Below are 211,839 nucleotides of genomic sequence, written 5' to 3' on the forward strand. Positions count from 1 at the left end.
CGAAGAAGGGTGCGTATTGTGGGCATACTCCACCCATATCAGGAACTTGGACCAGTCAGCACTGTTCTGGGCGACCAGACACCTAAGAGCCGCCTCCAGCTCCTGGTTGGCCCTCTCAGCCTGCCCATTGGACTGTGGGTGGTATCCAGAAGTGAGGCTTACAGAGGCTCCGAGGGCGGAGCAGAATGATTTCCAAACGTGGGACGTGAACTGGGGACCCCGGTCAGAGACGATGTCGGTGGGGATGCCGTGATGGCGGAATACTTGGTTGACAAGGATGTCAGCTGTTTCGGAGGCGGTGGGTAGCTGAGGAAGGGGAATAAATTGAACAGCCTTAGAGAAGCGATCAATAACGGTAAAGATGACGGTATTGCCTTGGGACGGTGGTAGTCCAGTTACGAAGTCCACGGCGATGTGGGACCAGGGTCGGCTGGGAGTGTGGAGAGGTAGCAGATGACCAGCAGGCGGGGAGTTTGAGGTCTTGGAACGAGCGCAGGTTGTGCAGGCAGCCACATACTCGCGAACATCCTTCATCATGGAGGGCCAGAAAAAACGTTTCTTGAGGAGGTTAAAGGTTCTGTGAACCCCTCCATGGCAGGCAATGCGAGAAGCATGTCCCCATGTGAGTACGTCGGATCTAAGAGAACAGGGTACAAAGAGAGTTCCAGGGGGGCAAGTTACATGATCAGGTTTCTCACCTTGGGCCTGCTGGACCTTTGTTTCAATATCCCAGGTGAGGTTACCCACAAAACAGGTGGTGGGAATAATGGGAGAGTCAGTAGTGGTTTCGATGGAGCTATACTTCCTGGAGAGAGCGTCCGGTTTGATGTTACGACTGCCTGGACGGTAGGTGATTGTAAAGTTGAACCGGTCAAAAAACAGACACCAACGGGCCTGACGGGAGTTGAGTCGTTTAGCGGATCGAAGGTATGCCAGGTTCTTATGGTCCGTCCAGACGATAAATGGTAATTCTGCCCCCTCCAGCCAATGACGCCATTCTTCTAATGCCAGTTTAATTGCCAAAAGTTCACGATTTCCGACATCATAATTTTGCTCAGCGGGAGATAGCTTTCGGGAGTAAAATGCACAAGGCTTGAGTTTGCCGGAGTGATCCTCACGTTGGGAGAGGACTGCCCCTACCCCAGAATCTGATGCGTCAACTTCGACAATGAATTGTTTCTTAACGTCGGGTTGAATTAGGATGGGAGCTGAGACGAAAAGTTCCTTGAGCTTGGCGAAAGCTTTGTCAGCGGCAGGACTCCAAACATAGGGCTTATTGACAGATGTGAGTTGGGTGAGGGGTGAAGCAATGCTACTGTAGTTTCGAATAAAGCGTCTGTAAAAGTTAGCGAAACCCAAAAATTGTTGCAGTTTTTTGTGTGTCTCGGGAATCTCCCATTTGGCGACGGCCTCGATTTTGGATGGGTCCGGCCTAATGCTACCGGCCTCAATAATGTATCCCAGAAAGGTGACAGTAGGTACATGAAATTCACATTTTTCGGACTTAACATACAGTTGATTTTCAAGCAGTCTTTCCAGGACGAGGCGGACATGATGTTCGTGTTCGGTAGGGTTGGTGGAGTAAATGAGGATATCGTCTAGGTAGACAAAGACAAAGCGGTTGAGAAAATCACGTAAAACGTCATTTACCAGTCTTTGGAATACCGCAGGGGCATTGGTGAGGCCGAACGGCATGACGAGGTACTCATAATGGCCTAGCGGTGTTTTAAAGGCAGTTTTCCACTCGTCGCCTTCTCTGATGCGGACCAGGTGGTAAGCATTGCGGAGGTCTAGTTTAGTGAAGATACGAGCCTCCCGGACAGAGTCAAAAACGGAGTTAATTAAGGGAAGGGAGTATTTATCCTTGACCGTGATTTGGTTAAGTTCTCGATAGTCGATGCAGGGCCGCAGAGACTTGTCTTTTTTTTCAACAAAGAAAAACCCTGCACCGGCAGGAGAAGACGAGGGGCGGATGTGACCAGAGGAGAGGGCTTCTTGAATATATTGCTCCATGGCTGTTTTTTCAGGACCGGACAGGTTAAACAGTCTTCCCTTAGGGAGGGTGGCACCACTAAGGAGCTCAATGGAGCAATCATACGGCCTGTGGGGAGGTAACGCGCTAGCTTTAGCTTTACAAAACACGGGCTTGAGATCATGATAGCAAGAGGGGACTTTGGACAGGTCGACATTATTTATCTCGCCAGAGGAGGTGGTGGTAGTCGGCGGAATAGCAGAGTGTAAACAATTGGCCATACAGTAAGTGCTCCAGTTAGTAATGCGGAGGGTAGACCAATCGATGTGGGGGTTGTGCAGATGTAACCATGAAAACCCCAGAATGATAGGAGTTTGTGGCGATTGGGTAACAAAAAATCTTATGTATTCACGATGGTTACCGGAAGTAAGAGCTAAAATGGGTTTAGTTCGGTGAGTGATACGGGAAAGCTGTTTGCCGCCCAACCCGGCCGCAGTAATAGGATTGCTAAGTGGTTCAGTGGGCAAAGAAAATTGTTTGACAAGGTGCTGGTCAATTAGACTGTGCTCAGCGCCAGAGTCAATGAGGGCCCTGCAATCATGAACTAGCCCATTATGGGATATTTTGACAGGCACAAACAGAAAGACGTTTTCTTTAGTGTTAAAAGAGTCCTTCCCCTGTGACCTGTCGCCTAATGGGGTACTCAGAGGTTTACGGAGCGGGCACTGCGAGACCATGTGATTTGAATGTCCACAATAAAAACATAAACCCTCATACTTGCGTTTTTGTCTCTCTTCTGCTGTCAACTTGGAATGACCCACTTGCATGGGTTCCTCAGTGACGTTTACACAAGGTTCGGGACTAGAACGAGAGGAAACATTCCCCATAGGGGTATGGATGGGTGTGTTGTAAGTTTGCTTACAGTTCTGTTGATTTCTTTCATTTCGACGGGCTCTGAGCCGAATGTCAGACCGGAGGGCTGCAGAGACGAGTTCTTCGAAACTATTTGTTACAGGCTGTGAGCAAAGATGGTCTTTTATAGTTTCGTTCAGTGATTGGTAAAAGATCCCTTTGAGTGCAGTGTCGGGCCAGCCTGCCTCCACTGCCAGGATCCTAAAATCAACGACATGATCACAAACCAAGCGGTTGCGTTGTTGGAGGCTAAGCAACCGTCGGATAGCTTCCTCCTGTTTACGAGGTTGATCAAACACAAGACGGAACTCCTCAATAAAACGGTCAAAAGGCAGGTGAGTGATGGGATGGCTGGCCAGAAATGCTTGAGCCCACTGGAGAGCTTTATTCCGTAATGCAGTGACTATCAGGGTGATTTTGCTATGGTCAGTTTGGTAATACCTTGGTGCTTGTTGAAAAATGAGATTACACTGTAGTAAAAATCCGCCGCAGGCTTTGACATCCCCGTAGAAGGGTTCTGGTTGGAGGCGGAAGTTTTCTGATGACGTGGCGGAAGTAGGAGTGTTGCCGGAAGACGGCGGCTGAGTAAGCGCTGCGGGGGTAGAGACTTTTTCGGTTAGTTCCAAAAAGGTTTGTGTAATACCGTCTAGGCGATGAAGAAGGTCCTGTTGAGCCGAGGACATCTGGGCGAGAGCATCCGCTTCATGACTAAGAATCATTCCTTGCTGCGATATGGCGAAGCGGAGTCCTTCCGGATCAGCTGGGTCGGGCGTTTGGCCAGTTCGTTCTGTCATGGTATGTCTTAACTTGATGGACCCAGATGCTGGAACCCGGAAGAAAACCGAGGAGGCGAGAGGTAAGAGAGACGTATTTTATAATTGGTAAGGAATATAGCTTGAAAGTTCGAAATATGGAGGAATGAGCTAGAGTCCTTGGCTTGAAGGTGCGGCGTGGCCGGAGGGTTTCGGCAGGACGTTTCCAGAACAGCAAGGCAGTTGCGGACGGCGGGACGTGGAACCAGGGAAAACTTCGGTGACCAGGTGAGCACCCGTGGATGTGTAATCCTGTAAGTGAGGCGTAGCAAGATTATCGAGAGGCAGATTAACATGGAACATGATACTAGATTTGACCAGACTAAGCACCGTTGAGGAACAACGAACTGGCGTAGAAGAGAGGCAGTGGATCTCCTTAAGTAGAAGTGGCTTGATGAGATGAGTGAAGTCAGCTGGTCACCGTCAGGAATGGAGCAGAGGAGGAAGGGGGGAGGAGTCTGACAGAGGCACCATGTCATATATATATATATATATATATATATATATACATATTTTTAGCAATGATAATTACATTTTCTAGCTGGTATCTCTCAACTGTCTTGCTTTGAGTCTTTTCCCAAAAGTGAAAGAAAACTGGTTTAGTAGTCATGCTTAAAATACAAGAACGTCTGTATCAAACGGCCCAAACCACATTTACTCCTGAGGATCAACTGGTCAAAAGTGTATCAAAGCAATCTGTGGACATGCGTATGGCTAATGTAATGTGCAAAATTATACAAATAATGATGCATATTGAGTGTTTTTCTAGTCAGATGTTTTATTTCATATAAGTCATTTAGGCTAATATTTCTTTCAGACTCCATCTGCCCCTGTGTTAGATCAGTCAGACAACAAATAGCAAATTCAAGCAGAGGGAAAAAACAGTATATTAGGAAACCAGTCAGGAATACAAACAAGAACAATGATTTTATGTGTATACTGCAGCTCACATTATAGTTCATATTATAGAATGAATCTTTATTTGTTGAGAGAAATAAAACCAGTGAAAATACACTATCTAATGACACAGCTATCAAGCATGAGAATAATTTTTATTTGTTGACAGAAAAAAAAATTCTGAAATGTGCTACACTTCAAAATACGTGGGGGGGCTTTTTTGAGTTAAGAATGTAAAATAAAAATATAAAATTGACAACTCTTGGTGAAGATAAGACTATTTTACAGGGCATAAATACATACAAAATAATTTTAAATAAAAATGCAAAAATTAAATACAGACGTAGTTGTAATAGGGAAAGGTTAAGCCAATTGAATCGGTTAGTCCGTTGTAATGTATTAACTATGCTTGACATTTAAAATGCATTAAGTGCAAAATTCCTGGACTTGGGCCTCTCTTGCATGGGTTTTGCTTTATCCCATAGATGGCAGCACTAGTTATCCAATATGGCAGCGCCCCTGTTTAATTCAAGAAGGGTCCAAGTCCAGAGCCTTTAGTTTGCTAGTACTCTGAAATTATAAAAGTGAGGTGCTTCATATTATAGCATTTGTAAGCTATGAACTGGTGCTAAATCTGGGTAGAGTATTAATCATTTGGTGTAGCCTCTCTTTAAGTTATGCAATTAAAATCATTTCCTGGAAAAACAAACCTCTTGGACTTGGGCCACTTTTGAACTAACCGATTCAATTGTTTAAAGGCTTAAGACTTTCAGGATTGCTAAAGAAGTGATGCTGCTCTGTAAAAAAAGTACCTGGATCAAAAATTACCTCCCTTATACCACAGTCTGGCTTTCCATCATTAATAGATATTTCATCGGCAAAATATTGAATGTGATGTTAAAAAAACCTATAGCAACTATTTGTCAATTCAAACTTACCACAGCACAGCTGCTCCAGACCGACAGAGCAGCATTTATCTGTGGACTTTCCCTTTACGCTGCACAATATCTTCATCAAACCATCCAAATAAATGGTAGTGTTATATGAGAATAAATCCTCTTCCATAAAATATATATTTCTCCAGTTTGCATTGATTTGTGTCTGACAGAAATAACATGGAGCAATTCCGAAACAGCGTTTAAAACAACAAAATAGGTTGACAGTGCCAAACCATTAAGTGCTGCATATTTGTTTAATCTTTTCATTAAAAGTAAGCCTCAAAAACTGTGTATTTATTTATCTTCCATTGAATAAATCTCATCTGCTTAATTCATATATGAAGAATTCTTCACAAAAGATTTACTTCAAATTTCATTCTTATTCAGCTTACCTGTTTTAAAAAATATTCAATAAACCTGTTTTTACATTTTGTATACAGCTGTCATGAGCTTACATGCGTTTGCTTAGCACCACTGTGGACTCGCATATAAGGCCAGAATTCCACAGGAACATGGGTTCCCATTCATGTCCTTCCCATAAAACTACAGATCAATTTCTTTTTGAGAATGATAAAAAAAAAGACCAACAACCAAGAGAAAACAAAAACAAAATTATTGTGGATTGTTCTATTTGCCTCAAATCATCTCACTACTCAGCATAAAACTGCTGACGTTCACCTATTTGCAGATATTAACCTACTGTACGTAAAATATTTCATTCTGGGCATTTTAAAAAATACTGTAGAGATAAAAGGTGCTACATACATCTGCATTCTTTGCACATACTTCATTATTGCATGATAAAGACTCTTTTAAAAACAAACACAAATGCTCTATCTTTGATACATTACATTATCATAGATGCATCTGAAGATGTGGTTTTGAATTGTTTAGTCAATGGATTAATTTCTAGAAGGTACAGTTGAAACTCTGAATGAAAACCTTTGAAAACCCTTTATGTTTAATGCAAACCTTCAATTTTTGTCAGGCCAACATTGATGTAGCCTGTCTTGTTCAAGCGGATGCTCTAGAAAAAGGAGGTTAAATACACAATGTCCTTAAATTGTACATGCTCATTTACACTGTGATGTAACTATCTGACAGGAAAGATTTGGTCCACTCATTATAATGATATTTTCGTTTTACTCTTATCTGTTGGTGCACAATAAAACAGAAAAAAGAAAGTCTAACACACTTTTTAAAGTTCTTATGGCATTTTTACTCAAAGACAAGTGTGTAATCACTTGAGACATCTTTAATGGAGAATGAAAGTTTTCCAAAAGGTAAAATAAACCTACCCTTTTCAATTAATTCATGAGCTATAGAATACACTAAGGATGTACAATGAAGTGAAGAAGTGGAGGACCAGGTAAAGAAGAGCCATCTGCCTCACAGTACAAATATTAAAAATGAGTCTAAAAGAGTCTCTCTGTCCTTGCAGTTTATTTGGAGACAAAAGCAGAGAGAACCATCTCTTGCTCAAGTGGGAGTGGTTTTAAATCTAGAACTCTGACATGTCGTTTTGCTTTCTTGCCAGCTTAGCCACCTCTTGCCTTATAGCCTGCACGAGTGCAGAGGTGGAGAGGCTGCTCAAGGGTAAGCTGTCCATGTCCTTCAGCACCTGGGGCAGACTCTGCTCTGATATCGTTCTGGGCGCAGTGGGTGACTGCGCCAGCATCTGGTTATACTGTTGCAGTGGAAGCCTGGACGGGCTTCCCTGTGGGTAACGAGGATTAGGAAAAGCCTCAACATACCCAGGTAGAGGAACCTGGAAAAACAGAGCAGAACCGACGTGAAAATCTGTCAACCTTAATCCAGTCATAATTAAGCATGTATGTTGGCTAAAAAGAAATTTGATTAAGGTCAAACTTGCAATTTTCTAAAGTGTTTGTCCAGCAGCAGCACCTGAAGTAAGTGCATGAATAGGAAAGGTGATTTTCACATCTGAGAAAATCAGAGTCATATCTAAGAATTTCTCACTTTAGAAGAAATATTGTACAAATTTGCTAGAGCAAAAATCAAAATGTTCTTAAATATTAGTTTTACTGTAAAACATTTATATTAAAAACAGACATGGAAGAAACACCAGAAAAACAACTTTTTGCAAGCAAAAGCCTCATAAATAAGAAAATATTGCCTATGTAGCATATTACATTTTTATGGAGCCCCTAAAGCAAAGGTATCAGAATCCAGGCCTTGAGGGCTGGTGTTCTACATGTTTTCCAACTAATCTGCCATTGAATCTTCTTATTGACAAAACGCACCTTATCCAGGTAATTAGGAGCAGATAAGGCAGGGTTTTTGGTAAACGGCCGGCCCCTGACGCTTGGAGTTTGAAACCCCTGCTCTAAAGGGACATCAAAGTTAAAAATTGATTTGTCGTGCGCACCAGAAACTTTTTTCATGTGCACCAAAAATTTGTTCTAATTTTACTTTGAGGTACAGTACAGACCAAAAGTTTGGACACACCTTCTCATTCAAAGAGTTTTCTTTATTTTCATGACTATGAAAATTGTAGATTCACACTGAAGGCATCAAAACTGTGGATTAACACATGTGGAATTATATACGTAACAAAAAAGTGTGAAACAACTGAAAATATGTCATATTTTAGGTTCTTCTTAGTCGCCACCTTTTGATTTGATTACTGCTTTGCACACTCTTGGCATTGATCTTGATGAGCTTCAAGATGTAGTCACCTGAAATATTTTTCACGTCACAGGTGTGCCCTGTCACATTTATTAAGTGTGATTTCTTGCCTTATAAATGGGGTTGGGGGTTCTGTTGTGCAGAAGTCAGGTGGATACACAGCTGATAGTCCAACTGAATAGACTGTTAGAATTTGTATTATGGCAAGAAAAAAGCGGCTATTTACAGAAAAACAAGTGGCCGTCATTACTCTAAGGAATGAAGGTCAGTCAGTCCCAAAAATTGGGAAAACTTTGAAAGTGTCCCCAAGTGCAGTCAAAAAAACCATCAAGCGCTACAAAGAAACTGGCTCACATGCGGACCGCCCCAGGAAAGGAAGACCAAGAGTCACCTCTGCTCCGGAGGATAAGTTCATCTGAGTCACCAGCCTCAGAAATGGCAGGTTAACAGCAGCTCAGATTAGAGAGCTGGTCAATGGCACACAGAGTTCTAGCAGCAGACACATATCTACAACAACAGCTCAAAGGAGACTGTGTGAATCAGGCCTTCATGCTAGAATATCTGCTAGGAAACCACTGCTAAAGAAAGGCAACAAGCAGAAGAGACTTGTTTGGGCTAAAGAACACAAGGAATGGACATTAGACCAGTGGAAATCTCTGCTTTGGTCTGATGAGTCCAAATTTGAGATTTTTGATTCCAACCACCGAGTCTTTGTGCGACACAGAAAAGGTGAATGGATGGACTCTACATGCCTGGTTGCCACCATAAAGCATGGAGGAGGAGGTGTGATGGTGTGGGGGTGCTTTGCTGGTGACACTGTTGGGGATTTATTCAAAATTGAAGGCATACTGAACAAGCATAGCTACCACAGCATCCTGCAGCGGCCTGCTATTCCAAGCGGTTTGCGTTTAGTTGGAACATCATTTATTTTTCAACAGTACATTGACCCCAAACACACCTCCAGGCTGTGAAAGGGCTATCTGACCAAGAAGAAGTATGCTGGGGTGCTGCGCCAGATGAGCTGGCCTCCACAGTCACCGGACCTGAACCCAATCGAGATGATTTGGGGTGAGCTGGACCGCAGAGTGAAGGCAAAAAGGCCAAAAAGTGCTAAGCATCTCTGGGAACTCCTTCAAGACTGTTGGAAGACCATTTCAGGTGACTACCTCTTGAAGCTCATCAAGAGAATGCCAAGAGTGTACAAAGCAGCAATCAAAGCAGAAGGTGGCTACTTTGAAGAACCTAGAATATGAAATATTTTCAGTTGATTCACACTTTTTTGTTATGTATATAATTCCACATGTGTTAATTCATAGTTTTGATGCCTTCAGTGTGAATCTACAATTTTCATAGTCATGAAAATAAAGAGAAGTCTTTGCGTGAGAAGGTGTGTCCAAACTTTTGGTCTGTACTATACCTTTAGGGGCTCTATATTTTATGACTCCTCTGTATTTTCAGTCAAATCACATTCTTTTTTATATATAGGTTTATAACCATTTTTTGACATGTGCAAGGGTAGGGTGTGAACATAATTAATGAGAGAAAATGCTAAAATAAAAAATATAAGCGATCATGCATGTTATTTTTTTTTTAATTTTCATCTATATTGTAATAACTGCAATTTTGTTGTATGAAAGCTCATTTTTAACACTTTAAAAAAAGTAAAAGTTTGCAAATATTTCACCAGTCAAAGGTGCAATAAGATAACATTTTATTTTATTTTTTAAAAAAATTTGTCCATATTTATACCGTGAAAATTGCTCTCATTATGTGTTGATTTTCAACCTTTTTATTTTCTCTTTATCAGCCTCCAGAGGCAAAAGCTTAATAAGCTTTCTTACAGAGTCAGCCCACTGTGGGGGGACATCCTCTGGTTCTGGTGGATAGGACATCCAGGACGGACTGTGGTAGGAGGTGGGTGAAGTGGAGACAACATAGTCTGAGTAACCAGGTCTGGCAGCTGGGATCGCATAGACGGCTGTTATTGGGTTTCCTGTTTGAGACAGACAGACACATTATTCACCCATCTTCTTTTTCCACTTTTTCCTGTGCAGGGTCACGGCTGATGCTGGAGCCTGTCATACTACTTCAGGGTAAGAGCAAGAGACATCTAGACAAGATACATTTCACACTTAAAGGGACAATTTAATGTAACAAATCAGTATATGAATGAGGTTTTTGGAAGCCAGAGAAAACCCCAGCATGCACAGGGAAAACATGCAACTCCACAAAGAAAAAGGAAACAGCCAGGATTCAAATAAGGGCCTTCACGCTATGAAGTAACAGCGCTAACCCCTATAATTTCTAACTCTCTTGAAGCACTCCTCTTTTCTTACCTGAGTAGTTTGACACAGGTTGCTCCGCAGTGACAGATGGAAGGGCCGCTCTTGTGGGTGGCCCATATGGGCTGTTCTCATGTTGACCCCTCAATTCAGTGACAGATGTCTCTGCGCTCCTTCCTTTAGGAGGCCCCAAGTCAGAAGTAGAACTAAGTTGAACAGATACAAAAAAAAAGGTTTACAAAAACTAAACTGCTAAAATGCCTTGCCACTAGATGGCAGACTTGTGCCACGTAAAAAAGTGACTACCTGATTAACATTCCTTGCATCACTCTATAAGCTTGTTTTGGATAAAAATCTATGCAAGGACTGAAAGAACCATGGTTAAGGCATGTGACCTAATAGCCTGAAGATGCATTTGAAGATGATGAAACAATGAATTTCTTAGCTGTTTGAGGTACTGAGGACAGATTGTATGTGTTTATTGTTTGCTGCTCTTCCTTGATCTTCTTTCCATCCTCCTCTTCAGCCTAGTAAGTGGAAGGGAACTGCCACATTTTCTCTCTCATTATTATAAAATTTGCTTACTGTTTTTTTACAGGTCATATGACTCTCTGTACAAAGAACTGATTACAAATTCAATCATACCTAAGAGTTTGGACTATTCAATCCAAAATGTTTCAGTCTCATTTAAAGTCTGTTGAAGTGCTTCTGATTGCCCAACTTCTACAATGAAATCAAATACCTGAACTTTTCTTGCATCTGGTCACCCTTACCGTCTCAAAGAGGTCCGGGGTGGGGGGCCAGTGCGAGGTGGTAGAGGGGGAGGAGAGCCAACTGCAATCTCTGGAAGCTGCGTGAAGCGAAAAGCCTTAAAATGACAACAAAAGCCAAGTTTGAAAAAATCAAAGAGGAGGACTGAGCAAGCTCAGTGTGCAGAATCAATGCAGATGGGAACATAGGATGAAAAAAATGAACATGGGATTTTTCTGCACTGGAAAAAATGCTACATATGATCAATCATTTACTATGATCTGTGATATGTTAATCACCATAGCATTTGCAATAGTTATTTACTTTCACTGCAGTTTCTTTAGCACAGCATGTCAACAAGGCGCAACCTTGTGTTTTAAAATAATGTATCTTATTATGTAGACATGGTCCATGTAATTGTGTAAAGTATATGTGGAATCAAGAATAAAATCAGTGTCCAAAACATTGTGTTGTATTTAAAATGGTTCACTTACTTTATAGTTCTTTTGGTTGTTAAAAAGTTCTGTGACATTTTTCTACTGCAGGTAAAACACTTTACACTGTCCAAAAAAAGAACAAAAGAATAACTGACGTACTGGTTTGGGAAGGCTGCACTGATACACATCCACACCGTAAGATGGTACCCACTGAAGCCCCCCGCAGCTCATGGTGCCTGGAGCACTTGTCACTACGTCCGCATAGGAGAAGGGAGGAGACGTGCTGTAGTGATCAGGAAGGGGGTGGTGGTCGTGGGTGTGTCTCCCAGATGTGGAATGTCCCCCTGAAGCCAGACTGAATGCCTCCTCCAGCAGCAGGTGCATCTGCTGCCTCACTTCATCGATGGATGGCTGTGAGCTAAGAGTGGATGTCTCGGAGTGGCCCTTCAAGCCCCGGCCAAACATACATCCTCGCTGTCCTATTAGATGATCGACGTTAGTCTCCTCGATTAGCTCTGGCTCAGTCTGGAACATGAAAACCACACGAGACAGACACAGCTAAAGTGGAACACCAAACACTCTGGTAAACTTTGATGTTTCATTTTACACCATCGATTTGCTTCATATTTTAAGTCAGTCTCCACGTTTAGCCACATATTTAGTTTTTAAACATGGAAACAAATGTATGTGTCAAGAATGCCCTACTTCCTGTGCCATTTGAGAAGCCTAGTGCGCCTCAGAAATCAGGCCCCTTTGAAACAAGGGGCAGTAGAGACTCTGTGGCCACACTAGTTCCTCGTTAAAGCCAAGAGATCCAAAAAGACCCCATGTAGTTTGTAGTTACTGTAGTGACATGAATTTAACAGACAGCTGGCCACAGAGAGTTATTTTCCACATTGAAAGATTAATCCATTGTTGTCTGTGCAACAAATTACTTGAATGTAAAAAGTTTTTATTTAAAACCACAGGTCTTAAACTCCAAGCCTAAAGGATCAGTGATGTCCATAAAAACCTGCCATTGTAGCTTTAATTTTGCAACGCCTGATCCAGGTAAACACCAGCAGGTAGGGAGGGGGTTCTGAAAAACTAGCAGGTGGCTGGTCCTTGACACATTGAGTTTAAACCCCCCTGTTCCAAAGCTGTCATTAAAGATGTAGCATGTATTCAAAATAATTCTGTGTTTTCAGATATCGGTATGGTCATAGCGTCATGACCAATTCACTGCAATGTGACAATTTGAACTTAAGAAAAGCAAGTACTTTTCCAAACACTTAGCAACAGTTAGGTTTTTTGCACTTTTTTCATGACTGCACACTGCAAATAAAAAACATGGTTTTATTTTAACCTAAAAAAACAAACGCCTTTAAGGGCAAAGAATAGTTTTACAATATGGAAACCTTGGGCAATCATACCTTTGGTTTTCTGCTGTTATTGGTCAAATCCCTGGAGGGTTGGAGGGAGTTCACAGAAATATTTTCATATCCAGCTTGGAATGAAAGTGAGTTTAAGTAAAGGTCAGCCCGATGAAAATTTGCAGCACACATGCTCTGATGTCACGGGTGAAAAAGCCAGGCATAAAAGCCCAATTTAACAATTAAGTGAGAAGACACAAAACCAGGAGTATTGAGATGTACATGTCTAAGACAAAACTTTTAAAATCTTTGCTCTTTTAAAATAACCTAGATCTTCAGTTTGCTTTGGTACAGAAAGTCACACTGGATTTGATCTCATTTACAGTGTCTCAAATAGTATCCCTCTCTACCAGCACTTAAAGCATGATATTTATGGAAATTCACTATGTGGCTGCATATGAAGTCTAGTTCATGCGTAAAAACTTATTTCTATGTTAAGCTGAAACTAATATTAGATTTTATTTTATATTATTTTTTTAAATTTGTGTGTCACAGTGCCTTTGCCACCTCTTTCTCATGAGGTGGACAATAGCAGTCGAGGTTCAGCAGGAGCGTAACTTGCAGATACAGTATAATCAAACCGTATTTTGCACAGGAGACCTACAAATTAGGCTTAATTAAGGATGTTAAGATCCCCTCTGTTTGTTCGTATCATAAAGTGGGGACACTTAGGTTACTACAAATTCTTTTTTTACATCTCAAATAGTTATCATACTTGTTAAAACGGATATGCAATATACTGAAGGTTTCTGCCAAAGGGTGGTGGCGAGAGTGAAGAACCTGAACCCTAAACCACACATTATGCGGCTAACAATACAACCAAGCCTTAGGGGCTGCTGTCTGAATATCTCAGTGCTTCAAAGTTAGAAAACATTAAGTACAAAGTACAGTTGTAATTAACGCAGAATCTTCCACAGAGCCGGAAGGATTTATAAAAGGACAAGCATTAAATTCAAAACATGTGTGGATGCAAGGAATCAGTTAAACAATTCATCAAACGAGCCCACAACCATATCCACTCTTTGGGAATCCTGCAGTTTAAGAAGCTTACTACCATTTCTACATTTTTCAATGCAGAGAGCACTGCATTATTATCTTTTTATAAATGACAACCAAACACAATAACAAGTGTTGCTATTTTTTTAGTAGCTATTTTAGGCTTAACAAGTAGAATTTGCTGAGTAAACACAATCACTTTAATCCATAGTTTTCAGTGAAATTTGCTGACACAGGCTGATTGACTTCCTCTCAGGTCCAATAACCTCTATATCTAGCCACATACTAAAGATAATAGATCAATTTTTGAATGTTTCATTGTAAAGTATAATATATTTTAGTTCCAATGAACGCAAAAGCAACAGACATCCGTGGTCTTTAGAATAAGACAAGAGCTATTATTTTGGAGAGTTTGTCAAACAAATGACTGATCATATTTTCACACCAGAATCCCCAACATCCTGGTAGTTTCTGCACCATGCTGCAGGTACTCACAACCTTTCAATCTTTTGGTGGTGAGGTTTTATTTTCATAAACCTGTATTTAGAGGCTTATTACCGAAGAATCTCAACTGGAGCAATACCCATCAGATATTGCTTAACTGTATTCTGAGTGAGATAAATAAGAAAAATTGTTGTAAAACAGTGTTCAATACTTAAATATCTCATTATTAATAGAAGCGATTGATGACTTGTGACTCACATCATAGCCACTGTTACGGATGCCTCTCCTGGGTCTCTCTCTCATTACAAGCAGGTCCATCTCTGTTCCTCCGGGGCTTGGACTACTCAGACTCTGTCTGCTGCGATGGGCTGCGTGGCCTACCTGGGAGTGCCTGTCAATTTGAGTAAAGAGTGGTTTCTGAAAAAGGCAAACCTGAAGTGCAGCAGTTTATTAATTTAATGCTTTTAAATAACTTGCAGTTAAAGAGCACCAAGCAGTAAAAGACAATGACAAAATAGCTGCTATAATAAAGCTTTATAATGTCCCCCCCTGACAGGAACAGAAGAAAAAAGATTAGTTAACATCATAAAAAAAAAGCCTTAGGACACATAAAATATAAATATTAGACATTGGTTCATTTCAAAGGGAATATCATCTGGAAAAAAATAGTTTAAACTAATTCACTCTCTGTAAAATGCATATATTTCGAGGAAACAACACAAAGGTGGATACTTTTGTTTAGGTTTGACGGTGTTTCATAAAATTAATAGTTTAAACATTTTTAAATATGTATTTCTGATTAGTCAACTGTTAGGTGGCCAGGCAGCAACCATAGCCAAAGCAGCATTTCGTTCTTAGACTATAAGAAACGTCTTTTTTTATTTAGTTAAAGAAGTGTGACTAGAGTTTCCAGCATTGTGTCCGAAAGAAACCAGGCACTTCCTTCATTATTATCCTCCCTACAGCCGAACACAGATGCCAACTTCAATTTATGAGATTTCTTTTTCTCAGGCAGGAGCCGGAGACTAGTCAACCCATAGGAGGAGATGGATGAAGAAAAATACACTACAATGTTTTAACAGTAATGTGGTAGGTCTCCACAGCACAAATCACATCACTGAGAAAAGTCAGTAGAGGCGTCAAGTCCATGGGCAAGTGTGAATTTTGAGGAAAATTAAGGGGAAAAAACCTAGACAGCTGTAAATAGCAGTTCACTCACACTGTCCATTCAATTTAGAAAGAATTGAAGAATATTCCAAACCAACAAGTAGAGTCTGTCGGAACAGCCCCTAACAATCCTGTCATTTAAATAAGAAATCGTTTAAATGATAAAATTATTCCCATAAAACAATTTTTTTAGTTAAGATGAAGAAAATGCACAAAGTACATTTTGTATCTTGAAGAGATACCTGTCAGTAACACATATCAATCAGATGTTGGGGAAAAAAGAACACTCTTGGTCTCAGTCTGAAAAAAAGACATCCTGGTATAAGTGCGTGTGTAAAGCAGAATTCTCCAGCATCCTGCCAATCCTCTTATCCCCAAAACAGCAGCACAAGACAGCAGCCGTTTAAATCAGATGGACATGATTCTATCTGCAAACTAAACCAGTAGAAATGCCAACATCAGGAGATGTCAAGTCATGTCTTTGTGGAGGGATTACCGGTGGAGTGCAGAGATGGGCAACTCCAATCTTCTGCCCCTCACCTCAATTGATCATTTTTAGTGTGCAATCTCCTCAAACACCTATTAAGGTATGCATTTCTGTTTCCTTTTAAATTCGGGAGGAAAAAAAACAAATTCCCATGTGCTCATTCAATCTTTTCTCACCTCTTGTGTGATTTCACATAAGTGGATCCCTGCTCATCATCAGGCTCTGGAGGTCTTCCATTCTCACTGGCCCTTATTTCTTCGCCATGGCGTTGTCTCTGCACCATAGCTCCAGCTCCACTACTGTTGCCATTGGCGGATGGGAAGTCATAATAGCCTTTCTTCTTAGCTTTAAGCCTCAGCTTGTTCCTGTAGTGTTCAATGTCTGATTTCTGCTTCAATGCCAAGTTGACCTGAAGGCGGGATAAAGCAGAAAAAGGAAAATGCTACAGAGCATGAAAAGATTACAGCAGAAACAGACAGGTTCTGCTTTCCGCATGTCTTATTCCAATTCTGCCTTGAAAAACATTCAAAGGAATGATCTAATGCTCAGATATTTAGACTGTTGTACATGGAATAGAGACATTAAGGTGGGAAAAAGCTATCTGTGATAACTTAGGTGAAGGAACCACTTATTTTTTTGCATTTTTATGCATTTCTTAAATTTACTGAATATCTGGTGGTTACCCTTCTAAACAACAACATCTAAAATTTAATAACATAGAATTCACTCCAACAGCTGAGTTATATTTAGCTTTCAAGCTTTTTTTGTGCATCTAGCTACCAAGACCAAATTTATTTGTTATACTGTTTGGCGCAGAAGTAATACCTTTTTTGTTGTCTCATTCTCTCCATCTCCCTGTTTACTGCAGAACACCATAATATCACATTGAAATTATTTTATGTCACATTTTAACCTAGTGGGAATTCACCCATGAAAAATTGTGAATCTAGTTTATGACTCTTTGTTATCTGGAGGATGCAAAATGAAAACCTAATTTTAACTAGAATTTTCAATGGAATCCCATACAGACATGACAGCGTGGGCAGATGTGGCCTCAAACAGCTCTGGGTTCCTGCTGTGTGTTGATATTTTGAGAGAATACAGCTGTGGCTAGATTAATCAGTAACATGAAAATCTGCTGAATATTATTGGTTAAAAGCAACAAAGCTGATTGGACTTTTTTATTTTTGCCAATCAAGTGGAAAATTGACCTTAAAAACACCAAATGCCACCAAGCTTTAGACTTTAAAAATAAATGAATTTAAATAAGTGTGAACATGTTTGCAATATGTCATTTCCTATCAGATTAAACTTTGATTTTCTTATATAATGTGTGACTCTAATAATTCACCTCTCCATTTAAAATGACTGAGTCCTGGCTGCGGTTTTTAGAGGCCGGGTGTGAGTAGTTGGTCTGGGTCGCCAAAGGCTTTACGGAGATCAGCTGAAGGGAGCCAGAGGAGGTGTCATACAGGTCTGAAGAAAGTCCACAAAGAGACAACAAAGTTCTTAGTCAAAGTACAAATTCCCCAATCTCTGTCTTAACTCTGCATTCAAACCTGGTAACATTCATTAGGTTTATATTAAAAAAGAAATGAAAAACCTGAGGAAGACAACAGATATAAGGCTGGAGCCGTGAGCCTGTTTGATAAACGAAAGAAACTGTCTTTGCACTTTGATTCTTTATCCAACATCAGGCAAACTTGATTCAGTCTCTATTATCTCTCTATTATTTCTTAACTTTACTCAAATCCAGCCACTACAAAAAACACATTTTGGCAAAGTTCGTCTGACTTACAAGCAGAGTGTCTGACTTAGATGAATCTATCTTACACCCTCAAGAGAAGCGTTTAGCTTCTGAGAACAGAAATTAGGAGGGAGATCATTAAAATATTCTAGGCTTTTTACTTGGAGGAGCAGGAAAAGTGAGGCTTCACATGTTCTTTCTGCATATTATCTGCTGATCATTCCTGCATTGTGTGTGTATTCCTGGGCCACAGCCTCTGGTAGTGTGACATCCTGTATCAAGAGTCTATCTACCTCATGCATATTCATCTGGTCCACCTCTGCTTACTGCTGAGTGGTTACCTTTCTGCCTATAAAAAAGCTGCAGTGCCATGCGTTTGTCTGCAGGTACCTGCAAGCCTGAGAAAATGAGACTTGGGAACTATTTTCACACAGGCAGCGAAAACATTTTTGCCAATTGAAACACCTGACCTTGTCAGCAGTGGAGCAGCAGAGCAAATCATTTGTATTTGCATCTACAAAAGACTCACCATCCCTCTTGTTCGTCTCCTCCTTTTTCAGTTTCTGCTGTGCTGTGACTTTCAGCATCGTCAGGCCCATGCCGGAATTCATCCTTTCTGATTCGTTGCTGATGACGGAACCGTCTTCACTTGGCAACTTGCTGTGGGTAACCATAGCAACAGGAGAGGCGGTAAGCTCTCAGGAAGCAAGGCAAATACTCAGGTTATGTCATCCCTCCCATTTACACGCTCACCCTTCTTTCTCCTCCTGTCTCAAGTGTCCAGTAACCATAATGTATTTTTACCTCGTTTGTCCGCATAGTGAAATAAGAGTGTTATTTAATTCTTCACAACATGCTACGTGTTTTAAGAACACCAGTCAAATCAAGACTACTCAGTCCAGCTTGCAGCTTTGCTGTTAAATCAAAAGGATTTAATAAGCTGCAACTGTTAGCAAACTTTATCAACAGTGAATATATTTTGTGGAATTGCGTGTAAATCCTTTTTCAATGTGAATTTGAAGACATACATTAAAGGGATTGCCTGTTCGTTTTTTGCATTCGTGTCCCGAGTGCAGAATGACTGACTCTTCCATTAACTTCATGCCGCTCTCCTTTCACTGACTTTAAACTGTAGCCGGAATTAGAGCTGATCAAGTCTGGGCTCGACGGCCATGAGGCTGACATCAAAGCATAGTGGTCTACCCCCTCATTGTCTGCTAAAAATGATAACAGCAAAGAGAGTCTGTGGAACAGTGGCCAGCATCCCCAGCTGTAGCGAGACAAGGCTGGAGAGTGCTGGTTACACTCCACACTCACAGCTGAAGGACCATGTCAAGTCATGTGCACAGGTCCTGTTAATGTGAAATGTTGGTGAGATTTTGCACTTGTTTTCAAATGGATATTTAGAACAAATGTTCAAATTAGATACAGAAATGCATATGTCTGAAGGCCCTAAAACAATACTTTATTGGGCTACACCACAAATGAACTGTGCAGAAAAATGTCTACTTGCCCTCATTAGTGTTGATGACAACAACCACAGTTACTTTATGTTTAGTCTAGTATTGTGTGAATAGCATTTAACATTTAGAAAAATAAACTTTAAATTATTATTAAACTCCCTAATATCTTCACTTTTTCATCAAGTCCTTCATGTTCACACCAATGAATGCATCTCATTTCCATGATGATTGGACACATTCTAAGAATTTCATGTAGTCTTTTGTGTATTTTTTATTTATGGTATGCAAAATTAGACATTAAGCAACTTGGTTCTAGTTCTTTAACACACTTTTCACTAATCGAATGCCAGTGGTACAACGATTATAACGTTGCTTCAGGGAGGGAAATTAAGTGCTGTTCTCAAAGTCATAACAGTCCCAATTCTTGCATTTTTACCCACTAAAGTAGGTATAAGAGTTAGTGGAAGGGCCAGAATAAAAACAGTATAGGAACATAATTGAAACACGAATAAAGAAACAAAAGAGATGAGTGAATCTGACAAGAAGCAAATTAGGCAATTGACTTTCCTTCCAACCTAAAAGCTAAGTTAAACATATTTTTACTGATATGTTCACTGTTCCTTCTCAAGTCTAGACAATCTCAGTATGGTTTCTCTGTCTGGTCTTTAAAATACCCAACTAGAGTTGATATTTCTTTGCCTTTCTCCATCCATGTTTAGCACTTTATAAATCTGATTTAACTTTAGTGTTTGACTTCTAAAAGTATGCAACTGGACCAACTGGTAAAAAAAAAAAAAAAAAAAAAAAAAATCACAAATTTTGTTGAGATAATCAGTTATTTTGTATCTGAGTCACACCTTAAGTAAAAATAAAACATTTTGTGATAATGTTTGCATGTGAGTGATAAAAATGAAATATGTCTGGTGTGGCGCCACATATAAGGTTTGCTTTAATTGATTGACCAACTGTTTTTCTAAATTGTTTTTTAATCAAACTTAAAATTGTCTTTCTTGAAACATTTCACGATTCATCCAAGTAAGTTTTTTAGGATGATCTTCCGGTGAAGATCAGAAGATCCACTTATCCATCAGACTGATGAAGCCATTTAGATGAACTGTGAAATGAGTCCAGATGCCATGACTCAACTTTAAGTCAAATGAACAAATGGGAGCCTTCAACAACATTTATTATTTAATCAGAGTGTATTAGACTGAGTTGTACGGTGGCCCAGAAGGGTCACAACACAACACATTAACTTTACACACAACACACTAACTTTACACACAACACACTAACTTTACAACAGAAAGTAATGTCACAGTGAGCTGTGGAGGGAGCATGTTATTGCTACAAGAGAAGCTAGCAGCAGTGTTGCCAGAAACTTTGTCTGTACTACGGTTCTCCTTCCTCTAAACGCACACAATATGAACGCACACTCCTCCCTCCGCTCTGACACCCTCCTCTGTCGCTGCACGCGCGCTCCTCTCCTCTCCTTTTTTCCACTCCGTCCTGTGTGTGCGTGTGTGTTGGGGACTGCACGTGCCTGTGTGAAAAGACGGAGCGGAAAAAAGGAGAGGAGAGGAGCACGCATGCAGCGACATAGGGGGGTGTCAGAGCGGAGGGAGGAGTGTGTGTTCATATTGTGTGTGTTTAGAGGAAGGAGAACCGTAGTAAAGACAAAGTTTCTGGCAACACTGCTGCTAGCTTCTCTTGTAGCAATAACATGCTCCCTCCACAGCTCACTGTGACATTACTTTCTGTTAGGTAGTTAGCTGCTCAGCCCAGTAGAAATTTCAGAATAAAAGCACTTCAATTGCTGCTTTACTTCCGTTGTGAGTTAATGTGTTGTGAGGTAAGTTAATGTGTTGTGTTGTGACCCTTCTGGGCCATGAGTTAATGTGTTGTGTTGTGAGTTAATGTGTTGTGTTGTGAGTTATTGTGTTGTGTTGTGAGTTAATGTGTTGTGAGTTAATGTGTTGTGTTGTGAGTTAATGTGTTGTGTTGTGAGTTATTGTGTTGTGTTGTGAGTTAATGTGTTGTGTTGTGAGTTAATGTGTTGTGTTGTGAGCTATTGTGTTGTGTTGTGAGTTATTGTGTTGTGTGTTAAGTTAATGTGTTGTGTGTAAAGTTAATGTGTTGTGTGTAAAGTTAGTGTGTTGTGTGTAAAGTTAGTTTGTTGTGTATAAAGTTAATGTGTTGTGTATAAAGTTAATGTGTTGTGTGTAAAGTTAGTGTGTTGTGTATAAAGTTAATGTGTTGTGTTGTGACCCTTCTGGGCCACCGTAGAGTTCACTTGGACAGGAACTGCTTTCTTGTTTTGCTTAGAACTAATATGGGCTAATGTGGTTTAATACATTCCAGAGTGGAATTTGTAATTGTTTTAACCTATGTACTTTTGTGCATATGTGATGCACACTTGTGTTTTGGCTGCTGTTTTTGGGGTTCGCAACAGTGATTCATCTGTTTGTGACTCACATAACTAAATCAGCTTTGGTTTTAAGACAGATGCCCTTCCAAATACAATCCTTTGGGACTTGGAACCAACACACAAGTTATGCATCCCTAATGCAACCATTGTTTTAAAACATTATAATGAATTACAGGATTACTTGCATAGATGAGGACTGTTCTTAAAGTGGATTACAGCATTTGGAAGTAGATGGTGGGAGCACCGTCAATGATACCTTTTGTGTTTGTCAGCAGGGAGGCTTTTCTTGCTGGCAGTCCCATCTTGTTGCAGTGCCTTTTCTAGTGACAGTGACGTGTCCCGAATTTGTAAGGACATCACTAATGTATCCTGACTGGCAGGTAACATCTCCTCATCTCCCCCCTGTTGGCCCAAGTGCTGTTTGGCATAGTCAAAGCCCTGGACAGGCTGACGAACCAAAAACACGAAAGTGAGAGACATGACATTTTAATGTTTCTTTTTTTTTTACTCTCAATAAAATTCTGACTTTTACACAAAAATCACAGGAGTCACATCTTTTGACATCTAAGCCATTAAAAAGCCGGACTGGGATTACAGAACTGCAGTGTCTTTAAAAAGATGAGGGCAGATTTAACTACAGCCCCCATCTGAGTTTCTGTCAGAGAAAGATCTCACAGGCGCCACCAACATGATCAAATTTGCAGACTTTTCACTAAACTGCAGAGATGGAAGTCAAAAAAGAAGGAAGGGGGGAAAAATCTATCACTCTCAGCTTGGTAATAGAGAGAAGACAATGGAGGACAGTTCATTTAAGACTTTTAATACAAACACGCACACACGTAAGCTGAAATACTAAGGACTGCTCTCATAAAATTGTCGCTTTTTATCAAACACACTTGGTTTGCTTCAAAGCAGCAAGCCAAAGTGCAAAATCAATCTGAGAAAATCCCCTTAACATCCTCAATGACACTAACATTTTACAGAGAATGAAGGATTTTCATTAAAAGCCATTTAAAAACTATAAGGAACCAGATTGATAAAAGAGATTTCTTTGGAGGAGCATTTTTTCAGAACCTTTGCATGTTTTACCTAAGAAAATTAAAAAACACACACTGAACACTTAGCTCGGATTACAACGCTTGGTTTGTTAGAACACCTGGTGTCTTTCCATATCTGATGGAATTAAGTTGTATCTTTTACAAGACAACATTTGTGTGTTAAACTGCTCTGAAAGTAGATCTTTTTCAGCTTAATGTAGAACATTTCATTGCTTTCCCTTTAATGCAATTCGATTAAAAACGGGTAGTGTGATGTGCTGGGAGTTGCACTCTGCATTTTAATTTATCTACCCTGATTTATTTCAGCTGAGCTGCAACGCAAAGCTGAACCACAGCTATGGGCGTAGAGCTATAGCTTTGATTAGGACACTGTGACAACCTTGAAGCAAAATTTAAAGAAGGCAGAGTCCAGCTTTCCAACATAAGACAGTTTAATCTTTTACATTTTGCCGTCAGCAGACAAATCAGTCAATGTTGTATACAATCAAGTTCGACTGTGAAAGGTTTGCTTATCAACAGCTTTATAGTTTTATTCGACGTCAGCCTTGAAATGGAAAAATGGATTGGTGTAAAGAAAGGTAATAGAAAGAAAAAGATACCTGGTGATAAAAGCCAACGTCTCTTCTGTAAGCCATCTGGAAACAACAAAGATATTTTTTTGCATTTACAGGGATGCATTAGTGACAGATACAAATATTTTAGTTAATCACAGTTGCAAGGAATGACAAATTCAGATTCATCACAAGGTCTAAACACTTCTGCAAAAGAATATATTTTCCATCATCTGTTACTCTCTTTATAATTTTTCCCTGTTTATGTGGTCTGTGATTTGTCAAATCAATTATTAAAACATAACAAATGGTCAAATTTACCAAACATGAAAAAAGATGATTTCACATCTTTTCAAAGCAATTTTAGAAAGACAAAGCAGGAGACAGGTACCTTGGCTCGAGGATTGAGGTTGCCGATGGCATCAGCTTTAAAGTCATTCTTATTCTTTCTGCATAGCACGGCTGTGATGATGATTATAATAAGTAATACCACTGAGATCGGAGCCAGCACTGCGGCTAATATCCAAAGGTTATTAGGCGGGTTCTTAACCACAGCTGGAAGATAAAACACAAATAGTTCTGTTTCACCGTCTTTCCATTTTCTGGGATGAAGCAGAGTCTAGACGCTAAAAGACGATCTACTGGCAGCTTCACTGGAATTATGACAGACAGCCCGCTTTCACGACTGAATCATGTAGCATTCGTCACACCCACACTAAGTGACACAGCTCAGCTTGCTGTATAGCAGGCCTGAATCAGCTTTCGTAGGCAATGATCCAGAAGAGAGTGATGCATGTGTTCACCCTTTCTCCCCTTTCCTGTGCCTCTAAGCACAAGTACTGCACTGCCTCCAGTTTGCAGTACTTGACACTTCACAGAGATTACACAGCTACCTTTTTCTAAATTGACCCTCATCCCAACTCTAGCTTTACTCCCAAAACGGACGGTGAGACATGCACTTTACTGACCATCTGACCCTTCCTAAAAAATAAGCAGAAAGATGGACATACGCTCTGCCTGCAGCTGGACGAAGTAGCCAAGGGTGAGAGCCATGGTTTGAGAATCCACTGTGTTCAAGACCTTTGCAGCTGTAGTGCCCAGTAAGGGGATGCCATTGTGTTGAACGTAGTAGGTCATCTCTGCAGGATTCTTTTGCCCAGAACCTCTGTGGATGCTCACCATCTAGTTGGAAATGACAAGGTCTTTATTTTTTTTGCATGTCACACCTCACAGGATTGGTTGTCATGCAATGTTAGGCTACAAAAAGGGTTTAGAATTAGGACAAATATAGAATTACTTATACAGTAAACAGTTTATAGGCTCATCCATGCCAGTTTGATACCTGGACTGTGTAGCTGCCTACAGTAGTGGCTCGTTTGAAGCGCGTGCCCTGTTGACTCGCCAAAATGAACAGCTCTGCTAGTCGCTGCTCCATCAGACTAGCAAAGCTTTGGTAGTGTCCCTCCAGGCTGACATTATCAACATCCTGTATCACTGCAGATATGTTGATGAAAAGATAATAAGTCAGAACTGTCAAAGGTGACATAAAGTTGCAAATAAAGAGAAAATATGTAAATTTGCATTCCAACTTGTTTTACAATATGAGAAGAAAATCAATAAGATACAGTTTTTGTTTCTTATTTCTGTTTTCAGAATCATAATTGTAAATGTAAAGATTTAATACTTCTGGCTAGTCTACATATTTTTTTTTTGTTTTTTTTGTCGAAGGGATATGGCCAAAGCACATCAAATCTCATGCTTAAAGCAACTCAACTGGTTTCAGTTGATTACAGGAGTAACAGCTCTATACCAAGTTCATCATTCAAACCTTTTATGTGAGGAAATAAAGTTATGCTAGCCTCTAATATTAATCATCTTGTTCTTTAAGGGATACCCAGACTGGGATATTATGTTTGGATTAAGATGACGTCTGAAGGCTACAAGACAAAATGACACATCTTGGTGTCCCAGCAGATGCTTTAGTCCTGCAGGTGATCTCAGACTGTGTTAGACTCAAATTCATAAACAAGAACTTGAGATTTTTAAACTCTTCCTGGCACTGGCCTTCCTCTTACCAAGTTTTTTTCCCATCAAGAATTATATCATCAGACTTAAAAGTTTTAACTTTTATTCTAGCTGCATGGTATCGACAAACATCCTCGATGTCTGCAATTCAGGCAACAGGACTTTATCATCTGTAAAAGACGATGGAACAAAAACTCTCCATCACATGGCTGCTCCAGAAATTTTGTTTAGTAAAAGCGATAAATAGAATAAGTTACAAAATACAGCCAGATTATCCCAGAAATTAAGAATTTTGAATTTCTGCTGTCACATTTGAGGGCTTAGGAGCAACAGAATCCGTCTGAAAGACTCATCTACATTGCTGTACAGTTGAACACCATTGATTTATTGCTCCATCTGAGAATCTGCAGCAATCCATGCACCCTGTAGAGGAAATGCAGTTAAACACTCCTACACACCTAAAGTGTTTGTGTGAAAGAAGACCGATAAGATTGTAAAACATGAGCAAACATATTCAACTTTCCATAAATAGTGATTCAGTTTGCAGGACTTTTTCTGTCAAACACATCCTGCTCACATATATTTTGATCCATGTAGTAATAAAAAGAGAAGTGCTCGCATTTCACCACTTGTTTGATGTGTACACACCAGCAATATATCACTGTAGCAAGGGAGCCATTTAAACAAAACCTCTTTCTTTCTGTCAATGCATCAATTCTGTAACATTGTGACCACAATTTCCAACACCAATGACAACATTTTTTTAAACAGTTGGTAAAGAAATTGGAGAAATGGCACTCCCACCTGTGACCACCCAGAAGTCTCTGGTTGCTATGGATGTGTTCAAATTATGATATTCAAGTGCTGCAAAAAGGAAAAAAAAACTGTTAAAATAGACATCAAGCCTCTCATCTGATGGTTACAATTTATTTATAAATAACGTATCTCTTCGTGATGGATTTGACTGCCAGATATTGTTTCTTGTAAAAAACAATTGTTATAATTGCTCACAGATATTTAGAAAGAGCCAAACAGTCTGTAGGTTGGTTAAATTTTTCTGTGTTAGACATCTCACATTAAAGCCACATTATAACTGAACATAACAGAGCTCTGGTTGACTATTCCTTCTCATCTATTTGCTGCCTGAATAAGCCCTTGTGCTGGAGACTGGTGCAGCAGATCGGGGGAATGCTTTATCGGTGTTCTGTGGAAACCGGCTTGGAGAACTGCACTCTTGGGTGCGACCGGGGAGATGGGTGTGGAGTATGAATGATGGAATGTTCTAGTTGGTGTGCAGCTTCAGGAAAGACAGCAAAAGCAGCAAGTTATCATGAGAACTGGAAGGGCATTTGCTTGAAATTACAAGAAATGAAAGAGAACGACCAAATTCTTCAACAAAAAGCTATATTAAAACAATATTTTCGTTTTACAGCCACGCAGGCTTTTTATGTTTTTATGTTTTTATGTTTTTATGTTTCAGTCGTTGGCTGTAAATTTACCCAACATTCATTTTACATCTAAGAGAAAAAAAAAGTGGAGAGTGCTGGAAGAGGAAAAGAGCTGAACACAGAGTTTCAGCCATCATTGGTGCCACAGGAGCTACAAAGATGCAAATTGGCTCTCCAAGTGGTGTGACATCCCAGCGTTTCTTTGCCAGACCAAAACCTGGGGTGGTTGGTGCATATCTACTGTTGTTTTTTTACTGTAATAACTGGGTTTAAATTGGGAATGGAGCCACTGTTACCATATGCTCACACCTCCTGTAGGTGTAATATCACCAGTGAGGTTACAGGACAAACAGTTCACTGTTAGCCTAACTTCTACTTTTACTACAGAAGGTTTTCCTTTCCTCTTTGTTCCTGTTTAGCAAAACATAAATTAAAAAAAATCCTGCTTTCAGGTGATACAATTTTTCGAGAAAATTCAATTACAGTAGAAAGTGGGCACAAATTAAGGCTAACGAATGTAAATGTATTTATTCCTGACTTTAAAACAACCTGGCCTCTGTGATTCTTTGCTTCAGTTCAGCAGCTCAGACTTTTACGGACAAGAATTAAGTGAACCAGCTTTGCAAATTTAAATGTTCCTGAATATGCACATATGAAATGCAACCAGCTTTTATAGTGAGTCTGCAAGGCTAAATCTTTCCATTTTTAATCATGTTTCAGAACTTTTTGCTCTAACTGTCCATATTCTTCAGTCCAGAAGATTGGAGATCCCCTCTTAGTATCATTATCCCACCTGGGTAAACTGGTAATATCTTGTAAATTTGTCAAGTAAGCACACATCTTTACTTTTTAAAAGTGGCTGTAGAAATTGAGGTCAAAATTTGAGTCCAATACCATATAACTAAAAAACAAGTTTAAATTGGAAGATGAATATACAAACTTTGACTTCAGCATCTTGCAAATTAAGGAAATAAACAAGCACTATTCTCCTGATTGTTAGGGAAGATACATTTGTTTTCACACTCATGAAGTCCTCAGCTTGTGCACGGTTGTGTTTAGCTCAACCTCAAAGAACTCATTCATTGTTCTACAAGTAACTGCTCTTCAGCTTAGGCTCTCCTTTTACTTTTCTTGCAGGACTATTCTTTCTGTTCTTGCAAGAAAGTCAGACATTACAACTAAAATGTTACCACAACAAAAGCATTCTGGTTCAAAAGTAAAGCATTTTCACTAAGTCCTCTAACTGGTTTAGCAGTTTTTTTTTTGTTCTTTGTTTAAAGTCATGTGCCTATCAAATCAATTTGGGCAAACCCATAAAGTCATTTATTTTTAGCTTTAAGCATCACATCTTTTGTTAAAACTGGTTGTCCTGGTTAATTAAAACATCCTCTGAAAATATTTGCAACACAACCCTGAGGTCTCATAAATTAGGAAAATACAAGCTTAGCTGTACAGAAGCTTGACATATTGCAGTGTCATCATTTATTGAACATAAACAAAACTAAATTCTGAAGCTTGTCTGAAATAATGAGTACACCTAATAAATTATTTTTGTAGAAACACCTTTGGCACAAATATCATTATTTTTTTAAATCTATGTTATTTTGCAGAGACAAGTGCTTTCCGATGCAAACATCCCTGCTTGTTTCACCATAATGCTAACTAGATTTCTCCTAATCAACTTGCATCATATTAGTACATTATGTAAGAGAAGTGGTCAGACTTCCTGATGAGCTCTTAAGCAGGTGGATGTTGCCGCTAACCTCATAGGTCATGACCCTTTTTGATTTCAAGGAAAGAACTGTGATTTGAATTGTTTTTCAGTTTGGGATCTTGATTTAATAATACACATGAACTAAACTTGGCCTGATGATGCAACGGCTACCCAGACAACGACTACTCAAGCAGGCTGCAGGGCAGAGGCAGGTTCTTTCATCCTTCTCTGTTTTTCCAATTGTGTAAAACCATACTTGAATTTAACAAGATGATCCAAACAAGAGTTGTTTTATTGACATAAACTTTGGTCATCATAATTCCTGGCAAAGCTGATCTTCAATATGTATAAATACATCCTATATGCTTTGTTTTGTTTGGATTTTTGACTAAACTTCCACACATTAACCTAGACCTGATAAAGGTAACTAACTGATAAAGCTAACTAATAACTTTTGATTACATCTTTTTCTCAAATAACTTAAGAGATAATAAATACAGTCTGAGAGGATTAAATATGATTGTGAAACCAGCTGTGAGAACAAACAATAAACGTCACTGTTTCTCCAGGAGTTTAGATATAGAATAACTCCAGGGAACACATTAAAATAGTAAATCTATTTTAAAAAATACAAAGCAGTTATAAAGGGTGATATAATCATAGATAGTGATATGTCAAAAGGTGAACAACAACATAAGGGCGTTGACTAGATTCATTTAATTTATTTCCATAACTAATTGCTTTCAATGTATGGTTTTTCATTGAAATAAAATACTGTTTGTAGCAATTTAAGTTTGGACTGAATTAAAAAAAGGGGCTTGAACTCACTAAGAAATTACGTTTTAACCAAGCCTCTTTTTGAACTTTTTATATCGTCATTTTTTGTTATACTAAAATATTCACGATATTCATTTTTAAATTGATTTGTTAAAAAATGATTTATTAAACTTTAGACTTTAGTTTAAAAAGGAAACGAGTAAAAATCTGTTATTGTTGGTAAAATATTGCATTTTATTGTTTTATCAGGGCCAACCTGATCATCAAAACTAAACAATAGAAGTCTAGAGAATAGACTGCTTCTCACTACTAATCCATAATAGACAATAGATCTTAGTTCAAGTTTATCCCTCTGCTGCACATATAAACAGTCCTTAAATCTGTGAATATCAGTGAAATAATGATGAATCTTACATAACAAAAAGAAATGTAAGTCATGTTGTTACACTATTTTTAAAATAAGATGCCACAGCAGGAGAACCAGAAGTCCTAAAACAGTTGGTCTTTGCACACATTTCAAAAACAGAGGTATACAATTCCCAACTGTGTTAGAGACACTACTAACTAACTCATTCATTCATTCATTCATTCATCTTGTAAGCCGGTTTGTCCCTTTCGGGGTCACGGGGCTGCTGGAGCCTATCTCGGCCAATTGAGGGCAAAGGCAGGGGACACCCTGGACAGGTCGCCAGTCTATCGCAGAGTACTGACCAACTGACATATATAATACAGTTGGATTTCTTCAGCTGTGGGCCGAAACAACTTTTCTAGTCAGCTCATGTTAGAGATCAAGCACATATTTGAGTCAAATTTGATAAAGCAGCCTCAGGGTAATTGTAATGTACCATGTTCAAGAGAGCAGTCTACAGATGGAGAAAAATGCTTTGAACCTTAGCTGTTGCCAGCAGCCAAATGAATTTTCTTAATAATGCAATCTGCCACGGGGTATTACCAGGACAGTGATGGCTGGATTCTCAACTGCTGTATCAATTCTGTTATGACAGCAAGCATTTTTTTTTACTTGGTCAAAGATCAGTTTTGCCAAAGTGACCACAATCTTAAAAAAACATTGTTCTCATCCAGATTAGACTCCATTTTAGTTGATACACGGGTTTGCTTATGAAAAAAAAAAAATCAAGAAGTACCGTCCACACATGGTAGACTGCACAACTGCATCTTTATTGACATACCCAATTTTAATGATAATTTTTTTGGTTTTCAGAGCCAAAAATTGTGATTCTGGAGCATATCCAGCATGTTATTATCATCCAATCAGCAATCTCCCATAGTACCTACCTTTTCCAGTTTTTGTAAAAAATGTAATGTTTCATGAAAACAAAAGTAATTTCCAGAAAATCAAAATGAAATGTTATAGAATGAAACACAGTAAGAAACCACAATGTTATTTGGGATGAAGCTATACTGGATATGCTCTGTACTAATCATAAAGTTTTTAATAGTATGCAGACATTGAAGACACATTTAAAAAACATGAACATCAACAATTCCTGAAAATTACTTTTGTTTTTTGAAACGTTAAATTTTTATTTTGTTTCACTTTTTTTTTTTTTTACTTGTCCTGTCCAAATACTGGGCAGACAGATGAGAGCTGAAGGCCTGTTGTGTTGGAAATATTTTGCTTTAACAACAGGGGTTATTAATCTTCAGACAAACCAGAGGTATGTCTGAATAAACCCGTTTTGTAATCGAGGCCAAACTTTATTCATTTTAATCATATTTGAAAATCTTTTGTGTTGGACTGGACGGAAAAGGAAAGGAGGGAAGAAAAGAGAGGGATGTTAAAGAGGGGGGATAGGAGGGTGATTCTGGGGGGGGGGGGGGGGGGGGAACATGAAGCAGTATAAAGCAACACATTGCTGGATGGTTATCATTACGGTCAGGTTCAGATGTAATACAAATCTAGAAGGGGCGGGGCCTGTCCACACACACACTCAAATTTTATAAACATACCTGTTAGTTCCAAAAATGTCCACATGTCAACATGTACACAATACAAATATCGTTCACACACGCATACTTATGCATTCAAACCAACTAGTGTGAAATATTTCATTCAATCACGCAAAATATTAGTGCAAAGGTGAGCTAACACCTATGCTCAGGTGAGTGTTTATGTTCTTCTAAAATGGATGGTGGAATGTGTAAAGAAGGAGGGAGAGTTCCCAGCCATCCCCACACCAAGACCCCCGCCGCAGCAGCTGCAGCAGCCAGAACCCCCCAATGCCCACACGCCAGCAGATGGAGAGCAACCGCCCCCGGGTGATCACATCCGCCACCCAGGCCAGGGCCATCAGGACCGCCGCGGGGCCCCCAGAGCCAGAGAGAAGGGAGGCATAAGGGGGCAGAGAATGCAGCTCCAGCTCAAGCAGGAGAGCAGCCCACCCCGCCACGCAGGGAGGGCCCAACGCAGGGCCCTGCCCCAGAAGAGTGCCCACAGCCCCAGACGAGCACCTCATCATCACCCAGGAGTTCTGGGAATCCCCCCGCCCATACACCAGGTACGAGCCAGGACCCCCTAAGGGAGACCCGCCCCGCGCTCCAGGCAGCCACCCCCACGGCCCACGGTCGGTCCAGGAAGGAGCAAGGCAGGGGCCAGCCGCCCCCGCCCAGGAGGAGGGCACCCAGGAGAAGAGGGGGTCCACAAGAGGTGTTGTAAACGTGGCCCGACCAGGCTCGCCCACAGTTGGAAATTTGGCGAGGCCCAGCGCTCAGGGGCAAGGACCAGAACCCACACCACAGGGACACGGACACCCCCCAGCTCAGGCGGGATGTGATCCCCGGCTCTTGGTCTTGCCAGAAAGCTCAGGGATCCCTCTCCCTGCGTGGAGAGAGGGCCGCCGGGTCCAGGAAGCCAGCACCCAAACACGGCCACCGTTGCCAAGGGCCCAGTACCCCCTACCAGGGATGGGGTAGGGGACAGATGGTCCTACGTCCCACCTTCCTTGTGAAATGCGTGTATTTGTGAGGGCGTGTCTGTGCATGTGTGTGTGTTTATGTTGGAATGTATATTTTGAGGAGAAAGGGGGGTTTGTACTAAGGGGATGTAATTTGTTTCACATTTTAATTGTGTTTTCTGGTTTTGATATCTAAAATGTAGTGTTTTTTTATTAATTGTTTTCCTTTTTTGATTGTCGTTGTGATCTTTGATATGTTTTCGAATCAAGTGAATTTTTGGTGTGATTTACCTTTTCAGCGCCACTGTAGAAATCTGATTAAATTGTGAATGAAACAAAAAAAAAACTGATATATTGGCAGTTGATCCAGGTCATATTTGTCAAAAATTAGTTATCAGTACACTGGTGTAGATGTCTTAATGATAATTGCCTGATCTGTGTCTTTTTCTTCAAAATAAAATGCAACTTACGTTCAGCAATGATGAGTGGCGGATAGAAAAGGAAGTAGCCCACCAGCTCAGCTGACAGCTGACCAAGAAGATAAGAGGCAACAGTCCCGTTGAGATGAACAGTCCCATTCCTTATAGCATAGACCAATGACACAGCAGGAGATCCTGCTGCCTGAGAGACACTCATCATCTGAAAGAGGAAAAGTGTTTGGTTCAGAAAGAGGAAGAGAGCAAGACACGCATGGAAAAAGACTAAAACGCTTGGTACTCTGACCAAATTATTGCTGCATAGTTTTCACATGCATGCATAACCATATCAGTTAGGCTTTAAAATAAGCTTCCCTTTAATGTGGCAGCTTATTGAAATAATACAATCATTGCTTCTCTGGTGTAATTAGTTTTCATCTCAGAAAAGCTCTTAGAAAGGGCACACCTCCACAAACACTGCAGCACAATTTAACAAACACTGCACACAATTTACATCTGTTTCAGACTCTCATGTTAATTTAGGAACCTGTTACCAAGAATGTCAAAGAAAGGCAAAACTGTTTAACTTTACATTTCCCAATTAGGGCAATTTAAGCTATAGTTCTGTCAAATATGCAGTGTTTTAATTAGAAATAGCCATGTAAGCATCAATTGAAGCGAAAGTGTTTCACCACATTACCTGAACTGAGAGTTTGCTTTTACCATTGAACATTTTGGTCTGAGCCTCAGAAAACACCTTCTCCAGCCTCTGCTCCATCATTTGAGAGAAGCGACAGGATCGAGGGTTATCACCCGAACCAACAAACTGCAAAACTGTAACACAAACAGTCAAAGACCTGCAAATTAGTTTAAAAAAAATACTGGCAGACTTTTCTTGATGCTCCAATCTTTCAGTCTACATCAATATTTAATCATTTAGTAGATGCTTTAAAAAAAGTGATCTACAAATTAAGTACATAACAAACAGAAGCTAATTCAAAAACACATTCTAAGTAATAAGATCCATAAAAATGGTTTAACCCCATGACCATTCATTAAATAATGGGGGTAAGAGTGAGATGAGCAAGCAGTGGTGTAGTTGAATCAATTGATGAATGTACAATTCATGTTTTTTTCCAGTTTCTTATAAAGTGACACTAAAATTTTACACTCTCCTTAGTCGGGCACAGTCACAACAGTAACAAATAATGAAAGTCGCAGCCTGATTTGTGACTTATTTATTTGTTTTCATCCTGACTGAGCACCGGCTGACCTGTTTTCAGCTGGAAGCCAGTGGCAGGGCTCTGTCTCCACAATCCAACAGGGAGGGGCAGGGCTGTTACCATGGGGAGGTACTGTCGCAAGTCTGCAATCAGCTTGTCACGGCCATAAGATTTCAAGCCTTCCATCACTACAGAAGGAGGATAAACTATATCTCCTCCAGTGACGTGGTAAGCCACAGTCATGTTGGGAGACCCAAAAACAGTCTCCACCTGAGAAATGAGAGGGGGGAAAAAAGACTTTTCTCAGAAGTAATTCTGTAAATGCATCAAACATCATAAACTACATTCATGAAAGGCAAAGTTTAGGAGAAACTCCCATTCAAGCTGACTGGTATTTGATTTGCCAACTATTTACAGTAATGCTACCCCAAATCCATAATAATGGGATACATCTGTCACAAATAATAATAATAATAATGGATTAGATTTATCTGTGCTTTTTCAGACACCCAAAGCACTTACAATGTGTCCATTATTCATTCACTCCTCATTCATACTTGGTGATGGTAGAGGCGTGGCTGCCAGTTCGCGCCTACGGTCCTTCTGACCATCACCGGGACATTCATACGCATTCACACACCAGTGTCTTGCCCAAAGACACAATGACAGTTGACTGGGGGGAGCGGGGACCCTTCAATCATTGGACGACCTGCTCAAACTCCTGAGCCACTGTCACAAAGAATGAAAGAACCAAGAAATGGCAGACAAAAACATAGATCTATACCTTTATTTACATGAGTTATTATAAGCAGCCTCTTTGAACACTTTTCCAAGCACTGATGTTGTGAGTTTCATGAAAATTTTACTACAAAACATATATTTTATAAACCATGTGGGACCAAAAGGTATATTGAGCAACGTGACGGCTTCATCTTCATGGGATTGGACATTGTTAGCCTACTGATCCAACTAAATTGATCTAAAATCATTGTAACAAAAATTAGCCAAAATACATCAATGGGGAACAGTGGAATACTGAAGGAAACAGTGAGGAAAAATATATGTTTTAAAAGGGAGAAAGGGAAAATAATATGTCAAAAAAGTGTTACAAAGAGGATTCTTGGACAGAGAGGTCTTAAGGGATGAGGTCAAGTATCACAATCTCCTTGATGCGTTCTGCTCTGTGTGTTCTGACAATGGAACTTATGTCATTCCTAACAAGACTGACTTAACTGACCTCTAGACTGAAAAAAGAACGACATCAGATCTAGCTGTCTCTGCAGGAGACGCAAAACCATTAGGATCTGTTACATAAACCCAGGCAAAAGCCTGCGATAGCAAAGGCTGGAAAAACTGCAAGCTGTGAAGTGGCTCAAAATCATGGCGTTATCTCAGCACAATTCAGCCTTGTTACTTCCTCCATGAAGACCTTTATTATCGTCTCATCCTCTCGGGTTTCACCCACGTGAAGGTCTCATTAAGAGACTTTGTTTCCAACTCTCCTATTAACTCAGTGTGTGGTGGAATTTCGGCACGTTAACAGATGTCAGAGGTGGCATTCAAAAGGTTTTCTTTGGGTAAAATGATCTGTGTGCAAACCACACATCTAGTTGATTGTTACTGTTTTTAATGTTCAAATCTTATGGTTCATTTCTTCCTGTCTAATTCTTATCTTTTTTTTTTTCATCGACATGACACATTCATCTCCTCCCAACCATTCGGAACCTACAATTAAACACAGAGGCAGTTTCCGCAGCCAAAAGCGTACTTTCCATTGGAGGATAAAGGAGGGCCACAAAAGGAAACTTATACGCACTGACTGAAGCAAAAGTCCCTTCAAGACTGCAGAGAGAGGCAGAGGGAAAATATGAGACCTGCTCTGACCTTCGCATGTGTAGGGCAAACACTCCAGCCTTTACATACCTCAACAACAAGAAATACAACACGACAAGACAATTTACAAAACTGCGCACACACAAACTGCAACCCACCAGAGTCTCCTACATCAGCACCTGATATCATTTTTTACCCATTCAGAGTATGTGCAGACATGTTGCTGCATAAAAAAGTGATTCTGCATTATTTGGATTAGTGATCGGTTCAAAATCAGAGATAGTTCCTTATGACGTAGCAACATGTTCCACAAATGACTAGATAAAAAACAAAAACATTATTTGTGCACAGGATTTGCTAGGAAAATGCTGAGAAAGCCTTCCAACTAAAATTATTGTCATTATTGACATAAAATGGAAGAGTCCATTGTTGTGCTGTGCAATGATTTGTGCCGACACTGATTGTGAACACGTGCTTCTCTCGTAATCCACTTTAATCTTTGCTTAAGTCTTAATGTCTTTTTTTTGCTGTTAGCACAGTTCTTCAAATATGTGACACCATGCCTTGCCTTCTGGGACACAGAGAATCAACCCAATTTCTATATTAGTCCTTATGTTCTCACATAGCAAAAAAGAAACTCCTTGGTAGAAAGACAAACATCCATCTTTCTGCTGAAAGCAAATTTAAGGACTATACACATATGTACTCATAAATTATTTTTATCACATTTTTATTTGGGTTTGAAAATTAAATCAAAATATGTAAGATAATGGACATTAGGACCAAGGCAGGGTAAAAACAAAAATAAAAACTGAAATGATTCAATTTTAAATCAGTTTACAAATTTACAAGATTAAATATTGATCTGTTTTTCTATTTAAAATGTGTTTGGCCATGAAAATAAAAAATAGATTTAACATACCTAGTGATTTAAACTAAACAATAAAATAATGAATTCTTACACTAAAACAACCCAAAGGAAAGTTTTCCCCTAATAAAGACACAAATGACTTGTAAAGAAAAAAATCCATTTATGGATTTGGTTAATCGTTGTTCATTTTCCAAGGAAAGGCTCATTCAAGTTTAATTAAATCAACATTTATCAGACTAAGACTCAAAAAAAAATGCTTTTTTAACAGGGACATGTGGTTTGTTTGTGTTCAACCTCTTTGACCCACAAATCTCTGACACACCCATTTCAGATACTCTGGCTCTCTGCTCTTTAGGCCTATTTAAGTTCTCCTCCATCCAAAACCATCACAGTGTAACAGCATCTGATTAAATCTTTGTCATGTCACAGGATCAAGAAATCATAGCAGTGGATTAAGATAGAGGGTGAGCGCTGCGGGTGCCTTGGAAGTTTCAGTAGATATCATCCAAACAAAGAAAGATATGCCATTTGATGGGTTAAGACTACTTATACTGTAAAATGCAGTTTAGTTTGATGACATTTTTCAATATACTGAGTTTTATAGCACATAAGAAGCACCAATTTTATAAGAACTCTATTTTTACTAGCTTTAAATACATGAATGAAACATGAAAACATATAACAGACAACGTGGCTGTAAGTAAAAGCACAGCAGAAGAAAAAGAAACAGGATTATTCTGATTAAAAATTGAAATTGCAATCTAACCTGTGCTTGGGCAGATGTGTCATTCAGAGCTTTCCTCAGACCTTGACTCAGCCCCCTTCGTAAGTTCTGCCTCTGAATGCTATCCAGTCTGTTTCTCCTCACATAGATGGAAACAACTATGACAAACAAAAAGTTAGGCAGCCGACAAAAATATCCAAGGAGCAATTTTCTTTCTAAACATCAAGAAAATGGCATTTACCTGTTTTCACCCACATTCTCTCTGTGATGTTGCACTGCCGTGGTGGAGCTTCTGTGGTGGTGGTAAATGGTGAGATGAAGATAGTGGTGCTCCCCCTTGGGGGGCTTGTTCTTAAAATAGGCGGTGTGAATGTTCTCCTGCTGGACTGAGTTCTGGTTTGGGCTGTTCTTCTGGTCGTTGGTGTAGGCTGTGATGTGGTTGTGGTTGTTGATTGGGTTGTGACCCTTAGAGAAGGCATCGTAGTTGAATGGTGTGCTGCTGTTGAAGCTGCTGCTATGGTTGAAATCTTTGCAGAAGCTGTTGTGGTGTTCTGCTGAGGGGTCAGTGGAGATACCTGAGATGCCCCCTCAGTGGACCCAGCAGACAGAGTAATGCTGTCTGACTGCGAGGGGGCCAGACTGGCCTCCTTTTCTTTGGGGAAAGTGAGTACAACCAATTTAGACGTTGCAGCTGTTAACTCATCCACTTCTGCCTCTGCAAGAACAAACGCTTCAGTCAACCCTTGTAAACAAGCAGAATCCAACACTGGAGATGTGAACAAGGTTTTAAAAGAGACAACTTCGCTTCATGACGGTTTTGTCAACAACGTCTCAGCTGATAATAGAGACAATAAATGACTCCATGACCGTGGGTTTTGTGCATGATTGGTAAGATGAAGAAAATAGGGAAAAAAGAGAGGAAAAATGGGAAAAAAAAGATGTAGGAATTGTTTAGATCTGTTTTTGTTTCTGCTTTGAGCTAAAAGAGTTGCAGCAATGCCACGTGCAGGATCAGTAAAACTAAACCCTGGTCAGGGAGGGCCTGTTCTGTTTCACAGAAAAGCAAGAATCGTATGAAGATGTAAGCCTTTATGGCTTCTTCCAACTCCCTGCACACTTTACATCCATCCATCCATCCATCTTCCTCCGCTTATCCGGGACCGGGTCGCAGGGGCAGCAGTCTAAGCAGAGATGCCCAGACTTCCCTCGCCCCAGCCACTTCCTCCAGCTCCTCTGGGGGGACCCCGAGGCGTTCCCAGGCCAGCCGAGAGACGTAGTCTCTCCAGCGGGTCCTGGGTCTTCCCCGGGGCCTCCGCCCAGTGGGACATGCCTGGAACACCTCTCCAGGGAGGCGTCCAGGAGGCATCCGGACTAGATGCCCGAGCCACCTCAACTGGCTCCTTTCGATGTGGAGGAGAAGCGGTTCAACTCCGAGCTCTCCGCGGGTGGCCGAGCTTCTCACCCTATCTCTAAGGGAGCGCCCCGCCACCCTACGGAGGAAGCTCATTTCAGCCGCTTGTATTCGGGACCCCGTTCTTTCGGTCATGACCCATAGCTCATGACCATAGGTGAGTATTGGAACGAAGATCGACGGGTAAATTGAGAGCGTTGCTTTTCGGCTCAGCTCTCTCTACACCACATCGGACCAATACAGCGACCGCATAACTACGGACACCGCTCCGATTCGCCTGTCAATCTCACGCTCCGGTCTTCCCTCACTCGTGAACAGGACCCCCAGATATTTAAACTCCTCCACCTGGGGTAAGGATACTCCACCCACCGAGAGATGGCAAGCTACGTTTCTCCGGTCAAGAACCACACTTTACAGTTCTTTTCAATGTTATTGTTGTAGTTTATTTTCTGTTTTATCTTATCTTATGTCATGATGCTATTCATGTGCTAAATAAACGAATGGCTAAGAGTCAGAAAGTCATGTAAGAAACACAGAGAGATCCATCTTAACGGCAAGCTGGTACAGCAGCATTGTTAATGACGACTTCTGACCGCACTTTTACCATAATAGCAGATCAGAGAAAATCAGAAGTGAAATTCCAACCCTTTTTTTCATAGTCTAATGTTACTGATGAGTGATGGATACTCTCCAACATTTGGATAAACTGGAAATAGGTCATTGGTGACAGCTGTTGAATCATTTCAATTTATTACTTCAACCTTGTGTTCTTGTCTGTCTTCCAGTTTTTGATGTTGACATGATGAGCCATATGTTGCTGAATTGAATTTTACCTTGTCAAAGCCAGTAAATGGATTTTTAGATTTAAAAGAATGGCTTTGAAGAGGCAACGGCTTGGTGGCTCTCCACTTTGTTTATAGTGCCATTAGCTTCGTGCCAAAGCTGAAAATAGCACTCTGCCATTTCCAACAGTTAAAGTAGTGGATTCAGCCGAGGAAGCACTGGGCACAATCGCTTTTTTGTGTAAAAAAATGACTTTCCACTCTGTTGATCTGTTGCACTAATGGGGAGTGTCTGCTGGTCATTTCTGACGGAGTGGGTAAAGAAGACTGCTCATAATAACCTGCAAATGTTTCTTCATCTTTTATGTGGAGATGCTTTTCAATGAGACACATCAAAAGTTACAGACTTTTTTATCAGAGCTTTTCTTCAGCATGCAGAAATCTTTTGAAGTCATAAAAGTCAAGAGGTGTGTTGTAGGATGCCCCAGTGGAATACTTGTCTTGTGAAATGATGATTCTGTAATCAGATAAGACTCATCGTTTCCATTCAAGAAAGCAGCAACATCACTGTAGTAGCATTTTTGAGGGAATACTCCTTAGACTTGCGTCATATGAGCAGGTGTTTCAATTCAATAAGAATATTGCTTTCTTTTCTGCTTTTCTAAAGCTGAGGAAAGTTCCTGAAGAGCAAACTAATTAAACATCTTGTTGGCTTTTTGGAAAACTGAATTGAGTTCCTCTATTTCAGATCTCACTGGAAACTTCTGTTCCACTGTGACTTTGACTGTCATAGAGACAAAGGTATGCCAGCTGAGTCAAGAGTCAATTACTTTTATATGTCCTATACTTTAAAAATGCTCTGAAGGCGATGTCATCCTGCGGTCAGGCAGAAACTGTGCGTTTTTGGGAGTTGTACCAGTGAAAAACAAACGAGACTAATTAACTCATTTGTAAACAGTGCTTAGTAACTTGTTGTGGACATGGTTGCTTCCACCATGTTGCTTGAACTGTGGAATAAATTGCTCATAAACTTGTGCTGAAAGTGAGTTATTCAGCCGCAAGTGAGTGGAAGCAGATCTGAGCTGTGCTCTTGATACGTCTCTCCCTGGTTATGATTCATTTTGATGGCAGGAAGTCTTGGACTGCTGTGACCCACTGCCATCAGTAAATCACCAGGATCAGATGCACACTCAGGGGATGCTCTGCCAGAATGGGAACGTGATAGTGGCAGTTTCAGTTCACGAAAGAGACGACTGATCTGCTGAGGTCTGGAGAAAACCTTTTTTTTTTAAATGTGTTTGGGGGGACGGGTTCATGTGGGAAGGTCATCGCTGGTGTTAAGGATCTAAAGATGAAGTAAGTTGCAACACTCCTGCAACAGTTTTGGGACTAAATGTGTGAGGATCTACTGCTGTCTTCTCTTCCTTCTTGATGTAAGCTGTTGGGTGTAACATCTGCTGTGTGACATGACTAGAAACCAAATAGCCTTTGGCGTGGGCAGACAGCAACGCTGATGTGGGAGTCTGGGATTCCCTGCTGACTCTGAACAGTTTGACTCACTTGATTGGAGAATATTAAGGGGCTAATTTCAGAGTTGCTGGCTGATACAGACTTCATGTGTGTTCTGAATTTTAAGTTCATCTGTATAAACTATTTAATTAATTTTTTCGGAGTCTGCTCAGCCCATGTTGGTTTCTGCTGTATGAGTTACAATTGTACTTCCAAAGATTTTAACCATGGATGAGTCCAGGGAGTTTCTTTCTCTCTTTCCATTATTGACTGCACTTGGAAAGTCGGATAGTTTGCTCGTGGCATATTGCATTCCTTTTACAACTGAATGTAGGTCATGGGCTGAATGAGAGGTGGGTTTTAAAATTGTTACTCTGTCTGTCCAACCCTTCGGCGTTGCTGGTAATAATGTGTTGTCTTTATCTGAGCAGCAGAGCTAGACACAGAAGAGCGTCTTTTTTTATCCTCTTAACAGAAAAAAACACATACGAAGTGAAAGAAAAATCACCAATGACACAGAGGACATGGATGAAACTAAAGGGGTGACACAGATCAACAATAAAACTGGAAGTGATGAGAGAACCTTCTTCCTATCCATTAATGACAAAGCTGGTGGCTTGGAGACGGCTGAGCCTTGAGTTTAAATGGTGTGTTTTTCAGACACCTAAAAAAAAACACACACCTGAGCTGGCTTGGAGGATCCTGTCGCTCAAAAATGACAATGTGGAGGATGAGACAGAGTGTCGGCTGGAGTTCCATGAAGGCCATTGGGTAGTGTGGATCTCCTCCCTGCTGATGGTCGGCAACGTTCCAGTTTGATCAAGACTTGTTGGATACTTGACGGTTCCTGCCATCACGGTTAGGACAGAGGAAAAAGCAGGTCGTCCAGACAAACCTTCTCCCTCAGTTTTTGACTCTCCATCTGAATGGACGATTCGGAAAGGCACCTCCTCTGGTGGCAGCTCAGCCACCGAGTGAGCAGGAGAATCTGGGAATGCTGGGTCCCTGTGTAAAGGTGAGGAGCCAGAGGCATCGGAGGTGAACTTTTCTATTAGAGAACAGAAGGAAACAGAGAAAATAATTACATTTTATTACTTTTTCAACAGTAAAAAACAGGTTATTCTTCTGAAAGTACAAGAAGATCCACACGTTTAGCTCAAAGTCTGGTCCCACAGTAGCTTCTTTCCAATAAATGTTAGAAATGATTGTGTTAAAAATGTATACGGTACAATCCTGGAATACCCAGTGATTTCTAATTCCAGTCAACAGGTTGTAGGTTTAATAGGTTTAGTGTTTAGTTGATCAAATGAACCTCATTATCCAGAAATCCCCCAAAAAACGATTTGATGTAAAACATTTTCCGAGCAGTTCTTGTCTGCCTCTGGCTCCTGTCATTTTGGTCTTTTTTCTAAGAAGACTTTAAAAATAAGTGTTGGCTTTTAGTCCGACATCACTTCTTTGCTACACACAAATCCTGCTAGAAACTAAAGATGTTTTTAGTTTTTTTGTCCAACATCTCACAGTTTTACACAAAAAAATAGAAAAAAAACTACTCAGGACAGAGCTCTGGGTGGGATAGAGGCATTTTTACAACTATCTTATTAAGCCACAAAATATTTTTGATAATCTATCATTCTATAAGCAATTGTTTAAATGACCTGGTTGACAAAAAATATTTTTTACAGAACTAACTCTCATTATTTCTGATCTGCAATGTTAGATCAAACAGTGATGTATCTCTTGGACAACTGGAACAGACCTCCTCTTTAAGTCTAGGGCAGGGTGTCCAAACTTTTAGCAAAGAGGGCTAGATTTGGAGAAGTGGAAATGTTTGAGGGCCAACCATTTGGGCTGACATTCTTTTAACTATTTTAATAATATTAATTGCAAGTGAACAATTTAATGAACTTTTTTTCCGAACTATGCCACTTTTCATTTCTTGCTATGGAAAAGAATTACATGCAAATATGTTTTTACCTAAGTTACTGTCAATTTTTTGCACCGTTCATTCCCAATTAGCTTGGCATGGTTAGCAAGTCTGATTTAGTAGTACCTCTAGATATTGAATTCCTTGAAAACAGCCACAGTCTCTTGTTATATTTGAAAGACAAATGTGTTCACATTTCACTGAAAAAATGTGCCAATTTCCACTTGTCTTGAAATCAGTGGGTTTAACTGTTAAGTTTCTTTTTTGTGTTTACAGTTGACATATTCAAAATAAGTAGAAAGTGCTGGGGGACGCATATAATTTTATGAAAGAAGCCTGTGGGCCAGTGGAAATTTGAACATGGGCCACATTTGGCCCTCAGGCTGAACTTTGGACATGCCTGTTTTGGGGTGTTCAAATAAAAAGGCTTTACTTGTGTTTTTGTGTACTCAGTGACACACTCAAAAAAACTGCTCATCAATAGAAGCCCAAGAAAAAAAGACTATAAGGAACAACTGCTAATATTGTGATTAAAGCATTCATATTTATGTATTCTGCAGAAAAAAAAAAAAAATCTTTCAAAGAGGAAGAACTATTTCCCAGTTAACAGCTGTGTGCACAACACTGACACATGTTGGGAGCAGCTGCCATCACCCAGATATACAGAGGGAATAGCCTCGCCTCATCCACATAAGGGCTCTTTCATCCATTTATAAAGCTTAACAGTCCTGTCACATCTCCCACCCTCACAGTGTGATTCCTCAGTAAAGTTGCAGCACATTTCACTCAAGTAAGACCGTCAGTCTTTGAGGGACGTCAGTAGGAAACTTCTGTGGAACATTCTGCAGCATCTTGTTCAAGAAGACAGAGGCACAGAAGACGCTCAGATCTCTCAGGCTCCATGCTTAAAGTACAATGGAGGAGAATCTGCACAGTTCTGGTAACTATCCAAGTTGTCCTACCGAAAGGAGAAAATGCATGGATCCTTTTGGCTTTGTGCACAAACTATTATAAGTGCAAATTTAGGTAAACGGCAACATTACCTATTCTAATGCAACCTTAATAAAATTATAATGTCACTTTTTATAGATTGGATTAATTTTTTTTTAATAATTTGATTTAAAGAGACTGAACTGCTGGATTTCTGTCAGTGTTCATTTCTTCACGCTGTATTTATGATTCCAGTTAATTCCTTCTCCTCAATAAATCACTACAGCTTAAGTGTGACGACTGTTAATTTTAATCCATCGCAAAGAGCTGTGGAGACAGAATTACATCCCTCCATTCACAACCGATTTTAAACCTAAACAAAATGAGAGTTCTGTTATAAGAACAGAAAGCTCAGCAAGAACTTCCACAGTTGATTAGAGAACCCAGTGGCAGCATGAATTTGGCTTCAAGGGTTGGATGTGAGCACAAGCAAAGGTGTTGGTTTCACCTACGGTTTGCCACCTGCTCTGATGGAGCAGAGCATATGGGAGGATTTCCACACACAACACAGGACAGGCTGAGCAAATAAGAAGAAAAGAGAGATGGTAAAAGGGTGGGTTGGGAAAAGTGAGAAATTTGTTGAACTAGAGGTTATTCTGAAACAAAAAATGCAATTTGCTTCAAGAGTGTAGTAGGTCATTTCCTGCAAAACCGCTTTCTCACTGACAGGCTTCACTCTTAGAGGTAATACTGAAAGAATGTTTTTACTTTACTGTAGAGGGACTGAAGGAAGACTAACATTGCTACTGTTCATCTTTGCTGTAAATCCGTTTGCTCAGCTATGAGATAAAACTAAAATAAAAGAAATGCAAAAACCGTCTCATCTTATCTGCTTTATGGAGCAGGATCTTAGGTTTTGCTTGATTCTCCTGGATCAGCAGCATAAATTTAGGTTGGACACCCAAAAGATAAAGCCAGCAGAAAGCCTGCTGTCAAAATTAAACCTGAACGGTTATTAAAGATCTAGATACACCTAAAGCAGTATTCACAATTGCCTATGGGCGTGTTATGTTCTTGTTGGTTTTAAAAAAAAAGGTTGTGAATAAACTCTCTTTTTGCACTAAAACCCTATTTTGTTTGGATAGGCTGATAAAATTGTACCAACCCTCAATGCATCCCACCTGCTTTAACCCCTTGACGCCAATTGATGCAAAATGCGGCAAAACGCTTTAGCTCCAAAATTACCTTAATTTAGCATCTGCGTGAAAACAGAAACATAAATGCAATTTTTCTTTTATAGCTGGAAATAAATTCAGGTATCAAGGGGTACATTCAGAGGCTAAACTATACATTTTTTTTGGAAATAAAAAAAAGAAGATAAAGATAGTTTGGGGATTTTTACTTTTCCTTGGAATCATATACATCCAGAAACCCTAACCACAGACCTCATTTCAACAGTTTTTCTCCCTCTGCAGCTGACAGTATCTTTGAGCCGCCAGGACTCAGACACAACACTGGCGGGGCCTCTGCCGCTTCACTTTTTTGTACACTAAATCTCTTTTTGCTCTGAGCTGTTTTTGTTCTCTTGTGTACAGAAAACAGTAAACAAGAGAGTATAATTCATTGTTTAGCCTTATGGTATCCTAGGAGGAAAACAATTATTTGTGAAGTCTGGTCGAGTTGCTTTGAGGAGCTGCTTTAAAGTTCTTCTCGCATTTTGTCTCTTTATGCAAAGCAGCAGTGTATAAAACTGCTTTGAACTACTGTTTGATTAAAAACAATATTGTGCATCTTTTTTGCACATTATGGGCACCATTGCTGAAATTTTGGAATTGTTGAAGAAGGTGGATGCAAATTGGCCAAAGGCTGCTAAATTGGCAGTATGGATTAGAGTTAGAATATTGCTCATTCTGACCTTTATTTTAATATGATTCTATAAACAGACGAGCAGGAAAAGGCATGCAGCAGCTGCCTGGAACATGGCCCTGCAGCAGACACAACCCATCCACCATCTACTTTTTCCACTGCAGGGTCACGTGGGTTGCTGGGGCCTATTTCAGCTACTATACAGACAGAAACCCTCACACCTAAAGGGACAATTTAGGATCACCAATAAAAACACAATTACAAAAAAAAAAAATTACATTTAAAAAGAATGTCATTTTAAGAATTCAAAATTAAATGTTAAAAAGCAAAACACAAAAAGAAAACTGAAAAGGTAGGTACTATGAGACTATTGGATTGATCTTTTCCAATATAGCTTCATGCCAAATAACTTTTGGTTGAAACGACAGACAAACATCTTCATCATCCAATCAGCAATGTCCCCCAGTGCCTACCTTGTCCTGATTTGTAAAAAAAACAAAAACGTAGAAGTAATTTCCAGAATCCAAAACACAATAAGAAAAAGGAAATGGTAGGTAGTATGGGACAATCAGACATTTTTCCACTTTTTTGTGAGTCCCTCGTCTTTAGTTTTACATTGTGTGATTGTTTTTTCTGACACTTGTAATTACATAATTTACATACATTCAACTGAACTAAGACCAGTTTTTGCTTGTTTGAAGCAGACAAAAAACCTTGGAGGGAATTTAATCTACCAGTGTGAATGTGACCTTAGGGTAATCCTCATCAACATCAGCATCCACTCTAAATACTATTTAAACACTGTATTTTACAGCTTTTTAATTAAAAATGTTCCTGTTTTTTCCAAGTCTTGTTTTTATATTTTGGACGAGTAATATATAAATATATGACAATGAGATTTGCTCACTATCTGAATGCTAATTCAGTTCGTTTATGCAGTAATAACAACTGAATGCAGAAATAAAAATACAGTAATGATGCTGGAGTCATTTTCATGCCACAACTCTAACAACATTTGCTTTGGAAAAAAATGATTTGACCATGTTTTTTTAAAAGAGATGTTCAACATAGTGGAGATGAATGAAGTCAGATCAGGGAAATATAATTTTCTTGTTGAATATGACGTGTTGCAAGGTACTACTAATTCATGTCTTTTCTAAAAGGCATCAGCTTGACTTCAACAAATGTAACTGAAACAGAATGATTGCATCCATTGCATCACCTTCCTTACAAAAGTCTCATTGCACATTCATGATGAAACCTCTTTATCCGTGTATTGAATGATCCTTGGAATGATTTGCACTTTAAATGTGGGCTACTATTGTAAATGTAAAAATACATGCTTACAAAAAGAAAAGTATTCATTTTTACATAAAGAAAGAAAAACAAGGAAAAAACCTTCAATTTTAGTGCAATTGGTGCCATGGCAAATTAAATAAAGAGCTTAAAAAATGGGGGTGAAACTGGCAATGTTGTGACAAAAAGTTGAAAAGAATTTTGACTGAATACATTAGAGGTATAACTCGTGTCAGATGCTTCTGAGATGAGGCTAGGGAATCCAGATTGTGATGAATTAAACTACAGACATACTGTATACACCCTGAATGAACCATCTCTGTTGTTCCACACCTCTACAATGTGCCAAAAGTGGCTTGTTGGGCAGGATAAAGTTCTGTTTGCTGACCCTTTTTATACCTAAATTGGAGCTCTAATAAAATCAAAACTGTTGTTGTTTCTCTTTTGGCTTTTTCCCATCAGGGGTCGCCACAGCGAACAAGTCGCATGGAAAACTTGGCACTGTTTTACGCCGGATGCCCTTCCTGACGCAACCTTCTCAAAGCAACCGGGCTTGGGACCGGCACAGAGGTAGAGAAGGGAACAGGTAGCAGCCTGGATTCGAACCTGGGTTTCACGGATGGAAGGCGCCGCAAACCAGCACGAGCTAAACCGGCTCCCATAATAAAATCAAAACTACTGATTAAAAAAAAAAAAACACACTCACATTCGCAACCCCCTACTACCCCAATGAAATTGTCATACATAGAAAGAGTGGAAAATGGCAGCATGTAGTAAAAATGTGTTTATCTTAGGTTACTTTTTTTTTAATTGGAGTACATAGGAAATTGCTATTTTTTGCAAACTGACCCCAGTAGTCTTTGAGTAAAAATATGAAGACTCTCATTCATCCATGGTGATTCCATCATAGTAGTAGCTTTAGGGGCTGTCATCTGGACTTAGTTTTTAAAAGTTAGAAGGTCTCAGGTTTATTTTTCCATCCATCTACGGCAGTGTTCTGAAACCCAAACAAACCGAACCAGTTCCACCTGGGTCATTACCAGCTGAAAGAGATTACCAGTGTATTTATTTATTTTTTTGTTTATCATAAAAGTTTTATCTCCTCATTTTTTATTCTAAAAGCTGTGGAAGATAGCTATTTAAGATTTATTTGTTCTATGTCAAACTGGACATGTCATTGACCAAACACTGACTCAGAGGAAGCTACTACATCTTTGTCTGTCATCCCTCTGTTTTCTTCATCCCACTCTGTCTCCCCCCCCTCTTCAGACAAAAGTGCAGCCTGTACAGCCTCAGTTCTTCAGTCAGCATGCAAACTCCTGTCCTGAAGCAGCTCAGGTCACTCTAGTCATTGCTTCTGGTGCTGCAGGCTATCTGCTCCTATTACTTTTTTTTGTAGCTGTTCTCCACAGCTCGTGCTACTTTATTGGAGTAAGAGGTTTTAACACATACAAAAAATGTTGTGCTCGTGAAGATTTGAGCAAAAACCTGTTTGGTGAAGTAATAGTAGTGTAGCTACACAAGCAGGCACACAGAGGCAGGGCCCGGATAATGAAATGGCAGGTAGACTGCTCTCCAGGCTAAATATAACAATCATTTCCACCTGTATATCCACCTCTATATGGTACATTAGAGTAATGTTCGCATTGAGTGTCCCTATATTCACTGCTAAGTATGACAAACCCAAGTGGTGAAATTCAGTGCTTTTATCGAGGTTTTTTTTGGAAGGTTCCACTGCCTCTACTCTCCCAATGAAGATGGCATATGTGCTAGTTCAGGCTCACAACAAAACAGATACAAACTGAAAAAAACAACTTTAGTTCTGCTATAAATTAGAAATGATTACGGATGAATGGTCAGAGGGGCCGTAGGCGCGTACTGAGACCCACGCCTCTGTCAGTCTGTCCCAGGGCAGCTGTGGCTACATCAGTAGCTTTCCATCACCAAGTATGAATGAGGAGGGAATGAATAATGGACACACTGTAAGCGCTTTGAGTGTCTGGAAAAGTGCAGAAAAACCCAATCCATTATGATTATTGTTATTATTATTAATTCAGAAACAAATGTTAAATCCTTAAAGTTAAAATTATACAGGTAACTCGTATTTCCAACTTGTTTAAGACAAGCTTTACAAGACGTTTCGGACTTTTTTCTAGATACTTTCAGGTAAAATTGCTTGAGTTTATCTTTTAATTTTGAATGGCATTAGTCAGATGATTCGATCCTCTTCGATTATCTGTGTTAGAAAAACAATAGTTATGGTACAATTTCTTACATAGCATTATAAGGGTTGGCCTAAAATTTAAAAAAGTCTTCTTCATGATTTGTAAACAAACCAGATGAAATTGCTGGATTACTGAGTTGATGATTAATGTGAGATTTTGTGTTAAAGCTTCAAGAACCAAGTTATACAGTGATGATGACTATGGTCCTTGCTTTATAGATTTTCTTGATTGTCTATTTTAACATAGACACAGAGATTTGCCTTCTTTCTTTTTGGTCTATTTTCTTTAGAACAGAACAGAAAAGAACAGAATAGAATAGAATAAAACTTTATTGATGCTACAAAGGGGAAATTACCCTTTTTTGTAGAGGAAATCATTTCAATAAAGATAACATTTTTCTTCTTTCTTCATTCCTCTGAACACGGTGGGCCTGGGGAGGTATTATATCCTTAACAACATGGAATCATTTTTGTAGTAGAGCTGGGAGTTGGGCTGATTCAAATTACTACAAAAATGTCACGATGCAAGAACAAATTTAATGTAAAATACTCATTTGATGATGAAATGATCTAATGGATCCTTCATAGCCTGACAGAAAAACAAAAAGTCAGAGGCCTCAGTACAGATCTACAAGTGATCACAAACCCGCAAAGACTGTCTTTCACGCGTGGAACATGCCTCGAGGCAATGCCAACCTCTAAACGGGGAGATGAAAGCAAAGGTGAGTAGACGTACTCACTCACCCAAGCTGTATTTGCGCCAATTAAATATAATGATTACACATTGCACTAGTAAAGGCTTTTTACCTGTAAAGTCAACCAGTCTGGCGTAGAAGAAGGACTAAACTGATACCCAGAAATATTGTTTATTATCCTGTGGAACGTCCTGATAAAACAATATTGATTTGAAGAAACACAGTGTGGGTGCAGCAGATGCAGACTGATCCAAAGCAAGCAGGGGCTCACGGAGGCCTGCATAGGTGCATGTGGGGGAGTATCACTGCACGCTGGAGGCGATGAATGGCTAGGACATTGCAGCAGCCTTTTGACATGGCAGGCTGTCAAATCAGGGCATCAAGAAATGACACAACAGCTGATCAGACTAAAAACAAAGTAAGACATAAATGCTTCCATCTAGAATAGACATTTCTCAGCTGGAGGTCTTTATTTTCCTGACAATTTCTGAGACAAAGCAGTTAAAAATGAAAAAAAAAAACATTTACTGTTACTGTTAACATGTCTCCAGCACTCTGCCTCAGTTTTTAGCCTTAGGATATGATGTAAATAGTTAACATTACACTAAAAGAGTGAAAATCAGAGATTTTTCTACCACAAAAATCAAACTCCTTTGAGCATTGCTTAACTTACAGTGACTATTGTAGACCCAATTGCATTGGAATGCAACTTCAAGCATGCACAACAGATTGTAGTGCTCTCCTTTTCAGTCTGACTAAAACAGTTAGAACTCATCTGGTCAAGGAAAGGCCACACTGAACTTTAAAACAGGAGGGGGCCCAGAGCAAAAGTAGCATTAAGACTCCTCTTGTTCCCAAAATTTCTAAAGTGGAGCCAATCAGTAGTTAAAGCTTCTAGAAAATGGGCCACTCAGAAAAGGAAAATTGGATTTTGATTTTTATAATAAACCAAAGACAGAAGTAAACAAGTCAATTGGTATGTCAAGAGTTTGCCATGACTATTTCATATGCATGTGCTAGTTTTTGATAGTTCCAAAATGTAAAACACCTGTAATAAGAATTGCTTCCCTGTAGATTGATAACATTCTAAAAAAAAATTAACTAAGTCCTTCCACTGTACATAGCTTTAATGCTAATTAGGCTGTTATTTAACACGTGCACTTTTAATTTTTAAAAAAAGTCCCTTATATTCTTGTTAAGGTCAAGAAGAATACTTTTTTTATATGAAATTGAAGCTTCTGAAAAATTGTAATAATCTTGAGAAACTAAGTGAGAATTAATTAAAAGAATTATGTCAACACTTTTTCATGTGTATAATTACAGACACCATTTCAGGAATGCCCCTTTGCTTCAGTAAAACGTGAATGTTATATGTGGAGACAACCAACCGTAAAAATATGAATCTCTAATCTAAATGTTAGTAAAAACTGGTGGAGGTATTATAGTTGGGTTGGAAAGTCTGTTTGTTCGCCTGCTCTCAATCAGACTTACATTTTCCAACTATTATCTAGATAACCATTACTTCATCTATCCTCAAAACGTGCACTTACTTCTAAAAAAAAACCCTTTTACAACAAGTTGTTCTTCCTTTAACAATTCAAGGTTGAAATAAGTGATTTATAAATATTTAATGGTAAGGTATTGTCTTAAAAGACATTTTTTCATTGGATCACTCAACAGTAAAAATACAAAAACGTTAATGCAGAAGTTTGATTTTTCCTTTAAGCAAGCAACATCTGTAAATCAAACAAGCCTCATATAATACAGACCAAACACTAAAAAAAGAAGAAAAAGGGCAATAGGAATATTGATCTCTACGCAAACCTTGCACTAGAGTCCTGCTAGCTGCTAGCTGCCATTAAAAAGAGCATAAAATCTCAGCAGGTAAGTTCTCCTTGGTCAGCCTTCTGCACTTGTGATGATGAGATTACAGGACTGCGCATCTGAACATCTAATTGGGCCCTCAGAGAGACTTCAGAGGTACTCACAGCTCGTCCTGTGATATGACAGAATGCTGACCGCATCTCTTTTATATTTTGCAATAATCACCTTCAAGGTGGAACATAGCCCCCACCTTTGTTCCTGAGTTTAACTTTAACACGAAAGTACCAAACGTGATGGTTTTTCAAAAGACAGCTGAAGATCAACTTTTAGAAAATCTATAAACATTTGTGCTGTCTGGTTATATGGAGCTTTTAGATCTTTAATGCTTTGTTTTCTAGGGGCTGGGGTTAAATCAGTCTTTATCTGATCAGAGCTCAAATTCCTGCAATGTTTGGAGTACTTCTTTTTTGGTTGGTGGTTGGGTTGGCCTATTGTCCGACTCAATAACACGTCCCATCCAATCAGTCATTTTTGTTAAGATGCTGAGGTGGGCCAACCGTAGTCAAACTGCCCATTCCAATTCAAACTTCATTTTTGTCATTTAGAATTCGATTATAAAAATCTACAGTCATTGTATACTTATGTGTGTCAATGAGTAGAAAACTCCAGAGAGTGTTTTTTTAGCATTAGTATAACATCATTTAAATCAACAACTCCACAATTTTAATTACATTTTGTTACTTGTTGTAGTGGTGAATGTTGCAAAATACTTTTCTCCTGTGCAATGTTTTTGTCAAATTTATCTAGATAGTGTCTGATAGTCACTTTAATACTTAAACTCAATCTATTTAAGTACATTTTATATGATACTGTATATACCTCCTGGCATTTAGACGAAAGCACAGAAAATCCTGACTAAATGAACACAATTTTGACAAAGTCAAACATATTTCACAAGCAGTAAAAAAAAGGGCATAAAATTAGCAAACCCCAAGATTCACACACTGTAACCAATGGGGCCGAGATAATCTTTGAGCTGTGATGATTTTTATTTCCTATTTCCTTATGGTGGCACTTGAAGAAGCATGAGGCATAAGAGGGAGGACCGTGAAGGATAACAAGGTGGAATAAGCCTGTTAAGCCTTCAGAATCCCCTCTGTAACTCACACTGAAGTCAAGCCCCAAAATGTCAAACTCTGTTATAAAGTCTCTGTGCTTTGTAATCTGGGGTCACTAAATCAACAATCCACAAAGTAACTTGCTTTTGTGGGATTTTGAGGGGTTTTGAAGTCAGAGTTTTTTAAATAGTATTGATGGATTAAACACATTACACTCCATGAAACCGATTTAAAGGTAAGATTTAAAAAATCCTCTTAACGGCTCTTTTATTTTTGCAAACTCGATGATGACATGTAGCAAAAACCATCACATCTGTTTTTATCTTCTTTTTTAGCCTTTTTTCACTGTGGCCATGATCTAAAATCATGTTACAAAGGTTTATAGTCACATGTCAAATTGTTATACTGTTTTTTGTATGAGGTTCCATTTGTGCCAAAAATATCAAAATGTGTTTTTGCGTCTACTGTTATGTCTTTGGTCCATTGTCTATGTCCACTGATCGTGTTTTTGCGTCCACTGTCTATGCTTTGGGCTCATTGTCTATGTCTATTGAACGAGTTCATTTTACATTGGTTCATGTCTATGTATTACTAAGCAATATCTTCTGCATGCCCATGATTCTTTGATTATTACTTTGTATTAACTTTGTGATGTATATGCTTGCTTTATCCTTAAACTTTATCTTTGTCATTGTCCTTATCCCATGTCGTCTAACTACGGCGTCAGGAAGATCCTTAGCAACCGTTGCTAGTGTCGTTTGCTACGTCGTCTCGCCATGTCGTCAGGAAGATCCTTAGCAACCGTTGCTAGTGTCGTTTGCTACGTTCTTTCACCATGTCGTGTCCTTAGATCTTGCTGTATTTCAAATTTTGCAAAGGTCGTCAGAGAAGTCTTTTGTACGGTCGATAAATTGTTTCCCGTATTATCACGGAACAAAACACTTTAAAAAAAAAAAAACCTTTATTGACAATCCTGCAAACGCGCACTGCCAGAAAGGGGGGGGGGGGGGTGCAGCGTACAACGGTTTCACGTTCCCGTTTAAAGTTATTTAGAGTATGGCTTTAATTTAATCTTGTGATGAAACTATTATTTCAAATTATTTTGAAAAATGACTGATCTTTATAAAATATGTTGTTACAAATCTGATGGATAAACGAGGATCAGACGGGCTAATAAGAGCCTTATGTGGTCCCGAGTGCGCCATCTCATGGTCACATAAATAGATTAAAAAGAAAAGCTCAAAAACCAGTCAGTTTTCGACTGTTATATTCATAATTAGTGACTCGACCCACTAAAATTTGAGAAGGTAACTCATCAAAGATATTTTAAAGGCCTCCTTGCAAGGCCCCCGTAAATCGTTCAGCGGCAAAAAAATAAATATTGCCATGGACTAATGACTTGAGGGTTTATTTCTGAACAAATACATTAAATCAACACCAATGTGTTTGTAATTTTATTATTAATAAATCAACCACGTTTTTCATGATCAGAACACAGCACATTCATAAATAGTCTTCGTAAAATGTTCATATTTATTATGTGTCATTCTCCGCGTTAAATAGAAGTAGTTCGCCTCCAGATCAGGTGGTGGCGGTAATGCGCCACTTTGTTTTCGTTTCAAGCGTTGTATGCAATCCCCCCCCCCCCCCCCCCCTTTCTGGCAATACGCGTTTGAGGGAATATCAGAATAAAGTTCATCTTAAAAACGTGTTGTCATGGTTAACCCTGACGTCTGCTTTGATAAACATTTCTTTTTCGTTCCGTGGTAGTACAGGAAAAAATTTACCGGCCTTACAAAGGACTTTTCTGACGACTTTGGCAAATTTGAAAAACGAGAACATCTAACGACAAAACACGGGGAAACGTCGTAGCTAACGACAGCAGCAAACACCCTAGCTAACGACAATAGCTATCGACAGTAGCTATCGACAGTAGCTATCGACAGTAGCAACGGTTGCTAAGTCCTGACGACAAAGTGGGACGACCAAAGACATAGACAGTGGACACAAAAACAGATTTTTGGCACAAATGGAACCTCATATTTTTGTTTTGTTTTGATTTTTAATTAAAACTGTTTTTACAATCTAACTTTCCTTAGAAGCCAAAAATATAAAAGTAGAACAGTAAGAAGGTCAATCAGGACAGGCATTAGTATTCATTAAGACAATACTATTTAAAGCTCAGAATAGCCTATCCATAGCAAAACATCAAATAAAAACAAATTGAAAAGCAGAAACTTACTTCACAACCTCTTAAGACCTGAGCTGATATTGAAGCTAACCCTCTAAATATGTAGTCACAGGGCTACAGTTGAGCAAAATAGAATATCTTGCTTAACTGTCTATTTTTGTTTAAGTAATTATTGCACAATATTGTTTCTTTAAACCCAATGAACTTCATTTCAGTTCTCAAATATCACTGTATTCATCTGCTATATGATATATTTAACTAAAAATTGATGATCCAAAAAATCAATGATTTATGAAGAAAAATCTTGGAAATTATCAGGGGTACCCAAACTTTCTCATACCACTGTAATCTCTGGCATCATCGTTTGAATTCTCAATAGTAAAAATGAAGCCTGAAGTGAAAAGATGACCACAGTTCATTCCTTTCAACTCAACATCATTATGAAAGTGCCAATTGGTAGGCACAAAGTACAGTTTGAATCTCCAATGATTCACCCACATGGGAACCCATCAATCCATCCATCCATGTGCATCTCTTTCAGGGTCATGGGATTACCAGGGCCTGTCTCAACTACTGTTGGGTGAAGGTGGGGTACACCCTGGAGAGGATGCAGAGCCACGCAATCAGTCACACACACATCAACACCTATGAACATTTTTAGAGTCACCAATTATCCTATGAGGCATGTTTTTGAAATGTGGGAGGAAGCCAGAGCACCTGGAGAAAACCCACGCATGTTTGAGACGATGCAAAGTCCACACAGAAAGGTCCCAGCTGGGTTTTGAATCAGGGCCTTCTCACATAACCCTTGTGCTATCCTAGGCACTTTAACATTGGGAGTTGGGTCCTCTAGACCAGTGTTTTTTAACCTTTTTTGAGCCAAGGCACACTTTAACCTTGACAAAAATCCTGCGGCACACCAGCATCCACAAAAAAAAAAGAAGCAGAAATTCATGGTCTGTATTGATCGACAGCCCCCCCCCCGCGCAATCTCACATGCATTTTTGTGATAATTGTGGCAGAAAAAGCAGGACGTTGCGGCTGTTTTTTCTAATAGATGAAATAAAAGTTAGATTACAAAATTTAGAAACTGTTTGTTTATTTGTTGTGGTTCCAAGACGTTTCACAAGGACGACTCATTGTGCGCTGAGACACTGTCCCTTTAAGCCAATGCATCATGGGAGATGTAGTGGGAAAACTGCAGAAAAAGGGCAGAAAGACTCGCGTCTCTGAGCTTCATTGTTTTGTTCATTTGCTCCACGGTCTGACACCGGACTCTGTGGAAAGCTACACCGCTAAAGACGAGCTTTAGCTGGTTTTTATGTTAGAACTGAGCGACTTTATCAGCAGAATTAAGAACAAGGAAGTGAAGACTTTCAGCACTTCTGATTGGTCAGACTGATAACATGTGATTAAGCCTTCAAGAATGATTTGCGGAGACAGTTAAAGGGGCGGGACTTTTCCGCAAACAGTTATAACCGCAGGTAAATCGCAGTACCGTCATTCTTATCAAAATGTCTTTAATAGAATCAAATAAACCCCAATTAAAAGTAATTTTAAGATCTTTTATATTCCTAACTACTCAGTATTTTATCAGGGCCTGTTTGGATGAACACAGAGCTGATTTCCTGGAGATGGAAAATGGATGGAAAATGGATGGATGGATGGAGATGGCAATTTCCCACGGCACACTTGACCATCTTCCCCGGCACACTAGTGTGCTGCGGCACACTGGTTGAAAAACATTGCTCTAGACCCACTAGACAGTGCTCTGAACCTTTTTTCTTCAATGATTTGTGATCTTCACTGGTGTCCATGGCTTTACATGAAATCTTTCCACCTTTATCCAAATTTGTCATGGTAGGGAAAACACGTCAATGTAAGGATGGGGTTATCTGAGATAGCACAAGGGTTAAGCAGGAGCTGCGCTACTGTGAAGCTTCCATTATTGAACTCACCTGCCAATGATAAAATAATAAAATTGTTTGCCTAAAAATGAACAAATTTAGGCTGAAAATACCTGATTTCTTTTAGGAAAAAAAATCCCCCAACAAAACTATCATGAATATGCAATTAAAGCAACATACCTCAAAACAATCCTCGAATCCAAGACATTGATAAAAAGGACAAGAAAAAAATGCTTCACTGAGCAGGTGAGCATCGCTGACATCTAACAACATGTTCATGCTATAACACAAAAAGTGTTTATGTCTCACATCACTGCAATCAGATATTGAACCTCAACACCCCCCATGGTCAAAGCAAACAAAGACATCACCACCGACTGCAGCAGGCAGCATGATGGATGAGCTTTCAAATAAATGCCTCAACTACATTCTCAATTCACCACAACGCTGTAGGGCCAACAGTGTCATGCTACAGCTGGCACTGTGAAGGTGGCAAAAATGAGATTCCTCTGACTAACACTGACAAGCAACCGCACATCCTCATTTTCTTCGCATTCATTATGAAGCAGCAACATAGAGCTGGTAAGAATCCTGCTGTGAATGTATTATATCACTTCCTCTATTAGAAATTGCACTTATTATAACCCACCAGGGCTTTTTGTCTCCACATGCTAAAATGTCTGCCTTGTAAAAGATTGAATTTATGTCACCATGCTTTAGAATAGAACGCACCTTTGGTCATTTTGTATTTTTTTTTGTACTATGTTGTTTCACTATAATTAAGCTTTAATTGCTACAATTCAGTCTGAGTGGCGGATAAAAATAAAATAAAAAAACATTTAATTAACAATAGTTAATCAAGGCAGCATTAAAGACAACCAAAAAGCTTTAGGAGTGAATATTTTAAACCCATCACAACTTCCAATTTACAGCTTGAAAGATAACATTCAGTTGGAAAATGGTAACCAAGAACTGAAAAAAGCAACCCTGACATGGGGCCGAGCCAGGTCCTGAAAGCAAAAGCAATGAATTCAGTTTATTTATACTTCCTCCAACAAAGAGCCCATTCACAAACGAAAAAGGTTTTTGCCCCTAAATCTTAAATTCACTTCATTTCTATGTATCTAGTTAAGGCACCACAGAATTATGCCTACAAGTCTGCACATCAATGTTTAAAAGCTATATTATTGTCATACATTTACAATATCCATGTTTTTCATAACTATCTTAACTTGAGATTTTTTTCCCAAACCAAGTACTTTATTTATTTGGCTTCATTTCTTAAGTTGCATATTCTTCTGTCTTTTAACATTTTCATTTAGTAATTTAGTAAACCCTTTAAGGCAAAACAGCTCACAATTCGGGTACATAACTGGCCAAAACATTTTATTCTATTTGCAAAATTATCCATGAAAATGTATTATTACATTATCGTTTAAAGAGTGCAATCCATCAAACTTTGAAAATGTTTGATGTGTTCATCCTTGCTATTGAAGAAGTTAAGGGATAAAAACATACAAAAAGTCATGTTGGCTATGAGAGTTTTCTTTTGTTGGTATATTTTATTTTCTTTTCTTTTTTTTAAACTTGTCCTGTCCAACAGCTAGGCAAACAGATGAGAGCTGAGGGCCTCTTGTGTTGGACATATTTTATTTTAACAAGAGGGGTTATTAATCTTCAGACAAACCAAAGGTATGTCTGAATAAACCCCTTTTGTAATTGAGGCCAAACTTTATTAATTTCAATCATGTTTGAAAATCTTTGGTGTTGGACCGGACGGAAAAGGAAAAAGGGGAAGAAGAGAGAGGGACGTTAGAGAGAGGGGGGGGTAGGAGGGTGATAATAGGAGGGGAAGGGGGGTAAGACCATGAAGCAGCATAGAGCAGACAGGTTTACTGGTTATTTATCATTACGGTATGGTTCAAATATAGTACAAAAAGGGCGGGGCCTGTTCACACACACTCAAATATTATCAACACACCTGCTAGCTGCAAAAATGTCCACATGTCAACATGTACACAAAACAGATAGTGTTCACGAACGCATACCTATGCCTTTAAACCAACTAGTGTGAAATCTTTCATTCATTCAATCATGCAAACTGTTAGTGCAAAGGTGAGCTAACACCTGTGCTCAAGTGAGTGTTTATGTTCTTCTAAAATGGATGGTGGAATGTGAAAAGAAGGAGGAGGAGCGCCCAGCCACCCCCACACCCAGACCCCCGCCGCAGCAGCAGCGGCAGCCGGAATTCCCCCAACGCCACACAGGAACAGGCAGGGAACAACCGCCCCCCGGGCGACCAAGACCGCCACCCAGGCCAGGGCCAGCAGGACCGCCGCGAGGCCCCCAGAGCCAGAGAGCAGGGAGGCGCGGAGGGAAAGAGAGCGCCGCCCCAGCCCAGCCAGGAAAGCAGCCCCCCCACCGCGCCGGAAGAGCCCAACGCAGGGCCCCACCGGAGAGGGACGCCCACAGCCCCAGACGAGCACCCCACCACCACCCAGGAGTTCCGGGCATCCCCCCGCCCCGACCCCAGGTACGAGCCAGGACCCCCCCAAGGGAGACCCGGCACCCAAGGGACATGGCCGCCATCGCCAAGAGGCCCGCACCCCCCACCAGGGAAGGGGTAGGGGACAGATGGACCCAGGTCCCACCTTCCTTGTAAAATGTGTGTGCGTGTATGGGTGTTTGAGAGGGTGTTTGTGTGCATGTGTGTGTGTTTATGTTTGAATGTATATATTGAAGGGGGAGGGGTGTGTGTACTAAGGGGGGTGCAGTTAAAATTGGCGAGTAGGGAACTAAGGGGACATCTCCTGATTACTCACAGTGATGTCCCCTCATCCTCCACACCAAGGGGCCCTAAATGTCTAAGGTGCGGTTAAAATTGGCGGGTAGGGTGCCAGGAGGACATCTGCTGCTTGCTTGCAGTGATGTCCAAGCACCCCCCCTACCAAGGACCCTACATGTCTGAGGTGCAAATAAAACCGAAAGAGGGGGGGCCCACTCCATACGGCAACCATAGGAGGGGGGCCACTGCCAAGTAGCCCCCCCCAAGGCGCATCGCAGGCTAGACCCCCCACCCCCTCACCCTAATATGAGGTTATATGAGGAAGGGGGCAAGTTGGGGACAGCTGGTAGACTGTCCCCCGGTGGTCAAACAGCCGTCCCCCAGCCCCCCCCCAGCAAAGGGACCAGGGCCACCCAGCCCAGGGGCCCCACCCCCGGAGGCGCCGACACCCCAGGCCCGGCACCACCCACCCCACACAGAGAGAGAGGAGCCAGAAAGCGTCCCCCCCCCCCCCCCCCCCCCCGGAGCAAGCCCAGGCCCCCACCCCCAGACGCCGGCCCTAGAGGAGCTCTGGTCAGGCCTCGACGGGACCGAGGAGGCCAACCGGCCGAGGCAACCACTGATTGCCTCAGCGGAGACCCCGACCCGTTAGCCCCCCCGACCCGTACCAATAATGGGGCCCCCCTCCCCCCCAGAACGCCCCCCCACAGGACAGGGCCGACAGGCCCCCCACCCCACCCCACCCCAGACCCCGCAGCCGAAGCGGGTGACACCCAGAGCGACCGGGGGCCCCGAGAGGGTTGTCCCGTCCCGTCCCAGAGCCAGGGAAGGGCCGATCCCAGCCCCAGGTGCAGATGGGCAGCCCATCCGGCGCCACTGGGCCCCCCCCCCGAGCAGGGCCCCCCGCCAACCCCCCCCAGCACAGGCAAAGGGACCACCCCCCCAAGGTATATTTTATTTTCTATTGTCTCACTGCTTGACTGAGTTTATCTTTGCACCTGATCATCCTTCAGTGAAGAAGACAAATAAAATGTATTGTTATATTTTTATATTTGCGTAAAAAGCATATGTTTTCCAGGAAAGAAAACATACAATACTATGACATCACCCAAATCTAAGGCTATAACCGTTACCTACATTGATCACAAAAACTTGTGCAGAGCAGCCAACAGAGAAGCATTGGGTCAGTCTGAGTCACTCTCCAAACTGCATTTCATTCATACTGCACCATGCAGTAAAACCGTCAGCTTTGCTTTTTTTTCCCAGTGGATGAAAATTTGAAGCATTCTTATTTGCAATCTAATTATAGAGCTATGGGTCATTTGTGCAATAAATGATATCCAGTCCTGTGCTGTAATTTAACATAGAAATAGCAATGCCATTTTATATATATATATATATATATATATATATATATATGTTTTAAAAAGAAGTGAGAGATAGGCTCCTAAATTTTTGAAACCTTCAAAACAAAAGTACTCTTCCCTGTTAAACAAGTAACACAATTTTGAGAGGTCCAAACAGTCAATATGCAACCAACAGACACACAATATATGGGAACCACATAAAAAAAATGAAAGGAGGAATCCAGGAAAAAGAAAAAAAACACTCCTATGGTCTTGTTCCAGAGCAGGAGCATGTTAAAAGGCTTTTTCGTCTGCGTTAAGGTGTGTATGCAAAGGATGACAACGGAGCTACACACTTGGATTATCCCAGTAATGAACTAATGAATAAGCTTGTGGAGAGCAGCTTGGCTCATTTTAAAATTTAAGCAATGGCCTCGGAGACCTAAAGCACAGAAGCGATACCACTGACGCAGGCAGACATTTATGTTCTTTTGGTTATAAAAGACAATTTCCTTTTGTAAATCATCAATATGAAAAAAATGACCCCAAAGCACTTCTGCATCGTATCAGGAAAAAAACCTTCTTAAAGTCTCAACAAAGCTGAATAACTCATTGATAAGACAAGACTTCTAAAAAATGAAAAGTTTTCCCTTAATGTTCACTGACATTAACCTCCTCTTCAAGCTTTACCAGAGCTGTCATCTTTGCAGCCAAGTAGTCTGCCTCCACTTTTAGCTTGCTTTAATAAAGAGTCAAGACAGAAAGTGAGTTTGCTCAAAGACGTGCTTGGGATTCAAACTCAAACACATTTCAATGAGCTGCAAATAAGAGGTTGATGTTCCAGCCCCACAAGCGTTACGTTTTCTTTTGATAAAATATGTACCAACTTTTTCAGTGCAAACTTAATTGGGACATAAATATTTTATTTCTTTCAATAATTAAAAGAAAGGCAATTTGTTAAAGCAAATGTACTTTTAGAAAACAACAAGATGTGTGTGTTAATGAGTGATTAATTATGCTATCCAAGCTCTAATCCAATTAGTGTACAGAAAGTACCAGCATTCCTACATTTACATGACAAAGGAAATATTCTAACAGGTTTGCATGTAAAAATTCCTAAAATGAAAGGGGGTCATGGACCAACAATGTTGCATTCAGTCATTGTTTTCCGCAGATTCCCACATTTCAGTGGAAGACATCCTGCTGTTGCTAAACTTTAAACAACAAAGACAACAAAAACAGAGAACTTTGAAGGCAACATGAGAGACTCCCCTCATGGTTTGAAGAGAAAAATATATCAGTGTGCTGCTATTAGGGTTTAAATTGGGTTTTAAATACAAGATTCTCTTCATTGACCTACTATCCCTTGACTTTAAGCACCAACAGAGATCGAGTTAACATGTCTTACTGTGTCATGTTAAGACTCTTGAACATTTTAAAAATGTCTTGCATGCCTTTTACTCTTTTCTACACCAACATGGTCATGTTTAAATTTGATGGTATAAGAAGAAAAAGGATAGTTGCAGAGTGGTTCGCCTAACAGTGAGAAGTACCTGGTTCAAATCCCAGCTGGGACCGTTCTGTGTAGAGGTTGAATGTTCTCCCCATGCATGTGTGGGTTTTCTCCTGCAACTCCTGCTCCCACTTTCTAAAAGACATGCATTGTAGGTAAACTGGAGACTCTAAATTGTCTCTGGGTGTGTGTGAGTGATTGTGTGCCTCGCCCTCACCAAACACCATGTTTGACTTGACTTTCTTGCTTTTTTAATTCTTTTTTTTATTTCCTTTTCCCTTTCTGTCTTCCCCCCTATATGTGATGCCAACATATAGTGTGTGGTGACTAAATTCATTCACACATTCACCTTCTTCCGTTTATTCCCTTTCGGGGCCTCGGGGCTGCCGGAGCCCATCCCTGCCACTTGTGGGCGAAGGCAGGGGGGCACCCTGGACAGGTCGCCAGTCCGTCGCAGGGTAGGGTGTCCACAATCACACACCCACGCACTCTCACATTCCCACCAAAGGACAATTTAGATTACCCAATTAAAATGGGGGGGGGGGGGGGGGGGGGGGCGCACCGATCTGAAACAAGCCAGGGTGTTTCAACTTGCCCCCCTCCACTAGTCCAAAGTCTGCCCCATGATCTGCATCTCTAAGATGCAAGGAAAAGGGAATGGAGGGCGGGTGTTGACGAGGCCCCCACATGAGTGACCACTTGTGAACCCTGCCAGCAATGCTTTTTTAATTCAAGTAAATTCAAGTAATTATTTGACACAGGGTGTATTTTATTTTGAAAGGAACTAGTACGTGCAGCTGTCAAATGTAAAAGAAATTTTAGATGTTATGAATCGAAAAATATAACAATGTTAAAATACAGTTTTGTAAATATTTGAAAGCTACATTTTATAAGTGAATGAATTATTTTCACAAAGACAAGAGTAAAGTGTTTTTTTTTCCTTTTTTTTTTGCTAGGTAAACAGATGCTGAAGGCCTCGCGTTGGACAGATTTTGCTGTTACAACATGGGGTTATGAATCTTTTGACACACAAGATGTATATTCGTATGAACTCATTTTGTAATTTTGGCTCAACTTTATTAATATTGATTATATTTATATGCTTTTTTGTTGGACCGGACAGAAAAGAGGAAATAAGAGAGAGGGATGTTGGGGGTAGCGGCACAGAAGAAAGAGGAAAAAGAGGGGTTAAGGAAATTGGACGATGATTACATAAAAGGCGGCTGGGGTAGAATCATAAACCAACAAGTTGCTGAAAGTTTATAATCGTTACTGTTAGGTGTAAATCTTAGTCTAAAAGGGGCGGGGCTTGTCCACACAGTCAAATGCTCCAATATCTTCACATACAAACATGTCTCACATGTACACAATACACATAACTACAGTTCACATACTTATGCATACAAACCAACACATGGATAGCATAGTATTTGTGCCAGGGTGAGCTGACACCTAAAGTGTCTTTGCGGCTCTCACTGGGTTTTGGCCACAAAAACGCAGTGAGAGTTTTAAAGGTTTCAGACCTATGCTCTAGCTCCTATTAACCCTTGTGCTATCCTAGGCACTTTAACATTGGGAGTTGGGTCGTCTAGACCCATTAAACAGTGGGTTGAACCTTTTTTCTTCAATGATTTGTGATCTTCACTGGTGTCCATGGATTACATGAAATCTTTCCACCTTTATCCACCTTTGTCATGGTAGGGAGAACACGTCAATGTAAGGGTGGGGTCATCTAAGATAGCACAAGGGTTAACTGTTCCTTAAAAGCCAAGGAGAAGTTCTCCAATTTTGTCTTTGTTGAGGTGAGCTTTTACACCTCTCCAAAGAAGTCACAGTTTCTAAATAATATAAAAACCTTTTCTCCCTAAAAATTCTTTCTTTTGAAGGCAGAAATTATCATTACCCATCTTTCAAAGGGCTGACAGAACCCCGTCCAAAGTTTCTTTACTTGCCCCCTTATAATCTCTTTGTTATCCATGAATATTTCTTATTTTAGTGAAAACATGACAAAGTAAATCTGTCGTCTGGGTGCAGGCAGGGTGCACACACATTGTGGGCCATGTACTGGGTCAGCAGTTTTCCCTGATATCCACTTCTCCTCGAGACATCCACAGAGCGGTCCCAATTTTCTAGCTGTTAAATGGGTAACATTTTGAATGAACATGTGAATAAGGTAATGCTGGAGCAATCTGAAGTTCCCTCCTCTGGAGATTCAAAGGGATCTGCTAAAATGTCACATTTCACAGAGGTGTTGGTGCAGACATCCAAAGGGAAGCCTTTAGCTACATTTAGTGTTTTCAAAGATAATTACAACAGATACAAACTAAAAGTGATTCAATGAGTCTTCCAACAAATGGGAGCAGCGGGGATATCTCTCTGGCAGTTTGTCCTGTTTGTTTATTGTTCACCACAGATCTAAACAGCTTTAACTTGTCTGCACTATTCCAGAGAAAACTATAAAATCTGAGCATTAGCTTTCAGAGCCATTTTTTACCCTTCAAGACAATTGTAAATACAAACATAAACTGTGAGGCACAGAGGGGGATTCAATTAGTTTAGACCTCCTTTTAAAGAAGGTAAAGGCCCATGTGATCTTTTTTGCATGGCTGCAGGTGTTAGGGTGAGATAAGGAACAGTTTTATCAGGATTAGCACATGAAGTTAAGCGTCTGTCGCGTTTGGAAAGTAATGGTTCTTTTCCTGCATTAATGCCCGACAGAGAGTAGAATGTAATGTGCAGTTTACCAAATTCTTTTCACACGTTCACCGCAAAAGATGGCAACAACTTTACAAACCTCTGGGAACTACCTAGTTTGAAACAAAATGTTCCGAAATTTCCAACGCAGTTCCTCCTTGCAGCATCGGCTTTTGAGGTCCGTTGTGATGCAGAGATTTTTAAGGCTGGCTTTGTGCAGAGCAAAGCAGCGTATTATACAGTGTGTTCCAATAAATCAGGCAGCCTGCTGCCCTTTCTGGAGCAGCAGCAGAGCCAAGCCTTCATGTGCCATCAGTCTCCACCAAACAGGCAGAAACACAAAGAAGGCAAAAGAAGGCCGAGGCGCAAAGCCACGGCTACATTTAGAATAGAAACAGCAAGAAAGCTCATCACACACTCACAAAATTCCCTGATTGCACTGAGCTACATGTGGGATAATGTGAGGCAGATGGTCCATTACACTAATTAGAAAGCTGTTTATCTTTCCTATCATTACATATATGTATTTTAGAAGCGCTTTGTTAATAGCAACAAGGGAGAGAGAAACTTCGCACCTTCAGCACTTCATAAGATCTGAAAGAAAAGAAAAAAACATCGAGAGACTGAAATTTAACCTGTACAGTTAACAGCACGTTCTGAGTCGGAATGATTGGCAGTACTAATCAGTTTTCTTTGCTGCATAATACTTAGCCTGCTTCTTAAGTGTTTTACTTAATCCACTCATGTCTGCCCAACATGTTAAAGAGCCATTCAATGTTTAGCGATTTTAAAAAGTACACCCAGTGGTCTTGTTGTTTCAAGCCAAAATCAAAAAACCTGTGGCCATAGTTCATTAGAAATTCGCCTACGAGTAGTGGGTTGGACTGTGGATGCAGAGCAAGGCCGCCCCCCCTTCCTGTTTCTCATAACTATACTTTCTGTTAACACTCTCTCCCCCTAGCTTACAGTGCAACAAAAATAGTGATCTATCCAACAGTACAGTTTTGAGCCTGTTCCCAGCTCAGATAAGGAAAATGAAGACATACATAGATCTACTTGTCTGCAAAACAAATGGTCACCTGAAAAATAGCACAAGATATAAAGATCTTTTTTTTTTAACTAAATAATCCTCTGAAGGTTTTGTAAATTGCCTATTTAGTTAAGGATTTTGTTTACGATAAATATTTTCATTTCATAGGAATGCAAATCAAACAAGCCTAGCCAGGAGCTCAATGCTAGAAAACTATCTGCCCTGCAAGCACATGCACATGAACTGAAGCAGGTGCAAACATCTCAAGCCCATCTGAAAGATTTACCCTCATCATAATTAACTGCTGTACTGTTAATCTCTCTAGTCAAATAAACAGGGAAATCACATCATCTGTGTGCTCCTAAAAACCCCAAGCTTACATAGACAGGTCATCAGGGCAAGTTCCATTTGTAATTTTCAGCTTTTTATAATCGCTTTTTTTCTGGAAACTGTGCGAACATTAACTATCTTGGCAGCTCTGAAAGGAAAACAAAGAGAAAACAGAAAAATACAGAAGAAAACCAATTTAAAAAGGTCAAAAAATAACAAAAAAGGCAGAGAACGTGTCATGAGGCATTGGATCCGCATTTAACTGTCATCTGGCAGAGTAAAAAACCTTTAGACCAGATTGCAAACAGGAAATGGCTTCAAGTATTGCTCTCATGTCTTCATTCATTGAGATCTTGAGTAGAAAAGGGATGACTGGCAAAAGCTCTTCATTAAAGAGAGGTCTATGGGGCCAGCTGCTGTCAAAGCCAAGCTGTCAGCATTTATGAGCAACACACAGGTTGTAGTTGTACGTGGACACAAAGCAAATGTCGGAAATCATTTTACCGTCAAAAAGCTAAAGGTGCCTTCACCTACACCTCAATCTCCTACATGTCATCTGGCCTAGGCTTCAAATATATTATATTTATAGTTGTTCATTAGATATTACTAAAATTAAGGAGAACTTATTTATCAAGGCATAAAACTGTTTTATTGATGTCAAATAGTTAGGCGTCATATTGAATCAACTGGACAAAGCTATTAAGACGTTGATGAAGATTCGTATTGATCCAGGTGATGTCTTGAAGTTGAGTCATGGCATATGGACTTATTGTTTTCTCTTCTTGAAATTTTTTACCATCAAGTAGTAACTTGCCTCTACTACCATGAGACAATACAGTTAAGTACTCTGATAAAATATTTTATGTGTGATGATGCTGTTTTGTTTTTATGTGGGTACCATAAATCACAGACACTTGCAGACAGGTAAAATGTTTTTTACTTTGTGTGCAACACCTTACATTTTTTTTTTAATGTGTGTTAAACACATTCTTTCTTCAAACAAACCCCGTTTTTAATTGTCTATCCACTGGGCCTGCTCACATCACACCCCTTGTTCTGTGCCAAATTCTAGCAGATCCCAAAGTGAGGATTAATTGGTTGCTGTTAAAGCACGGCAGCACATGGCCTGCCTGTACAGGTGCGCCATGGCAGCATTCCTATAGACCCCAAAACTGTATCGTGGTCTATCGGTCCATTCTCTTCCACTCATTCAGGGCCAGATCATGGGGCAGTACCCTAAGATAAGATGCCTAGACAGTCCTTTCCCTCCTACAGGTAGGAATCCTGTGGTAATCTCGAGGCGTTCCCAGGCCAACCAAAAGACGTGGTCTCTCCAGCATGTCCTCGGTCTTCCCCGGGATCTCCACCCGGTTGGACATGCTCTGAACACCAACCCAATGAGGTGCCCGGGAGACTTCCGGACCAGATGCCCATGCCACCTCAACAATCTCCTATTATTGTGAAGGAACAGCAACTCTACTCTGAGCTCTCTGTGGGTGACTGAGCTCCTAATCCTATCTCTAAGTGAGAGTCCAGACACCCTGCAGAGGGAACTCAGCCGTTTCTATTTAGGACCTTGTTCTTTCAATCATGACACAGAGTTCATGACCAAAGATGAGTGCTGGAACAAAGATTGACCGGTAAATTGAGAACTGCACTTTCTAAATCAGTTCTCTCTTCATGAGCAGCTGCTAGCACTGTTGCCAACCCTAGACTGAAGATGCAACAACATTGTAACATGAAAGGACAATAGAGTTGCAGGCAAAACTGGTTTAACTGCATCAACCTTTGAGACAGAGGAGCAACAAAACCAAACTGATACCACATTTGTTTTGGAGGATTCTCACACCAATAACCTCAGAAGAACTAAGGAATAGATGGCTTTCAGTCACTGTAAAGTGAGGAAGCTTTTGATTTTTTTCTAAATGCAAGCTTGCAGAAATAGAACTTTAGAGAATAATTTTCAGCTTTCCATTTATTGAATCTGTGCTGCATTTTTTGCAACACATTCGTCAATCCAACTGGCTCAAAAGACTGAAGGCACAAAGTAGAACATTAGGGAACATGTACATTTTTAACATAGAAATAATTACCGGTATGTTATAGTTTCATGCATCACCTTGGAACTTTGCCTGTTTGCCGGGACAGTTTGATTTGATTGTCTGATTTCTTTTCTTTCAGTTCCCGCTCATACGCTCATTGCTAGCTTTCCTTTTTTGAACATATTTCAAAACCAAAACTCTTACTTAAGATAAAACTGTTTAAACAAAAGGATTTTGTATAGAATGTGGGAAACCTCCCAAATCTATCAGTCAGTTTACATTCAGTGATCAAGGATTGTACAAAAGGAGTTTATCTACATTAGTAGTTTCTGTCTTTCAATGATTGTGCTTTTCTTAAACCTTCACAAAAAAGAAAACAAAAAATACAACAAAGGAGATTTAAAAAATAATAATAGACACAATAGATTAAAAAAAAATAAAGATTCCTGCCAAGAGATCAGTATAGCTGAAAAGGGCAAAGGTACCAATCCCTCTGATATTGTTTAATGTTCACTTTGTTTTTTTAAAATATGTTGTTAATAGGTTTCAGCTAAAATTCCTGGTTTGTTTAAGACTTTAAAAAGATTTTACTTTGAAAATTTAAAAAGAAAATACCTGAAACTGGACATGTTTGTACATAAACATTAATAACTCCTCAGTTAAGCGAACTATCTCAACAGAAGACACACTGAAATGTTACAATAGGAGTTGACCAAAGACTGCTGTAAACATGCAGCAAATGCTAGTCTTTAGAGATGCAATCACTGCATGCTTCTATGAAAACACATTCAGGTGTTGGGTCTGCACTCATCTTTAAGAATGGATGCACTGTGACAAGAAGGAGGAGGTAGGAGGAGGAGACTCCTCTCCTCCTGTAGCGGTGCATGATCAGAGGTGAAACTACAACATCATGGTTTGCAGCTGGGAAAGGCAAGACAGAGCCAGTGTTTGTTGAGCACCTGCACCGAGGATCTTGTTTTGTTCTCATTTCAGCTGTGGTCTGGACCATCTGTACTCAAGTGGCATGATTAATCATTGCGGGCTGAGTGCACATGCAGTCTTCTTTCGCAGGCAAGCACTTTCTCCGAGCAGTGATGTTTGAAGGGCTGCAAAGTCGGCCAGTCTTACCTCATCTGCCTCATCGGAGACAAACAGCCCCTCAGTGGGCAACAGTATGTGTGTCATTAGTACTGACCCAGATGCTCTGAAACACTGACTGTCCTGCGACTGCACTGCAATTCCAGGATATGCCCCTGCAGCTCATTAAACTAAATAATATGTTTGAGAGGCTTTCTTGTGGAAATCAGACCCACATGAAAAGGCAATAGAAGAACAAGGAGGAAGTGAAGTTGGACTGAGATGCAGGGCTGAGGGTGAAATGGCTCAGGCATGGGTGCAGCTGCTGGAGGAGAAGCAGAGTCTGCGCTGTGCAATCTGATCAGTGAGACAAAGGACTTGACTGGTTCAGGTGGGAAGATTAGTGAGAGCTGCCCTTACATCACCCAATCATTTGCAGTGCAGAGTGGTCCCATGAAAGCCGTGTCATATCAGTGAGACACTTTATTCTGATGAAACGTTAGCCTTTAGGACACATTTTGTGACACTCATTCCTATGCAATGCAGCATAAGTTGTGGGGCTGCACAGAAAAAAAATGAAGTTTTTTCTTTCTAAAAACTGGTTCATACATCCTGTGGATGCTGCACCTGCAGCGGTTTACAAAACGCTGCGTGCCTTAAAACACACACACACAAAAGCTTCAGTTCTGTTTGCTTCCCTCCTCCTATCACCTCGACGACAGTGCGGCTTCAGTGTGAAGGGTCTGAATGCAACACATCATCTATGCATGTTGGCGCCTTGTGCTTACCCTCTGCAGCCACCGTGCACCGGACAACAGCAGCCAGCACAGCCACGGTCAGCAGCATCCCCGCTGCTGCGCTCCTCACACACCTCCCCTTCTCTCCTCCAGCATCCGTCCTGGGCGCCGAGCATCCGCCGGGCTCTGCTACGCGGGCTCCCGGCTCCTCGGGGTGACCTGCACGCCCATCACTCCTCAAACCGGGAAACATATCCAGTGGATAAGTTGCTGAAGTTTCGCTCGTAAATAATGCATTTGATCAATCCTCGTGTGTGTGGAATGGGTGGGGGGGTTGGGAGGGCACGACAATCCCGCGGTCGTGTCGTGTGTCCAGGACTCGGTGGATCAATAGAGGAGGATGGGGGACGCGGAGTTGAGAGAGAGAGGGGGGGGGGGGGGTTAAGAAATGCGCCCTATCGCTCTGCGCTCAGTCTTCCCAACGTGTGGCGCAAGGCGGCGCGCGCGTCTGGCCAAAGGTTAGGCGGTCAGCTGTTCTCTGGCTCTTCTTCTGTTGCATGGACGGTTTGTGTGTAGCTCCAGGCGACACTGACGCACAAATGAAGGCTTTTCTCTCTGCTGCTGCTGCAAACACGTGGGGCATTTGAACAAATCTGCTAGCGAGTCCAAACTGAGCAAATTAGCGGTTAATTCTTGTCTGAAGAAAGTCACAGCTAAGCAGTCTGCAGAACGCCCTCTACTGGCCGAAAGTGAAACGACAGAGAGCCGAGTGAAAAGCGGCTGCAATTTTGTGCGGACTTTGCAGAGGTTGATGCACCTCTAGTTTGCCACTAGATGGCGCCCAAGATCAACGGAAGATCTAGTCAAAACAACAGAAACAGACGCTGGATCCACAAGCTGTAGTCTTTGCAAGAAATGACATGAGTGATATCACTTTGAAATGAAATATTTAGCTGGAATATTTTCATTTCTAAAACATACAAATACACACTTATGTATAAAGAACAGTGCTTTTTTTTCCAGCTGTAATGTAAATACTTATTTTAAATTGTATTTATTTTTGATAATACATTTACTGTATGTTAATAATAAAAAATTACAAATCAAAACCATTTATGTTTTCAGTTTTAAGAGCTTGGCTATTTAGGTGGCATCTTTTTATGAAGTTGCAACATTAGAAACATAAGGCTTTTACATCAGTGCACTCAAACATAAAATAAATCCATTTATGTATACCTAAACATACTGAAACAAAACCTTCTGTGGTTAATAGTCTAAATTAGGACTGAATATTCTAAAGTTTTCTCTAATATGAAGGGATTCTGAGTTACTTAATTACTTCTCTTAGTGCCAGGGTGCAGATTTAGGAGCTTCTCACCCATTTTCTTCTCTTTGAACTGGAAACGGTTTGTGTGACCAGGATGAAGCAGTTTGCCATGGCTGCCATTATATTTAAACATGGTTACCGATTTCAAATAACATGACCATCCCTGGATGACAGATATGATAGAGATTAAATTGATTGCCTAAATAATACATGTTTTTAAAAAAAGGACAATTTTGATGCAAGTATATAGTAGAATAAATGCAATATCTAAAAACTAATAGTTTAGAATCATGACATTTTGTTCGATAGTCAAATATCTTCTCAATCTCAGCCAACAAGTGAGATATTAAAAAAGTAAAATGAGTGTTAAATGTAAAAAATGTTTAAACTGATTTGCTGAGAATCAGCTGTAATTAATATTAATTGTAAGTATTAAATTAATAAAGATCAAAGACATCATTTAGCTTTTTGAATAGATTATTAGACAAGTTTAAAGCAATGCTCACAAAATTCCAGTTTTATACACAGTTACCGTAAAGTACAAAATAACATTTAAAAAACTGAATATCGAGTTTAGTTTGAGAAAATAAAAACAGTCCAAGTCAAGAAGAGCGGCATAATTTTTTAATTCAAAGTGAATCTTAACAATAATACACCATAAATTCTTAATTTGACACTCACCAAAAGAGTCACCTGGAAAACCCGCTTAATGTGACAAAGTAGAGAAGGCTTGGTCACACCTAAATTACTGAGAACTAGAGAGGAAACACTGTCGCGAAATGTAAGAGACATCACATCCATAAAGTTAGTATTCCCAGTCCTCAAACTGTAAATATTGCACAGTGCAATTGCTACATGGCAAACTAGTGTAGCACAACGTCTGAAAACAAATGAAACACAAAAAAGGTCAAAACAAAGCCACAAAAAATCTACAGGTATTAAAACAGTAACAGTTCCGATTCTAGAATCAAGTGTAATTGATGAGCAATCCAAACAGATGATCCATAACTTGCAGTGTGAATTAACTCTGAAATTTGCAGAGATGGAAAAAAAATACCAACTCAAACAAAAACAGACCTTAGTTTTCTTAATGGAACAGAACAGTTACACAGTAGCACATTTAATAAAGACCCTGAATTTAGATCTGTAAAGTTGAACACCGCTGCAGATTCTCCCAAATATCAAAGTTTGATAAACCATCTGTTTTTTTTCCTAAAAACATCTTTATTGTTTTATCTGTTGAATGTGACATGGATTCTCAGAAACAAGTTATCCACAGACCAATGTGTCAACCGTGAGAAAAGTTAAAAACAGCTTCAAGATTTCTCTCCACTTGCGTTCACTCGAGTCCTTAACAAGAACGGGAGAGTTAACACGAGCGCGTTGCTGGTGAACACCTTTGAGGAAGTCAAAACACATTACATTTTCCATGCGCTTTATTGGGTATTAATACAAGCACTAATCAAGTTCATGCTTCATGGCTGTCAGCTTTCTTTATGATCTGTGAAGCTTTACAGCTTGGAAAAGAAACTGAAGGTTTCAAGACATCCAGCCAAATATCAGTGTTAAATGAGGAGTATTGCACTTGTGACTGACAGAGAAACAGTAGAAATCCAGCTAGCCGAGGACTTTCCTCCTGGAAATAAACCTTTTTTTTTTTTTCTCGTTTTAAATATTGATTTTTAACAAGCCAGTGTTTCCTGTGCTCTGGGTACTTCCACATAGCCTTCACCTGCATGACAGAAAATACACGCCAGCAACAAATGCGTACATGCAAGGTAATGTAAAGCATGGAGATTATCTAAGAACACTTGGTGGTGCAATGACCGCATAATGTAAAGTATTGCATCTGCATTTTTTTCCGTTTTTTGTTAGTCGGGGTGACTAAGAGCGTCATATGATTGAGCTTTCTGGCCTAGGTGCGTTTTAGTTGATGTGTTTACACCGAGAGGCTTCGATGGCAGCTGTCACAGAGTGAGAGTTCTCATGCTAATGGATCGGGAGTCCAATCTCCAGGTTTTTTTTTTGTTTTGTTCGTTTGTCCACCCTGAGATTGGGTGAACAAATTTATAAATAGGGTTAATTGGAATCTATGCCTTCCTCCTCAACTAAGGTGGTGACAAGTCCCCATCGCAGATTCTCCTTTTTTCGGAATCCCAAGGCACATACACAGTGCTGCTTACACTGTCTTCGTTTCAATAAAGGACACATAACAACGGCCATCGCCTCGCTCTGACAAAACGACATTTTCATATGAGACACTCATAAAGGGGAGAGCGATCTGAACACAAGGCAGTTGAAAGAAAAATAACTGATCTTCCCGTTAAAGATAACATTCAAAAAGGTAATAACAAAATTTGCAATAATAATCCAAATTGTTTTTGACAATTGAAAGAAAAAAAAAAAAAAGAATTTCTGAGAAACATTTTAGCGACAGAAGTGTTGGGTTGAATTTATGATTTAGCATCCAAACCTTCTAAGTGCTGAGAGGAAATTGTTGAATTTGTGTGTGACTTATGGAAAGATTTCCAGGGGACACAGCAGACCCCCCCACCCCCACCCCCCACGCCCGGCATCTCACAGTGCTCCTGTAACTCACATAAAGACGACTGGTAGTACAGGGTGGAGAGAGCACGAGAAAGTTAAATCAATCCTGCAAGCTATAGCTTTAGATGTGTAAAGACAAAAACATTAATGCGAAAAGAACAAAAAAAAAATACAAAAATTAAGTTACATTAATACATTATTTATATGCAGTGATGATCCTGAAAAGGTTAGAATAAGGTTAAAATACTGATGCAATAACACGCACACACCCGAGAAACGACAAATGCAACTAATGTTTATCGTCTGCAATACAGTAGTTACAGTGACACTCCAACAAGGGAACGCAAACCACCAAAATCCAAACTACTTCTAATTCAGATCATTAAGGACCCATACAGAACGCTAGGCTGAAACTCAGAAAGAAATCACCTAATTTCACAGCTATTGAAATGGCAATCATCATATAGCAGCTTATCTATGATACATTCAAGAAAGAAATGATACGACTCATTAATTGCCCCATAAGCAAAACATCAGCTATTGGTTTTTTTTTTGTTCTTTTTTTTTTTTTAAATAAAACTTTTTTTTTTTAGGTTTTAGTTCAACTCCATTCTACAACTACAGTATAACTGAGGTCTATGCAAACAGAATCGCTACCTTGCTTAAAGAAATGAACTACAGTCTTTGGTGCTGCACAAGCAACTTCATTTGAAAATGAAAGACAAAAAAAAAAAGTCTACACACCTAGTAAATGAAAGAATATATATCTATATATAGATATATATGAAAATAAAAGACATACACACACATGCACACTCAGTGGTACTACCACCTTACATAAATATATGTATGTGTCCTCCCTGACGGAATGTATAAAAAAAGAAGCAAGTTGACACCAAGCCTTAAGCCTTTAACAAATGGTATAATGTAAAGGGAAAAAGTTAACTTTGTCACACATGCATAAATGAGAGAATTGCACACAGTTAACTCACACCTTTATCAAGCATCTGTACTAAATACTCAAGCTCTAGAATATATGTCCATATATGTGTGTATATCAAACACTGCATGGTTTGCTCAGGCTTTGAAAACTCCTGTGACGTGACTTGGTTTTGCATCTTTTTCCTTGCCTAATCAAAAGCCATGCCCACCACACTTCTAAAACACCTAAAAAGAAAAAAAGCGAGAACACTCAAAATGAAAACACAAAGACAAAAACGAAAAATTGGAATCGACGACTATTTAGATTGTATTGCAGTTTTAAACAGTACAAATACTGTTAGTAGTAAGAGTCTTACTAAATAGAAAGTGATTATCAAATATCAAGCAATACTCAGTACTTGCACTTTATACACAAGTTTCATTCGGGAACAGAGAATGAAAAGAAAAAGGATTTTAGGGGAAAACAGCACACATTTGCAACTGCAAAGCATGCTGTTCTTCTGGAGAGAACAGAAAGAGGAACTCACAACACGCCGAAATATACACCGACTCCAAAACAGAAGCACCGCTCTCCGCGATAACATCACATCCATGCAGGCTATGCATGAACATATACATATACTCACACATAGGATGCATCGACTGATTAGAATTTCAAGTGCTGCAGTCCGGCACGTTAATATTCATGTATATAGTCATATATAAGTAGTAACATTAACAACCTCAAATATGTAAGGCACTATGGCTGGGGACAGTTATACAATGCAGCGAGTCTTGTGACACAAACAATAGGAGCAACGTCTATGCATCTTTCCGTTTACATTTTTGCTCATGCAAAGACCACATGCAGCGTGAAGAACGACTATTTAAATCGGATAACTGACTTGACATTGCCAACACCTAAAGACAGCGAAAAGGTACAAATACTTCAAACGCGGTACAACGTACACGGTGGACAACAGGTGCATCTGTCGATCTAGAACTAGAGACTGGGATGGCTTTACAAATATGGATGCGTCTTGCACATGTAAGAAGGCATTATAGAAAAATAGCTGGGACCAGGGGTGCAAAGTCTGACTATTCAACACCACCCCAATTATTTACCTGTCTTGAGGAGCATTCGTAGAAGATTCAATGCAAAGATATATCAAATGTGCAAAAACACTAGGTGTGAGTTTGATTATTCATTCATTCTTTCAATCATTTCACACGTTGTTTCATCCTTAATTTTTGCCAAATCATTTCCAACGAAGGAACTCTTGTTTTTTTTTCCTCTTTTTTTTTTTTTTAAAGCTTTAAGTTCAGTTAGACTCAAATGTACATGATTCAAAAAAATAGCTTGCTTTCTCTGTGGTTGTGCCGTGGTTTTCTGAGATGAAAGCCATCTTGTTTGTGGTTAAAGATACATTTTTGCCCCCCTCCCCTAGCCCTCAGGCGGTATAAAGGGTACCAGGCCAAATTTGCTCACATAAAAGGGTACTGGTTTATTTTGGTAGGGCTGAGAGGGAAACTGCTGTAAGCAGGTGAGGCGATGTAGGAGTGCGGGGGAAAGAGGGGTTTGAATTGCCCCTGGGGATGCAAAGTGGGGGATGGAAGCAGTCGGGGGTTGATGCCCACAGCCACTTGATGCACGATGCCTGCTGGGTGGGAGAGACTGTAGGTGGGCTGAAGGATGGGGTGGGAAACCCCAGGGGAGGCCAGGAGGTGGGCCACAGGGGCAGCAGTGACCAGGGGACCGGAGGGAGGGTAAGGCAGAAGGGTGGGCTGGGAGGGTGGGTGCCCTCCAAGGTGAGCATGGGGGCCTGTTGAGTGGTTTGGGCTGCTTTGGGAGAGCGTAAATGGGTGCCCATGCAGGGTTGGAGGGATGTAAGCCTGTGGCCGCCGGTGGGTAAAATTGCCATTCCATTCCTGGTGGCAGGAACCAAAATGCTGCACCTGAAAGAGAGCCAACAACACCCTCTAAAAATCCTTATCAGGTAACCAATCAGCCATTAGAGGTCACCATTTCATACTTTTAAAGGTAAACACCGTCTGATGACTCCAACTGTGCAAATGCAGGGAGTTGCCTTTTTCAAAATAACCAAAAATATCCTCAAACATTTCCAAATTGAGAGTAAATATGAGCACAGTAGTGAGGGCTTGCAAATACTAAAGTGAATATGATGTGTAATAATCACAGCTTCCATTCATTTTTCATAATTTAGACCAGGTGTCTGCTACCTGAGGGTCTGGGGTCACATGCAGCTCATACCCCCCCCTATTGTGATTTTAAGGTTAATTGTATGCAAATGTAACCAATCGATTTTTTTTTAAAGAAATATGATTCTACGCAAATGTTGTAATGTTTAAATATGATAAGAGATAAAAAAGGATAACGGTAATGATAGAAAATCCCATGTTTTATTTGCCTTTCTTGCATTTTCAATTCTACTAAATCTGCTGCACTAGGAGGATCTTTAACACAGGGTGTATTCTATTTTGTAAGAAACATGTATGTGCTGCCGTCAAAAATAATATAACAACACAAATATATTTGAATAAAAATTCATATTTAAAAGCTACATTTTGTACATGAATGGCTTAATAGCCACAATATACTAGATGTATTTTTCAAAACAGTGAGGAGGGTTTTGGTCTGAAAGAAACTGGACCAAATGACACATTTAGCATTCAAATTTAGACCATTTGTTAAATCATAACCCTTATGCTATTTTCTTTTTACATATCAGGAAGTTCTCATGTTAGAACCTTTTTACTTCAGGGTTTACAAAAAGAGTGCAATTACCTAACATGGAAATATAATTAGCAATACCTAAAAAAGACGAACACTGAAATACAAAAAATAAATCTCGAAAAATGTGTCTACATGATAACGCCAGTCTTTAACTTAACAACTAGACATTGGATTATTCTATGTCACTAATGTCAGACATTTTTGGTATGCTCACCTGCCCAAAGCCAATAGGCTGCTGATGCTGCGACTGGAAGGCAGCAGTCATTTTCTGCGGCTTGCTGACGAGCGGAGTGGAGTGGTGATGCTGGCGCCCAAGAGCGCCACGGCGCTTTGACTGGCATGAAGACTCCATGACTGACGGGAATGCCAAATAAAAAGGAGTGGAGAATATTTTAGGATATTTTAACCATCGGAAATGTAAACAGAGTGAAAGGGGGAGTCTTGCTGTTGGAAGTTGGAATGGAAAGGGAAGGCAGATAGAAAAGGCAGAGCCTTCATTACATGAAATAGAAAAGCAAACATTTGTAGCAGGAGGTCCTGCTGGTTTATCTGATTCTAGCTGAGTTGGATCTGTTCCAAGTCTTAAAACACAGTTACATCTGTCGTCTGATCTAAATGATTATAAATAGATGGGTTTTTGGTAGGGGGGGTGTCACACCAACAGTTATAAATATAACTGACGGACCGCTAGAATAGAATGCAATGCTCTTTTATTTTAGGTTCAACATTTTAGGAAGGGACGTGCCTTTTACATGAAAGGCAAAATGAGACCACGAGATTCCAAAAATTGACAGCTAAACTCTCAACTTAAAAAAAAAAAAAAAAAAACTATAAAAAGGCAGCTTTTGAGTACTTCCTGTTGCTGATTTTCACACAGAACACAGCAGCTCTAAAGCCCACAAAAATCATGCGTAACCACACTCTTTAATGTCTGGAACAAATGTTCATCCAATGTGCATTTGTTAGAAACAGCTGGGCATGTTTCCAGGCACTTTATTCGGGACATTTCAGAGTTTTACTGATCACTGCGCATGTGTTGTGTAGCTTTAAGAAGTTCACATTCACACAGATGAGGCAGGTCACAGTCACTCTGGAGCCACAATAAAATGTGTTGACAGCAACCCAGTTTCCACTCAAGAGGTCAGAGCAAATGAATCAGGCCAGGTAACCGGTAATCACCTGTAAGAACCTCTGCAGCCTACTAACACAGCATAATCCCAGGCCATGTGACCTGTGAAGCAGACAGCAGCAGTGGTGACTGGACTTTTAAACTAGCATGACCAACGTCTGCGGTCTTACTGGAATACACCCTCAGACTTTGCTTCAGAGACAGAATTCAACTAAATTGAACTTTCCAATTTAATATTTAGACGTGAGAGGCAGAGATGCTTGTAGTCTGTGGTATTTATAGTCTTTTACATTTGTAAAACATGTTATTTGCAATTTTGCTCCCTTTAGCTAGGCTTTTACCTGTGTTCCCAGGTGCGTCCATGACAGCGGGGTTGTTGTTATTGCTCCGCACCCGCATTGGGGGCACGACAACGGTACGAATTGTTGGTCTGCTGGGCTCCGTCACCGGGGCAACGCATGCAACACGAGGCTCACAGTTCTGGTTGCTGTCAGTGATGTACGGCTGCTCCGCGAAGGGGCTGTTGCCGTGGCCAGAGTTGTGCGAGATGTCCACTGTGTCACAACCGCTTTCCTGCTCGTCGTCAGACATACTGCGTGAGAGAAATTGAAAGGCTTCACTTGTTTTTATGGTCTTGGGCCTTCTTATTTAAATGATATTCTTTAAATGATATTCTTTTAAAATATGAGCCCTCGCGGACCTTGAGGTCTTCCGGTACTGGCCTCTTAGTTGTTCCCAAGGTGAGGACCAAAACTTATGGTGAGGCTTCGTTCTGCCATCACGGTCCTCGCCTGTGGAACGGCATTCCGGAGAGCCTCAGGGCCGCAGAGACAGTAGAGGTTTTTAAGAAGAGGCTCAAGACCCACCTTTTTAATTTAGCTTTTAGTTGATTTTAACTGCTAATTTATTCTATTAGTTTTAGTATAGGCTATTTTATTTATGTTTTTATTTTAATTTTATGCATCTTATTTTCAATTTTATGTTTTTTCTTTTTTATGTTTTTAATTTTAGCATCTTATGATTTTAGCCCCAGTGTTTCTTGAGGGGATCTTTTCCTCCAGGGATTGCCGGCTTGGTCAGCGGTTGTTGCTGCAGTTGTTGCCCTTGCTGGGGCGGCTGGGGTCTAATTTTACAGCTTTTGGCTGTGAGGGGGACCCCGGTGTTGTCCCGGTCTGGGTGGGCACTGTGGCGATGTTCCGGTGGCCGGGCTGGCTCCTGGTATGAAATGATTCCCAGATACTGTTTCCTCACAGCAGAGCTAAGCCATACTTGTTTATTTATTTATTTATTCTTTTACAGTTACATAGTCATATTTCATTGTACGTGGGAGCCATGGGTCATGTGGTTTAATGGAGGGGAGTGGGAAGGGTGAAGGGTGGGTTGGGGTTTTTATTGTAATGTTGTGTGTTTACTGTTTTTAGTGTTAAAGCGCTTCGAGCTGCACAAAGTGCATGAGAAGCGCTATTTTATAAATAAAGTTTGATTTGATTTGATTTGATTTGTTATCCTCAAGCTAGTGTCAATTGCAGCTTCTTTTACACCAAAATGTGACTTATGACAGTTTTTATATGAATTGAGACCTCAGTCTTTGTTTTTTTACCTGTTGGGGTGTTTGCAGGGTGAGGTACTTGACGGGGCTGAGGCTGATGAGCTGGTGCTGAGCGTGCTGTCTGGACTGCTGAGAGAACACACTCTCTCCATGCTGACAGTGCTCTGACATGCCTCACATTCTGCACTGCCCTTACACCTGTGAAAGCCAGCAAAAAACAGAGGCACACCTTTTAGAAAACCCTTCAGAAAACTACAAGAAGGGAGCCGGCGGATGGTCAATACTCACTCCCCCATTGAGTGCCTCTGTGCATTCTCCTCCTCATCACTGCTGATACTAATGACACTGACAGCCGGACTGGCTAGGTCCGAAATCGCCATAGCCTGCCGCTGCTCCTGTGAAACTGCGAGCCCCTCGCAATGGGTCTCCACTTTACAGCAGTTCTCTTCATCCTCCTCCACCTGCTCCACTGCTCCCTTCTCCTCCACAGAGAGCTCTTCGCCTGGACATCTGGCTTTCTCTTCCTCGACTTCTTCCACACTCTTTGCTGTATCAGCCATCTTTGGGGACTGACATGTTAAGTTTTGGATGTTTGTGTTTTGGGAGAAGTTGCTGCCTCTACACAGGAACAGAAAAGAAATGACCTAACTCAGAAAACTCTTAATATGAGACTGTCACTTTAAAGCAGTGCTTCTCAAATAGTGGGGCGCGCCCCCGGGGGGGGGCACGAAGCGATGCCAGGGGGGGCGCGCGGTGGTGGCGGTTTTAGGCACAGGTTTGTCCGGTGCGCAAATTTAACGTGGGGGCAGCGGTGACAGCGGCTCAGTGCTTGGAAAATAATCTGGTCCACTATTCGGTTCCTATTGTCTGTTCTGTCTGTCCGCGGCTGCGCGAGTGAGAACGAAAGGGGAGGGGTGGTGTGGGCCCTGTCTGCCAGGGGAATCGGGGCACGCGGACCACTGCTACCGCTGCCTGTTGCCCAAGATCACCGCTGCCCTTAGATTCCTAAGCTCATGCTAACAATGTCATTCTTTATGAACTATTGTAGACATTTTGATGACGTGTCTTTATTTTCCATCCATGTTTTCTTTGTCTGCCTGTGGTTTAGTTGGTGTCAGACAGACATAAAGACAGCAGGTAATGCAGGAAAACAGCTGCACTTTTATGAGATCAGAAATAAACAATCCGTCATTTAGAAAAAAAAAATCAGCACGTTTTTACCTATTTCTTCAGACTAAAAACGTTAAATATATTGGTGCTGCTGTGTTAATGTTTCAGATCAATTTAGATTTAATATTATTTATTGATTGAATTATTTTTTTCAGCATCAAATGGTTCAGTTGGTCAAAATGTTTCTAGTTTAAATAAGGAATGACAGATTTTTTTTATTTCAGGTACTTTTAGCTTCTTTTCTGTTTTAGACTAGAACAGGGTTTCTGTGGCTAAATAAAGTTAATATTTGTTGAAAGTGGATTTATTTTGCTTTTTTCTTTTGTTAGTGTTAAAAGATACAATTTTAGGTATACAAATTTTATAGATACTGACCTGATGTATTGTCACCGCGCGAGTGTGTCTGTGTGTGTGTGTGTGGGGGGGGGGGGGGGGGGGGGGTCAGGGGGGGCGCGAAACATTTTCTTTTCCTAGGGGGGGCCTGGCAAAAAATAATTGAGAAGCACTGCTTTAAAGAAAGAAAGGCCACAAGCAGTACCTGTTCACACAAGGCTTTGCCCTCTTGTTGGTAGCTGGCTGCGGCCACACCACATGTGCAATGCCAATGTTGATTGGCTGGTGGGTGGACATGTTCATTTGGTTGGTTAAGAATGGTTGAGGGTGTGCAATCATGGAGCCAAAGTGGTTACCATGGGGACGCATTTTTCTGCAATACGAACATCAAACATTGCAAATAGTGACAAAAGCCTTTTTAAGTCTAAACACTTAGCAAAACAGATGCTACTAAGAGGACAATTATAAGTCATGCCAGGAGGGGGGATGTATCACTACTTCATTAAGCATAGCAACAGAAGGCAACAGAACACGAATAACTACAAAATTATACTGTCAATTAAAACTATGAATAGATGTGGAAGTTCACAGATGACAGTTCAAGGAGATTTGCCCTCCTGAAATAGAGAGAATTCTCACCCCCAGTCACCCAATCTCTGGGAGCCTTTTACAGTGTCAGATGCCAAAGTGGTTGGTGGTGGGGGCACGGATGTGACCTGCTGCCAAGTGGGAACCAAGATCTGCTGTGCACGGTTCGACCAAGTCTGTGGGGGGTCAGAGGAACAAAGCTCTGCATCACTGCACTGCAATTTCTTTTTTTAAATTAAAGTCAACCACTAACTCTGAACCTCACTAAACCATCATTTGTTCCTGGACTTAACTAACTGTTGCTCCTATCATAATTTTTGCCTCACCTGGGTAATGACTCCAGGTCTGATTTGTATGGGCTGGATTGCAGGTGCTTGGGTGACCAGAGGCACAGAGGCCTCCATGCGAACAGAGTAGCCAGCTGGTTTTGCTGTGTTGGTTGGGATACCTGGGGAGGCAAAAAGATATGTTAAATACAGTCAAGATATTATGTGCAGTCAGTCAAAGGAAAACAATAAGTCAAATCCAGATTTAAGAGTCTAAAGATTACCTTGAATGGTTGGAGGACATAAAATGAGAGCTTGCTGAAATGACTCAGTACATCCAAACTGACCGCTTCCTGACTGCATTGGTATCCCAGGGTGGATTACTGACGGGGCTGATGGGGCCAACCCCTGAAACAAGAAGGACAGGCCAATTGTGACTCATTTTCTGATGCATTACAATAGGCAGCAGTATCTAGAAATGGTAACATCTTGATTTTCATGGCTGTTGTTCTTAGTTGTTGTGTTTGGGGATTTTTTTTGGGAGAGATTACATTTAAGACCCACTTTGATGCAAAATGCGTTTTGGGTGTTTTTAAAAGGTTTTTGTGGCATATTTCTAATAATTTAGGGCATATAGTCTGTTCCATTCTGATGCATCCACTTGCAGACGAATAGATCCATGTCTGTCTGTTTTTCTTGTCTGAGCTGGAATCTGGCTTAAAACTGTATGGCTGGATAGCTCCAATATTGCTTGCCATTTTTGTTGCACTAGTGATGTTAGGTTGGGGATGTAAGGGTCTATAAGCTAGCAGGACAGCATGTAAACAGAGAGCTCTCAGCAACGAGAAAAGGAAGAGGGGGCGGAGTTGCCAAAGGATTCACACACTTCTTAGTTACACAGCTTATGCTGATCCACATTTTAAAAATCGAGTGAAAACACATCAAAGGTCAAACTTGTTTTGGTGGGGGTTTTTTTGTTACAAGGCTTCAGTGAAATTCCTATAAATCCATAAATTGTTTTTTGTTTTACATTTAAGGACAGAACTGTCCAATCGTAGTATTGCTTAACACAGGATATTCAACCCATTTCTTAATGTTAACTGTTTGAAATGAGACATCCCAAACCCTCCCCCGACCCATGTGCCTTCTGCTCTTCTGCCCGAGTCTAATCACATTTAAAGGATAAGAAGAACTGGGGCTATTCTGTTCTATGACAGCTCCTGCATGTTCCACAGCCCCCATTCACATGACAGGCAAAATAAAGCAGCCTTTCAAATGGCTTATTTAAAAACTCACTTTTATGTAAAAGCTTTCTGTTTTGCAATAAGCTGAAAAAATAATAAAAAATAGAGTATCATGTTTTGTGTAATATAGGTGATAAGGTATTCTTTAACTTTGCTTCAGTTGTAAACAGCAGAGAACTATTAATACAATAATTCATTTTACCACTAAAACCAACAAATAGGATCAAAATGTTAAAGTTTTAGGTTTTAGCCTCAGAAGATGGCTTCTAGAAAACTTTATGATTAGAAAAATTCAAAAGAGCGAAAGGTGGGTCAGCTCCTTTCTTCCTCAGCAACAATACTTATTTGCACCGTTGCCATGACCTCAGAAGCATGACGTGATGTTGTTGCCATGACAGCAGGACTTGTACGCAGGACAATGGCCAAGACGGCATGCATAATGGCAATAAAGGCAAGATTGACGGTATATAAGGAAACAAGTGGAACAGAACAGAACATTAAACAGGAAGAACTTGGACTGCTTCCTATTGCATCACTCTAATACTCACATTTTAAAAAAAAGGATAAAAATAGTCTTGCAAGTTTTCATAACTTATGTGTGTTAAAAATTAGCTTGTACAAAAGTGGCAGACTTGTGTGCAGAGTTCGAATCTATGACTTACTTGGGTGTGGACATTAGGGATCTTGGTGAAGGGATGGTTGGCTGAGGCAGCGGCAGTTGCAGTTACAGGTCTAACAAATGGACCTTTATTTCTGTTGGTGGCCTCAAACACATTGGGACGGCTCCAGCAAACATCCATTATGTGGAAACACGACTTCACACTACAGACAACAGAGGGGGATGAAGGGTTAAAGGACGTCCTCACACTTTTAGAAGGAATGCCTCAAAGTTTCTGAGGAGAAACAGACTGACTGGTTGCTGTGTGGAAAGTCGAGCAGGTGCTGCATGGTCACAAAAGGGTGGATGAGAGCATCGGCAGGGGCGATCCTCTCCTCTGCGTCGATCAACAACATCTTCTTCAGCAAGCCCACAAACTCTCGGCGGTCTGCCTTTTCAGCCAATGAATCACTACTTTCCAAATTCATCATCAAGTTTACCTGCAATAGTTTTCAAAAAGGCTGGTTCAAATTGCTGTTTTACCAAAGTAAAGTCAATTGCTCTGAAATTCTTGATTTAACATTCATTTTCAGAAAATTACAAATTTATTCATCAAGCACAAATAGAAAAGGATTTAACCTAGAAATAAATATTGGTAGGAATTAATGAAAGTACGGTATCTTCCCTTGGGAAAAAGTCCCATTCTGGGTAACTTCATTCATATTTTTGACTGACATTTTACAAAGGGGAAGTTGTAAAAGCTAATCTTTCACTCAGTTTCTTCTTTGCGCAACACTAATAGCAACACAAATACGTAGGTCAGACTGAATTCTACACTAAAGTCCTTAACTAATGTACTTAGGCTCCTCCATGAACTCTAACTGAGGTTTTCTCCTCATGGTTATTATTTTTTAGTATCATATTCCATAGCCTTCTCATAATTCTGAAGATGTAATTTATCTGCTTGAATCTATTAGTATTACACAACTCAAATGTTAAACATTGCGTCAAGGCCTGGTAAACACACTTTGCTGGTTCAAAACCTACATGCGCTATGTCATCCAAACAGCTGAAGATGTACTTCCTGGCTTCCTTTGACTTCATTCCTGTCTCCGTCTCGTGCTCCTCTGTCGTCTGGAAAACATTGACGGCAAAAGGAGCATTTATGAAAACAGATGCTGTGTTCATTTTATTATAAAATCTTTTTTTTTACTTTCAGTTTTGTTATGACAAAAACTCTGATCAACTGAGCACAGACAGTGAAAACACAATATTTTCTCAAAAACATTCACAGTGTTGATGACCTTTTATCGCTGTCACTGAAAACTCTTAATAAAAGAACTAAAATCATTAGTTTACAATAGGAAAAAGGAGATAAAACGTTGATTGAAATCCAGTTAAGAGATTCTTTTTTGCACCATAGTAATTACTTCACATGTTTGTATTTCATCTGATCCTCACCTTTAGTCTCCACACAGCATAAGATGATTCAGACTCTTTGCAGAAGAAGCGTGCAGTCTTTGTCCCCGTATTCAATAAATGCTCTCCTGGCAAACCTTGTGTCTGAGAGATGTAGCGAATCTACAGGACACAAAAAAATAAATGATCAAAACATATACTAAGCAGCTTCTCAGAAGTTGCTTTAGATGTGTTATTTATTTATTTTTTTAACAATCCCATCCCCAAAACTGCAGAACTTTCATTCACAGTTTATTACTTTTTTCAGCTGACGTGCCCATATGAGTGCATAGTAGAAAAGGCTGCACACGTCTTAAAGATGGCTCATTTTCTGTGAAAGCTCTCAACATCCAAATACTTTTAAGCTTTGGTGTAGGATCTCCGAAAAATCTAAGTGTCTGTCGTTTTAGGTGAACTCTGACCACAGCAACGCTTTGGTCAGATGTCGAGCACAACTCAGATGTCGAGCACAAATGTCACACACATTTGTGGGAGGAGGAGCCCAGCATGACGTCAATCACACTGACGTTAAAAACAACAGTCATTAGAAACTCAGTCTGACTGAGCAGCGATGGCCACACGATGAGGAAATGGACACTCGGATTAAAAAAAGACTTAAACAGATTTTTGACATGTGAAGTAAATACGTCGCCCACAAATGTGATAAGGGCTAACAGCTCTCCAGCATTAGCCACTATATTCTAGTTGGTAAAGTGCAAATGCTTGAGTGTGCTGGTTACATGCAAGCTTAAAATAGGCTGAGCAGGAATTTCACAGCACATAAGAAGCCTCACTAGTATGATTTTTGATCAGGCAGTGGGAACCCCCACTATCCCATGATGAATACACAGCAAGGCATTGTTCATTTGACTCTGACTCTTTCAGAACTACTCCTCCCATTAGTAAATTCCTAAAACAGATGGATTGAGGTCGCGATATTCCCTCATTATCAGTTGAACATTTTATAAAACGTAACAGAAAATGTAAATCCATATAAATAACCTCAAGAGACTCTGGTTTTCATCTCTTTGCTCTATGTAATGTCATACACACAGATCAGAAAGGAAAATACCTAATTGTACAGAATTATATTTAAAAAAAACACTCTGAAGGACTTCATTGTTTTAAATGTCTGTTTGTGTTTCAAAGACTTCCAAGCTTTTTCTATTCCCTTTAGAGACTTCAACTTTGAACTAAAGTTCTTTTTCCACCAGAAGTTATAGTCCTCATCCTTTCTGCTGTCCAAGGGACCCCATTTGACTTCCACAGAGAACCAGTCTTTGGACAGCCTTAACACTCCACGCTGACACACCTTCAGCCTCCAAGTCAGGGGTGTCAAACTCATTTTTCGCCCAGGGCCACATCAGCATAGTGGTTGTCCTCAAAGGGCCAGATATAACTTATACATGTAACTAAATTTAATTTAAAACAAATGTAACTACTCCTTCATGTTAAATAACTTATTATTTATTTATTCTAACTTTTTAAAGCGACAATTACAGTTGCATAGAAAACATATGTTTGCTTGTTATTCTAGCATAAATCCTTTTTAAATTTTGTCCGCTTATTAAAACCCACATAACTCTATTAATTAACGATCAGACTGTCCAAGTGATTAAAGGAAAATAACATAAAACTGAGCTAGAAAGAACATGTGTTTCATGTAACATTTTTGAACAACAACTGATGGTTTGATGACAACAATTTGTCTGGATACACAAATAAGACCTACAAAGATTGAATAATTGCAACAGCAGCTACACATAAATAATATGTAATCAACTAAAAAAATTATTTTAAGAAATTAAATACTTTTATGCTCTCGCGGGCCACATAAAATGACATGGCGGGCCACATTTGGCCCACAGGCCTTGAGTTTGACACATGTGCTCGAAGTGATTCATTTGTCAGCTAGGCAAGACTCCCAATAGGAAAAAGAGAGATTAGCAGGCACATGCACTGAATGCCATGGCTCCAACACTTGGGAAGTAGATGATAAAGATGTCAGGAAGTGAAAAGAAGAAAAAACAGACAAAACCCACAGAACAGAGTTCTATTAACGGCAAATATCCAATGACCTGCTGGCTGAATAAGAGTTTTTCACTTCAAAGACAAAAAAAAAAAATCGATTTCACTTGGGAATTAAACAGAGCGGCAACTCCAGGATGAGGTAAGGACCAAAACGAGGGAGGGGGGGAGCCGAGATTATAAATATAATATGCTGTGTGGGGTGAAACAAGACCTCAAGCAGAAAGAGAAAGAGAAAGGAGAAGAGGTGGCAGCAGTTGGGCGAGATTCAGTTAAATTAACCTGTGAACCCCCAGAACCACAACCTACAAGAAAAGGCGGCTTTAGAAAGGGAAGAGGAGATGGATGAAATTATAAAAATAAAAGAACTATAGGATGTGCTAAAAAACATAAGCAAAAACAAACTCAAAATTCTAACATTTACTATAAAAATTAACCTTTTTTCATCCCTTTCTGCTTTACTTCCAACAATATTTACCCATTCATATTGCATCAACTTCTATTCCCCAAGAAATAAATATAAATGATAAAAAGTATGTTGGAATGTTGGCAAGTTTCTACAATTCATTTTTGAATTTCAAATAATTATTATAAAGGAATCTGCTTATTATTATTCACGAGTGTTGTAACATTTAAGCAACATGGAGACATTTTCTTCAGCAGAGATGTGCTGAAGGGCAGTTGGTCATTTGCTGCAGTCTGAAGGAGACCATAACATCTGGAGCAAAGATTCTATAATGGGAACGGCTTTAAAAACGTCGGGTTTTCTGGGTTACAGTTCTAAGTTAGAATGATGGCTAAAAATGACGACAGTCAAGTACTACTCTAAAAACAAGAATCTAAAACGTCTCAATTGCTTTATTCACCTTGTTTATTCAATCAAACTGTCAACTTTGAGAAACTGTTAACTCACCAAAAAAGAGAGCAAGCCAAGTTAATTTAGGTTGCACTTTTCCAAGTAAGAATTGAAAAAACGCTCAACACAGATAAAACAAAAAATGGAATAAATCACACACAAAAAAAACCCCACAAGTTTAAAATAACTTTCTTTTAAAAACTAAAAGCCCGCTAAGATAAGTGCGTTTGAAAGTGTCAGCTGAGTCAGCGGAGTGTCAGGACAGAGCATTCCTCAGTTTTTAAGCCATTGCTTGAAACATTAGATCCCCTCTAGTTTTAAAATGTGAGAGACGGACAACCTATAAAACTGGACCAGACGATAAAAGAGCACTAAAAGGTTTGAGGAATCGAAGAATCTCAGAAATATAATGTGGAGTCTGACCATGAAGAGCTCTGAAAGTAATGAATATAATTTGAAAATGAATTCTAAAATAAACTGAAAGTCAGTAGTCTGTTACAGCCGCAGTGGTGTATGCTCTCTGCAGAAGTTCTGAATAGCCTGGAGGTGGAAAAGATCCTCCAGGCTTAAGCATGTAAAAAGACCATTACAGTAATCCAGGTATGGGGAAATGAAGGCGTGAATGATCCATTCTAGTTCTACCTTAGATACCAGAGACCTCAATTTGTGAAACAACCTGAACATCTTCTGAACTCTCCAGACTTGATTCCTAGCCTACACTACCAGGCATGCAGGGGTCTGAGTTATTCCAAAGGAACACCTGTGTGAATGCTGCCCATTGACAACAGCGCATGGAAATATATTTAAAAACATGCTCTACCACCCGCAGTAGAGCACATCCAGGGTTTCAAATGCTCCAAAAGCTTAAGATGGTGTCATCTTATTCTTTTAGATCCCCTGTTTTACAGACAGTGGCTTCTGAGCCCTACTTCCAATTTTCTACATGCCTAAAATTCCTTTTCCATTGTCTCCCAAACTCCTGCCCTTGCTAACTTCTAGCTTTTCTGTTCTCTCCACTTAACTAAGCAGTCCCTAAATAAAATGAAAAGGTTACACCAATCACCCCAGAGCAATTCTAAACATAGAAACTTGTATCTGCAAAAAGAAAAGAAAAAAAAGGGGGGGGATAATCTTTTAATCATACGTAGACTGGTGCCACTGTTCAGCTCAGATCTCCTTCCGAGTGTTGACTTGTCCCCCCTCTCAGTTCTGTTAAAGGTGAAAAATGATGCCCGGGCCTAAAAATACTCTGATATGAGTGCATGTGTGCAACGCTGCCAAGTGCAATAATTTAGGGTGCCAGATGGGAAGAAAGAGGATCTGACTGGAACTCCACTGGCAGAGTCCATCTGCAACTGGGGAAAGCCACACATCCCAGAAGCAAGGGCAGACACAGCCAAGGCTCAACTATGAAGGGGATGAATCCCACACCTCTTTACAGATGTACAATTATCACAAATACATAACTTATAACAAAATTAGACAATTATGTCACCAACAAATGGGTTTCCAGAGCAAAAAGCAGATAAGAAAAAGCACAATGGACACAAAAAACAATAATGGAGGAGTTTATAAAAAGTGAGTGGCAGCAGGAAGGCCATTTACCTGATCATACTCCAAAGCCCCAGGATAAAGAGGCCAGCCCAGAAACAGTTCAGCTATCACGCAGCCTAGAGACCACATGTCTATGGCTTCACAAAACGGCAATCCCAGAATAATCTCAGGAGCCCTGTGGGGAAGACAATACACACAAGTGTTAGTCTTCAGTATTCAAAAGTCATTTGAACACTTTATGAATATTTAACAAAGTTCTGAGATTTAACTATTCCAGAAAAAAAAGGCAAGAATCTAATTACAATTAGCATCTACAAGTTGTTGAATGAGTCTACAACCTTGAAATATCCACTGCTGAAGACTTTCCAATTTATTCATGTCCTTCTTAGTTGTGCGGTCCAACTCTCAATAGCATTCAGGTGAAATTGTTTGATACATGTGTAGAAACCATGCTATTTATAATCCAGTATTGGGTTTATACTTGAACGCTAAGTATCTGCAGAATCTGCCAGATGATTAAGGTTGGAATGAAACTTTTAAACAAGATATTGCATCTACGTTGAGGCAAAAAAAAGTATTTGGCAGTCACTGATTCTGCAAGTTGTCGCACTTAAAAAGAGAAGTCTGTAATGCTCATCATAGGTACACTTTAACTGAGAGAAAAACAACAATCAGCACAGAGATAACAATGCATTTAACTTAATCACTAGTGTTTCACACGAGCCAGAAGACTTTAAAGCTTCCTAAAGCCCAGTGTGGGCCTACTTTCCATTCGAAGAGAATAAATAGGAGGTGACGCTAAGTGACTGAGCTACTATTTAGTGGACCAAAGGAGAAAACAACTTTATCGACAACACACAACAAACGCACAAAAAAACTAATATTTGCAAATGAACTATTTCCAGGAACTTGCACACTTCAAGAGTATATAAATTATACTTTTCCACGCTGTTACATACTCCAATTTTTAATAAAAGTTTGTTTTTAAGAGCTTATGAAAACTGTTTAACTGAGGAACTGGAAAGGTATGAAGAATCGATCGATACAGATTTATTTATACGTGGATGCCTGATGTAAGTGCACCATTAGAGTCTATTTGTCTCTGATGACATCAAGACGGATGAAACTAATGTGTCGAGTTAGTTTGCAGTATTTTTCTTCTATAAAAACAAAAAAGGTCCTTTGAGACTTCCTGTGGCCATACTTCCTGTGTGTGAACTTAACAGTAAGTTTACCCTATGATCAAATGAGGCAACACTCTGTCACAGATGCTGTCCCCTGTCAAGATAACTCCAAGTGCTTCAGTAAACCATTAAAGCCATCTCTACAAAACTAAAAGCCTGTATAAAAAAAGGCATGATGAAATAAAGTAATAATCCCAAGAAACTTTACAACACAAAGGCTTTTAAAACCAAGGAATCAAGATGTGCCACAGCCCCAAGCCAATATTTTAGCAGAAATATTGCAAATCTTTTAAATTAGATTTGCTATAGGTAATTTAAAGTTAGCAATTGGTATAAGTTCACAATAAATTTCGGCATTTCTTTTATTAAATATAGACAAAAAATAGATTAAATGGAGCCAACATTTACAGAGAGGTTGCATTTTCTTCTCCCATAAAACCTTTTGTACAAATGCAATATTTTTCTTATTTCAAAAGAAACGATTTGAAATAGGCCATTTGTTGTGTTCACATTGCTAATATTTTTATGACAACTTGGGGGGAATTTATATTTTACAAGAAAAGCTGACATATTTTGAATGGGGCGGCAGTGGCTCAGGCGGTTGAGCAGGTCGTCCGATTATCGAAGGGTTGGCGGTTCGATCCCCGCTCCCCCCAGCCAACTGTCGTCGTGTCCATGCCTCCAGTGTGCAGCTGTGTGAATGTGTATGATCTCGGTGATGGCCAGCGGGGCAAACTGGAAACTCAGACTGCCCCAGGGCAGCTGTGGCTACATCAGTAGCTTACATCACAAAGTGAGAATGAGGAGTGAATGACTAATGGACACATTGTAAGCACTTTGAGCGTCTGGAAAAGCGCAGATAAATCCAATCCATTATCATTATTATAACGGTATTAGGGATGGTTACCACATGGAAATGTATAACCACACTAAAGTCTGTCTTGCATTTGTTAGTACACGGCACATTAGGAAACCTTTCAAACAGGAAAGAAAAAATATTTGTGTTTGAAATATTTAGACTTATTAACATTTCTTTGGTATTTTGATGGATTTATTTCAGTTTGAAATTAATGTAATTCTTTTAGTTCATAAATGTATTAAACCCTTGCTGTTCCTGAACAATTTAGTTTAAATGTGTAACATTTCCTAACCCATAAAATGAATATAAATTCTTGGAACAAAGCAAATAGGTAATAGCTAGATCCTGCAAGAGATTACTTTTTTCAGTCAAAGTAAATGGAAAACAAAGGAACTTATTTACACCCCATTTTGCATTTATGATATTGTCATAATTTTAGATATTTAAAAGTGGGTTTGGGTTAGAAATGTTGCTTTTGTAACCCCTTCTGTGAACTTCTTCTGTCTGCTTGCTACAACTTTTAACGTTTGGGTGCATGCAGCACAGGACATTCACTGTTTTCTTCCGTTTGATTTTGTGTACAGTGGAAAGTGCACCAACTCATACTAAAACAGAGAGAACAAAGCAGAAAACCACACATCACAGCTTTGGTTTGAACAGATGAGTGGATGTTGCCATGGTTGCATGACTCTGTCCAAACCGACGTAAATAATAAGCGAGCGTCTACAATGAAATCAAACCTGTTATCCTTCCTGAGGATGTGACGTGCGAGCCTGAGTGCTACTGAATGCTGGAAGAGCAAAAGCCTCGTGACAACCGCCACGTGAAAGAACCACAGAGGACACACACAACATTACAGAGCCAGGTGACGCCATCCTGTAAACGTCTTCATTACTTATAAATTGCATGCTGCTGGGTTTCAATAAATCTTCACTCACAGGCATCTCCGTTTCCAATGTTCTCTTCAGCGGGCTGCAACATTATCACAAGACCCCGAAATGTAGCTTAGGACATTTTTTAAATCTCAAAAAGGAAAATAGACGAAACGAAAGACTAAGACAAAAAAAAAAAAAGCAAACTTGATTAGTTTTTTAAAAATAAATGTAGCTCTAACCTGAAGAAAAAGAACTGCATTTCCCTTTGCTATACCCTCAAAGAAAAGAGTAACGGTTACTTTGCACACAGCTGGAAATGGTCATAATTCCTACATGCTCAAATTAGTCTTTAACAGGACCAAACAAGCAGAGAAAATAACGTCAGCTTAATTACTAGTTGAATACATTTCTCTAAATAAATTATTAATAATTACAAATTAGTTTTTTACAGAACCAAGAAAGAGGGTTTCCTTCCGCCACTAGCTTATTTATTTAACATTTGTGTCTTTCTACTTATCCCTAGAACTACTTTAAAAGGATAGTTTTTTTTCCCTTTACGTTCCATTTATCTTCAAACTGTCACAGTGATCGGGCTAATTTTCAAATTTACCAGATGTTATATTTGCCTGTGAATACTACGTTATCCAGAGTAGAATACTAATACAATGCATCCTGTTAATGCCTGAATGGAGGAGGAGACAAATGACCGATAATGCAAAATGTAACAACGTCAATTCAAAGGACTCCTTCTCTTAAAAGCGCTGAACTTTTTCTTTAAAGACAGGTATACATTTGTCAACAGTGGAGGTGATTGCTTTTCTGACAGTAAAAACGGCTATTAATATAGCTGGATGACCCTAAAGAATCAACCGTGACTGGGGAACCCTTTCCTGGTTGCTCAGTAATGGAGCATAACTCAATGCCGCCTCCTGAAACTGTAATTCCACACACTCTGAGCACCCTGCATTATTAATTGGAGATGCACATGCACTCTGATCTGAGCAGACCTTCAATTAAGGATACAAAGCTTGAAGCACACTTTACAGATGTAAAACACTCAACGTGTTGACACAGAGCCAGTGTTTTAAGCTGGCTTTTAAAATCCAAAAAAGACTGCCTTTTTTTTCCTCTTTTGAACATAAATCTATTTCAAAATCTATGAAGAAGTGAAAATCATAATTAAAAAAAAATTCCCATCAAAGATCTTTGGTTTTCTGAATGTAAATTATATTTCCTTCATTTACAAATGTTCACCAGTGCTCATTCATTTTTCATTTTCTTTTGTTTTTTATTGTTAGTTTGTAGCATGTAGCCCTGAAATTCTGTCTAATCTTCCTAAATGCTTTGCAAACTTAATTTGAGGAAAATGTAAAAACAAATTAATTGATACCCTCTTTCATTTTATTCTTTGCATTTGATTGTTAGCAGATTTTTGATTGATATTTTAGTTTAAATTGTTCCTCAATATATACTTCAAAACCAAACTGATTTATATGTTAATATTTTCTCTGAATTTTTGCAGTCACTGTGAATCGTTTTCATTTTTGGAGATGTAGTTTTAAAATTTTTCTTGATTTATATTGTGATTACCTTTTTTCAGTCAGCTCCCTCATTTTACCTGTCGTAAGGTGTAGAAGATTGTAGAATGTAAAAAATACCTCATCTTTACACTCTTTCGACTTTTCAAATTCAAAATGATAATTTTTTATACTAAACATTTCCATGTTTCATTATCTTCACTAAAAAGTATTAGTATTACATTTAATTATTACATGTTAATCTCCTTCATACAGCATTTATTGCAATTTCTACATGTCACTATTTAAAATAAAATTGCTGACTGAACCATGGAACCACAAAGTAATGTGGTTCCATAGTTTTATTCCTTTTCTACGTTCAGCTTAGTAGATATGTGGTGACAGGGAGGAAAACCTCTCTGCCTAAGTTAATTACCTGCTTCCAAAGGACTTCAGTTGTCTTAATCAAAATATTCTAGGAGCCAGGCGAGGGACCATGGACAAACCAGAAAAAAGGGTCACCAACTTTCCAGCTTTATTTTAATCTAAATAAGATTTCTGACAGAGAAAGATAATTGTTTCTTCTCTAATTGTATTTGAGGGTTGCTTCCAGCCTGTCACAGCTGAATCAATTTATACACACGCAATAAAAATGTACATGGGAACCTCTAAACAGCTGATACTAGTGTGCTAGCTGACCTTGAGCAAGTAAGTTTGACTGCTCGGTGTTTCAAGCTGTCCTTATTTCATTTTGGCTGCCTATGTGTTTCACCATCTATAGAAGTCAAGGCACACTGGGCGGCGTCCCCTGAGCTATTTTAAGCAACCTTCCACACTCAGCCTCAGCAACGTTGTTCATTCACAGTATGCTTTGCATTTTCCTGTACTTGAGATGGGAATTAAGCAGCAGATAAGTTGAAGAAGCTGCTTCACTATCGAACTTTGTTCAAAGTGGATAAAAGGGTCAAATTAAAAGAATATGCCAAAATACATATATACATCATTTTTTCAGAGCTCATTTCCAGCAGGGTTAAAAAAAAATCAGTTTATATGTATTTCTGTATTTAAAAAATTACAAGAATAAAAAAGCTTTATAGGATGACAGTATTCGTATACAGGACCTGCTATTTTAGCTAATGAACTGACAATATAAGGATTCATGAAATTGGTTCTAACACAAACTAAATAGAAAATTCTAAAAACTGCTCAAAACAGCAGCAGGTCAAAATCCAGGACACATTTAATCCACTTTGAACCAAACATTGGGGCATGAACAAAGGAAAAACTGTAGTAGCTAACCTCCTACTCGACTGTCCCATTGTATAGATGCATGCTTCAAAAGTGTGAAGGACTGAAAAATGGTGCAGATGAACCGCAAACAAAATTTGAAATGTGTTTTTGAAAATATAAAGACAAAATGTATTAAATGAAGTAGATGTTGCTGTAGCCACATACAGTAACTTTAATAAAACAAAAGTAGTCAAAACATTTCAAATGTTGCCATAGTAGCTATGTTGTCATCATTTTCACAAGCTGAGGTTTCTGTGTTCCAACGTCAAATCTGAAAAGTCCTTGGTTTCACAACAAGATGGCATGAATGAAACTTCTTAGATACATACAGTTTAAAAAAATTATAAAAGACACCTGCCATTGGCAGGCAGTTGAATAAAAAATACATAAATAAAAATAATCAGTCAAAAAAGACTGTCCGTTTGTGCCAGACCAAAAATGGCTTGGTGACACATCAGGGTAGGTTTACACATGACTCTCTGCTCTTGCAGAATCAGCTGAATAACATCAACATGTCAAGTAAAAGCTCGTTTTGCACTGTATCCATTTCCCTTGATTTTACCAAGTTCAGCTCAGTGATGCATATACTTTGAGAGAAGACAATGATGCTCAACCACATTAGAATTCTTCTTAAAGCAAATTGTTGCAAAGCTAACACGGAATATCAGTTATAAATGCTGTTTAACACAAAGAAAATATGATGGAAACGTTTTTATGGGGGTAATCAAGTGCCAGCACAAAAAGCTTTGATTGTATTTGGTAAGCCTTCCAGGGTTTAAAAAGCAATAACCTATATAAAAGTGATAGGAAAGAGGTGGTCATTAAAGTTTGATGTGAAGGGAATAAAAAATTAACATTTATAGGCTCTTTTTTTTTTTAGACAAAAACACAATATTTCTAACAAAAAGTTTGGATTGAAATGAATGCAAATCAATTTCTGCTGCCTTTATGGATTGAGATAATAAAAAAATGTAATGTTCAAGACCATAAAATGTGTCTTAGTAAATACACACTCAGTGTGGAAAAATAAAGCTCTTCGTCATAGAGCTTGGCCTAATAGTCAAAACTGGGGGATACATTTCTACCAAAACAGAATTAAAATACTGCAAGGAATCTGAAAAACAGCAGTTATATGTAGACAGTTTTGTTCAATTTCGTATATGAACCAAACATGTCTGACTATGCATGTTGCAGTGTTTTTTTTTCCTGTGTAAATGCTCTTTTATAATAATCTCTTCTGAGAAGTAATTTTTCAGTGAAGTTAAAAAAGGTGCAAAGAAATAAGTAATGATAAGCAAAAAACAGAGAACTGGTATTATTTGTGCTAACAAAAGACATTTGTCACCTAAAGCTCACACTATTAAAAAGTGGATAATATTGTAGAAGCTATTTCAACGTAGGCAACATATATTGGTCCCTTCATGAATGTTAAATTTAAGAACATTTTTTCATGAAAAAGCTACAACCTATCCAACACACTGTAATAATGTGGGCACATTTTTAATCATTCCCACTCACACAGAGCCCTTTGTGTGTCAATCATCTAAGCTTGAAATTCTTTTGCTGTTAAAATAGTTTTAAGGGTGCCAAAACTATTCAGTCAAATGGACTATCAGCAACTCTGACAACCGCCAAAAATGTCATTTTTTGAGAGTGTGCCTACACCACAAATGCCAGTATTGTGTGTTTGCAAGTAACTACACAGGATTGTACAGTGAGACCAGTTGTACCTGTAGTGCTGAAAAGCACAGCTTCAGAATAATTAGGAATGATGTACTAGAAAGAGTCAAATCAGGAAGTGAATTTCTGATGAATTACGGCCGCTTTACAGAAACTATGTCCAAGAGTTTTTTTTTTACGTTGGCTAAAAATGGCGTAATCATATTTAAAAGACCACTGAAAACGCATTTAAAAGAGCTCAAAATATCATTGGAGTGGATATTTAATATTATGGGTATATTTCTTGTAAAAAAAAAAAAAAACTCTGCAATTCTATTCTATTATCATCTTAAAACGTGTTTCACTACTTTTTTTACTCTACATTTTTTAAAATACAGGGGACACTAACAAAGAAGTAAAAAATAAGCTGCAGTGACATTTCCAGTTGTCCAACTTCCACTAGATCAGAAACAACCAGGAGATTGGTTTAAAAAAAAAAAAAAAAAGATTCAGATTTAGCAATGTAAAAAAGTACATGTGATTTCCCTAAGTTTCTGCAACTCTGTGCTAAATATGTACAAATTTATCAGCAAACTTATGACTTAAATACTTTTGCATCCCACATAATAATAGGACTGTGTATCAAGTTTAAGTATGAAACCAGTTTGCATTATAGCTTTGATGAAATTTGACAAATTTATGTTGCATTTTGTTATTAAAACTATATTGGTTTAATTGTGTTTTTAAAGATCAAAAACACTTAAGGCCTTCCCTTAAAAAGAATGCATATTTTGTATGTGTTGTAAAAGCAATTAAAACTTCATTGCTTCATCACAATCTTACTTTGTTAGTAATCCTTTACTTTTTCTTTAACTCACCTGTAGTACCGGGATTGGAGGTACGTTGAACACACTGCTTTGGACACATGGCTGGCAGAGCCAAAGTCTATCACCTTCACCCTGTAGGGCTGCCTCACTGGGTCCACCAGCATAATGTTCTCCGGCTTGAGGTCTGCATGTATCAGACCCATGCTCTTTAACTTTTTCAGAGCTGTTGCTACCTGCTGCAACACAGGTCTGATAACTTTCAGGGGCAGTGGGCTGAACTTATTCTGCTTCAGGAAATCATACAGATTCTGTTCGAGCATCTCAAAAACTAGGCAGGTGTGGCTGCGATGCTGAAAGCACTCGAAGGCTCGCACCAGGTTGTGCTCATCCGCGTTCTCGCCACTCAGACGAGCAAGGATGCCAACTTCGATTTGACCCTGCCTTGCATATGAAGGATGATTTTTCAGTATCTTGACAGCTACCACCTCACCTGTGCCCCTCTTCCAGCACTTCACCACCTGACCAAATGTGCCACGTCCGAGGAAATCCAGCACTTCATAAGTATTCTTCATGGAACACAGAACTTCATGCTGTACTACCTGATAGTCCCCATCCCCACCTCCTGTCCCTCCTGCAGCACCTACTACCCCATGCCCTACACATGGCTTAGAGGGACCCCCACCAGCCCCAATAGCTGCCGGCGCTGTCACAGTTGCGTTCCCAACATTGGTTGTTTGCAACATGGCAGGCAACATAGACAGTTCCTCCACAATCTGCATTGTGCTCCCTTGGTTTTCCAGCTCCTCGCTCTTACGTTTCAGCCCACATCGCTGAAAGCTGTCAGCTGAGTTCAGACCTCCCCACTTCTCTTCTTCTTCTTCGTCTCTCTCCTCCTCGTCTCCTCCTCCCTCAACTCCTCCACTGCAGCCCTCTCCCCTTCCCCCTCCTCCTGCCCTTGTTGCTCCACCGCTGCTCCCACTTGCTGTATCTGTCTGATGCTGCTGGCACTTCCCCTGTGACTGGACAACCCCTGCTTCCTGTTGTCGCTGGGCCACAAGTCGGCCGGGTTCTCCTCCTCCTCGTTTTTTATTGGTCGGTTGTCTTTGTATGCCACGAACCACCACTGTCTGCACCGGATACTCCTGTCCTCCACGTATTTTCAGGCCCACTGCCAAGTCTCGGTTCACAAACGAGTGGGCTTGCTTCGTTGGGTGCACAATTCCAAGGGTTCTGTTGTTCAGATAAGTCCGTCTGTGTGCCCTCTCATGGTACACACAGCTGCTGGGCTCAACTTTGAGTTTCTTCACACTGCTAAAGGCACTTGTCTGGGTTTGATAAATGTGTGGTGGGTAGACCAAAACTTGTGAGGCCATACCTGAGAAGAGAAAAAAAAATGGATGATTAGGTCCACAGAAAATAGCCATCTTTACAATTACTGAAATAAATGCAACAAACCCTAAAAGAACTGAAAACCTTTAGGTCATGTCCTTTATTTGTTTGCCTAAGTTCAGCATTAAGTTACAAGTCGTACATAAAATATAGCCCAATTATCAGATTTACGCTCTCAATCCCTTGTTTAAATTATGCATTAAAACATTAAATTGATTGCCTTAGTGACTATTGAGCCAACTGAGAAAACGATAGAGAAAAAGAGTTTGTTCTCCTTTTGAACATTTATTTTAGTGGAAAACAATTTGAGATTTTAAACAGGCTTTTTCACAAACATTCTGGCCAAGATTTGAAAGGTTTTGTGAAATATACACAACCAACAATTATAAAAGGGAAGCAATGTGTTGCATACTGTGGGATGGTAAAGCGGATAGCATGACAGGAATGCTTTACCTTCACAGCTAGCTTTTGTGCTATATATGGTTAGACACCACTGCAGTGATGGGATTACCCACAAGTTGACTGATATAGAAAAAGAACAAATACATTTTCCTATATGGAAACATACAAGTCTAGTCCCATCCCTCCAATGTTCTACATTCCCAGCTTACAATTTAACTGCTATTGTTTAAAGCAGTGTTACACCGTGGACTGAAAACTGTCACGGTACAATAACCAACTATACTAATGTATAAATGTTAATGAGGGAATTTGTCTTGTGTTTTAAAAGCCCTTTGACAGGACAATAAGCATTAACAATAAAGCATTATAAAAATGCAACCCGTTTAACATTTAGTATGGAGATGAGTTCCACATGTAGTGCTGGACATATAAAACACCTCAATCATTCTTCCCAACTCGCTCCAATCCCACCAACACCCCCACACAGCAGATGACTAACTTCTCAAAGGTTTGCATGACCTATTCCAGCAATTTCCATCCATCCTACTGCATGTCTCTAAGCAACCATCAATGCGGACAGGAGACAAACAAAATACAACAGGTTGACGAAGCATTATAAAGCTAAAAAGTCAATTTACTTACGACTTGTGTATAGTGTATATTAAAACATTGCATGTTCAAACAATGTCAACAGCCTCTCAAATTCTGTGAAATTAGTTATATGTTAAGTTAAGAAGGGGCAAAACAATCATTAGGATATAAAGATAAACAGGTCAAATTTTTTATCCAGTTAAAATTACACATTAATGCAAAATAGGTATGATAAGTAATACCAGTGAACTGTCTCCCGAAATAAATATACCTAATGCAGTGCCCACTTGTGCTGTGGTAACATTAGCTCCTTGAACTACCCCTATGACTCTATTCTGGGCAGCAAAATACAGTTAGCACATTGCATTGGCACTCCTTTTCGTATTTTCACTCCATTTACCAACTTCAGTACAAAAAAAAAGAAAGATTTAACACCTGTTCTGACTTCGAGCTTTAAAATGAGCAAGAGCCAAAGTAAATGCCCTTTCTTGTTTTGCCCGTCTTTAGTCGTTTGCTATTAGGCTGTGATTATTCAAAGTCTAAATGTCATTTCTTGGCAGTTGTTTACAATGGCAGCAGTTTTCAAAATCTATCATCTTGTTTCATTTGGACATTAGAGCAACACGTTCCAGCTCCGATGTAATTGGACCCTCCATATATCATGCCTCAACTGCCAGTAAGCCAACAACACACACACTTGCTCTAACCAGAGCTTTTGAGTTATTAAAGCATTTCAAAATAAAAAAGAATACCTTACCAGGTAGTTATCAAAAAGAAACATGTTGTACAAAACAGCATGCACAGTGACAAACGAGCAAGTGTCGTTTCAATCCAAACTACAAGAATATATGTATGCTCACATGGGTGCATTCATTAACCTCAATTATCAGCTTCTGTATACAAAGCATGACTACAGTAAAACTGCCCAAGAAATTAGATAAAAGACCACTCAAAATAGCAATGTAACATGGTTATTAAAAATGATATTCTGAACAGGCAGGTCAATTTCTTCACGATTACGTGCATGCGTTTAAAGCTGAGGCGAGAACTCCCGATATTACACTCAATAATACAATAATATGAATCTTCTTTCACTTTTGGCTTTTCCCATCAGTGGTCGCCACAGCGAAACAACCTCTCTTTCGAGGATGAGTCGCATGGTTAACTTGGCAATGTTTTACGCCGGATGCCCTTCCTGACGCAACCCTCTCAATTTATCCGGGCTTGGGACCGGCACAGAAGCAGAGAAGGGAACAGGGAGCAGCCTGGATTCGAACCCTGGTTTCGCGGACGGAAGGCGCCGCAAACCAGCACAAGCTAAACTGGCTCCCTTAATAATACAATAATATGAATAATGAGCTTAAATTAGTTAACTGTTTGAAACACAAAGTCTCCTAAATCTCTACTTAGGGCCCTTCCTCCTTAACATTTTCTTACTTGGTGCTTAAAGAATGGACCTGTCATTATTTCTATATTATGTGGTTAAAACAGTTATTAAAGACACATCTACAGAAGATCTGGAGTTTTCCTGCATCTTATTTAGGGTTAAAACTATGTTTAAAAAAAAAAAAAAAACAATAGTTATGTCTAAACACTTGGAAAAAAAGTGATTTGCAAAACTCGTTTTTAGGTTCCAACAGCTGATGTAATAAGTATTTATGGACACATTTAGTCGAGGAGATGTTGTTGAGTGAGAGGTCAGCTAAAGGGACCCAATAAAACCCATGGATTATGAGATGACAAAAAACTAACAGCAAAATGACATTAAAATGCACATACATTATTAATTAATTTGTGCATGGAACAATCCCATTTTACTTCTATGACCACTATAGCTTTTTTCATATAGATTTTATGGTCAAATTAGGAGTCAGGTTGCCTCAGTCAGTCAATTTACAGCAGACATTAATGTGTATGAACTAAAATAGAATTTAGCCTCTTCAGTGTGAACAGAAAAAGAGGAATTTTTACTCAGTAGTTACAACAAACAAACAAACCACCTCGCTTCAGTTTTACTGGACTTTAATGCTGCTCATATCCCATCAGTCTTACATGGGATTTGCTGTCCTCCCTCACCACGCTGTTGTTCTCCTTGTGTCTTGTGAAGCCTTTTTTTTTATGCTCATTAAGCACAAGTCTATTTTTCTAAGCCATACGATCTTGTCTTATTTCTAATGTACTCAAGTACATTGATGCTAACCTAGTAAAAAATCTGTTACTGTTAAAAAGGCAAAATGAACATTTTCTCGTATGCATCCTGAGCATGTATGCTGAACTGTCTCGTTTTCTGCAGCACTTAATTCTTGTTTATTCCTTTGGTCGATTTCTGAATCCCTTTTCCCCCGCTATTTAATAAAACTAATAAAAAAAACGAAATGAGGAGACCAAAACATTAACAAGAATTATTTAAAAAAATACTTAATTAACAAAATAATAGTAACAAAAGAAGTTTGAAAACTGAAGTCCAAATAGAAAACGTGGAGATGCTAGGAATGCATAAGTTGATTTTCTTTGAGCAATAGAGATACTAAAAATTTCGAGTATTAGACACTTGAATTATTAACATGTTTCTTCCAAAGAACATTGGGACAGTTAAAAAGCCGTTAGGCTTTTTCAAAAACAATATTAATGAGAATCAGGAAGTGCTACACACTGAAATACTACACCCACAAACAGGAACAAGAATTGATCAGTGAACATCATAGCATGAAAAAACTGTAAACACAAAAAAAAATCTAGGAATAAACACAAAGAGAGTGCTGTCACAAAGGCGCCAGGAACCAAAAGCGTCTCTGGTGTTTTCAAAGTCGTGTGATGCACGAAAGTAATTATGGGTTTACAACGTAATATGTGTTTACATCCAAGATCAGGGGGGTATTCCAGTAAGCATGTTTAAGCTACCCTGACTTTAACCCTGAACTCTGGCTGAAATCCTCCTGAACTTGCTTACTCTGAGTATGTCAGTTCCAAAAGACCGGATATAAGTTAGCGTAATTATGCTCGACTTGGTAACCCTGGGTTAATGTACATAAAGACATTCTCAATGGATCGCCGATTTCCAAAGTCACCATGGCAACGCGTGGAGAGAAAAAAAAGAGAGCGCTATACTTCGGTGAGACGAGTCGGAGATTTTAATGACGGTGTATGAATATTATACGCCCATCAAAAAAGTAATACGACTGCATCAGTAAAAGAAAGAGTTTCTGCTTGGAGAAAAAGAACGGACAAAGTAAATGCATGAGTTTCTATCTCATTTCTATTTTCATTGAGACGCATGTATGTATATATATATATATATATATAAAACTTATTGAACTTAAATGAATTACTTCAATTTGAAACAAGTAGTTGAGTTAAAAAAAATTTAACCTAATTCATTACGACTACCCAACTCAATATTTTTTTACAACTCAAATTTACATATTTATCTAACTAAATGTCATATTACTCAAATTCAATTATGTTTTTTCATCTTAATTTATTGTACTTCTTTAACTCTCATATGTCTAAGTTTGAGCCTGCAGATATACCGGTACTCATTTTTATAACAATGAAATGATTGAAACAAAATGGCTTCACAACATGAAACATAACATCATTTCCCAATTCTCGGACTATAACGTTACACTATAAATCAGTTGGGGTGCTAAATAAACTCATCCTCTCCCTCCCTCTCACTCATGGTGCAGAAAGAATTAAACATAACTGGACAAATAACTAGACAATATACAGCAAAACAGCTAAACACATTTGGTCAAAAACCCACACTTAAACCCAAATCCGTCCAGACAGGCAAAGGGAATGGTATCCCACAATTCCTTGCGGTGCCGATCTAACAGCAGCACCAAAGTTATACCTACTTAATTGAATTAATTTGAATGAAAGTAAAATAACTGTCTGATAACTCTGTGTTATTTTTAAGATGACTTAACTAAAAAATAAAAAATAAAAAGTATCATCTTAACTGAAGCAAATAATTAAGTTAGATCAAATTAAAAAAAAGTTTATCTTTCCAACATCCAAATGTGGTCTTATCACCCTCTCATGGTAAAAAAGGTTTAATCTACTATTATCATCCACTAAATCATCTTCAAATGGACACGCCATGCTGCTTCACCTCTCTGAAAACAAACTAACCTTCAACTAAACCTGCTCCAGACCAGGTTATGTTCAGAGCACGAGTTGCTATAGCAACCTGACATACCCTGAAACATACCTCCCTTTTTGGAACCGAACGCTGAGATTATCCGCTTCCTTAGCCTCAAATTTACCGTGGTAACTAGCATAACCTGATTTCTGGAATACCCCCCAGGTGAACTTTGTGTTGCAACACAAAACTATCCTGTCGTGTTAGCCTCTTCCCTGATCTCATTCTCTTGTTTACAGCCTAAGTCTGAAGCAGGCATACATCAAGATGACATCACTTGGATACCAGATCTACAACAGCCACAATGCTAAACAGACGACCAGTGGGTGTTCCAAGCCATATAAACACAAACACAAGCTGGGAAAGAACAGCGTTAGCATCAAAGCCCTTCTATCCAATCATATCATCTGACTAAAAATCGTGAGTTTAAAGGCAATGATTTTTTTTAAATTTTTCCAATAATTTACTAATTCATTGAAACCCTGTGCTTACAGAGAGCTGCAGGGCAGTTCTAATCTAGTCACTAGAAGTATGAAGTCAGGTGGGTGAGTGGCACTGCCAGGAAACTCGCTAACTTTATATTGACCACTTCAGGCACTCAAAGATAGGAATAATAAAGACTCTAACTGAAATAATTGCATAAAAACACCTTAAACGTCATCACGGCCATTAATGTGCGCCGATGCTCTCACGGTAAATATTCCCATCGACGTCATCGACACAGTTGCAGAGCAAACCAAAGAAAGAAACGTTTCTTTTTCCCTTTGATAAACAAACTGAGAGCTAACACAAGACTGGCACAGACGAAAGAGACGCACGCGCCAAACAACCAACGGCTGAGCAGCTAACTTTATCAGCTAAGTTGAGAATACGTAACATTTAAACGATCTTTTCCACCATTTCCACCAACAAAGACAACAACGGGCGGCTTTCCGTCCACAACTTACCTTCACATAGAGTCACTATAAGTACAATTCGAGGCTTCTCTGAACATGTTATGGACTTACAAATCCATAGCATGAACAGTTCGCCTACATTGCTGCCATCTTGTTCAAGACGACAGGAAGGGAGAGCTCTCTCTCTGTAACGCCACCATCTCCCACGTTAGAAACATGAAATAAGTCTTGCATATGAGCCCCGAGGAGCATCCTACCCAGCCCGTTGGCTAGCTACACAGTTTAAATTGGCCTCGTTCTTCTTTGGGCGACCTTTCCCATCTCCGATAGGGTTGCCGTTACCCCGGTCTAACGTACGGCAGCTCGGCCCTGCCAGCCTCTATAACATGTCCCTTTTCTCTAGCAACTGGAAGCAAATGTTTGTGAACTGACGGCATTACGCAGGCCAGAGCAATAGATCGAAGATGCTTTCCAAAGAGTGAAGCTTTCAATAGGAAAATTAAGGATGCGTCAGAAAACAAAAAAGTCATTCATTCATTCTTTCTTTCTTTAGGGTTTCTTTTGTGTCTATAAATATTTTACTTAAATATCCATAGTTTTTTTGAGTTGTGTTTGAACTACAGCTCTTTGGATCAGTCCTCTATATAAGCAGCAACATAAACCTCTCAAGGAATTATGTCAGGGTGCACAAGCTGGTTTATTACTCAGACAGCCAAGGAGACCCCCAGCTGACAAAAAAGCTGCTCAGAAAAAATCCTCGATGTCTGAGGCTCATCAGAGCTAGACCGGCAACAATTTAATCCACCAAAAGACATTTGTTAGTTGCCGTCTGTCTCCACCATTAACAGCACACCACCAGGTCTAGTTTGCAGTAATGCAGGTGTGAACACCTCTTGAATAGCCTTATTTGTCCTGAGTAAACACTGGTGAGTCAGAAAAACAAAATAGCCGCACATACGTCAGATACAGAGGGTGTTATACAGTTTTATTTTTGCTGTTTGTTGCTTCTCTTCATCCTAACCTAAATTTACTAACCCCCTTAATCCTGTTCAGGGTCACAGGGCTGCTGGAGCTGACCCAGCTACTGTCAGAAAAAGGCATGGTACACCCTGAACAGTTTGCCAGTTCATCATGGGGCATGTTAAAATAGCAGAAATGTAAAACTTCGATTCATCAAATTGACAAAAAGCTATTTTAATAGGACTCATCCATCTTCATTTTAGCACTATTTCGTTTAAAATGTTTGTAAAAAAAAATGTTGACGGTATGGAATAAATAAAGATGATGCACATCACAACTATTTTCCTACAAAAACGGAACCTCACAGACTTGTTTACACGTGGCTCTGTGTTCGTTTGCTCTGGTCTCACAGGGTGGCTGAGTTTCGCAGAAAACGCGCGTTTTTGGTGACTGCAATTTGTCGCCCTCTACCGGACACGTTTGTTAGTTGCAGTAATGAACTTCACCCAGTCACTCCAGAGGTAATGAGGTTCTAGATTTTTTCTAAATAAAAGATCAAACTGATTTTAGAGTTGCATGACAAACTAGTAAAATTATTAGTTGAAATCTTCACACAATTTACCCAAAAAAACTTTTTATTCATTTTTTTTTAGAACAAACTCAAAGTGTTCATAGCACCTACATTGTTTTATTCAATCAAGAGTAGCCTATTTTATCGCTGCAGTGTATATCTTGAGGTCCTTTTGTGCTTTCTGACAACAGAAACATTAGAAGCACAAAATGTGTAATAATAAGACTACCAAACAATTCGTAACTTCGTTTCATCAACTAAATAATGTAACAAATATTAATTCATTTATAGGCTTTATTTCCGATTCTATCCACGTTGGTTCGTTTAAAAATAAAATAAAATAAAAATATGTGTCGGATGTTTCCTTTCGTTTGAAATGTGGGAAATTCCCACATTTTTTATTATTTACTGTGGGGAATTCAAAAAGTGTTACTCTTTTGGTGCAAATACTCTCCAAATAAATCATTTGATGTTGTTGTTGTTGTTGTTAAAAACGTGGTATAGGTCATTAATGTCCATTAATGTGTTGTGGTACTGTTAAAAGTTAAATTGTTAAATTTTTCCTCTCTTTAAATAAATGTGATTTTTTTTCACATTTTTTTCTATCCTACGGTGGTTTCTAATTTACCTTATTGTGAATATTTTTATCAATTCGTATCTGAATTCATCCCGTATGTTCACACGAGTACCGGATGACAAGTGACTGTCTGGCCGTCCAAGAGGTATTTTATTTTGAAGAGTCGTCTCTACCGGAAGTGTCATTGTTGTTGCTTTGGTCGCGGCGGAACCTTAGCTTTTTCGCCATTTTAAACCCTGGTGAGGGGAGTCGCCGAGGGCCCGTGGGCAACGTGGTTGGGCCCTGTAAAGCTATGCCGTTAACTTAGTGGTTTTGGTAAAAAATAAAAAGAAATAAACTGCTTTGTACTTCGTTGGTATCAAACGTTTATTCAATTGACAGATTTATATTGATTCCCTATCAGCCATGTCGACGGAGGGAGCAGCCGAACAGGTAGCTACACGCAGTTTTGTTCGGTTGCTAAAAAGAAATAAAGTTTGACGGAGTTTATGTTGTGTAATCAAATAAGGTGAACTATAACTCAAGTTTCTTTAATTCATGTGCCACATTTGGCTAGCATTTCTTGAAGAGGCATACTGCTTTGTAACACGAATGTCGTCTGTGCCTGGTCACGCGCCATGTTGACTCAATATTAGCTTTTGTCGCTAAAACAATCTAGTTATTCAACCATTTTAAAGGCCATGTTAGTGCATGGTCACTTTTTCGTGTTGTGAATGTAATTCCCCTCAGTCAGTCCGCGCTACTCACTTTTTTTCTAATTTTTAATTCGTTTGTGCGCTAATTTGTCTTAACGGTCGTAGTTAAGCTAGTAGTTTTAGCCCAAAATGGTGCTGTTCGTAATTGGCTATAATATCAAGGGTCACCAAGCCCTGTTTTCACGTAGCGTTTCTCTTAATGCCTTCGCTTTTTATTTTATTTCTTTTTCTACGTTGATTTTGTAATCGTATGATCTCATTGCGTTCCTACATGAGCTTTCTGTTGTGTAACTGCATTTTTCCACGGCTCTGTCTGTGTTGTCTTGCAGACTGAGTATGTTCCTGAAAAGGTGAAGAAGGCAGAGAAGAAGTTGGAAGAAAACCCATATGACCTTGACGCTTGGAGCATTCTGATTCGAGAAGCACAGGTTTAGTGACACAGAGTTGTATTCCTGGGGTGAAGGCAATTTGGGTTTGGGGGTGGGATTTGTGGGAATATAAATATAAGTAACATAAACACCAATCCTGACTGTAGATTGTCTTCCTCCATATAAACGGAAAAAACAGATTTGTTAAGTGACGTGGACCATAAATGCATTCTCCTCCTTTAGAACCAGCCCATAGATAAAGCAAGGAAGACCTATGAACGACTTGTGTCGCAGTTCCCAAGTTCTGGGAGGTTCTGGAAACTTTTCATTGAAGCTGAGGTTAATACTTTTTTTTCCTTTTCTTTAGCGTGCATGACTGGGATTTATTCTGACATGATCAACAATGTGATTTTCACACAGGCTAAATGTATTTTATATATTAAAATGATGTTTAAAGTCACAACTCTTGAACCAAATCGTTGAGCCTTTTTGGTCAATTTACAGAAATTTTCCTCAAATTGCAACAAAGGTTTTTTTGAAAGAACCTCATAAAGGACGGCCTATTTAATCATTGAGGCTCAAACAAATGGTCAGAAGAATTGTGCCTTTAAACACAAAGGGGAATTCAACTTTAATCCTCTTGTTTGTTTTTTTATAAAGAAAGAAAGCATATCTGCGCCATTTTAAATGGGGTGAAGTGCATTTGTTGCATGTTTGGTCTGCAACAGTATTAAAACAATTTTAATAGTATTGGAGTGCATTATCCTTTTATTCACTTGTTGTGTCAATTTATTGCCTCCTGTGTCGTTTCTTTTGGGTAACTGTAATCAAGACAACTATGGATTGTGCCCCCTTCTGCCCCCCTCCTTATTACAATACACTTTTGCCCCACTGACATAAACAGGCTTTTAAACACTATGTAGTTGAAAAGTCCAAGTAGTTACTTGTTATAACCAGAAATGCATTTTTGACAAACTCAGCTACTTGCTTTGATCCACAGATGTATACAAAAAAATAGCATTTAAGCTAGCCAATTGTTGAAAACCTTTTTTTATCATCTAAAGTTCATTAGCCATAAAACAATCCCTTTTTTTTTTGTTATACTTTTATTCGGACACATTTATAGCTTGACGTTGTGCCCCATTACCGATTCTCCAGACGTTCCTGTAGGTCCTGTAGGTTAGCAAGCAGTCAGGGGTGTCCGGCTCCAGTCCTGCAGGGTGGCTGTCATCCAAACTGCTGACCCCCACCCCACACACGCACACCTCACCCACATCAGGTGTGTTGAGCCAGGCGAGCAGAGCAGGAAAGGCAGGGAGGGTGGTTTCAAAAGCAGCTGGACAGCGGCCCTCTGGGCATGGAGTTGGAAAGCTTCCCTGATGACACCTTCCTACATTAGAACACCAAAACACAAATAGTGTCTGCTTATTACCACACTGACAAGCCTGCAGTGAGTAGAAATGACAGAAGCACTGTATTAAAAAAAAACGGGATTGTTTTGTTTTTGTTCTTCAGAAAGTAGTGCTCATTTTAAAATAACCTAAATATTAATTTATGACACTGAGCCACTACCCATAAATAGATTTGTTTTAAATGAGAGATAACTTGCAGGTTTTAAACAAACATGCCTTTCGACATATTTAGATATAGAAATTAAAACTTACCACCCACTTTTAGTCTCAAATATTCTATTCCCCTTAAAATAGCTAAGATGTGTTTTTAAACCCATTGAGTATTTTCATAATTTAACACTTAAATCCTCACACACAGCATATTTAAATCCCAGTATTTTTAAGATGTAAAGATAAAAGACATTCATTTTGCACTACTTTATATTATAGACCACTCTGGTAAGTATGACACATATAAGCTGTCCCCCCCCCCTCTTTCTCTAAATGTGTCTTCCAATATTTGGTATTTTCCAAACCTTAGGCCCCCATTCCCCGTCTCTAAATAGGTAGATTCACAACAAACCCTTGATTGTTCCTGTTGAGGTGTGTTTCTAAAGCTTTCCATGTGGTCTCAGCTTGTGTCTTCACTAAACTGAAGCTCACAGAAGACCTTCAGCTCACATGTGAGCTTCACAGCAGTTTAAACACCAGGAATTTTGCCAGACTCCACCTCAAACACCCACATGGCTTTAAAAGAAGTGCTTGACGTGCTGCAGATGTCTTAAAAGAGAAATCCAGCTACTAAGAAATGTGCGGTGCTTCTCAGCTTGTGCACAGAGGCTTAAAGAAAAGCAGCAGCTTGGTTTCCACGGCGCTGCTTGTCTAACCAACAGCTTGCTGGAGAGTTTAGGAGCTGAAGTGAGGTCACTGCATGAGTTCTTTCATGAACAGACTTGACTTTCAGACTTGAAAATATGACTTTTTTTAATAAAACATAATGACTTAAGGAAATTAAATCTCAATATTGATGAAAAATTAAAGCTAACATTTATAAAATGTGTTTATGTAAAACAAACTTTGCAGAGTTGTGTATTTTTAGGATCAACTAGATTCTCTTTATTTATACAAGTAGGAAACTTGACACCATCTCTGAGATCTTAAAGCTTCTTTCAGTGATTCTTGTACGTAAAATTATTGAAGTATCGTCATGCGTCTAAGGCATCAGGTTCCACATGGGGTCTGATTAACCTCAACTGTAAAAACTCAAGATATTCTGATGTTAGATGTACTAGAAATGCTGTTTCTCTAAAGTACATTTGTATATTAAAAAGAAATATTACAACATGTCCGTGGCTTGATTGTTCATGCCTTCATTTTCTTCATAAACAATCTCTTTTTTAAAGATTTTTTTAAACCTATTGTTGGTGTTGAAGACTTTTTAGGTTAGTATTTAAAAACTGTTGGGATCATGTTTCATCAGATCCAAAGAACCGATTGAAATCTTTGCACTTGAAACCATTCAGTATATGACCACGTGCTTTTATTTTCCTCACTTTTCTGAACTGCACACACACATTTCCCACAAATGACTGACTCTGGAGTGCTAATATCAGCAATAAGTTGCCCTCTGGGCCTTTAAAATATGGTTTCTCTGTTTATTTTATATTTCTCAATAATAATGAGAATGGATGTTTTACTTTTGCATTTTGTGGCGCAGCTACCAAAATAAAACCCCTTCTTAAAAAGTTATTTGTCATTTTTTGTGTGAATCTCACTTTGTTGATCTTCAGACTTTAGTGTGAACGTGACTGAACTTGCATGAATGCATGTTTTCCTTTATGACGAATGTCATTCCAGCTGAAGGAGCCCCTTAAATTAACCCTGGATTACACTCTTATTTGCAGATCAAGGCTAAAAACTATGACAAAGTAGAAAAGGTGAGTGTTATTCCTGCTCCTATAACTACACTCATTTGAAAATTGTGTTGGATTTTAGTTATTGTGAAATTCAGACTCGATTCCTTCATTTACTATCTGCATTTTTTCCCCATGTGACACATTTCTTTTCTGTATAAATGAGAATGTTTCCTCCTCAGTTCAATATTTGCTCTGTTTTAGTTACTGCATTCTTAGCTCATTGAATAAAGTGCAGATTTATCTCAAAATGTGTATTTATTTCAGGTCTTTTCTGAAAGGGAATGTTCAATATTTGTCCTCCGAGCTTTAATCATGAATTTGGAACTGGAAGCTTGCTAAAGGCGACGCTGAAAAAGCAGAAGAAAGCCGGGTGTGCAGCTGCAGCGCTGACCTGCAGCCGTCGTAATAAAAAGAGGGCTGTAGAATCGGCTCTTCTTAGTAACCTGTTACTCTTGTGCCTGCAGTTGTTTCAGAGATGCCTCATGAAAGTTTTGCACATCGACCTGTGGAAATGCTACCTCGCATATGTTCGAGAGACCAAAGGAAAGCTTCCCAGTTACAAGTAAGACGGCCCAATGCACGGCGAAAGGAGTCGATTGCGTTTCCACGAACTCAACTTTTGATGCACGTTCACTTTCCTCTCATCAGAGAGAAGATGGCCCAAGCGTACGACTTTGCCCTTGATAAGATTGGCATGGAGATAATGTCTTATCAGGCATGTAGATCTCAGCATTTCTCATGGTTGTGAACTAATCAAACAGACTCCATTTCATAGATTCTCCTTTTCCCTCAGATTTGGGTCGACTACATCAACTTTCTGAAAGGAGTGTAAGTATTCTGAAAGCGTTTTGTGGCGGCAGGCTTGACTGAAGCACTGATGTTTGTGTTTTGTGCGTCGATCAGGGAGGCTGTGGGCTCGTATGCGGAGAACCAGCGGATCACTGCAGTCCGGAGGGTGTACCAGAGAGGCTGCGTGAACCCCATGATCAACATCGAACAGCTGTGGAGAGATTATAGCAAATATGAGGAGGCGAGTGAGCTCACCCAAGCATTTGAGGTTTATTTAAACTGATCCCCTGGGGTGATGAAGTGCAGCGAGGGTGGTTTAGAAAAAAAAAAAGGCTTGGTTGTCTCCTGCCTTGTGACCCTAATGAGGAAGATGGAGGTATAGATGTAGGGAGGATGCATACAATGTCCTTGCAGAAGATTTGACTTCAATCCAATAGAGATGTGGAAGGAAAAGTGGGAAGCTCAAATCCATCAGTCCCAGATTTCACGTTTTTCCAGGAGGAAGGAGCTGAAATTTCTTAGAGAGAGTCTGATGCATGTTAGATTATTTTTATTTTGGGGGAAAAATGCTGCTTCTTTTTGTTTGGCTTCCCTTTATTCACTGTAAAAAAAAAAAAAACTGCTTTAGTCAGACAAAGCTGTGTGCAGCAGAGAATGATGGGCTCTCTTTTTCACAAACAGGGAATCAATGTTCACTTGGCAAAAAAAATGATCGATGACCGGAGTCGAGACTACATGAATGCCAGGAGGGTGGCCAAGGTGAGACTTTCACCTAAAGTCTACAACGCTTGGAAATTAATGATGAAGTATTTGCATTTATTGTAAAATAAATACAATTTGGGGTGTTACAGGAGTACGAGACCGTTATGAAGGGACTAGACAGAAATGCCCCCTCAGTCCCCCCCCAGAACTCCCCCCAAGAGGCAGTGCAGGTGGACATGTGGAAGAAGTACATCCAGTGGGAGAAGAGCAACCCGCTGCGCACAGAAGACCAGACGCTCATCACAAAGAGGGGTAAAAGGAGCTTTGGAAATGTTCTGCTCAGCTTCATTTTAGGAGTTGCCATGTACAGTTGCCGCCACTAGAGGGCGGGCTTTTACCTTCTTCAGCTCATGTGAAATCAGATGTTTTGACTCTCTGGTATGAAGTCAGCTGATGAGTTCTGTGCTGCAGTGATGTTTGCCTACGAGCAGTGCCTGCTGGTGCTGGGCCACCATCCTGACATCTGGTACGAGGCTGCACAGTACCTGGAGCAGTCCAGCAAACTGCTGGCAGAGAAGGGGGTAAGAGATGATACGTTACTCGCTGAATCTTATATTTTACACGTATGTCACCAAGTTCCATCACCTTTATCCTTGTTCCTGTTATTGTTATTTCTCCACAGGACATGAATAACTCTAAATTGTTCAGTGACGAGGCGGCTAACATCTATGAGCGTGCCATCGGGACTCTCCTGAAGAAGAACATGCTCCTTTACTTCGCATTTGCCGACTACGAAGAGGTGGGTGTTCAGCTCTGTGCTCGGCACTAAGTTACCAAACTAATGTTTCACAAAGTGTCTCTCTTTGCTCTTTTGGTTTGCCACCCTCAGAGTCGCATGAAGTTTGAGAAAGTCCACAGCATTTATAACAAACTGCTGGCCATCGAGGACATCGACCCCACCCTGGTCTACACCCAATATATGAAGTTTGCCAGGAGGGCGGAGGGCATCAAATCGGGTCGTACCATCTTTAAAAAGGCACGGGAGGATCCCCGCACACGTCACCACGTGTACGTGTCTGCGGCGCTGATGGAGTATTACTGCAGCAAAGTAAGGCTGTGCTGACGGGAGTGGATCCCAAACTTCCATACGACGCTGGGAAGCTTTTCTCGTTCACACCTCTTTTCTTTTTCTCTCCTCAGGATAAATCAGTGGCCTTTAAGATTTTTGAACTCGGTTTGAAGAAGTATGGAGACATTCCAGAGTACATACTCGCATACATTGATTACCTCTCACACCTTAATGGTAGGCAACTGCGGTTTTATGACAAAATAGTGATTTACTGGCGTTAGTCTGACCTTCTTTGTCATTTCTAACCAGAGGATAACAACACCAGAGTTCTGTTTGAGCGTGTCCTCACCTCAGGAAGCTTATCAGCTGAAAAGTCAGGGTAAAGTCACTTGTCTGTCCTGTTTACTCACACAAACTCGTCTTGGTGGAGCTTCATAACACTGATATTTCGTGTTTTTTAGTGAGATCTGGGCTCGCTTCTTGGCCTTCGAGAGCAACATCGGTGACCTGGCCAGTATCCTAAAGGTTGAGCGCAGGCGTTTCACTGCCTTCAAAGAGGAATACGAGGGCAAAGAGACAGCTCTGCTAGTGGACAGATATAAATTCATGGACCTGTATCCCTGCTCTGCCAGCGAGCTCAAAGCGCTTGGATACAAGGTGATCCACGATCTACACGGTGGAAGTTTCCTAAAGCGTTTCTGAGCTCATAGTCTGCTGTCCCATTGCAGGACGTGTCCCGTGCCAAACTGGCATCAATGCTCCCAGAGACCGTGGTAGCACCATCAGTGCCTGTGCTAAAAGATGAAGTTGACCGTAAACCAGAGTACCCCAAACCAGACACCAATCAGATGATCCCTTACCAGCCACGTCACCTGGCCCGTATGTGGCTCCTCTTCAACTAACTGTTCAGATGTTGTCCTAAAGTCCCACTCCAGTCATCTTTTGATCTTTTACAAACCTGTCCCCAGTGGTCTTTTAATTATGATTATGCTGCTTTTAGCCCGATTAAATTGGGGGGGGGGGGGACTTTTGTTTTCTAGGACATAGTTTCTGCAGAGCTCTGTTTGAATAAAGAACCCCTCAGAAATACAGTTTTAATCCTAAATAATATTATGTAAATTCTCCATCATGAGAAAAATGCTACAAGAACTTAGTAAAAAAAAACAAAAAAAAACAGAGTTTCGTTGGAGCAGCTCTGTTAGTTTGTGAAGGTTGATCTGCTTCCGCTGTTGTCCATAGACTGACAGAATGAAACAGCTTCTTCCTCTTCTCCTGCAGCTCCAGGCTTACACCCTGTTCCTGGTGGAGTTTTCCCCGTCCCCCCAGCTGCTGTGGTCCTCATGAAGTTGATTCCTCCACCTACCTGTTTCACTGTGAGTCACACGATCAAGCTCCAATCATTTTTAGCACTGAAACATTAATATAAGCCGCAGTTTTTGTATCTCTTGCTTCACTTAAGGGTCCTTTTGTTCAAGTGGATGAGCTCATGGAAACGTTCAGGAGATGCACACTTCCTGAGAGTAAGTATGGTCACCCCAAGGCTATGAAATGATGAGTATACACGGATCTGACTGAGACCGCACCTCTGCCCTCTGAAGCTGTGGATGCTGCTGTAGAGCTGATCACTGGCAGACATCCCGATGCAGGAGGCGAAGGCAACGGATCCATGGAGAACCACACCATTACCAAGTCACTCAAGAGGCCAAACGCAGACTCGGACGAAGAGGACGACAAAGGCGCCGTGGCTCCGCCCATACACGACATCTACCGCGCCCGCCAACAGAAGAGGATTCGATAAAGGAAGCTCAGTGGAGGTCTTTTTCAAGAATGTAATCTTAACAGGTGTTCATTGGAAAACTTTTACTTGTCCAGGTGGCAGATGATGTTCAGCAAACACACTCAAATGTGCACTCATTCACTTACTCTGTTTTGGGGGGGGGGGGGGGGGGGGGGGCTTTTTTTTTTTTTCTTTGTGTCAGAAGTTATTATTTGTAATGACTGACCATTATACTGTACAAAACTTTTAAATTCATATGTGGATTTTGGCTTTTGAGGTTGGCAAACTGGAAATAAGCTTTTTTAGATAAGTGGAAGAAACACAGTTCCTTTCAATAAAGGTGGAAAAAAATTTCAAGCACATGTCCTGTTTGTCTCTTTACACAGTTTTCCCAGCACTTCTGGTTTGGCAGCTTTTCAAATCACCAGCAGGGGGCGATCTATACACAGCAAACCAACTTTTTTTCTGGGAAATACAAGAAGTCTAATTTTAATATAGCAGAACAGGATTTTTTAAAAAGCATTTACAAGAAACATTTTGATTCCAGCCTTTTTAACATAACCTAAACACAAACACTGCATGAAAACAAAAGCAGCAATTAGAATGAACGGAGAAGCATTTCAAACATTTATTTAGCTCTTAAAATACATCAAATGGCATAGCATTTCACTGTTGTGACACTGTTCAAAATAAGCTTTTTCCTCTGAAAATAAAGATGAAGTTAAGGATTTAAACACCCATAACACTACTTGGCATTCCAGATGCCATTTGTCTTCATAACAAACGTCACATTTCTGTGGTACAATTAGCCAGTCCATGCATCAAGCTTTGAGACGTTCATCACAAAAGACTAAATCCCAACAAGCAATTAGCAGTTTTCAGCCTGAAGCAGATTTTAGAGCAACTGCTTAGATGATGAAACACCGCTGATCAGAAAATGACCAGCTGGATTGAACTGGTTTAAGACGTAAACTCCTCCCACTGAAAAAACACACAAATCGTTTGGATTTTGCAAAAACTGAGTGCTATTCCTAAATCAACTTTCCTAAAGTCAGACCTCATTTAAATGCACAGAGGAAGCCGCTAAAACGCAGCAAAGCTTTTTCAACCTAACTTTCACTCACATTGGATTTTTTTTTTGTACTTCCTTACAATCATTAGAAAAGGACAAGAGATCTTCACATTTTCACTCCAGAGGCTTTCCCACACGCAGCCCTGCTGTGCATCGATATTTACTTCACAAACACCGTCTATGGTTTCTCGGCTACTGTACAAGCTGACAAATTCAGTTCAGTTAAAAATAATAATAAAAAATTTCACATATTAACCTGATTTGACATTTTATGATGGTGTCCTGCACCAAAAAGTAAAAAACATTCCAATTCTTCTTAATCTGAGCACGATATTCACATTCTTTTTAACAACTTCATTCCCTTATTTGACATTTTATTACATTTATTGAGACGTTTTATATCTATAAATAAATATATATCAGCAAAGCATCATGTTTATACTAGATAATTTATTACCAAAGTACTGAATAAAAACCTGAGGGTGAGCTTTGTAAAACTGCCCCAGTAACCGGGTCTTGTCTTTACTGGAAAGTGTAGGCTTCTCGTAGATCACCTGCATCAAAGACAGGAGCTCCTCTTTAGTGGTTTTCCCTGCATTGTCAGAGAACGTCTTTGCACTTACTCTTGTGCAGTATGATAATCCTGCAACAAAAACAGAAAGATGATACGACTGCTCATACAAACAGTAGAACAAACTGTGCAAAGGTGACGGCTGAAGCTGCACACCTGTTATTGTGTCTGGATCTTTCCCATTCATGATATTTATTATTCGCTCATTCACTGCCTTCTGCAGGGTTATGGGAGTCTGGTGGGTTAAAAGGAAAACAACAAAGGTCAGACAGAATGAACCTTTTTAATCACCTAATGTAGCCATGATATCAGCACGTTCCGGATCCCTCACTTTAAACAGATCCCTGTGGTTGTCCATCATGAACAGGACCATCAAGCCCGCCTTTCCTCTAGAGAACTTTCTGCTGTAGACGATGGCGCTTGAGAAAGACCTCTTCACCGCCATTCTGTTCTCGGCCTAAATGAAGCGTCCAAGGTTAAAAAATTATTAAACACAAATGTGTCCACCCGCACGGTAAACGCACAACAACCGACCTCCTTGTAGATTTTCACCTCCTGGGGTTTGGCTGCAGTGGCCATGAATTTCAGAAGCCTCCAGAGCTCCTCTCTGCTCCGAGCATCCTGCAGCTTTATGCTCAGCTGCAGGGCCTCCAGAGCTCGCTCAAATTTCCCATTCACTGAAAAAAAGTTGGATAAATTGTGAACGTTTTCAGAAAAATTCCGATTGAACAGAAAGGCCTCAAAGGAAACGGTTTAAATAAGCTCAGAATCTGACTTGATTGCAGCTAAAAGATTTGAGTTGATTCTTTCTCTCTTACCGAGAAGTTCCGAGATGCCAGAGTGGATATCAAAAATGTGGTTGCTGAGCAGAGGAGGCTGTTGAAGTCGACTGTAATACCGAGACAAGACCTGGTAAAGCAGCCTCTTGCAGCAATGCAGGTCGCCTGCAGAAGCAGCCAACCCTCGGCTGACCTCCACCACCAGCTTTCCAGGCAAAAACTCCAGGCAGTCCACTGCGCTCAGCATCCACTCATCAGAACTGAAGCAGAAGAAAGAAGGAGGGGTTGAATTAACACGTAGAATCCTGTGATTACCTCTATTTTGATTTTAAAGTAATACAGATTTAAGAAACGCTTTTTCATAAATGTCCAGATGGCAGAACTGTGGATACTGCGCTTTGGAAAACTCTCTTAGTCTTCTCAACTTTGACTGATCATGAATTTATAATGAAGAATAAATAATTCCCAAAAGAAAAAATAAACTACTTATTTTAGTAAATATTGTACTGAATAACCTGGTTTTGCCATGATTTTACCATTTTCAATTTTTGGGACAGCTGTATGTGAAAATACAATTTATCTCAGAACGGCGGATTAAAAGTCGTATCTATTTAGAATTAATATAAGTAATTTTCTTCAAAGATTTAGGGGTGGCACAAATAAACCTCAAAATATCCCAATTTATGAAATATCTAGTCCAATGAAAATTGTGCATTTAGTGTTCCAATATGTTCTTGTGGCATCTTTCTCATACTAGAGGACCCATAAAAAGAAAACTAAGATCAAATTTCTGAATAGGTATTTATTTAAACTTGTGAATCAGGAGCAACATACTACTACAACATGCTCTGCTCTATTCTGATGCATCCACTGATAGATCCACGAATGTCTTTATTTTTCTCGACTGAGTTGGCCTTCTAGATCAAAAATGTACAGCTGGATAGCTCCAATATTAATCACCATTTTTGTTGCCTTGGTAATATTAGGTTGGGGTTGTGAGGCGCTGTAAGAAAGTGGGAGAGCATGTAAACAGAGGGATGATGGAATGTAATAGGGACAGGCTTATTTGACGCCAACCGTGCTGCCTACAATTCACAGCTGAAATTCGAATAAACTCCTGCCGCTCTGCAGAAACTACGTCCTAGAAAACGACAGGTTTTTTTTTATTTTGGCTAAAAACAGAATAATTATCATCAAAAGACCACTGGGAGCGCTTTTACAATAGATCAGAAGATGATCGGAGTGCGACTTTCGTTATGATGGTAAATTGCTGTTGGATATGAAATATGCGTAGAAGGCAATTACAAATGGGAAAACTTCCTAAAAATCATAAACGAAATTTAGAAGACTTACTGCGCTTCACTGAAGGCCTTCAGGACCTCTCTGTCCAAGTAGCTTGAAGCGTACAGTAGATCCGGCTCACCGTCCTCGCTGCTCAGATGCAGCTTTGAAACATCCTGGCCTTCGAGCAAATCCTCCAGTAGAGGGAGCTCTATCAGTTGCAGCAATCTGGTGATGGCCTGCTGGTGCCAGAGTTCATGCAGACCTGGAAAATCCAAGCAAACCCCACAAGAATTAGCCGATTATATAAACGAGGTCCACGGCTGACACCGGACTGCAGCTTACGCTCTTCTGAGAGGCCGAGGTTGATCATCCGAGGGGTGAGGGGGGAGCTGAGGCTAAGGGTTCCTAGCCTGTCCTCTGTTGATTTCAGTTCCTTCACAGGGAAGTGAGGAGTATAGCTCCGTACTTCTTGACTAACAGAGAAAACAAAGAAAAGAAAAAAAGCATGAAAAAAATGACACTTTTGTTTTGGGAACATAACTTAATTAAATGTGTTTTACGCCGAAACAAAGAACAAATTGACAACTGAATAGGCGTAACCAACATTAAATGAATATGACTGTTTAAAAAAGTAAAACAGAATCAATTACTTATTGGTTTGATCCAACCTAATTCTGCACAATATGAAAGATGCATAGAAGACTATCTTGAAGCCTCTTTGTTCATGATCCAGATTTTGGAGGGACTTTTCTTAACCCTACTTTAAAAAAACCTTTAAATCCTAAAATGTCAAGGTTTCAGTTTTGGACCTCCTCATTCTCTTGACTGGTGTTTCTTAAATGAGGTCCTCCGGGCCCACCATCCCTCATGCGTCAGCCTCACCCTGCTTAAAAACACAGTCAATTCCTCTTATCATCACGCTGTGCAGAGTCTGGATGATGACAGTCATTAAGCCCGGCGTTGCAGGATGGAAGGCCCCGAGGACGCAGTTTAGGAAACACAGCTCCTGACATTTTACTGCAGCCAGCAGACTGTCTCCTTTTTTGTTTTTCTGTCTGAAATAACGACTCGTCTATGGATCATCGGAGCTACCCTCACTGCTGATAGTAAAATTCTAAAAGCAACCTCAGATTTTCGACCATAATGTGTTCATTACGCTAAGCTATAGGGCTTATGTTCACTAATGAGAATCAGCTTGTTTGCCCCGTCTTCTCGCCATTAACACTCCAGTAAACTTTTAGTTTGGATCTGAAAGTTGGGATTATTTCTTTAAGTTTCATAATGATGCAAGTTTGATCTCACATTTGCAGTTGTGAGCCTCAGCCTTCTTTCAAGTTTGCAAACAAGCAAGAGCCTTTCCCTAAATAACCAATGAAGCATGATATTGGAGCGTGGGAGACTCTGAAGCACCTGGAGAAAACCTATGCTTGCAAAACAGAACGGTCCTTGCTGGGATTCAAACCAGGGCTGTCTCACTGTGAGATGATTGTGCTAACCACTGCACCACCGTGCAGCTTGGTCGACTCCATCCTTTTGATGTCGAAGCGCCGGGAGCATTGACTTAACACTGATGGGAGTCCTTTCAGGGCACTTTCAGGATTTTTAATATCTTCTAGTCTTCTTTACAAATAGTCCCACTGGGACCTTGGAAAACTGCTTACGCACTAGAAAACATAGATGAACAATATGTTGATATTTATTTTCTGAGAGAAAAGAAGAGAACACGAACCTTTGGTTGGTTTGAGCATTTTTTTTCTGCCAGATTGAAACCAACCACAAAAAAGTTCCAACGTTGTTATTCTGTCCTATTAGTTCAACATTTGTTTCTAAATGTGAATTTCATGTGTTTTTTTGGAAATCCAGTTGTTTGTCATATTTATGGATTTTTTATTTTTGCATTTTATTTTCACGTCAATGGGCTACATCTTATTTTACACAATATTTTCCTTTTGTCGTTCTTTTGGATGTATTTTTGGGTCATTTTGACCCGATCTTTTCTTATTTTTAGCATTTGTAATAAATGGGTACACTTTCAAGTAGCTTCTATTTCTTTTACAAGCCACTCTTTTACTTGATTTATCTCCAGACTGTACCTTTCCTCTGTATAGCTGCTCTGGTCCATGGGCGACGGGTCATAGCTGGTCTCTATAGTAGCGTTGCAGTTGGTGTTGGTCAGTGTCGGTGGAGAGGTGGTGGCTGCACCCAAGAATCGATACAAACTGTGACTGCTGTCCTCGAACACGGCTTTTTTCTTATCCTTCTTGAAGACTTTGACCCCCACTGGCTCGAAAACCTTTGAGTCCATGAGGGCTTGACAAAGACGCACGGCCTTGAAGCGGGGAACCGTCTCGTCACCGAAGAAACGGTTGGAACTGATGTGGGCCAACACCACATTCACAGCCTCTGAGCCCAGAAAGCAGTCCTGGTAGGACTTCAGGTTGTGGCGCCGCTGCTTCACCTCCACCTGGGTGTGCAGGTTGGAAATGATGCTGGTCCAAATAAAGGTGGCTCGGAATGGTTTTCCTGCCATGTTTTGTTCTGATGTGAGGAAAGAGGAGACGATCAGAGATTGACGGGTGAACTGAGTATTATTTTCAGACACCTGAGGTAAACAGACAACATCAAGTAGACCTGAGCGGGACTGTCCTCTCTCAGACAATCGCTGCTTTCTGTGGCATGTCATAAGACCACAGTTTGAGTTAAAGTGTGCAAAATACATTAAGAAACAAACACAAGTCTTCTTTTGAGGCTTTGCTGTGTAGCGTCAGTCTATGGAAATAATGAAATGCACAAGTCAGACGGAAGATTTGAAAGAATATGCAGCTGATTCCCTGACTATCAGAGCGGCCTTTCTCCACTCAGAAGTTCAGGAAATGGAAACAATAGCGACATTGTACTCTTCTCTCTTAAGAGCCGCTGTTTCATCCCTCTTGCTGCTTTGCTGCGACACAAATCAACAGAGGATGCTCATCGTCTACATTACATCATTTGCTTCTTCATCTCCTTCTGTTCTCCTTGTATTCATAAGTGTTTTACCACAAGCCATGGGAGCAACACGAAACCGTCCTCAGTGAGATGTTATTCCACTTTCATCGCACAGCAGGAAGCCTTTAACGCTTGTAGAGCAAATGTTAGAAGAGGATCTGAGAGTCAGAGCCATCAATCTAGTTCTGACTTCAGCAGCCAGACTCCGTGTTTATAAAAAACACTCCATGACCCACTGGTTGAAGAGAAAAGCACCTGGGGAAAGGCACTCGGAGGTTCTCCTGTTCGCTTCAAAGACTCCGATACACATTGTGTTTTGGCCGTTTACATGTTCTACAGGATGGAGGACAATTATGAAGAAAAGAAAGCTTCAAATTGCATTTGCATGAAAAGATGCCGCTGGAACAAGCTTGTATTTGTTATGTAGCAAAAACAACGGGTGGGTATCGAGCTCGCTGCTCCGCTCCATTCTGATGCATCACTTGAAGACAAATAGATCCCCGAACGTCTTTGTTTTCCTCGCCCAAGCTGGGATCTAGCTCAAAACTTTATGGCTAGATTGCTCTGATGTTGTTCGCCATTTTTGTTGCACTAATAATGTTAGGTTGAGGGCTAACCCACCCAAGTGTCGATTGTTGACAGAATTATCTAAATAAAAATGTTGGATTTATCCATTTGGAAAAACGCCTCGGGGGTCTCCAAATCCAGATCCTATCATGATCCATTAATGCCGGTTAAAAGGAGAAGGACAAAACGAGGAAGGTCAGGTAGAGGTCAGGAGGAAAAAGTGAAGATAATCCTGGGAATTGGGCTTTGCTCTGTCACCTCTTGTTTACCGTCACCCTCAGCACTTTTCGGAGGATCGAACACAGAAGAAAAGAAAACCGAGAGAGTTTGTTTGCACACAACAGGTGCGGTAAATAACCGCAAAGGGAGCAGCACCTCCAACCCACGGGAGTCTTTGGCCCTCACACCCAGATCTGTGCTGTTCCTGTCATTTCCACGCGGAAGCAGCAGCCGCGCCGCGAGCGCAAAGCGCTGCGTTTATGGAGCTGAGGCGCAGCGGGACGCATCAGTCAGTCAGTCGGTCGGACCTTTAACAGCAGCTTGTTAATTGTCCAGAGCAGATTCATTTATCAAGTTAAGAGGGGAAAAAAACAGAAGAACGAGGTTCTGAAAGCAAAGCAGGAGCCTCTGGGGGCCCGCATCTCTGAATGAAAGCAGCATCCACTGTGTTTTTACACAAACAGACAGACAGACAGACAGAGGAGCACCTGAGTGTCTTTTCTGGGAAGTCCATTTTTCTTATATTTGTTTGTCTCCCAGTGAACAATTAAAACTGTGATGATAAATAACAGTACAAAGTATAATCCATCAGAAGGACACGTGATAAGCTATAAAAATACAATTAAAACGTTCGTAAAACAAACAGGGGCGACGTTAAAAAAGTTTTAGTTTTAAAGTTTAATTATTTCGGTTTTTACAGTTCACGTACACTTGTTGAATTACTAAATACTTCAAAGGCTTTACCATTTTAAAGGGACATTTTTACGGTAAAATACTGTCTAAAATGCCATTTTATTTTAGCCAAAGTAATGTCTTTTGTCTGTTTTTGTTTTTTCCGGTTAATATGGAGGTTTTACCTTGTGTTTTGGGTTATGGAAACCTCCTCCAGCAGCCGTACGGACAGCGCTCCTCATGTCCTCCTCCTGTAGCTCCAAAGCGTCTGAGGCGTCCAACTCCTGCCACCTCCAAAACTGGCCACGCCCCCCTGCTGCGGGCTTCACGCCCCTGCCCTCCGCGATGATGAGACGCTCAACTTGTTTTCTTGGCGCATGCGCTCTGAGCTGAAACTGAGCAAATGCCAAGATTCTGCAGCAGATTACGGATAAAGCCTGACTGAAACTACAGCTTTTTCAGTTCTTATGAATTCAGGATAAATCCAAATAAAGCTGGGTAAAACTGTTACATATTTCAAAGCCTAATATCATGATTGAATTCTGCTACAACTGAAAAAAACGTAAAATAATAATAAATAAAAATAAAAAACCGTCGTCACATTTCTTTAATTTTCGCAAACAAGTCACAAAGAGGAAAAAAAAGGTATTTTTCATTCAAAATAATTAGATTATTTTAAAATCCAACACCAAAAAAAAAAAAAAAAACACTAAAAACTTGAGATATGACAGTTTCACAGCCTGTAACTTCAGAAACTATTATACAATCTAGATTTCAGGTTTGAAGATTGTGCTAAGAAAAACAAAGCCCCAAGTCTCTGAAAGAGTATCCCATCATTTATAAGTTGATACTTACAGTTCCTAAAACCTATTAGGGAAGACAAAATGAGTAAAGGCAATGATAAAAATCATGACAAGGAGGGTTTATTAAACTTTATAATCCATAGAAATATTTTAGTTGCTTCTTACCAAGGAAAATATGAAAAGGCACAAGTGTATAAGGGATGTAGAAAAGGAGTTTAAAAGAAAATAGACAGGAACAATTGAGACACAGAGTCAGGAAAAGAATCCAAAGTCTTAATCAGTTTGCCACAGATCCACATATATTGCAGATTTGGTTGAAATAAATGTTTAGTGAGATTTCTTCTTACACCTGCACATGTTTGCACCCAAATGACTGCAACTGATCATCAAAAATGATTGGTTTTCCTCTTGAGTCAACTTGTGTTGCACTTGTTTCCTATTAAGTTTTGGATTCTTGATTAAATGTCTGCAGACAAAGGAGGTAAGCTGCTCCAAATAGTGTTAATTAATGTTTTTATTTTGGTATATTTTATTGTGATAACCTATTAAATTAGATGTTATGATGACTGTGTGAAAAAAATTTTACATTATAAATAAGATGTCCTCTGTACCTGATCACATCATGAGATGCTTTTTCTCCTCCTTTAGCTCCATGACATGCACATTTTTCATGCTTTTACATAAGATTTAAATCTAATAATGTGCCTCCCTGAAAACCTTTTGATAACACAGAAACATGAAACAAACATGACTAATCTAATAAAAACAACAAAGGAGCAGAAAAATCCTGCACCCTCATTTCCACTCACAGTAACCTACGTCACAGGACTGGTTTCAAACATGCGGCTGCGGGCGCCTCAGCCTTTAAGAGGTCTGCCACCGCTTTTGATGTCATCTACATGGACATCTTTTTAATGTCCCATAAGCAAACAGACACACACATATAGCAAACATAGATTTGATGAACCGAGCCTCTGATCTGATTGTCCAACACAGGTACTGTCAAAGGGGACGTTAGAGATGTGGAGTAAACCGCTTCAATTGCTGACCTGACATATTCAGTGTGACCATTGGGTCATTTTATTGGGGGAAACCTGTGTATGAAAAATTCCCAAGAGAGAAATCAACTAGGCCACAGCGACTTAGGAGGTAAGCCCTAAATCACAAAATCTGTGGAATAAACTGTTGAAGAATGTGGCACATTTCACCAATTCATGCTAAGAATGACTGTAGTGGTTTCATTATTACGATTTCCCTTTAAGTTGCTCAAAGAAAACCTCTTCTTTAAATACAAATGCAAATTTGTAGTACTCACAAAAATCTTGTGCTTTATTCGAACTTTATTGTTTTGGTAATACTTAACATGTTCATTAGGATTAACTGAGCCCTTATGACGTATTGCTCGATTTGCTTTGAAACTCAGTGCATCGATTCCCGACAACAAAAAGAGAAACATTCGAGCTCCAGCTGACGGGAGAACAGGTTTTCTGTCTGACGTGTTGGTATTTTGGAGAGTCGTCTAAGGGCCTCCGCGGCTCCGGAGTCAAACTTGTTTTACTGCAAACACAGAACATAAAGCAGGAAGCCATGACTGCTGTGTTGGTAAGGACGATGACAAATATCCTCAACAATTTACTGCACCAGATAACATTCAAACTCACCAAAGCAGTTTGTCCTGTTAGAGAACAAGAGAGGAAGAATTCTTTTTTTTTTTTTAAAGGAGATTGTTTGGGGGCTTTTTCTGAGCCACGCCTATGTAAGTAAAATCTATGACCTATACTACAGTTAATCACTGCAGCAGAAAAGATCACTAAGTGTATGGACATTTAGAAATTGAAAACATGAAACTTTGATTTTGCAGTATAATGCAAAACTGTGTATGAAAAGAATCACAAAGATCCTCTTGATCTTTCTCCTACATATGGAACAATTCCAAACTGGTATGTTTGCATCTGGACAGCAGTCTCTCAGTAGAGCGTTGGCTCTGTTGGAATCTCAAATGCTTTCAGACTGGACCGCCCTTCTCCCCCAGTCCTCCTGCTGTAAAGGACAGAGGACAGTGGTGGTGGTCACAGTGCTGCTGTTGGACCACAAACGCTCTGTTGTTTTATCTGGAATTCTCGACCCCTTACACCATGTTTTGCATTGTTCCGGGTTGCTTATTATTATTATTTATTCATCATTTGCAAGTTCGGTCCAAATGTGGAACATCGCCGGAGCAGTTCAGAGCAAAGCTGACAGACGGGGGCAGATTTTCATCTTGGTGCGCTCTACTGGAGTGGTTACTCTGGGCGAGCTGGAATTTAACTTTAACTGACCTTCCTGAGCTGCTGCAATGTTATGAAAACATAAACATGGCTGACCCCGGGAATTCGTGTAAAAGCCTTTCTGAAGACGCCACTTTCACTGTGACAGTATTCTAAGAAAAACTCCTAGTGTTCCTCATAAAAAGGATATATTCCTGGTGACTCAAAGAATATAAAAAAAAGAAATCCCCAAAAATAATAGCAATATTTTCTAAGATATATATGAAAACACATATCTAATATATGACATTTTATTTACAAACTGCATTTTTTTAAAGAACAATGACTTTTGATATCACAAAACGTGTAACCAACTCAAAAAGTCCTCTGTGGAAACTGTGAAAAGGCTATGACAAAATGTCTTAGAAACCACAACGAACAAAAATAAAATTTAACCTCTGAGAAAAATAGATACTTCTCATAAAATGTGCTATGCATATAAAGTAATATAAAGATTCACGTATTCCACTTTATCCTAAGACTCTGGTTATGAACAGCAGAACAACTGCACTGATTCATTTAAATGCATCTATTAGGAAAAAGAGAGTTTGATGCGTTTACGTCTGACTCGCATCCCGCCTGCAGTTCGCACATGCTCAGTTTGCACATGCTCAGATTCTCAAGAAAACCCCCTTTTTTAAGTTTAATACAAAATGTACATTTCATATACAAGAGCTGGCAGTCCACTACAAAATGATGGCTGTTCTACAAAAAGTCTGCAACTACAGATATGCTTCATGTATCGATTCTCTGTACAGTAAATCAACTCTTTGAGTTCTCTGAAATAACACATGTAGGCTGGTTAAAAACAGAAGGCTTACTTACTGTGCTCCATTTCCTATTATTAAAGTTTTTCCCTAAAGAGTTGGTGTTTTTTGCCTAAAATCTTTGCAAATTTATGGGGAAAAAAAGACATAAAAATTGTTTGTTTTTTTAAACAAATCTACAGGGAGATGCACAATCTGGAATTATCCCAACATAAGTCCTCGGTTTGTTAGTTAAGTTCTTTCTGGAGGGGACAGGTGTTGGGAGAGAATAGAAAATGTTTATTTGTTTTCACTGAAAGGCTGGAGAAGACGAAAAGCTTCACCTTCACTGCCACGACGAAGCAAAAGTCTTTAAGCATTACACGTGTATCGTTTTTGGCGCTCCTTTTTCTCCCACGATTTCCGTGTGAGCCATAGCGGAATCATTTGCAGATCTGCTGCACCTGATTGATTAGCTCTCCAAAGCGATCAAAGAGTCCCTCTACCCACGCTCCGTTCTCCAGACACTTCTTCACAGTCTCCTCCTGGCCCAGATTCCCCGTCTGAACCCGCAGAGATGCAATCTGAGGGACGCCAGCAGAACAAAAGACCTCACACCTCAAAAACTATTGCTTTCTGAAAACTACCATCGGATTTTATTAGGATCTAAAACAGCATCCTACCTCATCCTTACACGTGAGGTATGTGTGGTATTTGTAATGCTGCAAGGAATGGTACAGGGAGAACCACTGAGTTTTCTGCTGGTCCACTGTGTACTCCTGGAAAAGGGAGGCAAAACATCATTTATGGTGGTACAAATAGTTTCCACTTTTCTTGTATAAAACTACATTCAAGATAAGAGTAGAAGAAGAAAGCCATTTTACAGCTTAACCTAAAAAAACAAAACAAATGACAGTACGCCCTCTGGTGGACAAACAGAAATTTGACTCACCTGTGGAACTTTGCTCGGCACTTTGTGAGGCTTCATGGTCTTCTTGTTGTAGGCCTTTCCACTAAGGCGTACCTTAAAAGCTGGAGTTTCCCCATCTTTCTTTAACTCGGTCACCACTGAGATCTCTGGAAAGCTGTCCAGGGCCATCTGATAGAAAGGTTGTTGATGTTTATTTGTCTTGAAAATGACTAACTTTCAGTCAGTTGGCTGTTTGATGCCCAACTCACCTTCAGGACTTGCCCGAGGTGCAGTTTGTGGAGCAGACGTTTCCTGTTGTCAGTGATCAACCCGTCCACTCTTTTCATGTGCGGCAGCAGCAACTCATCTGAAAAGCCACAAAAATAAATATAAACCTTTAACGGTCAAATCTTGTAATATACATAAAACGCTTATCTCTGACCATTTGTTCTTTCAAGGGCTGTCATCACATCTTCGTCCAAGGCGATGCTGATAAGGAGCTCCACGAAGCTTCTGAACGTCTCCCTCATGGTTCGTGTTTGGAGGAACCGTGATGAAAGTGCAGGGTTTGACTCTGAGCATTCAGAGGGAAATAAGCCGTCAGAAGGAGGGTGGGACATACACAGGCTAACATTAAAATGGGATTTTAAAGCAGTATTTTCAAAGAAAAAAAGAAAAACGGGGTTTCCACCATCATCTTCAGTAGATGAACCAGAGGCAGTCTGGGAAAACTCTTCCTTCCATTTCCTTCTCTTCTTGGGGGGTGGCTCTACCTTTGCTTTCATCTGTTTGACTCTGGGCTTCTGACTTTGGGTCACAGCGGAAGCCGGGGCCGTCAAGCCCAGAAGGGTTTTCACTTGAACTCCTCTGGGAAATATAACAATACAGCTAACTTCATTGTTTTAGAATCATGAAGTGACATAAGCTGGCGTCCGGCATTTACCTCAGCGAGCTCAGCGGCTTACAGCGAGGCTTCCGACTGCAAACGCGCACATACTCCCTTTTGTTAACCGTGTCCAAAAACTTCACGTACACTCGATGGTACATGGTCTTGGCATCACCAAAGTAACCAAGGTACTGTTGCACAGAAAAGTGATATATATGACACGCGTAGACATTTTTGAAACAGTCCGACACTTGCGTGTGCATCTTTTTCTTACGCTATTCGTGGCAGAGAAAACTCTTTTCCCATCTCTTAGTTCTGGCACAAATTTCTGCAGCAGAGCCTTCTGCACTTTCCAGATGGCTGGTGGTTCCCTGCCAGCCATCATTGTCACCTGGACACAAGCAGCACAAAGCACACTCAGTCTGAAGACACAATTCTCGGTTTAAAACCCTACAGAACGTTGCTCCATTGAACCGAATCATGGAGAAAGTGGATCATTGCGCCCCTACTGTTTACCATTAGGTGTACATTTCAAGTGTCAAATGCAGATTGGGCTAAATTTAAGAAGGACTTATTATTTGTTGTTTTGTTACATTATTCCAGATTTAGTAAAAGCCACCTGAAATGGTTTTCTTCATTCTTACTTGTCACATGGCAAATAAAAAAAAAGGACTTTTCTGAGTTTTGGAGGTTTTGTATTGAACAGAAACAACATTGTGACCCAAAAATCGAGATTTGAGCCAACATTTTTAAGAAAGTGTTTACATGCATCCTTAGTTGATGCAGTTTCAAACATTTTCAAACACAGACTAAACACAACTTTAGTATTTACTATTTACTTGACCTATTTACTTATGATGTTTGTTCAGGTTCAAAAAAACACGTCTGGGATGTTTTGTGAACAAAAAGAACCAAAGTTTTGTGTAGTTTTATTTCGAAATGACATTTAACCTTTATCCCATGCACACCATTCTGGGTGACCTCATTTTCAGTTAGACCACTTCATTTCTGCTTCATATCTCTCTGTATAAGCCTGATCTAAAAGACCACTTTGTCAGTCAATGGTGAATATTTGGGGAGTTCTGTCAGGACTTATGTTCAATTAGGACCAAATGTAGCATTAATAAAAGCTCCATTGATGCCTGAATTTATTTTACAGCATGAAAAACAAAAACATCACTTATGTTTCTGCGTTCAATTAGATGCTAAGTTAAATAAAGTTTGGAGTGGAAGCGGTTTGATGCATATTTGCATCAATCAGTGTCAAGGGGATAAATACCGGACTGATTTAGTGTGAAGTACCTTTAAGAAGTGTTTTCTTATTAGCCTCTTGTTTTATTGAATACAATTTGTACTTTCCCATTTTATTTTTTATAAAATAAGAATAAAGCTGTTTGAAAAACAACATTTTTAAATGTAAAGTGGTGCAAAACACACTCAAAAACACACAATTTTCAGCAACTTCATCTACCTGATTAAGTAAATTATGAGCATCCTTTAACTTGTCATAAGAATCTATCTAAATAAGTAGTTTTCATATTTTTGTTAAGTGGCAACAATCTGAGTTTGTTTTGAGGCACTACACAAAAATAAATTCCTCTTTAAGTACCTTCAGGGTTTCGATGTCTTCATTCCTGACGACAAACTCATCTCTCTCCCGATACATGCCCTCGCCCCCGCTGTCGGACAGCTCCTCGTCTGTCAGTCCCTCCACAGCCACAGTCAGCAGCTGCATGGCCAGCTGGCCTGACGGGGTCACGGCATGCTGGTCTTTGGTCACAATCGCAGTCCTTTCTGAGACTGAAGCTGCTATAGGAGCTTGAGAGACGATCTGTGGCAAGCAAGCGTGAGCGACGCCGCGTGACACAGAGGGAACTTGGTCCTGTCTTATCATCAAGCAGTGAATTTGGTTATCTAGAGGATAGGATTGGAAATACATCAAGATTCACACCAAACAAAGTTCTGTAAGTTACCACCCTTAAAAGTATTTTACAGTTTTTTATGGTGTTAATATTTCTGCAATATCCAGACTGATTGGTTTGTCATAGCAAACACATATCTCTCAACATGACATCATTACCTGTCCTTGATTTCCGATCTGAGGATTCATCTAGAGACGACAGCGCTGAGGTGATGCTGTTCCTCAGAGCCTGGTTTCTCCCAGTGCTCTCCTCTTCATCTGAACTGAAAGATGGCAGCGTCTCCAAGTTCTTCTGCAGGTCGTCCTCCAGGCGTTTCTGCTGAGAGCTCAGTGCTGGACTCTCCTGAGGAAGCAAAGGTCCAGGCAGATTCTGGACTTTGCAAGGCAGAACAGGCAAAATGTTGGGTTTGGACGAGGTGGAGGGCTTTCTTGGGCGACTGACCGTTCTCATTGGGCTCTGCGAATACTGCTGTTTGGGGCCAGACTTGATAAAGTCCAGGAAGGAGCCAATGAAGCCACGTTTGACCTCTGGTTGTTTCTCCTCCACTTCTCGAATCTTCTGCCTGATCCTCTCTTGTTGGGGACAACCATCATACACGGTTTGTGGCGCGGCTGGTGAGCTGACGTCACTTCCTTTGGAGTTTTGCCGCTTCGTTTGCCCGCTGCGTTTGATGGATCTAGCCAATCCCCCCTCATCTTCGGGACATCCTGGCTTGGTTTGGGATTTTGAACGAGCCTTTTTTTGGGGGGAGTCTTCCCCATCTGGACATATTAGGAATTTATTTTCAGTTTCAGAGCAATTGGGATTCTCTTTAACTTTGTTCTGGTCAACGACAGAGTCAAACACCCGGTCTTCTGAGCTATAACCCCTCTCAGAGCTCTTCCCGTCACCGTTTATTTCAAGTTCAGCAGTACTTTTGGAGTGAACAGGTTGGTGCTGACAGTCCGTAGTTGTCTGATCTCCGTTTAGTGTTATGCTGAGGGTGTGAGAGTCAGCATTAGCCATTACTGCTTGTTGTGCTGAGGAAAAACCACCAGACATTTGCCTCATATCAATCGTCTGGACATGTCTTTTAGAATCAACAGAACTCGACGTCGCCGTCATGTCAGCCTCCGCAGAGGCTGCGGCTTTAAAGTCCTGAGGCATGACGCCGCAGGCTGCCACCGTAGCAGCCAGGATGTCGTCAACATTTGACAGAATGTTTCTGTCATCTGTCAGAAGCATGGATTCTGGGAAGCAGATGGAATTGAGAGCAAAGTGGTTCTTGACATCAGTTGGCTGCTGATGTGCTGCTTGGCTGCAGTGGTGTTTAGCAGATGAGCATTCTGAGTTTGGCTCAGACACTGTGGTTCCCTGCTGACCCTGTGGTTCTGAAATAGTGGGTCCGAGCAGGTCTCGATCCATCTGAAGGTACTGAACGTGGACTGGACCCAAACTGTGAGCGGGCTGGAAACCTTGCAAAGATATCAACTTTGAGTTATTCCGAGTCTGGTGAACCAGAGGCTGCTGTACAAAAATCATCTGATTCGACTCGAGAAGAACCTTGTTGCTGGGGACTGTGATGAACTGTGTGTGCACTGCCAGATTTTGGCTTTGAGTATGTTGGTTTTGCTGATGAAGCTCTGGTTGAAGCTGGGGAGGGGACTGCTTGAGCTGCTCTGGGCAAAGGGGTAAAAGCGAGGGCACAACAATGGAGGTTGTGGACTTTGTGTCGATAGCATTGTTGTTACCTAAATGTATTTGGTTTTGGCTCACGGAACCCATCAATTCCTCCTTCGCCTCTGCTACATTTGTTTGATTAAGTACCATGAGGTGTTCATCACACGAGTTACTTCGAATAACACTTTGTGACTTGTGTTCGTCTATTTTTGAAACAACATAAACAATGTTATGAGAGGCCATACTGTTGGCAGAAACCATGGAAGTCTGCCGTAGAGCCTCCATATCCTGGAAGGGAAGCTCTTCCATTTTTTCTTTGCCGTATGTTGGCTTTATGTCCTGTACGGAGGAGCCAATCCCATTTTGTAAGGTTTGAGTTGAGGAGTAGGTAGGCAGCAGTGAAGGCAAAACATTTTGTGTCTGTGTCTGGGATAAAACATCATGGGCTTTGGCTCCCTCCGAATCTTGCACACGGCTAAAGTCCAAGGTGGAATTTGATGTGGGAAGAGTCTGTCCACACGTTAATGGGTATGATGAGTTAAGTGTCTGACCCGAAGAGAAGCTTTGCGACTGAGAAACTAAAGACTGCTCCTGAGATGTAAAACTAAAACTAGATGCATCCTGAGAGTGGGATGTGGGGTATCTTCCAGTGGGACCATCTTGACACAAGGTCTGGACATGCGCTCCATAATGAACTTCCTGGCCAAGATTGGATGAGTAAGCTAGATTTTGGCTAACAGAAGCAATGTTTTCTGAGTGGCTTGAGAGGGAAGACAAAGTAGTGTAAACAGAAGAGAGTTTATCTGGAGGAGAATGCGAGCTCTGCGACTGCGAGAGCGCAGCGATGTAGGTTTGAGGCAAACTGTCAGCTATCAGGTTAGATAGCTGGACTGCCTGTTGATTAGCAATCAATGAGTTTTCCTTGTCATCGGAGGAGTAATGCTCAGGAGAACCTACTTTCAGGTTCAAAGAGTGAATGTCTTTATTCCTTTCTGAGGACGGAGCAAGTTTGAAGGAGCTGTCCCCGGGTTTCAGCAATGATGTGGAGGAATACGTTTGTGTAACACAATCACTTTTGGGTTGTGGGGAACTGCAAACACCTTGGCTGGAGTTTGCAGTTGTGGAGGGGCTGCTGGACACTGGGCTGTTATTATCTTGCTGGTAAGACACATCTGCTTCATCGCTTGGGCCAAAGTACCCCTGTAGCGAGTGCTCAGAACTGGGCAACTGCTCCGAGGGCGCGTGGCCACTTGAAGGCCTCTGATGGTGTTTGATTACACTACATTCACGCTGTAAAGCTCTTTCAATAGAGCCGGAGAAAACCGTAGCCCCGTAAGGCTGCGCAGCACCGTGAGGAGAGGGCAACGCCGAGGGAAGTAAGCTAAATTGGGGTTGCAGGAGATGAGGCGCTGACTCCTGGGCTGAGCGGTAAGTTGAGGACTGCACAGGAAGAGCTGAACCTAGAGGTGAGGCAGAGAGATGATTGAAGGCCAAGGCAGTGGGAAGCACAGTTTGGCTAGATTTGAGATGAAGCAAGTGATCGTGGTGGGAAAAAAGGCCATTGTTGGAAGCCGTGAAAGCAGGATCCTGAAGAGACAGAGAGGCGCTGGTGGCATAGTTCCTGGAAGAGTAGGCACCTGTGTGCTGATATGATGACAGAGCAGCAGGAGAGGGAAAAGTGGCTGTAGAGGGCAAAGGACTGGCCAAGTACAGGTCTGTGGTGGAGGTGTTGGTGCCTGCACAGAAAACATCCAAATATACATAAGACAAGATAGGTGCCCCTATAAAGAGAAAATTCCTTTTATAAATGTTGGCATTGGAAAAACACAAATCAACATCTTATAGTGATATAAACCTAATTTCTTAAACACATTTAATTCAAAATAAAAACAAATTAACCAATACACAACACACATATACATAACACACAACATTGTCTTGATAAAAACCAAAACAAAATTTTTTTTTTAAAGAAATGAAAAGACTATTCTTGCTTTTTGCATAACTTGTAATAACATGTTTTAAAATGTAACTAATCAACCTCAGCATCACATCATTTTTTACTTTACATCAACTCATTCTTTTAACACATGTTTAAGGACAACATGTATTAAATATCTCTTAAGTTACATGGACTATCTGTAATTAATCAAAATTTTGTTGCAGGCAAAAAAGACGTTAATGCTTCACAAATTCTATATTTCAAATTTGAATAAAAATTACAGTCATAAAAGATTAATTTTGTTCTCAGGCCAAAGCATACTCTTGGCAGAAACACTGCCACTACCAATAACATTTCCTTAGCTCAATATAGACCATAGTTCCAGTTCAAGTGGCGGGACTGAGCTAGAGGCTGACATAATGCACCGTTTTAAAACAAGCCATTACGAGGGGAATGTTGTCATGTCACATTCTGTTAACCTTACAGACTTTAACCAGAATAAAATATGGTCTACTTTACTCCGTGAAGAAACTCCTCTGCGATGAACTTTTTTCTGATTGGCTGGTTCAGCGGTCAATAATAAATCTGAACTGTGTGATCTTTAGATTTATTTTTTTTGGTAGAATTTTTAGGATTGTAGCGACCTGGGGGTTAGCCCCGCCTTCAGCCCATAAGGCTCATGGGAAGTGGGGAGCTTAGGTGAAAACTTGAGTCATAGGGCTGGAAGCTGAAGTGACCATCCATGCTGTTTGGCTGTTTGTGTGTCTTGGAATAAACGGACTTGGTGCTCAAAAGGAATTATTGCCTGGCTAATTGTTAATTCCTGCCTGAGACTGTCTGGGGTCGTGCGGTGTATGGGGCATGGACAACTCTGCTTCCCCGCTTAAGTGACGGTCCGGCTGGATCGTTACAGTATGTTTTTAAAGCCCCTATTTTCCAACCCCCCCAAAAAAGTAACGCATTTGTTTATCTTTACAAAAAATATATTTGCAAAACACTGTAGTTTTTCATTACTTTCACTACTAAGATTTCATTACAGACGACACAATTGTACGAATAGTTATTGATTCTGCAAGTTGTCCCAATGAAATAGATGAGAGAGTTCTGTAATGTTCATTAAAGGAATACTTCAGAGGCAGAATGTTAAAAAGAATCCAAGAAATAACAAAGTATGAATAAAAAAAAAGTGTTTGCATAATGGTGCAGAAAATGATTATTTAGCCCCAACAAACAAGACGGTTTCTGTCCCTGACAGACCTGTTGCTTCTTCTTTAAGGAACTCTTCAATCCTCTACTCGTTACCTGTGTGAATGACACCTGTTTGAGGTCATAATCTATGTCAAATACACCTGTCCACACCCTTAAACAGTCAGACTGCAACCTCTCCACCATGACCCAGATCAAAGAGCTGTCTAAGGTCACCAGGGACAAGCTTGTACACTTGACCAAGACTGGAATGAACCAATCTACAATAAGCAAGCAGTTTGATGAAAAGAGAATACCTGTTTGAGCAAATATTAGAAAAAGGAAAAAGTACAAGACCACCTGGGGCTTCATGCAAGATCTCACCTGGTGTGGGGTACAAATTATCTTGTGAATGATGAGGAAACACTCCATAACTACACGGGGTCCATAACTGGTCAATGCCCCCAAGAGAGCTGGTACTAAAGTAACAAAAGCTCCAAAGGCCCCCTGCTCAAGCCAGCACATGTCTAGAGCCATCAAAAGTTCTCCGGAGACCATCTGGATGATCCAGAAGAGGAATGGCAGAAGGCCATGTGATCAGATCAAACCAAAATGCAGGGCTTGCTTTGGGCTACTCTTTCTGCACAGAACACAGGATGACTGACCTGTGATAAGAAAAGTATGAATAGGTCCATGTACAATGAGATTTTAGGTAAAAGTTTCTTTCCATCACTGAGAGCATTGAGGATGAAATGTGGCCAGATGTTCCAGCATTAAAATGATCACAACCACATCACCTGGGCAACATAAAAAACATTTTTAAAGGTTCTGGAGCAGTCTTGCCAGTCTCTGGACCTCAATTAAATAGACAATCTGTGGAGGGAGTTCAAAGTCTGTGTTGCCCAGCAACAGCCCCAAAACATCACAGCTCTTGAGAAGATCTGCATGGAAGAATGACCAAAATTGGAGCTACAGGGTGTGCAAATGTGGTGAAGAACTAAAGGAAAGGTTTGACCTTTATTGTTGCAATCAGGGTTACATTACAAAGTATTGCGGTAAAGATTTTTGTTGACCATATTATTTTTTCTGCACCATTATACAAATAAAATAATTAATTTAATGCAATCAATGCAATGGATTCCTTTTTACATCCTGTCCTTCCCATTTAAATAAAGATTGCAGACCTCAGCTTTTAAAGTGGGACACACTAAAAAACTCAGTGAATCAAAAGATTTTTGCCCCACTGTATGCCGCTTAACACTAAAACGGAGCAGAAGTAGTTTACCTCTTTGTAATGTCTGCTGTGAAATAATAGGCAAAGTCAAAGTTACTTTCATCTATTCTCACCAGAAGTCCACGATGGAGGTCTAAAAGGAGGAAGCAATGAGGCACTAGCAGGACCAGCCTGAAGACTTCTCGACTCCGAGGCTGACAGGAAGCTCATGACTGAGGTCACAGTGGAGCTGCTGCCTGACTCAAGTGTTCCTGACAGCAAAAGAAATGGATCCGATGATTGCAAATAGCCCAAGATTTTGGGGAAAAAAAAGAAACGTAAACAACTTTTAGCTACATATCTAGAGCTGATAGAGTGCAGAACTCACCTGCTCCAGCAGGGATGTGTGAGGTACTGTATGAAGGAAGCTGGTGTGAGGGAGCATAACTCTGCTGCTGGAGGAGCTCTCCATCAAGGAGCGTGGAACCATAACTGTGAGCACAGATAATTCAGATTCAAAACATAATGTAAGAAAAAAAAATTAACATTTGCATTTACATGTTAGAAACTTTTAAAAATAAGATTGTATGTATTACAAGTTAAAAAAATAAAATAAACACAGTAACTGCAATTCAAAGTCTTAAGGATGCATTAAATGAAGCACTTTTCCTTACTTAGGAAAAACAAACTAGCAAATGATCAAGAATTCCATAGGTTAAAAGAATCCAAGAAAGGTGTCAATCAAATTAGTTTGTTAATTTATCATCTGAAAGCGTATCTTCATAAAAGTGTGCCCAACTTCATGGCCTTCTGTGATCTTAAATTCAGAAAGATGTCCAGGCTACAGTCGATACAACAAATGACATTTACTAACCTGGCACTGAACTGGGATAAGTTAAAAAAAATAATGTTGATTCAGGTTATATTTATCAAACAGGTTCTTGTTTGTTCACCGAAACAGTGGGAATTCTTCCCACACTGCAGCTGGTCAGAATGTCCTCCATAATTATGTTCTTAACAAATCCTAGATACAAATGGAACCAAACCGTAAGAACTAAACTGGTAAATAATCAACCATAAAACCCTAAACAAATATTTATTTGCAAATATTTAAAAAGTAGGTAAAATGTGGTGGTGGAGACACTGACAGATTAAAAAAATTAAGAATGAACTATCATCCCTAAGGAGGTAAACAGGCTAAAATACAACAACAACTAAAAACCTGTCATTGGATTTTATTTGAAATCCATAACAAATAAAACACACAAGAAGAAAGCCCTCGCTCATAATATTCTTGCTTAATATCAACTGACCGAAACAAATGTAATTTTTAAAATTAAAATGTTTTCTCATTTGATTACCGGGCGGGTGTTTAAAATTGTTGTAATTCTATATTTAGTGAAGAAACAGTTTAAATTAATTTTAACAGAAAGACAAGTTTGTTTATAAAAATGAATTAGCCACACTGGGGGGAAATGTTGAGCTATCACATTATTTTTTTCTTGCCAAGTAGTAACTAGCATTATTTGCTAATTACCCAGCATGTTTTGCGTTAGGATGAACGTAGCTCAGAAATGTGACCGATAAAACGACAGCACTGTTGCTATGAAAGTCAAATGACCAATAACCAAATCTCTACTTTTATGTGTAGTTACTTACTAGTTACTTGATATTTGCTAGCTAAATCGAGCCTGGTAATGTTTGGCTAAAGCCGTTCGACAAGTCAGTTTCAAGAACTCTACTGTGAAAGTATTTTTCTCCATTTCCCCTCGGTGTTCCTCAAAACCTTAAGGACTCCTGTACTTCCCCCTCCAAAGCTAGGCCCTCCATCACCGAGATTTCCTTGGGAAAGTGACCCGCCCTCTCCTTAATCTTTTACCTTGGTTTGATGGTAGCCGAGTCGCGCTCATAGGCCCACGAAGCTACGGTCTGTGCTGGAGGAGCCAGCGCGTCCGAAAAGCTGGAGCTCGGGTAGTTCCTGTCCATCATCCGGCGAAAGGTTCCCGTCCCCAACGGAGCTCCGCGGAGCAGCAGGCGCACATCGTAGCAGCTCGACCCAACGACCGGCCCAGCCTGTCCCCACGAAGCAAAAGTCTACCAATACCCACGCCGAGCTCGTTACCCCCCGGCTGAAAATGTTACCTTTCCCTCCGAGTGATTATTTTCCCCCCATGTTTCGTCATAAGTCAGTCACATTTGTGGAAATTCTGTCAGGAACTCTTAGCTGCCCTTTGGTGGATCACCAGAACTCTCTAGAGCAGAACTTGCCTTGCACAAACATACACAAACATTGACGACATTTAAAGTCAAAGTATTGGAGCAATATTGTTCAGGGAGATGGTTTGCCACGCGAAGAAAACCACGTGACCATCCCAAAGGAAACTTTGCAGTGAGAGGTGTGGCGCTGATTTCGAATGAGACATTTTCTTTTGATACACAATTTAAATGCTAAACTGTGTGCACAAAGCTACCAGAATAATTAAAACCATACTTTTTAAATGTGTTCTTGAAGATAAATGTTAACTGATCTTTATGATTTAATAAGAAATACAGGGGAGGAGAACAAAATGTTTTCATTCAAAAATTCTCTGAATTTCTCAGTGTTAGGAGCTCTAATCAGAATTATGAAGGAGTTCTATTCATTTGATATTTTTATTGTTTGCATATATAGTTAGTTGGAGCCAAGTGTTGGCACAGGGTTTCTATTCTAAGCATCATGGTGAAATCGGATACATGTTTCAGCCCATGTTAAAGCTTGCTTTGGCAAATCAGTTTTTATTTTGAGATGTGGATCAATCATCTTCAATCCTTTTTACTCACAAATCAAGAAGAGTCAAAGGTTTTCAAATACACTTGCATGTTGCTGTTGGCACTTGATTTTAAAAAAAAGAAAATATCTTACTTTTGGTCTTTTTTTTACCATTCTTTCTCCAATCAAATCTTCTATTTTTTGTGCTACACCTAAATGCTCCCACTGGTCTACAAAAAAGTTTCCTTTTTAATACAATATAAACAAACAGAATATATGTTTTACTTCTATGACAAAGCTGACTTGAAGAAAAAAAAACTTGAAATGTTAGATATCCATTCTGAAATCCAGCCTGAATTTGACATGTGTGAAAAAGAATGACAGATTCAGAATTAGGAGGATATTCTTTTTTATTTCATGTTAAATATCATCCTTTTAGAATAGTTTTTTCAAACAAAATGAAAATGAATACATATTTCAGGGTGTCCTAAACTTGAGCTCACTTTCACAGATGAAGAAATTTTAATCTTGAGTTCATTTAGCTGTAAAAACTTCCAAAGGGCCTAACCTGAAAGTCCTAAAACGTTGGCACAAAGATCAGACGGGTTTGGTTACATGAAGCAACACAGAGCTTGGTCAATGAGGAAGGAGGACTCCAATTTACCAACCTCTGTGTTACCATGACAACAATGAAATAATAACAATTTCCAGCTTTTGTTTCAAATTGTGGTACCGTCCTACACACAATAGGCTGCAAATCAAATCTTTTTTTCTATATTCTTTGAAGTTGCTTGACTGTGACTGTAAAACATTTGGCACAAACTTTACTGTAAAACGTTTTAAGTGGGATGTGTGCATTAAAGTTAACATGAAGATTCTCTGAAAGGTGAATAGATGAAGAGGAAAAAAAGGCTCATTCTTTAACATCTGTGAAACACACAAACACACACACACACACTGTTCATGTATAAAGTACATACCTTAATATACAATAATGAATTCTCCCTGAGTGTTACTTCATAGTGTTTCCCAAACAACTATACTGCTCTGGGTGTATTCTAGCAGCCGACAATGCGACATTATAGCTCCTTCATTTTCATTCAGACAAAAGCAGCAAACCAGTACTATGATGAAATTAAAACCACACAATTAAAGAAGAGCAGAAATACATAGATGTGTTTTGGATGTGATAGAATACCAAAAATAAAAAAAATAATATATTCATTTAATCACTTACAAATAGTTCTCTTTTTATTACCCACCATTATCTTTAAATGAAATAGTCTTTTTGTCTGCTACATAACCTCGTCTGTATTAAGACGTGGATTCGGTCTTAGCTAACAGATAACGTCAATATATTTGCTCGTTTTCTTACTTCTTCGATAGTTTGACTCATGCATCCAAACTGCCCAGAATGAAGTCCCACACAGAATCTTTACAGCTCATCCCACTTTTCCAATGAAAATGTACTGTAGGATAGTCTCAGAAATGGTTAGATGATAGATTTTGATGGTTAATTAAGGTATAAAAACATTTTGAATGTTTTTTTAGACTGGCTAAAAAACTGAAGTAGTCCAGGGAAATTGACTAATACATCTGGCACAGGTTCTTAACACATCTTTTAGTCATCGTCAAAAACAGAAAAAAATAAAACGAAATGAGACAAAAATAACTGTGTTTTTTTGATAAATATTGGTGTATGTTTGTGCTTTAATGTTTGCAAGAAAAGAAAAAAAAAACAGCTTTAACAAAAGAACAAATATAAGGCACGATTTCAATCCTGTTGATTAAAAAACAGATACAACGTGGACTAAATTCTGACAACAAACTGGTCATCTAAATGCAGAATGTTATGGTCCAGACAGAAGATACTACCGTCGAAGAGTCCCAGGTCTTGATCTGAAAACATAAACACAAAAGTTCCACATTGTTTGTATTATTTAGGTGCAACTTCCTAACAAAATGTTTTTAAAGTCTCACTCCAACCATCTACTATAGTTGAAATGGGATTGAAATTTGCCTTTGAGGTGTGAGTCAGACCCACAACTCAGAGGTGAATTTCTAATAAAACACTGCAGCTCTGCAGAAATTACATCCTAAAAACAACAAAGGTTTTTTTTTTTTGGGGCTAAAAATGGCATAATCTTAATTAAAAAACCACTGGGAACTTTGAAAATAGTTCAAAAGATGATCAGAGAGGATCTATAAATGCTATCAGAATGACTGAAAGAAGTCATACGCAATACTTATTATGCTGCACTTTGTTGCACTCCATTTGATTCCATTTTCTTTTCATACTTGTATTTCATTGTTGTACATATTTTTGATTATTTAAAGTATTTTTTTAACCATTTTTTACCAGTCCAAGGCTGCTACAATTTCATTGTATAAATGTGTTCAATGACAATAAAGAATTCTAAATCTGTCATACAGCTTACCCAGGATATGGAGGAGGCGGGGCATCATGCTGGCCACTTCTTGCGATTGCCTGTTCATATGAGGGGAGGCCTGAAGCGTCTTCTATTTCCATTGAGAGTGTGGATGTTGGAGGAGGCCCAGGTTCCAGAGCCACCTCCTCCAGTCGTCGCATTATTAGCGAAACATTACTCCTCCTGGGCCTTGTTCGTATGGAACTGTGGGGAAAGCCGGTGTCAAAATAAAACCATTTTTTGTGACCTCATGCAGATGAATTTATAGTAGTGGAACAACAATGTACTATTAAAAAACACTAAAAACTTTGTATTACTTAATGCAGATTACATGGTAACATGTAATGACATGTATGGGATTAAGAAATTTCATTTAACTCAGAATAATTTGACATAGCTGAATCTTTTTCTTTTAATTATTCAAGTACTGTAAATCATTTTATTTTGTAGTTTGAAAAAATTGATTTCTTCCAGTTTTTCCACATTTTATGATTATAGTATTTTGAATTTTCATTTACAAAAAGAATTTGGACTGAAATACACGATCATCAGATGACAAATAAAGTTAAGGGGCTCATCAATGTTTAAAAGAGAAATCTAAAGATTCTATTTCTTTACTGAAAGGACCAAAACTTGTCCGTCAGACCAGGCGACATTTTTCTAATCATCTAGTGTACAACTGTTTCTCTGAACGTGTGCATTTAGAAGCAATCATCACAAACAACCCTCGAAAATTCTGGAAACTATTTTTTAAATAAATGTTATATATGCACTGAGGGATATGCAGGGTCCAAACAATCATTTTAAAGTTATCATATAAAAAAGGATTGGATTGAATGTCTGAGAAAATGAAACAGTTACAAGCTCTAAAGAGAAAGATTAGGGACGACACAAGAAATTCCTGGCCACCTCCTTTTCCTAAGCTACAATTTTGGACACCACAAAAAAATAAATAAATAAATAAATAAATGTGGATTTGTTGCAGAGGAGGGGGTTTAAAAATGTTGTAGAATTTGAGTCGACCCTCCCTCAACAATTTCAAGACACAGATTTTCGGGGCACAGATTCAAACCAGTATGTTACAAAAGTGGATTTTAAAAAAAGGATCTTTCTTCAATGCTTTAGTCAGAGTGATATTTATTATGTTTCTGGCCCTGCTACTCCCAAATTAAACAAGTCTGCATGTTTTAGGCCGTCTGTCACATTGAGAACACAACAATACTTTTTCAACTCAATGGTTCCATTTATATCCGGATGAATTCTATGTAAGGAATTCATGTTAAAGTACCGTAAGTACATTTTCCTAAATTAACTTACATTTAGCGGTAGTTGTGTCTCCGTTAATGGTAGCGCACACATAAATGTAGTTCACATGTTTGCATATTATGTCCAGTTTGGTTGTAAGTCTGTGTTTTTAGCAGGTCAGCAGAGTCCTGGTGTTCAGGTACAGACTGCTCCAAGTCAGTACACTTTGTCAGGCCCAGTAACAAACTTTGCACTGATTTTATCAGGATAAAGACCTGAATGGAAAAAAAAATTTGATGTTGAGCAGACCTTTTACTTTCAGTAAAATTAAAAGTGCAGTCATAAAATCCGCTAAGCACAAACAGTGCTCAGTATGTGTATTTCTAGAAATGTGCTGCTGCTTTCCACTAGTCCTTCTGTGCTTGTTAAGTGCTACTCTTATAATTTCAAGTTAGTTTTGTATTATGTGCAAACGTTCTTTTTTTTATTCACATCTTGTAGCAGTTTGAGGTTTCATTTAACAAAAAAGTGCATTATAAATGAATAACATTAACATTTTTTTCATGCAACTCAAAACTCTGAAAAAAACACTCCAGCTAACCTATTGGGAAACCCAAACCGTACTAAAAAGCAAGGATGGCCTGACTGGTTTGATAAAGAGTCAAGAATGATAACAAATACGAGTTCCAGCAAGTTGTTGTTGGAAAGCAAAATGTACAGCATGTGGCAGGAACAAAAACAAAAACTAAACCGCTGCTGCTCACTTTTGGTGAATCACACAGAGCAGTAACAACACATGACACGTTGCCACATTGTTATGCGCTTACCAGTACTCAGACAGCTAGGATTAGGAAATCAGCTTACAGACATCTACCATGTGATGTTTGATTCACGATTTCTGTCAGACTGTTTGCACTTGTATTAGCATTAATGCTACCTCATAAGACAAGACATAGGTGCAGCAAAACACCCTAAGGTGCTCGGTTCACACATCACAGTGAATTGGGGGGGAAAAAAGAGCATTGGGGATTTAATTAATGTAGTTAAGACTTTCTTTTTATCCTTTTATACACTTTCAATTAAATGGTCAAAATTGACTCATGAACTTAGAAACATCTGTCTTAACCATGATTAAATGGATAAAACTAGTAAACCAGAGGCACCTGAAGGATGCACACAGTAATACACTTCTTACCTTGCACTGCTTAAACCCCCTTTGTATTTTTTATGGCAGAAATACCAGGTTATGAGGGCGATGATAACGACAGCTACCGCTGTGGAAATTAGTGCCACCAAGAGAGCCGTCACATCAACTTTGGCCTGATTTGAGCCTCCACCTGCAGATCATCCCAAACAACAACAACAACAAAGAGAGCATGAGAGTACCGTTAGACATTATTTTTTTGATCCCTGAAGACCAACTGATGCAAAAATGCATCAAATCACTTCATCTCCAAAATTACCCTTGTAATGGAAATGAACCCTCTGCTGATATCCCTTTGTTTACTCCCTCTCCTGCTAGTTTACAGCCTCTCACAACCCCAACTCAGGAACGCAGGTTTAATCTTTCATTCTTATTTTGTTTATGTCCTCCACCATGAGAAAAATGCTACATGGAGGACATATATAAACATAATTAACAATATCACTGTGTTTTTGAGCATTTCTTTATTCAAATTGTGGTGAATCGGGAGCAGACAAAATAAAAGTGTTGTTTGAAAAAGTCTGTAGTTGTTACGTACAAACTACAATCAGCAGGCTGCAAGCTCCCTGCTCCACTCCATTCCGATATGTCCACTTCTGGACGACTAGATGCATGTACGTCTTTGTTTTCCTCGTCCGAGCTGGCATCTGGCTCCAAACTATACAGCTGGATAGCTCCAATATTGTTCTTCAATTTTGTTGCATCGCGAATGTTAGCTCGGGGTTGTGATGGGCTGTAAGCCAGCGGGGGCGAGTGTAAACAAAGGTGTAATGGGAAATGACTGCAGAGTTCTTCAGTGCCAACAGTCCCACCCAACTGAGAGGTGCATTTCTACCGACCTACTGCTGTTCTGCAGAAACTATGTCCTAGGAAGACAACGCAGGCTTTTTGATTCAGGCTAAAAACAGCATAATCATAATGAAAAGACCACTGGGAACACTTTTGCAATAGATCTAAAGATGATGGGAGTGGGTCTTTAACCTGGCATCTTGAAAACAAACATACAGCATCAAGGGGAATCAAATTGAGCCAACATCCAGTCAATGCAACAAACCACATAGTGAACATCTGGATAGCTTTATATTGATTATAGCCTTTAGTAGTAAATTTTTGGTTCAATCTGCATCCTCATCCTAGCCTGATTTTTAATCTATCCTGAGTGAATTGTATTATGTAATCCTGTGGGTGATGTTAGTGTTGTCTTACCGCTTGTGTATGTTTTCCAAAAATCATCCTAGAGGGGAAATAGGAAGAGAAAGGGGAGGCAGCATCAATATTAGCACTACAGAGTGAGACCCCCCCCCCCCCCCCCCCCCCCCCGACTCCATGATTGAACGGCATCACTTAACTGTAGCTGGGATGTTTTCAAAGACCTCCCTCGCCTCCTCGTAATCGCAGATTTCCTCGTAGCATTCCCTCTCCAAATTTCCGGGAACGAATATCTCAAAGTCAAACCGGTTGAACAGCAGGTGGCGACCCAGGAACAGCTTCGCGTTCCCCTCATCCACGAACACTGCGATCGCGGGCGGACACGGTTAGACATCTGCGCGCGTGACACCCACAAATCCGTTCCGTGCCGTGTCCTTCCTTACCGTCGTCGTCTTGGGGTAGGGAGGGCGAGCTCCTCATGCAGGCCAGATGTCCACCGCTCAGCAGCTGAGCGAGTATCGACAGAAGAAACAACATGGCACGCACCTGCGCACCAGCAGCACTGCGTTAATAATTGACGGTACACTTAAAATAAATAAATAAAAACGCGAACCCTGCCTTCATAAAGCACAGCTCAAATACCAACAGGTTAACTCGACGACAAGAATAAAGCAGAAAGCGCGCATTCTTGTGTGTTACCCTACGACAGTACGTGTCGCATAGTCAACGGACAAAGTTCGTTTGCCGAAGTTCCCAAGAGAGTGACAGGTGTAACAGGAAGCGTCCCGTTTTGGTCACAAATATATACTCACCAATTTCTTTCTCCCAATAATAATCTTTTATCGTCCTTTAAAGGCAAAATAAAAAAATATTATGTATTAACTTGAAATGCCATCTTTCTTTTCGGAGACAGATCCCATCAGTTTTACTTACAACAGGTATTATAGGAGCTTCCCACTAAACTGAACTACCTGTCTTGCTTTGACCAATTATTTCCGCTGATCAGGATGACGTCACGACGGAGGCCACGCAGATGAGGTAGAAGCCCTTAGGCTGTCGTAACACCAGGTATTTCCCTTAAACACTCCTATTACTGTATGTGCTTGTGAATTATGCAATATTTTTCCTTTAACTACAGATAAACTTGGATATTTTCACATTTATCTGTTATCTACACGTTAGAAATATTACCAAATTAGGATTAATTTAGAAATTGACGAGGCATCTGTTTCATCCTATACTTCCCCAAAAACTATCATCATCCAACAGTTTTTGGAATTGATGTGCTATCTATATTATTTATTTGTTTCTTTAAAAAAAGGAAAAGAAAATAAAAAGTGTTTTTTTTAACTTTTTTTTGCTAAAGGAAACATCCATAAGAATTCCTTTAACCTACAAACATGGAAATATATATCCATCATATTGAATGAAAATCAAATAAAACCATTTCCTTGTGTGCATCCTTGACTGTTTTTTTCTCTTTTGCCTTTCCAATTGCTACGACGGTACGACGGAGTATTAGGGCCACAAAAAAAAAAAAAAATTATAGCCACCAAAAAAAAAAAAAAGTAAAATTACGAGATTTTATCTCGTAAATTTAGGAGATAAAAACTCGTAAATTTAGGAGATAAAAACTACGACGGAGTATTAGGGCCACCAAAAAAAAAAAATTAGAGCCACCAAAAAAAAAAAAAAGTAAAATTACGAGATTTTATCTCGTAAATTTAGGAGATAAAAACTCGTAAATTTACGACTTTTTATCTCATAAATTTACGACTTAAAATCTCATAAATTTACGAGAAAAAAGTCGTAGATTAAGGAAAAAACACCGAAGTTGTCCGTTTTTCGGAACCTAGCTTGAAGATGAAGTATGTGGAGCCTTTTGTGAAGCTTCATTTCCGGATTATTATAGGTTTAAAACAAAGAGATTCTGAACCTTTTGGCGACTCAAAATCAGATTATTTTCCGTGTAGCAGTCTTCCCGGGGTTCAGTGTCAGTAAAGCGGAGTTTAATATGTAAAATAAGGAGCTCAGAGACACGTTTGGGTGTAGACAATCGCTGCAGCCTTTATTCTCCTTTTCATTCACATATCCTGAAGTTCATTTGTCTCATTACGTCATGAACCTGTCATCCCAACACCAATGCGGAAGTAAACAGTGTTACAAACGCCCCCTTCTGCAGATGAAATGTCCCGTTTCAGCATAAAACAATAAAGAGGAATGAAAATAGTGTTTTATGTTAGCTTTGGAACGTTGAAAATGCCAAAAAAGTGCTCCTCCTTTTTTCAGACGTAGAGTCTTGTCTTTGGTGGAGGAAGAAAGGATTCAAGCGAACAGCTGCAGGGACACCGACGACGGCTTCATCGGGCTGCAGAGATCCTGCAAACCAACCATCAATAAATAAAACTTTAATGAATCGTAAATCAAACAAATGACCTTCCAGACATTTGGAACGTTATCAATAAACATTCAGCTCACCTGTTCAACAAAGTTTAGTCGGTCTGCTCTGCTGCTGCACGGCGTTCACCTGCTGCTCTGCATGCTCACTTCCACTGTAATCTCCTAAAATTACGACTTTTTTTCTCCTAAATTTACGAGTTTTTATCTCCTAAATTTACTAGATAAAATCTCGTAATTTTACTTTTTTTTTTTTTTGGTGGCTCTAATTTTTTTTTTTTTGGTGGCCCTAATACTCCGTCGTATCGTAGTACTGCAGCCAAAAGTAAAAAAAAACTATTAAAAAACCTTTTGAGGAAATTGAGTATTGATGCTTAAAAATTGGCTACAATAGTTATTCTAAATAACAATTCTCAAATGGCCAATTTGAATAAATAAATGGATAACATTAACCCTCGTTTTTTAGCTGTGTGTGGAGCATTTTGCCATTCAGACTAAATCAACATATAAACGTGCATGAATATAGTCTTTTCCACACCATAAACTGCATATTTTTACACCACATTTTGTGCCTGGAAAAAAAAAGTTGCGAAGAATCCCAGTATTATTTTGAGTTTTTAAAGTTTATTTTTGAATTTATTTTCTGCAAGTGCAACAATATTACATATATTACACAAGAAGATAGAAATATTGAAGTGAAGAGGATATTTTGTCTTATTTTGGAAACGTCATCTGCAGTTACAGTGTTTATGTTTCAAAGAGAGTTCTGTGAAACTTTGTGTTGTGTTTATATAAAGAAGCTGATAGTTTAAAACTAAACATTATCTTTTAGAACACTGGTCTGTGCTAATTGAAGCATGGAGAGAGCCCCAGTCATGCGTTTGACCAAATCTCTGGATCTTGGCACAGCTTCTGAATTTATCTGCAGGAATGTTGATGCAAAATAGTGGATAAAATTTAATTTCTGACTCCATGTAAGATGCATTGACTGTAATCAGTCAATGGTAAGACATATCAGGTTTTACAGAAATGTTAAGAAAAAAAACAACCAAAAAAGTCCCAAATAAAAAAATAATTCCTCAACATCAAAACAAAATGAAGCCAATTAAACTAAAGTACCTCTATCTGACCTTGATAAGGCAGGGTCAAGATTCTTTTATCAAATAAAGCTACCCAAAAATTCTGTCTCTTTAAAACATTAGATTCGACTGATATTTAACAAAACTGCTGCTTAAAATATAAGACAGAAATTAATCATCTATAAAATAATTTAGGAGACGTGAAGCAGGAAATGCTGAAAGTTAAAAATTGAGCCATTTCTTACTCAATGTGGCTTAAACTTGCAGGTGTTTGTGATGAGCTTTGGGACTCTCCGTGACCCCATGATAAGATCTGGAGACGCAGCGTTTCTGTGGGTAACCGGAGTGTGCAGTGAATCTTCACAGGCCACGATAGGAAAAACAACACGTAAAAGCGTCTACATCTCTGACGCCCCCTTTAATCTCTGCCAAATGTCTCGGGGCTGCACTACAATTATCAAATAGTGAGGCTGAACAGACGTCCAAAAGCCCAACACCAACGCTACTTGTAGCTGTGACTGATCATCCAGTAAATAGGCTCTGTGGATGGGGCTGGAACTAAACAGGGAAACGTCAGTGTTCTGCGTTTTGTCAGTTTGTGCAGGTTTCATCACAGCCTCAGATGGAGAGGGCTTACATGAACTTCAAATGTATTTATGTAGCCCAAGTTAGATATGAACAGATTTTCTCTGGAATGACACAAAAACATGTTCATTTGGCAAATCTAGTGGATCAGTTTGTCCTTGTACATCGGAGATTGTCAATCACCTGCAGGATCCCTGAACAGAAAATAACTTGAAACTTTTTAAAACTAATTTTATTATTTTTTGTTTCCCATTGTGCCAAGACTATTGAAGTGAACAATAATTGCTAGGTTTTTGACAAAGATATTTAGCTACTTTTAACAGCCAGTTTTCTAAGAAGACCTAAATAAGGGAAGTTAAAAAATAAATCTATTCCCCCCCCAAATTTTAGGCACACGAAGAGATGGTGAGTCATGTTAATAAAAGCTTAGTGGTATGTTAGTCCACCTGAAAGCTTCCAATCGCAGGGAATCAACCTCCACCAGAAATGTTTATATTGCAGTATTACAGCTGTGACCTCTGCAAACGGGGTCACGTTCAGTTCAAGTTACCGTATTCCTGTTCTCCGTTCCCAGACGGAGGACTTGCTGTTGAAAAACACTTATTACGAGTCACAGCTCATCCACTACACCACCATGTCATCTTCTAACTAAAGCCAGATGTAGAAATCCACAAGAGAACCATTTTCTCAGAAAAAACCCATCAATATTTATGTTCAGTTCATATAAAACATTATAATGCTAATAAAAGGTAATTGCTGTTTACTGCGTCACTTGCCTTTTAAAAACAACTCAATATTTTATCATGGTGCAATGTAAAAGAAATAAAAACAATCAAGTAATCTTCACTTTTCTTTTTATTGGCTGAATATAAAATATCCTGTTTCCAGTCACGGAATCTGAAAAGCAGTGAAGATGTAATGTTTTTAGTTAGCTGGTGGAACTAGGCAGAAGGGGACAGGGCTTGGAGGCTGGTCTTGACCGTTGCTAGGTTAGCTTTCCAGGAGGAGAGCTTTTCGTGCAGCTGCTGCCATTGCTGCTTGCCAAAGGTGCGATGTGTGCTGTGGCTGAGTGAGGGGACAGGAAAAGAGGTCACATATCACCACCAGATCCATTCTTTTCACAATCTAAACAGGTTGAATTACACAAATTAAAGAAGTCAACATAAATATAATGAATTATAAGTGGAAATAAGGACAAAAAATATATATATCCTCTAGGCCAATGGCTGCTTGGCTCCCCTTTAGACATGCAAAAATAAGTTGTATTTTATTACTTTAGCAAGTCATTATTTAAACAAGTAATCAGTAATCAGTAGTCAAGACAGAAAAAACACAACCATTTCATGTTAAATTGTTTGGAAGAGAATTTCTGAAATGTGTTTTTGTCCAATCAAGAAAAAGCACCACAATGTATCAGTTTGAATGAAAATCCTCATCAATATTGAAAAAATTGATTCAGCGCAGACATGTGGAAGGATTGAAATTGTAATCTTTGTTATCTTAGCAATAACATTTACCTCACAACAACCTTTCTCTGAGTCTGGTCAATTTTGCAGTACACCATTTTGGTCCGAACAGCTAAAAAAAGAAAGACAGAAAATAAGAAAGGCAATTATCATCAACTAAGATTTGTTTTTCCAAACATGGATCTTAGTGAAACAAGTTAAAAATGACAAAAGTATGAGAACTGACGTGCAGGTTAGGGGGTATTTCAAGATGCCGGAAAGTCAAAAATTCAGAATTCATGCACTGTTAGCCCCTGACTGCCATCTTTTTTTAATGGCTCATTTTAACTTGGAGGGAGAAAAAATATATTTAATCAGAAGTAGGGGTGTGACGATAACCGCATCACCGCAGGTTTTTTTTTTTTGAAAGTTCTGCATATGGTGCGTGATTGGAACTATAATAAACACATTAAACACATTCATCTTTGCTGATAATATACTTTTTCTGCTAGTCCTGTGTTCAGAATTGAAGGGTTTCTGGGGGAAACATTTTATTACTGTTCTCCTTCACTCCCTGCGCCGCGCCTCTCACTCCCTCTTAGAGCCCGCTCCCTCTACTAACACACACACACACACACACACACACACACACACACACATGAGCGCGGTTTCAGAAGCACACACACATCCTCATTCTACAACAGAAGTTTCTGTTTCGCGAGGAAATACGACAAATTTACTGCGTTCTAATTATTCATTTCCATTGTATTCATTTCCATTACAAGCTGCGTGCGTTCTTGAGTGCACGACACGGCCGCCTGGATTTTTGTGTGTGTGTGTGTGTGTGTGTGTGTGGGGGGGGTAATCCCACACCGTCACAGCTCTATTCACAAGATTTAAAAACAGATCATTTTCTGCTATGTTCACACCGAGTTCATGTTATGCGGTTCCATGAACACGCACTCAGCCCGTGGCAGTCACACCAAACCAGCACCAGACAAGCGGGGAGGGGCTTTTCTGATTTTCTACTGCTCACAAGCGCATGTCTGCCATAAACAGTTGTCGCAAAATGTCAAAGCGGTGTAAATCTTCTGAATCTCGCTCCAGACTATTTCTCTAACAGCTCTATTCCATATATGAAAGACTTGGTGTCGGTGCCGGTTTTTGATATAGGCGAGGTGGGCGGTGGCCCAGGGCGGCACTTTATAGGGGGCTGCATTTTCCGTGCCCGTTGAGTTACACACAATATATTACTAAATTCAAAGAGGCAACTTTGAGCTTTTATTTTTAAATGTCTGCTGCAGCCGGCACTTTGCGCTCTTATTTTGACACATCAGACTCTTAACATCGCACCCATGTCTTCATCCTCTCCCCTCTCCACACTTATGGTGCAAAAAAAAGAACAAAAAAAAAAAGATGAAATAACTCAGAGTGAAACAACGTAAAACAGCCACATGAAAAGGAATTAGGCAGAAGAAACACCCGTGCTCAACCCAATTTTGACCAAAGCAGGCAATGGGGATTCTTTCCCACAATTCCCTGCTCCGACATAGCAGATCTGACGTGCACGTGACCACCGCCCTCTGCTGCAAGACACTTGCGCCCAGACCTCTTTGCGGTAGTTTTTGGAACATAAGTCAAAAAACTCGAGAGGGGGACGCAACTCACTGGTGGCTGGGTGAATCACACCAACAGGTAATTGGGAGTATTTTTCACTCTAACAATCAACTCTGGGCCGCAGCTGCGCCTCCCGTCATAGAGACGGAGCCGCGTGTGTCAGAGGGAAGGGGAGGGGTGGTGGGCGCAGACCATTTTTTATGGATTGAGGTTTTTTGGAAGATGTCTACTGTTGGTGTTGCACAAAATTAGGGAAATGCCAAATATTTTTGGAATAATCCCACTGATGAGTTCTATGATTTAGTTTTTAGTGTTTTATAAGACCTAAAAATAGTATTCACAATACATTTTTTTTAGATCTAATCCCTCTGATATGTTTCACAAAGACACACACAGGATGTCACACACCAAGAAATTATTGCTAAAAATGAAGCAGGAGTCCAGCTCTAAATAAAATGCACTAAAAAATGATAAAAGAGCAAAGAAAAAGGAATTGTTTGATTTGTTATATCTTATTATTATTTCCGGGCTCTCTTTGTTTTGTTCTGCAGCATGTTCATATTTGTATAATTTTGACAGAATATGTTTTTATGGAGAGCAAAATATAAGTTATTTAAGGTTTAACTTGAGTTACTCTGGATTAATGGTCCTGTTTTTATTCATATTTATGTTCAAAAAGTATAGTTTAAAAGGTTTAAAAGCTTAGCGTTAGTGTGTTCAGTAAATGTTTATCTTCTTCTGCCCAAAACCTTAAGCGTGTTTTTAATTTAGGCCCCTGTGTGACTGAGTTTGACACCCCTGTAATATGAGTCAAGAAAATTCTTGCATTTTTTGTGTAAAATGGAAGGTAGGGAACAGGAATTTTTTATGTGTGCGGGGGGTGGTTGGCTGGTAGGGTTACTCGCCCAGGGAGTAAGTTAGTGTAGAACCGCCACTGCTTGGTGTCATAGCATCCTGGTCGGGCACAAAGCCCGAATATTAGTGCCTCTGCCATGATCATGTTTACAACAGCTGGCACCCTTGTGTTTTGAAAAGGATGCTGTACAGCCTTCATAAAATGTTTCCTTTAACTTATCATGGTCAAAAGACGCCATTTCAGCAACTAAATGCTAAAATGTTAGAGGTTTCTGAGGTTAGTATTACCTCTTTCATATTTTAGAAGTCTTGTAGTTTTATTGCTCAACTGTTTTTCCATTAACCCTTCAACATGGAGATTTTCCCCGGCTACACCTAAATAACTCTTTGACTCTGACATATTGCTCTTTAACCTTTCACAAGATCAACGTGAATCAGCTGATTCTGACGTGGAGTAAAGCTGCTTTGCATTTCAGCTTCGCACAGATATGCAGCCTCCTTTCTCCGCTTCAGAATCTGCTGGAATTACGTTAATTGCGAAAACAATTAAAGAGTTATGGTAGTCGAAAGAATGTAAACACTGGAGCTAAAGTTCTGGTGCTAAAGGGTTAACTTTGCAACATTGATAGCAGAAAAAGACGTTTTTAAGTAGGATTTTCTGCATACGGACCCCACTAATTGCACAATAGTGAACAATTAAAATGACAAACATTAAATATTCAATTAAAATCCATTAATGAACAGCCTGACTGAATGTGAACAGTGGAAAGTATCCGTACCATCGATGACGAAAGCCTCAACGTCCTCCGCTCCAACCTGCAGCTCCTGCTGCATGGTGTCAAAGGAGATCTCCTTGAATTCCACCGCCATGCCCATGAATGTAAGCAGACGCATCTTGGCCATGTTTTGCTCATGAGAGAGACCTGAACGTGCAGGGATCATTGAACACAGAACAGTCACAGTCAGTTACTCTGCACTCAGGGAGTTTCCCAGTAATAATGAATTGCCTGTTTAGGAACAGGCAGGGAATCAACTTTCTAAAACAAACAGCACTCCATTTTGTCTGTTTTGAGAGCCCACCCCCCTCTTACACACACTTTAATTACATCTAACGCTTCGTTAATGAGAAAATAATACATGAGCTGCTGACAACACACGCTGCAGGAAAAACACAAAGAAAGTCCAAGCCCTTGAGAAAAAGTTTCTTAATTCCACACACCAGTTGCACATTTACACACAACACCAGCAGTTAATAATTTATTAAACCATAAACCATTGTTCTGTTAACATAAAGGAGACACAAAACCCCATTTCTACTTACCGAGCGACTCAATGAAATCTTTGTTGTTCTGGTAAAATTTGACATATGCCGCCAGTTTTGCACTCACAAAGATAGTTAAAAGCTGAAAAAGCAGCAAGAAAAAGAGAAAAATATATTTCATGAAATGTGCAAAACATTAGATAATTGGTGTACTTCAATATACTTCACTAAATTCAGACTAGGATTATGAGACACACCACTAAGATCAACTTTCTTCATCTTATCCTTCTGAATTTTGAGACTGGTACAAAGCCGATTGATCATTGCTGTCAATCATATACCCAAACCATACAGGTTTGAGTTTAAAAGCTCTGAAAAAGCTAAATTGACTTCTAACTAGGGATGGGCAATAAATTGACAATGATTAAATCAAATTCCCCCTTTATGGAAATGTATATTTTGGGAAAATATGTATTTCCCCCCCCCCAGCATCCTGCTCTCTTGGACTTTCCATTGTTTGGGGTAAGGTCAGCCTGCATCGTCTGTCACAACGTGCAGACGTTTAAATGGCCACCAGCAAAGTAGAGCTTGTTGCCAAAAAAAGAACAGTTTCCTTAGTTTTACAAAACTGGCTTTGTTTGGCAACTTCAGACTTGGAGCAACAAACCAACCGCTGCAAATTCTGTTAGAAGGCTGTGGCTACCAAACATGTGAGAATAACAAATTTGTTTCAAACAGAGGCCCTCTGTCAAATATGAGAAGTGTTAAAAAGATGTTGAAGCTAGCAGCAGCTCACTAAACACTTCCAATGTTATTTTACAAGTTTTTATTATGATGCTTTTTGGATTCAAGTCAACTTCCAAACGAGATGTTTTAGAAAAAATAGTTTTTTTTAGATATATCCTGATATTTGTAATTTTTGTTTAAGATAGTAAAATTAGGGAGATAAAACTTGACTCATATCAGAAATTGAATTTGGTGTGAAAAAATAAGATCTAAAATATTTTTTTAAAAATCAGATTTTTATTTTAAGCCATATTGCCCTGCCCTACCTCTAACACATACCTAAATTAAAAGGATTACAATAAACATTTCCACCAGTCCTGTATTTCCTTTCATAGGAACTTCAGGAACACTCACATCATGGATGAGTTCTCCCTCTAGAAAGCGAACGGGTTTCAGGGTCAGCAAGTGGTCAAACAGGAAGGTGTTGGGATCTTTAAGAGCACGGACGATGCACCTGCAAAAAGTATGGAGACAAGTGTGTCATCGTTTTTTAAAGGATAATGTTGAAAGACAACAAAAGTGTCTATTGTGTGTGAGTACCTGTGCGCATCAACACGTGCTTGTGAAGCATTGTCTTCTGTGTAACTCCCCAGCAACTCAACCATGACTTTAGCTGCAGGCTCACTGCAAAAAAGATGAAAAACCTTTAAAATCCATTAGCAGGAATACACGTAAACATATTTAATGCTATTTGGCAATTAATAAAACACATTGAAAAGACCAAAAATCCTTCTTTAAAAATCCTATGCATAATGCACTTACCTTTTTTTACAATCAACCAAAGCCTCATACACCAGCCTCAAGAGTGTATGCTTCTTCTCTGTGTTTAGGTTCCAGTCAACAATCCACTTACGCACCTAAAGAGGGTCAAAAACCACATAAAATCAGCTGAGAAAAACATACTGAAACCTATAAATATGTGGGGGGAAAAAAAGTTAAGAGAGTTCTTTTACATATTTGGTTTGGGGGAGAAAAACACACTAAGAGATCCTAATAGTGTTTTAAGTAAATATACCTGATCAAGATCAGTAGGAATGAAGGAGATGGCATTACAGGTGGCCGCCACTTTGATGAGGCTGCAGAACACGGTGTATCTCACTGGAGTATTCTCATCCATGCCATGGAACAGGTTACTTAGGCTGTAGCGGTCCATAAAAGACAACAAAGAGCGTTCAGACTAATTTCTCTTAATATTTACCTTCAAAAAGGTATTTTTAAATTAGCATGATATAAAACCGATACAAAAAGACTCACAGCTGCAACCTAAGAGAGGGCCTCTCTCCTTCACGGAACTTCACCAGTTTCTCACACAGACTCTCAATGAGAGCCTCCTGCTTATCTGTTTCAAGGATCAGCAGCAGAGACACGATGCTGTTCATGACACTCTCTACATCTGGAGAGAAAGACAGAAGACTTTCAGGGATGGCAACTAACTATGTCTGTTGAACAGCTGAAGGTGAGACACGGTATGTCCATTATTCAAAAGCATTATTCCTTTTTCAATTAATATAACCTATCTACACACACACACACACACAAATTCTATTGTACACCATGATGAAGTTTAAAGGTCGCTGTACCTTTATCATCATCTTTGAGGCATACATCACAAGCCTCAATGATCTGAGCCAGATCAACATGAAGTCCTCCTTCAGCATTCTCCTCTGAGATTTCTGCTCCTTTGGATTTGATATAGGCTCTCAGCTCTGATGCCTGTAACATTATATGGAAAAAAATTTTTTATGTATAATTTAAAAAAACTCATTGTATTTAAACGTCAATTAATCAGTTAATATATGGAGATTTTTCAAAAGAAACCAGATGAAGCAACACTGACTTTATTCAAAAAGTATCTAAACAAATACATACACACTCTTTACAAAATTATTTTTTTTTAACAGTATTTAATTGTTTAATAGACGATTGCCAGTTCTCTTTGCTCCTCAAGCAATTCAAGACACAACGCACAAATAAAAAAAAAAAATATTTACACAACGTAAGATCAAATTAAGAGCAAAAGAAAACGCAAATGTTTATTATTATTCCCAACACGATGACAGACACTTTAGCAAACATAGGGTAAGATACTAACTTAGCATTGTAGCTAACTCGTTCGCTACGTTGACTGGCTAAAATATTGTTGTTGTTTTTAAACATATCAAAACGACAACAATGCACTGAGATTCCTTCATGTTAAGTATCAGACCTGATCTTCTTCGGTTATGTCGATAAAAGCTGGAACGCTCATTGTTAGTGATGTTGTGAGCCTGAATGATGAAATCCACGCTCTCACCAAAGCCGAGAAACGGAAAAAGACAGAGCAGCGCTTCCGGTGCAGGCGTGTTCTTCCGGGTTATGGTGTTAAAGACTTTTTTCCCCCAATAAACTTTATTGCACATTTTTAAATTTACAGAAATTCACATTCAGTTGCACAATAAAGAAACAATTGCAAACATGGCGTTAAAGACGCCCTAAAGGTTATTTTATTTTATTTTAAAATTTATTTTACTTTATTTTATTTGTGAAACGACTTGCATTAGGAAATAATGATTAAGTCATTTTCATTTTAAAATGTTTTTATGTTTCACATAATTTCATAAATGTTCAATTTCATAAAAGTAAAGTTATACATAGTAAGCCATGTCCCATTGTTTCAATTAAATAAATAGAGTTATATATTTCGACTACTTTCAAAAGTTCTAACCCCAAAGCTAAAATGTGCAATACTGTGGTTAGTAGTTCAATTCAATTAATTTGGCTTCTACTGCTCTCCTCAACAGGTGCCAGATAATATATGTATTTTTTAAGTCATTAGCCTAAAAGTTTGATGAATGTCTAAAAACTGTAGCTTTCTTTAAGTTAGTCTTAAGTACAGTTTACCAATTTCAAAATACATTGCCTATGTGGAGGGGGGGGGGGGGGGTCTTTTTTCAAATTCTAATTTCAAATTTTTATTTATCAGCAAGAAGAAAGTTAGAACTTTTAAGTAGGCCTAATTAATACTTTTAAGATCCTTCAGTTTTTGGAAGTGGATAGTTGAGAGACAACTCATCTATCTTATTTAGCAGTCAGTGTAACATTGGATCATAGACTGTAAAAATTGGATCAAAAAAAGCATGGTAGAAAGTATATTTTAAATAATTGTGAAATTGTAACAGTTTAAATGTATCGGATTTTAATTTAAAAGTATATAGAATGAGGCAAAAATTAAAAGCTAACTTTAAAAACTTTGTATTTCCAGATAATTAAATGTTGACTCATCAAGTAAAAGGGGACATTGCTATGGTAGAAGTCTGTTGGGCAACAGCACAGCATTCACAGTTGTTGATGAAAAACAGAGATATGAACACGACTGGATTGGTTGTAGTATCCAGACTGTGGATATTTTCAAATACTTGTTGGCTGATTACAACATTCAAAAAGTTATTCAATGCTTTTGTCTTTATTTAAGACACAACAAGCCCCCTGATTTTGGAGTTAATAATGCATTGTTTGTAGTAAACAAATGCTTCACTTTGATATGCATCACCACTGCTTTACCAGCACTGCTTACAGCAAGGATTTTTGTTTTCGGTCCGAGTTTAGAAAACCATGATGCATTTATCATGGTTTTGGAGTGAGAGCTGACCTCAAGAGCCAATGCAGATTACCTTTCATGCAACCATCTGCTGATACCAGGGATGTGCGGATGTTGTTCTGCATCCCTAGATCCAGTGCTACAAAAAGTAGCATTCCAAAAACAGCAGTCCATCGCAGCTGAGTAAAACTCTTCTTTGAATTGAAAATGTACTCAAGAAAAAAATCAGTGTTGCAATAAAAAAATCTTTTAGGAGTACATTTTTTAGTAAATTACATGTATGAATTGTTACTATTTACTATGAAAATCCCAGTACTTTTATTCTCTAACTGTCAAATTTCTCTCTGGAAGATTAACTCTGCTGTCTTGGATTAAAATTACCTTCTGAACATGTTATCGTGTTTGGTTTGGACTACGCCTTTTGCTAGCCACCACAGAGGACCTGACCCAGGACTTTGCAAAACTAGAGATACTTTTAGTGTCAGAGGCCAACTGTCCTCCACCACATCCCTGCTGACCTGTGACTGCACGTGTTGGGCCTCTGAGCCAAATGGGTTCCTTAGGACGGCAGGTCACTTAGTGATTGAGGTGAACAGGGTAAGTGGAGCAAAAGGTCATTTTAAAACTCTGGAGTCAAGTTACTTTTGTTGTTGAACAGGCTATTAGTTAGTTTTTTTCCTCTCTTCCAAGCAGCACTTTCTCATCGCATTTGTTGGGGAAATGTGTACTTTGGGGATTCACTGACTTTGTGACATGAGCCGTGGCCTAATTCCTTAAAAGTCTGCTTGTCACATATTTCTTGTAGCACTTACAGTAAGGGAACTTAACACTGCTAGATTCATCACAATGTGCCCTACCTTAAAAAAAGTGTGTGCTAAGAGGAAATGGCTGATGGAGTGTTTCACCATAGGCCTCTGTTGATGCGTCATTCTGTTGGGAAGGCAAGCGCCTGGTACCAAATCCAACCTTCACTCTCTCCCTGCACTTGCAAACTGACATGACCAAGAATTTATAGTAGTTTTTCTCCACAAGTGCGCTTGTGTAACTCTTAGGCTTTATTAGTCTGATTAACAACTGTTGTCATGGACCTGGTGTATTTCAGATCTAGAGTAAGTGTTTTGTCCACTTTAAAACACGAGGTGCATGAAAGAGATTGCTTTTTTTTGTCTGTTTTTAGGGTTGTTTGGATTGTTGAAATTTAACAAGACATAATGTAAAAATGTACATAGGTTTTTGTCCACATTTTACCAAGAATCAAACACACAAGTAGAAATATTAACCTGTTAGTCTTTATTGTCCATTCATCACAAAAGGTAATATGTGAATATTTTGATAGCTATTTTATTATGAAAATGACCTTTTTCCTATGATTGAAAAACACGTTGGTTCTCAGTCTTCTCAGCAGTGCCACTCCAATCAAATAACAGATGTCAGTTAACAATTCTACGTGAAAATCTTTTGTGGACACATAAAACTAAATTGGAGTTCTATGGACTCTCTGCTTTTGCATTCTTGTATTTGCACTCAATGTTAAACTCAAGTAAGTTTGAAACAGAAGGGGTTTGATGCATATTTGCATCAATAGGCATCAAGGGGTTAAACATATTTCTCTTGTTTTGACTGCAATTTAAGTCCTTTTATGCATATGTTCTCCGTTGTGCACAGCTTTCCTCCCACACACTTTTTCCTGAAGTTGTGAAATAATCACATATTTTGCTTGGAAAAAAAATCACACTAAACCTAACTCAACAGGAAAACATCATCTTTTATGTCAAATACATGTTCCCATTAATGGTTTAAATATTCAAGTCAAATGAATGATAAGAATGGAGAAACTGTAGATATTTTACTCCATGGGGCACTTTCTAATGAAATTGTTAAAAAAAAAACAGTTTAAATGGGATATTTTTCCATGAGTCTGTCTTATTTTTTGTCATCCTACCTTCTTTTATTGAACATGTAGGTTTACTATCTACTACTACTTTCTTCACTGACCCTTTTTAAGTTAGAATTGGATCAGAAATGTAACACAGTCCTCTCCAACTCCTGGCAAACCGCTTCAAACTAACAAGTGATTTTCAGCAACTGGTCTATTCCAGTTTTCAGCCAACCAAATGGTGAACGGTCAGGTAAAAATGTGTCATGGTCATCCCCCAGCATGGCTGCCAACCCTTACACCGACCAATTGCCTGTTTCCCACCGTTCCGCCTGCCTTCACAATCTCTGAAAAATCCCCTCGCTCCAACTCATCTATCAGTCAGTGACCTTGTCAGGGTGCATTGCATGAGTAACCTCCCTATTTCCCTAGGTGGAGCAGATATCTTGTTAATTACTTTCAAGCTGGTTCAGTCTCCTCAGAAATGTGCATATAGTACAGTTGACAAATAAACAGAGATCCAGCAGGGGTTTGTCCACAGTGGTCCAGAACATTGCAAAATCCCACAGGACCAATCTAGTCCACAGCTGTGGAGGGATGAACTAGCAAATGCCATTTACTTTTTAATTTGTTTGTTAATTAACATGTACTCAACAACAAACCTTAATTTTATATGCCAATAGATAGTGATCAGTTCACTGAAGCACCTTTGTCTTTGAAAAACAAACTAACTGAATACTTGTGAAAATGTTCACAATTACTACTAAAATCAACATAGTATAATTACTGCTGGACATCGTCAAGATTGGTTATTTCACTAGTTCAGTGCAGTAAAGTTAGTTCTTCTCCGAAAGGTAGTGAGAATTTCAGCTCTTTTGGTGTGGCTCCCAACTCTTTTGGTTGCTAAAACGCTCCCAATTTCACTTCACATGTAACCTCATATTTTTGCCTAACTTATAGAATATCAACTGACGGAAAAAATCTTCAGGCTTTTATGTTTTTAGAACAAGCTTTGAGATTTAAAAAAAATATATATTTTCCTGTATTTCAAAAGTGGGTTTCTTGACTTTTGTGTTTTTTTTAACCATCCTTTTACTACCCCAAAACAAATTAGCAAAGTTCGGGTAACGCTTTCTTTTACAGTACAGTACTTACAGTGTACTTAAGTGGTATTTACATGGTACTTATTGTGTAACTACTGGGTACTTTCAGGGTACTTACTGTGTATTTATTTGGTACTATTTGGTTCATACCTATGTGGTACATACTGGGTATTTATAATATTCTTACTGGGTATTTACATGTTGTGCAAAGGTGTCTTTTATGGTACTTACCACATGTAAGAACAAGGTAAGTACAAATAAAGTACCTTGAGCTTTAGGTCTGCACTCGCTGCATGTTTCATGGTATTTACCATGAATTTACCACAGAAACTACCCCTTAAATACACTGAAACTGGACTGTAAAAGAAAGTCAGCCCTATTTCCACTCTATTACATGGTACTTTCAGAAGTAAATGCTGGGTATGTACACGTATTATCTTCCTGTGCAGTGTACATACACACTTGATCTTCTGACCTCACCAAATGAGACAATGCTAACTTGTTGGTAAGGGTAAAGTAACTACATTGTAAAAACATATTCTTACCAACAAGTTAGCATTGTCTCATTTGGTGAGGTCAGAAGACCAAGTATGTATGTACACTGGACAGGAAGGTAATACGTGAACATACCCAGCATTTACTACTGAAAGTACCATGTAATAGAGTGGAAATAGGACTGAATTTCTTTTACAGTACAGTTTCATTGTACTTAAGGGGTAAGTACCAAGTAATATTCAAGTGTACATACCTGGTATTTAGTAATGAAAGTACCATGTAGTTAAGTGGAAATAGGGCTGACTTTCTTTTACAGTCCAGTTTCAGTGTATTTAAGGGGTAGTTTCTGTGGTAAATTCATGGTAAATACCATGAAACATGCAGTGAGTGCAGACCTAAAGGTCAAGGTACTTTATTTGTACTTACTTTGTTCTTACATGTGGTAAGTACCATAAAAGACATCTTTGCACAACATGTAAATACCCAGTAAGAATATTATAAATACCAAGTATGTACCACATAGGTATGAACCAAATAGGACCATATAAATACACAGTAAGTACCATGTAAGTACAGAGTAGACACAAAAAGTACCATGTAAGTACCCAGTAAAGTACCATAGAAAGTACCATGTAAACACACTGTAAGTACCCAGTAAATTCCATAAAAAGTACCATGTAAGTACCCTGAAAGTACCCAGTAGTTACACAATAAGTACCATGTAAATACCACTTAAGTACACTGTAAGTACTGTACTGTAAAAGAAAGCGTTACCGTTCTTCAATAGGGTCCAACAGAACAGAAGAGGAACAAACTCAGTGAGTATTTGCACTGTTCTGAGACTTTTCTCTTGAAACTGCCACAATACACAATTCACCCCACTCCCACCTTCATTGAATGTGGGAGTAAGTGTTTTCTGCTCATTTAAAGAGGGGTTCTTTGATAGAAGATCTTCACTCTATTGCAGCACCACCAGTTTCTTCTTGCAGCACCTCACTCATTAAAAAGATCCCACCCAATACATTTTTGTGGTTTCTCTTCCACTTGACCCTAAAGCTTGATCAGCAGATCTGTTCTTACAAAATGCAAAGGTGGTATGGCGGCCATGCTGCCAAACAAAACAAAGTTACGCTATCAGCAGCAGAGCTTTGTGGGTAATCAGTGTAGTGAAAGGAAAGAACATGAGAAGCTGCTCTCACGTAATGTCAGATATAACTTCTGTTCATCACACCTGAGCCTGGGGGTGTCCCTGTTCCTGTGGTGTGGGTTCTGGTCCTTGTTCTTGAGTGCGGACCTTCTCCAACTTCCATCTATGGGTGAGCCTGGTCGGGCCGGTGGTAACAACACTTCTTGTGGACCCCCACTGATCTGGGGCGTCTTCCTCCTAGGAAGGGGTGGCTTGCCCCTGCCTTGCTCTCACCTGGATCAACCGTGGACTGGGTGGGTGGTTGTCTGGTGTGTGCCTCCCCGCTCTCTGGCTATGGGGTCCCCGTGGCGGTCCTGCTGGCCCTGGCCTGGGTGGCGGATGTTGTTGCCCGGCGGGCGGTTGTTCTCCATCTGCTGTGCGGGTGTTGGGGGGGGGGGGGGGGGGGGGGTTCCTGGCTGCCGCTAATTCAGCGGCGGGGGTCTCGATGTGGGGATGGCTGGGTACTCTCCCTCCTTCTTTTTATATTCCATCACCCACTTTAGAAGAAGATAAAAACTCACTCGAGCACAGGTGCTATCTCACCTTTGCACAAATAGTTTGAGTGATTAAATGAAATATTTCACGTGTTGGTCCGAATGCATAAGTATGCATGTGTGAACATCAGTTGTATTGTGATGTGAACATGTTGACATGTTTGGTTTGTGGTCTTTTCTGGAACCCACAGGTATCTTTGTGGCATTTGGGTGTGTGTGTGCACAGGCCCCGCCCCCTTTAGAATTTATATTACTTATAAACCTGACTGTAATGATTGTAAACATCCAGCAACTTGTTGCCTTGTGCTGCTTCACGGTTCCACCCCCCCCCCCTCCTCTTCAATCAGCCTGCTACCCCTCATCCCCCCACCATCCCCACCCCCCGGGCATCCCTCTCTCTTCTTCCCTTCTTTTTTTTTCTGTCTGGTCCAACAAGACTGTCACAGATGCGAGTAAGATCAGTAAAGTTTAGCCTAAATTACCAAAGGGGTTTATTTAAATAAACACATAGTGTATCAAATGTTTCATAACCCCTATTGTAACAGTAAAATATGTCCAACACAAAAGGTTTTCAGCTCTCATCTGTCTGCTCAGCTGTTGGACAGGACAAGTAAAAAAAAAGAAAAAAGATTTCACTTCTAAATCATTTGGATCTTGGGCGTGCATCTACCGAGTGAGATGCATCACTAGTGTCTTGCAGTTACAACAGCTGTTTGTGTGTGTGGGGGGAGGGGGGATTACCTGAAATGAATTCTGAAGAGGAAGTGAAATAAGTTTGAAGAAAATTGGCTGGTCTTATAAAAAGCTAATTTAGTGAGTTGCACCACGCTGACCTGTCAGATATATTACAACTATTTTGTCCTTTTTGTCTCTTTGGTTTTACACTGTGATCTGGCATTTATCTATACAAATTGCACAGCTCTTTTGTTAATTATTCTTCTTTGGTCAATTCAGATTTTTGATTGATAAAGTGCTGCATTAAAAGCAAACCATGAAGTAAGAAATGAATACTTAAGTAACTAGTTGGGGCTAGTTTTAAGGCCCGTACACACCGGGACGAATATTCGCCAGGCGTTAAGGCCTGTTCACACCGGGACGAATTTCGCCGGCGATTTTCGCCGACGTTTAACGCCTCGTGACTAAACAAAGGGCACCAATGAGAGTGTGCACACCGAGGCGAAAAAACGCCAAGCGCCAAAGTATAAACTTTTTCAGAGTTCAAATTTATGTTTGATTAGGGGTGAATTTTTAGATCCATGGATGAAAAAAGTTCCAATTGCCCATTTTCCAAAACATCATTAAGTTAGGTGGAATAAACTCCAGTCAGTGTTGCTGCACTATTTCAGGCTTTGTTTTTGCCTCTAAGAATCTTATTTCTGGGCTGATTTGTGCTTATTGGTGTGCTGGATCACCTACATGACATCAAACTGATACTGAACCACCATTATTCACTTACAAATGAACAAGCATCAGACAGACCATGGTTCACTTGTTTGGTCTTCATCAAAGTTCAGCTAAACTTTGATTGTGAGGAATCAAAGCCTGGTGCAGTTCAAACTGGCCAGTATAAAAGTGCTTTATAAATGAATAAATCCCGATCTTTATAGATATATAAAAATATTTGTTGGTATTTATAATTGGCAGCAGTTTAGCAATGATGGTAAGAAGAATTCAAAGTACAAGCGTATGCTTCAACAAGCGTGTGCTTTAACAAGTTGCCAGCCCGACACCCTCTGTCACTGCATATTTGCAACTGTAGTTTAAAAACACCAGACTATTTGGAATGCTTTGTTACACCCCAGTGGAAGCAGCAAAAATAAAGATTTGACTTTTCCAGGAATTCTGTCGTTTCTGCTTGGATAGGCAGAGTCACTTCTGTGGAACTGGGTCTACATTAGTGATGGAGGGGTCCTTTGTCATCAGACTGTTTACACTAAACGCAGTCACAGAAAGATCAATGAGTGTTTTATAGGCTTGGCCACACACAAAAATCTAAATTAGTTCATACCATGAGATGTTTGTCTTTCAGTTTTTCTGCTTAGACAAAAAAGGCAATTCATATTTCCAATTATGGAACTCTGAAACTGATTTGGATTGTTTTATTAATCCTAGAAAAAGTTATTTTAGTGGAAAACAATAGGCCACCTTCACAATTTACCTGTATATAATTTTAGTCTGGCTGCACGGTGGTGCAGTGGTTAGCGTTATTGTCTCACAACAAGAAGGCACTGATTTGAATCCCATTTGCGACCTTTCTTTGGAGTTTGAATGTTCTCGTCGGGCATGCATGGTTTTTCTCTGGGTGCTCCAGCTTCCTCCCATAGTCCAGAAACATGCTTCATAGGTTAATTGATTACTCTGAAGTGTCCCACGGTGTGTGGGAGTGATTGTGTTCCCTGCGACAAACTGTCCAGGGTGTACAATGCCTCAGTACCCGGGACAGACTTCGGCATCCCCATGACCCAGAAAGGACTGTTGCGGGTTAGGAAAATAGATGGATGAGTTTAATCAGATTTGAGTCAATTTAGAAAAATGTTGATAATATTTGACTCTTCACATTAGTTCATGTTTCCGTAAAAACAATTTGCGAAAATTACAAGCAAAAATGTCTGAAAATTCTGTTACGTCACAGCAGTGAGATTGAGACAGTAACAGCGAAGCTGTGTTTCTCTAAAACGAAAAGTCAGAAGTTACCATCACACTCTGCTCTGTTTGTGGTCACTTTTCCCATCACAATGCACATACTTAACAGTCATCCTGTAAACTTTTGCTTATGCAGCCTCAGAGTGAGGCTCCAGGGTAATGACAAAAGATAGTCATCAAGATATCCAAGATGTTTTGTGATGACTACTTCAGCTCAGAACACAGCTGTTTGGGTGTGACTGCACAGCAGAGGCTGTGGTTTACTGTAAAGAACTGATAATGTTTGGCCTCATCCCTGACACAAAGACACCTGATGGGATGAGAAGGAGATTTTCCAGCAGTACACTTTTCAGCACAACATAGTGTTATGAAATGCATTCAAATAGTCTATAAATTTTGTTGCAAAAGTATGACTTTGTTATAAAGTTTCTAACATTTTATGATCAGTTTTACCTTACCTTGTTTGTCCTTTTACAGATAATTCTGACACTACGACTCCTGCAGAAGTCCTTCAATATTGTGGAAATAAAAGAGCATATCTCATTGTTGCAATTGGAATGTTATCAATTATACATTTATCTGAGTGCAAAAAAGATAATTAGAAATAAATTGTGGATTGTTGACTTTTAAAGTGCTCTCAGAGTTTTTTACTTTGTCATATTATTTTTTCTGTTGTTTTAGAATTTTTGTCCAGTGTTTGGTCCTCCATTTTTTCTAAAAACAAAACATTCTTGCTAGTTTAAAGGCTTAATTCAGCCTCTTAGGTAATTCACATAATGGTTTCTAAATAACTGATCAGAAATCCACACATTGAATAGTTATTGTACTTTAGCCACAAAACACTCCTAACACATTGCAATGACTAATATTACTCAAGAAAATGAAACACGCATATCTACTGCATGACAGTTGTCCAAACCTGTGTTACTCAATAGATTAAACAACTGGATATATATATATATATATATATATATATATATATATATATATATATATATATATATATATATATATATATATATATATATATATATATATATATATATATATATATATATATATATATATATATATATATCTCCAACCAATTAAGAAGCAATACTGACAATCAATTGCACCTGTTTTTGTTCAAGTGGAATTGACAACAGGTGGAAATAACAGGTGACCACAGACATCTTCTCCGTCCTTATGTTTTCTGGCTCATATTTTGGTGAATCTTGAATGCCGAGAGTGTTGTCACTCCAGCCGTACCATGAGACGTGGTCTACAACCCACACAAGTGGCTCAGTCACCCAGGTAGTGCAACTCATCCAGGACGGCACTGTGTCTGTCAGCGTAGTCTCCAGAGCATGGAGGTGCTACCAGGAGACAGGTTAGTACATCAGGAAATGTGGAGGAGGCTGTATGACAGCAACAACCTTGCATCAGAACCACTACCTTCTCCTTTGTACAAGGAGAAACAGGAAGAATACAATCAGAGCCATGCAAAAGGACCTCCAGCAGGTCAAGCATGTGCACGTGTCTGCTCAAACTGTTAGACTCCATGAGTGTGGTATGAGGGCCCAATGTCCACAGGTGGGAGTTGTGCTTACAGCCCAACACCATGCAAAGTGTTTGGCATTTGCTGGAGAACACCAAGATTGGCAAATTCGCCGCTGGCGCGTCATGCTCTTCACAGTTGGAATCGGTTCACATTGAGCATGTGACAGACGTGACAGTCTGGGGATGTGCTGCCTGCACCATCGTCCAACATGACCATTTTGGCAGTGGGTCAGTAATGGTTTGGGGTGGCATTCCTTTAGAGGGCCGCACAGCTCTCCATGTGCTCACCAGAGCTAGCCGGACTGCCATGGGGTACCAAAATGAGATTCTCAAACCCCTTGTGGGTATGCTGGTGGGATTGGCCCTGAGTTCCTCCTAATGCAAGACAATGCTAGACCTTATATGGCTGGAGTTTGTCAGCAGTCTCTAGTAGACAAAAGTGACCCGCCCATTCCACAGACCTGCATCAAATTGAACTCTTCTGGGACATCATGTTTTGGACTTTGAGCATTTTGACTTGTTTCAAAGACATTACATCCAAGGATCAGGCTGTAGTGTGCTTTTACGCTTTACCAGTAATTTGAGTACGATTCCACATCCAGACCTCCACAGGATAATACATTTAATTTCCATAAATATTTTTGGGTGGTTGTCAACACATGCAACACACTCTTTATATGCTATGTAAAGAATAAAGCATTTAAAAACAGTATTTTTATGTATGTGTATATATATATATATATATAGTTAAAGAAAATAATTAGATGTTTTTGTGGTTGAGGAACATTTGACGTTGTCAGTATCTAGCTATTGCTCATAGTCTGAGTTATTTGGGAAGAAGAGGACTCTGGGTGTGTGTGAGAAATTATTGGAGTGTTGAGCCTGACACATGAGCCATGAAAACGCTCTCCCACAGATCTGTGTTCTCCACTGCTTATCTGCTGGCTGATATGCAGCACTTTGAAGAGCAACCAAACGCTGAAACAGGATGATTTAAAATGGGCAACTAACGCTTTCTTTATAAACAAGCAGAAGCGTTTCAAGCTGACTTTGATGTTGATTTTTAGTATTAAGAGCAAATCATACATTTAATGGGTTATTAGGTATTCTGCCATCTTCCTGAGTTTAGTTGTGCCCAATTTATTTTTTCTAAACCCACCACTTTCTAAGGGGCAGCTGGGAAGCACAAAAGGAATATGGAATACTACAATGCAACCTGGGATTTATCATCGTGCTGTTAGTGTGATTGAAATAATGAGTAAAGTTTCAATTTCAATTCCTTAATTTCTTTTCATTTCCACAAATCAACAAAAACAAAAGATCTTGCAGTTCTAATCCAGGGGAAATGAAATGGAATTGGATGGAGAAAACTTACTTATCTGCCCCTTTTACATTTTAAGGTTAAACACAATTTTAGAGTATAACAGTAAAAAAGCCATATACAGTATTTACCTAGGGCCCAACTCCACAATTTTTTCAAAATAGAGATATTATATGTTCTATGGTCTTCTAGGGAAAAGCTATCTGATTACGTGCAAAAAAGTCCCAAGTCCGTTGTAATGTATTGACAATGCTTGACGTTTAAAATGCATTAAGTGCAAAATTCCTGGACTTGGGCCTCTCTTGCATGGGTTTTGCTTTATCCCAAAGATGGCAGCACTGGTTATTTCAAGAAGGTCCCAAATCCAGAGACTTTAGTTTGCTAATCCTCTGAAAAGTATAAAAGTGAGGTGCTTCATATTATAGCATTTGTAAGCTATGAACTGGTGCTAAATCTGGGTAAAGTATTAATTATTTGGTGTAGCCTCCCTTTAAGCTATGCAATTAAAATAATTTCCTGGAAAAACAAACCTCTTGGACTTGGGCCCTTTTTGAACTAACCGATTCATATAAATTTCTGCATTATAGCAAAAAGCTATGCTTGTGGTTTACATCAAAGTATTGTCATATTTCCAACTTTCTAACACATACCTGGAATTAGGCATCAAGGTTCATGTATTGAACTTACAAGTGTTTTTCTAGGCTGATTTGTGATTTGGTTTCTTTAATTGTTTTAGATTGTTCTGAGTCACTTTGTAAACACCTGCTTTCCTGTTTGATATTTTCCTGGTTTGTCTATTTAAAATCAAATCTGATCATAACTGAAAAAAGTTGTTAACTCCATTTGCACCCTGCCAGGTCCTATTTCTGTGTGGTCTTTCGTGAATCTTTTAAACTGAAGCAAGCTCTTCTCAAATTTCCTCTTAGTCACTGTCCTGCTGAAAGCTTAGTCCTGTGTATTTCTTGTTAAGGGTCAAAGGCAGAACTGACCATTTCCCTTTTTCTGCACAGTGATGTTGTTTTAAACCCTGAGTTAACCAGAGATTGATCTGAAGAATGGATGTATTTGGGGACTGCCATTTGTCATAGGGCCTGAAGGGGTTGTTTTCTCCCGGCCCTGTCAGCTTTGATGAATCCCCTCTAAAGACTCCTCTGAGGAAGGCACGGCCAGCATTTGCCTTGGCTCAGAGGCATTGCATTTCCGTTCTCTCCCTCGGACTTTTGGCAGAAAACTTTTTAACTGTTGAACAACCTTTTGCATATGACTTCATTTGTTTTAAAGAGTTTTTAGAAACTGTTTTCATGATCATGCTGCTGAATATCTGGGTGTTCCTCAGGGATGGGGCTTAACCTTTGCACTTGTTTGTTTCTAGGAAAGAAAGAGTACTTAATCGTCTCTGAGGCCAGAAAGCGTCCATGAAAACCTATGTGCAGCTTTTTCAGAGCATCTGTAAGGTTATGGCCGCTGTAATGGATCTCATCACATGAACTGGAGCTTCATGGGTTTGTGTACTAACACAGCACATCATTCACATTTAGCCCAAATGTGGGTTCAAGTGCAGTGCACCACTTGGGCCGATTAGCAGGTCTCCTTAGTGTATATAGACAAATCCCATGAATCATTTTAAACACTGCTGTTCTGTTGGTGTTACTGGATACTGCATCAAAAAAATTCAAGAGTAAAATTTTGCAATCATCGCTGCAGCCACCTCAGCAGTTTACCAGCCGATTTCATCACTTTGCTAGTAGCCTCTCCAAACCCCCAATGTCTTTCCATTTTTTTTTTAGATCTCCCTCCCCCACCAACCACTTCATTTTCAGCTAATTTTGCAGTCAACATGTGGACCGGAATCCTATAGCAATGATAGAGTCCAGCCAGCTCTCTTCACTTCACTCATTGGACTAAGAGTAATATAGCTCTATAGATCTCAACAATCTGACAAACCTCAAAATCTTTAATATTTAAAGATGATTTTCCAAAAAAAAAAAAAAAAAAAAAAAATCGACTCAAGTATTCAATTTAGTAAAATTAAAGTTTCCACAAGTGTTCAAAATCTACACCCGACACAGTTACTTTTTTATTTATTAAATTTGTTTCAAATACATCTATAATACAATCAATATGATGCAAACTTAAAGATGGTAACAACAATAATAGCTAATGTGTATATTACAACAATAATCCAAACATGAATAGGAGCAGGCAGAAGCTTGGCTTCTTGAAGACTGCTCCTAAAAATAAAAATAATAAAAATAATGATAGATAAGGGGAAATAATAATGTTAATAATAATCTAAAATATAAATTAAGTGGAAAAAAATCACAAAAGAAAAAAAAAATACTTGCAGTGGTTGCTTTAGATTTAAGGTCAAGTTTGACCTTTTTTGACCCCAGGTAACCCACTTTACGTAGCAAAGTATACCAAAATGTTGTTTTTTAAATTGTATACCTTAGTACATTTAATATCTTACAGCCACTACAATGTAAAGGTATTGGCTGCTATATATATCTCTATTTTTCTTTGTATGCAATCATAATAAAGATAAAACCGGGTGATTTTTAAGAAACTCTTAGATCTACTTTTCAGTTGAAAGTAAACTGGTGCGTGAAATGACAGAAAATGCTCATCTGCTTTAGTGTTACCACTAAATCACTTTTGAAAACTACAGATCAGTAGTAAGAAATTCAGAATAAATAGCGTGAAAAAAATAGTGAACAAAACAATTTTAGTATGATCTACCAATGATGTAAAACTGTATGGATGTTGATTAACCCAAATCTAATCAAATCTATGCAACATTTCTAAACACATATAAACATTTTCAAGTATAATTTTCGTTAGTATGAAGTAACAGATGCCTTGTTACAGGTGACACCATTGTAGTCTGCTACTTTATTGCAGGCTACGACTTCTTCTTACACTCAGTCAACACAAACAGACCCACAACACATTGTGATTCCCTTAAGCTTGTACAACAGGGAGGAATTAAGTCTGACAAATTCAATGTTAAAAGATCCACAGCAGCTGTCTGGATTTTAAAGGCATTTCTAAGTGGCTGCATTCCTGTGTAGTTCCACTTTGAGTTAAGTTTGAGTTAGGGTCAAAACCCCTGTGTTTTACTGACTCCCACAGAAACACACTCACACACACACACACATGCGCCCCACTTCCCCTCTCCACTAATAAATAATTATTCTTTTGTGTGATGTGGCTTTGCTCCAAGGTCGTGCACTTTATCTGAGCTCCTTGTAGAGAAGCAAACTAGAATGGAAAAATACACTTTGTGTCTCTTTAAATGTTTTAATTTAAGTTCAAACAATTGAATGAAATCCAGCATTTGTGTTTGTTTTAAAAGAAATCTTTTTGGAACTTTAGAAGATCATTGAGTTGATGTAATTCTATTGTGGATTTTATTAGCAAATTATTAGTCAAAATAGATATATTTAAAAAAAAGAAGAAGAATGGAACAGATCCCTCATTCACACACTAAATCACACTCTCACTCAGACACTCAACTCAAGCAGCACTTCAGCTTGAAGTATATAGTGTGAGTCAGGATCTGCTCGGATGTGCTGTTCATGCTGATTGTGGTAAAGCAAAGAAGTCATCCTCTTCTGAGGCTGCCTTGCTCCTCCCCCTGCTCTGAGTTATGCTGTATTTCAGTCTTCAGGAGACTGGTGAGCTTCAAGAAAAGCCAGGCATAATAGAGACAGAGCAACCAGACACTCATAACATCTCAGACTTCAGCTCAGATCCACTTGAACGTACCTGAGGAGCTTGAAATTTGCCAACTAGGTTTCTGGCGGAAATTTTTTGTTGGTAAACTACTCCATCCTCTTAGGTAAAAATGATGGCTCCTGTGTTTTACTGTGAGGTCTCAGATTTCTTTTTCAAGAAAAACTGACTTAACGTTTCCTCAGACATTTTTCAAGTCCTCTTAGGATTTTTTTTGAATGTGTCTTCCTCTGGACTATCAACACATTTTGTTTGGACTCTCTTGAACTGCAATTGACAATGTTGACTGAACCGTGTGGAGCCATGTCGGTGGGTTCAGATGTTTGCGATCTCACCCTCCTACCATCAGCACCCCCCATGCCATCCTTACCAGGAGCTGTTGGCAGCTGTGGGATGTCTGTTGGTAGTGGTCAGTGGACCAATTTGCTGGACCTCCACCCTGGTTCTCCCTACAGCTCCTTAAACTCCCACCATTCCCTAATCAAGCAGGAGCCTGGCTGGGGAACCGCTGACCCAATGGAGGACCCTCACTGTGGACTGGGAGCCTTCACTGTGCACTTCTCAGGTCAGTTAACAGGCTCTGGTCCATGTCGAGTCGGTGCATTTGGAGAACCCGTGAGCCAACCAAGGATGTTTCCCAATGCAGCGTACCTGCCCAGCTGTATGGACAGCTCCCCTCTCCCCAGGAACCAGGGTAAGCCCCCCCCCTTTGTGTTTCCTAACATTAAACTGTGCTAGAGTGAAACACAGAGTAATTTGAAAATGCAGCTTCATAATGTTCTACGTCTTTCTGATCTCAACAAGTATCAAAGACACTTTTTTGATCTACTCATAAAATACAATTTATGATGTTAAAACTGCAGTATTGATTTGTTGCTCCAAAATGACCCAAAGTCATTGATGTTAAAACAACAAAATCCTTTTTTTCTTATAAAACTTCCAAAGCATAAAGTTAGTTTTAAAAAAGTAATTTGAAGTTATAAACACTAACAGAAAATAACAGCTTTTAATGTGTGATAATTTACATTTAGGAATCTTCTGTTGGTTAAAGAGCTTTAAGTCTGAGACTATCTTTGGATGCCATCATCTGTGTGTACAAAGCCGTTTTTCCACAGAAAAGTCTATGGTTTTTGCCAACAGGCCCAAATGGAAAATCTTGCTTTCGGCGTTCTATGGGGATTCAGGAGATCATACGTCATTTTTCTAGGAAACTTTACAACATCCCTGCGGTGCTCATCTCACAATGACACAAAATGATTATTTTATGAACTTATAATTGAAGCTAAAAGGCTTTTTTTTTTTGGTTGTGTGTTAGAGAGATTTGACTTTAATAGGCGGAGTTCAGCTGTCCAGGTGATTAAAGAAAAAAACGTGGCACCTCGACACTTTTTTCTTCAACTAAAATATTGTGTTTCCTATTTAGGTTAATTTTAGTCTCTCTATATTTTACCTATCTTATAAGTCATTCTATGTCTGACAGGAGAAAGTATGCCAAATCTCTTTTTTCCACCTGCCACAAGTGCTGCAACCACAGGCCAAAGATAAATGAGGGAAAAATGAACGTTACAAAGAAAATTGATTTTGCTGTGTGATGAATGTCTCTCTGTGGTGGCCCTGCCAGGAACTTGGAGCAACTACTAACAGAACAGAGATAACTGACCATAGACTGAAGACTGTTCAGTGTTGCATTCATTTGTAAGATTATGATGTGATATGAAGGAGCTAGTTGCTGCCTTTCAGTGTCTTGTGTGTCCTGCTTTTGATGTTTAGAGATTTTTTTTGTGCCAAATAATATTAATATGTTTTGAATGTCTTTCAGGTTACGGCCCACTGGCTTTGGACAGCAACCCTGGTTATAGTCACTCAGCATCCCACCACAACCCCCAGCTCTCCAGCCTGTCCTTCAAGCATGAGGACACGCTGTCACCAACAAACAACATAGGTAACTGTCTGCGCTCTGACGTCTCTTCTCTAAATTGTTTAGCAGACTGGAAAACTGTCGTGTCTCAGCAAGGTTATATAAGAAAGCCATCAATTTTCATATGACAACAGTGTTGCTAATATCTTTTCTTTGTGTCTCTCCATTTCTGTCGGCACCCACATGCAAGGATACATAGACACTTGCATCCCTTTATGTCTTTGAAAATTACAGCTCAAAGATAAAAAAAATACTCTATGTGTTTCTGTTGGAATCTCCAAAAACTCTCTTAGGGACTGTATACCATTTGAATTTGAAGTGCACCACTATTTCCTATTGACCTGCTTAAAGGTTTGCCATCAAAATGAACTATAATTCATTTTCATTTCAGAGTCCTAATATATTCTTATGTGAAAAAACTTTTATTTGCTACCTTTTAGTAAGTAAGTAAGTAAATATGTCACCTGATTGACTTACATTCTGACAGTTTCTTTCTTTTTGAGTTTTTTGTGTGTGTTTTCATTCACAAGAGAAATATTTTGTACATCTATGAGATGTGGTTGCAAAAAATTCAAGACTCTTCACTTTTTAATCTTCTGTTTTTTTAGACCAACAGTATCCAACACTAAACCCCATGTTCGGTTGTCACAATCCTTCAGAATCCACTCCCAACAGCCAAACTCTGCTGCTGAGGAACTACAGCAGGTAAATCCATTTCAACCTGTTTGTTTAATTTCTGTTTGACTCATGCAACCTTGAATCTTCCTGCAGCACAACCAGGCTTTTAAGGTTTTCAAACTCTTTTCTCATCAGCCTTTCTATGAATACTATTTTTTTAGCTCTTTGTAATATTTTTAGAAGTGTGAACTCTTGCTGATCCCCACACTGGGATCTGTGGTTGCCTGTGCTCTGTCTGGATCCTGAATCCTCATTTGTTCTGAGGTTAAGTGCTGCCCACTGGTGCTCAGCAGGCCAACACAAACACAGAGTGATCTACTGCTGAGGAAAAATGAGGAGAAAAGTAAAAAAAATAATACTCAGTGAAAGTTAGAATTGTTTCAAAGGAGTGGTAGCTGGAAATCTGACTATTTGAACCTAAATAAGTCTTCTCAATTTTTTGGCGGGGTTTTGTTTTTGTTTCAAACATCTAAAACAGTAAATTAGGATGAAATTCCTCAAATGCCGATGCAAGATGTTGTTTGAGAAAAGGAACATGTGCAACCCAAATACTGGGACAGAAGTTGATAAGCAAAGGGAGAACTGTGCTGCTGTTAGAGCTTATGGCATGAACTGGAAACCCTCAAATAAACACAAGCTTGTGCACACGCGGGTGCACACTCACACACGTCAGACATCAGTGAACCCTTTTGGAGTTTAACATTGCTCAGAGCTGATTAGTGAGCCATCGCAATCCTTCTCTCAAGGACTTCTTAAGGAATGCTGTGCAGAATTCCCCTGAAGCTGTTTCCCGCTTTTAGTGATACCGTGGGCCGGGTGATGTCATGCACCGGTTCAGGGTGTGCTAGGCACGGAGGCATACAACACCACCATAGAGCGCAAAAACCTCATCCCTAGGAGACTGATCTGATCTGTTCATGTGTTTACTGTGGATGTGCAAGGAGGTTATTATGTGACCAGGGAAAAGTGCATTGAAAAGATGGGTGCAGAAACATCTCTCTTATGAGAGGGAAGAGTGCAAAGACTTTTTGACTTTAAGTTTTTTTAAAACGCGTACTATAAAAACACAATTCCCCCCAAATGATGATGTTATAGTCATGTTCACTGGCTCTTTGCACATGAGTATATTTTCATGCTATGTTGAAAGGTAAGTTCCGATGCAAAAACCATCTTTTCTTTATGTTTTACTCAGTGATAATTTGTACCAAATGGCATCTCAGCTGGAATGTGTCACATGGAATCAGATGAATACCCTGGCATCCCCCACAAAGACGTGAGCCCAATTTTGCTTCTGTTTTTGAAGAAATAATATATTTTTATTCAGTTTAGATTTAAAGATGTCACTAAAATAAGAAGGATTTGAACAGCGTTGCTGCCTGAAGAGCAGCTTGTACCTTCATGTCATCCCATAAAAGGGTATTTTGTTAAACTTGCGATGTCAGGGAAACCTCTTATGTGTTTCTTAAACTGTAACTCTTTCCATTTGTTTTGTCTGGATGCATAGGAGTAACACATTTTGACAACCTCCGATCCTCTGAACTAAAAAATATTTGTTTAATCAAAAAGAAAGCCGGATTTGTTAGATGTCACAAAAGCCTTTCACTTTTTAGACAAAGGTTAATTAATTTATTTATTTTAATCTAAAATGTATTTAATGTTTTTGCTCTTCAGTGGCCAAGCAGCTAGTTTTGACAGCGACCCCATGCTCGTCAGTGCCCAGTACCACATTCACACACATGGTGTGTTCAGGGGGCTTCAGGTCAGCTAGCTAAAGCAGCACAAGTACACACACTCAAAACAATAATGAATAACATGAAATGAATAATTAAAAAAAAAACTTATGCAAGCTCTTTGATTTATGAAAGGATATAAGAAGGGTTCCTGGTGTGACTCCTCCAGTTGCAAAGTCCTCAGAAGCCAGTGAGAGGCGGCCTTTTGTGTGTGTCTATCCAGGCTGCAGCAAGAGATACTTTAAGCTCTCACATCTGCAGATGCACGGACGGAAACACACAGGTAAGAGGAACAAGAATGATTGCCCGCTTGTTTTTTTCTCTCTATTGGTTGTTACTTACATACGGCTTTTTCGACTTTGATGACGATGGACATTTTCCAGGAGAAAAGCCATATCAGTGTGATGTCACAGAATGTGGTCGCAGATTCTCGCGTTCAGACCAGTTAAAGAGACACCAGCGCAGACACACAGGTACCCTCACTATATATGTCTGTTGAGCTTCCACCAATGTTTGTGACCCCCCCAATGTTTGTGTGTATTGTGTTTTGGTGCTGTTCCATATCTGAAAACCCTTTAACCCCCTCCTTTACTGAGTCCAAGATTCCTTTCATGCTCTGTTGTTACTCCCACAATCAGACTAGGAAGATACTAAGTTTGTTGAAGTTTACAAATCATTGCTGGACCTCAAACACTGTCCTGGAAACAATGTGGATTTTATAACAGAATATTTAAAATGTTCTCACTTTTTTCTAATAAGTGTGCAAGAATCCACATCTTTACATAAGAATAACATGGTATTTGACTTGAAACATTCCCAGTTACTTCCATTCATTGTAAAAGATCCAATTCTTTTGGGAAAATTTGGCTATTAATGTTGAGTGTAAAAGTTGCATTTGCTTGAATATTATCGCCATGATTTGTCAAATGTCACACAGTTCAGTTCTAAATCTTTGTGCCGAAGATTAAGATATAACATAGTTTCATTAAAAAAAAAGTTTTTTTGCTAAGCAACTAATCGAGAATTAATTAAACCATCAAGTCACTTATTGGTCTCCTTTCAACCAATTCTCTGCCTGATGAGAGAAAAAACTAGACCAATGAAAAACTGATATGAGAAGAGGGAATTTCACAACCTCTGGGATTGTTTATGCTGTTATTAACAGAAAATGTGGCTTTTATAACATTTATTCAGGGGACTGTTTGTTCTAAAAGTTGGATTTTGAGTTAAAACATAAAAAAATGTTTGTATATTGTGAAATCTGCTTTAGTTACCTGCTGAGCTTTTAACTTGATCAACATGTTTTAATTTTTTATGACTGCTTTTTCTGTAAACCATGTTTCAAGTTTGCTTTTCTCTCTGTGATCATATTTCCTCCACACTTGGTCTTTCAGTCTGATTCATTGGTAAAGTTAACCCAACTTTATCTCTTTTGGGCCCAAACCAAGTTACTTTTGACAACTCTTGTCGCAGTTTGGGTGCTGAAAATGTAATGTGAACCAGATGTGACCTCAGGGTCACGTCGGGTGAACATGTGAGTAACGCGACTGAGTAAGGAAGCTAAACTCACAACAGGTCAAAGGCAACAGTCAGTACCAAATTTTGGGCAGATATTAACCACATTTTAATAAAACCATTTCTGTCATTTGCAAGTGTTAATTTGAGTCTGTATGCTGAAAAAAACACAATCTCCCATTTGAGAGTTTTCTGATCATATCAGCAGATGTGATCAGAAACACTTAAACATGGTCACTTCTGCTAAACAGAAAAACGTATGATGCAATAATACCTTGGGATCCTTAAAATTCAAATAGTAAACTGAAAAGGTGGGAGTTTAATTTATTTTTGCCTAAAATGTTGGTATTCTCTTAATGCAAATGCAAAAGATTTAGAGTGTACATTTTCACTGCACCACATTCCATAGAGGGAAATGTTTTAGTTTCTAGGAAATAAGTACTCTTGACATATTGCAACAAATGAAGGTATTTTATGAAGACACTCTTAACTGTGTTTTTTTTTCTTTACATACTGAAGTCTTCTTTGACATTTTCCCCTCCCTATTCTCATTTCCTGTCTGTGACAACAACTGTCATCTCCATGCAGGAGTGAAGCCTTTTCAGTGTCAGACGTGTCAAAGAAAGTTCTCACGGTCAGATCACCTTAAGACTCACACTCGGACTCATACAGGTAAAACAAGTGCGTATACCTTTTTTTCTTCTTCCTTCAAAGTTTTTATTCACAAACCTGGATGTACTTACCGCTTATGCTAAAGCAACCCTTTTGCTCTTCTCTCTTCCCTCAATTGTCGCTTTTTTGTCAGGTGAGAAGCCTTTTACCTGCCGCTGGTCCAACTGTCAGAAGAAGTTTGCCCGCTCTGACGAGCTGGTGCGCCACCACAGCATGCACCAGAGGAACCTGAGCAAGCTGCAACCTGCCATTTAAAGAAAGAGGAGAAGGACGGTGACAGCGTGCTGTGCCAGCCAGTGGAGGACAAACTTTGGATTCTGGTCAGTGTTTCTGCAGCCTGTTCATAGTACTGAGGACAGATGATGCCAGAGACACCACGTCAAGACAACAGACTGACCGGAAACCATCAAGATGCCTTATCTGTAGGAAGGTTGGGCAACCCAATAATGCTGAGCCAGTGAGACATCTTTTTTATCTAGCCTTCTTGTCTTTTCAATGCAAGATGAAAAAAATGTTAATACACACTTTTGTCAATATTTTATCCTTTTTTTATTGCAACAACGGTTTCATCTTGAAAATCTGCTGGACATAGCAAACTGGATTCAGGAAATAAAAAAAAAACATGTATGCTCTTTTACCTTTAAGAAAGGAATATTTGGTTTGGGAAATGTCATGACATGAAACTTACCAAACTGCTTTGTATATGAGTGGCATTTTGACTGTTCTGATCATTTTTTGGGTATTTTATGTTCTTGTTGGTTCATAAAGTCTTCATTTAAATTTGTGTGGAGAGTTAAAGTTTGTTTTAATTAAGTCAGACGGCCTGCTGTAGGAGTGAAAAACTGTGAAACAGCACCTCTCTGTGCATCTCAGAGGGGGGAGATATCCCCTCTGCTTATCTCAGACACATCTTCAAATAGAGGAACATCTGCTGCTTCAATAAATTTTCATGAAAAAGGAAACGTACCTCGGAGTCTGGAGGCTGTAGTCTACCGACTCAAACGATACCTCACAGAAGAATTTCCCATTGTAAAGGAAAAACCGTTTAGCCACATGGTGGCAGTCTCGGTCTGTTAAGTCTCGCTCATGGAACTTGAGCGCTGTAGATTCGACAGTAACTTGTGCTCTACTTTTACTTTGTCACCTCAGCCTTTAGAATACCCACTTTACTTCTGCTCTTAGTGAAAGTATCCACAGTGTGAATGATAATGAACTTTAAATGAATGTGAGAAACAGGGGGGGCCATGTTCAGACTACGTCTGAGTCCATCAAATATGAATGATGTGGAAGGAGTTGTGTGTCAGCGAGTGCACAAGCCTATCAAAGACTGAAATGATTCAGCTGCTGCAGGTATGTTAATAAAATATGAATCTGTGTGGGCTGGAGTAATAATGTTGCTGGGAAACTGTGAACTGTAACGATTTCTGGACAAATGCAATCTCACACGACATATTTTTTTGTATGGAGTGAACATAAAGTTTAGCAAAAGTTGGATAACATTTTTAGTCTGTTTCAGTAAAGTAAGAGCAGCCGTACTGGAATAAGCATTTCTGAATCATTAAAGGTAATTCTTAGTACATTTCATAGTTTTTTAACTGAATCTCAACAAAAGTAAGTAATTTCTTAAAACGGTGACTCTTTATCGCAGTGATTCAAAGAAAACATTAAAATTGTGGAATGGCAGAGTTAAAAACAAAAAACTCATCATGAAATCAACACAAGAAAACACTTCTTGTGCGCGGGACAAAGGTTACTCTGTTCAGTTACTCTGGCTTCTCACAAATGTGCATAATCTGCCCGTCTTCCTTCAACTAAAAAAATTACCAAATGACTGATGAACTTCAAAATCCTCTGACCTGTTTTAGTTATCTAATGAAAAGACTTTCTTTCAGAAGTGATGTCTCAAATTCTGCACATAAATGACCAATACAAGGAAAGAATTATCTGTACTCAGGCAATTACACTGTAAACATTCCCTTAGCAAAAAGTAGTACATCCAAAGTTTACCGCCTTAAACATACTTGTAATATTTTAAAGTTAATAAATATATAAATAGTGGGCTACTTTTTGTCAAGGGTTATCACAGAAGTTTGATAAAATACATGAAGTCTGTTGGTCTAAAATAGAATTGCTTTAAGTAACTTCTTTTAAAGACTCACAAAAATGTTTTGAGGGTCTCTCAAAAATGTTTTGGCTACAGCTGAACAGCCATCAGAAGCTCAATCGCAGTACAATATGTAGTCATTTGTGCAACACCTGCATTACTTCTCTAATTTGCACTGCAGAACTTTACACTCACCGAGCTCACAAAGATTAAAATGCCTTTCTCCTGTTTCAGGGTCACAGGCGGCTCATTTAAACCAGTGATTCAAGTTGTTCTCCAATTCATGTAATGGCTGTGAGCTGCTATCTCTGTGATCTTCATTTTTTCCTTGGTTCTTAATCTAATGCACTTTGATTAGGAAGTACTTCTTTTTGTTCTCTCTCTGCAGGGTGTTGGGTAGCAAAGGAAGATCAGAGGGACAACACAGTTGAACATTTTATACACTCCAGTTCACGCTTAACCAAAATTGCAAAAAGGCTGTGAGGGGCATGAGGAGCTGATACTTTAAACACCCTTAGTCATTACTACCATCTCCATCACACACATTCAAAGAGACACTGACCTCAACCTTGTTTTCACCTACCTGACTTGCAGCAAGTTTTTTTTTCCAAGAACAAATATTTTTATTAAAATAACGGCATCCATCCCATCAATATTACCGTACCTCCCATCTGAAAGCACAAACACACATGCAGTAGTTGCATGCACACACGCCACCAGATGCCCTCTCAGCTGTACTACTGGCTGTTTGCCTTTAAGGGGTGTCAGCATGGGTAATCTCAGGTGACACACACCTGGTAATCCACAGCCCAGGACATCTGTAGGACAGCAGGCCCACAAGCTTCCACTTCCAAAAAGCAAAACAACATTTCTCACTGAATACAAGTGCAATTTTTCTTTTTCTTAAGAAAGATGAATAAAAACCAAAAGTGCTTTTTTTTAACATTTGAAATTATTCGTTTTGTTCCATTATAAATTATTCTTCGCTTTTCTGCATGTTTTTATCATTCCATCATAGTCCTGGCTAAATTTACATCCATCTCCTGTTCTGATTCTTTGGGGGGGGGGGGGGATTTTTCAACCTCTGGGAGCTGAAAGGTCACTGCCCATGTAGCACACACACACGCCGACCTCTATGAGCCCCAAGGGATTGTTAACAAGGTCAAGGCCCCAGGGAGCAAACATCACAGAAAAACTAGGGGCCCCACATGCAAAAACAATGCTGTGCCAACAGGAGGCGCTGTCAGGGGCTGTTTGACTGTTAAGTGAAGCATGCTTGTAGTTCAATTCCCCAACAGTATTCATCCTCCCCTCAGGCTAGCCCTCTTGTGCAGAGTTGCTGCTTTGCAGTCTGAGGGGCCTTGGGGTTCTTGGGGGTATTCCCTGTGGTGCAGCAGGAGGCCTGCGGGGCTCCAGTGTGCGGGGGCTTTGGGAATGCAGAAGCCTTGGGGGCCTGGAGCTCAGATGGAGACTGGAAGGGGTACATTTTTTCACTCGGGGAGAGGAGACGGAGCAGATTCCGAAAAACCGAGAGGGGAAAACACCTTGAGAGGAGGCTGTCAGATATAAAGGCATCAGACGCAGAGTTCCCATGAGGGTACACAGACGCAGAAATACAGGCACGCACATGCACGCATAGTCTTAACCTAAAAGGCGCATGTGGGCTGGCAAACACAACCCCCCCCCCCTCCTCAGACATTTTATTTTTTCTCTTCCCTTTGTTTTTTTCTTCTGTCTCCATTGTTTCATGGAATGATATTAATTCCTAACAGGATTAGATGTTTTCGATCATGTGAGGTACAAGATCATAAACCAACCCAAGTTCCCCGGGGGTTGGTGGGATGGGAAAAGCTTCCTCTCCCAACTCCTCGCCTCCTTCCCAGAGGTATCCAGATGCTGGAAAACATGGGTGAGAGGGACGCTGAGAAAGAGGGAGATATGCAGCAATAAATGGAGCGAAAGAGCTGTTTTGTCCAAAGACATCGGGTCTCACTGGGACAGCACCATCTCCACTGCGGTGTTGTGGACTGTAAGACAACTATGGCTAACTCTGCCCATCTTTTAATTAAAAGAGGAAAAGTTTATGGCGGTTTAAATCACCTAAAATATGCAGCGGCCTGTCAGAATGAATAGGAGACTAAAGCTGTTTGAAACAGATTTTGAGTCATCTCATGACCTCAGTTCAAAGGGCTCCCATTTCTCTAAAGGCATTCGCAATTAGTTACAAACCCACTAAGTTCTTGGTTCTTAAATTCAAATCTACAGCTCTTTATAGGCCACTCTCTAATTGTGTAGTCATTAATGGACAATTTCTTATCTACATTGTGTTGATGGTGCATAAAAAGTCATGATGATAGATGAGCATAAAGTGCACATCTTAAAAGGACATAAAGGTGAGTATATATTTCTCCTTCACCACCACTAGGAGGAGTATCATCCTGTTGTGTGAGTGGAGGAACCAACTTTTTCATTATTTCCAGCAACCTCTTTTGAAAGAATGCAAGCAAGTCCACACACTTTATGAAACATTCTGCTGCCAATTACATTCAACTTTCAAATGTTCAACAATGTCACAGTCCATTTTTTCATTTTATGCCTTTCTGCAGAATTCTTTTGACCTTTTCACAAGCATTTATCAATCTACCTGTACTTTTTTCAAGTGATTGAGTGTTTTGCAGTTTATAACATCATAAGAATTGATACTCCTTCAACTCCTTCATTTCTTATCGGTCATTGTAGACGGATGAATAATAGAAAGAATGTGACACCATCTCCCATCAAAACTTCTATTTTAAAATTTGCATGAAAAAAATGACAAGAATCGGATGAAAATAACTACTTTGCACTTGTAGCACTGCAGCATCCCCAGAAAGCCGCTGCTTCTGTTTTCTACATTTTGTCATTCTAAAAAAGCTCCTCCAGGGACGTATGTTCCAAATTAGCCATGGCTATAAACATTAAGATACAGACTTCAGATTGTTTTAATGTAATGATCTATGTTTTTTCTTTTGTCATTTTCCCTAAATAGAAAAAATTAGGAAAATAAAAACAGAAAAGTAAAATAAAATCTTAATAGGGAATAAAAACTCTTTTGAAGGGATCAATTTGTGCTCATTATTGCTGTTTCAGTGATAAAGTAGTTATCTGTCCTTCAACCAAAAGCACAAAGCTTGGCCTACCCTTCATCAGTCACGTTAGTCAGGTTACTGACATCATCCAAAAAGCTCAGCAACAGATAACAAAGACTTTTTTACTTATATGGACGAAATCTTCTGCACTCTAAAATAACAGAAAATAAATAGAAAAGATTAAAAAAAGACAATTTCATAAAATCACATTCCAAAATTAGGGCACCATAGGCCTAACAGAAAAGACAGGGACGCTAAGAAGGGCTGCAAATTGAGTGGACTATTATGTGTTTTTGCTCTGACTGTTTAATCGCTGCAGTGAAATGGGTTTTGCTGTTGTTAATTACTGATGAGGAAACAGAAGGACAGAATATGAAGGAGCTTGTTGGTGGATGAGATTAAATGAAATTCCTTCTGGTTGCTTGTTTCGCTCCACACTTTATGAGCTTACTCTCCAACTGTCCGTGGTCGGTCCTCAGCTGGAGGGCTCATTATTATCAGAGAAGATGGGCTGATCGACGCAGACACTCATATGAAAGCCGTCTGAAGGCATTACAGTGCACACACTCCCCCAGTGTGAATGATTAGGTCCCCTGCATAAACACGAGGGGAAAGACTGCTAAACATAGCCATTGGGCAGCAAGTTTGTGTGCCCCCACCCTCTTCAGGCAAAGACAAATTTGGTTCATTTACATCTCTGTGGGCCACTAATACTCATCCACCTTCACTCACACATTGTCCATGACACATAGATGCACCACGACACATGACAAAGCTCATATGCTCTCTGGGGGAAGTGCAGTCAGGGACTTAGTATTTTAAGGCTCCCAATTATTCAAATGAATGACAAAAGGCTGACCCCACATCCTTAAGTGAGGCAACAGAGCACCCATAATATTATCTAACGAGACCAAAAATAGCCAATGTCACTATGGACAACACCTCATCTGTGGACGGTAAAATAGGAATACATTTGCATTTTGAGATAAATGTAAAGCAATGCCAGAATTTGGTTTCCAATTGTAGTAAGATTTTAGAGTCACGCCTCTGTTTCAAAGGCTGCAAAATTAGAAGCAATAAGGGTAACTCCTGCAAGCATGGAACATTACAATTTAAGAAGAAAAATGATTTTTTTTTGCACTTTTGGCTTCTAGTCGTAGAAATTTTTTAAAGAAGGTCTCCATGTTATAACCGTATAGGACAGTCTACATGCTTGTCCCTTGTTCCTAATGAGCTTTATCGCATTGGTCCCGCTTGACTTGTCTTGCTAACTGGCACACATATATCCATATGTTCCACATGAGCAGGCAGAGGGGACAGACTGGGTGGCAGAGCTGCTTTCTCAGTTACATCTGAGAGTTTTACTGCAACAGCCAGAAGCAACAACAAGTCAGCTTAACTCCATCTCTGCTGCATTTGGATTCTGTGTGTAGTTTAGAGACGTGTTAACTGGATAAAGATTTCCTTATGTTCAGTAAATCAGGAGTTTAATTAAGACTAATTTTTCAAAGACCCATAGTTTCTGTCTGGAGCATTTAATGTTGCATGAAAGGCTATTTTTCGTATGAAAATATAAGCTAACTTTGTCACGTCTATTAAGCTATTTCACGAAAAAAGTTACACTAATAAGAAAAAAAGCTGATACAAAGTTGTACGGCTAACCGCTTGTTAGCATACTTTGCAGTGAAGAAAGCATCAAAACATTATAAGAATCTAAAAAATAAGAAAAGTTTAGTACTATAAACTTAATTGCAGATGAAAATAAACTTTTCTAAGATAATGTTAAGATGAAACAATATTTTGGATAATTTAGTGTAGGAGCTCAATCCCTTCACAGACATGACCCCAGTCCAAACTTGGGTGAGAGTAGCATTACTGTACATCAAAAAGGCATTACTCGAGTAGAAATAAAAAGCTGACTGTCAAATAACAAGAAAAAAACAATGTAACTGATGGAAAAAAAATATTTAAGTAGAATTTTGGGGAATTGTGCAAATTCAGGTGATTCCAAGTCAAATCAATGAACTAAACAAATAACACCCGCTTTATTTACATTTGTTATGCCAACGAGAGGCTATAACAAATTTGTAGAAAAAATGCGGATGCACAATTTTTGATTTTTCAATACCAAAATGTTCAAATAGGTGTTGCCTGAAAAACAATAACAATATCTTATATTTAAACTTTTATTTTCCTTTATTGAAGATGGAACTCTCAGTCCCCCCTTGTTTCAAGTTTATGTACATTTTCTGTGGAATTACTGTTGCTTAACAAACATTACAAATACCTATCTGTCTAAAATAACAAAAGACCTCCAAATGATGTGCAGATGTCTCTATATGTTCTATAGTCAAAGCTGAAATATATTAAATATATTGACAAGACAGAAATATTCATACTGGCCTATTTAGATTAGGACTTTTATGTAACCATCTGCCACTGGCACTCTGCTGCTTTATGTCCATTACTAAAAACAAACTGTACCAGTTTGATCCAAAAAGAACTAATGTAGAAAAATCTTTATCCCATAAATAGATAAGTGATACTTTTTAATCATAAATCCACTTAAGTGAAATTATGGTGAAGTGTACTTCCTATTATGCAGGCAGCTGAAAACAAAAACAGGTTGGGATGTACTCAATGATGATGGGAGGCCAATTGAAGAGTGTAGCACCAATGACAGAGTAGAGTAGAGGAGATTATAGATGGTCATAGTAAACCAATGAAAGAAAGGAACTGGTGACACAAAACATCATAGACAATAATTGAGTGCGCTACACCTTGTAAAGCAATTCCTGAATGTGGCAAAATAAGTTTTGGCTCAGACAGTGATGGAATTAACAGTTCATGGTGCAAGATGTTAAAGCCTTCCGTTTAGCCACAGGGCAGTCGCAAGTTCTTCTCCTTAAGAGACAATGTTCCTACTTGTAGCCTCAAAAAAAAATCTACTCCCAATCTATCATCCGCTCTAATAATGGTAATTAGTAATTAGTCCATACCTGAGATCAATAAACTAAGTGTCGCTCTTGCATGAAATTGTAGTGTTGACCTTGGCAAAGGCTAACTTGCCAAAATATGGCAGCATTCTTAGCTTCTACTGTTAATAGAGACACTCTAGGCGGACACTCAGTTCCCAATGTATTGTTGCCTTAGTGGGACTGACAATTTTATTTTACAGCCCTACAGAGCGGCAAAAAGTATTTAGTCAGTCACCAGTTGTACCAGTTGTCCCACTTAAAAAGATGAGAGGGGCCCGTAGTTTCATCATAAGGTTTACCTTAACTATGAGAGACAAAATGAGGAAAAAAAATACCAGAAAATCACATTGTCTGATTTTTAAAGAATTTATTTGTAAATTATGGCGGAAAGTAAGCATTTGGTCACCAAAAAACAAGCAAGATTTCTGGCTGTCACAGATCTGTAACTTCTTCTTTAAGAGGATCCTCTGTCCTCCACTCATTATCTGTATTATTGGTCCCTGTTTAAACTCATTATCTATATAGAAGGCCCCTGTCCACAAACTCAAACAGTCACACTCCAAACTCCAATATGGCCAAGACCGAAGAGCTGTCTAAGGACACCACAAACAAAATTATTGATCTGCACCAGGCTGGGAAGACTGAATCTGCTAAAGGTAAGCAGCTTGGTGTGAACAAATCATAGTTGATAGAGTGGTGAAAATTACAGGCCTCTCTTCTTTTTAAGATGGAGAACTTGGACTGTTGCTGGCTGGCTAAATACTTTTTTGCCCCACTGTAGATCTCAGAACTAGACTGATGGAGGCAGTGAATTGGTTTTTGGAAAAACATTGTCAGCAATAAAAGTTGATTAGTTGTGACCTTCTTTTCTCTTTGGCTCTAAACAAATTCCATCATTTTAAACTAATCTGAAAAATAAGTGAGGCGGTAAATCCTGAAGTACATGTTACCTCTCATTTTATTGAAGTTTGTGGTCATATTTGTCAATGCTTTGTGTGTCACAGAAAAAAACAAAACAATTGTTACCGTAACTCAAAAAGCTAAGATCACAGTTACAAGTAAAAAAAAAATTAGTTTTCAATTTTTTCTATGCATTAATTCAACTATTATTTTAACAAAATAAGCAAAAGTTAGCTAAATCTCATGTTCAAAGCCAGAAAGGCAAGAGCATCTAAAACACTTAGCATATTTAACACAGGAAGAAAGCAAGCAACGGACACTAAGGAGTTTTCTACATTGGACTGGGAGTGTTGAGAAAAAAAAAGCAAGTAAAGTAAGACATTTCTAACTTTATACTGTGAATGTAAGAGAAGGCAGAATTTTACAATTTATCAAGGATAAGCAGAAAGGACACAATTACAATTAAAAAAAAGGCAGATAAAGGTTGTTCACAGGCTAGATCCAAATCTAATGTGTGCAAAAACCCATGCCACATAGCAACAGTTAGCTAATATGTTAAAGCCTTTTTAAACATAGAAGAAAGTAAACAAATTTATGAAAGTGTAAACAAACACTGTATTTAACAAAAAAAACAAACTAAAGCTTTCAAACTAACTTTGAAAGAAAACAGCTTAATAAATAAAACCATAGTTCATGCTTTAAAACAGGTATTCACATTAGCATCACTATCACAAACTCTTCCTGTACCTGAAAGTGACAGATAAAGATCATCTATGCAGATTTCTAAGGCAGTGAGGACTGCTGTGACGAGGCTGGAAGGCACAACTTGACGCTGAGTAAGTCCTCTGGCTCTGACTTTGCTCCTGAATGTCAGAAACTAAATCAAGACTGAAACAGACCCCTCAAGTTTGTGAGGTTCACTGACTCTTACCAGTCTGATCAATCTGTACAAAACATCAGTTTGAGATTCAAGAAGCTCAAGTCTGTCCCACTCTTTATGTGATGGACTGACAGCAGCGGTGATGGGAGGAAAAGTCTGGGATTTATGTTTAAAAGTCCTCCTTGTGTGCTTGAGACACTTTAGAGCTCATCGTGGCTCCTGGTGAGATCCTCTCCATAGTTGGTGGCCTGACTTCCCACAAACATGTTCCAGTTCTCCAGGATCTCATCTTTTGTCAGCTTCTGGTCCTGAAAAGGAGGACAGAAGAACAGATAAGTATCCAAGCTGTCATCTTTGCACCAAAAAAATATACACAAAGCCTCCAAATAAATTAGATGTGTAGAGAAATGAATTTGAAGAAATAATGTAATAGACAAAACTTTTCATACAAAACAACAGAAATGGATCCAAACAGACCTTATCCTGGTCGGATTCATACACCAGATGTCTGGCCTCTGCCTGGGCATGGTCATAGTCTTGAGGCATAATCCAGTGGCGGATTTCGTCCTTGTCCATCTTTCCATCCTTGTTTAGGTCCCGGAAGTCTGAAAACTGCTCCCGCTCAGTTTTTACCCAGTCTGGTTCTGGACCACCGTCCTCGTGCGAAAACATGTCAGCTTAACCAGAACAAATTTAAGATAAACAAAGCAAATGTCTCAGTTAAAAAAATGTCCAATGCAGGAAAAACAAAATTACCAAAAGTTAATTTTTTTATGGGACACAAAAAGAAGGTAACAATTATCTGTTTTATTTTATTTTTTAGCTTTTTTAGAGTGGCCATTTCATTCCAAATAAAGTTTTAATCGTAAAAGCAAGCATAAAAAATCAACTGAAAGGCAAATAAAACACAATCTGAGTGGTTCCTGTAGTCCAACATGTAAAAAAATAAAAATAAAAACAAAGAAAGAACTTTTCCCCAAACGCCATTCCTTCTTAATCCTATGTTATGGTAGAACGTTATCCAACAGATGGCCTAAAAGCTGCACACAAATGTGATCTTTGTCATTTAGATTCTTTTTCTTAAAATGATCCAACTTACCAATGTACTCATCCTCATCCACGTAGCCATCGCCGTTCTTGTCGATGTCCTCCAGCGTTTCCTGCATCCACAACAAGTTAATGTCGTCATGAACGGGAAACAAGGGTCAAGTGTAGTAGAGCTTCTGCTGTGAGAAGCAGTTCTGTTAGATAACGCTCCCTCAGGCTGAGTGAATGAACATTTGAGTTCAGCTTACATCCAAGCTGGCAGCCTAAAACTGCAATTACAATGTCGTCCCTGACAACTCTGTGCATTTAGAGATGATTTACACTTTTTTTAAGCAGAAGTTGGGATAAAAAAATCCTGTTGAAAATGGCATTTGCTGCTTTTTCCTCATAAAAAATCTCTGACTTAATTAAAAGTATAGTGTGCAACTTATGCAAATGTTCATGAATATTGCAAAAACATGTAAAATAACCACTTTATCAATAAGAGATTCATTTTGGTTCTAAATAAAAAAATACTTTTTGTCAACCCCTCTGAATATTTAACAGCCATATTTTTTAAAAACTACTGTTCATCAACAAGAAGATGTATTTAAACATCGACTATATGCACTAACTCGATATCAAATTGCTAGTAAAAAAAAGAAGTTTGAAGCTTTTTGAATCATGAATCTAAATTCATTAAAACATGTTTAACAAAACTATGATTTTAGAAATAAATCAATGAACTATTGTGGTTATATCAATATATTTGAAGTCCACATTAAATGTTTGCAAAAATGGAAGAAACATTTTTTTTAAACTTCCAACTATCAATAATAAGTTTGATGATAAAATGTTGAAAGAAATATTTTCTATGAAGAACTTTGTGCTTTCTTTCAAATATCTTTGCAGCTCATGTGCCTTTCTGACTCTTCAACCTGCTCATTCTGTTTACGAAGGTGGTCAGAGAAGATGACCGGCTGGCGACTGAAACAAAGAATCACAGCACATTTCTTTGTGGTTGAGAACTGTATCATTTCAAAATGGCAAACTGGGGGGACATTAAATCATTTAGGCCACAAACATCCAGCTTTTTTTTCCTTCAAGTGAGAAGTTGAATGACAACTCATCCTCACACTGAAGAATCCAGATGCTGGGGGGTGCGGGGCATCTTTTATTTAAAACTGCGGCTACTGCACTTTTGACTTTTTCACCTGTTCATGCACATTTAACTACAGATCATTAGTTTTCCTTTGGCTCTGCAGAAGCCTGATAATGACTGTCACTTCTCTTCATTTTGTAAGAAAAAGGCAGCAATAAAAAAGAAAACTGCGTTTTAAGACCCACACTTTTTAAGATGTTGTTGAGGCATTTTTCTCAGGATAGAAGACAAAGAAAATTAAGCTTTCTGAGGATTTCTTTATTCATTTCGTAGTGAATCAGGAGCAGACGAAAAATGAGTGGGACTTTAAATTCTGCACATGAAGAGTTGCAACATTTAACTGAAAGTGGAACACTTTCTGAAAAACAAAAAGCTTATAGGACACACATTTCCATAAAGCGGCCTAAAATGGAAAAGCACAGGTTGTTCAAATATACCATTACCAGCTCAGAAGTGCTGTGATCATGGTAAACAATGCAGCTCTCTTATAAAAGTGTTCAGTAAAGACGACCCTGGGAGCAGAGAGTGGAAACAAATGTACAGCAGACATTTCAACAGAGCATACTGTTACAAATGAGTGCCTGAGCGAGTATTTAGCACTTAAAGGAGGAAATTTTAATTCCGCCCTGAAACTTCAGAACAAGCTCAACACCACGTTCTTTGTGTTGCTGCACAACCTCCTAATGTGTCACCACGAAAGACCACTCCTGCATTGGCTCTAAGGTTTGGATAGAAGGACTCTAATCTTTCATCAGCTTTAACCACCATCAGTGATGGCGCCACAGCTGGAGTCTGTTCTGGTAATATTCAGCAGCGTGATAAAAACGAGACGAGATTAATAATTAACTCTGTCAAATGGGTGGTACAACTTTTATGAAGAAAGATGCATGGTGCATCACCGGTAACATTTACTATGCCACTGTTCTACGAAGCCAAATTTATACTTGACAGCCTGCTCATCCCATCAGACTTGTTCCAGAAAGAAAAGGGAATTCAGGGACTCAATCATGTCCACGTTTTAACATTTAATTAGGAAGTCATTCAAATGTGGCTCATTTGGAGACTTTCAATGCAGATTGAACAGAAAATAACCCGATCCTGATGTTAAGCCATAAGATTTCCCATAAATCCTGTCATCTGTTGCAGCTTTGACCATTTTGACTCCAGGGGGCTTACCTGAACCACAATATCCTTCATGTGATCAAACTCCTCTGGGTGGAGGAAGGAGGTGAACTCTTCCTTGTCTGCTGTGTTGTCACCATTCAGATCAGCTGCTTTAAACCTCCTCTCATCTCGAGGAAGCATCTTCTTGAAGCTGAACTGGTCTTTGTCATCCTGAAACTCCTCAGGGTTAGCTAGAAGTGGAGGGGGGGAAAGAAAAGCAGGGTTTGATAATATCTTCAGTCAGCTTTGCTATACTTGAACAAAAGAAGACGTCTCGTACCGAGATAGTATCCATAAGTGGCTTGCTTGTATTCATCCCACGAGATCCTGTTGTCCTTGTTCAGATCATAATCTGTCCACACCTTTGCCACGTTTTCATAGACGTAGCGCTTCTGGACTCGTTTGATCCAGTCCTTGAGTTCGGCTGTGGTGATGTAACCGTCTCCGTCCCCATCTATTCGTTCTACGATTTTCCTGAGGGGAGACAGAAACAAAAAGATTCGTCGACGAACCATTGACAGTGCATCACCAAATGCATCACCAATAAGAGAATACAACTTTTGGAACTTTTCTGAAGATCTGTACATCTTTGGGGTTGAGGTGGCCAAACCTTTTTCCCACACTTAATCCACAGGGAGGAGCCAACCCAATTTAGTCTAATCTGCACTGCAGCTATGGTATAATTTTGGGGTTGCCACGTTGTGATGCTGCAGGGGTCCTCCCACTGTTGACACGGGTGGAAGAAGAGCCTCCCCAGCTGTGGATGACTCTGCCAACATGTCACCAAAGCAAAGGTGGAGGGATAAAGTAAAACTACTCAGTGGGAAGAAGAAAAAAAGCTGACAATCATGTGATATAGTGACAGGAGACCACTTTACCTGCAGTTTTTTATATAGCCATTTATAATGTCTGCAAAGCAATGAACCCCTTAGGTGGGTGCGAGCGTGTGAATGGAGTTTACAGATTTGCTGCCATGTACATCTTCCAGAAGCACATGTGCTCGTGTTGGTAAAAATGTCATGTCCTCAGCAGTGACACGCAACACACCACCGGGTGTGAACAGAAACAAGGACTCAACAGCCCGCGGCGTCTTTTTCTGTGAATTTATGAAAGTCAGCTCATATCTCAGTCTCAGAGCTGTACAGACTCTGCTTTTGTTTTTTCCTTACCCAAGTCTGTCCCTGCTCTCCTCAGGGGTGAGCTGGTCAAAGGTTTTTGCCTCCTCTTTGCCCAGAAAGGCCTCATGGTCGTACTGGAAACTCTTGTTGTCTTCGTGGGCTTGCCTGCTCAGTTCTGGGTCCCGAAGAACTCGCTCTTTTCGTATCGTCGGCTTTGCCTGCGCCACAACCGCACAAAGAAGCACAACACACGACAAGCTGAAGCCGGCCATCAGTCTCCGGGCGGGTGAAGACTGCTCTGACCGTGATGTAAAGTAGCCAAACGGAGGAGGAGTTGCTCTCTCCTGAACTTGAAATCTCTTCGTATGGTCACACGGGAGCCGGACTCATAAACTACACTCTCGATATCACCTCCTTCTGCAGTCAGACAGGTCTCCCTCCAGTCCTTTCAAACCCACTTTGGGAAAATCCTGTCCCTTTTCCTAAGGGAAGGGACGCAATCAGGCCGGGACTTCCTGTTACCTGACGCACAGCCAATCAGAATGTCCGTTTGACGGCTTCCTCAACAATAAGGAGAGATCTGATTGGTCCGCAGGACGTTCGAAACACGAGAGGATTTCAGGCGCCACGTCGCAAGTGGACGCTTAATGTGAGAGAAAGCAGCAGGACCAGCAGCAAGGTTGAAGATCCTAATAGGTGCTCGAGATAATAACGAGACAGCGAAGGACTTGGGAGGATGTTCCTGACACCAATATAGGATACCACCAGCAAATCGACCAAACTTGCTAATTTAGCAGGACACAATCAGTCAGTTGCTTCAGTCAGGATTTGTGCACATATTATTCACATTTACTCACAAACACGACATTCTAAAGTAAAAGAAGAGCAGAAGTGGATGTGATGACGCTTCTCCCTTTTTAATGCATTAAAATGATAATTTGTTAACTACTGAGAGCAATTATGTGTTGAAACTATTAACTGCATAAAAGTAAGATGTAGAGATTTTACACAGTCAATGGTTGAAACCCATAACTAAATGTAGTCTAAGTGTTCAGTATGCTTAGACCTACTAAAAGTGAAGCAGTACTTGAAGTTGACTTTTATGTACTATTAATAAACTTAAATTGTTCCAATTTAGTCTGAAGAAGTATTCTATTAGTATACTTCCTACACTACATGGAGGTGTCCAAACTTTTTGCAAAGGGGGCCAGATTTGGTGAGGTGAAAATGTTTGAGGGCCAATAATTTGGCCTGACATTCTTTGAACTATTTAAATAACATAAAAAGCAAATGATTTTTTTAATACACATTACATTGCAAAGGTATACTTTTCATTTCTTCATATTGAAAACATATACCGGTACATTTAAATCAATTAAAAAAAAAAAAATACTGTCAATTTTTCACACCGTTCATTCCCAGTTAACTTGTGTCTTATCTGGTAGTGCCTCTTGATGTTAAACTCATTGTAAAGAGCCACAGTCTTTTGGCATATTAGGCAGCCACAGTTATTTAGCAGAAAAAAGACACCAACTTCCACTTGTCTTGGACGCGGTGGACCTCACTGTTAACTTTCCTTTTTGTATTTACAGTTGACATTGTAAGCTACAAAATGTCAAAAAGGGTCACATAACAGTGTTTCCAAAGGTTTACAACAGCTTAGGAGGTATTTTGGCCAACCACAATCAAGAAATCTAGAAACACACCATTTTTAGAAAAGGCTGTTATAGATTTAATGAAAGGAGCTGCTGGAAATTTGAACGTGGGATGCATTTAGCCCACGGGCCGGACTTTGGACATGCCTGTAGTAGGCTATGGTGGCAACTGAATTTTCTAGCATCGTGCATTTTTGGTGGTGTTTTGTGACAGGAATCCATTAGGCCAAGCCTTACACAGTGTATTCTTTTACTTTTTTAAACCAAGTAGGTCACAAAAATCCTTGCAGTCTGGAGCCATGTGTGTAGTTTCAGTATTTTCTTATGTGTCTTCCTGAATCTTTAAGCTGACTGAAAGCAAAGATAATTTATAGTTCCCTTGAGACGTGTTACAAGTGATGTTTTGGTCGTAACAGACCTTTAACACAGCTAGATGTCCTTTGTGGTGTAGCACATCTTACATATCCTTCACAACTTTTTTCAACACATTCTATCAGTTTGTTTTAGGAAAGTCCTTGATAGCACTAGTAAACAGGAAAGTCTCTGTAATTTCTGTGGGGCAAAATCAATCACAGATGTCTACATAAATCATAGCTGTTTTTTTGCACAAACCTGAAAAATGGATAATCGTTTCTCTTTTTTTTAGCAATATATTCAGACCAAAGAAAGTAAAACAGAAAATACTCTTGTAGAAAATCAGCCTCTGTAAAGTTATGCTGTCCTGGCTCAACCAGTCACGACACATTTCACACTTTTTTTTTTGTTACCAAGACAAAATTTCAGAAAAATGGAAAGAGTTCGTTTCCTTTGCAAGGCAGTGTCTTTCAGAGTTTAGGCCATCTGCGTGGAGCTGATTAGACTGTAGTTCCTCATTTAGTCAGGTCCAAATCAACTTCTGACTTAATGTATGCTTCAGTTTGGAAATAGATTGAAGTAACATTTCATTACATTCCAAAAACCTTTAGTGTTCTAAATCCCAAAAAGCTTGTCCTGTTCAAGGTTCTAAAATAAAAGACAAAATATACAAACATTTATCCATTTAGTAACCCTCAGTGTTGGGCATCACTGCCAAAACACTGAATCAATTCAATTTCATTTCACAAATTCTTTTAGAAGTTTACAGTGAAATAGAAAGTATGAGCAGATATTCATGTTTACTTTGTGCACTTTAACAGTGATTTTTTAGGAAAGACTCACTATTCTTGGGTCATCTGGTTTTTACAGCTTTCACAACTTCCACCACCATCTTTGAAATATGGCTTTTGGAGAATATTTGTGATGTAATTCAATTCAATTTTATTTGTATAGCCCAAATTCGTCTCAATGGGCTTCGTATAGGTAATTGAAAAAGTAAAACATAAAATCAAAAGGATCTTGAATACATAGAATTCAATAGGAAAATACTAAATTGAACTAACTAAACAGACTAAACTAAACTGGACATCACTGCCCTTAGACCCCCCTTCGCGGTAAGAAAAATCAAAACAATTTTAGATAACAAAAATGTTTGCATATGTGTGTAAATGCAAGACCTTTAATGGAAAATGAAAATACTTGAAGTCTAAATCTTTAATAACAATGGGGAGGTTAGCTTTAGCCCCCCCTACTGGAGCTGCATCTCTGTCAACAGCAATGCACAGTTCACAGAGCTTCAAGGGTGAAATAGGGCATATTTTGCATCAAGTCCTTGTTCTCTGTGTCATTTTTTTCAGAAGGGCAGACTAAGAGTTTGCATACAGAGGGGGAGTGTTCATATTGAGGCTTCACGAAGACTTTGAGAAGAGTCACATTACCCTGCCACATCTCGACATTGTGTAATATGTAATAACACACTCCGTACTCGGGGAAACAACTTGCTGACACTGCCATGTCTAATCTTCCTTCATGAGTAGGAGAAAAATGTTTTTTTGCCATTCATCATTAGCATAATAAGCCAGCGCAAGGCACTTTGCTGTTTTGCATAAATAGTACACCCTAGTTTATGATTATAAAGAGGGCCTGGGGCTAACTAGCCTCTTTATTCAATTAATGCATACTTCATGTATTTAAATTAGTCCTGCCTGGTCAATTTGAATCAGTGTGGGGTGCTGACTAAAAGAAACACAACTGTTATTTTTCTAATGATATTTTACTTCAAAATATGGCTAAAAATGACTATTTCAATGGAAAATGTGCATATATACTGAGTGAAAAAGGCTTACATCTCATGTCAGAAATAATGCAGAAGTTTCTGTGATAGTTTGTTTGAGGTTGAAATGTTCTACAAGATCAAGAATGAATCCATTTGGGATTTCTGTGGTCAGACTTTGGAGCTTGTACACACCTTTTGCGGTGTACAAGCTGGAGGTAACTTTCAAACAATAGCAGCATGGATGAACAACTGCAGGCACGAACGCTGCGGAAAGAGAGAGTGGATGGGAAGAGTGGCTTTCAACATGAATATTTCACTGTGGAATAAGGAGGGGACAGGAGGAGGGGGTGCAGCTACAGGGGTGTTCAGTTAACCATGAGATTGCACACACTGCAGAACACATTTGGTTAATGTAATTAAGAAAACCCTATGGTGGGAGACACAGGGCATTAGTGTCCGGTAAAATACCACTGTTGTATTGTAGCCTCTTGCTGCCCCATTCTAACTGCCACTACTGAATTTTATGTAATTTACGAATGTGTCTGCCTTGTGCATGAAAATCCATACAGTTGAGCTATATTTTTATTATATAACCATTGTTTTCTTCATTTATGTTTTTCCTTGTAAAGAAATGTGCCTCCCTTTTGTTGTGTTTTTGTGCTGAGCCACACGAGGACTTGCTTACAGGAATAAGAAGTCAAACTTTCATAAGGACTTGCATGCTAACTGAAAAGTCCTGAAGGCAATGTAGGAGAGATGGAAAACTGAGCATAATTTTAGGTATAAGACAATTAAAGTTCAAAAGTTTGTCCAAGAAGTTTAAACCAGAAGTATATATTTTCAGAAAAGCAATAACTAAAAGGTGTAAGATTAAAAACAAAAGAAAAGAATTTGTTTGATATTTACTGTAGTTTTCTCCTGCTTTTCTCACCTCATCTGAGTTTTATATAAGTTTCAGGCTGAATGTACAGGGGTAAAACAAACAGAACAAGCAGAAAGTATGGAGTCTCTCATCTCTAAATTATCCACCAGAAATTTCCTCTCACTTGTGAATTTTCATAGTAATAACTTGCCATCTATGCTATTCTGGAGAGATTAATAAACTTCTCATTGCTGCCACACAGGAGAAAAGAAACCTTTGCTCTGTTTAATGACAACTGTAAAGTGGAGGCAATCATGGGATGCCTCCTGTGACATTTTCCCGTTCCTGTCCGCTCCACTTATCTCAGACAAATGGCCGTGCCAGGCCACTATCGAGATGAAACGCTTTCCCCGAGTCATTACGTCTGTCACCGGGGCCATTTCCATATTGAAAAATTTGAAACAATAAACGACGCCTGAGCCTTTAATAACTGTGAAGGAATCATAGTTGGAAAATTGCATTGAAGCTATAACCTTTTCTCCCTGTAATTAGATGACAGAAAGGTCCTGGTTTTAATTAAGTCAGCAATTTATAGTCACACAGCCATACCTCAGCATGCTGATTAGTATAGGAGGGACCACAGAAAAGCGTTGCTTCAGTTTGAACAGATTTGATCTAGTAATTACTGTGTTATATGGCAAAAGGCCGCAGCAAGTCTCAGACTGCAGACTCTGTTGTTGTGCTGCTCTGTGAAGCATGGCCCTTCCTGCCTCCCCATCGTTACTCGAGCTGAAAATACACGGCGAGTAAGTGTGTGTCTGAATGGCTCCTCAGAGGTGGTCATCAATGGAGGACATCATGTTTGAGGAAGCGTATTAAGGTGCGGTTGTGGGGCACGTAGATGTGTGTGTTTGCTTGCAGTGTGATTTCTTACCCAGCTGTAATTGATCCTCTTGGTCACTATTAAATGTTAACATTTGCACGAGGGGCCACAGGGGGGAGGAGGTAAAGATGCTGCTTTAGAGCTCTGTTAATAAACATGGCAATTTACTGTCAATTTATGTCCTGACAGGTCGTAATGGAGACCATGAAAAGAAGATTAGCTGGAGCTGTTATGGTGGGCTGTCTGGGGACTGTCATCATGAGACTGTGGGGACCAGCACTCATGTGAGCTGGCAGCCCCAGGCCTGCTTCAGCCCGTCCAGGTGATTGACAGTAATGGCCCTGTTTAAGATAAAGAGCAGGAAATGTGTTTTTATTTGTTTATCACATTATGCAGACATTCCTATCAAAGCCATCAGAACAATGGCACATGGCATCTTGGCTGACATATCATTAGTGACATCAAACAGATGCTTGTGATCTGGAACTCTAATTTCATTAGTGTCTCTGTTTAACCACAACAGTGACTTTAAAGACCCACTCCAATGAAAATTGTATTTTGCAGCATTTTTCTCATGATTGAGGGTGTATACAAATAAAACTAAGCTAAAAAATGCATATCTGAGTATTTTTCTTTCAAATCATTGTGAATCAGGAGCCGATGAAAAAATTGTGTATGAAAAAGCATGTAGCTGTGACCTACAATGGCAATCCACAAGCTCCCTGCTCCACTCTGCACTCCACTCGAGTCCTGTCAAAAAGTTGACACTCGATTCTGATGCATGCGCTTGCAGACAAATAGATACATGCACGTTGTTTTTTTCCTTGTCTGAGCTGGCATCTGGCTCAAAATGGCTGGATAGCTACAATATTGCTCGCCATTGTTGTTGCACCAGTAATGTTAGGTTGGGTTTGTGAGAGGCTGTAAACTGGCGGGAGAGAGTGTAAACAAAGGGATGATGGGAAATGGGAAAAGGCTTACTCCGCGCCATGCGGTCATCCCCACAACTCAGACGCGAATTTCTGATGAACTCCTGCCGCTCTGCAGAAACTGGTTTCTAGAAAACAACAAAGGTTTTTTGATTTTAAATAAAAATTACGTATTCATGATTAAGGCTTTTAAAATAAATCAAAAGATGATCGGGGTGGATCTTTAAAAATACATCTTTAGTCAATAACTGCAAAAGAGTGCTCATTTACATGTATGTGCCTTTCCCCTTTTTCTGTCTAGTACAGATTTGGTAAAAATTGGGCAAATCATAGTCATGGTGAATGGCCATTTGCATGTGTAAAATTGGAACATGGAGTCTGACTGGAGATCTTTGGTTTCACACCTGGTGCAGATCTGGAACATTGTACAGAGACTTTTTAAAGACTTTCCTTCAATCTGATTTGCAGTCCCACAGGCCTAACAGAAGAAAATGGGGTTAATTAATCCCAGAGGACATCTCATACTGGGGGATGAGGGTCTTTTCAGCTCTCTCGCTCTTCCCTTCGTAAAGGTCACACTTCACAATAAGAGGACACTGCATGTGTTGCCCCTCTGAGGACTTCTCATCCCCTCCCTGAAAACATATAATTTGATGTTTTTACTTCAATCAGCATAACTATGTGGCCTGAAAACAAACCCACATTAAGTGGCAGCGCTTAAAGCTGTCTGTGGACTGTGAATCATCCGCGGATCTGTGATGGAGCTTCCCTCCTCCAAGGCGACAAAGTCTGGTGCTAAATGTTCATCAGCGTGCAAAGATATCTTCTTCTGCTTTTGCTATATATCAAAGACTGTCTGCTGGCATTGCCGTGTGATTTCTTTTGGTGACATTTTTGAATGTTTTTAGGTAGCTGGCATGAAATATTTCCACCTTCTATGCTGCAGCTTCTTCCAAGGAAACTTGAGTGTGTATGTGACACAAATGCAGCCTTTTGTTGCTGTTGCCAAAGGGCCTTTGTGTGATAGAGGGCACTGTTGCAGTACAAGCTCTGAGACCTTAATTTTATATGATGGAAAGGGGTTTGTCTCCATGTTAATGGCTCCATCAATTTCCAGTACTTTGCATTTGGGGATCAATGTCAGATCAGACGAAATTTAATCTGAAGCACTTCGGTGCATGGAACTACGAGTTTATAATAGTGTTTTCTTTGTTCTTCTTCATCCACTTAATGTTAATCAGTATCTGAGATCTAGCATCTTCCCTTCTAACTAGGGGGGTAGCGATTCACTGGAACAACAATTAGATTCATGGCATGCATTGTGGTTGACGATCTGATTCATAGTCAATTTTGGTTTATTTTGAATGATCCGATTCACTGACCTAAAATCGATCCAGGACATCTTTAGCCAAAAGTTGAACCAGTCTTACTCATAGATAAATCCTTGGGTACTGAACAGCGCAGGAAAAAATTTTCTAGATTCCTTTTATTTCTTACAAGATAATCAAGTAAAATATTTAAACAAACAAGTAAACAGGAACTAATGGCAAATCCATTCATAGTTTTTTTTTTAATAAAGGTCAGCTCACTCTTGTTCTAAGTAGAAATCAAAACATTCTACCACACTGTATGGTCACGTGTCTTTGCTAAAATCTGTGTTTCCACACATTGGACTGGAATGATGGCTTGATAATTTTTTTGACCACTGTGATGACACTTGATTGTTTTTACATTATAGTCAAATAAACCTACAGGGCCTCAAACCAAGTGGTATAGTCCAATATTGATTCTTATTGTTTTATTTGAATTTTTTATGATTTTAAAATGGTGATTAAAAAAATAACACATAAACAATGCAAAACATTTCACTTCCACAATCAATCCTTCCAGACTCATTTACCTCGGGATTTGTACACTTGCAGAATTACACACCAACACACCATTGTAAATTTGATTCGATTAACAACTTGCTACACACAGATCGATCTGGTTGGATTGCAGGAATATAAATTGATTCATTGATTAAATTATATTAATCGTTACACCCCTACGTCTCGCAACAGAAAGCTTAGTGGAAGCGGTTTCGACTGCAGAAGGAGAGCCTCCCTTGGGCCGCAGCGCAGATCCTGTCCTCTTCCCTCCCTGCAGCTGGAGCTACCATAGCCAGATGCTTCGTAGCATCACTACCCCCTGTCCCTCCCCTCTCTCTTCCAGGAAGACGGTGCCCAGAGAGGAAGATGACAAACGCCTCTGCCTCCTCTTACTGACGGATTTGGACGACCTGACTCCAGCCCTGCACTGTTCCAACCGCCAGCACAAGATGTTGACTTAATGGAAGGGGGTTGGCTGTGGATGGGCCCATATGTGTTTATATTAGGAAAATATGGCATGGCAGTGTGTCTGCGTGTTCAGTGGGATTGTTTGCGTGGATGTGGATGTGTGTGTTTTCACCTAGCCCAATCTGCCTACATCCATCATGCTATGGCACTCTGGCAAAGAGTGGGACTCAGACAGCTTCACTAACACACGGCCGGTTAAATTGCCTGTTAAATTGTCCCGGTCCGTGTCTGTCTTAGGTGTGGATAAAAACACTGCACTTAAAGCCTGCACTTAAAGGCAGAAATTGTCAAGTAAAATGCCAGCCTCCCTCAATGCATAGAAAGAGGAAAAGTGGGGGGAAAAAAGGAGAGACGGGGATCCTTTGAGAGAGACATATTTGCTACCACAAGACAAGATTTAGCAACAAACTGATTTAGCTTATGTACGTTAGACTGTTAAGTCTTTGTTTTGTCATGAAAAGAAGTCAATCTAACCCAGTAGTATGGCAACAAAACACATTAAAAAATGATTTTCCTTTTGGGAAGACATAAAAAGAAAACCAAAATTATTGTTATACCCAGGCTGTGAGTCAAAAAGCAGCAAAAACTTAAGTCCCTCTTCATCAACCTTAACTGGTTCACTTAATGAATAAAACAGTGGTCTCGATCCAATACAGTTGACATTTCTCTCCATGCAACCAGATGGAAAATTAAGTCTCATTGTTTTCACATTACTGGCACATTAAGAATAATTGCATGCCTTCCCAAAATATACCTGGGGCAAGAGGTTATTTTTTTTATTTTTTTTGGCAAAGCTGCTCTTCTGTAACAAGTAATACAGAAGGAAAATGAAGTTCCCTATGACCACCACTCAGTGCATGCAAGGTTAGCTCAATAGTCAGCCATTGAGCAACTTCTGAGCATAATTCCAAACAATTTTAAAGACTAAAAGTCAGCATACAAATGCAGTACTTTAAAATTTGATTTCTATTACACAAGATCTACATTCACACAATAAAGAAGGAAGGACAAATAAGTATTTTGGCTACCAGCTTATCTCCTCAGAGTCTAGATAATAAACTCAAAAAATATTTACAAAAAGTTGACAAACAGACATTTTATCTTGAAAAACGGTAGATAATGTCTTGTGTTGCATAAACTTCCCCTCTCTAAAGCACATATAGAAACATTTACAGCAGGATTACTAGCTTGATAAGGAGATGGATGTAGGGTCAAGATGAACTGTAAAGTGATACGACAGCTAATTTCTATTGACATAAGAAAGAACTACATACTTACTGTATTACTGCATCAGTGAGCAATCTTTGGCAGCAGCTGAAAAAATATTGATGTTTGTCAGCAGCTGTTGAGTAAACCGATCAAAATATTATAAATGTAAAGTGCCACAAGAAAAAAAAACTTTAACTGCATAATGATTATAAAATCAGTGCTCAAGTGGCATCTACTCTTATGCACCAAATTGTGAAAAAAAAACTAATTAAATTAATATCTAAAGTGTGTTTTCAAAGTCATCATGTGCCAGATATAGTTAAGCATGAAAGAGAAATTGTGCAAAGTCCAGTTTTATTTAGAGTACTGGCGATTCACCAGCTAGTAATCGTTGCCAGCTCTCATTTGGTCAGAACAGAATTGACCTCGTCCATCATCCCGTGGAGGTCTGCAGTTCTATTGTTTGGCGCTAGGGGGCAGAAAAGCTCCACAAGTGAAGTGAGGAGCGCAGCGCAGTGGAGAGGGAGAAAGCGGCTGCTGCAGCACACAGACCACGCTTTCTTCTGTTGTCTTGAAGTTTATAATCCAAGTTCAATTTTGATTTATAAAATCAGCTGTATCAGCTGTTGGTGGCATTTATTTAATAGTTAGACTTTTGAAGTTATTTCATCTTAATTTTCCAAAAATTACTTGGTGTTTAAAGGACGTTCTGTCAATCACATAAGTCTGATGAAGTGACATCATGAATATGAGTCCAATATTATATGCGTTTAATTTGTCATACTATTAAAAGGATCTTGTGTTTTATATCATTGGAGAATCTCCTGACAATAGATTGTCCAAGAGCTGTAGTGACATGATAATGGACTCATCATCTTCATGGTCTCTTCGTGGTTCCAATGAGACAAGACCAAGACGAGGCCGAGAAACCAAAGTGCAAACCTCATGGATGTTTCTCGAGTGGTGTTGGAGCAGACAGAGAACGTTGAGGGTTTTTATTTTTTTTTTTTTGTGGCTGAACTTCTTTCCATCTTTTCTGATGTGAAGAGAGGTAACTAGTAAAACTTTGTGTTTTTGATAAAAGCAGCGTGGCAGCGTGCGTTAAGGTTCAAAACAGATGTTTGGTAAATGAACATCCATATTTTTAAGATTCACTGTGCTCAATGAGAGAAAAAAAAGGCTTTTTTTACGCACAATTACACAGAGTGCATTGTAATATTTATAACGAAACGTGCCACTTTCGTTTACGACAACATTGCATTAGATGAAACACGTGTCCAACTAAAAGGTTTATTAAGTTAAACTGTAATATGTGATATCATCTTCATTATGTCAAACCCCACCATGGCGCACAAATCACACTAATGCACGTTGACCCGGGAGACTCTCCTGTCGCAAACCTTGCAGCTGTCCTTATCTCATCACATGTCAAACTATTTGAATGTAAACACTCACACTCTAGCTCCCTAAATGCATTTGTTCCTCTGCTCTCATTTTGAGTTAATTAAGTCCAATGGAAACCTAAAGCAAAACCATCTTGTCAGCGACAGAAACTCACTTTAGGTTTATTTCATTGACATGGCACAACACAATCTCCACCTTAATGAAACTTAAAAGTAAAATATATGTGTATATATATATATATATATATATATATATATATATATATATATATATATATATATATATATATTTTTGTTGGTGGGATGAGTCCCCTTCCTTGTCTTGATGCATTAAGATGAACAGCAACTTTGATTCACAGGTCAACCGTCATTATTTGTTATAACCTCCATTCATAAACGATTGTACGCGTCTTGGTTTGTTCCTCTCCTCTTTGCATCAGCGCAGGAGGAGGGTTGCATCTGTTAGGGTCCAATGTTATTCTTAATTACTGGCCTTCATGTTCTCCGTGGCCCTCAACCGTCTTTAATTAAAACCTTGATTAGGGGGGAGGAGGTCTTGGGCAAGGCTATTACCAGATGGGTTTCCAGCAATAATAAAGACTTTATCCTCTGCCGCCTGTGCGCCATAAAGTGCAGAGCGCGCTTGCCGACCATATCAAAGCACAGCGAGCAGAAAGAGGCTGTTAATTACGCCGGTAATTACTTGTCTAATTACTGTTCGTTTGTGATTACATTTTGAAACGTTTCGTGGCCTGCACAGAGGCTCTCAGTGGTCAGAATGTGGGTTTAACACTGCACAGGCTGAAATGTAGTGTGTATCCACAGCGGGGTGCTGCTGAATAACTGGCCTGCAAGAGATGGAGTGAATGCGATCAATAGTAAAGCACTGACCCGAAAGTTATCTTTATTTTTCTCTAAGAAGACCTCAATAATCTATATGTTGAAGGCAACAAAGTGTCTCCAGAAAACAAGCAAACATGTTACCTAACGCAAATTTGGTTGGTCTCTCTTGCATTAATTCATATTTTTTAACTCTTTCTGGAATAAGAGTTTTCCTAAAAGCATGGGAAATTTTTATACTTCCTTTTCAAAAAACGAGCTTCCAATGGACTTTCCCTTGTTTGGAAGGGATTTGCAAAAGCACCAAGGAGCCAAATCAGTAATGCATTCTGACATATTCCACAGAACTACATATTAACGATTCAAAAGTCGCTACATTATGAATACATCTTGCCAATGGTCTGAAAGTCATTACGAGCGCGCGCTGGCACACTGGCGCTTTTATATTCAAGACAGAGCAGCGACTTGCAAATAACAATCAGTTCAATTATCCTCAAAATATTTACTCCGGGATAGAATTTGTCATCCAGACACCGAAAAAGGAGGGAGGGGAGGAAGAAGTGATTTCTTGCCGCACTATGTGCGTCCATTTTCCAGACGGTTTGTCGTCGTTATTGCCTGATTTACTGTGTGTTGTTTTACATAGCCCGGTTATCTGTGAGTCCACGTAGCTTGCTCCATGAGCCACTGCACCCACGCGGATCTGTGCTGAATTTGTCACATTTAGTGTCTTTAGTTGTGCGTTCTCTGTTGCTGGGAGCCACAGACGCCAGATAGATGCCATTCCATGCAAATTGAATTTGTCTTCTTGTTCTATCATCCTAAAAATGCTGGGTTACCAAAATAACTCAGCATTATCCCTGTGTACCTCCACCGTCTGTCTCTCCGTGGCGGCACCGACAGCGTAATTGCGCCTCGCCCTCTGCAGCAGGTGCCCCGACCCCAACCTCTCTTAGTTACTCTGCGCGCATAAGTGCCAGAGGCCAGGTGATGGCATTAGCGAACTTGTCTATTTTTACGCATACATCCCGCCTCCTCCATTAAAAGAGAAAGGAGCAGCGCCGCATAACATCCTTTCAAATGCCACTCCCGCATGGAGCGTTCAGGGTCTGTGAATAGGTGAGAGTTTTCGCATCGTAACGAGGTTTATAAACTCATTAATGTGCGTCCTCACCTTTACTGGCATGAGACTGAGGCAAAAGTGTGACTTCATTGCATTTAGATACATCTTTTCCTTATTACTTTTCAAGTGAGAGGTTATTATTGTGTGGTCCTCCAGTTCATCAAACTCTTCTTTAATTAGCTCACATGGTAGGAACTGAAAAGCGCAAAGCCCTACCAAGATTAGCACCTCAAACAAAAGATGGATTTCAGTTTACAGCTCCTGGACAGGGAAATAAGGCATTAAATGCCTTTACTGTATATGGATTCATGCATGGCCAATTAACAGGTGAGAATAAATTAGGATCTACATCCTGGCCCCTTCCTGACAGCTGTTGTTAGATCTGAAAAACACATCTTTACTATAATCGTTTGCTCCATTCTCATTTGCTCTTGAAACAATCTAAAGTCCAGGTTGGAGTCGGTTTGTTGCGCACAAATTAAGGATGTGATGTAGACAATCCTCTTTGGTATAGTGCTGAATCCAGGCCAACACCCTTTAGATGATGCGTAATTTAGCGCGCCGTGCGTAATTAACTGAATCGTCGTCTGATCCCGGAATGTGTAACACTTTATTTTGAACGGAGCAATACGTTTCCATTAAACGTTATTAAAGCGCACGAAGTGACGAGCTCTCATTTGTCTTGTCAGGACATCTGACATCCTCGTTAGCTCCCATTTTCCCCTGTCAGCTCGCAGTGCGACAGGGACACTGACTTTCAGCCACTCCTGGCAAGTGAGTGATAAATGCGCCTACTCAGCCCTGCGCAGAACAGCAGCATTATTGTTGCCAGCACGCCGCGTCAGAATCAGGGGCATCAGGCTCGCCTGCATGGCAGGTGTCAGTCTTACGTGTTACTCTTTTTTTTAATCCGGCGCACTGTCAATCTTTAATCTAATTTAAAGGGTCATAGATTTTGGGCATAATATCCCCTAGTTATGACTTTCTCTCTCTCCAGTCTGACTCGGAGTGAAGCAGGACACAGGCCGAACTGAAATAAGAGGTTTAAGCAAATTGAAGGGTTGTGAATATTTGTGCGCAAATGAGTGATCTTGTTATTTTGGTGAAGAAGACGACAAAAAGGGGGCTGAAGAAGACTTAATTGCATGAGATATTTCCGCTCCCTGCACTTTCAGATGCAGTTCGCAGATCGAAGTTAGACTTGTCACGTTGAGCCAAAGTGAATTCCTAACATCCAGGACGTGGCTGTCTACTCCGGACAAATTGCATCCAATCACCCCAGGGGAATTTGGCTAATGTCTCGATCCAGGGCCAGGGAGCAGGGAGAGAAAATAAATCAAACTCTGCACTCGGAGCGTGCAGGGATTATTAAAACATTTCACACAGGAGAAACAAAAGGGAGAGGCGCGTGGAGTGCATCCTCTGCGCGCGTATTTGTGCGTGTACTCAGTGATAATTAGGTTACATTATGTGTGGACACTTTCTATCTTAAATGGGAGCATATCAGATCGGCTACCTTCTCTGCAGGGATGTCTTTTAACAGGCAGCAAGGGAAACTGGCAGTGATAGATGGACTGGCTCTGGCCTTGACTGTCTCAAAACTCCCGCAGATTAAGCGCACCTGCAGCTCTTGGTCAAACGC

At 39.6% G+C, this 211,839-nt stretch overlaps 9 protein-coding genes and 2 long non-coding RNA genes across 23 annotated transcripts; 3 read left to right on the top strand and 8 right to left on the bottom strand.

Moving 5' to 3' along the window:
- Window positions 1-3,601: 3,601 nt before the first annotated feature.
- Window positions 3,602-10,406, top strand: LOC110017769 (uncharacterized). Its single transcript, XR_013654870.1, has 4 exons — window positions 3,602-3,740; window positions 3,828-3,924; window positions 10,024-10,094; window positions 10,235-10,406. It is a non-coding gene; the product is annotated as an uncharacterized LOC110017769 (long non-coding RNA).
- On the bottom strand, window positions 3,826-4,171 carry LOC144990990 (uncharacterized). The gene is made up of 2 exons (XR_013654871.1): window positions 4,027-4,171; window positions 3,826-3,948 (listed from the first exon to the last, which is right to left on the bottom strand). It is a non-coding gene; the product is annotated as an uncharacterized LOC144990990 (long non-coding RNA).
- Window positions 4,457-71,310, bottom strand: kiaa1549lb (KIAA1549-like b). Its single transcript, XM_023953517.2, has 22 exons — window positions 70,634-71,310; window positions 41,733-42,098; window positions 37,590-38,063; window positions 37,391-37,506; window positions 33,971-34,190; window positions 33,398-33,531; window positions 32,752-32,920; window positions 26,232-26,291; window positions 24,745-24,896; window positions 24,413-24,584; window positions 23,794-23,957; window positions 23,451-23,486; window positions 22,050-22,240; window positions 18,432-18,562; window positions 17,507-17,631; window positions 16,332-16,564; window positions 14,760-14,892; window positions 11,809-12,174; window positions 11,236-11,330; window positions 10,517-10,668; window positions 10,022-10,173; window positions 4,457-7,299 (listed from the first exon to the last, which is right to left on the bottom strand). The coding sequence occupies exons 1-22, from the start codon at window positions 70,833-70,835 to the stop codon at window positions 7,033-7,035; spliced, it is 4,110 nt and encodes a 1,369-aa protein (XP_023809285.1). The 5' UTR covers window positions 70,836-71,310; the 3' UTR covers window positions 4,457-7,032.
- A 1,201-nt stretch (window positions 71,311-72,511) lies between these two features.
- Window positions 72,512-106,963, bottom strand: hipk3b (homeodomain interacting protein kinase 3b). 3 transcript variants are annotated; one of them, XM_078944551.1, is made up of 17 exons: window positions 106,593-106,953; window positions 99,168-100,491; window positions 90,957-91,080; window positions 86,471-86,590; window positions 86,057-86,143; window positions 85,325-85,509; window positions 85,074-85,233; window positions 83,452-83,575; window positions 83,228-83,349; window positions 82,953-83,077; window positions 82,519-82,686; window positions 81,099-81,428; window positions 80,862-81,008; window positions 79,603-79,853; window positions 79,312-79,363; window positions 78,347-78,486; window positions 72,512-77,333 (listed from the first exon to the last, which is right to left on the bottom strand). In XM_078944551.1, the coding sequence occupies exons 1-17, from the start codon at window positions 106,663-106,665 to the stop codon at window positions 76,822-76,824; spliced, it is 4,044 nt and encodes a 1,347-aa protein (XP_078800677.1). In that variant the 5' UTR covers window positions 106,666-106,953; the 3' UTR covers window positions 72,512-76,821. The 3 variants fall into 3 exon arrangements, with proteins under 3 accessions (XP_078800677.1, XP_078800678.1, XP_023809286.1); XM_078944552.1 differs by lacking the exon at window positions 106,593-106,953 and adding an exon at window positions 106,295-106,407; XM_023953518.2 differs by lacking the exon at window positions 79,312-79,363 and having other exon boundaries at window positions 106,593-106,963.
- Window positions 106,964-108,793: 1,830 nt separating this feature from the next.
- Window positions 108,794-117,713, top strand: cstf3 (cleavage stimulation factor, 3' pre-RNA, subunit 3). Its single transcript, XM_023953520.2, has 20 exons — window positions 108,794-109,081; window positions 109,674-109,772; window positions 109,956-110,051; window positions 113,008-113,040; window positions 113,484-113,581; window positions 113,668-113,734; window positions 113,813-113,847; window positions 113,923-114,049; window positions 114,490-114,567; window positions 114,660-114,822; window positions 114,982-115,091; window positions 115,193-115,309; window positions 115,400-115,618; window positions 115,711-115,813; window positions 115,889-115,958; window positions 116,041-116,236; window positions 116,308-116,458; window positions 116,858-116,952; window positions 117,039-117,099; window positions 117,178-117,713. The coding sequence occupies exons 1-20, from the start codon at window positions 109,055-109,057 to the stop codon at window positions 117,375-117,377; spliced, it is 2,145 nt and encodes a 714-aa protein (XP_023809288.1). The 5' UTR covers window positions 108,794-109,054; the 3' UTR covers window positions 117,378-117,713.
- On the bottom strand, window positions 117,526-125,847 carry depdc7a (DEP domain containing 7, paralog a). The gene is made up of 9 exons (XM_011491978.4): window positions 125,691-125,847; window positions 123,156-123,600; window positions 121,405-121,535; window positions 121,132-121,324; window positions 119,818-120,038; window positions 119,534-119,676; window positions 119,331-119,456; window positions 119,156-119,234; window positions 117,526-119,071 (listed from the first exon to the last, which is right to left on the bottom strand). Exons 2-9 carry the CDS (start codon window positions 123,590-123,592, stop codon window positions 118,848-118,850), a joined length of 1,554 nt encoding a protein of 517 aa, XP_011490280.1. The 5' UTR covers window positions 123,593-123,600; window positions 125,691-125,847; the 3' UTR covers window positions 117,526-118,847.
- Window positions 125,848-126,412: 565 nt separating this feature from the next.
- qser1 (glutamine and serine rich 1) lies at window positions 126,413-141,493 on the bottom strand. 4 transcript variants are annotated; one of them, XR_911248.4, is made up of 14 exons: window positions 140,957-141,493; window positions 139,466-139,569; window positions 139,212-139,349; window positions 133,237-136,473; window positions 132,766-133,070; window positions 131,431-131,547; window positions 131,214-131,347; window positions 130,962-131,137; window positions 130,713-130,844; window positions 130,540-130,637; window positions 130,313-130,459; window positions 130,044-130,139; window positions 129,705-129,944; window positions 126,413-127,865 (listed from the first exon to the last, which is right to left on the bottom strand). XR_911248.4 is itself a non-coding variant. In XM_011491999.4 (14 exons), exons 1-14 carry the CDS (start codon window positions 141,064-141,066, stop codon window positions 127,863-127,865), a joined length of 4,917 nt encoding a protein of 1,638 aa, XP_011490301.1. In that variant the 5' UTR covers window positions 141,067-141,493; the 3' UTR covers window positions 127,629-127,862. The 4 variants fall into 4 exon arrangements, 3 of the variants coding, with proteins under 3 accessions (XP_011490301.1, XP_011490308.1, XP_011490293.1); XM_011491999.4 differs by having other exon boundaries at window positions 127,629-127,865; window positions 129,825-129,944; XM_011492006.4 differs by lacking the exon at window positions 126,413-127,865 and having other exon boundaries at window positions 128,852-129,944; window positions 133,237-136,197; window positions 136,375-136,473; window positions 140,957-141,480.
- Window positions 141,494-142,218: 725 nt separating this feature from the next.
- On the bottom strand, window positions 142,219-148,881 carry prrg4 (proline rich Gla (G-carboxyglutamic acid) 4 (transmembrane)). 3 transcript variants are annotated; one of them, XM_011492019.4, is made up of 8 exons: window positions 148,787-148,881; window positions 148,666-148,700; window positions 148,297-148,399; window positions 148,054-148,217; window positions 147,911-147,938; window positions 146,696-146,837; window positions 144,265-144,459; window positions 142,219-143,725 (listed from the first exon to the last, which is right to left on the bottom strand). In XM_011492019.4, the coding sequence occupies exons 3-8, from the start codon at window positions 148,388-148,390 to the stop codon at window positions 143,698-143,700; spliced, it is 651 nt and encodes a 216-aa protein (XP_011490321.1). In that variant the 5' UTR covers window positions 148,391-148,399; window positions 148,666-148,700; window positions 148,787-148,881; the 3' UTR covers window positions 142,219-143,697. The 3 variants fall into 3 exon arrangements, with proteins under 3 accessions (XP_011490321.1, XP_004067277.1, XP_011490326.1); XM_004067229.5 differs by having other exon boundaries at window positions 148,666-148,850; XM_011492024.4 differs by lacking the exons at window positions 148,666-148,700; window positions 148,787-148,881 and having other exon boundaries at window positions 148,297-148,630.
- Window positions 148,882-152,751: 3,870 nt separating this feature from the next.
- eif3m (eukaryotic translation initiation factor 3, subunit M) lies at window positions 152,752-160,241 on the bottom strand. Its single transcript, XM_004067230.5, has 11 exons — window positions 160,085-160,241; window positions 159,459-159,591; window positions 159,133-159,271; window positions 158,894-159,017; window positions 158,641-158,735; window positions 158,419-158,502; window positions 158,233-158,332; window positions 157,153-157,234; window positions 156,611-156,754; window positions 153,432-153,492; window positions 152,752-152,979 (listed from the first exon to the last, which is right to left on the bottom strand). The coding sequence occupies exons 1-11, from the start codon at window positions 160,124-160,126 to the stop codon at window positions 152,856-152,858; spliced, it is 1,128 nt and encodes a 375-aa protein (XP_004067278.1). The 5' UTR covers window positions 160,127-160,241; the 3' UTR covers window positions 152,752-152,855.
- Window positions 160,242-170,484: 10,243 nt separating this feature from the next.
- wt1b (WT1 transcription factor b) lies at window positions 170,485-183,147 on the top strand. 6 transcript variants are annotated; one of them, XM_078944080.1, is made up of 11 exons: window positions 170,485-170,624; window positions 173,488-173,617; window positions 175,779-176,544; window positions 177,670-177,792; window positions 178,377-178,473; window positions 179,639-179,719; window positions 180,118-180,205; window positions 180,312-180,459; window positions 180,560-180,649; window positions 182,280-182,372; window positions 182,497-183,147. In XM_078944080.1, exons 3-11 carry the CDS (start codon window positions 176,130-176,132, stop codon window positions 182,616-182,618), a joined length of 1,257 nt encoding a protein of 418 aa, XP_078800206.1. In that variant the 5' UTR covers window positions 170,485-170,624; window positions 173,488-173,617; window positions 175,779-176,129; the 3' UTR covers window positions 182,619-183,147. The 6 variants fall into 6 exon arrangements, with proteins under 6 accessions (XP_078800206.1, XP_078800207.1, XP_011489384.1 ...); XM_078944081.1 differs by lacking the exon at window positions 170,485-170,624 and having other exon boundaries at window positions 173,490-173,617; window positions 178,428-178,473; XM_011491082.4 differs by lacking the exon at window positions 170,485-170,624 and having other exon boundaries at window positions 173,495-173,617; window positions 182,280-182,363.
- Window positions 183,148-191,513: 8,366 nt separating this feature from the next.
- rcn1 (reticulocalbin 1, EF-hand calcium binding domain) lies at window positions 191,514-197,358 on the bottom strand. Its single transcript, XM_004067232.4, has 6 exons — window positions 196,875-197,358; window positions 195,986-196,179; window positions 195,718-195,896; window positions 193,453-193,513; window positions 192,831-193,030; window positions 191,514-192,661 (listed from the first exon to the last, which is right to left on the bottom strand). The coding sequence occupies exons 1-6, from the start codon at window positions 197,093-197,095 to the stop codon at window positions 192,554-192,556; spliced, it is 963 nt and encodes a 320-aa protein (XP_004067280.1). The 5' UTR covers window positions 197,096-197,358; the 3' UTR covers window positions 191,514-192,553.
- Between the last annotated feature and the right edge of the window lie 14,481 nt (window positions 197,359-211,839).

This window comes from Oryzias latipes, chromosome 3, assembly GCF_053564925.1.
Source record: "Oryzias latipes strain Hd-rR chromosome 3, Olatipes_Hd-rR_3.1".
In the NCBI taxonomy this organism is placed as follows: domain Eukaryota; kingdom Metazoa; phylum Chordata; class Actinopteri; order Beloniformes; family Adrianichthyidae; genus Oryzias; species Oryzias latipes.

Coding starts and splice junctions, on each gene's coding strand:
- kiaa1549lb (XM_023953517.2), bottom strand. CDS start 70,835: ATGTTTCCCGGTTTGAGGAGTGATGGGCGTGCAGGTCACCCCGAGGAG. Junction 42,099..70,633: donor GTGCACGGTGGCTGCAGAGG/GTAAGCACAAGG, acceptor GTTCTCTAATAG/AAAAGTTCACCTCCGATGCC. Junction 38,064..41,732: donor GATCCTCCAAGCCAGCTCAG/GTGTGTGTTTTT, acceptor TTGTTCTTGCAG/AGGCAGAAGTGGATGAGTTA.
- hipk3b (XM_078944551.1), bottom strand. CDS start 106,665: ATGCTATGGATTTGTAAGTCCATAACATGTTCAGAGAAGCCTCGAATT. Junction 85,510..86,056: donor GTTTGGATGACATAGCGCAT/GTAGGTTTTGAA, acceptor AAACTATTGCAG/GTAAACTTGATGATGAATTT. Junction 77,334..78,346: donor AGCCTATTGGCTTTGGGCAG/GTGAGCATACCA, acceptor GCTCTCTTTCAG/GTGCAGCATTTTGGTTCCTG.
- cstf3 (XM_023953520.2), top strand. CDS start 109,055: ATGTCGACGGAGGGAGCAGCCGAACAG. Junction 115,092..115,192: donor AACTGCTGGCAGAGAAGGGG/GTAAGAGATGAT, acceptor ATTTCTCCACAG/GACATGAATAACTCTAAATT. Junction 115,814..115,888: donor TTACCTCTCACACCTTAATG/GTAGGCAACTGC, acceptor ATTTCTAACCAG/AGGATAACAACACCAGAGTT.
- depdc7a (XM_011491978.4), bottom strand. CDS start 123,592: ATGGCAGGAAAACCATTCCGAGCCACCTTTATTTGGACCAGCATCATT. Junction 119,677..119,817: donor TGGCATCTCGGAACTTCTCG/GTAAGAGAGAAA, acceptor ACTTTTTTTCAG/TGAATGGGAAATTTGAGCGA. Junction 119,235..119,330: donor ACCACAGGGATCTGTTTAAA/GTGAGGGATCCG, acceptor TTAACCCACCAG/ACTCCCATAACCCTGCAGAA.
- qser1 (XM_011491991.4), bottom strand. CDS start 141,066: ATGATGGACAGGAACTACCCGAGCTCCAGCTTTTCGGACGCGCTGGCT. Junction 131,548..132,765: donor AAGACATCGAAACCCTGAAG/GTACTTAAAGAG, acceptor GCTTGTGTCCAG/GTGACAATGATGGCTGGCAG. Junction 130,460..130,539: donor ACCTCGGGCAAGTCCTGAAG/GTGAGTTGGGCA, acceptor CCTTTCTATCAG/ATGGCCCTGGACAGCTTTCC.
- prrg4 (XM_011492019.4), bottom strand. CDS start 148,390: ATGTTGTTTCTTCTGTCGATACTCGCTCAGCTGCTGAGCGGTGGACAT. Junction 148,218..148,296: donor CCTACCCCAAGACGACGACG/GTAAGGAAGGAC, acceptor CCGCGATCGCAG/TGTTCGTGGATGAGGGGAAC. Junction 143,726..144,264: donor CCGCCTCCTCCATATCCTGG/GTAAGCTGTATG, acceptor TTATGTTTTCAG/ATCAAGACCTGGGACTCTTC.
- eif3m (XM_004067230.5), bottom strand. CDS start 160,126: ATGAGCGTTCCAGCTTTTATCGACATAACCGAAGAAGATCAG. Junction 159,272..159,458: donor CCTCAAAGATGATGATAAAG/GTACAGCGACCT, acceptor CTTTCTCTCCAG/ATGTAGAGAGTGTCATGAAC. Junction 159,018..159,132: donor CCCTCTCTTAGGTTGCAGCT/GTGAGTCTTTTT, acceptor GGACCGCTACAG/CCTAAGTAACCTGTTCCATG.
- wt1b (XM_078944080.1), top strand. CDS start 176,130: ATGTTGACTGAACCGTGTGGAGCCATGTCGGTGGGTTCAGATGTTTGC. Junction 177,793..178,376: donor GTCACCAACAAACAACATAG/GTAACTGTCTGC, acceptor CTGTTTTTTTAG/ACCAACAGTATCCAACACTA. Junction 179,720..180,117: donor CTGGCATCCCCCACAAAGAC/GTGAGCCCAATT, acceptor TTTGCTCTTCAG/TGGCCAAGCAGCTAGTTTTG.
- rcn1 (XM_004067232.4), bottom strand. CDS start 197,095: ATGGCCGGCTTCAGCTTGTCGTGTGTTGTGCTTCTTTGTGCGGTTGTG. Junction 196,180..196,874: donor GAGAGCAGGGACAGACTTGG/GTAAGGAAAAAA, acceptor GTCTCCCCTCAG/GAAAATCGTAGAACGAATAG. Junction 193,031..193,452: donor GGATGAGGATGAGTACATTG/GTAAGTTGGATC, acceptor GTTCTGGTTAAG/CTGACATGTTTTCGCACGAG.